General features: G+C 47.7%; 1 protein-coding gene across 1 annotated transcript; it reads right to left on the bottom strand.

The window, feature by feature from the left end:
- Positions 1-59,516: 59,516 nt before the first annotated feature.
- Positions 59,517-210,321, bottom strand: PPAN (peter pan homolog). Its single transcript, XM_078639937.1, has 12 exons — positions 209,844-210,321; positions 201,669-201,839; positions 200,537-200,638; positions 197,620-197,670; positions 196,294-196,464; positions 178,125-178,201; positions 158,822-158,929; positions 156,197-156,320; positions 144,436-144,514; positions 133,022-133,151; positions 132,319-132,482; positions 59,517-62,124 (listed from the first exon to the last, which is right to left on the bottom strand). The coding sequence occupies exons 1-12, from the start codon at positions 209,859-209,861 to the stop codon at positions 61,475-61,477; spliced, it is 1,845 nt and encodes a 614-aa protein (XP_078496063.1). The 5' UTR covers positions 209,862-210,321; the 3' UTR covers positions 59,517-61,474.
- Between the last annotated feature and the right edge of the window lie 78,037 nt (positions 210,322-288,358).

The following is a 288,358-nucleotide window of genomic DNA, read 5'->3' as shown; positions in this document are numbered from 1 at the left end:
CCATGGACGACATTCAAGTTGACATCGCGTTTTCAAGCTTGACTGCACTACGTATGTGCGGTAGAACGAGAGGGAATAGACTGTGGTCCACGTCACTAGGACCATAATAAGCACTATTGAAATGACAAATGTCAAAATCAAAAATAAATAGTTTCACTGTATACCACCTTTCTATACTCTAATCCCCTGTACTTATTATTACTCTCCCTGCATTAGCATTAGTAAAATAACTGCGTTTAGTTTTTAAGCAAGCAGGTGGAAAACATGTGAGTTTCAAGTGCCCATTTTGTTAGTTACTGCGCAAGTGCAGAAAGTTCCCTCCAAGCAAAAGGTACGTCATACTACGTAGATGCAGTAGACGCATGCGCACTAAAGATTTTCCGTTAGCGGCCATTTTAGATTTTCACTCAAGTTACTTATTAGTAAAACACATTTGCAAGCTTAGTTTTTTCTCGTAAATGTAGTGTTGTGCATATTAATTTCCACAATACAGGTTTAGTACGGGGTTAAAGGTTACATGAGAAGATTGCTTTCAAGCAGGTCTCTTTTTCACAAGTCCTTGCTCCATCAGTCCCCTCAATCACCTCTCTATGGTATTTAAAGCCATCACCAAATTACTCATCCCTCATCAGATGCCAACTTTAGCATTTTTCACTTTCTTTCACTTTTCGTTCTTGTTCTCATCTTTGTTGTTCTTTAATCCTTTCATTTGTTCATATAACTTGTCTTTCATTTCTTCCAACTGAATCTCTTCATAATTTCTTTTTTATTTCCTTTTCCATTTATCTCACATTTCCTTCTCCTCAGTTTATTAGTACAACACTTACACCATATTGCTATTGATAACACTATTATTGCTATACCTACTATAGGTAAAACTACTTGTCCTAGGAAACTTTTTCCTATATTGGAAAACTAAGTCCCTACTGGAGAAATACCTTTTGTTAGTTTTTTCCATACATTATCAACCTCCAGTGGTTCCAATTTCTCTTGCATTTTTGTAATATTCTTAATATATCCCTTAATTTCTGTGCTTTTGTCTGGTATATAAGTGCAACAATGTTGCACCTACAACATTATACAGACTCCGCCCTCTTTAGCCAATAGCATATCAAGCGCAAGTCGATTCTGCAAAACCATAGACCTAATTGCAACCATTTCTGTATTAATCATGAAGAAACCGCAAGCAGTATCAGTCGAAAGACAATCAACTACAGTCGACAATTGACAGATTCTATGTGAACTTAATACAGCTCTCACCAAAGTTATCAATGCACTAAATAATGTCACCTATTATTTCTGGAAAACTAGCTCTCTTTCTACGGTTAGTTCATTTGCCTTTTCATTGCTTCTAGTGATTCTTTTTACGTGGTACATTTTCTGAAAAACTATTCCAAAATAGCAACTGCCATACCACCTGGCAGGCAGCTTATAATAAGCTTTATTCCCACACACGTAGTAGATTCCAGGAAATACTGGATCAGTTCCCCCCTTTTAGTCCCCAACCCCCCAAAATTAGGAAGTTATGTTCACATTCACTAGAACCAATACCTTTGTAATTGTAATCTGTCTTTAATCTATGGAGGCATATTTTTCCTGTCTTCACAAAATCTAAGGCCATTGCAGCATGTTCTTTGTCAGCTGTATAAATTCCCTCTTTCTCTGCCCATGATGGAATATGATATTTCTGTTCAGCAGTTTTTCTTTGGAAATCCTGCCTCCTTTCCTCAATTAAATTCAACAACACTTTCTCTTCTTCACGTAATGAACATGTTAAATTATCTTTATGTGCCATTTTTTTATCTAATGACTTCATTGTTGGGAAAAATTCACCCATAAACTCTGCATCTAAACTTCTACGTACTGGATTCATATAATTTCTAATAGGAATTTTTGTAAACATTACATCTATATTAAAATAATAATATTGTAGTTCCCCTGTTCTATAAAATAAACTTGACAGTACACTACAAGAAATACCATATGTTAGTGGTAAATGATGGTACGTTATCCCCTCTGCTACTGATCCAGGTAATTTCATACAAACATAACAGTCACTAATCTCCATTGTATCTACATATTGAAACAACAACTTTGTAAAAACAGGTATCGTTATCAGTTACTGTGTAATGTAAATCTATCTCATCATGCTTCCAATTCTTTGCTATCTCTGTTTCATGTTAGCTGTCTTTTCATTAATGTTAGTGTAATTCTTTTTGTCTGATATCATAGGATAAGGAACTGCTAATGTTAAGAATAGCCAAACTAATATTACGAATAATAAACTACATATACAAACCCTACAACATTTCTTTATACAATTTCGTTTTGGTCTTTCTGTAACTCTGGTCTCAGCCATTTTGACTCTAGAAGATTTACTCTTCTTTCTTTTAGTTTGGAATCAGAATCTTTTGAGTACTTCAAGGAGGCCTCACTTCCCCTCGTCTACGTTTACTTCTTCATCAGATTCTACATTTATACCTAGATTCTTAAACTCTTCAAGGATTACATAGGTCCATTCAGGTCCTTTGAATTTATTGTTTAATACTTTCAATCTTGAACTTCTGCGGATGTTTTTAGCAGTTGACTGTTCAGTCTGAGTTTGACTTGTAACTTCATTCACTTGTTCTGGGTCTTCATTCTTGTTCTTAAATGATATTTTAACCTTTTGACCCCACCTAGCCAATTGTCACCTTTCTGACCCTTTTAACTTGCTCTGCACTTTCACCTTCTTGGTCTCTTTCAAGAGCCCTCTTATTTTCGTTACGTTGTGGCACAACTTGATTTTCTTTGTTTTCAGAGTTCCTCTCTACCTTTTCTTGTTCAGATCTTGTCTGTGTGGCTTTTTCTGCCTGAACTCGTTCATCTGTTTCTACCTGTTCCTGATCGGGGACTCTTTTAGATAGCTCTTTCCCTTCCTAAACTTATTCTTCTTTTCCTAACTGGTCCTGTCCAGGTCTTACTACAATATTGTCTTCTGCCGCCTAAACATGATCTTCTGTACATGTCTGTCCCTGCTCAGGTCTTTCAATTGATCTGTTTGCCTGAGTATGTTCTTCAGTCCCTATCTGGTCCTGCTCAGATTCTTCAGTGTCTTTGTTCAATTTGTTCTTCTATACCTGTCTGATCCTTACTATCCTCCTGTTCCTCTAATCTTGTTCTATTACGTGTTTTGATGAAGACCTCAGGTATGTCAACTATTGGCATCCAGTCCTCCCGACTTGTGCTTGGTTATTCATGGTCAATCTCTCTAGAGTCCCTTGCTCTAGAATCTTCGACTGTACAACCTTCAGCAGCTTCAACTGTTTGTCTGTTGTGGTCTTTCTCATTAGGGGCTGGCACCCTTTTTGGAAGACTGGCATGTATCCAGTTTGGCAAGCCAGCACACTTCACTGCTGTGGTAGTGACCAGTATGACTTGTCTTGGTTCATCCCACCTTGGTGCTAGGCACAACTCTCTGGTATGGTTCTTTACTACCACCCAGTCCCCAGGACTCAAATCATGAGCTTGATCCGGCTGCCTGGTTACTGCATCTTCTCCAACCTGGTGAGAGCTAGAACGCACTAGGTCAGTCAATCCTTTGCAATATTCCAATACCAGAGCAACAGTTATATTCAGCAATCTATGTCCTAGTATAAATGCTTGTCTCATTGCTCTTCCCATGATAACCTCATGGGGACTCAGTCCTGTATTTCTATCAGGAATACTGCTGAGTCCCATCAGAGCAAGAAGCAACGCATCTGGCCAACTCATTGAAGTGGATGAACACACTTTTGCCAGTCGTGATTTTATTGTGCCATTCAATTGTTCTATCACTCCAGAAGCCTCTGGGCGGTATGCACAGTGCATTTTCTGTTCAATCTTGAATGCTTCACAGATTATTCGGATTATTTCATCATTAAAATTAGATCCTCTATCTGATTATCATGGAATGACTTCCCTCAACAATAATCTGGCAACAGTTAAACTGTCATTTCTTCTTGTGGGGTATGCTTTCACCCATTGTGAAAATAAACAAACAATAACAAGGACGTACCTCAATCCCCTGCATGGTGGTAGTGCTATGAAATCTAGCTGTAGCCTCACAAATAGTCCTTCTGCATTCCCAATTCTTCCCCAACTGGCCATCGTCTTTCTTCCGGGATTTATTTGCTGACAAGTTAAACATCTCTAGCAAAGACTCTGCGACTGCCCTATATCTTGGATTGTACCAATCTTGTTTGAGTTGTCGTATCATGGCATTCCTACCTACATGAGTATCTACATGGTACATTCTCGCCATTTGTGAGAGAAAACAATCTGGCACAGCTGGCCTGCCATCATGGTACACCCACACACCATCTGCTTCCCTTCATTCACAACCCTGCTTTATCCAATTTTCTTTTTCACTCTCTTCCACTTCCTCCTGCAACTGTCTCACATCTTCCCATGTTTCAAAAACTGAAAATTACATAAGTTGGCAACTGATTCCACTGGTTTCAATTTTTTTGTTTGACATATTGTTTCTAGCATAATACTGAGCAACTTGGTCAGCGTAACGGCTACCAGCTGTCACTTTGTCATTTCCTGACTGGTGAGCAGCACACTTGACCACTGCTAGTTCTTTTGGCAATTGTCTTGCTTCCAACAGCAACAGTTCTTTAACAAATTTTCCATTTCAGATAGGGGATCCCGAAGAAGTCATGTATCCCCTTTGTGACCACAACTGGCCAAAATCGTGCACAACCCTGTAACCATATTGCCTATCAGTAAATATAGTCACTCTCCAATTTTTCCCAATTTTGCATGCTTTAATTAAAGCTATCAATTTGGCTACTTGTGCAGATTTCACTCCGGGTAAACAGGATGCTTCAACAACCCCAGTTAATTTGCATACAGCATAGGCTGCACTCAGTCAGCCTTCCTTAAGTCTTAAACAAGAGCCATCAACAAATAACTCATGTTCTGGCTCTTTCAGCGGTTCTTCTTGTATATCAGGATGTGGCTTGGTGCACATCTCGGTAACATGTAAATGGTCATGTTCTGCCTCATCTTTCACTTCTTCACATTTAGAATCTGGTAATCATGTAGCTGGATTTACCATAGTGCATCTGATTACTGTCACATTTTCTGCTCCCAGAATTATTCTTTCGTACTTAATCATCCAACTAGGGGTAAGATGCTGTGTTCGAGTTCTTGTTAATAGAATCTCAACTGAATGTGGAAGATATACCTTCACTGGATGTCCCATCACAATTGACTCACTATGTTCTATGCTCATACAGGTAGCAGCAACTGCTTTTAAGCAGCCAGGGTATGCTAATGCCACAGGATCCAAAGTAGCAGAAAAATAGACTACTAGACGTTGGCTCAATCCATGTCTATGGGTTAAGCCTAAAAGTGCACAACCTTCCCTTTCATAACAGAACAGTGCAAATTATTTTTGTTTAGTCAGGCATACCTAGGGCTGGGGCCTTACATAGACAGTTTCATAATTTCACAAATGCTTCTACACTTTCATCATCCCAAACTATTGGGTCTTTTACTCTTTTTCGTGTCATCTGAATTAGGCGCTTCGCTAAAAGAGAAAATCCTACAATCCACTGTCTGCAGTACCGCACAACTCCAAGAAACATTCTGACCTCTTTCTCTGTTTGGGGCAATTGCATTTGTCTTATTATTCTAATTCTTTCAGTGGTCACTTTGCCCACTGCTCTTTCTATTTGGTGACCCAAATATCTCACTCCTGTTTTGCAAAATTCTCATTTTTCTGGTGATACTTTGTGTCCTCCTTTAGCCAAATTATTTAATAGTGCAATTGAATCAGTGACACAATCATCTCTGCATTTTGATGTCACAAGTAGGTCATCAATATATTGCACTAAGACTGATTTTCGGGGCATAACTAACTTCTCTAAACACTTTTTCAAAATCTGATTAAAAATAGATGGACTTTCTGTATACACTTGAGGAACTCTATTCCATGCCAAAATACGATCCTCAAATTAAAAAAAATATATATACTGGCTATCAGGGTGTAAAGGAATCAAGAAAAAGGCTTGGTACAAATCAATTATAGTGAACCAGCATCCCTAGCATTCCAGGGTATCTGATACTAGCATTCCAGGGTATCTGATACAAAATCACTGCTGGGTTTGGCACTACTGGACAACATGGTACTACAATTTTATTGAGTTTCCTTAAATCTTGCACTATCCTGTACTTCCCACTTGGTTTTTTGAGACCTATTATGGGTGAGTTACAAGGACTGCTCATTATTTCCTTTAAAATGCCTTGTTTAATCATTCGATCAATTTCAGAAGCTACTCCTGCTTTGACTTCTGGACTCATTTTGTATTGTCGGGTATTAGGATAAACTGCACCTTCTTTCAGAGTCACTTTTACTGGGTCTGCATTTGCCATTAGACCTATTTCTTTTCCGGTAAAATCCCATACTTCTGGATTTACTGTAGTTTTTAGCTCTTCTGGTAAGTCATTCTCTGTCATTAATGAATACATTCCATTTATTTCTGTACCTTGCTTAGCTAACATTATTTTGTAAATCATATCTTTGTCAGGGGTTTAGAAAGCAACACCATCCGGTGTGCAATAAATTGTGCAATTCATTGTACATAAAATGTCTCTACCTAACTAATTCACTGGACTTGAATCACATACTACAAACTTTTGCATATCTTTGAAAGTTTCGATTTGTACCTCCTTAGGTTTTGTAATTGGGGTTCTGATCTGCTGGTTTGTAACTCTGACCACTTGGATAGTCTCCCCCAAGAGGGGTAGGTTTGGGATGTCTGCTGTTCTCACAGTAGAACGGGTAGCACTAGTATCCAATAGAAAACTAATGTCATTATCTTCCACTTTCCCATCAACAAATGGACCTGAATGATCTACCGGCAAGGATGAGCCAAGTACGCATTCCTCTCCCTCCCCCCTCAGGCACCGTCATGGCATTGAAATATTTTCTTAATTTTTATTCTGCAAAAAACATTGTGAAACCACAGAATTTTCTTACCGCTTCCTGGAAATCCGGTGTCTCCACTGTACTGTGCCTGATTCACAAAATTTAGCATAGGGCAGGTGGCAACTGACACTTCTGATTAACTACCTGCTGCGGTTGATTCCCAAATCCCTCATTCTGCGTCTGTGGATTTAAGTTTTGATTTGGCCCATTATTATGCTGAATATTTTTACACTTGTTTTTCCAATGTCGAAGCTTTCCGCATCCATGACAAGGAAACTTTTTCTCCGCATCCTCTCTGTTCATTCGTCCCCTTTGTTTACTACCACTTGCCACATTTTCACTCTGATTGTGCTCTTTCGTCTGTCCATCTGCTTGACCATCTAATTTTATTCCCTGTTGTTCTGCCAACTTCACTTGTGCCCACATCATCTTCCCTTTTAGTTTCTTATGCCTATCCTCAATATCGTCCTCACAATATTTGGCATATTTTAATATTTCATCTATGGTTTTACTTTGCCAACAAATGTTCTATTGTTGAATCATTTGACTAATCTCAGGTTTTAATCCATAAACAATTCGATATACAAAATGTCCCATATCCTTATCTCAAATGTTTTCAAATCCACTATACTGCTTGAATACCTGCAGTAACCTTTCATAAAAGGCATGAAGAGATTCATTTGGCTCTTGGGTAGTTCGATCTGTTTTTACCCAATCTGTTTCCTTTGGAGGTATTTTCCCTTTCAAAAAAGTAATTACTTGGTGATATTTCTTCATCACCTCATCTGAGGGTGATCCTGTCTTTGAATCTCTTGAATATTCTTCACTAGGCCAATCAACTGTGATTTTAGATTCTGTCCAGAAGTCTGCAGGCACCACTATATCAAACAGACCATCTAAATCTTTCAACAAAACCTTCGAAACTTTCACAAACCTTTCAACTTGCTTCTACCATTCAACTGGTTTCTCTCCATGTTTTGGGAACTCGTTTGTAAATGACAAAATATCTTGTCGACTTCATGGAACATGCACGTATCCACCACCAGGTACCTCCCTCATGGGACACAATCTTTCTACTTTCACTGTTTCTTTAACAAATATGCAGTATATGCTTCCTTAGCCTGTGCTTCTTCCTTTTTCTTTTGCCACCTTACTCTCCACTTGTCAATGTCTCCCCCCATTTCTGCAAGATACTCAGCAACTCCTTCACTTGCATCTTTCTTCCGGACACAGTAATATTTTCCAGATCTTTGTCAGTAAAATCCACTCTGTAAGGTTTCTGTAATACCTTTGATCTTCCTCTGTCTATTCCCATTTCAGAGGATAGTTCTGTCAGTTTCTCATGAACTGACCTCGCATTTCTGGTTATACTCCTGCATACAAACAACAATTCTTCTTCATCATAGGTCTTCAATCTGTCTATTCCCAGATTTCCAGCAATTAATTCTACTTTCAATTTGTAAATATCTAATATTTTAGGAGGTGAACTCTGTTTTTCAATCCCTTGTGCCCATCTCTCTAAATCTTCTGGCGTTACTGATGTGGCACTTCTAACCCCTGAGGATGTTACTGTCCTTCCTTCCTTTTAACTGCTAGGTATAACTCTCATTGGGGTTTCGCTCACATGGTCTCTTATCGGTAGATCCATTAATGAAATAACTGAATCACACTCACTGGCTTGGTCATCAGTTATTATGATTTCTTTTCTGGGATTATTTAAAGGCATTACTGTAGCTAGTGGTTTTGGACAATTTACTTTACTCCATATAAAGGAACGACAGGACCTATAGTTACAAGTATTGTCAATGCTTCAGGATTTACATTTAGTTGGGTTATTTTCTGTATTAACTCTTCTCTATTTTTATTCAAGGTTTCATTTTCTTTATCATAAAGTACTCTATTAACTGTTTGCTCATGTATAAACAGTGGAATCAAAGGTGGTCCTAATACTGGTGCACTTGGGGTAACTCTACATAGTCCTTCTTGATGTGGAGGGTTTTTATTCAAAATGTCCTCCAATAACTCATCTCAGATTCAATATATCCTGTTGTATTCAAATGTTTACATTTTTCTTTGCACTTACTCCCTGTCTGTTCGTCAGCCATTATTACTGGATATAAGCCTTCTAATACCATTGCTCTTCTCCTATGTTTCTTCGGTTCCTCACGTGATCTATACATATGTTTTGTATAAAATCCTGTATATTTTCCTCTTCGACCCTTGTCTCTCTCAAATGACTCAGCCTCCCATTCTTCTAATGCCTCATACTGGGTCAATCTAGGTCTTGGTTCAAATTCATACATCCGCATCCTCAAATTCTTTTAAATTGATTAAAGGTACCATGCTCTGGGAAAGCTAAAACACCATCATCCTTTGTGTATTCCATCTAATTATCCATCCATACACATATATAACCTCTCTCTAGCATCATAAACGAAGCAGGCGTTTTAGGTGGCGGAATAGGAATTCCCTTCCTAGTCAAAAAGGGTTTAGCTTTCTTAAAGACATTTTTAATTTTCTTTATAAATGACACTTGTCCTTTCTCCATACATTTTAGATGCTCAATTAATAAAACAATAATCCGCAAAACCTCAAGCTTTCCTGTCAGGGCGATTCGCACTAAAAGACAAATGAGAATAGAGTATACAAATTTTCACTAGCCAATCAAAATTCAGTTCTTACTCAAGCTTCCAATCAGGCTTCAGGTCACGCTTGTAATCAGACCAATGCTAGCGCGGCCTTTCAAATGACGTCAGTTCTGCTCCTTACTACTGAACCTCCCTTTACAATCTGCGTTTCCCACACACTCGCTGTTTTCACCAATCCCAGCACAGCTCTCTGTGACGTCAGTACAACTCTGGCAAATGACCCTCCATTTACAAGGTAATACGTAAACTTCTTTATTTTTCTTTCAAATAAAATCCATTAACATATAAACATTCGCTACTCTGTCTGTTCCACTAAATCAAAGGATAGATTACTTATTTTCACTGCAAGTAAAACCTTCCACTCACTCTTCTTTGAGTAAGACCTTCCGTTTCATACACTTCGAGTAAAACCTTCCATTTACCCTTCAATCAAGATCGGAAGAACCTGCTACTCCTTCAGTGTTACCCTTACTAGGTGATATAAACCCAAAGTTTCACCAGCGAACTCTCTGCTATCAATCACTCTCCCTTTTACACGAAATAGTACATAGTTCAACACTGCCAGCCCTGCATAGCTTCTCAGTGCTATTTCAACAGACGAGTAACCTCACTTCAGTGTGGTTTCTGTCGCCACCCGCTATTCACTTTTCCCCGGGAAATTCTGGAGAACATAAAACAAAACAATAATCTATACTTATCACCAAACTAGTCAATAATAACCATAGCTCTGCTACCAGAAAACTGATCCAGCGGGTTACCAGCAACAGGTAATCCAACACCACATACTCACCTGGGTCCATAAATTAATTCACAACATACAGGCAATATCCGCTGGGGTCACGTTTTTGTAAATATCTAGATTAGTTATTTCTGATCCCTAACTAATCTTTTACTGATCAAAGAGTTCTTTCGTCTGGCCGATAGACCATTAGTTGAACTAGTTGATGGTGAAATGACATAGGATTTCCATTCTACTTACACACTGGAAATGATCACAGAGTCGGGATGTAGTTTTAAATATTATCTCAGATTTAATTCATGTGAACCACTTACACATACAGAACGGACTCCGTCTCCCACAGGAAGGAAGATGCAAACCATCAATCAAATGCATTCATTTAAACTTTGTAATGACACTGCATGAAAGGGAGAGGATAGGGAGAAAGGCACATAAGAGCATACACCGATATAATTATATTTACCTAGAATGGGGTGAAAACCTACTCCCTGGCCTAGGAATTGGAAGGGGTCTCCAGGAAAGTTCTGGCAAACAAAGGCATCAGGACAGGAATTAAGACAGAAAAGACAACCTCTCTATCACCGACGTTTGCATAGCACCCCTCTCTGATACACTCTTCCTCCTTGAGATTCTTCCGCGATCATCTTCTAAATTTATTTGCTTAAAGTAATTGGTTCAGCAATTCAATTCTTCTTCAGCATCACTCATCACTCCGACAGCATCCCGGGCTTATGCTTCAGCATCTCCGTTTGGAACTCTAACTAACTAAAGCTACCTCAATTACACCTTTCTGTATGCTTGTACCACCCATTAATGTTTCAAACTTGTAAAATTACGAACTCTGATTGGACAGGCAAGGGGAGGTGATCATCACACCATGCCTATTTCCTAATATTTTCTTTCAGTTCTTTGTTTAAAATCCCACCCTTTAATTTTTATACATAAATCTTTATTCCCACCCACATTCACATTGTAATTGTCACAAATTATTAAAAGTTTGCAGGTTCTCATCCATTTCAGTAGACTGTTGTTCCGGTTCTTAGGAAAGTATCCTTTCACAACCTTGGACGACGTTCAAGTTGACATCGCGTCTTCCAGCTTGATTGCACTACGCATGTGCGGTAGAACAAGAGGGAATAGACTGTGGCTCACGTAGCTAGACCCATAATAAGCACTATTGAAAGAGTCAAAAGACAAATGTTAAAATCGGTTTCACTGTATACCACCTATCTCTACTCTAATCCCCTTTACTTATAATTACTCTCTCCGCATTAGTAAAATAACTGTGTTTAGTTTTTCAGCAAGCAGGTGGCAAGCATGTGATTTCAAGCAGCCATTTTGTTAGCTATTGCGCAAGTGCAGAAAGTTCCCTCCAAGCAAAAGGTTTGTCATACTACGTAGATGCAGTAGACGCATGTGCACTAAAGATTGTCAGTTAGCCGCCGTTTTAGATTTTCACTTGAGTTACTTATTAGTAAAACACATATGCAAGCTTAGTTTTTTCTCGTAAATGTAGTGTTGTGCATATTAGTTTCCACAATACATTAAGTACCGGGTTAAAGGATACATGAGAAGATTGCTTTCAAGCAGCTCTCTTTTTCACAAGTCCTTGCTCCATCAGAGGTAGGAGGGTGCATTAGAATCTACAGCTCTACATGCTAAGAACAGATGCTTACTGGGTAAGTAGCATAATCCATTCAAGGCATGTATGCTGTTGATACATATGCTTTGCATAGACTATATAGCAGTATTCTCCTAAAGGGGTGACTAACCAGTAGATGTTGCAGCTGTTTAAAAAAAAGTGTCTTTAGCACTGCTTGCCCTACACTGGTTTGTCGGCGTGCTAACACAGCCACACAATAGTGTTTGGTAAATGTGTGTGGTGTGGACCATGCTGCTGCCTTACAAATATCAGCTATAGGGATGTTACCAAAAAAGGCCATAGATGCTCCTATTTTATAAGTGGAATGGGCACTAGGAGGTATAGATAAAGTTCTTTTAGCTTTAGCATTACAGGTTTGAATGCATTTAACAATCCGTCCTGGAATACCAGATTTAGAGATTGGACTACCTTTGTGTGGTGTAGCAAATGCAACAAACAGTTGTTTTGCCTTACGAAAATCCTTTGTCCTTTCAATATAATACAATAAAACTCTTCTGACATCAAGAGTATGAAGAGTTTTCTGCTACCCAATCAGGTTAAGGGAAAGAACACAGGTAACTCAACTGATTAGTTGATATGAAAAGCAGAAACCACTTTGGGAAGGAATTTTGGGTTGGTGAGAAAAATGACTATGAAGTTGAAAGAAGGGTTCTTCTAAGGTTAATGCTTGTAGCTCACCAACTCTCCTCAATGAAGTGATCGCAATGAGGAAGGCAACTTTCCATGAAAAACTAACGGACAGTTGTGTAATGGCTCAAAAGGTGGACCAATGAGGTACCCTGGGTGGCATTACTATTTTACGGTCCTCCATAAAAGCTCTAATCACTGCAACTTTGAACAAAGGTAGATTACTGCTTTGCAAATATATGGTTACTTTCGCAAGATGCAATTGAATGGAAGTGTTGGCTAGACCAGCACGCTATAAATGCAAAAGGTAGTAAATTATATTTTGAATAGAGGCATCTAGTGGATCAATATTGTTGTTGTTACAATATATAACAAATATTTTCCATTTTGCTTCATAACATGCTCTGGTAGTAGGCTTTCTTGCTTCCTTAGGAATAGTCACACACACTGGTGGTAAGTTTAGATAACCAAACTCTAAGATTTCATGAGCCAAATCGCTAGATTAAGCCCCTTGGGGGTTGGGTGTCTACCTTCCCCATGGTTCTGTGTGAGAAGGTTAGAATTGAGATGCAGCTTTTGATGTGGAACCACTGCTAGGTCCAAGAGTGTTGTGAACCACGGTTGACGGGCCCGTGGCTCGATGGGCAGAAAACATGGCGGCAGGCTGACGTCTGCCGCAGGAGCTCCCGGACAAGGCGGAGAGGAGGCACATAACGTTGAAAACTCTGAAAAACGCAAGAAAAAGTCAGGTAAACCTGCACGGACTATGTAATGGAGGACGTGTGGTGGTTTGACGATTAATATCAATATCGTAGTTTAAGTACCGTGTTTGGAGCCATATGAGTGCGTCGGGTGAGAGGATACGGCACCTGGCAGCTGAAGTGTGGAGGAAGACTAGAGCGGTGATTCTTGCTGTCGGCTTCCGGGTCAGCTGTGGAAATATGGCGAAACTGCGAGGTGAAGGACGCTGAGGCATTAGTAGCGTTCACGAGAGGCAGCAGATGCAGCGGAGATAGCGCTTGAAAAGAAACTAAGTTTTTTATTTGATTTGCAGAGTTTTCAGCTGACTTCCCAATGGTGGCACGCTGGAGAGGGTAAAGTGGTGGAGACTATACAACTACTGGAAGGGGGTCTTGGGGTGCAGAGGTCAGCTTTCCCCTATTGATTCAGAGGCTCCAGAGCCTGGTTACGCCCTTAGTTGCGGGGAAGGGGGCCTTGTGGGTGCTGGGCAGAAAACAGGAGCACTGGCTAATTCCACTTTACTGGCCCCTCTAAGTGAGCAAGGTTCGGTGGTGTACTTAACAGAAAGAGAGCCAGCCCTGAAGAGTCGGGTGAGAGACCGGTACCAGCTGAGATCCCTCCCTGAAGGAAAAAGATAAGAACAGGGGGAAAGGGAGAGGCTAATTGGGAGCTGCCATTTAAGGAAACTATTGTCGTCTCCCCTAAAATGAAAGTCTTAAAGGGCTCTGGAAAATCTTGGCGGTGTGGGCAAAAGGAGATACGCGCTCAAGCAAAACCACCCCCTTCTCTGAAATCCTATTTTAAAATTATGGAACACGTTACAAGTGCGCAATCAGTACAACCCTCGCAAATCAAGGAAAAGAAAATCACGACGCAAATAACTCCTGCTCCACTCCCGGTGGAGAATAGGTTTTCTGCATTGGATGGGCTATCTTCCTCGGATGAGAGGCAACTGCCCGTGGATGCAAGGGTTATAACTAATGGAGTGCAAAGGTTGACGTTGGGCTTGCTGGCTCAAACAGTACGGTTTTTAGTCCTAGCCCGAGTCTTTCCACAAATCTCAATCTGGAAACCACCTCTAGTAGCCCCCCCACCCCCCCAATTCTGGTGCATATATGCTCAGTGTCTTCCCACCGAGGATCGGCCTACTTAAGGAAGATCAGAGAGGGAGAGGCGATGAGAACTCCATAGAAAAATTGATTATGAATTTAAGGTAAGATCTTTTTGGTAAATTTGAAATATCGGAGTCCAACCAAAAGGGGATACAGGATAAATGCGACGCGCTAGAAGAAAAATTAGATGACCTAATGGCATGTACTTGTACTTTGGAGGGGGAAGTTAAAACGCTGGCAGGAAATGTCCTGGAAAATTCAAAAACATATTGGCTGGCTTAAAAAAACAGAATAAAGGGTTACAAGACTATCTAGAGCAGAGGTCTTCAAACGTTTTGATGCCGAGACCCCCCTGTCAAAATTTTCAGGCTTGAGGACCCCCCCTCCTGGCAAACATTTCTAGAACTTGGTACTCCTCATCATCGACCAGCATTAACACCTGCAGCTCCCACGGGCAAATCATTTTTATGTTGGGGAAATATTATTAAACCGTGTATAGCAAATCAAATGTCTGTGGGTGACTGTAGTTTGGAGTCACAGGCTTACTACAGAGTTCAAACTGAAAGTCTCCAAAAGGAATTGCCCAAAAATGCACAACATGACTTTATATAGGGCAACTGGAATTTATGAGGCAGGGGAGGACCAAATTAAGTGTCAGTTTTAAACTTATAAAGACCACGCTATATAAGATGTGCTTTGTAAGGTATGGGAGACTGCATACATTTGTGCTTCCTGCAGGCAATATTTGTGGTAGTAGCAAAGAAACCAAGATTGAAACAGTCCACCAGACCATAAAACAGGCCAGCAAGTGGCTAAAAAAAACTCACTGACCTGACTTGTCACCCCTTTGGGCACTTCCAGACTGCCCTATAGGCAGGGCAACTGGAATTATGAGGCAGGGGTTGACCAAATAATGCGGCAGGGCTGACTAAATTGTGTAATGTAAATATTGCTATGTGACGAGGTACATTTTGGGATAGTATTGCTTCATTATTTTGACTTCTTTACACACGGTAACACTGGGCAAGATTTCCCCTTATCAGTACCAGTTTATAACAAAAACGTAAACAGGGGAGCTGAAACAGCAGGGGCAGAGCAGAAGAATACCAAAGACAGCAGTGGGGAAAGGGGGAGTGTGAAAATAAAGGGTGTGAGAAATACCAGTGCCATCAGCAGTAAAAAGCGGATTGTTTTAAATGAACTAAGCTTCCAGGGGAATAAAGTATTCTGGGAAACATCTTCAGGAAAATTCTTGTAAATAAGAATGTGTGTGTTTGTGTGCATGAATGTATGTGTGTGTGTGTATCTGAGGGGTGAAAAGCCAGGGCATGGTGGATGTGGAGGAAGGAGGGAGAAGAGGCAGCTTACTCACAAGTTCTGTGAAGAACCTAAACAAACAATTGAGAGTTTATACAACCCTGAGGGTTGGCATTTTCAAATCCCCACCACTTCTGTTCAACAGACAAGTACAGTTGTGACCAGGAGATAGTAAGTAAAGTCCACATTTGTAAAGCGCACAATCACCCTTAAGGGTCTCTAGGCGCTGGGGGCCGTCAGGAAGATTAAGCGAGCTATTGCCCAGAGTCACATGGTGCAGGGCTAACCTGCCGCCGGAGCCGGGGATCGAACCGTGGTCCCCAGATTCCAGCGTCAGTCGCCCTGGCCGCGGCGCCACACCTCTCCCATAGAGTAGATTGCAGACTTGATTGTGTAAATATGTATGTCCCAAAATTAACTGCTTCAATGTATTCCAAATGACAGAATTACCAACCTCATAATGTCCTCCATTAGTTAGTTACTATACGTGAGCCCATACACTGCAAAGTAACAGAAAATACAAATTTGCTGCAGTTTGTACCCAATTCTTGGCACGTGTGAAGGCTGTCCATAGTTTTTTTTTTTTTTACTATTTTCATTACAATGTTGCTTGACTTTTTTACAGTACTTAGATACAGGTCTTAACCATGAGGCAACTTAACATACAGAGCAATGTGACAATCCATCATCTTCTAGATATGGTATCTTTCATGATCTACAGGTCATGCGCAAGAGTAGGAATGCTTTTATTGAGATTTTCCGGGTGTCTTGATCATTTAGACAACATTCCTAGGTGTTGTGCCAAGTGCTATCACACCAAACTGGCGAGAGAATATGGGCTAATGGCTAGGGCGGTCGAGCTGGGGAACCTTGTTCGAGTCTCGGCAGGAAAGCTCAACATTCTGTGATTCTGGGCAAATCACTTAATCTCCTCCTGCCCAACAAAAATGTATGTGTCGGTCTGTAACAAAACTGGTGCTCATATAAAGCGTTCTGATGCCTTCGGGTCTAGTTTGCGCTATATAAAACTCCATCAACAAAATAAAACTCCACAAACTGTAATCCTTAAATGGTTACAATTCAAATAAGCATACAATAAGCTGTGAAAGTAAAGCCGGTTAGACTTTGGACCCTGACCATGAACTCCGTCCTTTGTGGGCAGGTGTTCTGTTTTTTTCACTTTTTTTCCTCCAAAAGTATTGCAAATATTTGCAGCTATTGGCTCCTGCTTCACAAATATGCTTGTCGCGGTCTATACCTTGTTGTGTTTCTTGCACAACAACTCTTAACGTACACTGTTGGCATGTTTTATTGCACTCTTTAATTGATATTCAGAATTGGTGTTAATCAGCGTTGGCACCTTACTCACTTGATAAATGAATAAATCCATGAATAAAGCAAGCAGTAATCTTTAAACTGTTTTCTGGGTATTTACCGACTAATAATGGCCAGGTAAGATGTGTGGACCATTACTAAACATGTTTATATAATTTGATTACCAGGGGACAACAATATTTTTTTCATCTCCCATAATGGGCCAATTTGAGTGTGGGTTTATGTTTGCATGAAGCAAATGATATTGCCTGCTCTGGTCTATCCACATTGAAAAGAAGAGCGTGGCATAGCCTAATAAAGAATATAACTAGTAAAGAGACTGTTCATAATGCAGCCAGAATCTATGATGATAATAATGAAGTTCAAAATATGAGTGCAGTGGAGGTATGTTCTGAGGCACAGGAGGCTCCATCAACATGTTAACTTTATTAGTGTGTCTTCCATCCACCTTTTGGCTAAGAGTACTTGAACAAAACATTGGACACATTTTTATTTAAAAACCTAAAATACCTTCCCCACGATATACATTCAAGCCAATAAATACTATTCAGGACAAGACATTTCAGTGCAAGGTAGAAACAATGCCACTCTGCCCCTTTCTTCAGTTTTACCTCGGATGCCTGAATGCTCATTCACTTGGCATCTATATAATAGGCATATTTGCCGTGTGCAGCTCACCCCAAGAAGGCCCCTTGGTGCCCTGAAAGGTAATGAGTGTTTATTTTTATCCAACTCAACAGTAATTATTTTATCAGCCTCGAAAGGATGGAAGGCAGAGTGGACTCACCGGAACTCAAACCTGTGACCATGTGGTCATAGAGAAACTCCTGGAGTATGTACAAAAGTTCATTAAGCCACCAGACCCGGTCACTGCGATCTCCTCATGCATGATTTTGGATAATATACCCACGTATGCATTGATAGCCCATACATAATTGCAGTACTTTGCTGTAGTATGATGTCACCTAGTAACAGCGGAATGATGCTGTTAAAAATTGATTTAAAAGAAATCATGGGACCACGCAGAATAAGAGAGTAAAAAGGCTTATGCAGTCAGTGTGAAAGTGAACATAAATAAACGGTATTTTTGTAATATAGCCAGGTTTCGGAAATAGCATACTTTGAAATAAAAAAGGCGAGGGGTGTGTGTGTGTGTATGTCTGAGGGGTGAAAACATGGTGGGTGTGGAGGAAAGAGGGGGGGGGGGGGGGAGGCAGCTGACACACCAGTTCTTCGAAACTTCAGTTGCCTTGGGCCCCAGGAAACAGCAATGCGATCAGATAACAGGAGCAGCCACGAGGAAGAGGCACGGAAAGGGCACCAGCTGGAACTACACAGCAGTAGCAGCAACGACGAAGAAGTCCAGAAAAGGCAACAGGGTGCAAGGCAGCGAAAACAAAATATTGATGCACTCTGTTAATTCCACAGGTTCATATTCATGTCCCCAGCTCCCGGCATTTCCTGGTGTGTATCCTGAAGTTTCTCTGATTGGAGGACAGTCGTGGATGACGTTATATTCTTTTACGGTGTCCTCCAATCAGAGAGCACATTGGCACGCATTATTGGGAATCCAAAACGCAAACGTTCTGGATTCCGGATCCAGCAATTCCATGCAGGAGTGCGTGACCCCCTTTGCAAGAGTCCACGCCCCACACATTGAAGACCCATGATCTAGAGAGATTAGAAACCCGATCTAGAGAGATTAGAAACCCAATCTCGTCGCATTAACTTGAGGTTTCTACAAATCCTAGAGGGGGCTGAAAAGAGGGATATCAAAATCTTTGTGCCCTATTAAGAGAGATCCTGCCTGAAAGGACTGGCATTGATTGGGAGAAAGAAATTCAGAGGGTACATCGGGACGCTTTTAAATCAAGGGAGGAAAACCCCAAGAAAAATGTTGATAAATTTCCTGAATTTCACCGCAAAAGAGGAAAGCGGGCTCCCTCACTCATGAGGATTTTACGCATCAGGTAAGATCTGATCTCAGCAAGAGGGCCGCCCAGCGGCAGTGGGAACTAGGTACTAGGATGAGTGAGCTCCGAGAAAAGGGAGCACAGGTGCAACTAAAATTTCCGGCTATGCTAAAAATGATGTGGCAGAACAAGAGGCACAATATTAGCGAACCCGAGGAGGTAGATTTATTCATACAACAGATGAACAAATAAAGAATAATTGAGATATGTATGAGATATAGATGAAAAATAAACTTAAAAAGGTCAAGAAGCAGGGGTTTGTAAGGGGCTTGCAAGCTTCTAGATTTTGTTTGTTTATTTTTTCTTTGTTGTCTGCTTCCTCTTGGCCTTGGAGATGGGGCTTCCAAAGGGCGGAGTATATCGCCCAAGAGGTAGAAGGGGGGTTTCCTGTGGGGGAGGGGGGTGTGGGGCACTGGGTGTGGGGAGCAGTGGGAGAAAAAAAAAAAGATGTCCTCATTGTTGTAGGCTGAGATTTTCCCTTATGTAAGAACTTGATGGGGTTGTCATCGCAAGGGGTTAATACCTACCCTGTTCGGGAAAATGATAAAGATAAAGCTAAGAAAAGTAATACACTAACGAAGAACGTAAATGGCCTAAGATCTAGTAAGAAAGTGTCACGAGTAGCAGAATTTTGTAGGGATGGTGTAGCACAAATAATACTTTTACAAGAAACTCATCTAGAAAAAACGGAGTGTAGGCAGAGTTTTGTAAAATTTAGATGGGTACAGAAGGTGATATATTCGGATCAGAGTGGTAGTGCTAGGGGGAGTTGCTATAATTATTAAAACTAATCACGATATAAGACTTCTTAAATATGTTTTGGATTGCTCAGGTAGCTGGTTAATAGCTACCTTTTTAGTATATGGTAGTGTAGTGTTGGTGTAGGAAGCAGGAATCAGACGAAGTGGAAGGTTAAGGTATTTATTCCAAGTTTGGGTTACAGGTATAAGTCAAGGAGGAAGAAACCCCACCAGGAGCAGTATGTTACTTGCTCAGCCCAGTTATCAACTGACTCCTAGAGTCCAGTACCTAGCATTCCATGACATCACATGAATGATAACATTCCACAGGATAACTAGACAGGCATAGAAGAGATGCCAGACACGACACATCTTCCCCTTTATAATGGAATCGAAAATGCAAAGCTTAACCACAACAAAATAAACATAGATTGGACGATGAAGAAAGAATATGGTAAGAAACTAAAAGGAAGGGTATAAAGGACGATGAAGAAAGAATATGGTAAGAAACTAAAAGGAAGGTTATAAAGGAAGAAGACATAAATGGAAGAAGACACTACACATCTTCCCCTTTATAATGGAATCGAAAATGCAAAGAATAATCACAACAATATAAACATAGATGGGAAAAAGAATATGGTGAAAACTATAAAGAAGGAACATCAAGAATAAGAAGAGAAGACAATCAAAAGTATGTAGAATATAATGGAAAGAATAGAAAAGGTCAAAAGTATTTAGAATATAATGGAAAGAATAGAAAAGGCAAAAGAAGTAAAAAGAGACACATCTTCTCTTTCAAGGATAAAAGAGAAGTACTCAAAACGTTCAAGGTTACAGTAAAACACACCAATTGGCCAGACTGGTATGAAGACATGAACCGGCGAACGGAAGACAATGGAGAAAAACACAAAAAGGATTACAAGAAAAGTACCTAAAACAGGAGAAAACACAAGAATCTCCCGGAAAGAAAACATAAAGAAAGGTGAAAAATTACACCCAACAGGAATATGAACAAATGGAAAGAGAGAAAAAAAACAATTGCCAGTACAATTCTGGACAGACATTTCTAGAAAGAAACCCTTGCGCAAGGTAAAATAGAAACTGGCAGAACATTTAAAAAAAACATTCAGAACTGTTGAAGAAAATTCATACAGGACTTTAGGAAAGAATAACAAGGAGAAGCTCCATGCACATACTGATGTCAGTAACAAAGTATGAAACATGAAAAGTGCTTCAGAACTTTTGAAAAAGAATTACAGGAAGAAACTCTGTGCACATACTGATGTCAGTAACAAGGTATGAAACACGAAAAGTGCTACTCATGAACACCCACTCACATAAAAGAGAAATGGAAATTACATCACATAGTATAAGCAGTACTCAACTACCAACTGTTACATCATGAAGAATAAGCAGTAATTTTTAAACATTACTTAAACTGCAAAAGTTACTAAAGAACATCCACTCACCTAAAAGAGATATGGAAATCACATCATGAAGCTTAAGCAGTATAATTTAAACATTACTTAAACTGTAAAAGTTACTCAAGAACATCCACTCACCTAAAAGAGATATGGAAATTACATCATGAAGTTTAAGCAGTATATTTTAAACATTACCTAAACTGCAGAAGTTACTCAAGAATATACACTCACATAAAAGAGATATGGAATTACATCACAAAGTTAAAGCAGTACCTTTAAGCAGTACCTAACCTGCAAATGATACTCATGAACTTCCACTCACATAAAAGAGAAGAGAAATGGAAATTACATCAAGTATTTGAACAGTCTAACCTGCCAACGAAAACAAGTAAAATACCATTAGAAAATAACCCCTGCCTACCTTGTGTTTTGGTTAAGAGTTATGAATAGTATAAATAACTTAAAAAACACACAGAAAATGTTCAGCCGATAAATGGCACTGTGAAAGGAAAATAGCGTATAATTAATTAAGTTAAAAATAATAGAACTTCGGGGGAGGAGCCAAGCTCGCGTCCGAGATGGCCGCGTTTTAGCTCGGCTCCGATCACTCTCCTGACTGCAACAAATATCCTGTACTTTATCCTGCCCCGGGAAGTATTCCACGATGTGCAGTGGAACGACGATAACTCACAGGCACTTACCGTTTGCTCCGGTGATTCCTGGGTGTCACGGATCCTGATTTACGCCCCTGTCTGCTTCGGGGCCTCCGGAGCGGCCGGGCCTGGCACTCCTTGGCGGCGCCCGGGCTGGATGGGGCGCGGTGGCCAGCCCTTGGTGGTGGTGTGGAGTCGGTCGGAGGGGCCGCTGTGCTAATAGACCGATTGCGGCCTTCCGGGCCTGGTCCGGCGATCCTGCGGCCTGGTGTTGGGGAGCTGACTTCCATAGACGGGGTTAACCGTACATCTGGCTCGTCTCCCCTTTGTTCTCCGGCCCGGCCATTTTGAGTTCCTCCGCCCGGACTCGGAGAACGGTGCCGGCGGCGTTGGGGGTGCCGGCGCATCGCCTTCTTCTGGTGGCTCCCCTTCCTGCCCTGGTGGCACTCCCGCTGGTGGTTGCCGGTGTCCTGTTTTGCCCCGCTGATATCCGGGCGGGGGTCGGTGTTTGCAGCGGCCCTGCCGGGCTTCTAAGATGGCGGCCGGCCCCATGATTCTCGGCCTTGCGGGGACCGGTGATGCGGGTCCGCCGCGCGGCACGTTTGCTGAATACTGTAAAGGTGAGCCTACGCTTCGCGACATCCTCGCCGCCCTGCGCTCCTGGGGGGCACCCATGACCGCACCGACCGCTATCCTGGAGGGGGGTCCCTTTGTTGGGCCTGCCGGACCCCCCTCGGTTTGTGCGGCTTCATCTCTGTTGTGTGCTGCTGGACCTTTCCTTGGGGTCGTGGACCTGGAGGCTGCTGTTGGTGTGGATATACGGGGGTCCGCTGCCCTTCTTCGTCCTGTGCCTCCTTCTGCTCCGGAGGTTCCCCGGCTGGATCCCGTCTGGACCGACCTCGATGGGTCTCCTTTTCCTCCTTTGCCTCACATGGCCGTACGAAGATCCTGTGACGGTGCCGCTGGACCGGCTTTCTCCGTATTCTCATCGGAATTTTGCCTGCTTTGCCTGAAGTGGTTACTGTACTTTCTGGATCATCCGGGTCACGATCGCTACAACTTGAGTGTATTTTTGTTTCGACTCCCTGTTCTTCACCTCCTGTTTTATGTGATCTGGTTCCTGGTGCGCTGGACGATTACAGTTTGCGAAAAACGAGGACAGGGTTGAGCTGATCTCGCCTCTGTGGACTGTTATTTTGTGGTATGGTTGGGTGATCCGTTCATAATTGTATGATTATGTTTGATACGTCTTTACGTTCCTGGAGCTTATTCGTGTGTTTATTATCTTCCCGTGGGCTCTGAGTATTTTCGGGCGGGGGGGTGGGAGCTGACGGGGTTTTGATTACGTGGCTCCTCTCCCGCTGTTTTTCCCTGTTTTCCCTTCCCCCCCTTTTTAATCTAAGTGATTCTTTCTTTCTTATATTTCTCTATATTTCGGGTTCTAATTAGGGCGACAGGCACGCTGCTGGGGGTTAGGCCATAGCCTTCTGCAGGGGTGCAGGGTGGGCTGTGCGGTGTGGTGGGGGGGTCTGTTTATTGTATCTTTCCTTGTTCCTCTTTTTGGTTCTATGGCTCTTATGTATCCCCTAATTTCGTGGCGCGGTGTCGGCACGCCGCCCCCCGGGGTGTTTGTGCTGGCATGACCCCTTTTGGTATGTCTGCTGTCACGGTTTACTACGCATTCATTTCTCCTGTTGCCACTAGTTCCATGTGCCGAATTGGTATTGGGTGCTTTGTTAGCCGTGGGGGGCGTGCACTGACGCTGCGCCCTCACTTTCCCCCTCCCCCTTTTTTGATGTCCTCTTCCCCCCCCTTTTTTTCCCTTTCCCCACCCCATTTTCTTTTTCTCCCTTGGGTTGTTGTAACGGAGGGCTTTTAGTTTTGTAAGCGTATTTTTCGCTGTTTTCTTATTATGTGCCCTGGTAGTGGTGGGTGGGTGCTGAGCGGCGATTGTGATTGTTCTTGCTGTGGGACTCACGTTCTGCCTTTGCCAAAATGTGTTGTTCTGTTGGTCTTTTCCTGTACTCGAGACTTCGGCTTGCTCACGGCCCACCGCGGCCCTCTGGACTTTACAGATTGTCATTATCCTGTGACACCCTTTTTTCTATTATAAAATTAACCTACTTTTATCCTGTCCGTGGGAAAAAAGAAAGAAAAAAAAATAATAGAACTTGAGCAAGGAATGACAAGCATAGCTATAATCAAGTCTCATGAAAACAATAAATTAAAATAAATAAAGTAGTCACCGTTGTCATGGAATAGGACAGCAGCTCTGTAAACATCTCCATGGAAATATGTGTCTTAAGCAAACAGTACCTTCCTCATGAAGATTGTTAAGAAAGATAGTTCTCAAATGATGACACCAAGAACATCCGAAAGTAAATGTCAGCCATAGGTGAATGAGGAAGTGCAGACACAATGTCCACGGGATCGTCAAACGAAGTCCAAAACATTTATAAAGTGAATTCTTCTGTTTAGCCATCATCGAGTCTCCTTATTCAGGTTTAACTTTATAACTCCCAAAGTCTGCACGCAGGTTCACTGGTAGTGAATAATATCAGATTTAATTTTATAGCTCCAAAGTCTGCACGTAGGTTCACTGGACGTGAGTAATAAATCTCCGACGGCATTCAAACACATCCTATGATCCTATGACACATCCTAAGATGGCGGCACGTCCCCTGACGCAAAGCCGGGTGGCTCACAACACGTCAATTAAGCAGAACGTGTATTGGCATTTTAAATAAAGCCGTGACATCAACAAGGATCCAAGAGCACGTTACTAGGCTCGAGAACAGGTATGGACTCGTGCAGTTTGAATTTTGTAAACTGATATTTTGAAAGTGAAAATACATACGTGTGCACAGATCGACATTAAATTAAATGCTTAACTGAAGCTTGAGATCGAAGGAAAAAGGCAAAAAGAATTAATCCTCACGAACAGCAGAGTTTTGAAATTGACAGTTTTCCTCTCTGTAAACACACACAGCTGGCAATGACAAAGTGTTCAGGCTGACAGAGATCATGACCCATCACTCGAATTAACGAGAATTGTAAATGTTTTCACACAAAACGGCAAGAACAGAGATAGACTCAGTTATACAAATCGCTGACTTCTTTTTATGAATTCTTTAAAAAAAATAATTTGAAGTTGCAGAAATCATAGCGCTGAACCAAAAACGTAGACAGCAATAGTGAATGCACAATGTCTCATTTTTTTATTTCAAATTGCTCAAGAAAGAAGATGCACTCCAAGAGCTAGAATACTCGATTGGCAGTAAAACAGAGCTTCAGGACAGTAATTCAGACATGCAGCAGGAGAAGTATTCCTCAAAACAGGCAGGTAGCAGGTTATATCAGGGAGAAGAATTCTTCAAGGAATTTAGGAGAAGTATATAGGCAATTAACAGCAGAGACTGGCACTTAAAGCATGTGGGCGACAGTTAGGGTGGTCACTGGTGGGGCTCGCAGGATGCCAATTTGCTTATGAATTAGTAGATTGAAGAAAAGGAAGTTCAATACCTTGAAGTTTCTTTAATCTTAGAAGTCCTTGGAGTAGTAAGTAGAAGTTCACCAAAAACGTCGCCAAAATTGTAGTGTTGGTGTAGGAAGCAGGAATCAGACGAAGTGGAAGGTTAAGGTATTTATTCCAAGTTTGGGTTACAGGTATAAGTCAAGGAGGACGAAACCCCACCAGGAGCAGTATGTTACTTGCTCAGCCCAGTTATCAACTGACTCCTAGAGTCCAGTACCTAGCATTCCATGACATCACATGAATGATAACATTCCACAGGATAACTAGACAGGCATAGAAGAGATGCCAGACACGACAGGTAGGCCTCTAGTATGTGCCGTATATTATGGGCCAAACAAAGACAACCCAGAGTTCCTGGAGAAATTGGAGTCTTGCTTACTGGAGACAACAGCTCCGATTGTTTTAGGTGGAGATTTCAATTTTCAATTTGGTACTAAATACGGGATTAGACAGGACGTCGAAAGGGAAATATAATAGTCCGCCGAAATCCTTCACTAGACTTACTAACATAATGAGGGAATTTAACCTAGTGGACATATGGCAGATTTTAAAGAAGGAAAAAAGAGAATTTATCTCTATAGCAAAAAATATAGACCCCACTCTTGTATAGATTACTTTTTAGTTGATCAGAAGTTGTGTGGAGAGGTGAAGGAGGTGACTCATATTCCGGCAATAATATCGGATCACTCTGCAGTTGTACTATCTTTAAAGTATCACCTACCTGAGGAGCCTAGAAGGTGGACCTTAGATAGAGTCATCCTTTTAGATGAGAGGGTTATTGAAGGTTTAAGGGAAAAATCGGAGAACAGAAAAGGATATAGTCTGGGACGCTTTTAAATCGTATTCGAGTGGACTCCTAACATTCAAAATGATAGGGAAATATCGCACAGAGAAGCAGGATAGGGAAAGGGATATTCAAGTTATTAAGAATAAGGAGTGTGAGCTACAAAAGGCGTCCATGGAGGATTCCAATAGTGTGGGGGCCTTAAATAAAGAGCTGGAAGGGCCACAAACCTCTTTCAGGGCAAAAATGGATAAAAAAATCTTTGGATTGGTGGAAGGTTAGCAAACTTCAACACTTTGCTTATTGTTGAAATTGTGGTGGATTTTTTTGCCTGGAAAACTAAAACAGATAGGGCCAGGAATACAATACGAGAGCTTATTAGTGGTGAAACGGGGAACCTTTTGAATAATAATTTAGACATGTGCAAGGAGGCTTGTAGATATATGCAGGAGTTATATAAAGAAGATATCGCACCTAGTCAAGTTGAAATAAAGGAGTGGCTCTGGCTAACAACCCCCCCGGCTATCTTCTGAGCAAATGAGGATTCTAGATGGAGAGATCAAGGAAGGAGAGATAAGGGCTCAGTGCAAGAAAAACGCAGCAGGGCTGGATGGCCTCCCTGTAAAAGTATTTCTTTGCATTATGGCCATTATAACCCGTCCTTCAGAGTTTATTTAACAAAGTATATGTGGGTGGAAAAAAGGGTCCCCAAATCCTGGTTGGAAGCTGCAGTTACTATATGATCCAGAAACCTAATAAGGATCCACAAAAGATAGACTCATACAGGCAGATCTCGCTGTTAAACACAGATAAGATCTTCTCTGGGATTATTGCAGCTCGGTTGGTTAGAGTAATACATGAGGTTATTCACCCCAATCAAAGGGGTTTTATTCCTGGGAGGCAATTGAATGAGTTGACTTTTCAGTTGTTGGGAGTTACTGACTTAGCTGAGGCTCGGACACTGTCTCTCACTATAGTGGCAGTGGACGCAGCCAAGGCCTTTGACCAGGTACATTGGCCCTATTTATGGGAGGCTTTGCGAAGTTTTGGCTTCCCAACAAATATGGTATAGGCAATTCAGACCTTATATCATGACCCTAAAGCTAGAGTCTTAATTAATGGGAGGTTGTCAGAATGGTTTGAAATTTTTAGAGGCACAAGACAGGGTTGTCCCCTCTCTCTGCTTCTTTTTACTATATATATCGAGCCTCTGGCAAATCTGATTAGGTCTGACATGGCTATTATCCCTTTTAAATCCGACACCTATGAGGTTAAGTTAGGGCTCTATGCGGATGACTTGTTGCTTTTTACACAAGTAACCCGCAAGAGGCAATCCCCATTTTGATGAGGAAGGAAGAGGTTTTTGGGCACATTTCAGGGTACAAAGTGAACCTGGGGAAAAACAGATTATGGATTGGGGCCAGGGGGTTGTAACCTGTGGAGCTAAGAGTCAAATAAGTTACCTAGGAGTTCAAATAACCCAGAAGATGGAAGATATAAAAGTAAACTGGAAGAAACTTAGCCACGATGTAACAGGTTTACTCTCTAAGTGGGCGAACTTACCTCTCAATATCTATGGTCGGGTCAACCTTATAAAAAATGATTATTCTCCCAAAAGTGACATTTTTGTTTAATTCCATCCCATTGACGTTCCAAAGGAATGATATAGCAAAACTCCAGGGTAGGACAGGGAGCTTTATCTGGGCATCCAAAGGTCTGAGGATTTCCTGGAAAAAATTACGCAGGAGATTAGATAATGGAGGCCTGGCGTTACCAGATATTCTTGTATATTTCTACCTGTTCCAATTCAAGAATGTCCGCATGTTGGCCAATAAAGTGGACAATTCTTCGATAGGCACACTCTTCGAGGCATTATCTGATGTACCGGATAGTCTAATTGGTTTTCTTTTTAAGTACAGAGACCCACATTTTATTTTTTAAAGTGTGGCTTAAGATTTTTAAGTCCGCTCTGAAAACATGGATGTACGTTCGAAAAGCATTAAGAATCTCGTATTTTTCACCATGGGCACCAATGTGGGACTCTCCCAGCATGCCTGAGTGCTACGGGACCAACTGAGTCAACCTTTGATAAGTAGTGGTTTTCTTCGCTGGGCAAACCTTAAGGATGGCAATAACCTGATGAGCTGGGAAGCTTTGAGCAATTGTACCAACGGTTCATGTGACTAGGTAAAAATATTACCAACTCAGTGCCTGGTGGGCAAGGCAAGATTGGGCAGAGACGGAAGATGAGGACTCTGATAAAGTAATGAGAACTGGACAGTGGCCTACGGAAATATCGTATTGGTACTGGGCTTGTGTGGAGGTAGACGGAAATATTGAAACTGAAGTCCACAAATTATGAGATAAAGAATTTGACACTCGAAATTTAATGGAAATGTGGAGTAAATCATCTGTTACACTGTACAAAGTAGTAAAGCCCGCACCATTAAAACAAAATCATTTGTTTAGTACTTATCGGGCATATTGGTCCCCTAAAAAGCTCTCGTAGGCCACTGGTAAGGTAAATACATGTCCCAGGTGTGCACAGATGGAGGCTGATGATAAACACGTTTATGTCATGTTCAAAAGTCATTTCTTTTTGGAATGAGATTAATGCTTTCGTAGGAAAAACTATAGGAACGCAACTAAAAGTAACAACTAGTTAATTTTTTGGGGATCTAGTTTGGATCAAGAGATACAAATTTCTGCGGTAGAATCCAGTTTTTTGTTTTATGTTGTTTTGCTCGTACAACGGGAAATTTGTAAATGATGGAAATCTGGGATTTCTGTTTTTTTCTGAATATTTGAAGTGTTATTTTTGTCAGTGAATCCGACATGGAGTATGACCAAAAAAGCAGAGAGTTTGGGCTCCGTTGATAAAGTGGAGAGAAAAAGAATCAGGAGTACGATGATTATGCCATCTACTCTGTTGCCCACATTATCTCCTTGTTAGGGCTCGGGCCTACGTCACACTGCCTAGCAGTGTAGGCGGAGCCTAAGAGTCCTTGTGTGAGGGTCTCCGAAAAGCTACCTAACAGATTCCTGGCTGCTTGTGAATGTCATTTTTTTTGCCAGCTGCATAGCAATTGGGCCTCGCATAGGTGTGTTTTTAGAAGAGAGCACGGAATAGGCCATAGGCGGTAGAGTAGCTCCGCCTATGGCATATTGCGTGCGGTCACGCGCACCAGAAGGCCATATATCTTCAATTATCTCGGCGTCACGGCCGAGATAATTGAAAACATATGCCTGCAGTGGCGCGCGCGAGGCCGAGGTTTTTATTTTTTATTTTGTGCGTTCAGTGTTTTTCACAGGCCACTTGTGTAAAAGCTGTAGCTATTCAGAGGTGAAGCGCGGGTACAGCTGGGGAATCAAGAATCCCGTCATGTATTTCCGCGTACAGGGTAATTGTTCCGGCCTTTGTAATAGAGTGAGCAGCCCAATGCATCAGAGAGTTTCCGAAACATGCTGTACAGCCTACAGGGCAAGACATTCATTAGAAGCGCGGGCACATTTATGGGTGTAGATAAAATGTTTTCATGCATTGCTTAAGCACAAAGTATTCTCGTTAGGGCTATTATTCAACTGCATGTTTCGCACTCAGGACTTTTTTTCTTTTGAAAAAAGACAACTGTAATCATCGGGAAAACATGCACGTGTAGCAGTCGGTAAAGCCAAGCTGCCTAAATCATGACCGTACATTACTAATAAAGACATGTCATTCTTTAGGAATCCCAATAAAATCCTCTCTCGTCTCCTATCTTTCTCCTTCTCCTAGGCACCGGAAGCGCAGGAGTCTTTATTTCTCCTTGAGCTAGACTTTGGGTGTCTCCTTTCCCACTCTCACGCCGTTTGTGCAGTGGTACTCAGGTGCTTAAACAGATGGTCTCCACTGATAATGATTTCTTTACGTCGAGAAAGGTATATGCGTTTGAATAGGAATATGTGAAGCAAACACACAAGGTATTTCCCCTTTCTTTGAAAACGATCATTAAAAACAGCAGGAAGTTGGTTTCTCTCTGCTACTTTACCTACGCTGCGCTGTACATTGAGAGCAAATGAATTTCTCATTCTGTCGGTATAGTAAATAGCTGTAATTTTTAAATAGATGTGATGTAAAATAGGACAATGATGTAATTATTAGCCTCCTTCCCACAATTCCCCGTCACATCTTTCTTCTTAATTTGGTTGGAACCATGACCCCCCCCCCCATTACTGTTCTACTGCGAGTGTGACAGTGAGTGTGAGAGTGACTGAGTGCGAGAGTGCGAGAGTGACAGAGTGCAGCAGAGTGAGTGCGAGAGTGAGTGCAGAGTGAGTGCAGAGTGAGTGCGAGAGTGACAGAGTGCAGCAGAGTGAGTGCAGAGTGAGTGCGAGAGTGACAGAGTGCAGCAGAGTGAGTGCAGAGTGAGTGCGAGAGTGACAGAGTGCAACAGAGTGACAGTGAGTGCAGAGTGAGTGCAGCGTGAGTGCGAGAGTGACAGTGAGTGCAGCGTGAGTGCGAGAGTGACAGAGTGCAGCAGAGTGAGTGCAGCGTGAGTGCGAGAGTGACAGAGTGCAGCAGAGTGAGTGCAGAGTGAGTGCAGCGTGAGTGCGAGTGACAGAGTGCAGCAGAGTGAGTGCAGCGTGAGTGCGAGTGACAGAGTGCAGCAGAGTGAGTGACAGAGTGCAGCAGAGTGAGTGCAGAGTGAGCGCGAGTGACAGAGTGCAGCAGAGTGAGTGCAGAGTGCAGCAGAGTGAGTGCAGAGTGAGCGCGAGTGACAGAGTGAATGCAGAGTGAGCGCGAGTGACAGAGTGCAGAGTGAGTGCAGAGTGAGCGCGAGTGACAGAGTGCAGCAGAGTGAGTGCAGAGTGAGCGCGAGTGACAGAGTGAGTGCAGAGTGAGCGCGAGTGACAGAGTGCAGAGTGAGTGCAGAGTGAGCGCGAGTGACAGAGTGCAGCAGAGTGAGTGCAGAGTGAGCGCGAGTGACAGAGTGAATGCAGAGTGAGCGCGAGTGACAGAGTGCAGAGTGAGTGCAGAGTGAGCGCGAGTGACAGAGTGCAGCAGAGTGAGTGCAGAGTGAGCGCGAGTGACAGAGTGAGTGCAGAGTGAGCGCGAGTGACAGAGTGCAGAGTGAGTGCAGAGTGAGCGTGAGTGACAGAGTGCAGCAGAGTGAGTGCGAGAGTGAGTGCAGAGTGAGTGCAGAGTGAGCGCGAGTGACAGAGTGCAGCAGAGTGAGTGCGAGAGTGAGTGCAGAGTGAGTGCAGAGTAAGTGCGAGAGTGAGAGTGCAGCAGAGTGAGTGCAGAGTGAGCGCGAGTGACAGAGTGCAGCAGAGTGAGTGCAGAGTGAGCGCGAGTGACAGAGTGCAGCAGAGTGAGTGCAGAGTGAGCGCGAGTGACAGAGTGCAGCAGAGTGAGTGCAGAGTGAGCGCGAGTGACAGAGTGCAGCAGAGTGCAGAGTGAGCGCGAGTGACAGAGTGCAGCAGAGTGAGTGCAGAGTGAGCGCGAGTGCAGCAGAGTGAGTGCAGAGTGAGCGCGAGTGACAGAGTGAGTGCAGAGTGAGTGCAGAGTGAGCGCGAGTGACCGAGTGACAGAGTGAGTGCAGAGTGAGTGCAGAGTGAGCGCGAGTGACAGAGTGCAGCAGAGTGAGTGCAGAGTGAGCGCGAGTGACAGAGTGCAGCAGAGTGAGTGCAGAGTGAGCGCGAGTGACAGAGTGCAGAGTGAGCGCGAGTGACAGACTGAGCGCGAGTGACAGAGTGCAGAGTGAGCGCGAGTGACAGAGTGAGCGCGAGTGACAGAGTGCAGAGTGAGCGCGAGTGACAGAGTGCAGAGTGAGCGCGAGTGACAGAGTGAGCGCGAGTGACAGAGTGAGCGCGAGTGACAGAGTGAGCGCGAGTGACAGAGTGAGTGCAGAGTGAGCGCGAGTGACAGAGTGAGCGCGAGTGCAGCAGAGTGAGTGCAGAGTGAGCGCGAGTGACAGAGTGAGTGCAGAGTGAGTGCAGAGTGAGCGCGAGTGACAGAGTGCAGCAGAGTGAGTGCAGAGTGAGCGCGAGTGACAGAGTGAGCGCGAGTGCAGCAGAGTGAGTGCAGAGTGAGCGCGAGTGACAGAGTGAGTGCAGAGTGAGTGCAGAGTGAGCGCGAGTGACAGAGTGAGTGCAGAGTGAGTGCAGAGTGAGCGCGAGTGACAGAGTGCAGCAGAGTGAGTGCAGAGTGAGCGCGAGTGACAGAGTGCAGCAGAGTGAGTGCAGAGTGAGCGCGAGTGACAGAGTGAGCGCGAGTGACAGAGTGAGTGCAGAGTGAGTGCAGAGTGAGCGCGAGTGACCGAGTGACAGAGTGAGTGCAGAGTGAGTGCAGAGTGAGCGCGAGTGACAGAGTGCAGCAGAGTGAGTGCAGAGTGAGCGCGAGTGACAGAGTGCAGCAGAGTGAGTGCAGAGTGAGCGCGAGTGGCAGAGTGAGCGCGAGTGACAGACTGAGCGCGAGTGACAGAGTGCAGAGTGAGCGCGAGTGACAGAGTGAGCGCGAGTGACAGAGTGCAGAGTGAGCGCGAGTGACAGAGTGAGCGCGAGTGACAGAGTGAGCGCGAGTGACAGAGTGAGCGCGAGTGACAGAGTGCAGAGTGAGCGCGAGTGACAGAGTGAGCGCGAGTGACAGAGTGCAGAGTGAGCGCGAGTGACAGAGTGAGCGCGAGTGACAGAGTGAGCGCGAGTGACAGAGTGAGCGCGAGTGACAGAGTGAGCGCGAGTGACAGAGTGACAGAGTGAGCGCGAGTGACAGAGTGAGCGCGAGTGACAGAGTGACAGAGTGAGCGCGAGTGCAGAGTGAGCGCGAGTGACAGAGTGAGCGCGAGTGACAGAGTGCAGCGTGAGCGCGAGTGACAGAGTGCAGCAGAGTGAGTGCAGCGTGAGCGCGAGTGACAGAGTGCAGCAGAGTGAGTGCAGAGTGAGCGCGAGTGACAGAGTGCAGCAGAGTGAGTGCAGAGTGAGCGCGAGTGACAGAGTGCAGCAGAGTGAGTGCAGAGTGAGCGCGAGTGACAGAGTGCAGCAGAGTGAGTGCAGAGTGAGCGCGAGTGACAGAGTGCAGCAGAGTGAGTGCAGAGTGAGCGCGAGTGACAGAGTGCAGAGTGAGTGCAGAGTGACTGAGGGCAGAGTGAGTGCAGAGTGACTGAGGGCAGAGTGACTGAGGGCAGAGTGACTGAGGGCAGAGTGACTGAGGGCAGAGTGACTGAGGGCAGAGTGACTGAGGGCAGAGTGACTGAGGGCAGAGTGACTGAGGGCAGAGTGACTGAGGGCAGAGTGACTGAGGGCAGAGTGACTGAGGGCAGAGTGACTGAGGGCAGAGTGACTGAGGGCAGAGTGACTGAGGGCAGAGTGACTGAGGGCAGAGTGAGTGCAGAGTGAGCGCGAGTGACAGAGTGAGTGCAGAGTGAGTGCAGAGTGAGCGCGAGTGACAGAGTGCAGCAGAGTGAGTGCAGAGTGAGCGCGAGTGACAGAGTGCAGCAGAGTGAGTGCAGAGTGAGCGCGAGTGACAGAGTGAGCGCAAGTGACAGAGTGAGTGCAGAGTGAGTGCAGAGTGAGCGCGAGTGACCGAGTGACAGAGTGAGTGCAGAGTGAGTGCAGAGTGAGCGCGAGTGACAGAGTGCAGCAGAGTGAGTGCAGAGTGAGCGCGAGTGACAGAGTGCAGAGTGAGCGCGAGTGACAGACTGAGCGCGAGTGACAGAGTGCAGAGTGAGCGCGAGTGACAGAGTGCAGAGTGAGCGCGAGTGACAGAGTGAGCGCGAGTGACAGAGTGCAGAGTGAGCGCGAGTGACAGAGTGAGCGCGAGTGACAGAGTGAGCGCGAGTGACAGAGTGCAGAGTGAGCGCGAGTGACAGAGTGAGCGCGAGTGACAGAGTGAGCGCGAGTGACAGAGTGAGCGCGAGTGCAGAGTGAGCGCGAGTGACAGAGTGAGCGCGAGTGACAGAGTGCAGCGTGAGCGCGAGTGACAGAGTGCAGCAGAGTGAGTGCAGCGTGAGCGCGAGTGACAGAGTGCAGCAGAGTGAGTGCAGAGTGAGCGCGAGTGACAGAGTGCAGCAGAGTGAGTGCAGAGTGAGCGCGAGTGACAGAGTGCAGCAGAGTGAGTGCAGAGTGAGCGCGAGTGACAGAGTGCAGCAGAGTGAGTGCAGAGTGAGCGCGAGTGACAGAGTGCAGAGTGAGTGCAGAGTGACTGAGGGCAGAGTGAGTGCAGAGTGACTGAGGGCAGAGTGACTGAGGGCAGAGTGACTGAGGGCAGAGTGACTGAGGGCAGAGTGACTGAGGGCAGAGTGACTGAGGGCAGAGTGACTGAGGGCAGAGTGACTGAGGGCAGAGTGACTGAGGGCAGAGTGACTGAGGGCAGAGTGACTGAGGGCAGAGTGACTGAGGGCAGAGTGACTGAGGGCAGAGTGACTGAGGGCAGAGTGACTGAGGGCAGAGTGACTGAGGGCAGAGTGACTGAGGGCAGAGTGACTGAGGGCAGAGTGACTGAGGGCAGAGTGACTGAGGGCAGAGTGAGTGCAGAGTGAGCGCGAGTGACAGAGTGAGTGCAGAGTGAGTGCAGAGTGAGCGCGAGTGACAGAGTGCAGCAGAGTGAGTGCAGAGTGAGCGCGAGTGACAGAGTGCAGCAGAGTGAGTGCAGAGTGAGCGCGAGTGACAGAGTGAGCGCAAGTGACAGAGTGAGTGCAGAGTGAGTGCAGAGTGAGCGCGAGTGACCGAGTGACAGAGTGAGTGCAGAGTGAGTGCAGAGTGAGCGCGAGTGACAGAGTGCAGCAGAGTGAGTGCAGAGTGAGCGCGAGTGACAGAGTGCAGCAGAGTGAGTGCAGAGTGAGCGCGAGTGACAGAGTGCAGAGTGAGCGCGAGTGACAGACTGAGCGCGAGTGACAGAGTGCAGAGTGAGCGCGAGTGACAGAGTGCAGAGTGAGCGCGAGTGACAGAGTGCAGAGTGAGCGCGAGTGACAGAGTGCAGAGTGAGCGCGAGTGACAGAGTGAGCGCGAGTGACAGAGTGAGCGCGAGTGACAGAGTGCAGAGTGAGCGCGAGTGACAGAGTGAGCGCGAGTGACAGAGTGAGCGCGAGTGACAGAGTGAGCGCGAGTGACAGAGTGAGCGCGAGTGACAGAGTGAGCGCGAGTGACAGAGTGAGCGCGAGTGACAGAGTGACAGAGTGAGCGCGAGTGACAGAGTGCAGAGTGAGCGCGAGTGACAGAGTGAGTGCGAGTGACAGAGTGAGTGCAGAGTGAGCGCGAGTGACAGAGTGAGCGCGAGTGACAGAGTGAGCGCGAGTGACAGAGTGCAGCGTGAGCGCGAGTGACAGAGTGCAGCAGAGTGAGTGCAGAGTGAGCGCGAGTGACAGAGTGCAGCAGAGTGAGTGCAGAGTGAGCGCGAGTGACAGAGTGCAGCAGAGTGAGTGCAGAGTGAGCGCGAGTGACAGAGTGCAGCAGAGTGAGTGCAGAGTGAGCGCGAGTGACAGAGTGCAGCAGAGTGAGCGCGAGTGACAGAGTGCAGCAGAGTGAGCGCGAGTGACAGAGTGCAGCAGAGTGAGTGCAGAGTGAGCGCGAGTGACAGAGTGACTGAGTGCAGAGCGACTGAGTGCAGAGTGAGTGAGTGCAGAGTGAGTGAGTGCAGAGTGAGTGAGTGCAGAGTGACTGAGTGCAGAGTGACTGAGTGCAGAGTGACTGAGTGCAGAGTGACTGAGTGCAGAGTGACTGAGTGCAGAGTGACTGAGTGCAGAGTGACTGAGTGCAGAGTGACTGAGTGCAGAGTGACTGAGTGCAGAGTGACTGAGTGCAGAGTGACTGAGTGCAGAGTGACTGAGTGCAGAGTGACTGAGTGCAGAGTGAGTGAGTGCAGAGTGAGTGAGTGCAGAGTGACTGAGTGCAGAGTGACTGAGTGCAGAGTGACTGAGTGCAGAGTGACTGAGTGCAGAGTGACTGAGTGCAGAGTGACTGAGTGCAGAGTGACTGAGTGCAGAGTGACTGAGTGCAGAGTGACTGAGAGAGTGACTGAGAGAGTGACTGAGAGAGTGACTGAGAGAGTGACTGAGAGAGTGACTGCGAGAGTGACTGCGAGAGTGACTGCGAGAGTGAGTGCGAGAGTGAGTGCGAGAGTGAGTGCGAGAGTGAGTGCGAGAGTGAGTGCGAGAGTGAGTGCGAGAGTGAGTGCGAGAGTGAGTGCGAGAGTGAGTGCGAGAGTGAGTGCGAGAGTGAGTGCGAGAGTGAGTGCGAGAGTGAGTGCGAGAGTGAGTGCGAGAGTGAGTGCGAGAGTGAGTGCGAGAGTGAGTGCGAGAGTGAGTGCGAGAGTGAGTGCGAGAGTGAGTGCGAGAGTGAGTGCGAGAGTGAGTGCGAGAGTGAGTGCGAGAGTGAGTGCGAGAGTGAGTGCGAGAGTGAGTGCGAGAGTGAGTGCGAGAGTGAGTGCGAGAGTGAGTGCGAGAGTGAGTGCGAGAGTGAGTGCGAGAGTGAGTGCGAGAGTGAGTGCGAGAGTGAGTGCGAGAGTGAGTGCGAGAGTGAGTGCGAGGGTGAGTGCGAGGGTGAGTGCGAGGGTGAGTGCGAGGGTGAGTGCGAGGGTGAGTGCGAGGGTGAGTGCGAGGGTGAGTGCAAGGGTGAGTGCAAGGGTGAGTGCGAGGGTGAGTGCGAGGGTGAGTGCGAGGGTGAGTGCGAGGGTGAGTGCGAGGGTGAGTGCGAGGGTGAGTGCGAGAGTGAGTGCGAGAGTGAGAGTGACTGAGTGCAGAGTGAGTGCAGCGTGAGTGCGAGAGTGACTGAGTGCATAGTGAGTGTGACTGAGTGCATAGTGAGTGTGACTGAGTGCAGAGTGAGTGCCAGAGTGACAGTGAGTGCAGAGTGAGTGCCAGAGTGACAGTGAGTGCAGAGTGAGTGCCAGAGTGACAGTGAGTGCAGAGTGAGTGCCAGAGTGACAGTGAGTGCAGAGTGAGTGCCAGAGTGACAGTGAGTGCAGAGTGAGTGCCAGAGTGACAGTGAGTGCAGAGTGACTGAGTGCAGAGTGAGTGCAGTGACAGTGAGTGCAGAGTGACAGTGCATGCAGAGTGACAGTGCGTGCAGAGTGACAGTGCGTGCAGAGTGACTGTGTGCAGAGTGAGTGAGTGCAGAGTGAGTGAGTGCAGAGTGAGTGAGTGCAGAGTGAGTGAGTGCAGAGTGAGTGAGTGCAGAGTGAGTGAGTGCCAGAGTGACTGTGAGTGCCAGAGTGACTGTGTGCAGAGTGACTGAGTGCAGAGTGACTGAGTGCAGAGTGACTGAGTGCAGAGTGACTGAGTGCAGAGTGACTGAGTGCAGAGTGACTGAGTGCGAGAGTGAGTGCGAGAGTGAGTGCGAGAGTGAGTGCGAGAGTGAGTGCGAGAGTGAGTGCGAGAGTGAGTGCGAGAGTGAGTGCGAGAGTGAGTGCGAGAGTGAGTGCGAGAGTGAGTGCGAGAGTGAGTGCGAGAGTGAGTGCGAGAGTGAGTGCGAGAGTGAGTGCGAGGGTGAGTGCGAGGGTGAGTGCGAGGGTGAGTGCGAGAGTGAGTGCGAGAGTGAGTGCGAGAGTGAGTGCGAGAGTGAGTGCGAGAGTGAGAGTGACTGAGTGCAGAGTGAGTGCAGCGTGAGTGCGAGAGTGACTGAGTGCATAGTGAGTGTGACTGAGTGCATAGTGAGTGTGACTGAGTGCAGAGTGAGTGCCAGAGTGACAGTGAGTGCAGAGTGAGTGCCAGAGTGACAGTGAGTGCAGAGTGAGTGCCAGAGTGACAGTGAGTGCAGAGTGAGTGCCAGAGTGACAGTGAGTGCAGAGTGAGTGCCAGAGTGACAGTGAGTGCAGAGTGAGTGCCAGAGTGACAGTGAGTGCAGAGTGACTGAGTGCAGAGTGAGTGCAGTGACAGTGAGTGCAGAGTGACAGTGCGTGCAGAGTGACAGTGCGTGCAGAGTGACAGTGTGTGCAGAGTGACTGTGTGCAGAGTGAGTGAGTGTGCAGAGTGAGTGAGTGCAGAGTGAGTGCCAGAGTGACTGTGAGTGCCAGAGTGACTGTGAGTGCAGAGTGACTGTGAGTGCAGAGTGACTGAGTGCAGAGTGAGTGCCAGAGTGACTGTGAGTGTGACTGAGCAGAGTGAGTGCAGCATGAGTGCGAGAGTGACAGTGAGTGCAGAGTGAGTGCAGAGTGAGTGCAGAGTGAGTGCAGAGTGAGTGCAGGGTGAGTGCAGGGTGAGTGCAGGGTGAGTGCAGGGTGAGTGCAGGGTGAGTGCAGGGTGAGTGCAGAGTGAGTGTGAGGGTGAGGGTGAGTGCGAGGGTGAGTGCGAGAGTGACAGTGAGTGCGAGAGTGAGTGCAGAGTGAGTGCAGAGTGAGTGCAGAGTGAGTGCAGAGTGAGTGCAGAGTGAGTGCAGAGTGAGTGCAGAGTGAGTGCAGAGTGAGTGCAGAGTGAGTGCAGAGTGAGTGCAGAGTGAGTGCAGAGTGAGTGCAGAGTGAGTGCAGAGTGAGTGCAGAGTGAGTGCGAGGGTGAGTGCGAGGGTGAGTGCGAGGGTGAGTGCGAGAGTGACAGTGAGTGCAGAGTGAGTGCAGAGTGAGTGCAGAGTGAGTGCAGAGAGTGCAGAGTGAGTGCAGAGTGAGTGCAGAGTGAGTGCAGAGTGAGTGCAGAGTGAGTGCAGAGTGAGTGCAGAGTGAGTGCAGAGTGAGTGCAGAGTGAGTGCAGAGTGAGTGCAGAGTGAGTGCAGAGTGAGTGCAAGAGTGAGTGCAAGAGTGAGTGTAGTGAGTGCAAGAGTGAGTGTAGTGAGTGCGAGAGTGAGTGTAGTGAGTGCGAGAGTGACAGTGAGTGCAGAGTGAGTGCAGAGTGAGTGCAGAGTGAGTGCAGAGTGAGTGCAGAGTGAGTGCAGAGTGAGTGCAGAGTGAGTGCAGAGTGAGTGCAGAGTGAGTGCAGAGTGAGTGCAGAGTGAGTGCAGAGTGAGTGCAGAGTGAGTGCAGAGTGAGTGCCAGAGTGAGTGCCAGAGTGAGTGCCAGAGTGAGTGCCAGAGTGAGTGCCAGAGTGAGTGCCAGAGTGAGTGCCAGAGTGAGTGCCAGAGTGAGTGCCAGAGTGAGTGCCAGAGTGAGTGCCAGAGTGAGTGCCAGAGTGAGTGCCAGAGTGACTGTTAGTGCAGAGTGAGTGCCAGAGTGACTGTGAGTGCAGAGTGAGTGCCAGAGAGACTGTGAGTGCAGTGACTGAGTACAGAGTGCAAAAGTGAGTGCGAGAGTGACTGAGTGCAGAGTGCGTGCGAGAGTGACTGAGTGCAGAGTGAGTGCGAGAGTGACAGTAAGTGCAGAGTGAGTGTGAGAGTGACTGAGTGCAGAGTGAGTGACAGTGAGTGCAGAGTGAGTGCAGAGTGAGTGCAGAGTGAGTGCAGAGTGAGTGCAGAGTGAGTGCAGAGTGAGTGCAGAGTGAGTGCAGAGTGAGTGCAGAGTGAGTGCAGAGTGAGTGCAGAGTGAGTGCAGAGTGAGTGCAGAGTGAGTGCCAGAGTGAGTGCCAGAGTGAGTGCCAGAGTGCCAGAGTGAGTGCCAGAGTGACAGTGAGTGCCAGAGTGACAGTGAGTGCCAGAGTGACAGTGAGTGCCAGAGTGACAGTGAGTGCCAGAGTGACAGTGAGTGCCAGAGTGACAGTGAGTGCCAGAGTGACAGTGAGTGCCAGAGTGACAGTGAGTGCCAGAGTGACAGTGAGTGCCAGAGTGACAGTGAGTGCCAGAGTGACAGTGAGTGCCAGAGTGACAGTGAGTGCCAGAGTGACAGTGAGTGCCAGAGTGACAGTGAGTGCCAGAGTGACAGTGAGTGCAGAGTGACAGTGAGTGCAGAGTGACAGTGAGTGCAGAGTGAGTGCGAGTGCAGAGCGAGTGCAGAGTGACTGTGCAGAGTGAGTGCCAGAGTGACTGTGAGTGCAGAGTGACTGTGAGTGCAGTGTGAGTGCGAGAGTGACAGTGAGTGCGAGAGTGAGTGCGAGAGTGACTGAGTGCAGTCAGTGCAGTGAGTGGAGAGTGAGTGCAGTGACAGTGAGTGCAGAGTGAGTGCCAGAGTGACTGAGTGCAGAGTGAGTGCGAGAGTGACCGTGAGTGCAGAGTGAGTGCGAGAGTGACTGAGTGCAGAGTGAGTGCAGAGTGAGTCAGAGTGAGTGCGAGAGTGACCGTGAGTGGAGTGAGTGTAGAGTGACCGTGAGTGGAGTGAGTGTAGAGTGACCGTGAGTGGAGTGAGTGTAGAGTGACCGTGAGTGGAGTGAGTGTAGAGTGACCGTGAGTGGAGTGAGTGTAGAGTGACCGTGAGTGCAGAGTGAGTGTAGAGTGACAGTGAGTGCAGAGTGAGTGCGAGAGTGACTGTTAGTGCAGAGTGAGTGCAGAGTGAGTGCAGAGTGAGTGCAGAGTGAGTGCAGAGTGAGTGCAGAGTGAGTGCCAGAGTGACAGTGAGTGCCAGAGTGACAGTGAGTGCCAGAGTGACAGTGAGTGCCAGAGTGACAGTGAGTGCCAGAGTGACAGTGAGTGCCAGAGTGACAGTGAGTGCCAGAGTGACAGTGAGTGCCAGAGTGACAGTGAGTGCCAGAGTGACAGTGAGTGCAGAGTGACAGTGAGTGCAGAGTGACAGTGAGTGCAGAGTGACAGTGAGTGCAGAGTGACAGTGAGTGCAGAGTGACAGTGAGTGCAGAGTGACAGTGAGTGCAGAGTGACAGTGAGTGCAGAGTGAGTGCGAGTGCAGAGTGAGTGCAGAGAGTGCAGAGTGAGTGCGAGTGCAGAGTGAGTGCGGGAGTGACTGAGTGCAGAGCGAGTGCAGAGTGACTGTGCAGAGTGAGTGCCAGAGTGACTGAGTGCAGAGTGACTGTGAGTGCAGAGTGAGTGCAGAGTGAGTGCGAGAGTGACAGTGAGTGCAGTGACAGTGAGTGCGAGAGTGACTGAGTGCAGTCAGTGCAGTGAGTGGAGAGTGAGTGCAGTGACAGTGAGTGCAGAGTGAGTGCCAGAGTGACCGTGAGTGCAGAGTGAGTGCGAGAGTGACTGAGTGCAGAGTGAGTGCAGAGTGAGTGCGAGAGTGACCGTGAGTGGAGTGAGTGTAGAGTGACAGTGAGTGCAGAGTGAGTGCGAGAGTGACTGTTAGTGCAGAGTGAATGCCAGAGTGACTGAGTGCGCAGCAAGTGCGAGAGTGACTGTGAGTGCAGAGTGACTGAGTGCGAGAGTGACTGAGTGAGAGTGACAGTACGAGAGTGAGTGCCAGAGTGACTGAGTGCAGAGTGAGTGCAGAGGGACTGCAGAGTGACAGTGACTGTAGAGTGACAGTGACTGCAGAGTGACAGTGACTGCAGAGTGACAGTGACTGCAGTGTATGAGTGTGCAGGGTGAACACATGGATAAAACACATTGCCATTTACAATGCCATTACCTCTAACTCAAAAAAATTCCGAGACCTATTGCATTTCTAATGCTTGTTTATCCAGGGTCGGTCTAGTGAGTGCGGAGATGGAATTGGAAACCGCGGTTTACTTGTGGGCAAATATGCAAGGGTCTGGTTCTATGGTCTTTGGGCAGGTCTACCACCACAAGACCTAGTGAAGACAAGAATATTTAACCCATCAAGATATCTGGCAAAATGAGGGAAAAAAATACGAAAAAAATAAAAATGGTTGACAGGCCCAAGAGGGAGCCACTAGAAACAGTATGACGGATGTTTGCCTGAGCTTTCAAGAGGTAGAGGTGGCAAAGCGTAAGCAAATATCCCTGACCAATTCATCCATAGCAAAAGAGACACAATTGATGGACGGAATGCAGAACAAATCAAAACGTTCGCCCCAGTCAAGAGATCTGGGTTAAATCCATCATTCTTTTTGCTTTCAGAGCTAGATACACAGCTAGAAGCTCTATTTAGTTGATGTGAAGACTTTTGTACTTGTTGTCCAATAGACATAGAATTGTCAAATTGTGAACATGGGAACCCCAACCTTCAAGAGATGCGTCTGCTGTTAGCACGATCTGCGGAACAGGGTCGATGAGGGGCAGCCCGTTTGATACGTTTTGTGTGTTTCACCACTGCAGAGACCAATGGGTGTGGCTTTCTAACCCTAGATCTGTTAATTTACCCCGAGACGAATTCCACTGACGTGCTCAACATTCAAGGAGAGGACGCATGTGTAACCTTGCATGAGGCACTATTGCAAAGTATGATTTTTTTTTTAAAACATGTTTTTATTGTTGCATCAGCAAGCATGAAAAAAGCAAGAATCATCTGCTGACGTGGCGTCAACATTCAGCCGCGGTCAGCAGTTCACGCAACTTTTCTGCAATAAAACCTGGTCAATATGGCATTTCATCCACTGAACATCACAGACCGTTCAAACAAATATTCAGGTTAGGACGCAGAAACTAAACTCCGTATAGGGGACGGAGATGAACAATAGATATGTGGGTCCCAGCTATGGGGGACGTCGGATCGGGGTCTGTGCAGTTCGCAAAGTGGCGGCGCCGGGTAACTGGGGGGACAAAACTGTGGGGGGGAGCATGTAGGCGGTGGCAAGAGCATAACAGGAGGAGACAGAGGTCGGGCAGCGGGTAGCGGGGGGTCCGCAACATTCATTCGTAGCGGGGTAGAGCGGTCAGGGGGTGGAACCGGATCGTGTATGGGGTAGCGGGGCGGTCGGCATGGGGGGGGGCTGAGTCGATGGGGGGCGTGGAATACCGGGCTCGGCACAGGTAAGGAGGGTGACAGTGGCCGTCAGATTATGGGTTTACTCGGGCAGGCGGGCAGGCGTAGGCGGGACCTCAGCGCGTGTGGCCTGCCGAAAGCCATGTAGGAGCATGGCCCATTCCATAGAGATGGGGTGTTTACGCGCTCCCTTGGCCTCCTCTTCTCGGATGGCGTCTTCTTCGGCCGCCGCCCATTTACAAACTACCCCGTCCATGCCGCTATGGGGGGACCCTCCGGAGATCGCCAGTGCATAGCTATACATCTGTTCGCCAGGAGCAGCGCCAATGACACAAAGCGTTTGTGTGTAGGGGCCCGTTTAGATATGTGAAAAATACCCAGTGCGCTGGATTCCCAAGAGGTTAGAGTCGTGAGGCCTGTGAGGTCTGTCAGCGTGTCGTGTACCGTCCGCCACAGGGGTTGGAGGCCACGGCAGTCCCAAAACATGTGGCGGAAGTCTGCATCGGGGGAATGACATCTGGGGCACAGGAATTGTGAGGTGGGGAAAAACCGTTGCAGTCGCGCTGGCGTGAGGTAAGCCCTGTGTAGTATGTAATATTGGATGTTTTTGAAACGGGCGTTTCTGGAGACTAGTTTCGGGGCCTCGAACGCCTTGGTCCATTCCGAGTCGTGTAACGCGCGTCCGATGTCCTCCTCCCACGTGGCGCGTAGGGCCATCAGGGGGGTGTACGAGAGTTCTCTGATCGATTTGTAGATCCAGGTGACCAAGTGGCGTCCCACGCCCATGCGTAGGATAGCGTGAATAACTGGATGCGTGTCTGGTTCGCCAGCCTGAAGATTATGGTAAGGGCGGAAACCCTCGAGCAGCTGTCGGTATCTGAGGAATTGACCTGGGGGGGAGTTCAAACTCAGCGACCAGGCGGTCGAACGACTTCAGTTGACCCTCCTCAAAAAGTGACTCCATGTCCGTGACGTCGCAGTGCGTCCATTCCGCTAGCATAGGAGCCGAGAAATAGAGTTCCCGTCTGGGGCAGCCGCCCAGTGAAGTGCCGGGGAGTACAGAGTCCTCCCGGGGGAAATCTGGTGGATCCGCATCATGCACCGCCGCGCCATCGTGACTTGGAGGGGATATGTACGGCGAGGCTGGGTGCCCGGGAGGAGGAGACGGAGCAGCTCCGGGGTCGTAATTCTACCGGTCTGGGTGCCAGTCTCCTGGGTATATCGGTCCGCCGTCCAGTACGACAGCCATTGGAGCTGTGCCGCCAGGAAATAGGACTCCAAGGTGGGAGCTCCCAGCCCACCTTGTGTCGTGGGGAGTTGGAGGGTTTTCAAGGCCACTCTGTGTCGACCGAGCCCCAAATAAGGGTGCCCAAGAGTGAATTGAGGTCCCGGAAGAAGGACCCAGGTGGCACAACTGGTAGGTTGGTAAAATGATAGAGGAGCCGGGGTAGCATTATCATTTTAGCCAGGGCTATCCGCCCTATCGGGGCGAGCGGGAGCTTGGTCCAGAAGGCAACAGTTGGTCGGAGGCTAGCTAGTGTTCTACGATGATTACCATCGAAGATGTCGGCCGGAGAGTGATACAGACGGACACCGAGGTACCGGGGGGCCTCCGCGGACCATGCAAGGCTATGGGTCCCCAATGCAACGTCTCGGGGTGGCAATTCCGGGTGGAAGGGGAGGATCGTAGATTTGTCCCAATTCACTCGGAGGCCCGATGCTTCTGCGAATTCAGTGAGCGCCACTCCAATGGGGGTAAGATACGTTTCGATGTCCTGGACATAGATGAGGAGGTCATCCGCGTACATCGAGACGCAGTGCGTGACGTCTGCAAGCGGGATGCCCCAATGTATTCCCTCCCGACGTAGTCTAATCGCCAGCGGTTCGACCGCTAGGGCGAAAAGGAGAGGTGACAGGGGGCACCCCTGCCTGGTGCCCCGGCGGACTTCAAATGCAGGGGAAATGTGTTTCCCAATCCAGACACGTGTTTTCAGATCGGTATATAGGAGGCGCGTGTATGCTGTGAGTGTCGGGCCAACATTGAGACGGCGTAGGACCGAAAAAAGGTACGGCCAGGTGAGGGTGTCGAATGCCTTCTCTAGGTCCATAATGAGGCAGGCGGCGCGAGGGAATCTATCCCGCACCTGGTCCTGGACATGGAAGACCCGGCGGATGTTCTGTGAGGTGTTTCTCCCAGGAACGAAGCCGCATTGGTCGGGGTGGATCAGTGGACATACGACTTGTGCGTATCTGTCGGCCAATATCTTCCAGAGGACCTTACAGTCCGCTGACATGAGTGTAATGGGGCGATACGAACCCATGTAGCGGGGGTCCCTATGGGGCTTGGGGAAAGTGACGATCACTGACTCTCGCATGGAACAGGGAAGCTCCCCTAGGTCAAGGGCTGTTGCATACACCTGAGCCAGGTGGGGGACCACCAAGGGGGAGAATGTCAAGTAGTATTCGAGCGGGAAGCCGTCTAGGCCTGGGGCTTTATTGCGGGACAGGGCCCGCAAGGCGTGGGTGATATCTGAGGGTGCTATTTTAGCGTCGAGCGTACACTTGTCTGCGTCCGATATCACGGGCAGTGACAGTGGATCGAGGAAGTGGTCCACAGACGACGGGGAAAGCTGTGTCGGAGCCCCGTACACTTGTGCATAATAGCATTGGAACACCAGGAGGATCTCTGCCTGAGAACGCACGAGCACACCCTCTAGGTTGATGATTTCCGTGATCGGTTTGATCTCGGTGTCTTGCTTCGCCATCCAGGCTAGCAACGTCCCAGTTTAGTCCCCGTCTTTGTGGACTCTGGTGGCGTAGGCCCTGAAGTTATATTTCCTGAGATCAGCACAGGCTGCCTGATAAGTCGATTTCGCTTCAGCTGTGCGTACAGCGTGCTCTTCCGAGTTATCGGTTTGTTTAGTGAGTGCAGCTAGACGCTGTTCCGTGGTTGAAAGTGTCCGTTCCAATGTGCGGCAAACCCCTGTGATCTGTTTGATGCAATCCCCTCGGGCCACAACTTTGAACGCATCCCATTCTACTAAGGCCGATGTTGCTGTGTTCGTATTGTGTGTGAAGTATTCCCGTATGCTGTGTTTGTGCGAGTCCCTGAACACCGGATCTGTCAAACAGTCTGCAGGGAGTCGCCAAGTGGGGACGGGTGGGTGTGGGGGCCGCCAGGTCAGGCGCAGTATGTGGGCGTCATGGTCCGAGATTATCCGACCCAGGTAGTCTGAGGAGAGTAGTTTGGAGAGGATCGGTGCAGAGCATAATAATCTGTCTAGGCGAACCCGGAGGTTATGGGGTATCGAATGGATTGAGTAAATGCGGGCATGGGGATATAAGTGCCGCCAAGCGTCGGTAAGCGCCCAGTGTGTGGTCCATGCTCTGAATAGCTCCGCCTGCCTGGGGATTGGGGAACGCGCAGGAGGAGGGTGGGATCGGTCCAAAGAGGGGTCCAGCGTGCAGTTGTAATCGCCTCCCAAGACCCACGGGACTGTAGTGAACTGGGCCAATACTCCTGTGAGGTGATCCCAAAATTTATCTTGGTCAGTGTTAGGGGCGTAAATGCTTCCCAGGAGGATCCCCTGTCCGTCCAAGAGCCCCTCCAGTAGTGCGTATCTGCCTTCCTTGTCCACCACCCGTCTAAGTGTGCGGAAAGGGGTTCCCGGTCTGACCCATATTAAGGCGCTGCGCGCATATGCTGAGTATGTGGTGGCACAGAAGGTCCCTCGCCATTTGGCCTGTAGCCTGCCTAGTTCAGTAGCATTGATATGCGTCTCTTGTAAGAGAGCAATATTAGCCTACATTCGCTTTATATAGGAGTAGGCAGAGTACCGTTTATTGGGCGTGTGGAGACCCCGTACATTGAGCGTGAGGACATTAACGTCCGAGCGCGGGGCTGTCATTACTAAGGGATTGTGCTTGCAGGCGGAGCCCCCCTGGAGCATACCCCGAGAGTGTGGTCATGTGTCTCGTGTGTGCTCCTGCGCGCCATGCTTCCAGAGGTTTGGTGGGGGAACTGTCGGGAGTAAAAACAGATAGAATTAAGGGTGGGAAACAGTCCCAATACAAGGGATATACCACCGGGGGGGTGGCACATCCAAACCAATGTCCCACTAGGGGAGAAATATAACCGGATTCTGCGGGGGTGGCAGCATGTGTTTCCGCTGGGCTTGTGCGCGGATCGGGCTTTGTAGGAGATGTTGGTATCGCGCGCGAGCGCACATAGTTAATCAATTATGCAGTATTGGTCCGCAAATAGCACACAGAGCGATCAAGAAAAGAGGATACAATAGTAGTCAGTCCACCCTTCAAGAGGGGGGGCGCCAGGTTGTCCAGCCAGGGTAGCGTCCACCATGTGTGTGACAATGAGAGGGTAGGAAATCGGGCCAAATCCCGACATCGCGGTCTCGATCTTTCTCTGGAGTGAACAGATGGGGCTGGCGTTCAAGGTCCGGTGCTAATGGGGAGAGGTGTAGATCTGTCACCGCTTTCAAGGCGTCCAGCGCGTCTCGTCTCTCTCGCATGATTTGCGTGAGGTCAGGTGAGCCCGCGGGGGAGGAAGCTGGGCTTTTGGACGAGCCCGTCTGGGTACGTTTCGTGCCTCGTCTCCAGGATCGGGATCGGTGCGAGTTGTTGGTGTGTTCCCGTTGGGGTCTGGCTTTTGGGATCAGCGGGCAATGGAACTCAGCCCAATCCTGTGCCTCATCCGCGTTGGTGAACAATATGGCTTTTCCTTTGTGCAGTACCTTGAGGCGAGCCGGGAACAGTAGGGAGTATTGGAAATCGTTCGCGTGAAGGAGTCTTTTGACAAATGTGGACCTCTGTTGTTGGACTTCACGGGCATAGTCTGGGAACACCATGACTTGTTGGTCTTCTACCTGCAGGGGACCAGTTGCCCGGGCCGCCCGAAGCACTGCGTCGCGGTCTCGGAAGTGCAGGAATTTGGCCAACATAGGACGAGGAGGGAAACCCGGCTTTGGTTTCCGGGCGGGGACCCTGTGGGCTCTCTCGATAGAGAAGAAAGCCGAGCGTTCCGATTCGGGGGTGAAAGAGCTGGTCCATGACTCCATGTAAGTCAGGGGGTCCGAGTTCTCAATACCTTCCGGCAGTCCAAGGACACGAATGTTGCATCTTCTCGAGCGCCCCTCCAAATCAACCGCTCGCTCCTCAAGGGCCGCCACGCGGCGCAAGACGTCCTGCATGTCCGCAGCCTGAGTTTTCCCCATGGGTTGTAGCGCGGCCACAGCCTGCTCCCCTTCTTTCACTCTATCCGCCAGTTTACGATGGTCGTCGCGGATCAGGCTGATGTCTGTCGTTAGAACTCCCAGTCGCTCCTCCATCGAGAGTCGGGACAGTTCAATAGCTGCCAGCACCTGGTCCAGCTTCGCCGACAGTGTGGGGTCCGTGTGTGGGGGGTTGACTTGCGTCCAGGCCCGCGTTTGCAGCATGTTCTCAGGGGCCGTTTCGGGGACGGTGGTCGCCTGCTGGCCTCTTGGTTTCCCCATGGGGCCGTTGGTATGGATGTTGTAGCTCCGTGAAGTAGGGGAATAGCGGGCCGTCGGGTATCAGTTCGTTGGGGCAGACGATAACCCAGTAGGGGTTGGTCACGTGGCTGGTGTCGGTACGGGGGTGGTCAGGGGACCCACCCTAGTAGTGACCCCTCCACAGTGGGGCGTCGAGTAGCAGACACGCGTCAACAGAGAAGACAGCTGGTGTCTAGACGAAGTCCAGCAGCTCCGCGGATCTCGAGGACCAAATGCCCAGGGGGGATGAGGACCAAGAGGGCCCAGAGTCGGAGTGGGCTGGCAGTCCGCAGTTACTGGTGATGGAGGGGGGGTGGTTAGGGGTAAGCGCTTGACCGTCTGTGGGTCCAGCCAGATCGGGGGCGAAGTCTTCCGGCAGGCCTCTTTCAAATTAAGGAGTCCCCCCCCCTCGTCGACCACGGCAATGCAGTGTGGGGGGCGGCGGAGCCCCGTCCCCCTGTCCGGTGCACAAAACCGATGTAGGGCCTAGGGTGAAGAGGCAAGGGGTCCCTGCGTATAGGAGGGTTGTCAGCGCGGCGGGTGGTCACTGCTGAGCTGGGGGAGCCGCCGTTCCTACTGTGGGGATGTGGTTGCACACATCGTGGCCAGCGCCGATGTCTCCTCGGGCGCCATCTTAAGGTCAGGCATCGTGACTCGAGGGTTGCCTCCAGGCCCTGGGATGCTTCGGTCCCTCCGCCCGGGGGATGAAAGGGCAGGCACCCCCCCCCGACGGGTCTCGGAAGATGCAGGGAGCCGCTGGGGCACCGGAATCAATGCCTCGGATGAGGGGGGGTGGGCACTCACCGCCCAGTGGATGTCGCGGTGGTTCGCCGGGTCCGACGCCGCGGAACCGGCACAGTCGAGTCGCGGAGGCAGACGGGGTTGACGTGGAGGCCGGGTCAGATCCCTCTTCAGGACCAGGCGCAGGCAATTCAGGGTCCCGGAGCGTCCGTCGCCATCCAGGGTACGCTCGGGGAGCTCCGGTATGCAGCTGGGTCGGGTCCACGCTGTATCAGGTTGGCCACGTCTCCCGACCCGGGTCTCCTCAACGGCAGATAGGTCGTGCCTTCCAGGTCTCCGTATCAGGGGGATCAGGCTCACAGTGGCGCTGGCTTCATCGGAGCCGAGCCGCGACCGCCATTTTACAGCTTGGCGCGCGGCTACGGCGAGAGGCGTCTTTGGGGATTCCGCGTGGCAGCGCGGTCCGGTTCGCTTCAGGAGGGTGTCGCTGGACGTGGGGGCACTCCGTGCGCCGATTTGCAGAGGTTGGGGCTCCCGGCGATCACTGGGACAGGGCAGGATGCCAGCCCGATCGCGGAGCCTCAGCAGAACACAGCCGCCATCGTGGCTTGCTTAGCCACGCCCCACTATTGCAAAGTATGATGCCATAATTCCTAACAGTTGCATGAATGTCCTGACTTAAGTATGGATTGGTCTGAAACTGTAGTAGCAGAGTTTGAATATTTCAAATTCTGGCTGCATTGGGAGAGGCTAGAGCTGTGCAAGTGTTTAGAGTCACTTAGAGTTAGGACTGCATTTGTGAAGACTGAAGATGAGACTTCTGTGCATTGACTGTGAAACCAAATTCGTAGAGTATGCCTAATGAGGTCTGAGTGTGTTGTAAACACTTTTGGTGTGTGCTGGCTTTGATGATCCAGTCATCTAGGTATGGGAAGACATGAATCTGTTGTCTTCTGAGATGTGTTTGCCACTACTGCTAGACATTTTGTGAACACTCTGGGAGCAATAGTTACTCTGAATGGGAGTACTTTTCAAAGCTATCACAAATCTGAGATATTTGCGAGGGGCTTGGTGAACCGGAATGTGAACGTATGCGTCTTAAGACTAGTGTGGACATAAATTCGCCTTGCTGCAGCAGTGGAAGCGTGACCATGTTGAAATGTTCTGATAGTATGTACCGATTTAACGTCCTTAGATCCAAAAATGGTTTTAAGGAGCCATCCTTTTTAGGGATTAGAAAGTACAGAGAGTAAACCCCTGAACCTTGGTACTGTAACGGAACTGGTTCTATGGCTCCTTTTGCTAAAAGAGCTTGTACCTCTTGTTTGAGGAGCTGCAAATGCTTGGATGTGAGTTTGTGAGTGCGAGGTGGAATATTAGGAGGATTTGCTGGTGAGCTCCAGTCAATAACAATGTAGGATAATGTCTAGCACCCATTTGTCTGATGTTATGGATTTTCAAATGGGGAGAAATTGTTGGTGTTAAATGATCCGGGAGAAGAGTAGGAAAGTCATTATTTATGGGGGGGGGGGAAGGGGATTTATGCGTTGGCATGCTCTTACCCCTACCTTTGAAGTGGTTTCTTCTGTACCCTCTTCTGTAAAAGCCTCTAGAGGAAGAGGGTTGCGTGTTGGGACTTATATGAGGAAGCGTTAGAAGCTGAGGATGTAGTTTTGGACACTCCCTTATAAAATGAGCGGCAAATGGAGCCTCTGCTTGATGGAGACTGAAGCGCTCCCATGGATTTTACCAAGTCCGTCTCTTTTTTCATCTTTTCTAAAGCCTCATCAACTTGAGGTCAGAAAAGATGTTGCTTGTCGAAGGGGGTATTTAAAACCGATTGCTGGACTTCTGGTTTAAAACCTGAAATCCTAAGCCAGGCAGGTCGACGTAAAAGAATGCTGGTGTTAACTTCTCTCGCTGTAGTGTCAGCAGCATCTAGAGCAAATGTAATAGAAGAATGATATACATGTTTTTCTTCTTGGACTAGCTCATGTGCCTTTTTCTTGTGCTCTTCTGGGAGGTACTGAAGTAGGCCTTCCATGTCGTCCCAGTGTGCTTGGTCATACATAGCTAGTAGGCCCTGCGTTTTTGCAATGCACCAGTGGTTAGCGGGTTGAGCAGCCACTTTTACCGGATGCGTCAAGTAATTTGGACTCTATCCAGGAGAGGTGCATCCTCAGAGGTCTGCGAGTTTGCTCTTTTATGAGCATTAGAAACTACCAGTGAGTCTAATGGTAGCTGTGCCTTAATAAAAAACAGGATCAGATGGTGATGGTTTGTATTTCTGGTCAACTCTGGGTGTTAAAATACAGGAACAAACAGGGTCCTTAAAAATCTCATCTGCATGCCCCATCATGCCTTTGAATCGGACTAGTCCTATTAAGTCCCTAATGTCTCAAATAAAAAGTCGCCATTCAAAACCTTTGTGGAGTATAACTCCATGATAAGCTGCTGCCCTTGAAATCACTACTTGTGTAACGATATATATGTAAGAGACATTAGTTAGTGATAGATTCCTTACCTTAGAATATTCCCCAGGCGTCTGACTGCATTCGGAAAGTTTTGCTTAGCAGTTCCCCTGCGCGTCGGTCGTGGCGTCGTGCGGCTCCGCGTCCGTCACTGGCATCGTGAGCGCTGAGATGACGTCACGGAGACTACTTAGGCGCCACCCATGCGCGCTTCCAGTTCTGTACACGACTTTCCGCGCTGAAACTCAGAGCCATGCAAGATTCCGACCATTTGTGCATAAAACTAGGGCCCTAAAATGGGCTGACCTAAACCATAGCAATCAGTTCGCAGAACGGGGAGGATAGGTGGGGCGGTAAGGAATCTATCACTAACTAATGTCTCTTACAGATATATAATTACACAAGTAGTAACTTGTGCATCTGAAAGAGACACGTTAGTGATAGATTCCTTACCTTAGAATAGATACCCCAGCAATACCAACCCCAGTGGTGGGTGTGCGAACAAAATTACACCAGAAAGTCACGGAGCACAGAACGGCCAAAGAAGCCGTCTCTCCAGACCGGACTGTCAAGATAGTAGCGTTTGGTAAACGTGTGCAGCGAGGCCCACGTAGCTGCCTGACAAATGTCCTGCAAGGGAACACCGCGTCCCAAGGCACTAGTGGCTTGCAGTTACCCTGGTCGAATGGGCACGCACCCCCACAGGAGGCTCCTTCTTGGCCAAGGAGTAACCAGCTTTGATGCACAGAACGACCCACCGGGAGATGGTCCGTTTGTGCACAGCCCAACCTTTTTTGGTACCCACGTAGCCAACAAAAAGCTGATCATCCACCAGGAATTGCTGTGTACGCTGCAGATAGAATGCAAACCAACAAATTGTGCCCCCTCGCTCAATCACTTAAATATTTTAAGGACCAGATAAACATAGACGTTAAATTTGGTCCGGTATCTTTATTTATACCTTTTTTTTCTTGAATGATTATTTCAAAAACAATTTTATATGGCAGATGAAAAATACAATATGTACAATTATTTACAATTCACACTAGACTACATTGACACAATACCACTAACCCACTCTGTGAAAAGAAAAATTTCAAATATAACATCCCACAAATAATATGATGCTAAACTATAAACATCACATGAGGTTTATAGTTTAGTTGGTTTGCAGTATATAGGGTCCAGCCCTCCCTCAGCCCCGCTAAGGACCTTTCTCCTTTCTGTGTGCAGATAGAATGCAAGCGCACGTTTTGGGTCCAGACGGTGGAGCCTCTCCTCTTCCCTTGAAGGATGCGGAGGCGGAAAGAAGGTGGGCAAAGTGATGGTCTGCCCTATGTGGAAGGGCATGACAACCTTTGGCAGAAAAGAAGGTCGGGTCCTTAAAACCACCTTGTCCGGATGAACAGAAAGGAAAGGAGGTTTGGAAGAAAGGGCCTGGAGCTCACTCACTCTTCTGGCAGAGGTGATAGCAACCAGGAAAGCTGTCTTTAGGGTGAGAAGACACAAAGGGCAGTTATGAAGGGGCTCGAAGGGAGCGTACATCAGAAAAGTCAAGAAAATATTTAAGTCCCACTGAGGCATTATGAAGGGTACGGGTGGAAACGTATGCGTAATGCCTTTAAGAAAACGGGTAACAACCGGGGACTTAAAAAGAGAAGGCTGATCTGGAAGCCACAGAAAGGTAGAGATGGCCGAAAGATAACCTTTGATAGTGCCCAGAGCAGAGCCCTGCTGAGGCAAAGAGAGAAGGAACAGAAGAACCTCAGAAAGAGGGACACAAAGGGGATCCACAGCCTTCACTGTGCACCATGCCACAAATCTGTTCCACCTGCAGGCGTATACCGTTTTGGTGGAGGGAGGCCTGGCTGCCAGAATGACATCACAGAATTCGGGAGGAAGATCGAAAGGTGTCAACTGTTGCCTCTCAATCTCCATGCATGGAGGTGGAGGCTGGACAGGTTCGGGTGGAGGACCGTCCCCTGCTGCTGTGACAGAAGATCCTCCTGAATAGGCAGACAGATCGGGGGGAATCAATGCTCATACTGAGTAGCTCGGGATACCATACTCTTCAAGCCCAGTCCGGAGCCACAAGAATCACTTGGGCCTGGTCGAGCTTGATCTTCTTTAGCACTCTGGGTAGAAGTGGTATAGGCGGAAAGGCGTATAGTAGACCGAAAGCGTCGCCTAGCGAGTGCCACCTTGGATTTCCAACGTGCAGAACTGATGACATTGCGAGTTCTCTTCGGCGGCGAATAGATCTAACCAAGGCTCTCCCCACTGCAGAAAGAGACCTTGCACCACGTCAGATTTCAGACACCATTTCTGATCCACCATGCACCGGCGGCTGAGTTTATCCACCAAGGTAATGCCTTGATGTTCCAGCCATGTCCAGAGAAGAGGAGCCTCCTAACAGAGTCCACGACCCCACCCCGCCCTGTTTGTTGCAATACCACATGGCGGTGGTGTTGTCCGTGAACACCTGCACTACACTTCCCCAGATAGAGGGAAGAAATGTTTTCAGTGCCCGCAGCTCCAGAAGGTTGATATGGAGCCGAGACTCTGACGGAGACCAGAGGCCTCTGATCTCCGCCTCTCCCATGTGGCCTCCCCATCCCAGGAGGGACGCAACCGTCACCACTGTGTGCTCTGGTTGGTGAAGGGAGAGGGATCTGCCACTGACCCAATCGTGAATTGTGAGCCACTACTGCAACTGTCGTGCAGCGCCCTCCGAGATCTGGACGTGATCAGACAGGTTGCCCTGATGCAGTGCCCACTGGAACTTCAGGTCCCACTGCAGAGCCTGTATATGCCATCTGGCATGTATCACCAGCAGGATGCAGGAGGCCATCAGGCCCAAATGCCAGAGGGTCAGCCTGACAGAAACCCGGGATAGGGGCTGTAAGAGCGGAATCATAGCCTGAATATCCCGGACCCGCTGCTCAGGAGGATGAACCCGAAGCAGCGCCGAATCCAGAAACACTCCGAAGAAGGGGAGTTTCTGAGAGGGAAGGTGCGACTTCGGCACATTGATGAACCCCAACAAATGCAAGAGGTCGGCCGTAGTCTGGAGGTGGGTGACGACTGTCTGGGGCGATCCCGCCTTCAACAGCCAGTTGTCGAGGTAGGGGAAGACTGACACCCCGACCTGCGCAGATAAGCTGCGACCACAGCCAACACCTTCGTGAAAACCCGAGGGGCACTGGTAAGGCCGAAGGGGAGCACGGCAAACTAAAAATGCTCCTGGCCTACCGTGAACCGCAGGTAGCGCCGGTGGGCCGGCATGACGGGGAAGTGAAAATAAGCGTCCTGCAAGTCCAACGCTACAATCCAGTTTCCAGGGTCCAAGGCAGCCAGGACCTGAGCCAGAGTCAGCATCTTGAACTTCTCCTTCCGGAAGAAGCGATTGACGTCCCGGAAGTCCAAGATGGGGCGGAGGCCCCCCTCGTCCCTCTTGGGGACCAGAAAGTAGTGGGAACAACAACCACTCCCTATCCGGGAATGCGCTTGATGGCCCCATTGGCCAAGAGGGCAGAGATTTCCTGACGGAGAAGAGACAAATTATCCCCGACATACGGTGGTACCCAGGTGGCATGGTCAGAGGGGAGGACAGAAAGGGTAGTGCGTAACCGTGGCTAATTATCTGCAGCACCCACTGGTCTGATGTAATTTTGCGCCAGTTGTGGAGGTGTGGACTGATCCCTGAAGCTCGGATTAGGAAGGCTTAGTGGCGGAAGCAGCAGGGGTGGAAGTGGACTGATCCGCGCGCTGGTTACCAGACCCGCCCCTCCGGAATCCACGGCCGCGCTGAGGCTGGTTCTGCACAGGCTTGCTGGAAGAGCGTGCCTGGGTGCCTCTGCCTTGGCCACGAAAGGAACGAAACCCAGGCGTGGCAGAGTTCTTTGTGGAAAGACCCAAAGACTTGCCCGTGGCACGAGTCTTTAAATCGCTCCAGAGCATTATCGGCCTTATCGCCAAAGAGGCGGGAGCCATCAAAGGGCATGAGCGAGCTCTGGACATCGGGTGAGAACCCAGTTGAACGCAACCAGGCGTGGCGCTGCAACGCCACCGTCGTAGAAATTGCTTTGCCCAATCAATCAGCGGTGTCTAAACCACACCGGATAGCAAACTTCGCCGCATCCTTACCCTCCGCAATTGCTTGGGAAAAGACAGCCTGGACCTCCTCAGAACACTGAGGCAAGACCTGAGTTACCGAATCCCACACTGCGTGGGAGTAATGGCCCAAAAAGCAGGCTGTGTTAACCAACCGCAACACCAAGCTGGTTGAGGAAAACAACCTGTTGCCAAATTGGTCTAGCCTTTTAGAGTCCCTATCACACCTGAATGACCAGGCTCTCAGGTGTGGGGTGAGTGATCAAGAAGGCGGGATCACCAGGCGCCGGGCGATGACGCCCAGCTACGTTTTAATCCACCGGCGCACCCGTGGCCGGACGCAACCAAGTGCCCAAGAGGACTTCGGTGAAGGCCTCATTGAAAGGGAGCAGCGGCTCAGACGACACGCAGACGCCGTCTGGAACACCTCCGTAAGGAGGTTGGTTTTAAGGGACACTGTAGGGAGGTCGAGATCGAGAGCCTCCGCAGCACCGCGGCGTAGGAAGCACCCTCCTCCATAGTACGTGGAGGAGAGGCAAACCCTGGGTCAGAAGACACATCAAGTTCGCCCGCATCTTCGAGGTAGTCCACCCAATCCTGCTCGGAGTCACACTGCCGGGCAAGGGGGTTACTCTAAGCCGTCCCAGTCCTCGCCCGGCTCAGGTGTAGATGGTGCCGGTCGCGGCGGCAGAGGGGACAAGCCGAAAACTATGCTGGCCGGGGCCGATCCAGAGCCGTGTCCCAATTCGGATCCCAGGCCGGACTGAAATGGTCCAGGAACCAGGGCAGAGGTGGGAGAAACAGCACCCAGTGCTGCGCCTGTGGCGCAGCCAAGGGCGGCGCCGGAAGCGCTGCACCTTCTGGCGTCGGGGCCGCAGGATCCTGTGGCGCCGGGGCTGGTGCTGGAGCCGCCGGGCCCGAAGGCGTGCCGGCGAGAGCCCGTGGCCTGACGGTGGGGACGTTGGAGAGCGAACGCGCTTCTTCAACTTTTTATGGCGTCGCTTACCAGAATCTAAAGGCGAAGACTTAGAGCCCGAGGAGCGACGGCTCTGGTCCCGCGAACGACCCCTAGACCCGGAGCTTGCGGGAGCAGGTCTACAGCAACTTCCAGCGCCGCTCCCGGAAGCCCTTCGGGGCCATGGCTCGACAGTCCTGAGAGTCGTGATAGGTCTCCGGGCAGTAGAGGCACACATCGTGGGGGTCCGCCACCGACATGTTACGGCGGCACAACCCACAAGACTTAAATCCGGGCATCCCTATGTGCACCAGGAGGCAAGAAAAGGAGACAAAAAGTCCCAAAAAAGTAGTCAAAAACTGACTGAGGTACATGCTCAATCCGGATCTGCGCGGAAAAAGAACGCACGTCAGCGCGCATGGGTGGCGCCTAAGTAGTCTCAGTGACGTCATGACAGCGCTCACGACGCCAGTGACGGAAGCAGGGCCGCACAACGCCACCTACCGCTGCGCAGGGGTACTACTAAGCAAAACTTTCCGGATCCAGTCTGACCCCTGGGGAATATTCTAAGGTAAGGAATCTATCACTAACGTGTCTCTTTCAGATAAGATACGTTATCTGGAGGTGATGATTTTACAGGGTATAGATCTGGATCATTATCCATGGGTGGATCAATATTCTAATCATCCCATGGATCTGTTGGTAAAGGAACATGGTCATCATCCTCCTCTCCGAAATCATGCTGTATATGAGGAGACCCCTGTGGTGTTATGTGTTGTGGATCTGAGGCTGGCAGCTGTGGTAATAGTGAAGATAGTGGAGGTAATGGCAAAGTAGGGTGGATAGGACTTGTAGCAATGTCCTTCTTAAGAAGAATCTTATACCCAGTGTCCTCTGAACTAACTTTCCTTTTAAGGAGGTTTAGCTAAAATGTGTCCAGTATCTGGGTTGATGTATAGCCTTCTCTGTTTCGGGTCTAATCTGTCCTCCATGAAATCTAAGATCGGTTCCGGGGGATCTGGGAGTAGTTCTTTTGATTTTGGCGCCGAAGTGTCTCGATGCCAAACCTGAGCTGGAAGGCTGGACTATTTGTTTTGGTGCCGGCCTGAGGGCAGGGCTTCAGAAACATTGTCCCGCTGCCGACCAAGGCTCGAAGGCAGAGGTGGTGCTGGAGCCTTATGTTTAGTGGAAGAGAGTTTATGGGGTAAGGGGGCTTTAGTACTCACTGCACCCTGTCCTGCTGGAAAGTCCTCAGACTCCAATTTGACTTATCAGTAGGCATCCGATTCTGGGACCGAGAAGGCCCCACTCTTCTTCCACAGCTGTTTCTTCCTGTTCGAGATTCTTCTACAAAGATATTCAGAGTATGCGGAGTGCTTTGGCGCTGCATTTCTCGCAAGTCGAGACAGACGGTCCCGAAAAGTATTTTTATCGATCTGAACAACGGAAAAGCCTCCCGATCTTATTCATTGTGCTCCGGTGAGAGGCAAAAGTTGCCTACTTGGTGTAGGTCGGTGTGAGGGTACTTAGAGTGGCACAGAAGACAGAATTGAAACCGAGTCAGTTCCATTGGCAAAAGGCTGGACCGAAGGCCACCCACAATGTTTTCGACCGAAGATGGAGACTTTCCTGATCGAATCGAGAGAGGGGAAATGCGTTCAATAAGAACACCGTCAAGGGTACTGTGGAGTGCCCACCGAGGGGAACCCGAAGGATGGTTAGGTACTGGAGCGCAGCAATACAAATCCGAACCCGATGGCGGAAAGTTAACAATCTAACAATAGAGTCGATGCTCATGCGCACTATCGCCAAAAGGAGGAGTCACCTTACCTTGTGACTGGGAAATACTGCTTCGGAGAAAAACAACTTGCAAACATCCGGACCCAACACTAGATGGCAGGAGTATCTCAAGAATGTATATCTGCAGCACACATGCCTCGAACAGACATCAGCGACCAGGGGAGGAGATTATACATGGTTCTTGAAATTGAAATTTACAGAGCACTCTACTTACGTCACTTCCAGGGCAGGACAAACCTGATGCAAAGCAAAGCTGTGAAAAATCTCCAGATTCAGGCTGGTGCTCATGGGGGGTATTCACAAGGTCAGGAATCTAGGATTGCAATTATTAATCAGAAACTGATTGCATCTTATCCAGACCTAGATGTCCAGCACCTAACTTAACTCCACCAAACCAGAATTCCGGCAAATTGCCACGAAAAAGAAGTAAGTCCAACCATGCATTAGAATCACATGACCCATAACGGACATGAACTCTGCCTTTCACCTAAAGTCAAGTCCTTCAGATTGACCCCTGACACCAATCTTACCGTGTAAAAATACATCACCAAGACAATGGAGATGGATGGATACCAGCTCTCTCTGCTACAGAAAGTGCAACCATTCCTTTCACAAAACAACTTCAGGAATTGGCATTCAAGCCCTAGTACTCATGCATTTGGATGTAGCAATGCACTGCTCCACCGGCCTCCCAGAATCTATGCTTGCCCCTTCCTCTCACATTCACCTTAAACGCTGCAGCATGCCTCATTAAAGGCCTAACAAAATAGGACCACATCAGCATCGCCTTGATGGAAATCCACAAGATCAACCTGGTTTACTTGAGGCTCTAGCTAACCAATACTGTGGGCCCAGATTATCCATTTTTGATAATAGATAATTTGGGTACAAAATAGATCATAGTTTTAAGACACAAAATAGCTAATCTTTTACATCTATTAATGAACTGCTTGACCTATATTTTGATAGCATTTTGGGCACTGTCCTACCATTGTTTTGGTCCCAACTTAATTACTGCATTAAATGTCAATGATTCATGGAACAAAAAGACCATCCATGTGTACTCAAAAGTTCATTTATTTTAGACCAATCTCATTGGTAGAAACAGTTACACCTTTCTGCAAAGAATCTAGCCATTTATTTGGTCACAAATGTACCTTTCTTTTCCACACAGTTCGAACATGAATGTGAACATACACGGTCTTAATTTGGGTGTAAATTTACCTTAGTCATTTTCAAGCATAAATCAATTATTTGAGAAACTGTGTGGCCAATTACACACACCATTAATTTAGGCATCCTTTGCATTATTGGCTTTTTGTAGAGTGACCAATAAATATTGCATAAATTTTTTGAACATTCATGCCAATATTTTGGACACATTTGAACAGTTCAAGGACAAATTATGCCAGAACTGATCAAGGCTGAGTTTGAAGTGAGCTACATTAGCAAAAGGTTAGACTATCCTCCTGCTGGACCACTCTGCAACCAATCAAAAAAAAACACTAGGACAACCAGTGAACCTATAGATCATTCGGAAACATGGAGCATCATCTTCTCATGTCATACCTCTATCTCCTAAAATTGTCTCGAAACAGAGAGAATGAAAGAACTGGTATTAAACACTGTTTGGACAATACACGTATGGCACAACTGAGTTACAGGGCACTGTACATCCTGCTCCCTCACTTTTACAGATGAAACCTTGCTACACTGGCCAAAGTGAATTAGATTACAGATTCCACATTTCATGCTTCTCTTTGTAGTATGTTCTAGAACTTGTAAGGATTAAAGTACAGGTCAGTGGTCTAGGACAGACTTGAATCTTCAATTACAGGACATCTTTAATAGACTGGCCACAAGTAAAGAGGTAAAGGGGATAAGAAAAACAAGGAATACAACATTTTTTAAACTTAGTTCAATTACAGTCCGGCACAATCTGTTACAGATTAAACTTGACGACACAAAGTACCATGTGCAACTAATCTACCCTACAGTCTTTAGGATTATGCAGAGTATATTTCTTATACAAATGTAAACCGGTGTAGTAAATTCCTTCAAAAGTATAGCCCACTGGCAGGCACAGTGTTACCAAAGTGTAATTAAACACCACAAAACTGAATACAGTTGCCATCAGCTGATAAATAAAACTGCAGCATGAGGCAAACAATACCATGAATCTCTGAAAGAGGATTTGAATACACGACTACGGGGTAGAAAGGATTTTTTTAATTAAGGGCATTCCCAAGCATGAAGATGGGCCCTTTTCAATATCTGAAATTCCTGAACCTCGCCGTTTTGAGTAGGATACATATTAGTTGGATCAGGATAACTTGTGAACTACAAGGAAAGCCTTACTTTTTATAAACCACACAAATACAGCGATATAAAGGAGCATAGAGCTACTCCCTCAGTTCAGAAAAGCAAATGCTCAACTGATGAATTATTCTACACTGCATCCCCAAACAACTCTGAAATGCTACATACTCTGCAAATGGTGAGACACTTACAGGCCTGTAAGGATTTCAGCATTACCCTCTGAAAAGTAAGTGCGGACAGGCAAAACAAAGTATCTAAGGTGACTATGTCTTACTTCACTGCTTGCCGGCTTCTTTGTGGATAAAGGATAAATTGGACAAAAAAAGGCACACAACCCCCAAGGCTAGAAGCATGGCTCAGGTCTATATTCGGATGAAGCAGAAAAAAAATAAGCAGACAGAAAGGAAGGGAGGTAACTAAGAAGGTGCATAATCAGAGAGTTTGATGAATGTATGCCTTAATTTGTCCACCCAATATAGTTCTACCAGGGCAGACTTGGTGTCGATATGAATTATTTTGTATGCCATTTCTGGACTACGGTCACAAAACTGCACCTTTGCTCTGTGCATTCAGAGTGATCTTGTCAGAAATAAAATTCAAAGACACGTGTGCATAGGATATACTTATTCTTTCATTCTCAGTTGTCTTGAAATTTTCAAAACACCAAAAAATACACTTTCATTAGCTAGACCAAGTCTTTAAAATTTCTTGTTTCTTTTCTGTTTGCTGCCCCCCTGGTGTCCTTGCTTTCTCCCTAACCAAGGTTTTGTTTTTTGTCCTTGTCCAATAAGCTTTGATCTCTCCATCCTGGGATTGCTGAACTTAGGATCTCTTTTACCACCCTGTGGTCTTTGCTGTGCCTTAAATTTGCCACCTGGCGACCTTTGCAGCTCTTGGTTTTTAAACTTTGGGGATACAGGAGACATGTGCTTTTTCCAGGCTGGACCTTGCCGCTGTCCTTGGAATTTCCCACCCGGAGATCTTTGCTGGTCCCCAAATTTCCCTTTGGGAGATCTTTGCCGCTGATTAAACTTTCCCCCTGGAGATCTTGTCCTTTCAGCAAATTTCCCACCGGGAGATCTCTGCGGTTTATGAAACCCAGCTTCTTTCTGTTCAGTATTTTTTTTTCCTGGAGTTCTTTGCTGCTTTTTAAACTTCCCCCATGATGCCTTCTTATCATTAAATTTCCCACCAGGTGATCTCGCCTGTTGACCGACAGTTTTGCCTCTGCCCTGCTGTTGAGGTCCACTGCTTTCATCGCTCAAATTCTTGCTCTTCTTAAACTTCTTACCAGGATGCGGTGGTAAGCCAGGGCCTCTTTTTCGTTTACCTCCTTTTAGCTGGAGATCTAGAAAAGAAGAAAAAAGATAAATGAGACCCCCTTTTGGGAGAACTTGCATTGCAGAGAACATACAGATGCTACTGAATCTTGCAAGCTTCGAAGGTATATGTAATTGGTTGATGGGCCACAGTGCCTCAATATGTATTAGATAGCTTTAACTTTCATGATCGAGATGAATAATAAGTTAATTATTCTGCGTATAAAACACACCTCCTTTTATTCTGCAGTTGCACGAAGACCAGCAAACTATATACCTTACACATCTTTGAGGACAGCACACAATTTGCTGCTGTGGGAAGCAGATAAAGGCTCTATCACAATATTTTAATGGATGTGAATAGGAGAGAGTGGGGCGTACAAATATACTTTGTGTGTTCATAGCAATAAACACTCTCCAAAGCGGAGCATTTACTATATACACATGAACTCCTAACATTGAACAGCAGCATTTGTGTTGCTCATAAAGGCCGAAGAAGCACAAATAAACTGAACACTCTGGACTTCGCCTTCCCCAGGAACATTTTACTAGACTATATGAGGCAACATATTGCAACTTGTACATAAGTGTGTTGGTATGAAAGTCTCTTAAACACAAAGAGTCCATGGGTAATCTACACAAAAAGGGGCACTGAGATGGGGTTACCTAAGCACTTACATGTCCTCCCAAGATAATGCCTCCTTTGTTTATCAATATAAAATAGCCTACCTGTAGGAAGCTGGCTCTGTATTGAATATGCTACTTACCAGTATGCATCTGTTCTTGGCATGTAGGGCTGCTAACATTCATATCTTAGCATTAGATCGCCGCCTAGTGTTGGGTCCGGATGATCGCACATTGTTGTCCTGGAAGAGTCTTCGAAGTATCCTGAGATAGGTGGCTCCTCCCCTGGACTACAGTGCGCATGGGCATCGGCTCCATCCCCAGATTGTTTTTCGCCATTGTGGCAGAAGATGGAGTGAAAAGTGTAAAGGATGTCCATGCTAATGACTGAATACAATAGTATATCTGCAGCTGCGACAGGCACCGGGGAGGAGGGTGGGCGATATGAATGTTAGCAGCCCTACATGCCAAGAACAGATGCATACTGGTAAGTAGCATATTCAGTTCGAGGCATGTGGGCTGCTAAATTCATATCTTAGCATAGAATACATAGCAGTCCCTCCATCAGCGGCGGTTGCCCGTGCCAGCTGCAGAAACCTGAAAGAGAGTCTTGAGAACAGCCTGTCCTACAGCAGCTTGCTGCTTGGAATGCACATCAACACAGTAGTGTTTTGTAAAGGTATGTGGTGTAACCCACGTGGCTGCTCTGCAAATGTCCTCTAAAGGAATGTTCCCTAGGAAAGCCATGGATGCCCCCAATTTGCGTGTGGAGTGCGCCCTTGGGGGTATCGTTAGAGTGCGTTTGGCCTTTTGATAACATATTTGGATGCACTTAACAATCCACCTGGCTATTCCTGCTTCGGAAATAGGGTTGCCTTTGTGTTGTGGTGCGAAGGCAACAAAAAGTTGTTTTGTCTTTCTAAAGGGTTGTGTCCTGTCTATGTAGTACATCAACGCCCTCCGTACATCTAAGGTATGGAGCATTCTTTCCGCCACCGTTTGTGGGTTTTGAAAGAATGCCGGCAAGTCAATAGTTTGGTTGAGATGAAACTGTGACACCACCTTCGGAAGGAATTTGGGGTTAGTGCGTAGCACTACCCTATTTGGATGAATCTGAATGAAAGGCTCTTGGATTGTGAGCGCTTGTAGCTCACTAACACGCCTCAGTGACGTAATAGCTATTAGGAAAGCTACTTTCCACGTTAGGAACTGGAGTTCACACGAGTGCAGTGGCTCAAAAGGTGGTCCCATCAGTCTGGTGAGGACCACATTGAGGTTCCACACCGGAGCTGGTGGTGTTCTTGGGGGAATGACTCGTTTCAGACCTTCAAGGAAAGCTTTAATGGCAGGCACTCTGAAGACAGAGAGATGCTGCCTGTTCTGAAGATAAGCCGCTATGGCGGATAGATGTATCCGAATGGAAGTGTACGCTAGATTGCACTTGTAAAGATGCAACAGATAGCAAATGATGTTAGGGATAGATGCATCTAGCGGGTTGATGTCATTGGCTGTACAGTAAATGACAAAACGCCTCCATTTCGCAGCATAGCATGCTCTGGTAGTTGGCTTCCTTGCCTCCTTGATGATGTCCATGCATTCCGGAGGTAGGTTAAGGTATCCAAACTCTAGGACTTCAGGAGCCAGATTGCCAGGTTGAGCTGTTGCGGATCTGGATGCTGAATTTCTCCATGGTTCTGCGTCAAAAGTCTGGGCGTAAGGCGCAGTCTTTGATGCGGCACCACTGAGAGTTCGAGGAACGTGGTGTACCATGCTTGGCGCGCCCACGTTGGAGCAACTAGGATGAGAGTCATCGCGTGCTGCCTTAGCTTTCTTGCCACCAGCGGTATCAGAGGGGCTGGCGGAAAAGCGTACGCAAATTTGCCTGACCAGTTCATCCATATCGCATTCCCCTGCGACTGTGGGTGAGGGAACCTGGCGGCAAAGTGTTGGCATTTTGCGTTTTCTTTTGTGGCAAACAGGTCTATCTCCGGATGACCCCACTGCTGGAAGTACGGGTGGAGTACAGATGGGTGTAACTCCCACTCGTGCATTTGATGGCTGTATCTGCTGAGCAGATCCGCCATCTGATTGTCCTTTCCCGGGAGGTGTTCTGCCATGAGGAAAATGTTCCTCTGAATGGCCCACTTCCACATGCTCTGAGCCAGATGAGACAGCTGTGGCGAGTGGGTGCCTCCCTGCTTTTGAATGTAGTACATCGCGGTCATGTTGTCCGTCCGGACTAACACTACCTTGTTGCACAGATGTACAATGAAGGACTTGATCGCCATGAAGATTGCCATCAGTTCCAGATAATTGATGTGCATCCTCTGTTGTTGCGTCGTCCATAGTCCCTGCACTGTGTAAGTGAGCAGATGAGCTCCCCATCCCTGGAGAGACGCGTCCGTTGTCAGGATAATCTGTGGCACTGGCTCCTGGAACAGTCAGCCCTTGCAAAGGTTGTGTGGAGTCCACCAATGCAGAGAGTCGTATGCCCGACTGGTAACCAACACTAGGTCTGTCAATTGTCCCTGAGCCTGTGTCCACTGATTTGCTAAGCACTCCTGGAGCGGGCGCATATGTAACCGTGCGTGAGGGACTATGAAGATGCAGGAGGCCATCATGCCTATCAACTGCATGAACACTCTCGCTGGAAGCGAGTGTTGTGGTCTGAACTTTTGGATTAGAGACTGCATGTTGTCTATCCTGACTTGGTTTGGTTGAGCCATGGCCGTCAGGGTATTGATAGTCGCACCTAGAAACTGCCGGACATGTGCCGGCTGAAGATGCGACTTTGGGTAGTTCAACGAGAAACCTAGATTGTGAAGGAGGTGAATGGTGGTCGACATGTCCGCGGCGCACTGTCGTTCCGACTTGGCTTGAACGAGCCAGTCGTCCAGGTAGGGGTAGACATGGATGTTCTGCCTCCTGAGGTGCGCTGCTACTGTCGCCAGGCACTTGGTAAACACCCTTGGGGCTGTGGTGACTCCGAAGGGTAGGACCTTGAACTGGTAATGCTTGCCTTGGATAGTGAACCTGAGGTATTTCCTGTGGGACGGGTGTAGTGGAATGTGGAAATAAGCATCCTTGAGATCTAAGGTTGCTAAGAAGTCCCCTTGGTTTAACAAGGGAAGAATCTGTTGCAGTGTAAGCATGTGGAAATGTTCTGATAGTATGTAGTGGTTGAGGGGACGTAGATCTAGAATGGGTCTGAGAGATCCGTCCTTCTTTGGAATAAGGAAGTAAAGGGAGTATACCCCCGTGCCTTCCTCTCCCACTGGCACGAGCTCGATTGCGCCTTTTTGCAGCATTGCCACTACTTCTTGCTGCAATAAGTGCAAGTGCTCTGCGGACATAGGCCTTTGCCTTGGTGGGATGTTGGGTGGAGTGGATTTCAACTCCAGGCAATAACCATACTGGATTAGCCGTCGCACCCACCTGTCTGTGGTGATGTTTCTCCAGACGGGCAGGAACTGCTGCAGTCTCCCCCCGACAGGTGTTAAGTGGTCGGGGGGCAGTGACAGAGAGTCACTGTTTGCTAGGGGTAGAGGAGCGGGAGTTGTTGTTTCCTCTGCCGCGCCCTCTGTTGCTGTTATTTCTGTAACCTCCCTTGTTCTGTTTCGCGAACGAGGATTGTGCTCCTCCCCTTGAGAATTGAGATTGTTGACCCATTTGTCCTCTGGTGACTCCACGTGCACCTGAGCGACGAAAATTATTGCCACGAAACTGTTGTGACTGCAGGGCCCCCATGGACTTAGCAGTTTCTGTGTCCTTCTTTATCTTTTCGAGGGTGGTGTCAACATCTGGACCAAACAGTCTATCAGGATTGACTGGCTGATTAAGTATTGTTGTCTGAATATCGGGTTTAAACCCAGATATGCGGAGCCAAGCTTGTCGTCTCAGCATGACGCTAGTGTTGATAGCCCTAGCTGCTGTGTCTGCGGCGTCAAGTGCACACTTGATGGCTGCGTTGGAGATCAGTTTACCTTCCTCTATAAGCAGTTTGGTGCCCTCTTGAAACTGTGGAGGCAGGTGTTGTACTATTTGCTCAAGGGTGTCGTAATGCGCCCTATCGTAACGTGCTAAGAGTGCTTGTGTATTTGAAATACGCCAAAAGTTGGCAGCCTGTGCCGCCACTCTCTTGCCCCCTGCCTCCAGCACTTTGGACTCCTTGTCAGGGGGAGGAGCTTCACCCGTTGTCTGGGAGTTGGCCCGTTTTCTGGCATTTGCGACCACAAGAGAGTCCAGAGGCAACTGTCCCCGAATGTATGCAGGGTCTGCAGGTGCTGGCCTGTACTTCTTTTCGATACGTGGATTGACCACTCTCGCCCTGGTAGGTTCCTTAAAGATGTCAGCTGCATGCTTGAGGACTCCCTTGAGCATAGGCAGCGTTTTCACAGTTCTTTCAGAGACTGAAAAAGTGTCAAAGAGAAAGTCCTCTTTCACCGGGTCAGCATGCATGTCTACATCATGATTAGCAGCCGCCCTCTCGATGAGTGCATGAAAACCTGCAGAATCCTCTGTTGGGGATGCACGTGCACTGAAAGGCTGTGGGTCTTGCCCCACACTTTGGGTGCCTTGGTCACCAATGTCATCATATGCATCTGTGTGTGCATCTGGTTCATTTACTGGGAAGGTGTATTGGTCCTCCTCATTGTAACCCTCACCATCAGAATGGTCTGGTGAGGGAGTAGGGCTTCTTCTTGGAGGAGGCTGGATAGGCTCTATGAGGTTAGAAGCGTCCAGAGGAACTTTTTTCTTCTTTAGTGGGATAACATAGGAGTCTAGAGGCTCTGATGTGATCCTTCTTTTGTATATTGTCAATTTGCCTGTGTTGGCGTCGATGAAGTGCTCAGAATCGTCCTCTGATCCGAGTTCTCGACTTGAAGGTACCCCTGCCGTAGAAGAATCCGCCTTCTTTGGCGTCGATTTTGTAGAAAAAGCCTTCGGAGCCTCTTTCGGCGGCAGAAGGAAGAGAAGCTTGCTTTTAGGCTTGGCCGGAGCATCCTTCGGCGTCTGAGGCGACGGTAACGGAGCCGACGTAGCAGCGGCCTTTTCCCTGATTCTCTGCAGCGAAGCGGCGATGGGAGACGCTTCATCCACAGTGGCTTTTGGCGCTGACGAGGACGTCTTGACCTTCCCCTCGGATCCGACGTGATGGTGGCCCTTCTGAGGTTTGGGCGCCGATGCCGTTGACGCCGACCCAGAGTCCTTGGACCGATGCGCAGACGTGCCAGCAGTTGATCCGTGCGCTTGAGTCGGTTCCGTATCCACTACGCTGCTGGCCTTGGCGTGCTTGGACGGTGTCGCAGCGGTTGATCCGTGCCGACCACCCTTTTTAGAGGATCCCTCCTCCTGCGCCGATTTCGTTCCAGCGGAATCGATCGACTTCTTCGGCTTCTGCGGACCGGAGCCCGACGGAGCCGATGCGGCAGCGGGTGCAGTATGTTTTTGTGGGCCGGCCGCCATTTTAGGGACGCTCGAGTCCATAAGTTTCGTTTTCGGGTCGGCCATTTTAGGTGTCGTCGACACCGCAGGTTTCGGTTTCGATCCGGCTTGCCCAGCAAGTACGTCCGTGGCCGGGCCTGATGGCGGGGCCGTGGCTTGCGGCACTGGGTCTTGGGTAAGGCCACTTGGCGATCCCGTGACCCGATCTTGATCTTCGAAACCTTCGGGGCATAGCTCGTCTCCAGAGCTATCTGCCGCGGCCCCATAAATCTCTTCGACGTCCCCTACCTCGTCGACGTATTGAAGGTCTTGACCCGCGACTCCGTCGTCGTCCTCCGGATCCGCCTCGACCTCCGTTTCGGGTGGGGAGATTTGGAGAAGATGACCCTGTTCATCTTCCTCCTGGTCGCCGAAGATGTTTTCTGGATCGGGGGCCGCTTGTCTGGCCTCCAGGCGCACCGCGCGCCGAAGCTTGAGAGTCTTTTTCGACCTGAATTGAGCGCAAGCCTTACACTTGCCGTCGTCATGGTCCGGTGAAAGGCATTTGTTACAGACCGGGTGGAGGTCTATATGTGGGTACTTGGACCCACAGAGCGGACAGTACTTAAACGGACTCCGCTCCATGCTGTAAAGTTGTAGTCGTGTCGCGATGAGAAGGCCTCGATGTTCGAAGAGTGTAGACTCCGTTGAATCCGACTTCAAGAGTTGGAAGAACCAGAGACCGTGCGCGAACAATACCGACGCTAGAAAATACAAGGCCTTTTGGCCTGAAAAAGTTAGTTTTTCTCGGTTCCGACAAAGAGAAGTCGGGACCACATCCGAACCCAATGGCGGAAAAAAACAATCTGGGGATGGAGCCGATGCCCATGCGCACTGTAGTCCAGGGGAGGAGCCACCTATCTCAGGATACTTCGAAGACTCTTCCAGGACAACAATGTGCGATCATCCGGACCCAACACTAGGCGGCGATCTAATGCTAAGATATGAATTTAGCAGCCCACATGCCTCGAACATGGTATACCACAAAGTGGTTATATCATGCACAGAGGTTCGCCCAGAAGTGGGGAAGGCTCAATGTAAACCCAAAGTGCTCTATTTGGGGTAGTGTGGGCGAGCAGCCTTAGGCCCAACACAGAGGAGTGCAAGACATTTGTTATGCACACAGCCATTAATAAACACACAACTCAAAAAGGAGACAACAATTTTATAAAAAATAAGCTTCTTTCAAGATCTATTTTAAGACCAAGAAATAAATAAAAAGGGGAGTACGTTTTTCCACAGGAAATACTTTTCACTTTAAAAAGTGGCACAGTGCAATTTTCAGTTCAGCAATGCTTAACTGTGGGAGGAAAACAAAGAAAGCGGTTTTGCAACAGAAACTAATAGTTTCTAACCTGTTGGTGTAGTTTTGCAGCTTAAAGAATTTTCTGGATTCACTATGCTGTGCTTTATTAGGCCATTTAGTGGTTGGGTCCAGAAGAACAAGTTACTTACCTTCGGTAACGATATATCTGTAAGAAACAGTAGTTAGTATTAGATTCCTTACCTTAGAATATCCCCAGGCGTCAGTCTGGATCCGGAAACTTTTGCGTAGCAGTACCCCTGCGCGTCGGTAGGCGTCGTCTGCAGGCGTCCCCTGCGGCTCCGCGTCGTCGGCGTCGTGATGACGTCGCTGGAGTATATAGACGCCGCCTCCGCGCGCTGACGTCAGTTCTTTGCACACAGCTTTTCCGCGCCAGAACACGCAGAGCCATGTGAGAACTAACACTGGTGCCATTTGAAACTAGGGCCCTGAAAGGGATGTCCTTAACCCTAGGTATCAGTTCGCAGAACGGGGAGGATGGGCGGGGCGGTAAGGAATCTAATACTAACTACTGTTTCTTACAGATGGAATATGCTACTTACCAGTATGCATCTGTTCTTGGCATAGAGGGCTGCAGAGTGGTACATTTATGAATAGATCGCCATCTGGTGTTGGGCTCGGATGATTGCACTTTGTTTTTCTTCTGGAGAAGTCTTTGTCGTCATAGGTGACTCCTCCTCTCGGTGTTAGTGCGCATGGGCATCGGCTCCATCCTTAGATTGTTTTGCCATAGTAGGGTTAGATGGAGTAGTGTAGTGTAGTACATAAAGATATGCCCATGTAAATGTATCTAAATAAGATAATGTTGGGACAGACACAGGTTTCCGGGGAGGCAGGGAGGGCATGTACCACTCTGCAGCCCTCTATGCCAAGAACAGATGCATACTGGTAAGTAGCATATTCCGTTCGAGGCATATGGGCTGCAGATGGTACATTTATGAATAGATTGTACAGCAGTTACCTCCCTAGCGGTGGTCACCAGTGTCTGTCGCAACTGTCTGAAATAGAGTTTTTAATACAGCTTGGCCCACTCTGGCTTGTTGTGCAGCCTGTACATCAACACAGTAGTGCTTTGTGAATGTATGTGGTGTAGACCAAGTTGCTGCTCTACATATGTCATCTAGGGGAATGTTCCCTAAGAATGCCATAGATGCTCCTAGTTTTCTTGTGGAATGAGCTCTAGGAGGAACAGTTAATGTTCTCTTTGCTTTAATGTAACATATTTGTATGCATCTTACAATCCATCTTGCGATGCCTGCTTTAGAGATAGGATTGCCCTTATGTGTTGGGGAAAATGCTACAAATAGTTGTTTAGTTTTCCTGAAGCCTTGTGTTCTTTCTATGTAGTATGAAATGGCTCTTTTAACATCTAGTGTATGTAGAGCCCTTTCTGCCACCGTCTGTGGCTTTGGAAAGAAGACTGGTAATTCCACTGGCTGATTGATGTGGAATGCTGAAATTACTTTAGGCAAGAACTTTGGGTTTGTTCTAAGAACCACTTTATTCTGGTGTATCTGTAGGAATGGTTCTTGTATTGTTAATGCCTGTAACTCGCTTACTCTTCTGAGTGAGGTAATGGCTATAAGGAATGCCACCTTCCATGTAAGGAATTGTATTTCGCACCTATGCATAGGTTCGAAGGGTGGCCCCATTAGTCTGGTGAGTACTACGTTGAGGTTCCAGACTGGGGCAGGTGGTAATCTTGGTGGAATGACTCTTTTAAGACCTTCCATGAATGCTTTTATCGCTGGTACTCTGAACAGTGATATGCGCTGCCTGTTTTGTAGGTATGCTGCTATAGCTGCTAGATGTACTCTGATAGATGTGTACGCTAGATTACATTGCTGTAAGTGTAACAAGTAGCAAATAATCTCCCTTGTTGATACGTCTAGAGGGTTGATATTGTTATTAGTGCAGTGTATAGCAAACCTCTTCCACTTAGCTGCATAGCATGCTCTGGTGGTTGGACGTCTCGCTTGTTTAATTATTTCCATGCAATTTGGGGGGAGATCTAAGTACCCAAATTCTAGGATTTCAGGAGCCAGATCGCTAAGTTCAATTGAGTTGGATCTGGGTGCATTATCTCTCCATGGTTCTGTGTAAGGTGCATGGGTAGAATTCGTAGCTTTTGATGTGGCACTTGTGAGAGTTGCAGGAGCGTGGTGAACCACGGCTGTCTTGCCCACGTGGGTGCTACTAGTATCATGGTCATTGAATGTTGTTGCAGTTTCCTGACCACTAATGGGATTAGTGGGAGAGGGGGAAAAGCGTATGCAAATTTGTTGGACCAATTTATCCATAACGCATTGCCCTGCGACAGGTGATGTGGGTACCTGGACGCGAATCTTTGGCATTTTGCGTTCTGATGAGTGGCAAATAGGTCTATCTCTGGTTGTCCCCATCTTTGGAAGAATGGCTGCAGTATTTGTTGGTGCAGTTCCCATTCGTGTATTTGTTCCGACTGTCTGCTTAAGATGTCTGCTATCTGGTTTTGAACTCCTGGTAGGTGTTCGGCTAACAGATAGATGTTTTGAGGAATGGCCCATCTCCAAATCTCCTGTGCCAGTCTGGATAATTGGAGAGAATGCGTCCCCCCCCTGTTTTTGAATATAATACATTGCTGTCATGTTGTCTGTTCTGATCAGGACTGCTTTGTGGATAACATGTATCTGAAAGGCTTTCAATGCTAGAAACACTGCCAGTAGTTCTAGATAGTTGATGTGCAGTGTTTTTTCCTGCACACTCCACCTTCCTTGTACTGTGTATTTGTCCATATGTGCTCCCCATCCGGTGAGCGATGCGTCTGCTGTTATTGTCACCTGTGGAATTGGCTCTAGGAACGACCGCCCCTTGGTAATGTTTGTTCTGTTCCACCACTTCAGAGAGCGGTGTGTGCGGTCGTCTACCAACACCAGATCCGTAATCTGTCCTTGAGCCTGATTCCACTGTGTCGCTAAGCATTCTTGTAGCGGACGCATTTGTAGTTTTGCATATGGTATTAGCAGTATGCAGGATGACATCATGCCTAGTAGCTGCATGAACACTCTTGCTGTTAGTGAGTGTTGTGGCTGAAATCTCTGAATGATTGTAAGCATTGCTTGGACTCTTATTGGGTTGGGGTACACTTTGGCTTTTTCTGTGTCTATGGTAGCCCCCAGATATTGTTGAACTTTGTTTGGTTGTAGGTGTGACTTTGTGTAGTTCACCGTGAACCCTAGCTGGTGTAGTAGCTGAATTGTCTTTTGTGTGTGTTGCAGACACTCCTCTTGCGACCTGGCTTTTATTAGCCAGTCGTCCAAGTATGGGAAGACATGAATTTGTTGTCTTCTTAGGTGAGCTGCTACCACTGCCAGGCATTTTGTGAACACTCTTGGTGCCGTCGTGACACCAAATGGGAGGACTTTGAACTGATAATGTTGTCCTTCTACCACAAACCTGAGGTATTTCCTGTGGGCTTTGTGAATAGGGATATGAAAGTAAGCGTCTTTTAGATCCAGTGTAGAAAGAAAGTCCCCTTTCTTCAGTAAAGGAAGTACTTGTTGGAGCGTGACCATGTGGAAATGTTCCGAATTTATGTATGCGTTGAGAGGTCTTAGGTCCAGTATTGGCCTTAGAGACCCGTCCTTTTTGGGGATTAGGAAGTATAGTGAGTATACTCCTGTTCCCTGTTGGTGCTGTGGAACCTTCTCTATGGCATGCTTTTCTAGCAGTGATATTACTTCCTGTTTTAACAGTGTCAGGTGATCTTGTTTCATTGGACGCTGTTTGGGGGGGATGTTTGGTGGGGTAGCTGTGAGTTCTAGGCAATAACCATGTTGGATAATTTGTCTTACCCACTTGTCTGATGTGATGTTTTCCCAGACAGGTAGGAACTGTGATAGGCGTCCCCCTACCGGTGTTATATGGTCTGGGGGAAGCTCTATGAAGTCACTGTTTTGGGGTTGGAGAGTTGCGGTTGTTGTTGTTTCCGCGACCTCTACCCTTGTTGTTGTTACCCCTGTATCCACCTCTAGAATTACCTCTGGGTGATGTAGGTGTAAAAGAGGTTTGCTGTTGGTTTGTACCCGTACTTTTGGATCCTCCTCTATAGGTGGATCTACGAAAGGAACCTCTTTGTGTCGGCTGCTGCAATGCTCCCATTGATTTAGCCGTTTCTGTATCCTTTTTCATTTTTTCTAGGGCCTCATCTGTCCCTGTGCCAAAAAGTGTTTTCCCATCAAAAGGTTGATTAAGTAACGAGGTTTGTACCTCTTGTTTGAATCCTGACACTCTGAGCCATGCATGTCTCCTTAGCATGATGCTTGTATTTGTCGACCTTGCCGCAGTTTCTGCCGCGTCTAGGGCGCACTTTATTGAAGTGTTAGTAATTAACTTCCCTTCTTGTATAAGTTGATCAGCTCTCTTTTGATGTTCTTTAGGGAGATGTTTGATGAGTGTTTCTAACTCATCATAATGCGCTCTGTCATACCTTGCAAGTAGTGCTTGCGTATTAGCTATGCGCCAACTGTTTGCCGCTTGAGATGCTACTCTCTTGCCAGAGGCATCTATTAGTTTAGACTCCTTGTCAGGAGGTGGCGCTTCTCCCGTAGATAAAGAGTTTGCTCTCTTGCGAGCGTTTGTGACCACTAGTGAGTCTAGAGGAATTTGTCCCTTAATGTATATTGGGTCTTTTGGAGCTGCCCTATATTTTTTATCAATTCTTGGGTTCAATACCCTAGCCCTCACTGGGTCTTTGAATATCTCTGATGTATGACTGAGAAGGCCTTTTAGCATTGGTAGTGTTCCTGATGTTCTTTGTGCCGTAGGTAGTGTCTCTAATAAGAAGTCCTGTACTAGAGGTTCTGTATGTAGGTCTACCTTATGAAATGTTGCTGCTCTAGTAATGAGTTGTGCAAACCCAGTATTGTCATCAGGAGGTGAAGGTTTTGAGGGATATGACTCAAGGTCGGTATCATTACCTGATCCCACATTATACTCCTCCCATGGGTCTGCCTCCTCTGGGATTGTGTCCTCATCATCCCCAGGGTGTCCCCCCTCCCCTGTGTCACTTTCTCCATCTGTTGTAGGTGTAGATGGACGTGTGGGAGGAATATCTGGCCTATTGTGAGGAATAGGCGGAGATGGTGTGTGAGGTTTGGGAGAAGGGGGAGGAGTTGTATTCGTCCCCATTGTTCTCTTCTTTGGATGAGCCTTGTCGTCCAAATGTTCATGTTTCCTCTTTTTAGGTAGCTCTGTGACTACCTTGCCAGTCTTTGGGTCAATAAACAAAGTATTTTGTTTAGGATCCGTTCCGTGTTCCTGTGTCGGCACCGCAGTTTTCGGTTCCGAAAGGTGTCTTTTCTTTGAAATGTCCATTTGTATTTTCGGTGCCGAAGTTTTGTTCGGATCAGACTTCTTCGGTATCGAAGATGTCCCCGGTGTCGAGGGTGTTTTCGGCGCCGAAGCGTGCTTCGGTGTCGACATGGACTGCTTCGACTTCGAGCTTTCCTTTACTTGGTGCTTCGGTGTCGATGTGGTTGGTTTATCGGAACCGGAACCACTATGATGGGGGACCGAGTGTTTCGGTTTCTGTTTCGTTGCCGGGCTCGAAGGCGGGGCGTTGGAAACTTTTTTCGGTTGTCTGACCGGGCTCGAGGGCGGGGTCGACACCGTGCGGGGTCTGTTTTTCGGTAAAGGGACGTCGTCACTCACGGTTTGTTGGACGTCGAATTCCTCGACGTCGGACTCGTCCGCTTCTGACCCCGCCTCGTCGGCCTCTTCTTCCTCCTCTTCTGGTTGCTGGTCCTCGAACAGCTCCGGGATTGCTTGTGACTGCATTCTCGATACCTCGTGTCTTCGGGCTCGACGGTTTCTAATCGTCGACTTTGACGAGAACGCTGCACAGGCCTCACAGTCCCTGGATTCGTGTTCAGGGGACAAGCAGAGGTTGCACACTTCGTGTAGGTCCTTGTGTGGGAACTTAGCACCACACGTTGGACATTTTTTGAATGGAGTCCTTTCCATGGACCCCGGGCTGGACTACGTCGAGTTTCTCGTAGTCGTCGTCCTTCGAATCGCGTCGGTATGGAGTGAAGTCGCGTTCGATAACGATACCGTCGATTTGGAAAGGAATACGCGCCGGTTATAACCTTCTTTGTTGAAGTCGGTCCGGAGCGCTTCAATCCTCATCCGAACCCGATGGCGGAAAAAAACAATCTAAGGATGGAGCCGATGCCCATGCGCACTAACACCGAGAGGAGGAGTCACCTATGACGACAAAGACTTCTCCAGAAGAAAAACAAAGTGCAATCATCCGAGCCCAACACCAGATGGCGATCTATTCATAAATGTACCATCTGCAGCCCATATGCCTCGAACATATCGTTACCGAAGGTAAGTAACTTGTTCATCTGAAAGAAACAGGTTAGTATTAGATTCCTTACCTTAGAATAGATACCCCAGCAATACCAACCCCGGTGGTGGGTCTGCGAACCAATACAACCTACACCAGAAAGTCCTGGAGGACCGAACGGCCAAAGAAGCCATCCCTCCGGACTTGACTGTCCAGGCAGTAGTGCCTCGCAAAGGTGTGCAGCGAGGTCCACGTAGCCGCCTGGCAAATGTCCTGCAAAGGGACTCCCCGGCCCAGGGCAGTAGTAGCCGCCGTAGCCCGAGTGGAATGGGCCCTCAGCCCAACAGGAGGCTCCTTCCGAGCCAAAGAGTAACATGCTTTGATGCACAGGACGACCCACCGAGAGATGGTGCGCTTCTGTACCGCCCTTCCCTTCTTTTCACCCACGTAGCCAACAAACAGTTGGTCATCCACCCGGAACTGGCGTGTGCGATCCATGTAAAATGAAAGCGCACGTTTTGGGTCCAGACGATGGAGCCGCTCTTCATCCTTTGAAGGATGCGGAGGCGGGAAGAAGGAGGGCAAGGTGATGGACTGCCCAATGTGAAAAGCAGAGACTACCTTGGGCAGGAAAGAAGGTCTAGTCCGAAGAACCACCTTGTCAGGATGAACAGACAAGAAAGGAGGTTTAACAGAAAGGGCCTGGAGCTCACTCACTCTCCTGGCAGAGGTGATGGCAACCAGGAAGGCCGTCTTTAAAGTGAGAAGACGGAGAGGACAGGAATGAAGGGGCTCAAAGGGAGCACACATCAGGAAAGTCAGAACCAGGTTCAAGTCCCACTGAGGCATCACGAACGGAGCAGGTGGATACATGTGCGTGATGCCTTTCAAGAATCGTAAGACAATAGGGGACTTGAATAAAGATGGCTGATCAGGTAGCCTTAAGAAGGCGGAAAGGGCAGAAAGATAGCCCTTGATAGTGCCCAGAGCAGAGCCCTGCTGGGCAAGGGAAAGAAGGAAGAGGAGAACCTCAGACAGAGGGGCAGAAAGGGGGTCCACAGCCTTTGCTGTGCACCATGCCACAAATCTGTTCCACCGGCAGGCGTATACCGACTTTGTGGAGGGACGCCTGGCTGCCAGAATAACATCACAGACTTCAGGAGGCAAGTCAAATGGCCTCAACTGTCGCCGCTCAATCTCCAAGCATGGAGGTGGAGACTGGACAGGTTCGGGTGGAGGACCGTCCCCTGCTGCTGCGACAGAAGGTCCTCCTGAAGGGGCAGGCGGATCGAGGGACCGACTGTCATGCTGAGTAGCTCGGGATACCAGTACCTTCGAGCCCAGTCCGGAGCCACAAGGATAACTTGGGCCCGGTCGCGCCTGATCTTCTTCAGCACTCTGGGCAGAAGTGGTATAGGCGGAAAGGCGTACAACAGACCGCAACTCCACTCGCGCCGAAAGGCGTCGCCGAGCGAGTGCCGTCTTGGAAACTCCAACGCGCAGAACTGATGACATTGCGCGTTCTCTTCTGTGGCGAATAGATCTAACCAAGGCTCTCCCCATTGCTGAAAGAGGCCTCTCGCCACGTCCGAGTTCAGACGCCATTCGTGATCCACCGAGCACCGACGGCTGAGTTCGTCCGCCCTGGCGTTCAGAGAACCTGCCAGGTGTTGAACCATCAGAGTCACGCCCTGACGTTCCAGCCATTGCCAGAGACGCAGAGCCTCCTGGCAAAGGGTCCACGACCCCACACCGCCCTGTTTGTTGCAGTACCACATGGCGGTGGTGTTGTCCGTGAACACCTGCACTACACTCCCGTTGACAAAGGGGAGGAATGCCTTCAGTGCTAGGCGAATCGCCCGTAGCTCCAACATGTTGATATGGAGCCGGGACTCCGCCGGAGACCAGATGCCTCTGATCTCCGCCTCTCCCAAGTGGCCACCCCAGCCCTGGAGGGACGCATCTGTCACAACCACGTGCTCCGGTTGGGGAAGGGAGAGGGATCTGCCTCTGACCCAATCGCGGTCCGTAAGCCACCACTGCAACTGTCTCGCAGTGCCCTCCGAGATCAGGACATGGTCGGATAGGTTGCCCTGATGCTGGGCCCACTGAAACTTCAGGTCCCACTGCAGAGCCCGCATCCGCCACCTGGCGTGATGCACCAGTAGGATGCAGGAGGCCATCAGCCCCAGAAGCCGCAGCGTCAACCTGACTGAAACCCGGGATAACGGCTGAAAGATGGGAATCAGAGCCTGAATATCCCGGACCCGCCGTTCCGGGGGACAAACCCGAAACTGCGCCGAGTCGAGAACCGCTCCGATGAAAAGGAGCTTTTGAGAGGGACACAGGTGTGATTTCGGCACATTGATGGAAAACCCCAGCTCGTGCAGGAGGTCTGCCGTCATCTGAAGGTGGTGGACGACTGTCTGGGGCGAGCCCGCCTTCAACAACCAGTCGTCGAGGTAGGGGAAGACTGAAACCCCTAACCGGCGCAGATGAGCTGCGACCACCGCCATCACTTTCGTGAACACCCGTGGGGCGCTGGTAAGGCCGAATGGGAGCACGATAAACTGAAAGTGCTCGTGGCCTACCGTGAACCGCAGGTAACGCCGGTGGGCCGGCAGGACGGGGATGTGAAAATACGCATCCTGCAAGTCCAACGCTACCATCCAGTCTTGAGGGTCTAGAGCAGCCAAGACCTGAGCCAAAGTCAACATCTTGAACTTCTCCTTCCGGAGGAAGCCGTTGACGTTCCGTAGGTCCAAGATAGGACGCAGGCCTCCTTTGTCCTTCTTGGGCACCAGAAAGTAGTGGGAGTAGCAACCACACCCTACTTCTGGCCCAGGAACGCGCTCGATGGCCCCCTTGGCCAAGAGGGCCGTAACTTCCTCCTGCAGAAGTGTCAAGTGGTCCCCCGACACACGGTGGTTCTGCGGTGGCATGGCTGGAGGAGTGGACTCGAAGGGGAGGGCGTAGCCCCTTCGAACGAGCTGCAGCACCCACCTGTCCGACGTTATCGCGCGCCAGCGGGAGTGGTGATGGCGAACCCTGCCACCCACTGGCGTCACGTGAGCCCGAAAGCTCGGACTAGGAAGGCTTGGATGCAGCAGCGGGGGGAGGCGTGGACTGACCTCGCCGCTGGCCTCTACCGCCACCACGGCGGAAACCACGGCCGCCACCGCGCTGGGGAGCGTTCTGCGGCGCGTGGCTGGCAGCACGTGTGGGACCGCCCCTCCCTTGGCCACGAAAGGGGCGAAACGAACCCGTCTGCTGGCGCTGGGTCGAAAGACCCAAGGACTTGGCCGTGACCCTGGAGTCCTTGAAGCGCTCCAGCGCGTGGTCCGCTTTGTCACCAAACAGGCGACTGCCATCAAATGGCATGTCCATGAGTGTATTTTGGACGTCTGGCGAGAAGTTGGCAGATCTCAGCCAAGCATGGCGACGAATCGCCACCGTCGTGGACATGGCCCGTCCCAGGGAGTCGGTCGTGTCCAGACCACAACGGATCGAGTACCGCGCCGCATCCCGTCCTTCAACCAAGGCCCGGGTAAGCTTGTCCCGCACTTCCTGGGGGCATTGCGGCAAACACTCTTCGACCGTGTCCCACAGGGAGTGGGTGTAGCGGCCCAAGAGGCACGCGGTATTACAAGACCGCAGTCCCGCGCTCAAAGAGGAAAAGACCTTTTTACCAAATTGGTCATACCGCTTTGATTCCCGATCGGGCGGAGCCGAAGGAAATGCGGACTGCGAAGTGGAGGCCTGGATCACCAGAGTCTCCGGGGAGGGATGGGTGGATAAAAAGGCCGGGTCGTCCGAGCATGGACGGTGACGCCTTGCCACATTCCGGTCAACCGGTGCACCGGAAGCGGGCCTGGACCAGGTGCCCAAAAGGACATCCGTCAGGGCCTCATTAAACGGCAGCAGAGGCTCCTGGGGGCATGACTGCGGTTTAAACACTTCGGTCAGAATGTTTGGTTTGACCTTCGCGACGGGGAGCTCAAGGTGTAAGGCCTTGGCAGCCCTCATCAGGACCACCGAATAGGCAGCACCTGCCTCGGACGCCACAGGGGACGGGGAGACAAACCCAGGGTTGGGCGACTCGTCCAGGCCACTGGCATCGCCCAGATCACCTACCCAGTCCACATCATACTGGCAGGCACGGGATAAAGGGTCCTCAGACCCCTCCCAACCCTCACCATACTCATCCTACCCATATTCTGGGTCGACGATATAGACATCGGGGTCAACGGGCCCCATCGGCGTCGGATCCGGCGTCGGCCGACGCCGGTCCGACTCCGTGTCCGGAGTCGGGGAGGAAAGGGGGGTGGCGCCGCGCGGCGCCGGTGCCCCGACGCCGGCCGGAGCCGACGGCGGAGTCGCCGCACCACGCGGAGGCGGTACCACGGGTTGGCCCAAAGGAACCGACGCCGGAGAGGCCGGGAGACCAGCCGGCGACGAACCTGAGGGACCCAGCGGCGCCGGGACCGGAGCCACCGGCGGCGTCGGAGCAGAAGCACCCGAACCGCTCGGGCCCCCAGACGGGACCGACGGCCCCGCAGGCGCCGAAGGCCCCGCCGGAGGAGACCTCGCCCTCATAGCAATGAGGAAGGCCTCGATCTCCTCACGCGACGCGCCTTCCCCAGGGACCGACTGGTATGGGGTAGACGGCGTCGGCGACCCACGCGGGCCCGCGGGGTCACCCGAGCCCCCGGCCGCAGCACGCGGGCGTCGGGGGGAGTCGGGGGTGCGATGGCGACGCCCCGACTTCTTGTGCTTACCTGACGAACCGGAGGAATGGTGGCGACTCCCGGAGCGCCCATGGCGGCTCCGCGATCGTTCCCTCGACCTCCGACCGGACCGGGACCGCTCTCGACGCGGGGCCGACACTCGGAGCTCGAGAAGCTTGCGGGACCGCTCCCGCCTAGCTTTTCCAGTCAAGGCCCGACGTTCGACGCAGGACTCCACGTCGTGGTCCGCGCCCAGACACCGGAGGCAGAGTCGATGGTGGTCGGTGACCGACATCATGCGGTCGCACTCGTCGCAGCTCTTAAACCCAGGCATCCTACCGGCACCGTAGAAAGATTAAGTTTTACAAACACTTGGTCAAAAGACCGGAGTACTGCTCTTCGGATCTGCGCTAACTGGCGCGGAAAAAAGAAGAACTGACGTCAGCGCGCGGAGGCGGCGTTTATATACTCCAGCGACGTCATCACAGCGCACGACGCCGACGACGCGGAGCCGCAGGGGACGCCTGCAGACGACGCCTACCGACGCGCAGGGGTACTGCTACGCAAAAGTTTCCGGATCCAGACTGACGCCTGGGGATATTCTAAGGTAAGGAATCTAATACTAACCTGTTTCTTTCAGATGTGTAGCATTTCCCCCCCTTTTTTTGTATTTGGTGGGCGTCGACGACGTAGTACCATTTGGTGCCCTTCTGTGACGTTGACGGACTTCCTCTGGAAGCCCCACCCTTTGGTAGCCATCTTCGGATTCATTTTTCTTTGTCCTTTGTTTGTATTTTTCCTCCTTATGGTTACCTTCCTAGGCGGAGGAACGTGGGTTCACTAGTGAATCCAGAAAATTCTTCAAGCTGCAAAACTACACCGACAGGTAAGAAACTATTAGTTTTGCAACGTGAGTCTTCTGGATTCACTATGCTGTGTATTGACTTTGTAGCGGTTTGCTGCTAATCTTGTGGTGGCTGGGTGGAAGATGAACTTTGGTTTGTAAATAGATGCTGTACGACCCTGTCCTACATGTGATTCCTTGTTCATTTGAATTTCCACATAGTAATGTTTAGTGAATGTATGTACCTAAGACCGTGTTGCAGCCATGCAAATCTCTTGAATTGGAGTATTAGCAAGAAATGCAATTGATGCTGCTTTTTTCCTAGTTGAATGCACCAGTGGCGATTTCTGTAAAGTTTGTCCTTCTTGCTTGTGGCACAGTTGTAGGGCTTGTGCTATCCATCTTGAGATTGTGTTTTTGGTTACTGGTCTTCCCAGAAAACTTTTTGCAAAGGATACGAATAACTGTTTTGTTTTCCTGTATTCTTTAGTGTTTTCCACGTAATAAATGACTGCTCTTGTGTTGAGTGTGTGTAAAGCTCTTTCCGCTTTGTCCTTTGGATTTTGAAAGAAACTTGGTATCTGTATATTATGATTTATGTGGAATTTTGATACGACTTTTGGCATGAATTGTGGATCTGTCCTCATGACAATTTTTAGTATGTAGTTGAGAATAGGGTTCCTGTAGTGTTAGTACCTGTAGTTTGCCAACTCTGCGTAGTGATGTTATTGCCACTAAAAATGCTGTTTTCATTGTAATACAAAAGGGGATGATGGACAGAGCGTTTGAGCAAATCAAACATTCACCCCAGTCAACTGATCTGGGTTTAATCCATCACCATTCTTTAGCTCACTCTGCCACCCCAGTTCAGACATGGCCATATGCAAATCAGTCTGACCCTGTGCCTCATGGGAACAGTCCAGCCCGAACTGCCAAGCCATGTCTCCCCTGGACCAGAAACAAGCATCCTGGGACGGGTTTCGGGTTCATACCCTTATCAGCCAGGCTATCTTGAATCCAGTGGCAAAGTGAGCAAGGGACTCTCGTCTGAGCATACCCTGCCAACTTAGGGCGAACAAAGCGATACAAAAGGGGTTTATTTCATTGTAAGCATTTGCAGTGTTGCTTTGTGCAGTGGTTCGAAAGGTGCCTTCATTAGTTGTGCTAGAACGAGGTTTAGCTTCCATGTTGTTGCTGGTACCATTTTTGGTGGTGCAATTCTTTTGCTCCCTCTAGGAATCGTTTGACCACCTGTGAGGTGAAGAAACTCTTCCCCGTTTCCCCTCTTGTGTACGCTACAATTGCTGCCAAGTGTACTTTTAGTGATGTAAAGCATAATTTACTTTGTAGTAAATGTGAGAGGTATCTTGGCACTGTTCTTTCTCTTGTGATTTTTGTTGTCAGACGTTTTTTAAGACACCATTGTCTGTATCTTTTCCATTTTGCTGTGTAACATTTTCTTCTTCTTGGTTTTCTAGACTCTTAGAACAGCCATTGTGCTCTTGGGTAGTTTAAGATGTGCGAATTCGAAGTCTTCAGGAGCCATGCTGTTAGTCCTAGGCTCTCTGGCTCAAGTACTTTCCCATTTTGCATTGTTAGGAAATCTTTTCTTGTTGGAATTTTGAGCATTATTCCCTGTGAGATTTCCATACGTTCCGAGAACCATGTCTGTCTGGCCCATTGTGGTGCTATGAGAATCATTGTCATCCTGCTGATTCTGCATTTGCTGATTACTTTGTTCAGTAATGGTATTGGGGAAAAGCGTATGCAAATATCCCTGACCAGTCTATCCATAGCGCACTCCCAGGGACTGCTTGCAGGGCCGCCTGGATGCTAAGTTTTGGCATTTTGCATTCTGGGGTGTTGCAAATAGGTCTATCTTCGGAGTTCCCCATTTTTTGAATATTCTTTGTATTTAATTTTGGTTCTGTTCCCACTGGTGGGATGCTGCGGTTTATCTGCTTCTAGATTGTCCTTCCCTGCTAGGTGTATCGCTAACATCTATTCCTTTTGGGATTGCCCATCTCCACAACTGCTGCGCTAGATTGGAAAGTGCTACAGAGAGAGTCCCTCCTTGTTTATGTAAAACATAGTTGTAGTGTTATCCGTTTGTATCAACACCTTTATCCCGTATAGCTACTTCTGAAAGGCTTTTAAGGCTAAGAACACTGTTTTTAGTTCCAAGATATTGATGCGTTTCACCGCATCTTGTGGCTACCACAAACCCCTTATTTTGAGATTGTCCATATGTGCTCCCCATCAGTGTGAAAGGTCTCCCCTGTGCTATATTTGCTCTGTTCCACCATGCCATCTCCTGATGAACCAGGTTTGTGACAACCACTAGTACCTCCCAACTCAGTCGCTTGTGACCATAGTGTCTGGAGCCATTCTTGGAACGGTCTCATGTGTAGACGGATATTGGGAACTAGGTGAATGCATGATGCCATCATTGCTAGTAATTTCCCCACTGTCCTCACTGTCAGATGATGCCCCTTCTGGTATAGGTGAGTCTCCTTTAGCAGAGCTGTAATCCCTTTCTCGTTGGGGAATGCCTTCCCCAACACGTGTTTATTTCTGCACCCAAGAACACCTTCTTGCATTCCGGTTATATAGATAACTTCTGCTCGTGTATGGAGAATCCCAGCTGAACTAGTGTCTCCATCACTTGTATATGTTGTTTGCATAGGCTGTATGAGTTTTCTCTTACTAACCAGTAGTCTAAGTAGAGGTAAACATGAAATCCTTGCCTTCTGAGATGTGCTGCTACAGCTGCCAGGCACTTTGTGAACACCCCTGGTACTGATTTCAGACCGAAAGCCAGTACCTTGAACTGGTAGTGCTGTTCGTTTATGACAAATCTTAAGAAACGTTTGCGTTTTCTGTTCATTGGGAAGTGTAAATACGCATCCTTCAAGTCTATTGTTGCCAGGTAGTCTCAGTTTTGCAACTGGGGTAACACTTCTTGTAGTGTAGTCACTTTGCGTTTTTACAAACTTGTTTAGAAATCTTAGGTCTAATATTCGCCGTAAAGTTCCATCCACCTTATTAATTAGGAAGTATGTTGAATATACTCCGTTCTTTTCTTTGTGCGGTACATGTTCTATTGCATGTGTTCACCTCTTCGACCAGGTAAGATAGTTCTTCTTTTGAATGTGTCCTTTCTCTTGCCATCCTCTGTGGAGGCTGTTTCGCTAGTTCTATACAGTAACCGTATTGTATTATGTTTAGAATCCACTTGTCGGTGGTTATTTTTTTTCCACCTTTCTTGAAAACGTGTTAGTCTGCCTCCTACTGAAGTGGTATATTGGAGGAACTGTAAAATGGTGTCCATTTGTTCTGTTAACTGCTTCTTTTGTTTGTGTGTACTGTCACTGTTGGTCTTTGTGAGAGTACCTCTGGGTGAGTGCAGTCACTTGGTAGAGGTCTGTTGTCCAACCCTTTGCTGACCTCTGGCAAGGGGGCACCCTCGAAAGGATCCGCTTCCTTGATATTGCCAGCTTTGTTGCTGTCCCTGTTATGTTCTGGTTCCCAGGTTGGTATGTTTGCTGGTAACCTTGGTGTGAGGTAGTAGGTTTTTGCGTACCTCTTCCTGCTGGCCTTCTTGATGGTGTGCCTCTACACATACCTCTGAATTGCAAGGCTCCCATGGATCTTGTGGTTTCATTGTCCTATTTTAGTTGATTTAGTTTGTCATCAACCACCAAACAATTGCTCGCCATTGAATGGAGAATTAATGATGTTGCTCTGCACTTCTGGCTTGAAACCGGAGATTCTGAGCCATGCGTTTCTCATTTCAATTATGCCAATCATCATTTGTCTGCTAGATGTTTCAGCAGAATCAAGGGCAGATTTTAAACATGTGTTTGCAATGTTCTTGCCTTCTTCCACCAGGTGGCTTGCTCTTTTTGGAATTGAGGTAGGTTTTGCAACAGTTCCTCTACCTATTCCCAGTGCTGGTACGGATGCCTGTTGAGCAATGCATTGGAATTTGCAAAATGCCACTGGTTTGCTGTGCTTCTCTCCATCTTTCTTCCTACGAGGTCCATCCGCTTACTTTCCTGGTCAGGAGGCGGTCCCACTGAAGCAAGGATAAGTTACTTACCTGTAATCTTAGTTCTCTTCCAGGGGTATCCTCTTCAAAGTCATAAGCACATAAATATTCCCGCACATGCGCGGGACCCCGGAAACACATAACAAATATGTAGATATATATATATATATGATTTAAAGAGTTTGCCTTTTGTGGGATGCACTCAGAGCAGATAGCATGGCACAAGGGAGTCTCTGCCCCCAACCACCAAACAGTTCATGCTGCAACGCATTTCGGGCCTTACACCCTTAATCGTGGCAGCTTAAAATCAAACCAGCATTACTACCAGGTGATTATCTCAAATGTATTGGAAGTCACGCCCTTGTGGGCCGGCAGCTCACTTTCTAATACAATGCATCATGGGCCTGGTAGTCCCGTATTCAATCCCCATGTGGGTTGCTTGTTGAAAAATAAACAGGTAAGTTTGTTTGATATCACGGTTGCAGAAACAATCCCTGATGGTGCAAATCTGCTACTCACGCACTCTGCTGTTTGGTGGCTGGCGGCAGAGACTCCCTTGTGCCATGCTATCTGCTTCGAGTGCATCCCACTGAAGGCAAACCCTTCAAATCAAATTATTCGGCCCGCCAGTTCGAGGGAGGCACCACCACGATACTCCAGCGGGTCCGCGGCTGTTTATTGGGGCAGCAGAGTGCCTGAGTAGCAGATTCGCACCATCAGGGATTGTTTCTGCAACCGTGATATCACACAAACTTACGTGTAGAGTGAGCTTTAGGGGAGGCTAACAGAGGCTTGTTCGCTATTTGGTAGGCCAACTTTATACAAGACACTATCCATCGTGAAATGGATCTTTTAGAAGCTGGAAAGCCGGTTCTAACAGTCGTAGTTTACAAACATTTGATCAGCTTTTCGAATGGATTTTGCTCCCTCCAAATGGAATTTGAGAACCCTCTTGAGGTCTAATGAATGAAGAGACCATTCCGCTGGTGTAGCAGGATTGGGAAAGAAAGAGGGTAGATAAATCGTCTGATAAATCGTCTGATTTACATGGAAATCAGACACTACTTTGGGCAGGAAGAACGGGTGAGTACGCATAACCACCCTATTGTGATGGAAAACCATATACGTTTCCTTAGAACAGAGTGCCTTTATTTCACTCACTCTGCGAGCTGATGTAATTGCTACTAGAAAAATTACTTTCCATATAAGGTGTTGTAATGTGGCCTTATGAATGGGTTCAAAGGGGGGACCCATCAATTTTAGACAAGACTAGATTTAACTCCCAAGGCGGAGAAGGAGGTCGGACAGGAGGATAAACCTTCAACCTCTGTAGGAAATACTTGACCACCTGAAGTTGAAAGAAAGAAGGCTAGTTAGGAGATTTATGATATGCCGTGATGGCCGCTAAATGCACTTCTATGGATGTATACTTCAAATCAGAAGTAGAGCAGATTCGGCAAGATTACCTCTTCTTGCCTGCTAATTGTAATCCAACCATTACGGATACATCACAAGTAAACCCTTTTCATTTAAGAGAGTATGAGGTCCTTGTGGATGGTCTCGGACTCCCTCAAAATATCCATGCAGTCCTGAGGGAGGTTCAAATGTCTGTACTGCAGGACTTAGGGAGCCATGCTGCCAAGCTGAGCGAGGGAAGGCTGGGGTGCAAAATCTTCCCTCCCATTTTGGTGAGTAGGACCGGCCTGCACGGGAGTCTCCAATCCAGGCGAACAAGAGCTGCAACAGGTCCAGACACCACCATTGGCGAGGTCAGTCCGGTGCTATGAGGATCATTGTCATTCTGGATCGGATAAGTTTGGCCACAACCTTCAGAATGAGGGGGAGGGGCTGAAAGGCTTATGCAAACCTCCCTGACCAGTCTATAAAAATAGCATTCCCCCTCGTGCCTGGTCAGTAAAACCTGGATGCGAAGGTGTGGCATTTTCTGTTGTGATCGTTTGCAAAGAGGTCGATGAAGGGATGGCCCCATTGATGAAAAATGTCCGCCACCACTTCGTCGTTGAGCACCCAGTCTTCTTGTTCCTCAAAGTGACGACTGAGGGTGTCTGCTCACACGTTCTGGTCTCCTGCTAGATGTACTGCGGTGATTGATAAGTTCCTGGCTAGCAGACAGTGCCAGATCGCCTGGGATTCGAGAGACAGAGGGTGAGAGAGTGTTCCACCTTGTTTGTTCAGGTAATACATGGTGGTTGTATTGTCCGCTTGTATTAGGATCGATTCAGACTGAATTGACTGTTGAAAAGCTTTGAGGGCTAAATGAAGCGCCCGCAGTTCTAGCATGTTGATATGATAGGACTGCTCTCTGCTGGTCCATCTGCTATGAGTTTGCAGTTAACCCAAATGCGCTCCTCAACCCTGAAGAGACGCATCCGTGATCAGAGTTAGTTTTAGCAGAGGTAGATGGAATGGGACTCCCAGCAGAAGGTTCTGTGGCTGCAGCCACCAGAGAATGGATGACTTCGCTGTGGGAGAGAGGAGAATCCGGTCGTTCCACTGACATGAGGATTGGTCCCATTTGTCCTCCAGATCTTGTTGCAACGGTCTCATCCTCAATCTGGTGTTGGGTATGAGAAAAATGCAAGAGGCCATCGACCCCAGCAGAGAAGCCACTTGTCTTACCAATAGCTGATGAGCTTGGAGGATGATGTTGCTTTTGTCTCATTGATGACAATTGGAGGATGATGTTGCTTTTGTCTCTCATTGATGACAATCTCTCCTCGAAGGAAACACTTTTCCAAGGTCGGAGCTTAAGCTGGCGCCCAGATAGTGGCGCTATTGAGTAGGTTTCATAACTTATTTGTCCCTGTTGACATGCAAGCCTAAACGTAGAAGGAGATCCAGGCAGATGTGAAGGTGTTCCTGCACCATGTGAGGGGATTATCCCTTCAACAGCCAGTCGTCAAGGTATGGATACACAAACAGACCATGGCGATGTAATGCTGCTGGACTTTAGGCCAAAAGGGCAAGACCTTGAACTGGTAATGTTTCGCGCCCAACATGAATCGCAGGAACTTGCGATGTCGTGGTGTGATTGGAATGTGAAAGTATGCATCTTGGAGATCAACCGAACACATCCAATCTCAGATGTGGACATATTTGATGGAGCGGAACATTCAAAACATTTCCCTTTTGAGGAACTTATTCAGAGAACGTAGATCTAGAATTGGTCTGAACTTGTTCGGCTGGTCTTTTTTCTGAAAAAGGAAGTATCTTGAGTAAGGAGTAGTTTCTTTCCTGTAAGTCCAGTTCTGTAGTAGGTGTATCCCTGTTATAGTCATAATCTAGTGAATAGTCCCGCCCATGTGCGGGGACCCCGGAGCAATCAAAAATAATCTCTTAAGCTGTCTTATTTGCAGTCCTGCATAGACACTAGAGAGAATCAAAGACAAATAATGCAGCCTATAATCACAAGGCTACACTGGCCAATACTTCAACTTAAAGTGAAAAGGATAGCCAAATAAAATCAAATGTTACACATATTGCCAAGTTTCACCCATAGAGAAACTTCCCTTCACCAAAATCCTTGAAATGATAGAGAGGAAGGGTTGGACAGACAAGCCCCCATAGACTGCCATTATGTGTCTGGAAATGGGATACCGTGCCTTTAAGGAACTCTCCAGAGACCCTCGGTATCCCAGGATGCACAGCCAAAGTCCTTTTACTTTCAGTTCTTTTTGAAGGTGTATAAAGCAAGGCCTGTAGCATACAGTACATCATCATTTTCTCCACCGGGGAGGAGGGCGGGCGCTTATGACTATAACAGAGATACCCCTACTACAGAACTGGAGTTACAGGAAAGAAACTACTCCTTCTGTAGTAGGGGATCTCTGTGTATAGTCATAATCTAGTACATAGAATGACAAGCCCATCCCAACAACCAATCCGGCGGTGGGGGAAAAAGACAACACCACTACTGTGCAAACAGATTTCTCAACGAAGCCTGCCAAACCTGAGCATCTGCCCTGGCATCAGAGTCCAGACAGTAGTGCTTAGCAAAGTTATGGACCGACTTCCAAGTGGCAGCCCTGCACATATCTGCAATGGGAACATTACGTAGCAAAGCAGTTGTCGCTGCTTTGCCCCTGGTAGAATGAGCCTTAGGCTTACCCCTAAGGTCTTGTTAGCGTTCTGATAACATAACTGGATACAGGACACAATCCACCTCGAGATGGACTGTTTTGAGGTGGCAAGACCAGTCCTGACCGACCCATAATTGACAATCAATTGATCTGACCTACGAATGTCCTTGGTCTTATCCAAGTAGAATTTCAACACCCTTCTGACATCCAGGGAATGCAGAGACCTTTCCGCTGGAGTGGAAGGATTCTGGAAAAACGTAGGTAAAGTTATAGTCTGATTGACATGGAAATCAGAAATCACCTTAGGAAAGAACTTAGGGTGAGTACGCATCACAACCTCAGCAACATGAAATACAGTATAAGGTTCTTGGCAACACAATGCCTGAATTTCACTCACCCTGCGGGCTGATGTAATGGCCACGAGGAAAGCCGCCTTCCACGATAAGTGCTGCAGTGAAGCCTTATGAATAGCTTCAAAAGGTTCCTTCATCAACCTGGACAGCACCACATTCATCTCCCATGAAGGCGAAGGACGCCGAACAGGAGGAAACACTTTCTTCAATCCTTCCAAAAAATCTTTAATCACAGGAATCTGGAAGGAGGATGTCTGTGAAGGGCATTTCCTATACGCAGTTAATGCTGCGAGGTGAACCTTAATAGAATGAAAATTAAGGCCAGACTGAGCCAAATGCAAAAGGTTTGGAAGAATGACATCTTCCTTGCAGGTCATCGGATCATAGTTCTTGGAAGTGCACCAGATGCAGAACCTCTTCCACTTGTAGGCATAGGAAGTCCAAGTGGAAGGTCTCTTAGCCTCCTTGAATATATTCATGCAATCGTCAGGGAGATTCAGGTGTCCATATTGCATTATCTCAGGAGCCATGCCGCAAAACTCAACGATGAGAGGTAAGGGTGCACCATCTGCCCCCGAACTTCGTGAGAAGGTCCGCCCAACACGGCAGCCGCAGGTGGTGTAGGAGAGACCGGTGAAGCAGGTCCGTGAACCACCACTGTCAGGCCACTCTGGAGCAATGAGGATCATCCGTGCTCTGGACTGAGACAGCTTGATGAGTACCGCCGGAATCAGGGGAATGGGTGCAGGGCTCGACAAATCTGAAAAATTGTACTAGTCCTTCAGGTCTAGTAACTTGGAAAATCACCTCGACCCAACTGCAACCTACTTGACCTCTGTCTCTGAAAACAGAGCAAAAGTGACAAGTTAACAAGATTTAAAGGAATCTTTATTGCCCAGTCCCTTTAGGAGCAATACAAATGCCTTTAAATCTTTTTATCTTGTCACTTTTGCTCCGTTTTCAAAGACAGAGGACAAAAGTTAGTTTGTCTTCCTACTCGCTAGAAAGGGCGAATAGGACCTAAAAATAGCTCGTCCTCATCCATTCTCCCTCGCAAATGCGAGTGGAATTGTCGAGCCCTGGGGTGAAAAAGTGCACAGAAAGTTGTTGAACTAGCTGATCCATAGCGCGTTCCCCAGAGTCCCCGGTTGGTAATACCTGGAGGCAAAGTCTCGGCATTTTCTGTTTTCGGCGGTGGCGGACAGATCTACGTCCTGAGTGCCCCACCTGTCAAAGAGGTTTCCTAGCACTTCGTCGTTTAGAACCCACTCGTGTATTTATTGCACCAGCCTGCTGAGTGCGTCCGCCTGAGCATTCTGCACACCTGGCAGATGGGTAGCCGTTATCGTCAGTCCTCTGGCTAGCAGCCAGTGCCAGATCGCCTGCGCTTCTTGTGACAGTGTGCGCGATCTCGAGCCCCCCTGCTTGTTGAGGTAATACATTGTGGTCGTATTGTCCGTCTGTACAAGCAAGGAGTTGGTCTGGAAGGACGGATGAAAGGCCTTCAGTGCCAAGTGAACAGCTCTGAGTTCCAGGAAATTGATGTCATACATGGATTCCGCCGAGGACCACGTTCCCTGGATCTGTAGATGGTCTGAATGCGCTCCCCAGCCATGGAGAAAAGCATTCGTGACGATAGTCTGAATGGGAATGTCCTTGTGGGATGGAACCCCTTTGAGGAGGTTCTCTGCCGAGCACCACCATCTCAGGGACTGTTGAGCGTGAAGGGACAGCCGGATCCTGTCGTCCCAGTTCCCCCGCTTCTGGTGCCACTGATCCTCCAGACATTCCTGCAGCGGCGTGTGGCGTGAGGAAGATGCAAGAGGCCATCGACTACAGTAGAGAAGACACCGTCCTCAATGTCGTAGATGGAACGGCTATGAGAGCCTGAGCCTTTCGAAGGATCGATCAGCGTCGCTCCTCCGAAGGAGACACGCTTACTGAAAGAGTATCGATGGAGGCTCTCAAGTACTGTAGGCACTGGACAGGAGTCGGAACAGACTTGGACATGTTTATTTGCAACCCCATTTGGTTCAACAGAACGGCCGTCCTGTTGAAGTGCAATTGCGCTTCCTGGAAGGTGGAGGCTTTGGTCAACCAATCGTCCAGGTAAGGGTAGACAAACACCTCGTTCTTTCTCAGGTGCGCTGCCACCACTGCCATGCACTTTGAAAAAGTCCTGGGTGCAGACTTCAGTCCAAACGGTAGTACAGTGTACTGATAGTGATTGGTGCAGACTAGAAAGCGCAGGAACTTCCGGTGTTTCCGTGCAATGGGCACATGGAAGTACGCATCCTGTAGATCTATTGCGCAAAGCCAGTCTCCTCTTTGTAGCAGAGGATAAATCTGGTGCAAAGACAGCATGTGAAATTTCTCCCTGTGAATCCATTTGTTTGCTTGTCGCAAATCCGTCCTGCCCCTCGACGTCGAGCGGAGACACCGCTTGGACCCAGAGCCCTGGGTCGACGGGGAGCAGATGGTCATACCTCTCGACGCCGAAGCTATCGACGTCGACTGGGATCTGTGCCTTTTCCAGGCTTTTTCTGGACAGGGGAGCCACCCCAAAGGCCGAAGTACGGGCAGTAGACGATGACTGAGTCCCTCCATGCCCAGAAGTCCCACCTGGTTCTTCCCGTCTCCTCTGCTCCAGGCCTTGGAGACGAATCTTCTCCCAGTCACGCAGGGTCCTCCTGGAGAAAGAGTGACAGATATCACAGGAGTCAGGGACATGGGTGGAAGGGAGACAGAGTATACATACTCCGTGAGGGTCAGATTTAGCCTTCTTCCTACTACACTCAGGGTACTTGTCGAATAAAGCTGGCATTTTCGACAAAAAGAAGTAGTAAAACTGGTTAAGAAACACAGCAAAATGAACAGGAAGACCCTAGACGTCGAGTGAAACACTCAAAACCCTGGATAAGTGCCAAAAATTGAAGAAATACCCAAAAAGGGAGAGCTCAATGTTCCAGGGTCCTGCTAGCAGGAGCCGGAAAAAAGAACTGAAAGTAAAAGGACTTTGGCTGTGCATCCTGGGATACCGAGGGTCTCTGGAGTGTTCCTTAAAGGCACGGTATCCCTTTTCCACACACATAATGGCAGCCTATGGGGGCTTGTCTGTCCAACCCTTCCTATCATTTCAAGGATTTTGGTGAAGGGAAGTTTCTCTATGGGTGAAACTTGGCAATATGTGTAAAATTTGATTTTATTTGGCTATCCTTTTCACTTTTAGTTGAAGTATTGGCCAGTGTAGCCTTGTGATTATAGGCTGCATTATTTGTATTTGACTCTCTCTTAAGTGTCTATGCAGGACTGCAAAGAAGACAGCTTAAGAGATTATTTTTGATTGCTCCGGGGTCCCCGCACATGGGCGGGACTATTCACTAGATTATGAATATACACAGAGATCTCCTACTACAGAAACTCCCTTTCCTCTCTGTGCAAGAGGGACCTCTTCTATTGCTAGTTTCTTGAGAAGAGTCGACAATTCCTGACGCTGGAGTTCTAGATGTAGATGACGGAATTTTACCGGAGGAATGTCTCTTGGGGACGCACAAAAGCATAGTGCGTACCCATTTGAGTATATTCAGCACCCACTGGTCTTTGGTTATGTTACGCCACTCTTGAATGTAATTTGCGATACTTCCTCCCACTGGAGTGTGCAACGGTGCTAGAGGAAGCAGAGACTCATTGCTTCACTTGAGTTTTTATTGGAGAAGAGGACTGCTGTGTGTGTAGTCTTCCTCTCAAGGACGATGGCCTTGGAACTGGGACTTGTTCTTTTCTGCGACTATTGAGGGGTTTGAACCATCTGTTAGTAATTTTTCAGATTGTAGGACTTGTATTGTTTAAACTCCTTTTTCTTCTCCAGGCCCACAGCCTTTAAGGTGTCCAACTCTGCTTTCATTTTGGCCATTTCCTCATCTGTGTGTGTTCCGAACAGTAAGATGCCAGAAAACGGAAGATTCAAGATGCGTTGTTGCGAATCCGATTTTAACGCTGTGAGGCGCAACCAGGAAGATCGTGGCACACGTTATGTGCATAAGAGTGAGCCGCCAGAGACACACCATCCGCTGCAGTGCTGATTACCTGGTTAGCCACCAGCGCAACTTCCTGGAGAATCTCCGATAAATCCTGCTGATCCTCCTTTGGGAGTTGGTCCTTGAAACGCTCCAGGGAATCCCATAAGGACCGGTCATAACAGCCCCACAGAGCCACAGCGTTGAGACACCTGAAGAGAAGACACTGCAGAGCCGCAAGACTTCCTTCCCCAAGAATCCTGATCTCTACTCTCTTTATCTGGAGGAGCTGAGGAGGAAATCGCCACTGCGTGTGTCTTCTTCGCTGATGCAATAATGACAGAGTCCGGTGTTTGATCCAATTTGAGAAAAAAGGATCTGATGCAGCCGTTTTATATTATTTCAGGATCCGAGCTGGAGCTGCTTTAGCAGATGATGGAGTGAGGAAGATGTCCATGACCGGCTCAATGATACCAGGGACCAAAGGAAGCAATGGCCTAGCCGCAGACCTTTGATGGAGGGTCTCAAAAATGATGGACGTGGTGGTCTGAGGAGCGGACATGGTTATGCCAAGCTTTTGAGCTCCTCTGGCAAGACCATGGTGCAAAGTTTTCACATCATCGACAGGTGACACCCTAGAAGGAGGACTATCCGTAAGGGTAGGTGAGTAGTCCCTTTTGGATGAGTGCGAAGAGGAAGACCAAGATGGTGTTTGCCGCCTCTTGCGATGACCCTGAGTCTACCTGCGTTCAGGGGAGCTGCCTCTGTGTTCTCTGGTCCGAGTGGCGGGGAGCATGTCCACTTCCTGCACGAGACGTTACAACGGTGATCTGTGCAGGGGACTGGAATAGTCCGAAGGCCGCTGGGCGTGACCCGAGGGCTCTTTCTGCCAATGATGGAGAGGTTGGAGCCATCTGGGCGAAAGATGGATTGAATGAGATCGCCGTCTCCTTGGAGAGCCTGTGGCGTTGATCTTAGATACTCAGGCAAATGAGCAGAAGAATTGAGTGACTATGCAATCGTCTGGTGTGAGCACCGAATAGAATGAGAGGATTCTCTGAGGCTTCTGGAACGTGATCGGGGAGTGCCTAGACGTCGGCCTGCTCTGTGTCACCATCACTGGTGAGTTCCCAGAACCTGATGGTCTCCTCGACATCAACCTCTCAGTGTGCTTCGATGTTGTATGGTGCGACGTCGAATGTCTGGAGCCCATGGACCTCTCCTTCAACGTTGTGCATGCAGGAGACCTTGACAAAACAGGTGGATGGAGAAATCCTTCTCAACGTCGATCTCTCTCGACGCTGACCGTCTACAGGAAGTCAGTGGAGTCAAGATTGGGGCACTTCTCGTCATCGCCGGAGACCGCCTTCGACGCAGAACGACGTTTGGTGTATTTTAATCTTGGTCTCGATGTCTAATCCCTCGCCGTCGGCGAAGATCGAGCCTTCGACATCGAATGTCGCTTGGACGATGACGGAGGCAAAGAGTGCCTGGCCTCCGGTAATGAGGCTCATCTTGACGTTGACAGCCACCTGGTTGGCGGCAACGGAGACGCCTGCTCCGACGCCGATGACCGTGCGACGGCGGAGCACGTCTCGACGTCGAACGCCTACTTGCCGTCGACTACGATCTGGTTCTCAATGTTGGGCGAGCCCGCACCAACAGAGAGCGACTCCTCGACACCGATCGTCGTCGGGTTGGATTCGACGTACCTGTGTTCTTCATCGACGACCGGTGTTCTCTCGATGGCAAGCCGGCCATCTATGGTCTTCTCGTCGACGTTTTCGTTGCGAATGAAGGAACTTGAGGCGCCGAGCCAGACGCCGATGGAGAGCAGACTGGAACCTTACTTCTAGATGGAATTGATGGAGTGGTGACTTCTCTTCATCAGAGACCTGCCTCTTGAGGGAGATTTCCTCTTTTCAGCCAGCCCATAGAGGCGAATCCTCTCCCTGTCCTTAAGAGTTCTTTTGAACAGCAGCTGGCAATGCCGACAGTTCTTAAGCATTTTCTGACAGAAATCAGAAAAAAGTTAGAGCTGAAGTAACCAGGGTCCTGACAGAAGGAGCTGGAAAGAACAACTGACCTAACTGTCACCCCGAGGCAAAATGGGGTGCTAGGGGTCATGGCTGCCTTAAAGGCACAGTGCCAGTTTATTCTGTGTGTGTTTGTGGGTTCGCATTTCAGCTTTCTACACCGATGTTTCTGCAATGCAGCCTATTGCGGACAATGTTTTTTCTTTCATCCTTGCAAGATTGTGATTTCTGCTGTATAATAAAGAAGTTTTCAAATGATTTCTCGCTTCCTTCTTTATTGGAATGTATTTATATACAAGGGAATTTCTTACATTGCTCAGCATTGCTATGGAAGGCTGCAGTGTATATATATCCATTCACTCGGTTCCTTTCCGCCGGGTATTATAGCGCTCTCACGTCGGTTCGTGCTCTTTGCGGCAGAACCACGCCGCTATCAATTTCAACACAATCCACCCTCCACAGAGTGGATAAATAGGACAAACTCGCGTGCTCGAGTTATTTTACTATTTTTATTCTTTTTCCAGCTTTCAGATAAGTAATATGGCAGGCAAACACAGATCTACGCGTTTCGGGAGCCCTCTTCCTTGCTCTCGATCAGGAGGATACGCAAGTTCGTCCTATTTATCCACTCTGTGAAGGGTGGATGAATGAATGAATGAATATATTTATATATATATATTGAATATGCTACTTACCAGTATGCATCTGTTCTTGGCATGTAGGGGTGCTAACATTCATATCTAGTGCATAGATCGCCGCCTAGTGTTGGGTCCGGATGATTGCACATTGTTGTCCTGGAAGAGTCTTCGAAGTATCACGAGATAGGTGGCTCCTCCCCTGGACTACAGTGCGCATGGGCATCGACTCCATCCCCAGATTGTTTTTAGCCATTGTGGCAGAGATGGAGTGAAATAGTGTAAAGGATGTCCATGCTAATGATTGAATGCAAGAGAGTATCTGCAGCCGCTACGGGCACCGGGGAGGAGGGCGGGCGATATGAATGTTAGCAGCCCTACATGCCAAGAACAGATGCATACTGGTAAGTAGCATATTCAGTTCGAGGCATGTGGGCTGCTAAATTCATATCTAGTGCATAGAATACATAGCAGTCCCTCCATTAACGGCGGCTGCCCGTGCCAGCTGCAGAAGTCTGAAAGAGAACAGCCTGTCCTACAGCTGCTTGCTGTTTGGAATGAACATCGACACAGTAATGTTTGGTAAATGTGTGCGGTGTAGACCACGTGGCTGCTCTACAAATGTCTTCCAAAGGGATGTTCCCTAGGAAAGCCATGGAGGCCCCTAACTTGCGTGTGGAGTGCACCCTTGGGGGTATTGTTAAAGTACGTTTAGCTTTTTGATAACAGATTTGAATGCACTTAACAATCCATCTGGCTATTCCTGCCTTGGAAATAGGGTTGCCTTTGTGCTGTGCTGAGAAGGCAACAAAATGTTCCAGGGTCCTGCTAGCAGGAGCCGGAAAAAAGAACTGAAAGTAAAAGGACTTTGGCTGTGCATCCTGGGATACCGAGGGTCTCTGGAGTGTTCCTTAAAGGCACGGTATCCCTTTTCCACACACATAATGGCAGCCTATGGGGGCTTGTCTGTCCAACCCTTCCTATCATTTCAAGGATTTTGGCGAAGGGAAGTTTCTCTATGGGTGAAACTTGGCAATATGTGTAAAATTTGATTTTATTTGGCTATCCTTTTCACTTTTAGTTGAAGTATTGGCCAGTGTAGCCTTGTGATTATAGGCTGCATTATTTGTATTTGACTCTCTCTTAAGTGTCTATGCAGGACTGCAAAGAAGACAGCTTAAGAGATTATTTTTGATTGCTCCGGGGTCCCCGCACATGGGCGGGACTATTCACTAGATTATGAATGTACACAGAGATCCCCTACTACAGAAACTCCCTTTCCTCTCTGTGTAAGAGGGACCTCTTCTATTGCTAGTTTCTTGAGAAGAGTCGACAATTCCTGACGCTGGAGTTCTAGATGTAGATGACGGAATTTTACCGGAGGAATGTCTCTTGGGGACGCACAAAAGCATAGTGCGTACCCATTTGAGTATATTCAGCACCCACTGGTCTTTGGTTATGTTACGCCACTCTTGAATGTAATTTGCGATACTTCCTCCCACTGGAGTGTGCAACGGTGCTAGAGGAAGCAGAGACTCATTGCTTCCCTTGAGTTTTTATTGGAGAAGAGGACTGCTGTGTGTGTAGTCTTCCTCTCAAGGACGATGGCCTTGGAACTGGGACTTGTTCTTTTCTGCGACTATTGAGGGGTTTGAACCCTCTGTTAGTAATTTTTCAGATTGTAGGACTTGTATTGTTTAATCTCCTTTTTCTTCTCCAGGCCCACAGCCTTTAAGGTGTCCAACTCTGCTTTCATTTTGGCCATTTCCTCATCTGTGTGTGTTCCGAACAGTAAGGTGCCAGAAAACGGAAGATTCAAAATGCGTTGTTGCGAATCCGGTTTCAACGCTGTGAGGCGCAGCCAGGAAGATCGTGGCACACATGTTATGTGCATAAGAGTGAGCCGCCAGAGACACACCATCCGCTGCAGTGCTGATTACCTGGTTAGCCACCAGCGCAACTTCCTGGAGAATCTCCGATAAATCCTGCTGATCCTCCTTTGGGAGTTGGTCCTTGAAACGCTCCAGGGAATCCCATAAGGACCGGTCATAACAGCCCCACAGAGCCACAGCGTTGAGACACCTGAAGAGAAGACACTGCAGAGCCGCAAGACTTCCTTCCCCAAGAATCCTGATCTCTACTCTCTTTATCTGGAGGAGCTGAGGAGGAAATCGCCACTGCGTGTGTCTTCTTCGCTGATGCAATAATGACAGAGTCCGGTGTTTGATCCAATTTGAGAAAAAAGGATCTGATGCAGCCGTTTTATATTATTTCAGGATCCGAGCTGGAGCTGCTCATGGACATCTTCCTCACTCCAGCATGTGCAACCTCGCGTGCGGGACTATGAAGATGCAGGAGGCCATCATGCCTATCAACTGCATGAAGACTCTCGCTGGCAGGGAGTGTTGCGGTCTGAACCTCTGGATCAGCGACTGAATGTTGTCGATCCTGACCAGGTTTGGCTGAGACATAGCAGTCAGGGTATTTATCGTCGCGCCTAGATACTGCCGCACATGGGCTGGTTGAAGGTGCGACTTTGGGTAGTTTAGTGAGAACCCCAGACTGTGAAGGAGGTGAATGGTGTGGGACATGTCCGTGGCGCACTGTTGTTCCGACTTTGCTTGAACGAGCCAGTCGTCTAGGTAAGGGTAGACATGTATGTTCTGCCTCCTGAGGTGCGCCGCAACTGTCGCCAGACATTTCGTAAATACTCTGGGGGCGGTGGTCACTCCGAAGGGCAGGACTTTGAACTGATAGTGCCTGTTGTGAATGGTGAACCTGAGGTATTTTCTGTGGGATGGGTGGAGTGGTATGTGGAAATAAGCATCCTTGAGGTCCAAGGTTGCTAGGAAGTCCCCTTGATTCAGCAAGGGTAGAATCTGCTGCAGTGTAAGCATGTGAAAGTGTTCTGACAGTATATACAGGTTGAGGGGGCGTAGATCCAGAATGGGCCTGAGGGAACCGTCCTTTTTTGGGATAAGGAAGTACAGGGAATAGACCCCTGTGCCTTCCTCCTCCACTGGTACGAGCTCGATTGCGCCTTTTTGCAGCATCACCACAACTTCCTGCTGCAATAAGTGCAAGTGCTCTGCCGACATAGGACGTTGTTTTGGGGGAATGGTGGGTGGAGTTGAAGTTAACTCCAAACAATAACCGTACTGGATAAGCTGTCTCACCCACCTGTCTGTGATGATGGATGTCCAAACTGGCAGGAACTGCTGGAGTCTCCCCCCGACAGGTGTTGGATGGTCGGGGGGCAGTGACAGAGAGTCACTGTTTGTTTGCGGCAGAGGAACGGGAGTTGGTGTTTCCTCTGCCCTTGGCACTATTATTTATTTATTTATTCAGAGTTTTATATAGCGCGAACAAGATCTTTACAGATATCAGAGCGCTTCACAGAAACAGGGGGTGACGATAGCATGAGGGTGACGCAACATAATATTGGGTGCAATATAAACTACAGTAGCATGATCGGATAGCAGTCATGTTCTAATAGAATGTCAGTAAACAATCAGATAAGCGAAAAATAAAAGACGATACTGAGTCTTACATACAATTACGATAAAAATCAGGAGAACTTATACTATAAGTATCTAAAAGTTACAGGGAGCAAGGGGAAGGGGCCTCGATATACAGTAGGCTAACATGAATAGTCTAATAATAGATATTTAGTGAGTAGCATAGAAGGATCGACTGACCATCATGTACTTGTGGCAAACAAGAGGAATAAACAAATCTAGGTCATGCAAAATATGACATTATTTGACATTAGACAATCATGAAACCAGTAATACCCAAGCGGCATGAAAGTCAATGAGGAACAGACATTAAAGTTCAGGTGAACTTAGCCATGAGGATGGCTTTCACCTCTTTCTTAAAGAAGGCCGTGGAGGAGATAAGCCTGGTTTCGGGAGGGAGTGCGTTCCAGATCCTCGGCGCCATTCCTGAGAAGGAGCGTTTGTATGTTTTTTCCTTCCGGAATCTGCGAGGTTTCAAGAGTAAGTTTTTTGAACTTCTATTGGATCTCGACCCTCCTGATATAGTTAGCTTTTGAGTGAGGTAGTTAGGTGCATTGTGGTGTACAGCCGCGTGTGTCATCAAAGCGATTTTCAGTTGTATTCTGGCTTCAAAGGGCAGCCATTTCAGAGATTTCAAGTCAGGAGTTATATGAGAGTGTTTTCTTGAGCCCGTGATGAGTCTCGCGGCAGCGTTCAAGGAAGCTCTTAGGGGTGCAGTTGTTGCTAAAGGGAGACCACTGAGGGTCACAATTCCATAGTCAATGCGGGGGATGACTAGGGCTTGAACTGCATTTTGGAAGTCTTTGGCTGGGAGGAAGGGTTTCAACTTTCTCAATGTGTTGATTTGGAAATTAGCTCCTTTCGTTGCTCTGCTAATGTGCTGTTGCATGTTGAGCTTTGCGTCCAGTGTGACACCTAAGGATTTCGCGGAGTCCACGATGGTGGGCCGGACATTGAGTGCAGTTAAGTTGTTGAGCCAAAGTTGGATGGTGGTAGATTTCGCAGGGGGTGCTATCAAAAGGAACTCAGTTTTCAGAGCATTTAGTTTGAGGTGGTTGTCGGCCAACCACGATTGGGTCTTTGTGAGAGTGTAATTCAGGAGTTTGACATCATCCGGGAATTGTACCTTTAGGTAGAGTTGAGTGTCATCGGCATACATATGGAAGTGTACATTGGATGCTTGGAGCAAGGAGGCAAGCAGTTCCATGATGAGGTTGAACAGTGTGGGTGAATGGGAGGATCCTTGTGGAACGCCTAAGTCGACTGGCACAGGCGAGGACAACACATTGTTAATCTTGAACTTCTGAGTCCGGTTATGTAGGAAGGACGTGAACCATTTGAGAACAGTCCCGGGTTAAACCCATTCTAGTGTTTAGCAGCTCAAGGAGGTTCTCATGTTTGACCGTGTCAAAAGCTGAGGAAAGGTCAAGGAGGATGAGGAGGCATGAATCATTGCGATCAAGGATTTGGTGGGCGTCATCAATTATGTGAGTCATGGCCGTTTCCGTGCTGTGTTTCGCTCGGAAGCCTGATTGGTGGGTGTTGAGTAGATCAAACTTGTCAATGTGTTCTGTTAGTTGAAGCTGTACACATTTTTCCAGCAGTTTGGCCAAGGTGGGGATGTTTGTGATGGGACGGTAATTGTTTAGGTCAGACGGGTCAGCTGTGGGTTTCTTGAGTATGGGCGTGACTTGCCCCACCTTGAGTGAGTCCGGGATGAGACCTTGTTGAAGGGAGCTGTTAATGATTTTAGTCCAGAGTGGGAGGAGCATGGTGGTGAAGTCTTTTACCGCGTTAGCGGGCAGGGGGTCTGTGAGGTGATTAGAGGGTTTCAGGGTACCGAGCAGTTTGAGTATTGCATCTTCTGAGTAGATGTCAAAGGAAGCCCACGATGCGTTGTTTTTTGGCTGGGCGTTAGACATTCTGATGTGCACAGGGTGTTGGCTTACATCATTGAGGAGATCATTCCTTATGTTGTCGGTCTTTTGCTTGAAGAAGGTGGAAAAGTCTTCACTGTGTGGGATATCGCTTGTTGGGTTGTTTGGTTGTAAGGGTTGCGGCTTTGTTTGGCTTTTGACTAGTTCGAACAATTTTCTTGGTCGGTTTTTCGCTTGGTCAAGCAGGAGGCGAAAGAAGTCAGATTTCGCACGCTTAATTTTCCTAAAATAGGCATTTCTCTTGTTCTTAAGCTTTTTGCGATGTAGTGATGAGGGATCCGATCTCCAAGTGCGCTCTGCCGATCGCATAGCTCGCCTGTCTTCGTTGAGTCTGCCGTCATACCAGGGGTTTGAATTCTTGGTGGAGACTCTTTAGTTGCAGTGGGGCTGCTTCGTTGATTATAGAGGTCATGGAGTCGAGGTAGAGTTCTGTCAGCGTTTGAACATCAGAGACGCCAGCAGGTGGAAGGAGGAGCCTGTAAGTGTGGGGCGGTAGGGAGTTAGGGTTGAGATTCTTCATGTCCCTTTTCCAAATCTTGCATTTGGTGGGTTGAGCAGGGGAGGGTTTGATTTTTTCATTGATAAAGAAGGTGATGATGTGGTGATCTGACCAATCACAGGGTTGGATTGACCCCAGTTGGGTAGAGTCCTCTTTGGCGATGATAAGGTCGAGTATCGCACCTTTATCATGTGTTGGGCTGTTGCATATTTGGGTGAGGTCAAGCGCATTAAGGAAAGATTTAAGACTATTCACCACTGTGTCTTTCTGATCGTTCCAATGGAGATTAAAGTCACCCAGGTAGATTTGAGTGATCTGCCGTCCGGCGTTGGAAGTAATCGTGTCCATGAGTTGTTGAGAGAAGATGAGGTTATCCCCCGGCGGGTGATAGATGAGGTGTAGAGCACATACTGGTTTGCCATCACTCGAGATGTCGAGGCAGAAGAGTTCACAGGAGGTGAGGGAGGGGGAGGTGACTTTGGTGACGGATAGATTGCTCCTGAAAATGCATGCTATTCCCCCGCCCGTCTTGACGGTCCTGTCGAGTCTGATGATGTGGTAATTGGGGGGGAACTAGTATATCCATGATGGGCGTGGAGGCTTCGGTTAGCCAGGTTTCCGTCAGTATGGCTAGGTCAAGATCCATTGATGTGACGAGATCTGCAATGTCGGAGGAGTGTCTCTGGGCCGATCTGCAGTTGAGAAGGATGCATTTGAGTCTGGGGGTGAGAGGGGAGGTCGTGTGTTCTAGCGATAGGGGGACTCTTCTGAGGTTGTTTGTGACAGAGCTTCTGATGTTTAGTGTTGGGTGCCTAAGGGGATTTGAGAGAATAGTAGGTATGGGGAGGTGAGTGGGGGTTATGTGTTTTAACGGTCCTGGGCCAAAAGAGCGGAGGAGGGTGCGTAAGTTGTGGTCCGACAGGGAGTTACGGGCACGCCGGGACGGTGGGTGTTGTTGCGGACGGGGATGGAGGGCCAGTGTAGAGGGCGTTGAGTGCGAGGGACTGTGGGGAGAGTGCGTCGTTTGTTGGATACGGTGGTGGTCGTTGTGGGTCTATGTTGTCTGGAAGGTGTGTGAAGAAACTCTTTGATGGTGCGGAGCTCGTCTTTGAGTTGTAGGAGGGTGGATAGAATCAGGTCGAGAGGTGTCTTGGTGTTAATGTTCGTGATGTGGGCCATGGGCGAGGCGTTGAGAGGGGAGTTAGTGGGCGAATTTGGGGCGGGGAGGTGGGGTAGGCTAGCATTAGTGGAGGGCTCTGCTGTTAAAAAGGGTGGGGTGGTATTCGGTGGGTGCGATGAATTGTAGGTGAGAAGTGTGGGTGAAGTAGGGGGAGGGTGGGAAGTAGTGGTGGTGGCGTCGGTGGGGGGTGGTGCCGGTGTGTTGAGGGATGAGTGAAGGTCGAAGATAATAGGGGTGGTAAGGAGGAAGCGGGGGCTGAGTAATGGTGGGGAGAGGTGGGGGGGTGTTATTGTAGGGGAGGAAGCACGTTCTGGGGTGCTAGTTGGGCGTGTGGGGGAGTGAGGGGTGAGAATGGGGGGGGGTTGAGAGAGAAGAGGATCTGCCACGGGGGGGGGGGGATATACTCCGGGTGATGTTGGATTCAGCGAGATTCGTGTGAGGTGTGGGATGGGGGGGAAGGGTGGGTGGGGGTAAGTTGGATGTGCAGGGGGGAGTGAACTACGTCTGTGGGTGAGGGGAGAGGGGGGGTAACATCAGGTGTGATCCTAACTATAGCACCGGGGGGATGGGAGGGGTGTGTGTCATTCTGAAGTTGCAGTGGGCAAGACAGGTTATTTTGAATATTGGTGTTGGGGGGAGTTGTGTAGCTTGATGTGTGCAGAGTGGAGGTCCGCCGTCTGGCGATGTGCTCTAAGAAGGTAGGGAATAGGTTGTCTAGTCGGTCAAGGTTCCTATCATTGGCTTGGAGTAGAATGGTCCCATTGTTGTAGATGGTGATTGTGGCTCTGCCTGGGAAGATTAGGGATGGTATGATAGAAAGAGTTAGGCCATGAGCCGTTTTATTGGTGGTGTGAATAGTGAGAGTGGAGAGGAACGCTTTCCTCCATTGTGCTCTCCGTGTGGTGTAAAAGATGATATCGTTGTTTGTGTCTCCGTTGGTCGACGAGAAGTAGGTGTCCACACACGGTAATTCGGGGTGTGCCTTTAGAAAATTATGTTTGTAGCGTTTGGCGTTTTTTTTGGTGAGCTCAGGTGGGTATATGATTTTGTAGGTGTGCTCGCCCAAGCGTTGCATGGCTGAAGAGACGTGGGTAGAAGAGGTGGGGGAGCTTGTGTGGTTGCGGGGCATTAAGACTAAGTGGTATAGTGTGGGCAGTAGGTATGGGAGACTAGTCTAAGATGGCCCCTCCAGTGGTGAACTATACAAAGATGGCCACCAAGGAAGCGTAAAGGGAGCCAGAAGTAGTCCTTTTTGGGTTTCGCCTGCCGAAGGCTGCGCTCTGCGCAGCTCTTCAGCGCAGGTGAAATCCTATGTCGACAATAAGCACTTCGGGAACGTCCCCCGGATCTCATTGGCTAGCTCCATAAATGGAGGCTAGCCATTGGGTGCCGGATCTGTCCGTCAAGGCCGGACCAGATTCGGGGGCGTTCCCGAGATTTTTTCCCTGGGCGGAGTTTCGTTTTTTCCCGTTCCCTCCCCTTTCACTGAAAGTGATTTCAGATGCGCTGTCCATTCCCGCCACCCTCCGTGTGCCTCCCCGCCCCCGCCCCCCCTCGCTGTCCTGTGCACGTTTCCCGCCTCCCTCCCGCCGTCCGTGTCCTCTCCCGCCCCCCCTGTCCTCTCCCGCCCCCCTTCCGCCGTTCGTGTCCTCTCCCGCCCCCTCCACGCCCACAAATCCTCAAAATCCGGAAGCTTGTGTCCGCCATTTTCTCTCCTTGCAGTGAAGGTAAGCCCGTGTTTGTTTCCCTCCGTGCCTTCTTCCCCCTGTCCGTTTCCCGCCCCCCTCCCGCTCTCCGTGTATTTTGTTTCCCTCCGTGCCTTCTTCCCCCTGTCTGTTTCCCGCCCCTGTCCGTTTCCCGCCCCCCTCCCGCTCTCCGTGTATTTTGTTTCCCTCCGTGCCTTCTTCCCCCTGTCTGTTTCCCGCCCCCCTTCCGCTCTCCGTGTATTTTCGCTGTCTGTGTCGCCCCCTGTCTGTTTCCCGCCCCCCTCCCGCTCTCCGGTGTGCCCCGCTCTGAAATCATGCTAATGTAACGCCAACCCCTTTCGTATACAAGTTCTACTGTATCTATTCTACTGCTGGGCCGCGATTCTACACCCTTGTGGCCCGGTTCCACTGCTTCAAAACTACGCAAATACAAAATGTATGGTTTGGTACACAGGCTTGGGAATTTCTCTGTAAAGCAGCAGGGGGCTGTGTGAGTTTAAGCGTCCTGTTTGGGTGGGCGTGCCTGTTATGTTGGGCGTGTCCTGTATCGAAGTGCGGGGGCTGCTTCAAGGGAATTATGAAGTCAAGGGCGGGGAGTCGTTGGGTGAGTAATGCAGCGAGGGCGGAGCTCGGTCGTCGAGGCCCTGCCCGCTCCGCGGGAGCTCCGCCAGCCCTGCTGCTCTGAGAGGCGGTGGCAGTACCAGCGCGAGCCCCGGCGGAGGCAGCGCGAGCCGGGAGCTACGGGGTGCTGGGGCTCCAGAAACGGGACTGCGGGAGCTGCAGCTGGGGAAGTCGGCCGTGGCTCATGGACCCGAGCCATGGGCAACACGGCGCACAAGTCCCTGCCAGGTATGGGGCAGGGCGGGCAGAGAGGCACACGCGTGGTACCTCCTGGTCACTGGAGTACCAGATCCCACGGGACAGTGCCCGGGCAGGCCTGTGCCATCCGGGGGACCCTTCAGCGAACCGGGATGTAGAGCGTCCTGCCCACCGCGAAAGGTGCAACGGTGGCTTCTCCTTCCCGTGCAGTCCGAACAGGGTGTGACCCTGGGGTGCTAGGGATGTTTGCGCTCGGCTGGTCCTTCAGAGTGTGTGGGCTGGGGTCGGTCGTCCTCTGCCAACCCTTTTGCTTATCCGGCTGGACCCCCTCACTGAAGTCTGTAGCGCGGGGTGTCGGGTGTTTATTATAGTGCATTTGGTATAGATAGGAGTGTCAGCCTCGGTCCCCTCCTCTCCACAGCTTTGAGTGAACAGTGTGTACTCTTGGGCAGGGCTCGTATGTGAGTTTCGGTTTTGCACGACTGGTTTATGTTCGCTGCTGTGCTCTAATGGTGTGTTGAGTGATGGTGAGAGGGTGCGGGCAGTGTTTGCTGCGCACATCACGCTTACTTATTCTCTGTCTGAACTCACGCATGTAGTGTTACTTTTACCAGTACTGTCGTCCAAAGGCGTGTGAGTTGAGGATACCTGAATTTTGTGCACGGGGCGTTGCATTCCAACCCGGCGATGGAGTCCACGCGTCAGCTATCTTAATTAAGCATTTGTGTTCTGTTGTTGGATAGCAGTGATGTCTGTTTTCTGTACAATTTGACTTCCACTCCCTTGTGACACGTTCCACCTGCGGGTTGATTTATTTGCCCTCTTTTGGTGCGATTGGCAGGTGTGATGTGCGGTTTAATCCAATGTCCTTTTCGGTAAATGCCCCAGGCCGAGTGACTGGCTCCCCGCAAAGGCTCGAGATGGCAGGTGCACGTGGTGCTAGGGTGCCGTGCCGGTGCTCTGTCTTTGTATAGTCTGTGGTCCTCAAAAGAGGCACGCGTGTGCCCCGGTGCCTCTCTTCTCCCCTGCTGTTCGCATGTGTTTGTGGACGGCTGCTTTTGTTTGCCATCCTTGTGGCCTCGCCAGGCGGGCGTGCTTTTCGTTTTGTCTGCTTTGGATGGCGGGTGGGGGGCTCAGGGTGGCCTCGTCTTCCTGTCTTCTTCCGCGGAGCTGGGAAGGAGAGCGAACAGAGACACTGAGAGGCGTGTTTGTGATAAGGTTTTTAGTCTTTCTGTAATGTATATCTGATAAGTATATCCTAGCACTTTCGAATGCTGATTATGTTTTTTTGCACTATGTTGGGCGTTTCTATGTATGTGTCGCCGTGAATAGCTCCAGCCTCCAGGTCAGATATTTTGCTGACTGCTGTCTGCATCTTTTGTTAAGGGGGACTGGAAGCCTACATTGAAGCGATGGGCGGGGCCTAGTCCTCGAGGTCAGTGTTTCTATATATTTCTTTCACTGGGTGTACTTGCGCTGTCAGATCCTTTACTGTTGGTCTGAGGAGTATACTGGGTGGGGAACGAGAACAAAGATGTTTGCCGAGGATCACACAACTGAGTGAAACAGAGGTGCCCTTATTTGAAAGAAGTTTATTTCACTATGTTAGAATCCTGTATATGAATACCAATGTGTACATTTGTGCTGCGAAGCGATGAGTGGGACTGCGACCCCCAACTTTGACCAGATTTGATCCCAGGCGCAACAGCAAACTGCTCCAGGCTGGGCATGTTTTGATACTTGTGTGAATCGTCAGTTTTAGATCCATCCATATAACTCGTGCACCCAGCACTGACTATCCCTATAGGGCTTACTGAAAGTGACGGCAATTCCTAGACGTGGGTTTTAACTGTGCGGCACCGGTCACAATTGTGCGGCACCGCTCTACTCGGGAGCAGAGCTGCTTTGATAGGCTAACACAATGCAGACATTTGTCGGGTGTAAGCTGCAGCTTTAACGCAGCACGGCAGGCACTGCCGTGCTCTTTCAGTTCCAAGCGCTAGCACAAAAGGCACTTTGTTGTGTAATACAAATATTCCTGGAATTACCTTTCTAAAAGGGGACCCGGTGTGCATAGCGGCACGCAAACCCCCGCCCCAGCCGCTTTATAAACATTCATTATTGCTACTGTGCTATCAGTCACGATTTGCACCATGTCGGCGCTTTACCGTCCAGATATTATTAGAAAAATATCAGCTCGTGTGGAGCCTGCTAATGGGAACTTTCCTGCCTGAGTGGGCCTGCTTGAGTAGATGGTTTCAATTTAAGGAGTCGGTCTGCTTACCGTTCTTATGCAGCCCCACCCCGTTCTAAAACGAATAGTTTTCTTACCTGTCGGTGTAGTTTTGCAGCTTGAAGATCTTTCTGGATTCACTATGCTGTGCATTATTCCGCGGTCTTGTGGTTGGGTCCGGATTCGTAGTCTTTTCTTTGTTTTTTTTTTTTCTCAGCCCAGGTGGGCGTCGGCGTCACACCCCCTTGGGTGTATTTCCGGTGACGTCGGCATGCTTCCTGCGGAAGCTCCCACTCTTGGGCGCCATCTTCGGGTTCTTTTTTTCCGTGTTTCTTTCGTTTCCGAAGTAATGGCAATGTTCTAATTAGTTGGTATTTTACCGCTTTGTACTTTTTAATATCCTTTCTTTTGTTAACCACCTCTTCTCTCTCCAGCCTCATCTTTCTGGCGGAGGTGGGTGGGTTCGCTAGTGAATCCAGAAAGATCTTCAAGCTGCAAAACTACACCGACAGGTAAGAAAACTATTCGTTTTGCAGCGTGAATCTTTCTGGATTCACTATGCTGTGCATAGATTTTGTAGCGGTTTCTCATTTCTGTGGCGGTTGGGTGGAAGATGAGCGTTGGGTATTGAATATGTGCTGTAGCACCTTCTGTCCAACTTGAGCTTCCTTGTTCATCTGTATGTCCACACAGTAGTGCTTCGTGAACGTGTGCACCGAAGCCCATGTTGCCGCCAGGCATATGTCTTGTATGGGTGTGTTAGCCAGGAAAGCTATTGTAGCGCCCTTTTTCCTAGTGGAGTGGGCACGTGTCCCCTCTGCTAGCTCTTGTCCTGCCCGCTTGTGGCAGAGTTGGATTGTCTGTGCGATCCATCGTGCAATGGTCTTTTTGGTTACCGCTTTTCCCATGTAACTGTTGGCGAATGACACAAAGAACTGTTTTGTCTTCCTGTGTCCCTTCGTCCTTTCGATGTAGTGCATGACTGCCCTTCTGGCGTCCAGGGTGTGCAGAGCTCGCTCTGCCGCAGTTGTTGGTTTTTGGAAAAAACTCGGTATCTGTATAGACTGGTTCATGTGAAATTTAGATACCACCTTCGGCATGAAGTTTGGGTCAGTCCTCATCACAACCCTGTCATTGTGTATTTGTATGTAGGGTTCTTGTAGCGTCAGCGCTTGAAGCTCGCTTACTCTGCGTAGGGACGTTATTGCAACCAGGAAAGCTGTTTTCATAGTTAGCATCTTTAAGGACGCCTTGTGGAGCGGTTCAAAGGGCTCTTTCATGAGTTCCGTTAGGACTATGTTCAAGTTCCATGCCGGTGGCGGCACCCGCTTGGGCGGTGCGATCCTTTTCGCCCCTTCTAGGAATCTCTTTACCACCTGTGACGTGAAGAAACTCCTGCAAGTTTCACCCCTTGTGTAGGCGACTATCGCTGCTAAGTGAACCCTCAGGGAGGATGAGCTAAGGTTCTTCTCTAGCAAGTGCGTCAGGTACTTTAGCACTGTGGAATCCTTCTTCATTTTATTGTGAAGTCTTTCTTGTCTACACCATATTGTGAACCTCTTCCATTTTGCCACATAGCACTTTCCGAGTGCTAGGCCTTCTTGCCTCCCGCAGGACCTTCAGTGTACTTTCTGGCAATCTTAAATGTGCGAACTCTATGTCCTCAGGAGCCACGCTACTAGGCTCATGCTCTCTGGCTCTGGGTGTAGCACCTCTCCGTTCTGCATGGAGAGTAAGTCTTTTCGCCTGCTGAATCTGTGGTGTGCACACTGTCTCATCTCCATGATCTGCGAGTACCATGTCTGCCTCGCCCACTGTGGTGCGACCAGTATCAGTGTCATGTTGCTCGCTCTGCACTTGCTCAGTACTCTGTGCATCAGTGGTATCGGGGGAAAGGCGTAGGCAAATGTCCTTGACCAGTCTATCCATAGGGCATTCCCTAGTGACCCTTCCTCGGGCTGCCTGGATGCGAAGTTTCAGCATTTTGCATTCTGGCGTGTGGCAAACAGGTCCACCGATGGAGTTCCCCATCTGTCGAATAGGCGCCTTGTCTCCTGAGCATTGAGCTCCCACTCGTGGGATGCCGATGTCTGCCTGCTGAGCCAATCTGCTTGTATGTTGTCCTTCCCTGGCAGGTGTATGGCCAGTAGGTCTATCTTGAGAGGGATGGCCCATCTCCATATCTCCTGCGCTAGCGTTGAAAGCGGGGCCGACTGGGTGCCCCCCTGCTTGTTGATGTAGAACATCGCAGTGGTGTTGTCTGTTTGTATCAGCACCTTGTGCTTGTACAGTCTTGTTTGGAAGGCTTTCAGTGCAAGGAAGATCGTCTTCAATTCTAAGTAATTGATGTGCTTTGTGGCATCCGTCGGTGTCCACAGTCCCCTCACCTTGAGCTCCTCCATGTGAGCGCCCCATCCCTTCAGGGATGCGTCTGTGGTGATGGTCACTGTTGGCGTTGGGGGCGTTAGAGGCTTTCCCTTTGCTATGTTCTCCATGGTCCACCATGTCATCTCCTTCTGCACTGCGTGCGTTACAACCACTAGATCCTCCCAACTGCCTGTAGCTTGTGACCATTGCTCCTGTAGCCATTCTTGAATGGGTCTCATGTGGAGTCGTACATTCGGTACCAGGTGGATGCACGATGCCATCATCCCCATGATCTTGCTCGCAGTCCTCACTGTCCGAGCTTGTCCCTTCCGGTAGAGGCGAGTTTCCTTCACCAGCGCCCTCGCCCTCTTCTCGCTGGGGAACACCTTGCCCTGTAAGGTGTTGATCTGTGCTCCCAGGAAGATCTTCACTTGTTCCGGCTCCATTGATGATTTCTTCCAATGGATGGAGAACCCCAGGTTTATGAGCGTGCTGGTCACTGTATGTGCGTGCAGCTTGCATTTCTGGTATGAGTTTGCTTTCACCAGCCAGTCGTCCAGGTAAGGGTATACGTGTATTCCCTGCCTTCTTAGGTGCGCTGCGACTGCTGCGAGGCACTTTGTGAAAACTCTTGGTGCCGATTTTAGACCGAAGGCCAGTGTCGTGAACTGGTAGTGGCTTTCTCCGACGGTGAACCTGAGCATGTGCTTGTGCTTTCTGTTCATTGGGATGTGCAGGTATGCGTCTTTGAGGTCTATAGTGACCATGAAGTCCCCGATCTGCAACTGTGGGAGCACCTCTTGCAGGGAGGTCATTTTGAATTTTTGCGTTCTTATGAATTTGTTCACGAACCGTAAATCGAGAATGGGTCTCATTGTCTCGTCTACTTTTGGTACCAGGAAGTACGTTGAGTATACTCCTGTGTTTCTTTCCTTGAAGGGTACCCGTTCTATGGCCTGCTTCTGCAGGAGTTCTTTTGCTTCTTCCTGAAGGCACTGCAGTTGCTTGCTTGCTAGTGGCTTTCTTTTTGGTTTTCTGCTTGTTGGCCTCGCCTCCAACTCTATGCAGTATCCGAATTGGATAATGTTGAGGATCCATTTGTCTGATGTGATTTCTCTCCACTCTTGGAGGTGGAATCTTAATCTTCCTCCCACTGGTGTCCTGTGGTCGTAGGTGTCTAGTTTGTCTTGACCCATCTGTACGTGCTGCCCCCTGGGGTCTTTTTTGCGGGCGGGCACACGGAGTTTTTTGAAGTCACTTGGAGGTGGGCTGCTGGCCCCCTCTTCTATTTTGTCCCCGTCCATTTCTCCCTCGAAAGGACTGGCCTCTTTGTTGGTACTGCCAGGGCTGCTTCTGATGACCCTGCTGACTCTGCGAGTCTGCCTGGTGCGTTTGCTGGAAAGCCTGGTGTGATGTACCTGGCTGGTTTCCGCCTCTCCCGCCGGGCCTCCGTGACGGGGTGCCCCTCTTGTTCCCTCTGAACTGCAATGCTCCCATGGATCTTGCTGTTTCGTTATCCTTCTTCAGTTGGCTGAGCTGTTCATCCACTGTTGGTCCGAAAAGCGTGTTGCCGTTGAACGGTGTGTTCAGGATACTGTGTTGCACTTCCGGTTTGAAACCGGATATTCTGAGCCAGGCGTGCCTCCTTTCCGTGACGCCCATCATCATGAGCCTGCTGGCGGTGTCTGCCCCATCCAGGGCCGTCTTAAGGCAAGAATTTGCCGCATTCTTTCCCTCTTCAACCAGCTTTTCGGCTTTCTGCCTGGCATCCTGGGGCAAGTCCTTCACCAACTGCCCTAGTCCCTCCATGATTTGGTACATGTGCCTGTTTATCAGGGCGTTGGAATTAGCCATGCGCCAGTGGGTCGCGGCATTCCGTTCGATCCTTCTGCCCACCAGATCCATCCTTTTGCTCTCCTTATCCGGTGGTGGCCCCGAGGTAGTGGGTACGTTAGCCCTCCTCCTTGCTGTGGCCGTGATAATGGAGTCTGCGGAGACCGTGCCCTGAATGTAGGCCGGGTCCTTTGTGGCATGCTTGTACTTCTCAGTTCTGGGAGTTACTGCCTTGCATGTTGCGGGCTCCCTGAAAGCTTCCTTCCCCTGAGCCAAGACGCTCTCGAGCATTGGAAGGAACTGGCTCCTCGTTTGTGTTGGGAGCAATGTTTCTAGAAGGAAGTCTGCTTTCTGCTTCTCTTCGTCGAGCTTGAGCTTGAAAGCTGCTGCGGCAGATTGTATCACCGAGTTGTAGGCCCCGATGTCGTCCGGCGGCGAGGGCCTCGAGGGGTAGGTGTCGACCACCTCCTCCGGGCTGTCGGTGTCGACATCGATGTAATCTACCTCCTGAAGGTCCGAGGGTGCCGACTCTGTGTCTGTCCTGCCCTCCTCCTCCTCCCCATAGTTATAACTATCGTAGGGGTTCTCGAACTCCTCCTGGTCGTCGATCACCTCGACGTCCTGGTCTTGTTCCTCGGTGACTTCGGCGATCTCCTCTTCCTCCTCGACCGGCTCCATCACCGGTGGCTTGGTCTTGTGAGGGATCGTGAAGGCTTTCATCTTTGCGTCGAAATCTTTCTTCCGCTGCATGATGTTCTCCATTTCTGCCTCGAGGCGCCTTCTCTTCTTTTCCATCTCGGCCGCGTGTTCCGCGTCGGATGGGTCGGCCGCTCTCTTCGGCGGAAGGCTCGTCGCCGTGCCTCTCGGAGTCGAAGTTTTCGACGTCGAACCGGATTTCGGTTCTCTGGTCGTCGTCGTCAGTTTTGGGTCTTTCTCCCTCGGCGTCGATCGATCCTTTTCGGGGACGATTTTCGACGTTTTGTGCTGATCAGCAGCTCTCGGCGCCGGGGACTCCTTCTCGGAGGATCCGCTGGGCCTGGGAGTAGTCGCGGACGCCACCTTTTTTGGCGTCTGCGCTTTCGGGGTCTTGCCCTCGATCTTTCTAGACTCAGAGTCTCTCGGGTTCTTGGGGGCCGAAGAGTCTCCTACCTTGTCAGAAGTCTTCGTGTAATCGGTCTCTACGACCGTGTAGCTGTCGTCTTCGGCGGCAGCGTTGTCTTCTTCCTCGGAGGACATCCCCAGCTCGTAGAGTGACGGAGTCGGGGCCTTCCCCTGCAGGGCGGCGTGTGCTACCCTCTGCCTCTCTCTCACACGAAGGGTCTTTGGGGTGAAGGCGGAACAGGCGTTGCAGTCTCCGCTTTCGTGGTCCACCGGTAGGCAAAGGTTGCATACCGGGTGCTGGTCCTTCTGCGCGTACTTGTGGTGGCAGTTACGGCAGAACTTGAACGGCGTGTTGTCCATCCTCGAGCGTCCAGGGCCTCTCTGGTCGCGTGTTCGTCGACGGTCGTCGAAGATCTCGATGGAAAACGCCTTATCCTTGCTGGTTTCTCGTCGATGAAGTCCCCTGGAGTCTTCAGATGACTTCTCCTCGTCTTTCCTGTATTTTCTTTCTTCTTTCTCCAAAAATGTCTGGAGCCCAAACGGGAACGATCCAGACCCGACCGCGGAAAAAAAGAATCTGAAGATGGCGCCCAAGAGTGGGAGCTTCCGCAGGAAGCATGCCGACGTCACCGGAAATACACCCAAGGGGGTGTGACGCCGACGCCCACCTGGGCTGAGAAAAAAAAAAAAAAAAACAAAGAAAAGACTACGAATCCGGACCCAACCACAAGACCGCGGAATAATGCACAGCATAGTGAATCCAGAAAGATTCACGCTGCAAAACTAGTATTCTTTTTATTTTGGCCAGTCCTATAGGTCTCTGTAAATTGAATGGTCGCCTAGCGCCAAAACAAAAACAAGCGTGTAGTGCGTCCAGCAGCCACAGTGGCCTTTGTTCTTCGCCAGCGCACGTAGGCATGCTCTTTTTGGGGTCTGCACAATGGGACCTGCGACAGCTGGGGAGCCTCCTTGGACCCCACTGACACATAGTGTGTGGTACTAGAACAGGCCTGGGCACGTGCGCCCAGCCCATTTACCTCCATACACCCACCCATCACGGGTGGGTGTATGGTGTGGGTTACAAACAGGCAGAACACTAGAACTACAAGAAGGAAAACAAGCATTTACAATGCAACGGTTTCGCCTTTGGAAAAGTTAGAGCTATTGGCAATGTAAATGACAATGCCATTTATTTATCTGTTTTCAAAACCAACACATAAATACAAATTTTGTAATTTACAATGCCAATAGCTAAAACTTTTCCAAAGGCGAAACCGTTGCATTGTAAATGCTTGTTCTGTTGTTGGTGTGCCTTAGAGAGATAGTTTCCCTTTCCGGGGCAGGTCGAGTTAGTCCATTCTCTGTGTTGTTAGGAGGGGAGAGGAGAGATTAGATTTCAAGCTGTTCAGGAGGCGAAGGAGGGAGCCTTATCTCGGTTATGGTGACCTGTGACCACGTTGGTATGCAGCTTCACGGTCATTCGGTGGGCAGTGGAGGCGATTTATGGCTCCGGTATATGGCCCCCGCCATTTTAGGTAAAGGAGAGTGAGATAAGTAAGAGGATTGCCATGCCGCGTGAATAGTTTGTAAGCAGACCCCAGTTTTGTATCTTTTAGGGCAGAGAGTGTAGCGCCGGCATGCTCAAGATATAAGTTAAATAATGTGCAAGTAAATACCTTCAGGATAGTCGGTCTGCAATGAGGCTGTCCAGATCAGACTCACTATCATCCAATTGTATTAAGGCAAATCCCTTATTCCAGTTGGTTGTTTAATTAAAGCGATGAAAACTCCAATGAAGGGTTGTTGTTTGTCTTTTTCATTTCGAGCGTATGGGGGGGGACGGGGCTAGTAAACTCCTTTCATCCTGGCGCCGTCACAGCGCGATCGTTCAGGGGCCACCAGCCGACCCTCCGCCCTTCTTCACCCTCAAGTTTATTAAGGCGATGTAGTCTCCAATAATGGGTAGTTGTTTGTCTTTTTTTCTTATATTTCGAGTGTGTTGGGGGGGGCGGGGCTAGTAAGCTCCTTTCATCCTGGCGTCGCTACAGCGCGAACGATCAGGGGCCACCAGCCGACCCTCCGCCCTTCTACACCCTCAAGCCCCAAGGCTCCCGGTAGCTCCGCTGTCACCCAGCCAGGCGGCTCTCTGAGAGAGGGGGAGGCCAGCTGCGGCTCCGACTCAAGCCGTCTCGACTCAGCTCTGTAACTCAGGGGCTGGGTCAGCTGTTCCCAGCTGCTCCGCTCAGCCTCGTCTCACGGAACCGACCGGCGTCGTCGAACCAGCAGCCAGCAGGCAGCGCCTCATCATGACTTCATTGCTGTGCGACCCAGACCCTTCAGATGGTGGTCTCGAGGCGCCCGCCCCGCGGTGTGCTCGGGCAGATGAAGTCAGCGTTTCTCCCTGCACTCTGGGCTGCACGGTGACAGCTGCAGTCCCAGCCGGCAGACGAGAATTCAAGGCGGTCACGTCGTGCAGTTACGCCCGCATCCTCGGCAGGCGCTCACCCACTGTCCCGGGCTCCGCCACAGCTCCGATGAAGATTAGAGGTGTCCGGTCGGCGGCGCTTGCCAACAGCTCAGGTACGTGCGAGATCGATTCCAGGTCACAATCCAGTTACTTTTTGTAAAACCAGTTACTCTTCAAATCCAGTTACTCGGTTTCTCCCGATGGCGAAGCCTGCTGTCTGGGATAGTTCTTACAGTGTTCCCCAGCACTGGGAGCTCCGGTGTAGGGCTCCTACCAGGCGGCCATCTAAAGCTCTACATTCATGTGCTACTGTATTATTCTGGTACCTCTGAATGTATTTTATTGCATCATGTGCTTTATTCTTAACACCGCTGAATGTGTAGGTTTATGCATTATGTGTTTTTCTTTACTACTCCTCTGAATGTATATTTATGCATCATGGGTAATGTGTTCTTTCTTAGACCCCTAAATGCTGTGTGCTACTTAGGTGGTTTTCCTTTACTACTCCTCTGAATGTGTTTCATACATCATGGGTAATGTGTTCTTTCTTAGACCCCTAAATGTTGTGTGATACTTAGGGGGTTGTTCTTTGTAGTAAAGGTGGTCCTAGTGAGGTCCTGGTCCCCTGCGTGACAGTCTCCTAAGGGGTTTAGGGTTGCGTAGGTGGTACTTACCTGTTCCCAGTAGTTACTGGATGTGATCTATAACTGTTACTTTGTGTTACAGTGAAGTTTCTATACTTTTATTCTAATTACTGACAAGTATTTCTATATCTGCAAAGTGTTGATTCAGACAGTGGCCCATGTGGCCCGGTCCTGTAAATAATCCCTTGTGAATATTGCCGTGCCAGTTGGCACAATGTACATGTGTAATTTCTATCTGATATGTTTTGACAATACAAAAGTTATTTTAATATAACCTTGTGTGGAGTCTCTTTTGTGGTGTACCTAGTATGTTGTTGCTGTTGTGCGCTGACGCAAATGCTTTACACATCGCCTCCGAGTTTAGCCTAGACTGCTCGTGCCAAGCTACCTAGAGGGTGAGCAGGGGTTATCTTGGCGTGTGACTTCCTTGCCCTGACTGGAATGGTGGTTTCGGCCTGGCTTTGGCGTCAGCCTTAGCCTACCCGAAATAGCCGGTTTCCTACATTGGTTCGGCTGGAGGCAATGGAGTCAGTTGGGACAGGTCAGGGGGAAGTCAGGGAAGGTGGACGTGTCCTTTTAGATCAAGCTCGACCTTTAATTGACTTATGAGGGCAAGAGACAAGATGGATACCGGTTACAAAAATGGAGTCTGAGGGGTCGGGACGGAAACTACGATTCAGGGGTGTTAGCATACCTCGATCATGACGCAAATGCATAGGCATGATGTCCTAATCATTATCGGTTCGTCGACACCAAATTCGTCATGGTACGTTGATGTTTCGGGACACGGGTATCGGACCTCGATGTTACCTCTGTAACCCCCTCTACCCTGCTTTGGGTACGAGGATTGTGCACCACCTTTCGTGAATTGTGTCTGTTGACCCAAGTGTCCTCTGGCAACACCACGTGCTCCTGAGCGACGAAAAGTGCTCCCCCTGAATTGTTGGGACTGAAGCGCCCCCATGGACTTAGCAGTTTCATTGTCCTTTTTAATTTTTTCGAGGGTGGTGTCAACATCTGGGCCAAACAGTCTGCCAGGATTTACGGGCTGGTTGAGTATTGTTGTTTGAATGTCAGGTTTAAAGCCTGATATGCGAAGCCACGCTTGTCGCCTTAACATGACGCTAGTGTTAATCGCCCTAGCCGCTGTATCAGCCACATCAAGTGCACACTTTATTGCAGCGTTTGAGATGAGCTTTCCCTCTTGTATGAGCATTTCGGCTGCCTCCTTAAACTCATCAGGTAGGTGTTGAAGGAGCTGTTCTAGGGTGTCGTAATGCGCCCTATCGTATCGTGCCAATAGTGCCTGTGTGTTTGATATACGCCAGATATTGGCAGCCTGCACAGCCACTCTTTTGCCCGATGCCTCAAGCACTTTCGACTCCTTGTCTGGGGGAGGAGCGTCACCCGTTGTTTGGGAGTTTGCCCTCTTGCGGGCATTGGCGACCACCAACGAATCCAGAGGCAACTGTCCCCGAATATATGCCGGGTCTCCAGGTGCCGGTCTGTATTTCTTTTCAATACGTGGATTCACCACTCTCGCCCTGGTAGGTTCCTTAAAGATCTCTGGGGCATGCTTAAGGACACCTTTTAGCATAGGAAGTGTCTTGACTGTTCTTTCTGAGACGGAGAAAGTGTCAAACAAAAAATCTTCCTCCACCGGGTCAGCATGCATGTCCACATTATGATTTGCAGCGGCCCGCTCTATCAAAGCATTAAATGCGGCGGAATCCTCAGTTGGTGATGTACGTGCACCAAAACCCTGAGGATCCTGTACCACCTGAAGACCTCCTTGGTCTGCAGTGTCGTCATATGAGCCCTGTTGACCATCAGGGTCAATGTCAGCAGGGAAATTGTACTGTTCATCTTGGTCGTCATCCTCTCCCCCTGACTGGTTGGGGGAAGGTGATGGACTCCGTCTTGGTGGTGGCTGAATAGGTTCAACAAGGGTAGGAATGTCCTGTGTCGGCCTTTTCTTTTTTAGTGGAATGACATAGGAGTCCAATGGCTGGGAAGTAATCTTTCTCTTATAGAGGGTCAATTTCCCTGTTTCGGCATCGATGTAATGCTCAGATTGTTCTTCTGAGGCATTCTTCGGCACCGATCTGGGTGCAAACGCCTTTGGTGCCACCTTAGGTGGCAGAGTGTAGAGAAGCTTGGTTGAAGTCTTCGCAGGTGTCCACCGGTTTCGGAGCCGACGGTGTGGGAGCCGTTGACGTTAAAGTCTTCTCCCGAATACGTTTGAGGGAGTCGGTGACCTGTTTTGTGAACGAGGCGGAGGGTTTGGTACCCGATGTTCGGTAGCGTCGGAGGCCCTTGGTGTCGACGAGTGTGCCGCCGAGGAATCTTCTGCTCCAACGGCTCCTGGCTCCGTAGTAGGCTTAGGTGCAGACGCCGTTGCTGCAGACCCGGCATCCGTGTGCCGATGCGTTGTGCTTCCGGCCTTCGGATCGTGGCTCTTAGTGGACTTTGCTTCGACTGTGCGTTTACTTGTCGGCGCCGCAGCTTTGTCCTAAGGCGTGTCAACAGCCTTAGTGGAACGTGCCGGAGCGACCGTGCTCGAGACGTGATGGACAACCTTCTTAGAGGACGGGTCCTTGGCCACCTTCTGCTGCGCTGTCGACTCGACAGTTTTCTTCGACTTCGGAGGGCCGGAGGGCGACGGAGTCGATGAGGGAGCAGGCTTTGATATTTTTGTTGGGACGTCGGCCATTTTAGATGTTGTCGAATCAGATTGTTTCGGTTTCGTTTTTGGTGGGACGTCGGCCATCTTTGGTGTAGTCGATTCCGAAGGTTTCGGTTTCGATACGCGCAATGGCGGCTCCGCTGGAGTGTCCGTGGCCGGGCCAGAAGGCGGGGCCGGGGATAGCGGTGCAGGGTCGTGGGTAAGGCCGAGTGGCGATCCCGTGACCTGAGCCTGAGTCATGTAACTTTCGGGGCATAGCTCTTCCTCTGAGCTATCTTCCGCGGCCCCATAAACTTCTTCGTCGTCCCCTACCTCCTCGACGTATTCAAGGTCTTGGCCCTGTCCTTCGACGTATTCTTCGGGATTGGCCTGGACCTCCGTCGACGGCGGTGAAATCTGAAGATGATGGCTTTGGCCTTCTGCGGGGTCGTCGAATATGTCGTCGGGTGCCGGAGCCGCTCGCTGGGCCTCAAGGCGCACCGCGCGCCGAAGCTTGAGCGTTTTCTTGGACCTGAACTTAGAGCAGGCCATGCAGTTGTCCTCGTTGTGGTCCGGCGAGAGGCATTTATTACAGACTGGATGCACGTCGATATGTGGATATTTGGATCCACAGACGGGGCAGAACTTGAACGGACTCCGCTCCATGATAAGTTCGTCGGGGTCTTGCTGAGACGAGAGGGCCTCGATGTTGGAAGAGTCACTCGACTCCGCAGAAGTCCGACTCAAAGAGCCGGATGATGCTCGAGACCGCACGCAAACAATACCGACGCAGGTAACGAAGGCCTTTTGGCCTTAAAGAAGAGACTTTTACGATTCCGACACGGAGACGTCGAAATCACATCCGAACCCAATGGCGGAAAAAAACAATCTGGGGATGGAGTCGATGCCCATGCGCACTGTAGTCCAGGGGAGGAGCCACCTATCTCGTGATACTTCGAAGACTCTTCCAGGACAACAATGTGCAATCATCCAGACCCAACACTAGGCGGCGATCTATGCACTAGATATGAATTTAGCAGCCCACATGCCTCGAACATATATATATATATATATATATATATATATACACACACACACACACACACACACACACACCTATACACGTATATATGGGCAGGAATATTCATGTGCTTATGACTATTGATGAGGATCCCCTGGAGGAGAAGCACATTTGCCCTTTTCCTTGCTGTGGGTGTCACAGTAGACAGAGAGGGAGGAGGGCACAAGGGAGACAGACGAGAGAAGAGTTAGCAATACAGGCAGTTCGAGATGGCATAGGAAGCAGTGATCATATGAGCATAAGCAGAAGTAGCGGACTTTGAGGTCACTAGAGACACAGTGGGTGCTTGATATACAATACAACAACAATAACATGGGAAATGAGGCTAAATGACCCACATGGCATTACTAGTACAACTTGTGTATATCTGTCGATCGAACTGGAAAATTAAGGCAAGGAACAAACCAATATGTCTATTTATACTACCCTCAACAGTGTGGTTTGTTTTCTGTTTCCTTCACTGAACACCCCCTTGAATCAGTCACCAGGTCTGGTACTTTGTAAGAATGTTAAAAAGTATAAATACAATCATCTTGTTACTTACCCTAAGGATCTTTTGAGCGATGCAATGAGAACGGGTGTGCACCTCACAGGAGAGGCAGATAAAGTAGCAGTAAGCAATTCCTCACGTAGAATGCAAAATTCTCTGCATCATATTACAAGTGATAATGTGGGTCTATATGCTTTAACTCATGGTCGGAGAGCAGCCCGAATCCTGCTTTATCAGTTACTAATCTCTTCCATAATCATTATGTGAAATGTGAAGGAGCTGCATGGGGTAACCCCAGAGAGAGCAAACAAGCATCAAGTGGACATTGGACATATCAGTTTTAATGCTGCTGCCCTTTAGCAAAGAGGTCTGTGGATGGTCACAGTCAGACTGCAAGCTATCAGAGCTAATGTCAGCTTTTAAGAATTTGAATGAGGTGAAGTCAGTATTGATCTTTCTTTCTCTGGCACAAAATTAAGAGGAGCACTTTTGGGTGGAGTGGAGCCAAGGCCTAGTAGCAGGCCAGACATTTGAGACTTCAACAAGTGCCTTTGGACAACACAGATTATTTTTGTTGTCCAGAAAACTGCCAAACTGCCTTTTTCATGGAGAACAACATCGATGTAGGTGGCCTTCGGAGAAGGGAGCTCTCGTGGGAAAGGGGATAAAGTGAAAATACAGCTGTCGGCTCCTGAGGTTACAACAACCGGGCCTTCCTCTGAGACTTTCTCAGCCCCAAAATTGTATTCAAAGCATTGAATAAAATGGGAGCGCCAGATACCAAGAACCATACTTTTCATTTACCATCCAAAGAACTAACTTTTTACTTACTACAGAGTGGCCCATCGAAAACTAAGTATTTACATTTTTAGGTCTCGACTGGCGTACACTGCGCGCAGTGTTGCACAGCTCGAGAAATTTTGTTTTTCAGTTACTGGGGTTGAACCGCCTCTCTCTTCCATTGGCTAGCTCCATAAATGGAGGCTAGCCATTGGAAGAGGTGTGGCAATCATTCTCGGAGCAGATTCGTGGGCGTTTCTGTCTTTTGTTAAGCCCCGCTTCTTTTTCCGTCATGCAGCGGTGGGCGTTTGTGTATTTTTTTTTTTCTTCAAGGCATGTTTTTGTCATTCGTAACGTGTCTGTTGCCGGGATGGGCTGCGAGATTTCTGTTGCCGGGATGGATTTATCGTATCGCGAGCAGGTAAGCAGCATTTTGTAATCTTTTTTGTTCGAGCCCTGCAGAGATTGTGGCTCCGCTCACCTCCCCCCCTTCCCTCTGCCTGCAGCCCTCCTCCTTCCCGCTCTTGCCTCCCCCCTTCCCTCTGCCCGCAGCTCTCCTCCCCGCAGCTCTTCTCCGTCCCGCTCTCGCCTCGCCCCCCCCCCCCCCCTTCCCTCTGCCGCAGCTCTTCTCCGCCCCGGTGCACCGGGAGACACATGTGCGCCTCGCCACACCCACACCCACCCACAGAGCCGGCAAGAGGGGCGAGCAGCCGTAGGAGGCCTTCTCTGATCCCAGACCCTCATCGTACGGGCAGCCCGATGTATAAGAACTGCCATAGACACCGTTAAGACATGCGCCTAGCTGAGCTGCTAAGGTGGTTATTACGTGAGCCCTCTGCTTCCCCAAACTGCCCGGCACCACCTTGCCATAGCCTGGGTTGTAGTCGCTGGGGGGAGGGGGGAGGCTGCTCCCCTGGCCCAGAGTCCGCCTCCATTGCGGTTGAGATGCACCTGGGTAGGGGGGTACGGCATTCAGGCCGTTCCCGCTCCTCCTTGGGCAAGAGGGCGGGGGTGCACTGCTGCAGGGGGTCTGTCGGCCCAGGGTACACAGGGTGGTATCGAATAGTTTTCTTACCTGTCGGTGTAGTTTTGCAGCTTGAAGATCTTTCTGGATTCACTATGCTGTGCATTGTCTTGTGGTTGGGTCCGGATTCGTAGTATTTTCTTTGTTTTTTTTTTTTTTTTGTAGCCCAGGTGGGCGTCGGCGTCACACCTCCTTGGGTGCATTTCCGGTGACGTCGGCATGCTTCCTGCGGAAGCTCCCACTCTTGGGCGCCATCTTCGGGTTCTTTTTTCCCCGTGTTTCTTTCTTTTCCGAAGTAATGGCAATGTTCTATTTAGGTGATATTTTACCGCTTTGTACTTTTAAAAGTCCCTTTTTTTAATTTATTTTTTATTAACCACCTCTTCTCTCTCCAGTCTCATCTTTCTGGCGGAGGCGGGTGGGTTCGCTAGTGAATCCAGAAAGATCTTCAAGCTGCAAAACTACACCGACAGGTAAGAAAACTATTTGTTTTGCAGCGTGAATCTTTCTGGATTAACTATGCTGTGCATAGATTTTGTAGCGGTTTCTCATTTCTGTGGCGGCTGGGTGGAAGATGAGCGTTGGTTATTGAATATGTGCTGGAGCACCTTTTGTCCGACTTGTGCTTCCTTGTTCATCTGTATATCCACACAGTAGTGCTTCGTGAACGTGTGCACCGAAAACCATGTTGCCGCCAGGCATATGTCTTGTATGGGTGTGTTAGCCAGGAAGGCTATTGTTGCACCCTTTTTCCTAGTGGAGTGGGCACGTGTCCCCTCTGCTAGCTCTTGTCCTGCACGTTTCTGGCAGAGTTGAATTGTTTGTGCGATCCATCGTGCAATAGTCTCTTTGGTTACTGCCTTGCCCATGAAACTGTTGGCGAATGACACAAAGAACTGTTTTGTTTTCCTGTGTCCCTTCGTCCTCTCAATGTAGTGCATGACTGCCCTTCTGGCGTCCAGGGTGTGCAGGGCTCGCTCTGCGCTAGTGGTTGGTTTTTGGAAAAACTCGGTATCTGTATAGACTGGTTCATGTGGAATTTGGACACCACCTTCGGCATGACGTGTGGGTCAGTCCTCATCACAACCCTATCATTGTGTATTTGTATGTAGGGTTCTTGTAGCGTCAGCGCCTGAAGCTCGCTTACTCTGCGTAAGGACGTTATTGCAACCAGGAAAGCTGTTTTCATAGTTAGCATCTTTAGGGAGGCCTTGTGAAGTGGTTCAAAGGGCTCTTTCATGAGTTCCGTTAGGACTATGTTCAAGTTCCATGCAGGTGGCGGCACCCGCTTGGGTGGTGCGATCCTTTTCGCTCCTTCCAGTAATCTCTTCACCACCTGTGATGTGAAGAAACTCCTGCACGTTTCTCCCCTTGTGTAGGCGACTATCGCTGCCAAGTGAACTCTTAACGAGGATGAGCTAAGGTTTTTCTCCAGCAAGTGAGTCAGGTACTTCAGCACTGTGGAGTCCTTCTTCATCTTATTGTGAAGTCCTTCTTTTCTGCACCACATTGTGAATCTTTTCCATTTCGCAACATAGCACTTCCGAGTGCTGGGCCTTCGTGCCTCGAAGGACCCTCAGGGTGCTTTCTGGCAGTCTCAAATGTGCGAACTCTATGTCCTCAGGGGCCACGCTACTAGGCTCAGGCTCTCTGGCTCTGGGTGTAGCACCTCTCCGTTCTGCATGGAGAGTAGGTCTTTCCTCTTGCCGAATCTGAGGGGTGCACACTGTCTCATCTCCATGATCTGCGAGTACCATGTCTGTCTGGCCCACTGTGGCGCGACCAGTATCAGGGTCATGTTGCTCGCTCTGCACTTGCTCAGCACTCTGTGCATCAGTGGTAACGGGGGAAAAGCGTAAGCAAATGGCCTTGACCAGTCTATCCATAGGGCTTTCCCCAGGGACCCCTCCTCGGGCTGTCTGGATGCGAAGTTTTGGCATTTTGCATTCCGGCGTGTGGCAAACAGGTCCACTGATGGTGTTCCCCATCTGTCGAACAGCCACCTTGTCTCTTGAGCATTGAGCTCCCACTCGTGGGATGCCGATGTCTGTCTGCTGAGCCAGTCTGCCTGTATCTTGTCCTTCCCTGGTAGGTATATGGCTAGCAGGTCTATCTTGAGAGGGATGGCCCATCTCCATATCTCCTGCGCCAGCGTTGAAAGCGTGGCTGACTGTGCCACCCTGCTTGTTGATGTAGAACATCGCGGTGGTGTTGTAGCAACACCTTGTGCTTGTACAGTCTTGTTTGGAAAGCTTTCAGTGCAAGGAAGATAGTCTTCAATTCTAGGTAATTGATGTGCTTCGTCGCATCTGCTGGCGTCCACAGACCCCTCACCTTGAGCTCCTCCATGTGAGCGCCCTTCAGGGATGCGTCTGTGGTGATGGTCACTGTTGGCGTTGGGGGCGTTAGAGGCTTCCCCCTTGTTATGTTCCCCATGGTCCACCATGTCATCTCCTTCTGCACTGCGTGTGTTACAACCACTAGATCCTCCCAACTGCCTGTAGCTTGTGACCATTGCTCCTGTAGCCATTCTTGAATGGGTCTCATGTGGAGAGGTACATTTGGTACCAGGTGGATGCATGATGCCATCATCCCCATGATCTTGCTCGCAGTCCTCACTGTCCGAGCTTGTCCCTTCCGGTAGAGGAGAGTTTCCTTCACCAGCGCCCTCGCCCTCTTCTCGCTGGGGAACACCTTGCCCTGTAAGGTGTTGATCTGTGCCCCCAGGAAGATCTTCACTTGTTCCGGCTCCATTGATGATTTCTTCCAATGGATGGAGAACCCCAGGCTTATGAGCGTGCTCGTCACTGTGTGCGTGCTGCTTGCATTTCTGGTATGAGTTTGCTTTCACCAGCCAGTCGTCCAGGTAGGGGTATATGTGTATTCCCTGCCTTCGTAGGTGCGCTGCGACTGCTGCGAGGCACTTTGTGAAGACCCTTGGTGCCGATTTCAGCCCGAAGGCTAGTGTCGTGAACTGGTAGTGGCTTTCTACGATGGTGAACCTGAGCATATGCTTGTGCTTTCTGTTCATTGGGATGTGCAGGTAGGCGTCCTTGAGGTCTATTGTGACCATGAAGTCCCCGATCTGCAGTTGCGGGAGCACCTCTTGCAGGGAGGTCATTTTGAATTTTTGCGTTCTTATGAATTTGTTCAGGAACCTTAGGTCCAGAATGGGTCTCATTGTCTCGTCTACTTTTGGTACCAGGAAGTACGTTGAGTATATTCCTTTGTTTCTTTCCTTGAAGGGTACCCGTTCTATGGCCTGCTTCTGCAGGAGTTCTTTTGCTTCTTCCTGAAGGCGCTCTAGCTGTTTGCTTGCTAGTGGCTTTCTTTTTGGTTTTCTGCTTGTTGGCCTCCCCTCCAACTCTATGCAGTATCCGAATTGGATGATGTTGAGGATCCATTTGTCTGATGTGATTTCTCTCCATTCTTGGAGGTAAAATATTAGTTTACCTCCCACTGGTGTTATGTGGTCGTAGATGTCTAGCTTGTCTTGACCCCTCTGTACGTGCTGCCCCCTGGGATCTTTTCTGTGGGCGGGGACACAGTTTTTTGAAGTCACTTAGAGGCGGGCTGCTGTCCCCCTCTTCTATTCTGTCCACGTCCATTTCCTCTCCCTCGAAAGGACTGGCCTCTTTGTTGGTACTGCCAGGACTGCTTCTGCTGACCCTGCGAGTCTGCTTGGTGCGTTTGTTGGAAAGCCTGGTGTGATGTACCTGGCTGGTTTCCACCTCTCCCGCCAGGCCTCCGTGACGGGGTGCCCCTTTTGTTGCCTCTGAACTGCAATGCTCCCATGGACCTTGCTGTTTCGTTATCCTTTTTTAGTTGACTCAGCTTCTCATCAACTGTTGTTCCGAAAAGCGTATCGCCGTTGAACGGTGTGTTCAGGATGCTGTGTTGCACCTCGGGTTTGAAACCTGAAATCCTGAGCCAGGCGTGTCTTCTTTCAGTGACACCCATCATCATGAGCCTGCTGGAGGTGTCTGCTCCATCCAGGGCCGTCTTGAGGCAAGAATTTGCAGCGTTCTTCCCTTCTTCAACCAGTTTTTCGGCCTTCTGCCTGGCATCCTGGGGCAGGTCCTTCACCAACTGCCCCAGCTCCTCCATGATCTGGTACATGTGCCTGTTTATCAGGGCGTTGGAATTAGCCATGCGCCAGTGGGTCGCGGCATTCCGTTCGATCCTTCTGCCCACCAGATCCATCCTCTTGCTCTCCTTATCCGGTGGTGGTCCAGAAGTAGTGGGCACGTTAGCCCTCTTTCTTGCTGTGGCCGTGATAATGGAGTCTGTGGAGACCGTGCCCTGAATGTAGGGTGGGTCCTTTGAGGAATGTTTATATTTCTTTTCTGTTCTGGGAGTTACAGCCTTGCATGTTGCGGGTTCCCTGAATGCCTCCTTCCCCTGAGCCAAGACGCTGTCGAGCATTGGTAGGTACTGGCTCCTTGTTTGTGTGGGGAGCAATGTCTCTAGAAGGAAGTCTGCTTTCTGCTTCTCTTCGTCGAGCTTGAGTTTGAAAGCTGCTGCGGCAGACTTTATCACAGAGTTGTAGGCCCCGATGTCGTCCGGCGGCGAGGGCCTCGAGGGATATGTGTCGACCGCCTCCTCTGGGCTGTCGGTGTCGACATCTAGGTAATCCACCTCCTGTAAGTCCGAGGGGGCCGACTCGGCGTCCGTCCTGCTGTCCTCTTCCTCCCCATAGTTGTAACTATAGTAGGGACTGTCGTCCTCTTCCTGGTCGTCGACCACCTCGACGTCCGGGTCTTGTTCCTCGGCGACCTCGTCTTGCTCCTCGACCACCTCCACCACTGGTGGCTTGGTCTTGTGTGGAATCGTGAAGGTTTTCATCTTTGCGTCAAATTCTTTCTTCCGCTGCAAGATGTTTTCCATTTCGGCCCCGAGGCGCCTTCTCTCTTTTCCCATCTCGGCTGCGTGTTCCGCGTCGGATGGTTCGGCCACTCTTTTCGGCGGTTGGCTCGGCGCCGTGCTTTTCGGTGCCGGAGGTTTAGACGCCGAACCGGGTTTCGGGTCTCTGGTCGGCGCTTTAGGGTCCTTCTCCCTCGGCGTCGATCGATCCTTTTCGGGGACGATTTTCGACGACTTTTGCTGTTCAACAGCTCTCGGCGCCGGGGACTCCTTCTCAGAGGGTCCGCTGGGCCTGTGAATAGTCGCGGGCGCCAGGTGTTTTGGCGCCAGCGCTTTAGGGGCCTTGCCCTCGTTTTTTCGAGACTCAGTCTCTCGGGTTCTTGGGGGCCGGAGAGTCTCCTACCTTATCAGAAGTCTTGGTGTAATCGGTCTCTACGACCGTGTAGCTGTCGTCTTCGGCGGCATCGTTGTCCTCTTCCTCGGAGGACATCCCCAGCTCGTGGAGGGATGGAGTCGGGGCCTTTCCCTGCAGGGTGGCGTGCGCTACCCTCTGTCTCTCTCTCACACGAAGGGTCTTCGGGATGAAGGCGGAGCAGGCGTTGCAGTCCTCGCTTTCGTGATTTACCGGTAGGCAAAGGTTGCAAACTGGGTGCTGGTCCTTCTGCGCGTACTTGTGGTGGCAGTTACGGCAGAACTTGAACGGCGTGTTGTCCATCATCGAGCGCTCAGGGCCTCTCTGGTCGCGTATTCGTCGAAGATCTCGATAAATTCTTCTCCTTTGCTGGTTCTTGGTCGATGAAGTCTCCTGGAGTCTTCAGATGATTTTTCTTTCCAATTTCTGTATTTTCCTTCTTCTTTCTCCAAAAATGTCTGGAGCCTAAACGGGAACGATCCAGACCCGACCGCGGAAAAAAAGAATCTGAAGATGGCGCCCAAGAGTGGGAGCTTCCGCAGGAAGCATGCCGACGTCACCGGAAATGCACCCAAGGAGGTGTGACGCCGACGCCCACCTGGGCTACAAAAAAATACAAAAAAACAAAGAAAAGACTACGAATCCGGACCCAACCACAAGACCGCGGAATAATGCACAGCATAGTGAATCCAGAAAGATTCACGCTGCAAAACTCATGGATCGTTCCTCCCCCTCCACCCCCCCCCATTTCAACAACCATCCGCGCTGGGAGATAACAATGCAGTGCAACAACCCGTGGAATGGACTTCATGGCCGAGCGCGGCCACAGGTAGCGGCCCGGTCATCACGGCGGCGGTTTGAGGGGCATAAGTGCAAGCACGGCAGGCCTGTGGCCAGGGCGCGCTATAACAGGTCAGCGGGACACCATACCTGGGGGCACGGGGCGCCTGACCCCCGGCTCCTCATAGGATCTCCTTATGCTGGATCGAGGCACACTGGGCAGTGCTCACCTGGCCTGTATTAGCCATCTGAGGCACCGGTTTTGGAATCCGGGTCATCAGCCGGCAGTAGGTGGGGCTTGACTGCATTCCCGGTCATCCCCCCGTCACATGGCAAGAGGGTCAGTGCGAGTCCTCAAGGCCAGCAGTGCCGGGCCGGCGGGCATCACGTCTACTGCTGAGCTCTAGTGAGGGTCCCCCCTCCCCTCCCTCATCTCTATCACGCGGCTGCACTGAGGCAGCCTTTATGCCTGCAGCCCCCAAGGTAAGTTCCAGCTTCACTGCTGCAAAGTATCAGGGTCAGTGGGCATTTGTTGTTTAGCGATAGCGAGGAGGTGAGGTTCACTGCCTTCATGAGGGTAGGAATTCGCAAGCGGGCTAATGTCTTGCTCCAGGAAACTGAATGGTTTTCATTGCAGGGATTTAGTGAGCGAACCAGACCCGGGACTCTGACAAATGGCTGGGTCTCCGGCGGCTTACCACCCGCACCCCACACTGGGAGACCTGCCCCCACCCCACAGCAGCGCTCGTACAGCCCACCCCTGAACGGGAGGAAACTGAAAGTAGCAGCAAAGTGCCACAGGCATCTGAAAACAGTGTGTACGGCCGGGAGATTGATACCCCGCCTTCCTAGATGCCAACAGCAGCAGCCCCAGTTGATGCGTGCTGTGGGCTCTTGATAAATGATAGAAGTATATCTCCGCATGCGATTCCTCGTATGAAGTCTGTTTTGTGTGTGTGCCCCCACCCCCTGTTGCCTCATTGTGCACGCTTTTCTGCCCCCGACCACCCTGTTGCCTAGTTGTGCTCGCTTTTCTGCCCCCCCACCCCCGTTGCCTTGTTGTGCCTGCTTTTCTGCCCCCCACCCCCTGTTCCTCGTTGTGCTAGCTTTTCTGCCCCCCACCCCGTTCCTCGTTGTGCTAGCTTTTCTGCCCCCACCCCACTGTTCCTCGTTGTGCTTGCTTTTCTGCCCCCCACCCCCTGTTGCATCGTGCTCACTTTTCTGCCCCCCCCTCGCTCTTCTGCCCCCCCAACCCCCGCTTCTCTGCCCCCACCCCCGTTGCCTTGTTGTGCCTGCTTTTCTGCCCCCCCACCCCCTGTTCCTCGTTGTGCTCGCTTTTCTGCCCCCCCACCCCCTGTTCCTCGTTGTGCTAGCTTTTCTGCCCCCCACCCCGTTCCTCGTTGTGCTTGCTTTTCTGCCCCCCGTTGCCTCATTGTGCTTGCTTTTCTGCCCCCCCTGTTGCCTCATTGTGCTCGCTTTTCTGCCCCAGCCCCCTGTTGCCTCGTTGTGCTCGCATTTCTGCCCCCAGCCCCGTTGCCTCGTTGTGCTCGCATTTCTGCCCCCCCCCACCCCGTTCCTCGTTGTGCTCACTTTTCTGCCCCCTTCTTCTGTGTGTGTGGGGGGGGGGCTCTGTGTGTGTGGGGGGGCTCTGTGTGTGGGGGGGCTCTGTGCGTGGGGGGGCTCTGTGCGTGGGGGGGGCTCTGTGCGTGGGGGGGGCTCTGTGCGTGGGGGGGGCTCTGTGCGTGGGGGGGGCTCTGTGCGTGGGGGGGGCTCTGTGCGTGGGGGGGGCTCTGTGCGTGGGGGGGGCTCTGTGCGTGGGGGGGGCTCTGTGCGTGGGGGGGGCTCTGTGCGTGGGGGGGGCTCTGTGCGTGGGGGGCTGTGCGTGGGGGGCTGTGTGTGTAGGGGGGCTCTGTGAGGGGGCTCTGTGTGGGGGGGGCTCTGTGTGGGGGGGCTCTGTGTGGGGGGGCTCTGTGTGGGGGGGCTCTGTGTGGGGGGGCTCTGTGTGGGGGGCTCTGTGTGGGGGGGCTCTGTGTGGGGGGGCTCTGTGTGGGGGGGCTCTGTGTGGGGGGGCTCTGTGTGTGTGGGGGGGCTCTGTGTGTGTGGGGGGGCTCTGTGTGTGTGGGGGGGCTCTGTGTGTGGGGGGGCTCTGTGTGTGTGGGGGGGCTCTGTGTGTGTGGGGGGGCTCTGTGTGTGTGGGGGGGCTCTGTGTGTGTGGGGGGGCTCTGTGTGTGTGGGGGGGCTCTGTGTGTGTGGGGGGGCTCTGTGTGGGGGGGGCTCTGTGTGGGGGGGGCTCTGTGTGGGGGGGGCTCTGTGTGGGGGGGGCTCTGTGTGGGGGGGGCTCTGTGTGGGGGGGGCTCTGTGTGGGGGGGGCTCTGTGTGGGGGGGGCTCTGTGTGGGGGGGGCTCTGTGTGGGGGGGGGCTCGGTGTGGGGGGGCTCGGTGTGGGGGGGGCTCGGTGTGTGGGAGGCTTTGTGTGTGTGGGGGGCTCTGTGTATGTGGGGCTCTCTCTGTGTGTGGGGCTCTCTCTGTGTGTGGGGCTCTCTGTGGGTGGGTGCAAATGCAATAGGTCTCGTGTTTGCGAGAGATTAAGCTATTGACATTGTAAATGACCATGCCATTTATTTATGTTTTAAAAACCAACACATAAATAAAAATGTTGTCATTTACAATGCCAATAGCTCTAACTTTGGCAAAGGCGAGACCGTTGCATTGTAAATGCTTGTTATAAATCTGTCCAGGATTTGCATTGGGGCATTTTCCATTCTTTTAACCACATCAGTGCTAAAGCAATTCATCCTTGGTGCTGATCTTCTTGAAATCCCATTGTTCATGACGAGCTGAGCTCGTCATGAGCACAGGAGCAGTGTACTGCATGACGAGCTGAGCTCGTCATGAGCATGGAAGGGGTTAACACACTTATTTGCCTTTTTCAGGACAATTCTTTTTATTTTAAATGCAGGGTTGCAAGGCGAGGACCATTGGCTTTGCCAATGCTTGTTATTTAGGGTAATTAGTACTCTGAACTTGTAACGCGGAACTCTGGGACATTACATTCACTATCATATTCAAAACAGATAAAAAAGTGTACTATGTTTCAGAGGACCAATGTATGCAATGCAGAAAATGATGCAGCCTAAAAGTCACCACTTCAAATCATCCTAGACTAGACACAGGTTCCCATTCCTTTGACAACGATAAAAACAAGTACCATCCGTTAACATAAGATTAACATCAGTTTGTTTTATAGAGTTTGGATACCAAAGTGTTTTAGCACAGTAGGAAAAAACGTATGTATATTACCTTCATCTGGCTCCTGTCCCACTTCTTGTCTGTAATATTCAACATCATCGTCGTCGTCCTCAGCTGGCTTCTCATCGTCTGCCATGCCGGGGTCTTCCACTTCACTATCTTCATCACTAGCAGACTGCAGCTTTTTGCGTTTTATCCCTTCTAAGCTTTTCTGTCTGGCAATAAAATACTAACGTTTTAGTACCCGTTCAGAGAAAAAAAAACAGGCAGCTGTCCTACTCTCAAAGGTTGAAAATGTGCAGCTATCTCAAGTATGTGAGGGTCACACAGAGGGTCTGCAGTGGAAACTGTTCTCAGCTGAGCTCTTTACTCTTCTCTCATCTCACTTCTTGTATGGTTCCTACTCCGATTTTCACTGCTCCTGCTGTTCCACTGGTGTCACAGTTTCTTACATTCTCCCCATCCCCCACAACGGTCCTTGCATTCTCAATTCCCTACATCACTTTTCCTTGCATTTCACCTTTGCCTCAGTATTCTTTACAAATCACCCTAATTGTCTCACTGGTCCCTGCATCCTCGTGTCTCACTTTCCTTTCATTCTCCCTTCCTTTTCTCACTGCTCTTTGATTTCCCTCAGCCTCGCATCATGCTGCTTGTATCATCCGCCATTGCAGGGCACCTTACTTGCTGCATCATCTCATTCCCAAGCCTCTTCTCACACCTTTTTGCTTCGTGAATTTCGCATCATGCTTACTTGTGTGTTTCACGCTGCTCCTTTTTCTGCTGGACATCTTGCTCTTGCTTTTGGCGCCTTTGTGCTTTTAGCTTCAGTTTCTTTTCTTTTCTCTCTAGGGTTACTTTGAGTTCCTCTTCGGTCTTCTGAACTGGTGAAACAAATCATACCAAGCATGAAACAAACTGCTGCAAGAGAGGAAGGAGCAAATTCACATATATGAACAAGCATTTGCAATGCAATAGGTCTCGCAGCATTAAAAAGTTTGAGTTATTGGCATTGTAAATGACAATGCTTTGCATTAATTGTTTTTTAATTTGCAATTGGTATATAAACATTGTTTGTGAATGGCAGCTGGAGGCAGAGACAACTGCACACGAGAGAGGCTGAGTGGTGAAACACGAAGGAGGGGGCAGATTGGTGCACACAGAGGGACGGAGACAGGGGGTGTAGAGGAGGACACAGGAGGGCATAGGGAGGCACAGAAGTCACACGGCGGAGGGAGAGAGGAACGCACACAAGCAAGACTGAGTGGTGCAACACGAGGGATGGGGCAGACAGAGGGACTTAGACGGGGGTGTATAGGTGCACACAAGAGGATACAGGAGAGTTCAGGAGGAGTGCATAGGGAGGCACCGAGGTCACACAGCCGGAGGCACAGAAGAATGCACACGAGAGGCTGAGAGGTGTCACACAGGCACGGGGTACAGATTGGCACACACAGAGGGAAGGAGAGAGAGAGAGATTGAGCACATGGGGACAACCCAAGACAGGGGACGGCCCGCCGCGGGAGGGGAACCTGGGAGCCCCCAATCCAACCAACGAGGACCAGAGAGGCAAGGCGGCAGTGGAACTCCCCTGCTCCCAGGGGGAGTGACTGCTCCCGCTGGAACATATTTTGGGGGTAGTGACGCAGCACTGCAGAGGGCTAGGGGCCCACCTTGACTGGGCGGGGAAGAAACCGGCCCGCCAGATTCCTATGGCAGCACTGCTCCAACAGCCAAATAAGTGAGGTTGCCCCTGGTGAATACTCTTCCAGTCGGCGTTCCTTGGAATCACTGCGGGCACGTAGTGTGCCATATCGGCAGTTAGCACTTGTTTCCTCTGGGTGCCCCAGTGCGCAGTAGGCCATGCGGCAGGAGGGGAGTGGGCACCATCAATGCTGTGGGGTGGCCTGCAGCTACAACAGTCAGACGGTGGCCAGTAGCTTGTCTAGTGTGCCCCAGATCCACTCAGCAGAGCCCGGAGAAGCAAAGAAGCCTCAGAACCCCTGAGGTAACAGTGATTGTGCCCGCTGGGATATCTCGGGGTGTAGCAGCACGGCATTGTGGAGGCCTGGGGCCATACCCTAATTCAATAGAGCAGAGCCAGAACACTCACTTGGGGCAGCTGCGGGACTCTTGCGACAGCGTTGCACCGTCAGCCAAGTAAGGACATCTGCCCCTAATACGTAGCTACCTTTTTAGCCAGCACTCCCCTTGTAGGAAACAGTGAATTGCTGAGGACACTGAGCGGACTGTAGCAGCATATCTGACTTTGTGTTCAACTTGATGCCCCATCGTGCTGGGAGCCGCGCAGCAGGAGCAGAAAGAGTGTACACACTGTAGCGGGCGGCCATCGCTCTTTACAACCAATCTCTTAAGTGCTCCGACAGTGATATCCCCAGCATAACGAGTAGGTTGCTGACCAAAGGGGTCTGGTTGATAGGACGAAGAAGAAACGAGCCACAAATAAGACAAGTCCCAAAACGCAAAAGGGGAAAAAAATACGTGTTAAACTTGGTAGCACTTTCTGGGCATTGGCTGCACCTCATTAGTACCAGCTTAACGCCCAAATATAGTACTAATCAAAATAGTGGTACATGCTCGTCTTTCTGAAGGGGAACATATAAATCGAGTTTAGAAGTGAGTAGCGTATTGGCACCCTGTTTATTTCAGTGTAGTTTTGGTGAACCGCAGGCTAGAACTAGTCTGACTGAGCACTGCAACTAATCTCCCCGTGCCTACGATTGTAAATGTGTAGCCTGTGATGCACCTGTATAATTCAAAAGAAGTAAATCTCCACTTAATGTATGTGATTTTGCATGATCTCGCAACATTCACTAAAGTGCACAGCTTGGCTCTGCGCAGGTAGGTTTGTGCTGAGTGGTTGACCTCGGAGCTTGGGAACTGAGTCTCGAGTCTCCTGTGATTCTGGGCAAATCACTTAATACCCCCGCCCCCTCCCGTGCCTAACAAAATGCATGCGTCCCGTCTGTAACGGAACTGCTGCTCATGTACGCGCTACATGAAACTAAAACAAGCATTTACAATGCAATGGTTTCGCCTTTGGAAAAGTTAGAGCTATTGGCATTGTAAATGACAAAATTTGTATTTATGTGTTGGTTTTGAAAACAGATAAATAAATGGCATTGTCATTTACATTGCCATTAGCTTAATCTCTTGCAAATCCGAAACCTATTGTACCCTACGGACGACAGCAGACAGCAATTACTACCACACACACACACCCAGAGCCACACACACACACACACCCAGAGCCAGCCACACACACACACACACACCCACACACCCAGAGCCACACACACACACACACACACACACACACACACAGCCACACACACACCCAGAGCCACACATACCCAGAGCCACACACACACCCAGAGCCATACACACACACACCCAGAGCCACACACACACACACACACACCCAGAGCCACACACACCCACCCAGAGCCACACACACACACACCCAGAGCCACACACACACACACCCAGAGCCACACACACCCACCCAGAGCCACACACACACACTCAGGAGAGCAAGCACAGCGAGGGGGCAGGGAAGCAAGCACAGCGAGGGGGCAGGGAACTAAAAGTAAAATACTAAAAATAAAATATTCCATGTCGCAATTAAAGTTACCATCAGCCAGTCACTGGTTAATGACTGTAAAAAAATCATCATCACCTATGTACCGAAGGGAGGAGTAAAGAACCTCAGGGTGCCCTTCAGTGTAAAAGTCTTCATTGGCTTAGGGTGCAGGTGGGCCTTACTTTTGTTTGAGCAAATGATGTGAACAGGCCCTGTCCCGTCCTGATGCTCTGTTCAGGACGGGGATGATCAATAAAATGATAATGAATTACCATGTTATTTTTTATCTCTGGGGGTTTGGGGATAATTTAAGTGTGGCAACACTCCTCTGCTACAACAGAGGAACTGTCCCTGCGTTCTGCACCAATAGAACTTATACTGACGAGGGCCCTGGCACTTATTTTACAAATTAAGCACTGGTCGCCTAGCTATGTAGCTATGTAGCAAGGCTTTGAATACCGGTGGGAAAGAAGATGCATCGACTGTCAGTCCTGCCCACAGACCTCAGGGCAGTGACTAACCAAGGAAGGTAGATAAATTAATAATAGGGATCCTTCAGGTGCAGCATTATCATCCAGTTGCCCGGATCCAAGAGAAATAAAACCTCTGCCAAAGTGAGCATACTGAATTTGTCCTGTTTAAGAAAGAAGTTGAGAAAGTGGAGATCTGAAATTGGACAAAGGCCTCCATTTACCTTTGGCACCAGGAAGAGTGAGGATAAAATCCACTCCCTATTTCAGATGCTGGAACCCTCTCCATGGCTTCTTCATCTAAGAGTGTAGCCTTATTGCTGCAGAATGGACAAATAGTCCCTATAAAGCAGCTCTGATGTGGGTGGAATATATGTCATGTAGAACAGGAATGGCAGGGTGTACCCTTGCTGGACTATCTGAGCACCCATTTATCAGATACAATGTTCTGTCACCCATGGAGAAAATAAATTCTCCTTTCTCCAACAGGGTGGCCATATGCCACAGAGGGCAAACAAAAGAACCTTGGAAGCTGCAGCAGAGTGACAGGGGGCTGGGCAGTATGCTGCCCCTGAGGTCATGGATGTTGACAGCCAGATCCTCGACCCGACCTTAAGAAAATAACTTGTGGGTCAGTTGCAAGGTTGAAGGGCATTGGCACGGTCTTTGTGCCACACCCTTTCCGTAGCGTCAAAAGGCAAAAATGCTAGGGCTACTTCCACATAGGCACAAGGGAGACAGAGGGAGTGCAGTATGGCCCAATTGTTTTGTTTTAGCACTTCAGTGCCGAGTCTGCTTCGTTTCCAAACAGGTAGGTGCTGTCAAACAGCATACCCATTAATGATGCTTTGTACATCACCCGAAATAAACAAGAAACTAAATCCAGCATGATGCCAAAGCATCACACTGGTACTGAACGCCCTGGCTAAACATTCAGTAGTATCCAGCCAATAGTGGGTGACATTTTGATGTGTGTTAGCCACCCTGGACGATCTGCGCTAGGTTAGAACGAAATTCAACATGGACTGCGGGAAAGATCTAGCTTACCATGTTCCAAAGTGCATGTGAGCATAGTCCAAAGAGGCAGATGGCATTGACTGAACCAAGGGCCAGACTAGCTGAGGTGAAGATTAGTTCCCCAAATGCCTCTGTATGTTTTTACTCACTATAAGGAGGAGTTGTAGGGAATGAGTTTCGTTTAACCTACGGGTAGAGTCCTGGACCACTAGGCTCGCAGAAGTGAGACACTGTGTGAGGAAAGCAGAGTCACAACGGTTAGGTCTTTGGCGTCTAGCCACTTGCCTATTTATTGGCCACAAGAACAAGGTTTGGCCTGAAATGCCTATTAAGTGCAATAGTCTGAGCCCCATTGCAAGGAAGGAGCGGTTCTGTGTTGGCCTGGTCAGAAGGTAGAGCCTCAGATAGTACGTTAGTTTAAACCTTGATAAATCGAAGCTGCAAGTCACAAACTTCAGCCACAGGCCGGTTGACTACAGCTAGGGGGCTGATTATTTTGTTGATTGGCAGGGGGAGGGGGGACGCAAAACAATCTAAGGAGAAGTATACAATCTATTGGCCTTGTGTAGATGCTTCAGAAAATAGTTATTATAAAAGTATTGGAATGAGCAATTCCATCATCACCATTTTCATCAACCAGACCATGTTGCCTGTGTTGTGAATCCGAACCAAAAAGGATTTGGAGTGCTTAAGGTAGACTCCCGAGAAGTGGTAATATATCAGAATGAGGGTGGACCATCTGTGTCAGATAGAATGAGACTTCGGTCAAGCTCATGGCAGATTAATCTTGGAGTTAGACAAAACAATTGGATGCGCCTCTGACATTAGCATCACAGCCAGCAATGGCATGGCAGGATCAGCATGAGTTGTGGCATCCGGTTCGAAGTCAGAATGGAAGCTGGTCCTAGAGAGGGGACAGACCCCACAAAGGGGTCAAAAGACTCACATGACGTCAAGGACAGATCCACTGACAGTAATGCAATTAGAGGCCTCCTCGGATCAGTGGAGCCTGAAGGCGTGCCAGAGGGAGCTGGTAGGGTAGATACGCAATATGGCTCTGAAAGACCGATATATGAAGCAGTGTCACCGATAGATGCAGAAACTTTTTTTTAATCTGTCCCAGTTGAGGAATCTGCTCCTCAGTAGGAAATCAGGACCAAGACTGAGAGGTACCTTAAGATGCACACAACTTTTCTGAGGAAGAGGGGCAGGACAGAAAAATCCACCTTCAGCTTCTTGGACTTCGAATTACTTGAGGACTTCGAATGAGAATAGGATCTTTCACAGGAACGACTTCCAGAATGGGAATGAGTGAGTCCGTGACTTCGAGTGGGAGCGGGTTGTACATGCATTTCTTTGGTGCTCGGTAACATATACTATCGCTTTGGGCTCAAGGATAACCTTGGATTCATCTGGTCACCGTTGGTGAAGGACTTGGAGTTGTGTCATGCCGCTAGACACCAAAGACATACCTGTTGGTAATCTGTCACATATCTATTTGTGACAGTCGCTATTAGGCTTAAAGGGGGACATGTCCCCTGCACATAGGAAAAATAATTTTGGAACAAAAGTTTCTTCAGAGACAAGGTAAAATTTGAGATTGTGCTCTAGATCTGCATCCCGAAGGAGCAGAAAGAAAGGAACTGACATCCTTGCTTAAGGATGGTGCGTATATGCAAATCCAATGTCATTTCCGGATCGAAGGCGAAACTGAGCCTCACAGTGCCACCTGCAGGTTCAAGTGAAAAATGCTGAGAAAAAAACCCGGATCCAGTCTGGAACATGGGGTTGTTCACAAGGTGGGGAACCTGCACATAGAAGTATCCCTTAAAAAAGTGTGTTTATAAATTAATACATTTAATTATTTGATACACGTTTAATTTGATGAGCTAATGAGCTGTAAAATTGTATTTTAATATTTCTGCGATAATAAACCGTTTATATTTAAATTATAAAAAAATAATAAAAGTTATTACATGTTCCTATATTTTTACCATATGGAGCTCTCTACTTCAGGAGGTATTCAGTTGCTAGTAATAACTTGACTCTCCTAAATTCTGTTGCAGAAATCTTCACCTCATTTGAGGGATGGAGAAATGAAAGTCTACACTTAGGTTTAAATCTACATTCCGCAATGGTGAACAGCAAAAGGGTGGAGAGTTACCTCTAGGCAAGTAAATCTAAATGTGTATGTTCACATTTGTGAATCAGGCTCTTTCATTGCACCGCTTATAAAAAAATATTTTATACTTCACGCATCCCAAGGGAAAATAGAGCATGCCCTTTCTGAAAGGAAGTTGTGCTTCTTAAAATGTTGTAATATTAAGAGTCGCACTTCCTATTCCAAATGATGAGGAAATGTTCAGTAATTCTATGGTGAAGCGTATTAAAAGGAACGTCACTGTGCAGAACTCAATTGTTACCCCAACCACCGACCTCTTTGCCAACCCCTATTTAAGGGAGATTTTTTTCTCCTCCGATGCACAAGTTTGCTATAAAAGAGCCCTTCCGAACACAACTTAGTCCGCGTTCTACACTGGCAGGTGCAGCTGGACAGAAGAAACCTCGAATGAAACAATAAATGAACCAACCTCTTCAACAGTGGCTTACATCCTCGGTTATTGAAAGCATTGCTCTCTGAAAACAACTAGCTTAGTGAGTGGCCATTTGAAATTGTAACTTTTCCTGTTCACTTAGTCATAGTCGCCTATTTTAAATTCAGGCCGATTCACAAATTCGCTCAACGTAGTTTGAAAGGAAAATTTGCGGTCGCTTGGGGTCATATTCCCTTTAGCCAGAAGGACCGCCAAAGATGGACAGACAGACTGTCGGAAATACGCTACATTTGCTGCCATCGGGAAGATCTACCCAACCCACACCCCCTCTAAATTGCACGCCTAACCATAGCTCTGAGCGACAACACGAGAACAGTAATTATGTTTATCTACAGCATCCAATAAGGAGACGTTCCAAGAGTAATTGCAACACCTATGAACGCAAACAAGAAACCCATTCCATACTTTCCCGGACCCATTTCTTTATTTATATTTTTGGGCACCAAAGCATTGGCAGCGGCATGGCTTGAACCAGTTCTGCAAACACCAACACCACAGACCTTGGATTACACCTTTTATATTTACACCATCAACCAAACAGGACACCATTCGTAAACGCTGCGAACATGCAGATAACATTTGAGAGCACTAACCACGTCCTCGCTCCAGAGACACTTACTTGATCTGGCCCAGAGCAGGTTGTATTCTGAGACGGGATAACTTTCATGTTCCAGGGCAGGTCTCGGATCAGGAAGCGCGCCCTTCGAATGCCGACGAAAGATTCTATTTGCAAACCCTTCCAGCTTCTGACGAGCAGACGGAGCCCCCGCACCCTGCACACCTACAAAGTCACTGTAGGTGGTCATCGGTGAACAATTGTTCTTTTTTTTCAAACCGTGCCAAAGAGGAAGGTACCGTTCTAAAACAAGCTTGAGCAAAGCGATTGCAAATGTCGAACTTCCTGTTTGTCACATGAGCAAAACCACGACGGCAGTTTCCTTTATTACTAAGTTAGGGAAGGGAACCACTCACCTGGACTTCCTCGGCCGGCGGACAAAATTACTGGCATGGAACGCTCCTCATGAAGGACTGCATGACACGGCCCTGGCTGTAGACGGACGGCTGAGAGCCACGGAGAAGGTGACCCGACACGAGGGAAGGAGCAGTCGCACGGGGATGCACGGGACAAAGGTGCAGGGGACATGGTGATTTCTACTACGGGGGGGGGGGAGGGCCTGTGCTCGGGAGCCTCGGGGCGGTTGATCAATGCAGGCTGCTTCCTCCTTCCGGCTCTCTCCGCCTCCTCCTGCGATGACGCGGAAGGGGGCTCGGCCGGCTGGGCCAATCCCAGCGCGGCCCGGGCTTGAAGGCGGGCGCTGCTTCCTCCTCTCACTCGGGGCCGCGGCGGTGAATACACGGAGCAATGCCGGGTGGGCACCGGCCTTAAATCTAAATATTAAGCGAGGTGGGCACTCGCTCGGGGTACCACAACAGCGGCAAGGTCCCTGGCAGGGTAGGCACCTGCCAGCGGACAAAATAATCGAAAATCAGGTGCCGGCAATGCCGGACCAGATTCGGGGGCGTTCCCGGCTTTTGGCTGACGTATCATGACGTAGCCAAAAGCCAAAGATTCTCGGGAACGCCCCCGTGTCTGGTCCGGCATTGACGGACGCCTCTCTGTTCCAATGGCTAGCCTCCATTTATGGAGCTAGCCAATGAAGCAGAGAGGCGTGTTCAAGTCACCCATACTAGAAACTACAGATTTCTCTGGAGGAGGAGCCTAACGGCTCCGCCCCCCAGCGAAACCTAAACAAGGAAGAAGAAATGGGACCCAGAAGGATACAGAGAAAGAGACAACCCCAGCACTTATTTTATCTGAAATTAAGCATTGGGAAACTGAAGTCCCGGCACCCGTTTTATCTCAAATTAAGCATTGGTACCGTAAAACTAACAAACGGTATAAAAGCGGCTACCATGTCAGCAACAATAATGTCTCACAATGTACACGGAAACTCCCGTCTGAATAAATGCTTGTAAAACAAGCTGCCTTGCCCTCGGTGCGATTGAACAATGTGTTATGAGCAGAGCTGCCCACTGTGTTTTAGGATTATTTCTCATTAGAGGCAGCATGCTGGCAGAAAATAAGGAAGCGTAGGGGGAAAAAGGTTTTCCACAAAAGGATCCGCAAGGAGAAAGTTCTAAGGAAGAATGAAATATTGCAGTGGCGGTCTATTCTTTTGTTTTCTTTAAATTAAAATCTCATATTGACGGGGTGGCGGGGGCATAGTTTGTCATTCGGTTGTGCTTTCCTGCACCTGAACCAAGCCGTAGTGCGACCAGTGGCCCCTATGGCTGTAGCCAATCTCCCTTAAAGCGTAGCCAGAAAGAATGAGTGCCGGACGGAACAACTTTATGTGGGGGTGGTATGTGCCAATGAGCGCCTCTCTGCGCTGCTGTTAATGCAGTTTGTACAGACCTCCTGCTGGTGTGTACTGCTTCTCATGCTCTCTCCCCACTCTTCTCTTCCAGTCTCTGTTGCTTCTGGCTTACCTCATCAGGAACGGCTCCAAGCGTGTGGTGTGAGCGAAACCGAAACCTTCCGTGGGGCAGGACTTCCGGCTTCGGCCACGGAGAGAAGCAGTGCTGGTGACGCGGGGCTCCCATGCCCGAGGGAGAGCCCCGCGGTGGCGGCTGAAGTCCGGAGTGGCGATAAGTGGGCCGGAGGGGGGAAGGGGCGCTCGGTGCACTTGTGTGTGTGTGTGTGTGTGTGTGCGCGCGTGTGTGTGTGTGTGTATATGCGACGGCGGGGGTGGGTTCTCTGTATGTGTGGGTGCGTGCGTCTCTGTGTATGCGCATGCGTGTGTGGTGTTAGAGCTTCCCAGGAGATAGCAGCTGAACGCGTTCGCGAGCGCGTGGCCCTCTCAAATCGCCTCCTCGGAGAGCAAATGCGCGCGGCCAGGTGCTGTCTCCTGGGAAGCAGACTCAGTAACAATAGATCTCTAGCGAGACAGCGCTTACGCGCTGTTCAACGCCACGAGACCTAAAAATGGCAGCATTTGGGCCCGACAACTGATTCCAACAAGGAAAATAACAAATACAGGCTTGTGACAAAACTTGCACTGGGACACTAACTGTTAGTTTGGCTAATGGAGACTAAGCCGAGGTACCTTCCCAACCAAGCCCTCATTTATACAACGTTCATCTGCCTAACAGATGGCCAGTGCAGGTCACAAGCAGAGCAAATTGTGGAATTGTAATTGAAGTCATTTCCCAATAGAGTAGCAATAAGGGGAACATGTAGTATTGCATGCAGGAAATGGAATAAAAAGCATGCTAGGTTACTGTTGCCATTTTCTTGGATTAGACCTCTTAAAGCCACTGAAGTCAATCTAGGCAGGGGCACAAGAGCACGATATATGCAATGCACACATGAAAGATGTTGATGACTTCAGGTCTGCAAAAATACATACATAAAAGGATATCTTGACACCAGAGCAGCAAAATCCTAAAACGTGGTAGTCTTGATTCAATAACGCAGTAGCATGTCAAGTTCTGCATGCTACACCCTACCCTTCACTAACCCCATCTGTTTTTAACCTATATGACTTTCATATGGTTGACCCTAGAATGCTTATTTTGACATCCATCCTATGTTGTGAACCTTGCAATCATGACCCGTAGGTCAGAGTGCTGTAGGTTTCAAGGTGCACCACACTAATGAGAACAAGCACTGCCGAAAGTTTTGAGGTTACTTCGGTTCCCTCTACAGAGGATACTGCTGAGCAATTTTGGATTCCCTGCTCTTTTGTGGCAGGGTCAGGACAGATTTGTGCATGTTTACTCAGAGTATGTAGTAGCGCAGTCAGCAAGTACAGAAAAAATTGAATTGGAAAACAAAATAAACGGAGTCATTATTAACGGCAGAGAGTAAATCAAGCGTTTTACCTATCAATTGTTTTTAACCTCTTCACTTGTTGAGATGTTCTATCCGTCGTCTTCTGTGACTCAGGAACTACATGGAATCTAGAATCAAGTGCATATATGCACCTGAGCACTTTTATCCTGTTCTTTCCAAACTACCCATACTTTACTATCCCAGAAACACGACCCATTTCACCTGGTGCAACAGCCAACTTTAAGCATGATGGATATTAGGTCTCACAATGCACATCCATCCTTTTTTCAATTTTAGCAGTGCCGAAATTCAATCTTGGTTTTGGGAAGGCAGATTATTTGCACCATTTTCTGCCATCGATTGTATAATTTAACCAAAGCACTCCATTAGGCTTGTAGTTTTTTATTTCCATATTTCCAAAGGACACAAAAGTACCAAATTATCACAAAACTACAATAAACAGGTGGAACATTATGTTTTTCACTGGCAATGAATATACATTTTTTTCACCTGAATAAGATCAGCATTTTTAAAACAAAACTGTAACCATTAAAAGAAGAGAAGCAGAAAGCTGATGGCTATTAAATGTTGCCCTTTTGTTTATCAGTAATATTAATTGGCACTTACTGAAACTGTGATAGAGCACATTTCCATTATTCAAGCCTTCTTCAATCTTCACGAGTTGAAGAGTCATCCTTGGTCCAATCTGACACATTAAATAAAATAACAGCCTATTTTGTCAATGGTATTAATTACGTTGCATTTACACATGGGCAGAAAGTACAAAAAAAATGGAAATTGGCAAAATGCAACTTATTTCAATCACGCCTATAATACACATAAAATACATCTGTTGGAAAACAGACAGATACGTCCCAGGCAGAGTTCGAGAGCATGGAGTGTCTTGGAATGGAATGTTTTTTTGCTGTGTGCGTTTGTAGGTGAGATGAGAGAGGCAGGAGAAGTCTTGTGACACACTTGCCAGATCCATACGGGAGGAAAGTACACTCTGGGCTGTCCCTGAATGGTGCATCACAGTGGGGCCCAAGTCTTACAACCTCCAATTACAGCTAATCCACGAAAGCTGTGGCGCTCGAAAGAATTAGAAACTAATCGTGCCCACAAAAGTTCATGATATTGTATCCTACAAGCCCCTGCACCCTAGCTAGAGCCATATAATGGACAACTCGTGGGGTATATGAAAGATTAATATGGAGCCTAAGAAAATACCAGACTCAGAATCCAGCCAGCTTGACCAAGTTTGCCGTATACAATAGGTTTTGGTTTCGGCATGTGATGGCACGTGAAATAAAATATTGCACTGTTAGAAGGTGGTTCGGACACTAGGGCCGCCCGGATTTTTCGCTTTTTGAGCATTTAATTATGGAGCTTTTACTGTGGGGAAGCCTCATAATCTGGGACTTATCCACAGTGAACTCATAATGAAGGACACTGTGTGGAGATTTTACTGGTGTCCGCCGGGCTTGACTAGGCCGCTGCGCAGCAGCTGGAGTATGGGACACCGTGCTGGTTACATGCAGACATGGGTGTACATGCGTGTGCACACGTGTAGGAGCTGCGCAGGGGAGATTCCTATCGTGCGCAGTCCAGGAGCAGCTACAGAGTGAATGGTGTGGCAGGACTTATGCAGAATTGGGTGGTGACATGGTATAGGCTTTATACCCTGGGAAGGAACATGCCAGGGAAAGTCAGTGTGTTTTACTGTGTTTTCACTTCATTATTCCGCTATGGGGATGTGGGGCCCATGGCTAAAATGACTTCCACAAAGCCTACAGATTCCAGACATGCACTTAAGTCCATTGTAGAGTAGGTGAAAATAAGTATTCTGCAGAGTCCAAAGACATATGTACTGCTTTTGGGTCATACAGAACTGTCATGTTTCTCTGAGCCAGCCATGACCAGACCCAGGCCGAGGGTTGACCACAGCTGGATGGATTGATAACCTTTCTTCCACAAGCTAGGGCCTCCTCTCCACAAAGAAGAAGATGGGTGGGGCTACAGGCTCATCCATTAGCAGCTGTCACTGGGTGCCAGGCACCAGGCTGCAGCAAGAAGGAAAGAGTTGGGTTTCAGAGGCCATGTGGCCAGAGACACTGGACAACTCCATTTGTAACAAACCAAGAGGCTGGACAAGAAGGAGGGAGCAGGGGAAGGGAAGTGATGTGTTGCTGTTTGATAGGACCCACAGAGACTTTCTGCCAGCCCCCTACTCAACTTTTAAAAAGTACTTGCACAGGAAGAGAAGCTCTCTCTGGGGTGTGGTCTGCTGAGGTGGAAGGTGCTGGAGGCTGGCAATGGGCAGTTGGAAGGAGAGACCCCCTGACTGTCACCCAGGCCCCTAACAGCACCAGAAGAAGCACCCTGGACCGATGCGCAGAAGCAGGGGCCTCTGCGCAGGGAGAAGAGAGGCGCAGGAGGAGAGCCAGGTGAAAGGCTGGCGCAGGGAGCCAGTGCAGACCGCTCCCTGCAGAATGCACCCTCTTGGAGACCCGGAGGGTGAAGGAGTGCTCACAGTGGCTGGGGTGCACCGCCAGGAGCAAGAAGACGCGAAAATGGGGCAGATCGGACCTCCAGGGGTTGAGATATGGCCCCTAGAAGGTGAGCGACCTTTGACTTGTGGCCCCCTGATGGCGAAGCGCGTGAGGCTCCGCCGCCGGTTCAGAAAAGGTCCCCGGGGTGGGTCAGGTCCCGGGGACTGCCCCCCAATGTGCAGAGTCTGCGGGGGTCCTGGGTGGGACCGGAACAAGGAAGGAGGAGCCAGGGGTCCGGGTGGGTACCGGGCCCCCGACCAAAGCGCGGAGCGGCCGGGTGTGGGCTCCTCGCGTCGCATACCCTTACCCAGGGGTCCGGGTGGGACCGGGCCCCCCACCGAGGCCCCAGAAAGCGGCAGGAGCTTGAAGTGCCCCATGATGCCTTGCAAGGCATGAGGAATTTATTTATTCAAAGTTTTATATAGCGCGAACAAGATCTTTACAGATATCAGAGCGCTTCACAGAGACAGGGGCAAAAGGAGGGTGACTAAACAGACTATTGGGTACAGTATAATAGTCAGCATAATAGGATAGCAGTCATGTACAGATAAAATATCAATAAACAATCAGGTAACCAGTAATATAAGACGGCGCAAAGTCTTTGATCCAGCTACAATAGAGTTCAGGTGAACTTTGGCTGTAGGGATGGCTTATACCATTTTCTTAGAATTAGAGAGAACAAGGGGTAGGGGCATCAAGAGGGTGATTCAACAAACTAATGTGTACCATATAGTAGTCGGTAGTAAGTGAGTAGCATAATAGGATCGCAATCAAGTAAGAATATAATGCCAATAGACAATCAGGTAACCAATGATAAAAAGCGGTGCAAAGTCTCTGATCCAACAACAGTAAAGTTCAGGTGAACTTGGCCATAAGGATGGTTTTCACCTCTTTCTTGAAGAATGCAGTGGAGGAGATAAGCCTGGTTTCAGGAGGGAGTGCATTCCAGATCCTGGGTGCCATTCCTGAGAAGGAGCGTTTGTATGTTTTTTCCTTTCGGAATCTACGAGGTTTCAGGAGTAAACTTTTTGTACTTCTGTTGGATCTCGAACCTCCTGATATAGACAACTTTTGAGTGAGGTAGTTGGGTGCCTTGTGGTGTACGGCCGAGTGTGTCATAACAGCAATTTTCAGCTGTATTCTGGCTTCAAAAGGCAGCCATTTCAGGGATTTTAAGTCAGGGGATATATGAGAGTGTTTTCTTGAGCCAGTACTGAGTCTCTCGGCAGCGTTCAGGGAGGCTCTTAGGGGTGCGGTTGTTGATAGAGGGAGTCCGCTGAGGGCCACAATTCCATAGTCTATGCGGGGGATGACTAGGGCTTGTACAGCAGTTTGGAAGTCCTGGGAAGAAGGGTTTAAGTTTCCTCAATGTGTTGATTTGGAAATTAGCTCCTTTCGTTGCTTTGCTAACGTGCTGTTGCATGTTGAGCTTGGCGTCAAGTGTGATGCCTAAGGATTTCGCAGAATCCACGATGGTGGGTTGGACATTGAGTGCTGTTAGGTGATTGAGCCAGATTTGGGTGGTGGTAATTTTCGCAGGAGGTGAGATCAGAAGGAACTCAGTTTTCAGAGCATTTAGTTTGAGGTGATTATCGGCCAACCACAATTGGGTGTTTCTAAGTGTGGAGTTCAGAAGTTTGATAGCTTTCAGGGATTGTAGCTTTAGGTAAAGTTGAGTGTCATCGGCGTACATATGGAATTGTACATTGGATGCTTGGAGCAAGGTGGCGAGAGGTTCCATGACGAGGTTGAACAGTGTGGGGGAAAGGGAAGATCCTTGTGGGACGCCTAAATCTACTGGCACAGGTGAGGACAGCACATTGTTGATCTTGAACTTCTGAGACCGGTTAGGTAGGAAGGAAGTAAACCATTTGAGAACAGTCCCGGATAAACCCATTCTAGTGTTTAGCAGCTCCAGTAGGTTCTCGTGTTTGACCGTGTCAAATGCTGAGGAGAGATCAAGAAGGAGGAGGAGGCAGGAATCATTGCGATCAAGGATTTGGAGGGCGTCATCAATTATGTGCGTCATGGCCGTTTCCGTGCTATGTTTCGCTCGGAAGCCTGATTGATGAGGGTTGAGGAGGTCAAACTGGTCAATGTGTTTTGTTAGTTGGAGTTATACACATTTTTCCAGCAGTTTGGCCAGGGTGGGGATATTGGTGATAGGGCGTTAATTGTTTAGGTCAGACGGGTCAGCTGTAGGTTTCTTGAGTATAGGCGTGACTTGCCCCACCTTGAGGGAGTCTGGGATGAGACCTTGTTGAAGGGAGCTGTTGATGATTTTAGTCCAAAGTGGGAGGAGCAGGGGGATGAAGTCTTTTACAGCATTAGCAGGTAGGGGGTCTATGAGGTGATTAGAGGGCTTCAAGGTGCCGAGCAATTTGTGTATTGCTTCTTCAGAGTAGGTGTCGAAGGACGTCCATGATGCGTTATTTTTAGGTTGAGTGTTAGACATTCTGATGTGGCTGGGGTATCGGCATACATCATTGATGAGGTCACTTCTTATGTTGTCGGTCTTTAGCTTAAAGAAAGCAGAAAAGTCTTCACAGTGTGGGGTATCGCTTGTTGTGCTGTTTGATTGTAAGGGTTGCGTCTTGGTTTGAGTTTTGATTAGTTCGAACAGTTTTTTTGGCCTGTTTTTTGCTTGGTCCAGCTGGAGGCTAAAGAAGTCAGATTTTGCGCGCTTGATTTTCCTAAAGTAGGCATTTCTCTTGTTCTTAAGCGTTTTGAGATGCAGTGATGAGGGGTCAGATCTCCAGGTGCGCTCTGCCATTCGCATAGCACGCCTGTCTTCATTGAGTCTGCCGTCATACCAAGGGTTTGAGTTCTTGGTGGAGACTCTCTTCAGTTGCAGTGGGGCGGCTTCGTTGATTATTGAGTTCATAGAGTCGAGGTAGTGGTCGGTCAGTGATTGAACATCCAAGGCGCCCGAAGGGGGAAGGAGGAGACTGCAGGTGTGGGGAGGCAGGGAATTGGGGTTAAGATTCTTCATGACCCTTTTCCAGATCTTGGATTTGGTAGGTTGAGCCGGGTTAGGTTTAACTTTTTCGTTGATAAAGAAGGTGATAATGTGGTGGTCTGACCAGTCACAGGGTTGGATCGCCTCCAGTTGGGTAGAGTCCTCTTATGCGATGATGAGATCGAGTATCGAGCCTTTGTCGTGTGTTGGGCTGTTGCATATTTGGGTGAGGTCAAGCGCATTAAGGAAAGTTTTGAGACTATTCACCACTGCGTCTTTCTGATCGTTCCAGTGGAGATTAAAGTCACCCAGGTAGATTTGAGTGATCTGCCGACTGGCATTGGATGTGATCGTGTCCATGAGTTGTTGGGTGAAGGTGAGGTTGTCCCCAGGCGGGTGATAGATGAGATGTAAAGCACATACTTGTTTGCCCTCGCTGGAGATATCGAGGCAGAAGAGTTCACAGGAAGTGAGGGAGGGGGAGGTGGCTTTAGTAATGGAGAGGTTGCTCCTAAAAATGCATGCGATTCCCCCGCCCGTCTTGCCGGGCCTGTCAAGTCTAATGATGTGATAATTGGGGGGGACTAGTATGTCCATTATAGGTGTAGAAGCTTCAGTTAGCCACGTTTCAGTCAGAATGGCTAGGTCCAGATCCATTGTTGTGACGAGATCCGCGATGTCTCTGGGCCGATCTGCAATTGAGTAGGATGCATTTGAGTCTGGGGGTGAGAAGGGTGGTCGAGCCTTCTAGGGAGAGGGGGACTTTTCTGAGATTGTTGGGGACGGAGCCTCTGTTGCTTAGAGTTGGGGGCCTAAGGGGATTTGTGAGAATTGTGGGTATGGGGAGGTGTGTGATGGTTGTGTGTTTTACAGGACCTGGGCCAAAAGAGCGAAGGAGGGAGCATAAGTCGCGGTCCGACAGGGAGTTGAGGGCGCGACGGGGGCGGTGGGTGTGATTGCGAGCGGGGATAGTGGGCCAGCGCGGGGAGAGTTGGATGCGAGGGTCTGTGGGGAGGGTGGGGCGTTTGTTGGGTAATGGAGTGGTGGGGGGTTGTCTGGGGTGTGTATAGAGAAGTTCTTTGATGGTGTGGAGATCTTCTTTGACTTGTAGGAGGGTGGATAAAATCATGTCCAGAGGTGGATTGGGGATGGTGTTGGTGATGAGAGCCGTGGGCGAGTGGTTGAGTAGTGAGCTGGAAAGCGAGCTGGGTACGGAGGGGGGGATATGCTAGCGTTATTGGAGGGCTCTGCGGTAATAGTGAGTGGGATGGCATTCGATGTGTGAGAGAATTTGTGGGCGAGGGGTGTGGGTGAGGTAGGGGGAGGGTGGGAGGCATAGGTGGAGACGTCGGTGGGAGGCGGCGCCGGTGAGTTGAGGAGTGAGTGAAGGCTGAAGACAATGGGGGTGGCAGGAAGGTAGTGGGGGCTGAGAATGGGGGGGGATGTTAAGGTAAGGGAGGTGGTATGTTCTGTGGGTCTAGTTGGGAGGGTGGGGAAGTGGGGAGTGAGAGTGGGGGGGGGGGAGATAGGGTGGGGGAAGGATCTGCCGCGGGGGGGTGAGGGGGGGGAGATAAGCTCCGGGCGGTGGTGGGTTCAGCAAAAATCGTGGGAGGTGTGAGGTGGGGGGAAGGGAGGGTGGGGGTATGGAGGATGTATGAGGGGGAGTGATCTCCGCCAGTAGATGAGGGGTGAGGAGGGGTTAGGTTGGGTGTGTGACTGACTATAGCGCTGGGGGGATGGGAGAGGTGTGTGTCAATCCGCTGTTGAGATGGGTAAGGCAAGTTAGATTGAGGATTGGAGTTGGAGGGTGTTGTGTAGCTTGATGTGTTCGGAGTGGAGGTCCGCCGTTTGGCGATGTGTTCTAAGAAGGTAGGGAACAGGTTGTCGAGTCGGTCGAGGTTCCTATCAGTGGCTTGGAATAGTATGGTCCCGTTGTTGTAGATGGTGATGGTGGCTTTGCCTGGGAAAACTTGGGATGGCGTGATAGACAGCGTTAGGCCATGAGCGGATTTACTGGTGGTGGAGCTAGTGAGAATGTAGAGGAGCGCTTTCCTCCACTGTGCTCTACGCAGAGTGTAGAAAATGATATCGGTGCTTGTGGCTCCATTGATCAGTGAGAAGTAGGTGTCCACAAACGGGGTTTCAGGGTGTGCCTTCAGGAGGTTGTGTTTGTAGCGTTTGGCGTTTTTTTTGGAGAGCTCGGGTGGGTAGTTGATTTTGTATGTGTGTTCGCCCATGCGTTCCATAGTGGAAGAAGCGTAGGTAGAAGAGGGGGGGTGTACGTGGGTGAGTGTGTGAAATTGCAGGGCTGTAAGCCCAAGTAGACTTACGTATGGGCAGTTGGTAAGGATGACTAGTCTAAGATGGCCACCCCAATGGAGGACTAGTCAAAGATGGCCACCAGAATAGCATAAAGGGAGACAAGAGTGGTAGTCCTTTCTCTGTTGTTGGTGTGCCTTAGAGAGATAGTTTCCCTTTCTGCTCAGGGGCAGGTCGAGTTAGTCCATCTTCTGTGTTGTTAGGTGGGGAGGAGAGAGATTAGCTTCCATGCTGCTTGGAGGCGAGGAGAGAGACTTATCTCTGTTTTGTTGACCTGTGACCACGTTGGTATGTAGCCTCATGGTCATCTGGTGGGCAGTGGAGGCGATGTATGGCTCCGGTATATGGCCCCAGCCGTTTTAGGTAATGGAGAGTGAGAAGAGTGAAAAGACCGCCATGCCGCGAAGATAATTTGCAAGCAGATGCACTCCATTAATGAATAATAGCCGATGTTAGTGCTATCAGTATTTTTTTCATTTATTCAAAGCATTTCCTGGGCATTTCCTGGGGGGGCGGGGCTATTAGACGCCTTTTCTCCATGTGCAAGGCTTCGTGTGGTTCAGCCGACCCAACGCCCAGCTCTCCCACCAGCACCGCAGCCCAATCGCCACTGAACAGCCGCTCCGCTGCCCCTCACCTCCACAGCTCCCGGTGTGCAGTCGGCGAGAGGGGAGAGAGGCCAGATGCACCTCCGTCGTGAGCCGCGCAGACCGGGGTCCGGTGCTCCAGTGCAGGGACCAGTCCTCCGGTGCCTCTACAGCGCCGCTCGCTGTCTTCCACGTCGGCTCTCTCGGCAGGAGGGTCGGCCCGTCGCTTTGCTCCGTACTGCTGTGTCGGGGCACCTCCTTAATATCCACAGGCTGCACGGCAGTGACTGCAGCCCCGGCAGGCAGTCCCGGCAGTCTCCAGACCGTCGACAGGGGGAACCGAAGACCGATCCGATGACCGCCAGTGACCAGCGATCGCAGCAGACAGCCGCAGCAGACAGCCACGGCAGGCAGCCACGGCAGCGTCGGGGCCCCAGACAACAGCGCCTCTCCGACGCCCACAGCCTCCCGGTCACCAGCCGCCACCAGCCTCCTCGGCGATCGCAGCATCCACAGTGGCTCTCCCCCGCTGTCTCCTGCTCCGCCGATGCTCCGGTGACAGTCGCAGGGGTCCCAGCCGCCAGTGCCACAGGTAGGTGTCTTACATCGATGTTGCTGTTCGATCCAGTTACTTTTGTGGCCAATCCAGTTACTCGTTTATCAATCCAGTTACTCGTACTTGTTTTTCTCGCAAAAAGATGAGTGCTATCGGGGATAAATCCAAGAGAGGGATCCCGAGCACTGGGAGCTCCGGACAAGAGCTCCTACCGGGCGGCCATCTTAGTGAAAGTCCATAGTAGCTTGTGTCGATTCTTCACAGTAACAGGTGCAGAAGTGTTGGATTGTTTTTGGCGTTTTGGTGGCCCCCAGAGGAGAGGGGTCACCCTTGAGTGTGAAAAGGTGCTGGGGGGAGCTGCTGGAGCAGCGCAGTCTCGCCCCCAGCACAAAGCTAAGTCCCATCCTAAGTTTCTTGAGGATTTAAAAAGAATAACTCCTCAAAACTCAGCGAAGATTGCATCACCTCCTAGGCTGGAACTTTTGTTCTACAGCTGGGGGTACATTGAGAAGTGCATCAAAGATTGAAAGGCTGAGTTGGAGATGTCTCGAGAAGAGCATCCCCTGGAGGTGAAATGACGTAATTGCAGGGAAATGCATTTATTAATGGTTATTTCTTTTAGAGAGACTGATGTTCAATGTGAAGTACTGGTGTAAGGGTATGTCACAAGCAAAGTGGATTTAAGTGGCTAGACACTCCTGCTAGGGTGTTTGACGGTATTTACAACTTAATCCTGTGATCATCTGTGATGCCTTTAGGGGCTGTAATTGCAATGCATTTTTAATGATATCCAAATGTGCTGATACTGTCATTCTAAAGTGTGCGTAAACATGTAGTCTTGCTGCTGCGCTTAGGTGAAGATCCCAGACTTTTAGCCCTTAACCACATGGATGCTGTAAATATTTCTCTGCTGTGCTGCAGATCCCAGAGTCCCACTGTTCATGACAAGCTCAGCTCGTCATGAGCACACAAGCAGTGTAGTGCATGACGAGCTGAGCTCGTCATGAGCATGGAAGGGGTTAAGATGTAGAGGTGTATACTTTAGGGTCAGTAGGAGATGCTTGGTCAGGGTCATGTGTCACCAAGGCAGGTGTATCCCTGTTTAATGCTTGTTGAGGTAATGGGAGGGGGACACCACTGGGATGGTGCCAGTGCGCAGGGCCCTCGCTCCAGGATAGGTTCAACTAATTGCATTGGGGGCAAGATGATGTGCATACATAGAAGTGGTGGTATTAGACCCCACCCCCCTCCTGCAGGAGGGGTGGAGATGTTATGCAATGTCACAAAGTAATTCCAACAGCTTATGTATATTTGTAAATTGGTGTATAGTATTGAGTGGTGTGTGTGTTTAATAAATGTACTCTTACTTTTATAAAGCAAAGTACAGACTGGACAATCAATTATTGAGTGTTATTTTTGCGCACCTGCAAATGGCGATTACAGCCCACACCACCTCCCTTGAGTAAGCCTCAGACTGCTCTGCAACACTACCCTCAGAGTCAGGCGCTGCCCTAGGGTGTTTGGTTCCTAGTGAAGGACAAATGTGTCATGTTATTTGTGCAGGCCTCACAGATGCTGCCTCGTTTTCCAACATGCACACTCTAAACACTCCATCAATTTCTATGCAATGACTACTAACTTAGGTCTTGAAACATTTAATATCATAAACAATTTGAGTAATCCTTATTTCTGTCAAGATGCAAGTTTCCTTGCCTTAAACACTCTGCGATGAGCGAACTACTTTGCCAATAAAATTCAGAACTTGACACATGGTTTTTTAAGGGATTTCTACGCTGTACTATCTTTATCCACACTTAGCACTTTGTTAACTTAAAGGTTTCTTTAATTCCCTCTTGCTGCAGAAAACTTTGTGAGGGATAAGATTCTGACCCATAAAACTACATCACCTTTGGCCCAGTGTCTGGTAAAGGTCCTGAAATGTTTATCCACAGTCACAGTACTTAAAGCAAAGACTATCCAGTCTCTCAGTTTGGGGAATCTTGGTGAAGCATTGAAATAGACAGGTGTCCTACCCCAACTCAAAAAAATTAAAGGTCGATGTGGCTTCTAAGGAGCTGTCTAACTTTAGACCTCGATCTCCCTTCTTAGGCGCCCACGAAGAATCTTGAAGCCCATGTTATCTTAATGATGGTGTGCTATCTAGAGGCACCTAATGTCTATGGCACCCGTCAATCAGGTATTAATCCTTTTTTTAGTGCTGGATCTATACTAATTACAGTCCTCAAAGAGATCAAATATTGCCTTGACAGAAAAAACTAGGTGGTCCTTCCAGATAGATCTGCTGACTGACACAGTCTCCCACCACATTCTCATGCAAAGGGGGCATAATGTCTGTCTGGGAGGCTGTGCCCTTAATTTGTTTCCATACTTCCTACCCAGTAGTTTTCAGGCACTCTCTTCCCCCCTACCCCAGTTCCAAATCATATTTCAAGAATCTTCCCTGTGGTGTTGCTCAAGGCTCTAAATCAAGTCCGACCCTTTTTAATCTTTGTGGCACTACTTGCTGCCATTACCCGGCCTTCCAGATTCGGATACTTTAGCTACACAGCTTATCAAGCGGCAAGGAGACGTCTCATCCCTCAAAAACAGTTTTAGAAATTGTACGTCAGGAGTTGCTAAATGGACGCAAGAAAATTCTCCCAACTTAAGCTTATCCATAAAGGAAGGTTTTTTTGGGGGGGGGACATGAACCTGTCTAGGATGCGGATTGGTGAATAACGTCCCTTGGGCCCCTGCCACCACTGACTTCTTCCTCAACTGAGAGGGATCATTTGCAATAAAGCGGATCTTTCCTGGAGTAGATGTCGGAGTAAGTTTCCTCCTGTGTGTTCCTGCTAAGGGTCTGAAGAAGGTCCTTCCGCTTATGCCCAAAGCCTACTAAAGGACTATAATTCGAGCAGCCATCTTACAAGAATGTTACTCTGTCTTTGTATTGCTACCCATAAAAACATACGCAGAGATAGCAAGTTATGCAAAAGACAGCAGCTCGCCTGCAGTTAGTAATCAGGAAATACAAGTCCTGCTCGCCTGTCATCACTTGCACAACATCAGAGCTCGCAGTGGAATAGATTTTGAAAATTGGTCTCCAATGCAGAAGGACCCCCTTTTTCATCACAGCATGAAAATAAAAGTACACGGCTGTAAACATTCATCTTTTACTTGCTGGTAAACAAATGCACTTCAGCATTTTCACTATTACTTTCCCATCACTTACATTACATTTGTCATACTTTTGCTAAATTGTTTTGAAAGATTTTTGGGCTCTGGCACTTTCTACCTTCTAGCAAGCGGTAAGAGTTTGATTGCTGTGTGACAGCTACGAACAGCAAAGAGAACATTGTAGGCTCCCAAAGCATGGCGTGTAGTGGAATGGGTTGTTTTACATCACACTAACCTCAGTGAGTCTTACTGCACTCTGCTGGGCTTTCATGTTGCCTCGGCCAGCGTATACCTGGGGAAGCTCGGTTATGTTGTGTTCCCCATCCTGTTCAGCCTCACTCTCAGACAAGTTGGCACCTCTTGGAAGAGAAAAGATGAAAATAAAAAAGTGTAAAAATTAAAATACATCCAAACACTTATCCATTACACCCCAAAAAACCCAATCTCCAGAACTTCCTGTGTAATAAAAACAAAGAAATGGGGTCCACCATAGACTTTGCCCAGAAAGCAAACTTAATGCAGCTCTAATAGAAGGGAACAGAAGAGGTTCCAACTATTCACTCACTAGAGTAGAACAAAATGCACCTGGCTTCTCTATCATGGCCAAGGAATAGCACGGAGCCTTTTTTAATGCAAGCAGGTGTAGGACAATTGGATATTATGAGAAGCTTGAGATACAGAGAAAGTGAAGAGTTTGAGGCACATGGATGATGCACAAAGAGAGAACACATGGACGAACCGTGTAAGAAGTTTGAAGCGCATGGATGGACAGAGTGAACAATCTGGGGCATGTGGACCTATGAGATCTAGAGGCACATGGACTGAACATGGGTAACATGGACAGAAAGTAAAGAATATGGTGCAAATTGAGTTGTTAAGGGCGTGGGTAACAGAAGATCAGCATGAGATCTATGGGACACAGACACATGAGGAGCTTGGGACACAGCGAGGAGCTTGCATCCCATAACATGTGAGGAGCTTGAAACACCAAGTGTTAAGAGCTTAAGACACACAGGGGCAGAGTGCGAGGAGTATGGAGCACAGTGGCAGCTGGAGGAGTTTGGGCCATCGGCCAGAATCTGAAGCGATGTTGGCAATTGGACAGTGAAGAACTTTGGGTACAGGATCAGAAACAACTTACGGCAAATGGATTTACATGGAGGGGTATATCCACCACATTTACGGTGTCAGGCATTTGTAGTATGCAGAGTGAAGAGCCTGTTTCGTCAATCAGAACTGTAGGGTATTACCTTGCTTTTATATGGTACTTAATGTAAAAGTTTGTTCATTTCTAAATGTTTTAAAAAACAGGTGTTAATATTAGCTAATTTAAAGCCAATCCATTCATTTCCTTCAGAAGTATAGAAGGCCAGGTCAAAGGACCATAGGTTCAAATTAATTAGATCAAATCACAATGGGTGCAAGTAGAAAGTGCTCAAGTCACTGAGCCAAGAAGCCAACTTCTTGAGGCCATCCAGCTTAGTGTGGACCATATGGATTGGAATGCTCCGATTTTGTTTCAGACCGCCATCTTTAAAGGCGTACTGAGAATTCAGAGTCCAAAGAAAGAACCATAGCATCTTGAGGAAATGTGCCTTGGATAGAATTGCAGATTTCGGTTATGTCCCTTTAATCCCAAAAGCACCAGCTCAAGGGATGTATGCATAGAGGCCGGTTTGGTGTATGGTGAAGGAGAGTACGTTTTTAACCAAAGATGCAAGATGGTGTGCTAAGAGGATGGGGAGCCTTTCTGTCTCGATATCGGGAGCAACAACCGTTTCAGCTTCAAGGAGAGAGTGCCGATGCAGCACTTTTGGGCTTGGGAGCTTTACTCTCCATGTTAAAGGGCTAATAAAAGCATCACTCACATTTTTAGCGCTCAGTGGCGTCAAATGAAGAAAAAGGCATGGAAAGCAGTTCTGAATTTACCAGGATGTCAGTTATTAGATGGGCCATCTTCCATCAGACGGCAGATATCATAAGAGAATGCATGTGCTACATTCTGTAGGAACGCTTGCAAACCTCACTTAAAGGACTCACGTCATTCAAAGGTCTGGAGGAAATGCCCAACTACATACAGGGCCACTTGTTTGTTTCACACATCATGAGGCATGCTGCATCTTCTAGTTAGTTTCTGATGCAACTACACCAAGCCTTTCGTGTGAACGCTGGGTGCACTGAGTCACAAATAGAAGAATAAGTGTGTTTAAAGTAGGATTCTTACAGCATGCCGTGTGTCAAATGTCCTTATTAGTGGTCTCTGTGTAAAGGACAAGCCTTCAGTTCAGTGATACGAATACAGAGTTGAGTCCTCCCACTGACAGGTAACTCAGCAAGAAACAAATACTTTTTTGTGCACTACATTAATGGGCTGTGTGAACCCTAAGATGTACATAGCAGATTAAGGGAAACCGTAATCATGTACTCAACTATAGCAATTCTCTACAACTGGCATCCAATGCAGGAATAAGGCATATAAACTTTACGGACTTTCAGGGCAGCAGAAAATAAACACCAGGAAATAGAGTAATGCAATTAACCGCTATAAACAGAGCAGGGTAAAAGAAAACAAAATAAATTGAGTTTGTATTTCAAGTACAAATAACATCAGTAACATGGAGAGGGCACCAATCAATCACCTTACTCACAGACAAACAGATGATATTAAGATGCACCTGCCCACTGAACTACTGTTTGTGCCTCCCCTATCTCGAAAAACCCTCTAGCACCCATAGGCTCCTAGAAAGGTTTTTGACACTGCACCAGAGTTAGCATTTAAACAAACCACCAACCAAACCAAATCAGTTTTCTTTAAAAGGCCATGAATCAGAAACACAGTGTCATGATAGATACCACTTACTTAACCAGAAGTTCACTAATGTCCTCCCACTTGCTCATATTTGGGAACTTCTCCTGCAGCAACTTCTTCATTCCTTTGCTCATACCCACGGGGACGACTTTCAGGCTGCTGCAGGGGACAAAGCATGACCGGCATCAACAGAGGCAGCGCTTCCTGCAGGGACAGGCAATGTGACACTACAGAAGATCAGTGAAAATACAGGGGGCATCAACAATGGCCTAACTAGCAACACAACCGGTGTCATTTCTTCCAATAAAAGAACAGCCGCTATCTAAAGAACATGTGCTTAGAAAAATGAGCAATTCTTCAACAACTGAATGGTTACTTACCAGCAGGAGCAGTTTTGCTGCTTGAACAGTTTGATTCACAGCATTATTCCACCATCTAGTAGTTGGGTCCAGAATGCTGTCTTTGTCCTTTTTTAGTATTTATTTATCCTCCATCGAAGACCTCGAGCATTTGGCTGTAAGTCCTACCTTGAGGATGTCAGACGTACCACCTAGAAACCTCTGTAGGTAGTAGCCATCTTTATATTCTATTCCACCCCTTCCTCCTCCTCTCCCTGTTGCAAAGTGTCTCAGATGAGTAGGACGGTTCGCATGTGAATCCAGAAACTTTCAAGCTGAAAAACTAAATGGTTATTTACCAGCAGAAGAAGTTTTGCAGCTTAAAATGATTTCTAGATTCACACACTGTGCATTAAATTTGAAATGGTTTTGTGTTTGCTCGTCTGAGATTGGACTACGATGAGCTTGTATCTGCAAAAAAGTGCTTTACTACTCTCCCACCTCTGCTTCTTTGATGGCAGAAATGTTTGGTAAAGATGTGCGTAGAGGACCATTTGGCTCCCTTACATATATCCTCGATTGACATTGGCGATGAATGCGAGGGTTGCTCCCCTTTTAGGTCGAGTCTGGGCAGCGCAGGCACTGCTCGGCGAGGCATGCTGTATTTAGGTATGGACTCGAAGCTCCGCCCATTTTCCTCCAATCTTTTCAATTGGATCAGGTTACTGTCCTTTCAAAATGGTTGCTTTTGATTCATGAATAAGCTTAGTAGTCCGTCCTTAGTACCGCCTTGTCTGCATTTGTAACCTCCCAGACAGGACCTTTTACTTGTGTTTTTACTCAGTATGTTATTTTTAGTATGTTAGCACTATTTTCTTGAACGATTTCTCCCATTCCACCCACGACATGCTTTCCTGTAACGCAGCACAGCACCTGCTTTTAATATTTGTTTGTTGTAATAGCGAACACGTCATATTTACAAAACCAGATTGCATGTAATGGCGCAGCATCATATTATTAAATTTGCTTGCACCTTTTAAATCGATTTTTAATTTTTTGGGCAGTGCAGACCCCTTTAACTATGGCGGCCGCGCTCCTTTATTAGGTCTCGTGACCTATCAATGCGCATTGAGAGAAGCGAGACTATAGGGCTTTAAACAAAGTTTAACTAACTGCGGCGATTTGGTGCTGTGCCCGAAAATGCGCGTGCACATCACCAAATCGGCATCTGTTCCCAAAGCCACACTCCTCCCACACCTTTGAAGTGAAGCTTAGCTTCACTTCAAAGGCCCCGGCTGCTTCACACCCTCATGCCGCTCTCCCCGCTTCGCCCCCTCCCCTGCCCGCCGTGTGTCTCCCCTTCGGTGTCTTAAGTTGTTGTGTGCAATCTCAACAATGACCTGGACCTATTGTCTGTTTTAGTTATGTTTTTGTGGGTAACAAAGTTGCTGTTTCATAGATGAGTCTGTAAACATATAGTCTGTTCATTAGACCAGTTTTCATTCTTGTGAGAATCAGTACCGCTTCATATGCATCTCCAGTCTGGTTGCAAAGAGCACTGCCAGGAACCAATCATAGCAGCGTTAGTGTGATTTTAGTGCATCAAACTACTATAGCACTTTATTGCGTAAAAATGTTTATTTCTAAAGGTTTTTTTTGTTAACAGTTTTACATCCTAATATTGCACGTCATCTAATAACCCTCTTCACACTCTATTATGAATCCAGAGCAGGAGAGTCTGGCCTGGATTCCCTCTTGCCTTAACTTCTTTCCCTGCATGCCTCCTCTCTCTGGTTATAGCCTACTCTGTTTAACGTAATCATTTAATGTATTTATCCAAATTGCCAACGCGTAATTTCATGAGCCTCATCCTTGCCGCCTTTGAACCCCTATCCGTATGATCATTATTCTTGTTTGTCGCCCTGCCCTTTGCTTAGTCACTATACCTGTCTTCTGTTTCATGCTCCCCCTCTGCCCTTTCTGTCCTGAGAGCAGTTTACTTGGCAGTGGAAGACGGTACTTGAAGGTAATCAGCAGAAGTCCTGACCAAGCTGCCCTCGTGTCCTTGTCATTCCTCTCTCTACCTGTACTGGAGCTCGAAGCCATCTCCTCTGCGTTCGGCTCCGTTCTGATTACCTCTGAGTCCTCCACATCACCTGTTCTTTCACTTTCGCTTTCTCGTTATATGCCCATATACATCTCCCCTCACACTCACCCTCACCCTCGCTCACCCTCACCTTCACTCACCCTCACTCACCCTCACCTTCACTCACCCTCACTCACCCTCACCCCCTCAAAATCACTCACCCTCACTCACCCTCAACCCCTCACCCTCATTCACCCTCACTCACCCTCACCCTCACTCACCCTCAACGCCTCACTCACCCTCACCCACCCTCACTCACCCTCACTCACCCTCACTCACTCACCCTCACCCTCACTCACCCTCACCCTCACCCACCCTCACCCTCACCCACCCTCACTCACCCTCACCCCCACTCACCCTCACCCCCCCTCACCCTCACTCACCCTCAACCCCTCACCCTCACTCTCTCACCCTCAACCCATCACCCTCACTCACCCTCAACCCCTCACCCTCACTCACCCTCAACCCCTCACCCTCACTCACCCTCAACCCCTCACCCTCACCCCCTCACTCACCCTCACTCACCTTCACCCTCACTCACCCTCAACCCCTCACCCTCACTCACCCTCAACCCCTCACCCTCACCCTCACTCACCCTCAACCCCTCACTCACCCTCACCCTCCCTCACTCACCCACCCTCACCCCCTCTCACCCTCACTCACCCTCACCCTCACTCACCCTCACCCTCAACCCCTCACCCTCAACCCCTCACCTTCACTCACCCTCACCCTCACTCACCCTCACCCTCACTCACCCTCAACCCCTCACCCACCCTCACCCTCCCTCAACCCCTCACCCTCCCTCAACCCCTCACCCTCCCTCAACCCCTCACCCTCACTCACCCTCAACCCCTCACCCTCGTTCACCCTCACCCTCACTCACCCTCACCCACCCTCAACCCCTCACTCACCCTCAACCCCTCACCCTCACCCTCAACCCCTCACCCTCAACCCCTCACCCTCATCCTCACCCACCCTCAACCCCTCACTCACCCTCAACCCCTCACTCACCCTCAACCCCTCACTCACCCTCAACCTCACTCACCCTCAACCCCTCACCCTCACCCACCCTCACTCACCCTCAACCCCTCACCCTCAACCCCTCACCCTCTCATCCTCACCCACCCTTGTCGTAATTAAGCATTAGCAGAAGACATCCTGTATTTAGAGACTATCTTGTCTTTCTATGGAATCCATTTTGTATTTGGCAGCCATTTTAGATGGCCATGTGCTCACCATGTACTCAGTCCTATCTTGCTGTTCTCTGCTCGGTATATTTAGCCTCTTCCTCCTACTTTGCACATGCTCAGTTGTGCTTGCAGCTGCTAATATTCTGTAACTGTCAGGATGTGCTTGCTAGCATTGGCAAAACTGTTAGCTCCTCCTACTTGTCGACTGTGCATTTTCTGTATGACCATCTATGTGTGTAACTCTTCTTATGTGCACTTGTACTGCCCTTTTTTAGCCCCTGTGAGGGTATATAAGAGATACTGTGGCCTTCAGTCCTCAGACCATCTCATACAGAGTGCTGCGGCTTCTGTGTGACATGGCCTCACTTGTTGTAATTTAATAAATATGTTTCTCTTGATTACAGATTCTGTGCCAACTTTTTCATGCTGCTTTAAAGGATCAGGTGTTAGTGCAAACCCCTGAGATGGGATTTTTGATTTCCCTCATTTGGCGCCCAACGTGGGGCTCATCAGAGCGGTGACTATCTGCAGGAGCGATTTTTGGTCAGGAGACAGACATTTACTGAGGAAGACAAGGCAGGATTCTACTAAAGGAGGTACCAATTCTGGGGGTTCTTAGTCTCTGTAGCCCAGTCTACTTCTGATCTTACTGATTTTTGATCCTCCACATGATGGCACCCCTGACTGAGAACATTTCTGGCGTGAATATTTTAAAAGAAAAGACTGTTAGGTCATTCAAAACTTGGCAGATAGAACCTGGACGCTCGTGCTTGGTAAGAACCATTGTATGGTAATTACTGTGAGCTTATGTTAGCCAGTGACTCGCAAGGCAGTTTTAGGATACGCTTGCTGTGGCTTATGGATATGGATATGTATGGATGATCGATCATATTTATGATATGGATTATGTGATATATGCGTTGCAACACATGTAGGCAGGTAATGTGGAGATGTTTCTCCATTTATGGTTATGAGCGGCGCACTGATTAAGTGCCATTTTAGATTATGATAATGCATATTTTGCATTATGTTTGTTTGCATGCCTGTTCCAAACTCACATGTAAAATGTGTAGTTTTATGAGAGGTACCATAGTGAGATATGAATTGAATTAGCCGGCTTCCCCTAGAGGGAAAACTTAAAATAGGTTTTAGGTATGAAAACATATTTCTTCCTTGGTGAAATTTTTCCCCAGGGAATTTAAATATGCCCATAATACACATGAGGATCCTTTGTTCTGTGCAATTTTATGTATGAAGATATGCAGAGCGGTTTTTGGTGTTCTGCCAGCCTGAATTAGTGAATTGAGAGTATTTCTACTTCAGTTTTTAGAATACTGTTGAGAATAGGGTTTCTCCTTGTAAATATGACTTACAACTGGAATTTACATAGGTGGTTTGGATGCAGTCTGCGGGCTGTCTTTTGTTTCTGGCTTTAGTGTTGACCCATGGTTTAAAAGGTGTGTTTAAATGTCTAGCTGGTTTGTGGGTTTTTTCCCATTCATGTAACTTTTGCTTGTACATTGCGTTGTCGCTATTTATGAAACATGGCTAAAGCGCGCTGTATTGTGTGTCTTTTGTGTTTTACCCCTTTCTGTTTATGTCTGTACTGAGCTCAAATGTATTTTTGTGGGTATTTTTGATGTTTTCAGTCTGTTAAACATAATGTTAGATTAATTAATATTAGGGAAAAATTCGATAGAAATTCAGGAATGACCTATGTGATGTGCTAAACATAACTATATGTTTCTCCTTAAAGTTATAGGGTAAGGAATAGCGCACATGTACAATTGTTAAATGTTTAAGGGATAAACTTAAAATTCTTATTCACTAGGAATATTAAAGGCCTACAGCAGAAAAATGAAATGGTGTGTTTTTGTAGACAACACACTCATAGCATGTTTACTTAATATACATTGCATTACGATGCTTACAGGCAAAACAGTTTAGCTGGAGTGAGTTTTTCTGAACTTAAAATGTGTATTCTTAAACACGCATTTCAAAGCTGGGAATGTCTGTTTTTAGTAAGGCTGCCACCAGGAAATTCAACACTGGGTAGGGCCTGCCGTCAAGGACACAGCTGTTGTTTTCGCAGGCCATGTTTATTTAGCCAGGACTTCTTCCTTAGTTTAACGTGCAACTTTGCATTTCAGAGTGTTATTTTGAAAGCAAGGTTTACAAAAATAAGGTTAATTATTTGTATCACAGTCAGACATTTTAATTGCGATTTCCCTTCTCTTTTAGCATGTATGGCTCTGTTCCTAAAATCATTGTCCTTTTCAAACAAAAGTGGCGCGAAGTTGACGTGTATTTAAAATTGCGATTATATCCTTAGGCGAATGACTGCTCTAAAAAGATAAGCAAGGGGCAGATTTATAATAGGGATGCAGCTTGGTTTTAAGATATAGGATTATAACAAAAACGAAATATGGAGAGTAATTTTTTTATTATGACATAAAAAAAATATTTTGAAAAAAAAATAAGTGCTTTTTAAAATCGTTTTTTGATATTCATAAAGCTTAATACTCATACTGTGACCTCCTAGCATTATAATTTAAGTTGTGCAGTACTGCATAATGAGGACATTTATGTATGGGACCTTCACTTGGCGCAGGCGTAAGAAGTCATTTTTTTTTAAAGATTTACATGAGATATGTCTAAGTCCGATTTCTGCAATCTCTAAAGAACATTTTGAGGATGATTAATATGTAACACAATTATAGGTTATTTATTTTTAAGTACCTCAAATTGCAAAGTCGATATTGTGTTAAATAGACCATTTTAAAAGGCTTTCTTGCCATTTAAACTGGTTTTATAATGCCTTAAGCTTCAGTGAATGCATACATTCAAGTATAATACAAATGTGCACGTTTGCTTTTTCATAGCTTAGTGAGTTAATGTGCCCAGCGCAGAGGCTTATGTTTAATATCAGGGTTGAAAGTTTTGACTTCAGCGGGGCCTACTGAGCCATTCATTCATTTAAGGTTGATAAAATGTGTAGCATTGCATAGCACAGTGACACACATTTATTCTGAAGCTGGTATGGTGTGTTGTTATGTTCCATGAATTATTCACAGTAAATGTGTTAATGCTCTGAGAATAAATAAATTGTAGTTCTCTAAAAGAAGTAATATATTTAAAATGTCTTTTTTTAAATAGGGTTGATTATTGCACAGACTTGCAGAGACTTATTGTCTTTGTCAGTTTCACAGTGAGGGTCCCAGGGAGGTTACAAGAAAGCTTGGTGCTCCAGCCAGATTTTGACCTTTAGGTCAGTGTGGTGGGGGCTTAGGAGTATGTGACAACAAATGGTGAAATGATTGCTTGGAAAAGCGTCACGCAAAGGAGCCATTCACGTCGACATTTGAAGAGTGCATTCCTGACACGGCTTTTTATAAACAGCAGGGCCTAACCTGGGGGGTTGGTGTAAGGGACACGCAGAGGCTGTGAAAGAGTTTTTGCTTAAGATATTTCGTACATTTACGAAAGCTGGGTGGTTCCACTTGAGATTTTGCGTGTTATGTGAAGTATTGGCTGTATGATGTAACAAAGATGTGTTTTTATGACTTCTTTGAAATGAATTATCTGTGCATTTTTATGTTTTTTGCATTTCTTCTATGAATTTTCCCTGCTTTTCCTGTGTGTCTGACGCGACACAGTAAGTTATATTTGACAGCTGATCTTCACTGACTGCTTGATCTGCTGTCAAAAGGGTGAGGATGGATTAAAAGAAGGTGTTATTTAGGTATAAGTCTGACAAAATTAAAATGGGCCCGAATGTTTTTTTTTATGTTATTGGAGTGTTTATTGTGCAGAAAGTGCATGAAATGGTGGTGCATGCTATTGTGTTTTTTCTGTGCTAAGGTATACAGCAAAGTATATCTGATGGCTTGGCATGAAATGTCCTATATTATGTATGTTTGTGATCCATGTTGGTGCTTTTGTAAGTTTTGCTGTGTTGTGAAGGGATGACATGACTATGTATATCCTTTGAGCAACAGTGGTTAAAACTTGTTAAGTGGTAAAACTTGCTGATACTAAATTATGATATATGATATTGTTATATTGTGAGCAAGAACAGACAGCACTTCACCAAGTGCATGCCTATGTGGTTATAATATATACAGCAAAGTGTGTCACCTTTACTCACGTTACTGCTCTTTTCCCTTAAGGAAAAGGCAGCCTCACATTTATATTTCCTTGATTGGACCTAAGGAAGCAATTATAGATCTGTGACTCTTATGCAAGGTGACCTAATTTCTATATAGTATTAGTTAAATGATGTTCTGTCTTAAAAGGAAACCAGGTTTCATTTTCCCCGAGAAAGGAAGGAATGGGATCACTAGCTGAGATTACCGTAGATGGTGTAGTGGCCAGCGGTAGAGTTATAATATGTGTACTATTTTTGACTTTTTTGTATCACCCATGCTCTTGGCATTATGTCACAAACTTGATTATCACCCAAGTCATTTTTTGTCCTTCCTATGGATTTTTCTTTTGCTGCTTCTCCCCTGATTGATGTCACATTGTGCCTAGTTTTTGGGGATTTTAGCTGTGTTCTAGTCCTATTTTCTTTTTCGTTTTTCTTTCACCATTTAGAGGTTTACATTTCCAGACTACAGTGATGTATCAGGTTCCTCTATAATATGTGTAATTCCCTTTTGTATGACCAAACTGGTTTTCAAAATGTCTTCAGGCCTACTCTGATGTTTTCTAGTCTGACTGTTAGGGTAGTGGTAGATTATAGTAAGATAAGTTGTCCACCTCAATAGGAGATACTTTCACGAGTATTTAGTATGACAAATTCAAATGCCTATTCTAATTTGGTTTTTAGTTCTTTTTTCCCTGCTGCTTTAATTTTTGGTGGGATCAGATGTGTCCTAATCATGGAAATACCAGGACTCTAGTTCTTGTCTGTTGTTTCTACATTGCTATTAGCTTTTGTATTGTATAGTCCACCTGACGCACAATTAGTCTACATGTCCCTGATAATCTGTATTATGTGATTTCTCTTTTTGAGGTGTTCTAGATAAGGAATTTAGGAACACCTGCACTTAATAATTGAGGAAAGTGTGCTTACCCCCTTAGACAATGCCACTATGTGTGAAGACATCCATTATGTAGTTGTCTACCTTTAGATGGTAGAGGGTATGCTCTCACATGGAAACCCAATTGAAGAGGCTAGAGGTGCTGTTTTACCTACTACCTTTTGTCTTTGTACTCTATGACAATTCCAGTATTTTGTTTTAGATCACTATAGTCCCATGGTGTATGGCCACTCCTTTGAAGATTGCAGGCCACCTGCTTGCAAATCCCCTGCAATGAATTGTTTTTTGTATACTTGCCAATAGGTCCAGCCTGTGTTTTTCTTTACTCTCACATAGATAGATGGAAGTGGTTCTTGGGTGCCTTGCTAATATATGGGGCATCCCAAGACTAGGAAGTATTTTCTAAGGTCCAGCCTGTGTTTTTCTTTACTCTCACATAGATAGATGGAAGTGGTTCTTGGGTGCCTTGCTAATATATGGGGCATCCCAAGACTAGGAAGTATTTTCTAACACTCTGTTGATAGACTGTTTCTGTGCCTTGTCTAAAGACAATTTGTTCTGTCCACCAATAGATATTTGCTGCTGTACAAACCACTACCAGAGGGGCCCGGACATCAGATTCAGCCTGGGGAGTCAGCGTCAGCACCAGTGCAGCTTGAAGCCAAAGTGAAGGTAACCAGCACAAGCATTGCTGGCAACTAGGACCTCAGTGAAGGCGGAAGCCCTGTGATTAAGTGTGTACCCCTGCCACTGTTTTGAGCAAAAGACGGGGTCACAAATCAGAAAGGAGAAATCGTGGATCATGCCTAGCTGAGAGTCACAGACCGACCAGAATGGCAAGGAGGTTTTGCTTGAGGTGACCCCTTCTGAAACAAGGGTTGCTTCAGAGATCCTAGAATCAGGCCTCTGATTTCTGGTCCTAAAGTGAATACAAGTTTGCACCTTTGTTTGTTGGTTAAGAGATACCTGGGTACACTGGATGCAAATGTGTAGCCCCAACGAATGAGCAGTGCGCCAGCAGAGCAATACAGGAGTTAGGGAAGGACTTGAGATTAGGGTTCAAGTGCTGTGTCTCTGGTGCCTGTTAGATTGAAGTGAAGAAAAGTGGTGCACTGTTTGAGACACTGGACAGGATCGCTAAGAGCATTTGCCTGTTGGGTGACTGCCCTATCCTGAAAGAAGAGACTTTTTTCCTTGAAACTGGACTGTGATTCTTGAGTTACGAGTTGTGCAGCTCCACCGTGGAAACAACCAGAGCCTGCCTGTGAGGCTCAAACGGACACAGGGAGAAGACTCCCCCTCTGGTTGGTTGAACAGCGGCTTCAATTTCCCCAAGGACTTCTTTTTGTCAATAATGTATCCCTTTAGTTGTCCCATTTTGGAAGAGCAGCCCTTTGCAGCTCTTGGCCCTAATTCCTATGGCCCTGTGTGGTCCTCCTGGTCCCAGATATGCTTGATGTTCTAGCCCTCATAAAAGGAAAATGTAACAGTCAATTGGAAAATGTTTTTATTAGATATGAGCTGTTAGCTATTCTGAAATTTAAAATGAATAGTCACTGAAATGCATAGGAGCCCTGAAAATGTCTACTAGATGATTTTAGGATTTGCTTTAGCTTAGGCCAAGAAAAATGATAATTCTGTTTATAATAGTGGCCATTGCTTTCTCCTACTGTCTGTATGTTTATTATGATCCAATGCCCGTTTTTCTTGGATTCCTGCTGATACCCTTAGTGAAATGTTTAGACTGGAAAATGCTCCCCTAGCAATAAATTAGGATATTGATAAATTGTGAAAAATGAATGTACAAATATTTTCTATGTTCTTACTGGATCATGGGAATGTCTTCACCTAATGCTGAAAGGGTCGTCTGTCGTAATTTAGCAGCGATTAGATTAAGCATTAGCAGAAGACATCCTGTATTTAGAGACTATCTTGTCTTTCTATGGAATCCATTTTGTATTTGGCAGCCATTTTAGATGGCCATGTGCTCACCATGTACTCAGTCCTATCTTGCTGTTCTCTGCTCGGTATATTTAGCCTCTTCCTCCTACTTTGCACATGCTCAGTTGTGCTTGCAGCTGCTAATATTCTGTAACTGTCAGGATGTGCTTGCTAGCATTGGCAAAACTGTTAGCTCCTCCTACTTGTCGACTGTGCATTTTCTGTATGACCATCTATGTGTGTAACTCTTCTTATGTGCACTTGTACTGCCCTTTTTTAGCCCCTGTGAGGGTATATAAGAGATCCTGTGGCCTTCAGTCCTCAGACCATCTCATACAGAGTGCTGCGGCTTCTGTGTGACATGGCCTCACTTGTTGTAATTTAATAAATATGTTTCTCTTGATTACAGATTCTGTGCCAACTTTTTCATGCTGCTTTAAAGGATCAGGTGTTAGTGCAAACCCCTGAGATGGGATTTTTGATTTCCCTCACCCTCACCCTCACCCACCCTCAACCCCTCACCCTCAACCCCTCACTCACCCTCAACCCCTCACCCTCACTCACCCCCTCACTCACCCTCACCCTCAACCCCACTCACCCTCACCCTCACTCACCCTCAACCCCTCACCCTCACTCCCCCTCAACCCCTCACCCTCACCCTCAACCTCACTCACCCTCACTCACCCACCCTCAACCCCTCACCCTCAACCCCTCACCCTCAACCCCTCACTCACCCTCACTCACCCTCAACCCCTCACCCCCTCACTCACCCTCAACCCCTCACCCTCACTCACCCTCAACCCCTCACTCACCCTCACCCTCCCTCACCCACCCTCACTCACCCTCACCCTCACTCACCCTCACCCTCACCCTCACTCTCACCCTCACTCACCCTCACTCACCCTCAACCCCTCACCCTCTCACTCACCCTCAACCCCTCACCCTCACTCACCCTCAACCCCTCACCCTCACTCACCCTCTCACCCTCACTCACCCTCACCCTCACTCACCCTCAACCCCTCACTCACCCTCAACCTCACCCTCACTCACCCTCACCCTCACTCACCCTCAACCCCTCACCCTCACTCACCCTCAACCCCTCACCCTCAACCCCTCACCCTCAACCCCTCACCCTCACAACACATATTGTGTTACAATAGGTGTCACATTTGCGAAAGATAAACTATTGGCATTGTAAATAACAAAGCTATTAATTTTGCTATTTTCAAAACAAGCACATAAATAAAAAATGTGTCCTTTACAATACCAATAGCTCAAACTTTCCTAATGCGAGACCTATTGCATTGCTGTGCTTCTCTCCCCTGCTGCACTCTCCTGCTCTCTAGAGATGTGGCCTAACGACCAGAGCTGCCATCTAAGTCACGTAAATACAAAACATGTTGCATTCCAAATGCTATAGGTGTCACATTCGCGAAAGTTATAACTATTGGCATTGTAAATGACAAAGCCATCAATTTAGCAATTTTAAAAACCAACAAATAAATAAAATATGTCATTTACAAGACCAATAACTCCAACTTTTCTAATGCGAGACCTATTGCATTTCCAATGCTTGTTTACGTTGGCAGCGCGGTCCGCTTTGACTATAGCAGCCGCACTCCTTTCTTTATTTAGGTTACCAGATCAGTTCGCTTTGACTATAGCGGCCGTGCTCCTGTATTTTGCCACGGCGGTCCGCTTTAACTGTAGCAGCCACCATTGATTCTGGTTATCGGAGTACTAGCCAATAGCGGCCGCACTCCTGGAGTGGGGAGGCACGCATTTTGCACATAAAAGGTGTGCAGTCACCATTGGCTAGTACTCCATTATCTCCAGGATCTGCCATGCCCAACACCATCTCACCCCTCCCACTTGCCTACCCCCACCACCACATCTAGGTTGAGAGTTTAAGCTATTGGCATTGTAAATGACAATGCCTTTTATTTATGTGTTAGTTTTCTAAACCGATGAATAAAAGGCATTACCATTTCCAATGCCAATAGCTTAAACTCTAACAAATGTGGGGCCTACTGCATTGCAAATGCTTGTTTCTTGTTGAATGGCTCTTGACCTTTTGTTCCAGGGCAACTCCTCCTGCTGCATTGCATTTCTGTATTGTCTGTACCATCCATCGTGCTATGGTTGTTTTGCATACAGGTGTCCCATTGGAGAGGTGGATGAAGGAGAAAAAGAATTTGTTACTCTTTCTGATAGTCCTCATTTCCTGGAGGTATTAAGAGACAGCTCTTGAGAGGTCTAGTCTGTGTAAAACCCTTTCAGCTCAGGACTATAGCTTTTGGAAGAAAGCAGGTAGGTGTATGCTTCGATTGATGGGAAAGTCTGAAACCACTTTTGGCAGAAAATGAGGGTTATGTTCTAATTAATATCATGTCCTTGTGAATTTGCAGGTATGGTTCCTACACTGCAAGAGCTTGCAGCTCACTGACCAGGTGCAGTTAGGTGATGGCCACTAAAAGCTGTTTTAGGGCTAGAAAATGTAACTTTATGCAGTGCATTGGTTTCAATGGAAGGTTGCATGAGATCCAATGTTGAGATTCCACACAGGTGTAGGGGCTGATCTTGGTGGTGCTATTCTCTTGCCCATTCCAGGAATTTTTTGATGAATGGAGTTTGACAGAAACGTCTGCCAATTAACTCCAGTATTCTACAATAGGAGCTGCTTGTACCTTGAGTAAGGCATATGATAATCTTTCTTTGAGTAAACTGATGAGGTATTCTATCATGGTTGTGTGCCCAGTTGCAATTTGGTGCTGGACTTAGCTTCCCGTAGCACCTTCATGGTTCTTTATGGCAAGAGTAGGTGCCACACTAACTCTCCTGAGCCATGGTGCCAGGCTGAGTGTGTGGTTCTGGGTGGAGCAGGTGCCACCTCCGCATAGTTAATAAGGCCTGCAAGCACTGGCAAGGTTATCCTCCTGCCCAATGCCAGTTCTATGAGATCTGAGTACCAAGTCTGTCTTGCCCACTGCAGGCAGACTAAAGTTAGGTTCATTGTTTATTTGTATTTTTCGATTACTATTATAGGAATTGGTGGAAAGGCGTATGCAAATGTTTGACCAATCGATCAATGGTGCATTTCCCTACACCTATTGTCCTGGGAATCTGGCTGCAACGTTTTGGCATTTTGCGCTTTCCTGTGTTGCATATGGTTGGTGATCCCCACTTCCTGAATTTCAAGTCCACTACTTCCTGACTTGGCTCCAACCCATGTGAGATGCATGCCTGTCTGCTGAGCCTGTCTGCTGAGCCCGTCTGTCTCAGTGCTCTGCACTTCTGGTAGGCATATTGTGACAAGTATGATGAGTCGCTGAATGACCCATGTCCATATCTTCTGTGCTAGAGTGGACAGTTTGTGGGATCCTGTCCCTCCGGGTTTGTTGAGGTAGAACATGGGTGTGATATTATCTGTCTGCACCTGCAGTCTTCCCCATGAACTGTGCCTGAGGCCTTCAGTACCAGAACAACTGCCTTGAGCTCCAGTATGTTTATGTGCTACACTCCATCACATAGGGTCTATACACACCCTATCCATAACCCCTTCACATGGGCGCCCCAGCCTGGATGCAAACATCGATTGCGATTGTGACTGACGGAGTAGGGTTTTGAAAAGGTCTGTCCATTGAGATGCTAGGAATGCTCCACCACTGTAGTTTCTTGTGTACTTTGTCTGTTACAACCACTAGAACTTCCCAACTCCCCAAACCTTGTGACCACTGCCTCTGTAGTTATTCCTGTACTGGTCTCATGTGAAGCGTTGCATTCGTGATGAAGGGAATGCAGGAAGCCATTATGCCAAACCGTTTCTCTACCGTCCTCACTGTCAGAGCTTGCTTATTTGGTAAAGGCAAAATCAGATCAATTAGTGCATAGATCTTCTTCTGAACAGGAAATTAGATTGCTTGTTTGGAGTTTAGCCATGCTCCCAGAAAAGTATTTTCTTACTGTGATGTTGGCGCTGACTTTTCTTGATTTGTAGAGAGCTCTAGATTGTGTAGGGTTATAATTGTGATTCTTATGCTCTCCCGGCATCTCTCGAATGAGCCTGCCTTTACTTGCCAGTCGAGTATATAAACAATTGATGGATCAAATGCTTGGGTCACTGAAACCTAGCTATACCCGGCTGATGAGCCCATTACAAGGGCGAACCCAGTCCTGGGTTGCTTGTGTTGTGTTCAGGGAGGACCAGTTCAGACTGGACTGTTCCCATTGGAGCAGGGTCAAGACTGATTTGCATATAGCTGGGTCCAAACTGATGTAGCATGGTTTTCAAAATAACAATAGATTGTGGTGTTGTCCAGAAAATATTACCAGTGGCTGGGATTAATTCAAGCATTATTTCCATCACTTTTTGTATATTTTATTAGCCAGTCGTACAGATAAGGGTATGAAATTGTATTCGCATTCTCATTAGGTGTGCAGCTGCGGAGGCGAGGAATTTTGTGAACCTTGGCACTGATTTTATGCAGAAGAGCAGGTCGTTAAACTGGTAGTGTACTTTATCTGCTACAAACCGTAGGAGCCTTTTGTGTTTGTTTGGTTAATGGTGATGTGAAGGTATACACGTCCTTGGGATCAATGGTTGTCATGGAGCCTCCCTTCTTCAAGCATAGTATGACCTCCTGAAGAGTTGACATCTTAAATTTTCGTGTCTTGATGTATCTGTTTAAGGCCCCGTGGTCTAAGATGGCCATGGGATTTTACCAGCCCTCTATCCTCTGCTATAATCCTCTCTATTGCTTGCTTTTGCAATAGGTCGTTGAGTTCCTCTTTGAGGAGTCTTTGTTCGTTGGGGTTGACTAGTCTTGACCTTGGTTTGATGTTTGGATTTTGTTTTAGTAGTTAGATAAAATATCCACAACAGATAATGTTTCAGATCCATTGGTCGGAGGCGATTGAACTCCATAGATGGAGAAATCACCCAATCCTTTCCCCCACTTAGTTTAAATGTGGGGGTATCCCCTGGTCACATATTTCGACACTGGCCGTGTCCTTGGCATTAGAGAACTCACCATGTGCCAGTTTGGTGCCCTCTAGGGCCTCCTCCTCGCTGGAGTATTGTTCTACAGCTTCTTGAGACTGTGGCATGACAGAGTGCCCACCTCTGTTTTCCCTCGATTTTAGAGCCCTGGATGAAACTAAGAGCAGGCTCCGCAGTTCTCAGTTCAATGATCTCCCAGCTGGCAGATTGCACACTTGGTGGGTGTCTTTCTTCACAAATTGGTGATGGGACTTCGGGCAAAAACGAAAAGCAATGTGTACCATACACACTTCACATACTTTGATCCTCATGGTCTGTTACCCACTTGCGTTTTCCTGGTTAAGATACCACACAGTGTTTTTTGGGTTCTTCCCTCAGCGTCTGTTTTGTGCTCCTCTCAGCCTCTTCTTAAGAATTTTCACCATCAAGTAAAAAATAGTTATTTTCTTCCTCTTAACCTACGGATCTCGAGTCTGTGTATCCAGACGCAGTGGCGGTAAAAAAAAGATTCTAAAGATGGCTACAACGTACAGATGATTCTAGAAGGTACATCTGATGTCACAGGGTGGACCTACAGCCACATGGTCGATGTTGGAAATGTAAAAAAATAAATAACGGACACGGAAAAAGAACAAAGACAGCATTCCAGACACAAACACTAGATGGTGGAATAACACAAAATGTGCGAATCCACAAATGATTCACGCTGCAAAACAATGGTTTACTAAAACATTTGTAAGAGTAGAATTATCTGTAAGTTTACAACAGCCAACACTTCTGTAGAGGCAGCGGTCTAGTGACACGGGTATTAACTGACACGAATGGCCCCACTATTCTAAATGGAAAGGCAACTAGGCAGCACTAAGGGAAGCGTTGTAAGGACATTATACAAAGTGGGTCTCAAAATAAAGTGAAAATACGAGATAAAGGACAGAAATCACATTCAAAGCAGGCCCGAAACCCTTAACTCTAGAGCAGTGAGGCCAGTGCTTTGCACTTCACTGACAACATGGGATTTCTGCGTGAAGGGTTTCAAATAGTGTATGCTGAAGGAATACACTTCAGTTGCACTGTAGAATAGTAGAATCTACTTGACCAGGTAGAATTCAAAGTCACCAAAGCAAGTAAGTCACTGAGGGTACGGACTGCGGCAAAGCATGCTACGTTAGCCCTTATATCCCTTTACCCACTACACAACATGGAATCTGCCGCCCATCTCATTCGCACTGAAGGACATTCTTTCATCAAAGAACCGCCCATGCCAGATGAGGCAAATGTAGGAATCTGTGTCCAGTTTCCTGAGGGTAGATTTGCCTTTCTTATCACGGAAGGATTTTCAAATTAGTCCTACAGAACTCCCTTTCTCCAATCTGAGAAGTCCCCAAAGTGGATTTCACTCACAGAATCACAAGTTAAATGAAAATCTAAAATACTAGTTTTCTTCACTTCACTGTAGCCATAAAGATGCGAGATTATGCGCCGCACTAAAATCTCTAATGCACTTTTTATAGGTTAGCTATTACATTATATTGTAATTGCATTTATATAGCGCTTACTACCCCTGACGAGGCGTTGAATCGCTTTTTCGGCAAGTAGCACGCTACTACGGGACCCATAGAGGATTAGTGTTGAATTAGTATAGTGAAACATACAAGTACATTTTAAGTGGTGGATAGGTTAGTCAGTTATTTGGATTTGGAATGATAGCAGAAGGATAGAGGAGGAAAAAGGTTTGTATTTATAGAGAGCTTGTTACCCCCGATGGGGTGTTGATGCACGCTATACAGGAAGCCCATAAAGGATTAGTGATGAATTAATATGGTGAAATATGAAGTAATTTCAGTGGTGGATATTAGTCAGTTATTTGGAGTGAGAAGGATAGAGGAGGGATAAAAGGGGACGAAAGGGTTGCAATCATATAGCACGTTTTACCCCTGATGGGTGTTGAAGCACGTTTCTGGCGAGTAACACGCCACTCTGGAACCCATAAAGGATTAGTGGTTAATTAGTATAGCTGAATATGGAATTTGAGAAGTGAACATGTTAATCTGTTAATTTTGATTGAAAAGGATAGTTAGTGCAACAGTTCAACAGTATAACTACCACTTGCCCACAGCTCCGCTACAACTTTAAACAGAGCCACTGTCTGCCTCAATCAGCCCTCACCAGGCAGATCAAAATATATAAATTTTCTGCACTGCATGCATCAGAGCGTTTACTTAACTTGAAATCACTGAGACTCAGCAGTCTATTCAGTGTCATCATTTGCAAACAGCCAGAATATCAGCAAAGTTCTACTGAGTAACAGAGTACGAAGATTCCAACTTACACAGGTGAAGCACCTTCAATCCTCCTCCCTCAAATTTCCACCACATGGAAAAATCACAGTATCCCCTTTTACCTTTCTAGTCAAACGTACTTTATTTTTCCATTACAGCAATTTTTGCTGCAAGATAAACTCAGTCAACTTATTAGTTTGTTTGCTTAATCATATTTCGTGTACCTTCTAACCCACACCAAGAAGTTGGAAGTTTTTTTATTTTTTATTTATTCATGCATATCTGCAGTCTACCCCGGAGGTCTTCAAACCAGCAGCCTTGAATGTGTCTTGATCACAAGGGGGCCGCACCACTGGCCAAGAGGAGCAACTTGTTGAAAACAATGCTGTGCTTTTAGTGAAGTCACTTAGTAATGGCAATCATTCTTTTGTGGCTCATGTCCCAGCTACGAGTAGGTGCCAAGGGGGCAAGGGCCTAGAAATAACCCTCGAAGCACATCCCCCCCATTTTTGATAAAGGTTCACACTTTGGATACTTTTACACGTTAGGGAGATAAAGCTGCATATAGCACTGGAAATCAAGTGTTTGCATTTTAAAAGGGATAAATGAGCAAAACTGCAAAATAGGTTTTTCATTTGGGAGAGCGGAACTGAAGTTTGAGGAGCACTGGCCTACCATGCTTATTGTGAGCTCCAGTTCCACTGTTGCAATACTGTCTATATATAAATAAAAAATAACACAGGGAGTGAAGATGGAGCAGTTGCATTATCTCTGAAATGTTGTACAAGAATGGGGCGTGTTCTTCCAGCATCTGAGATTATGACCGTGATCAACCAGATGAATGCATCCATACTATTTTCCCAGGACCTTCTGTTTGACAAACTATCAACTTGTTATGGTACGAAAGCAGAGTTAGGCCATCAGAAACAGGGGATGGGGCACATGTTCTCTCACATACAATAAGCTCTTCCTTATTTAACAAAAGCCCTAATGCGTATTATTAGACCCCCTTAGTCAATTTTGACTCTGGCTCCAATTGAGAGGTTTCCAACAGCAACCAGGAACTGGTTTCAAGACTGTTGCATATAAAATTCAAAAGTAGCACTATAAAGGCCAGTATGCAGTCATGAGTCGTGAAGGACTTCATTGGTAGTTTTTAACTAACCCATCTATTTCTGTAAAATATGTCAATACCAACAATCACACACCAAAATGTAGTAACAGCGCGACTTCTTCCAAATTTACACACTGCTTGGATCTGCTAGAATCTAAAGAGAACAACTGTTTGCTCAATAGTGGGCAACCTAAACAACTATATTACGATTTTATACAGTAACAATCTTTCGACTAAAATGGTCCACCTCACGCTGCAATAGACTAACACAGAGTGAACCAAAGGGACTAATGCATACTTACTAGTGGCGGAATTCTATCAGCTGGGCGTCAGGGTCATAGTTCATAAGGACACATCTCTTAATGGTATTGAGATTCACCTGAAAGAAAAATCTGCATTAAGAACGAAGGTCCCAGATGACGAAGGCGTGGAGGCTGGCTTTTAGAAACCGGACAATACAAAACATGATTGGCCTGCTTGCTTTCATAGATATAGTGGCTCTTAGAACATTAATCGGCACACCTGCCAAACTCGCCATTGCAGGTCTTGTCTTGATCCAGGCATCTACTTACAAATCCTTCCCAATGTGTTACCAACATTATATGTGCATAATCCTGTCAGCAAAACGTTCAACTGTTCCACAGTGCACTTTATTTTGTTTCTTTAAATAGGTCTTATTGAACTTACTCTATTATAATGTACTCTGTTTTTAATAACTTAACTTGTTTATATTTTACAAATGTATTGGCATTCTATATATTTATGGTTTTGTAACGCTTTTATGATACTTGTGATCGAATAAAGCTTATTTGATTGATTTTGTACTACAGAAGAAAATCTTATTTTAGAATGCTGGTTTGTGATTTTCTTACAACACACTTTGCATTTAAAATTTGGTTTCTAACTATTGTTACTGCATTAAATATTTGAAATATTAGCACATTATCCTTATAAAAAGCACACATTTCTCAAAAGGTTTACAGACATATCTGCAGTCTCAGATAAACAATTAATACCAAACGGATTGCACTCAAATACCCATAATCTTGATATAGAGTACTAAACTCCATTCATAAATAAGAATCTAATAAAAATACATAATGTATAGACAATGTTTGTTGGCATTATGTTCTTAGCCCGATCACTATCGTGCACCATTAAGTGCCTGACCCCAAGATGGCGGCGGAGGAGGAATAGGCTCAATTACACCAAGGTGCCCCCAGGACATCGGTACCGCTGACTCTGCCTTTGTGTGCCATCAATGCTGCGGCAGTCCTGGAGAAATGTGTCATGGGAGTGCTTTTGTGTGTGCGCCTGTGCGTGTATGAGGGGGTATGTGCGGACGCACGTGTGTGTGTGCCTGTGCGTGTATGAAAGACTATGTTCACATTTGCTGTGTGCTTCTGCAGGTCTGTGCGTGATTTATTTATTTATTATTTATTTTGAGAGTTTTATATAGCGCGAACAAGATCTTTGCAGATAACAGAGCGCTTTACAAAGGCAGGTGGAGGGTAGGGGAACAAGGGGGCATAGTAGGGAGGTAGATCAACATGATCATGTACATAGCACCAATATAGTATATAACATAGTACCAATATAACGTATAGTACAGGTATGAGGTAGCAGGCATAGTTGGAGCGTAGGTCATCAACAACTTCATGTACATAGCACCAATATAGTATATAACATAGTACCCATATAACGTATAGTACAGGTATGAGGTAGGCAAAATCGGAGCGTAGGCCATCCACACGCTGTAAATAATACAGAGTAATATTATTATACAGAATCGTATGTATAGTACGCATAGTACAGGTATGAGGTAGCAGTGCATAGTTGGAGCGACGGCCATCAAAACGCTGTAAAAATAAAGAAGGACTAAAATACATCAAAGCACACGTGCATAGGAATATATAGGCAATATCATAACAATACTGGTAATACTGTTCTTAATGTAAATCAAGCGAAATTGTTCAAGTGTATTTAGCCACAAGGATACTTTTGACTTCTTTCTTAAAAAGAAGGGAGGAAGAGATGAGCCTCGTTTCAGGAGGAAGTGCGTTCCAGATCCTGGGCGCCATACCAGAGAAGGAGCGTTTGTAGGTTTTTTCCTTCCGGAATCTTCGCGGTTTCAGCAGAAGATTGTTCGTGCTCCTGGTAGTTCTGGACCCACCAGAGATTGTCAACTTATGAGTGAGGTAGCTGGGTGATTTCAAGTGTATAGCCTTGTGCGTGATGCAGGCAATTTTCAGCTGAATTCTGGCTTCCAGAGGCAGCCAGTTCAAGGCTTTGAAGTCAGGAGAGATATGCGAATGCTTTTTTGATCCAGTGATGAGTCTTGCTGCCGCATTTAGTGACGCTCTTAGGGGTGCAGTTGTCGTTAGGGGGAGGCCGCAGAGGGCCACGCTGCCATAGTCTATGCGAGGGATGACTAGAGCTTGTACTGCTGTTTGGAAGTCTTTTGCTGGGAGGAAGGGTTTCAGTTTTCTCAAGGTGTTTATTTGGAAGTTCGCCCCCTTAGTAGCCTTGCTGATATGCTGCTGCATGCTGAGGTTGGTGTCTAGTGTTATGCCTAGGGATTTAGCTGAGTCCACGATGGTCGGTTGGACATTGAGTGCTGTTAGGTGCTTAAGCCATGTTTGTGCGGAAGATATTTTCGTGGGAGGTGAGATTAGGAAGAACTCAGTCTTCATAGCATTGAGTTTGAGGTGGTTGTCAGCCAACCAGGATTGGGTGCTTATGATCGTTGAATTCAGACTCAGGATGTCTTTGGGGGATTGTAACTTGAGGTATATTTGAGTGTCATCGGCGTACATGTGAAAGTGTACATTGGATGCTTGTAACAGAGTGGTGAGAGGTTCCATAACTAGGTTGAACAAAGTAGGGGATAAGCAGGATCCTTGAGGGACGCCTAACGATACCGGTACTGGGGAAGACATTAGGTTTTTGCTCTTGAATTTTTGAGACCTGTTGTGTAGAAAGGAAGTGAACCAACGAAGCACAGTCCCAGATAGGCCCATTCTTGATTTTAGGAGTTCGAGTAAGCTCTCATGTTTCACTGTGTCGAATGCCGAAGAGAGATCAAGAAGGATGAGGAGGCAGGTATTGTTTTGATCTAAGATTTGGATGGCGTCGTCAATAATGTGAGTCATAGCGGTTTCAGTACTGTGCCCTGCTCGGAAGCCTGATTGGTGTGGGTTGAGGAGATCAAACTGTTCTATGTGCTTTGTCATTTGCAGTTGGACGCATTTTTCTAGCAGCTTGGCGAGAGTGGAAATGTTGGTAATCGGACGGTAGTTGTTTAGATCGGTGGGGTCGGCTGTTGGTTTCTTCAGTAAAGGTGTAACTTGTCCAACTTTGAGGGAGTCCGGGATGGTTCCTTGTAGTGAACTATTGATAATTTTAGTCCAGAGTGGGAGTAGCAGAGGGATGAAGTCTTTTACGGCGTTAGCAGGAAGAGGGTCAGTGAGGTGATTGGATGGTTTTTGAGTGCTGAGTATTCTGCCAATTTCTCCTTCAGAGTAGGTGTCAAAGGATGACCATGTCGCATTGTTTTTTAGTTCAATGGGTGTTATGCAGTTGGGTATTGAGTACAGGCTTGCGTCATTGCGGAGGTCGCTCTTTATATTGTCAGTTTTATTGTTGAAGAAGCTGCGAAATCTTCACAAGAAGGGGTAGTGCTGATAATGTCGACAGCTGGGGGTTGTTCCTTAGATTGAGATCGGATTAGTTCGAACAATTTACTTGGACGGTTTTTAGCTTGGTCTAGCTGGATTCTGAAGAACTCTGACTTTGAGCGTTTTATTTTCCTGAAGTATGCATTTCTCTTTTTCCTAAGAGTTTTGAGATGCAATGTCGAGGGAATTGATCTCCAGGTACGCTCTGCCGATCGCATAGCCCGTCTCTCTTCATTGAGACTCCCGTTGTACCAGGGGTTGGATATCTTCGTGGATACTCTTTTCAATTGCATTGGAGCGGCCTCATTGATTATTGTGGCCATGGAGTTGAGATAGTGGTCAGTTAGGACCAGCACGTCAGAGGTGTCGGTAGGGGGGAGTAGGAGATTGCAGCTGTTGGGGGGTAGAGAGTTTGGATTGAGTTTCCTCATGTCTCTTTTCCAGACTTTGGGCATGGCGTATTGCACCGGGATGAGTTTTACCTTTTCCTTGATGATGAATGTTATAATATGGTGGTCTGACCAGTCACAAGGTTGTATTGAGTCGAGTTGAGTGGTGCCTTCTTTGGAAATGACCAGGTCAAGGGTCGAGCCTTTGTCGTGTGTCGGAGTGTTGCAAATTTGAGTGAGGTCAGAGGCGGTAAGGAAACTTTTGAGGCTATTAACTACTGCGTCACTGCCATCATTCCAATGGAGATTGTAGTCACCAAGGTAAATTTGTGTGTGTAGCCGTCCTGCGTTGATTAATATTGTGTCCATGAGTTGTTGGGAGAAGACGAGGTTGTCCCCCGGGGGGTGGTACATGATGTGTAACGAGCATACAGGTTTATTCTCACTGGTGACATCAAGGCAGAAGTATTCCCAGGAGGTAAGAGAAGGGGCGGTGACTTTATTAATAGAGAGGTTGCTCTTGTAAATGCAGGCGATTCCGCCACCTGTCTTGTTGGGCCTGTCAAGTCTAGTGATGTAGTAGTTGGGGGGGACGAGGATATCCATGATAGGATTGGAGGATTCGGTTAACCATGTTTCAGTTAGTATGGCCAGGTCAAGGTTCCTAGACAGGATGAGGTCAGCGACCTCCGTCGAGTGTTTTTGGGCCGATCTACAGTTGAGAAGTGTGCATTTGAGACTGGGGGTGCAGGGGGAGGTGGAGGGTTCCGTAGTGAGAGGGACTTTAGTGAGGTTGTTGGGAACAGAGCCTCTGTTGCTATACGTGGGGTGCCTACTGGGGTTGGAGAGAATCGTAGAAATGGACATGTGCGTGGTGGCTAAGCTGTTTTGGGTTGCCGGGACATATGTGCTGAGTAGGGTGTGTATGTCGCGGTCCGAGAGAGTCTTGATAGCGCGCGGGGGGCGGTTGGCGGTATTGCGAGAGGGGATAGAGGTCCAATGTAAGGGGCGGTTAGGAAGTGTCTTGATAGTGCGCTTAGGCCTGTTGGAGGTATTGCGAGAGGGGATAGAAATCCCATGTAAGGGGTGCCTAGGATGTGGGGGGGTGTTGTTCATTCGTTGACATGTGGTCGTGCGGGGGGGGGGGGTGCGGGAGGAGTAATTCTTTGAGCGAGTGGAGCTCTTCTTTCACTTGGAGGAGGGTGGTCATGATTATATCCAGCGTGACGTTGGGAGTGGGGTTAGAGTTATTGGAAGGGTAATCAGCGACAGGCGGGGTGAGGCAGATGCGGGACGAGTGGAGACTGGTCGTTGCGGGGGGGCAAGTGTAGTGATGGGGAGTGAGAGTGGGGGGAGAGATGTTGGGGGGGAGTGGGGACCAGGAGTGGAGGGGGGCTAAGGGTGGGGGGGGAGTGAACTGTTGAGGGAAGAGTGGAGGCTTGGAGTGGCGGGGGGGATATGTTAAGGGTGGGGTGTATGTCTGGCCTGGGTTGAGTGCCGAGCATATGGGGGGCGCTGATGAGGGGGGAGTGAAGGCTCGGAGTGTCGGGAGTGCAGGGAGTGGGGGGGAGATGTCGAGGGAGGGGTGTATGTCAGTATTTCTTTGAGTAGGGGTGGGGGGGGAGATGTTGAGGGAGGGGTGTAGGTCTGGAGTGCGTTGAGTGCAGAGACTGGAGGGCGCGCCGTTGAGTGAGGAGTGCGGGCTAGGAGTGGCGGGAGTGCAGGGAGTGAGTAGGGAGATGTTGAGGGAGGGGTGTATGACAGGAGTTGTTTGAGTGCAAAGAGTAGGGTGGGGGGTGTTGAGGGAGGAGTGGGGGCCAGGAGGGGGGGCGCAGGGAGTGGGGTAAGAGAGGACACGGGTGGGGGGGGAGCTAGGTGCGGCGCGGGTGTAGGGAGTGGCGGGGGTGGAGAGATTGGAGGGGTAATTGGGAAGGCATAGAGTCGCGTTGTGAGGGTCAGAGGCGGTGGGTCGTTCTGAGACGTTAGTTGGAAGTGAGGAGTTCTGGTTCAGTTGTATTGGGGTATGAGTGGAGGGCCGCCGATTTGAGAGGTGCTCTTTGAAAGTGGGGAACAGGTCGTCTAGTAGTTCCAGGTACCTGTCTGTGGCTTGAATTAGAACAATCCCGTTATTGTAAATAGTAATGGCTGTACTGCCAGGGAAGCGTTTGGATGGAGCGATGGAGAGTGATAGTCCATGAGCGGATTTCCTGATGGTGGAGACGTTGAGCAAGGCCTGGAAGGTTTTTCTCCATTGAGCTCTACGTGCGGTGTGGAAGATGATATCGGTGTTCAGGGATCCCTTAACCGGAGAGAAGTAGGTGTCGGCAAAGGGTCTTTCAGGGTGGGCCTCAGGAGGTTGTGTTTAAAGCGTTTAGCGGCTTTTTTTGTGAGTGCGGGTGGGTAGATTATTTTAAAATGTGTGATTGCCGCAGTGATCCATGTTAGGAAGGTGCAAGGTGGGTGTGGGAGATTGAGCAGAGAAGATGTGCAGGATCGCAGATAGATGCAGACAAAATGTTACCAATGCCTGTAGACGGTATGTTACATAGGTCAAAAGAGGCAACTGCAGACCATATGTTACAGGTGTCAGAAAGGGCACTAGTGGGACAATATGTTACATGGGTCACAGGAGATAGCTGCAGACCATATGTTACAGGGACAGAAGAGGCACTAGTGAGTGAGCTAAATATGTATTAGCAACTAGGTGCATTATAAGCATAAAAAGCGATGGGAGCAGCATACATAGGTATATAACTATATATATATATATATATAAACAATCAGCTATGCGTATAATACTGCTGAAATATTGTAGCAAAAACATATGTCCACTGCAATTTAATGCGTCAGGTGACGCTAATGAGCAGGGTGAGATAGGTGCAGCGTGAATTAAGTGTAGGTAAATATATCCAGGTACACGTAGAAGTGTAATACTGCAGTAAAGGTATACACTATCACACGGAGGTGTAGGTACATAGATATGTGAAAGGTAAACAATGTACTCGAGTGTGTGGTGATGTAAATACCTTTTTTGCAATTACTGCAGCTCAGCAGGTTGTTCAAGATGGCTGCCGAAATAGTATGTAGTCAGCAGTGTTAGTCCTTTGTCAGTTATTGTCAATGTTCGGGATGACCAGTTTCCCTTTCTGCTGAGGGCGAGTTAGTCCTATTTCTGTGTTGCTACTTCCTGGTTGCTGCTTGGAGGGAGGAGCGAGACTTATCTTCTTTTTGGTGCCCCTTGAACTAGTTGGAATGCATCCTCGCGGCCGAAGTAGGGGCGGTGGTGTAATTTATAGCTTGTTTGATGATGTTGTTTTTATGGCCCCCGCCATTTTACACAAAGGAGACCATGGCGATACAATCCAGCCGGCGAAAAACGCTTTAATTCGTTTTTTCCGCAGCGTCCCTGAACCCTCTGCAGCTCCGCTTCCTCAATTTCTCTGTGTCCTCCGGGGGGGGGGGGGGGGGGGGGGGGGCATGCAGCGTCCCTGGACCCTCTGCAGCTCCGCTTCCTTTATTTCTCCGTGTCCTCCGGGGGGGGGGGGGGCATGCAGCGTCCCTGGACCCTCTGCAGCTCCGCTTCCTCTATTTCTCCGTGTCCTCCGGGGGGGGGGGGGGGGGGCATGCAGCGTCCCTGGACCCTCTGCAGCTCCGCTTCTGCTAGTTCTCTGTGTCCTCCGGGGGGGCGCATGGGGGGTGTCTGCATTCGATATTCAATGGGAGCCCTCGCCTTCTCTCCGCCCTGCTGCTGCGTCCCCCATACAGACCACGGACCGCACGGTAGTGAGCCCCAGCCTCAGCCACAACGCCTCAGCCAAAGCGCCTCGACCACAGCGCCTCGACCACAGCGCCTTCCCCGTGCCCTTCAATGATTGCCGCTCCAGCCCGCGGGCAGTCCCGGTGGTCTCCAGACCATCGACAGGGGGAGCTCAATGGGAGCCAGTGACCGATGATCTGATGACCGCTAGCGACCGGCGATCCCAGCAGTCAACCCCGGCAGGCAGCTCCAACAACAGCGCCAGGGGGCCCTCGACAGCAGCGTCTCTCCGCCGCCCAGCGCCTCCCGGTCAATAGCCGACACAAGCCTCCTCGGCGACCCCAGTGGTCCACTCCCGAAGTCTCGAGATCTGCTGATGCTCCGGAGACAGTCGCAAGGCGGGTCCCCGCCGCCGGTTTCACAGGTAGGTAAACAACGCTGTTGCTATGTATTCCAGTTACTTTTGCTGCCAATCCAGTTACTCTTTAAATACTCCTGTTACTTGTAGTCGTTTTCATAGCCAGAAGATGGGTGCTATCGGGGATATATTCCAAGGGGGTATCCCGAGCACTGGGAGCTCCGGACGGGAGCTCCTACCGGGCGGCCATCTTGGAAATGTGATGGGTGTTTTTGTATTAGAGCATGTTAATTCCTAGCATATTGTGGGCACCTACAGCACAATGTATGTACTGTGGGCATCCATAACACATTTGTGGTAGTTCGTGAAATATTTCTGTTACGCATGGCATTATGGTTTCCAACCTGCCATGATGCTGTTAATGGTATTAACATGGCATTTTGTGGTCAGCCCTGTTATCGTGCAGATGGAAATGTAATAATTTTAAGCAGGCTCAGAGAAGAGAGCATCCAGTAATGTCTATGGTAGTATACCTGTTCAGCCAGCCCTCTCTCCGAGACCCACAATGGATACATCTTTGCTAACGTTCAGGTTTTGGAAAGAGAGTCATGCATAGCAAAATCTATTTTGGATCTGTAAATCTTTGTTTTATTTTGAAGTGGCTCTAGACTTCCGGGTGGATCCTCTGCACTTTGTTTTTCCTCTCATGCATGTCTCGCCCCACTTCCTTTGCAATTTTTTACATATTGCTGCCATACCTATTGTTTTCAGCACAGTGCACAATCCAACAGAAATGGAAGTGGTGGCACAACTCAGATAAAAGCACTATCTGGCAGGGAATTCCCACCATGCCAAAGTGGGCCCCAGCCGGTAACTCGTTGCTCGTTTAAGTTTCACCTGCTGTGAAATCTTATACTTAATCAAACTCAAAAGAAGGCTCTTATCAGTTCCCACTGCCGAATTACTATGTTTTGTTCGCTTTTGTGTTGAACCTTTTTTTGTGTTAAGTTTCCCACGCTCCGTGCATTTTACGATACTTCTACTAAAGGTGTTCACATTGTTTCACCCCAATTCACTGTCAAGATAAGATCTCTTCCCACGGAAAAGGCACACAGCTTTTAAAAGTATGCTGGAATGCTTGATTTTTACTACTTAGTTGTGTAAAGCAGATGCTTTAGCCCTTTAGAACGTTTGTGGCATTAGCTATTCATGCATCAGTACCTTTCTTTCCATTATGTAGGCATTATTGGATAGACTTTTTCAACTTAATCTATTTGGCCATTATGATCAAATTCTAAATGTTGTAATAAACATTGCACGTTAAAAATAAAGGTAATGTACAAGAGTTTTGCTATATTTTATAACTAAATAGGCATCCAAAAGTGCAGATACCTTGCAGACAACAGGGTCATGATTCGAATGGTGCAACAGCACCGGGCCAAACAATTGTAAAATGTCAAAGGATTGCGTTCTACACCCAATATGAAAACGTGAATAAATTGCATGGCATGACAAAAATAGATAGTGGGCAGAAATTTGTATCAATACCTCGTACATAATTTTTTGCCGATTTTTTTCAAATATAGCACAAACTCGTCCATATGTTTTTGGAGCGCTACATATGCACAACAGTTGCATTACACAAGGTCTATTTTGTTTTTGTAGGCACAGGAAGATTAATTGATTTATCCAGAATCACAGGATGTGGAGCCTGCGGTACTTCACCCCGTCTCTGCTTCGTGAACATTTGAACAGTAAATGTTGCTGTACCCACAATAATGCACTGCATAGGTAAGTACATTTAAGGTCCCTAAGAGGAGACCGATTGCATTGCAAATGCTTGTTTAGCTTATCCTCTACAGAAATAAATTGTGGGACCCACTACATGAAGCAGTATGTTCACGGTGTCAACATGTTTGTCACATAACTTCCAGCTGATCCAATTCTACGTCTTGCATAGGGCGTGCTTAACGCCGGCAAGATCAGCGACTATTTTGGGGCATTGTCTGCGTGTCCCCGCTGTATGCCAGAGGGGGTGGGGTTTCTTCACATGTTCTGGAACTGCCCGCACTTAGAGGACTACTGACGAGGGGTTTCGACTACCATGGCGACCGTGACGGACAGAGATGGCCATGACGCCAGAGGTTTGCTTGTTGCACTGGTTTCCCCACACTAAGGCTGATCCTTGCAAAGAGAGAACTTACCACCCATTGGAAGACTCAGAGGGGGCCTATCCCTATGCGCTGGCGCAGGGAACTTGAGAAGTGGACAGAGAGTGAGGGGAACTGTAGGTTACATCTAGCTAGGTGCAATGGGAGCGAGAAATCACTAGAAATGGCTGGGGCGTGGGTGGCGCTAGTGGAACTGGTCAAACACCCAGTTGAAGATGACAGGGGAGTACCATGTAGAAGGGAGGACAAACGAGCTGATGGAAGCAATTGATAATTGAAGGGGTTAGAAGGAGACTGAATTGGAGAGGGCCGGACAAGGATTTCCCTCAGGGATATCGGACCTCCTTAGGTTGAGCGCTGTGCGGCAGGACCCCGGATGTACAATGCAAGTGTGTTAGGAGACAGTTTGAATATTTTAATGGGCCAACGGCATGCCTGGGGGGGGGGGGGGTGGATGGGTGGGGGGGAACTTGTTGGGGTGTTTGGGAATTGGGGGGGAGGGAGGGATGTTGGGAGCAATCTATTGGACCTTGTTCTTGTACCATAACAAGTGCGGAGATGAGCCAAGCCATATTCTGATTTGACTAAAAGGAGAGGGAGAAAAGGACCAAAAGGGGACCTGTTCTGGAAAGGAACATTTACCGGCAGCTGGCTCTGGGAGGGCCTCACGTTGTCAATGGCTGTAATTTTAATGTATATTGCCCTCATCTTGTGTCTCTGTATTGCCGATGGGGCCGCGCATATGGTGTAATGTTTGCCTTTTCCATTGAAAACTAATAAAACCCTTTTAAACATGTTTGTCACATAAGTGGTAATCTGAGAGAGTACAAACTAATGCCATTAAAGCCTCATAACACACAGCCCTCCACACATGCAACCCAGTTGCTTGATTTATTCACCAAAACAGTGGGCAAGTGTTTTGAATTTTATTTTCCTACTATTCACCAACAAATCTGGACAAAGCAACATCCAGCGAGGACGCATGTTGTGAACACTACATTTAACGTGAGCTGAAATCACTAGTATTTTAAACAAAGCAAGCAGCATGGAACCAGCATTTGCAAGGAGACTAGCTCTACACGAGACAAAAACAAACTCATCAATATGGCTTACCCATGTAGAAAATGGAGGAAAATGGCTTAGCCATGTCAAAAATGCAGGAAAAAGTATCACTGAATCCACCAATAGAAACAAGAACTCCTCCTGACAGACCACCTCCAGGGAATATACTCGCCCTGATGATTAGAGGTTGCCACTAGGGTTAGCTACAAACTCTGTTCATGTCTAACTCAGCCAGCCCTCCAGAAGGATCAGAGTAAAAATCAAAACACTGCTCAAAGGAGCCCTCTTCAACATTTTTTTTTTCAAAACCGTTTTTATTAAGAGTTCAAGCAGAATACGGCACAGCCCTCCACAGTCAGGAGGAGACTGTCAATGATTTACGTGGAAAAGCATGGCAGTGAACCCAGAGTTTCAAAATGACTTACCCCAACAATCCCCCCCATCCCACCCAGCCCCAAGCAGAAAACTACCCCCCACCCCAGCCCCAACTACCCACCCCTTATCCCACCCTAACCCGGTGCACGTGATCAGCTTAGCAACATGAGGTGTATAGCAATGGCAGTGTGGGCCAACAGTCTAGGGTACAGGATCCATCTCAAGAGACTGAACATCATCAATGTCTATCGGGGGGTCAAGCATCAGGCCCCTGTAGTCCGCCCACCGCTTCCAGATTTTGTAGTGTTTGCGTGGGCACCCCCGGGCCTCAAAGACCGGCAGCTCTAGGCCCATAAGGAAGTCCAATCCTGCCTTCCACACACCAAGCGGGGGGGCCCGATCGCTCTTCCAGGCCTGTGCCAAGTCTCGCTTGGCCACCACCAGCCCCAACAGCAGCAGGTGTCGTTTGTAAATGTTACCCCCAACGCCCTCCAGGACATGGAGAAGGCCCAGCCTAGGGGTACGGGGCAGGTCCCACCCCAACACCTCCGACAGGCAGTCCCAAACCCCAGCCCAGAATCTAGTCAGTCTCTCACAGGACCACACAGTATGGAAAAGCGTCCCCCTCTCAGTACCGCACCTCAGACACTCCGGGGCGGCTATCAGGCCCGCTCGCCACAGACGGTCCCTAGTATAATACGCCCTGTGAAGGTATTTGAATTGGATAAAGCGAAGACGAATGGCTATGGCAGTACCACGGGGAGATTCAAGGGCCTCACGCCAGTCGTCCTCATCCAGGGGGCCGACATCATTCTCCCAGGAGGCCTTCAACGTCGACAGGGAAGGGGAACAGTGCGCGACCAGGGAGCGATATATCTGAGAGACCTTCTTGTCACCCAGGTCCCCCATAAAGAGTTTCGCTTCAATGGGACTAAATTCAGGGAGTTGCTCTAGGCCCACTAGGCTAGGGGCAAGGGCGTGGCGGAACTGGAGGTACCGGAAGAACTGGGACTTGGGCATATTAAATTCAGAACTAAGGTCCTGAAAGGACTTAAGCGTAGTGCCAGTAAGAACATGACCGAGAGACGAAATCCCGATCGCATCCCAGCCGCCAAACCCCGATAAGGAAGCCAACGCCGGAAGCAAGCCATTACGCCACAACGGGGTCTCGGCCGTCAGTCTACCCCACCAACCCACACGATGCAAGGCTTGTCGCCAGATCGCGAAGACCACCTGAGTGACTTTCGGCAACAATCTCCTCCGTCTGGCCGAATACAGTAAGGTGTGTAGGGAGGCACCATTCATCAGAGAGTGCTCCAGGGCATAGGCCGGATCACTACGGTCCCCGTACCACCACTCGTTAAGCACCAGGAGGTGGGAGGCTTGATAGTAAGAAAGCAGATCCGCGGACGCCAAACCGCCGCAGTAAGTAGAGAGAAAGCACGTGCGCAGCGCGACTCTAGAAGCACCCCCAGCCCACAGAAACCGACCCAGCACCGAGTTAACACTGCGGAACCACCGTGAGTCGATCCGAAATGGATGGTTCTGCAGTTGGTAGAGAAGCCGAGGTAAGGCCACCATCTTGAAGATGGCCGACCGACCATAGATGTTAAGGGGCATACGCGTCCACGTCTTGACGTCCATCTGGACCCGATCCCACACCGGCTGGACATTCCGATCCCACGCTACCGAGGCAGAAGTCGAGAGGAAAACACCCAAATACTTCACGCCATCAACAGCCACCCGAAGGGACGCAGCCCACGGACAGCAGGCCGAGTCACCCCCCAACAACCACAGGGTCGACTTACGCGGATTAAGAAAGAGCCCCGACGCCTGACCAAACTCCTGCATCAACTCAAGGATACGGGGGCCCGTACGCTGCAAATCCGTCATGAAGAAGAGGACGTCATCCGCATACAAGGCTATGCGGTCTGAGTGATCCGTCCCCCACACAAAGCCTCGATAAATGACATCACGGCGCACCCGGGCGGCCAACGGTTCCATAGCCAGTGCAAATAGGTACGGGGAGAGGGGGCACCCCTGACGCGTACCCCTGGTCACAGGAAACCGAGCGGAGACCGCTCCAGAGACCCGTACCGACGCTGTGACATCAGTATAAAGCAACCGAACATAGGAGATAAAGACCGGGCCCAAGTTCAGCAGCGGCAAGAGAGCAAACAGATAGGTCCAGCTGACCGAATCAAATGCACTATCAATATCCGCCAGCAGAAGTGCCGCCTGATCCCCGGAAGACCCGATCGCGTCAACCGCGGCCTGCGCCCGCCGGATGTTGTGTCTTGTCGCTCTGTGCGGCATGAAGCCCGCCTGATCAGGGTGGACAAGGGCCGAGATGTGAGGAAGCAGGCGGTTCGCGAGCGCTTTGGCCAGGAGCTTAGCCTCGAAGTTAATGAGGGATATAGGGCGATAAGACTCATGGCGGTCAGGGGGTCTGCCAGGCTTCTGAAACACCACAATTTCGGCGTGACGCCAGTCCGGGGGGAGGCTGCCACGTTCCCTCGCCAGTTCCAGCGCCCGCCTGTAGTGGGGACCGAGCTGCAGATGAAACTTCCTATAGAATTCACTGGGGAACCCACTCGGCCCAGGCGCCTTGCCCGCATTAAGCTGACCCAGTGCGTCGCCCAATTCCTCTGCCGTCAGGGGGAAATCTAAGTCATCGCGCACCTCATCCGATATAGCATGTGGGGGGACTGCCGCAAGGTATCCTTCAATGCCGTCCGGGGACATGTCCTCCCGAGAGGCATATTGACGCCCATAATAGCGCGCAAAGCTCGCCGCCAGGACCGCAGGATCTGTTATCGCTACCCCGGCGTCATCGACCAACCCCGGCAGAGTGACCGGCTGCAAGGACTGTTGACAAAGCCTGTGGAGCATGGTGCAAGACTTATCGCCCCACTGGTACACCCTACTACGCGTAGCCAACCACGCCTGGCGAGCCTCATCCAATAAGACAGAGGAGTAAGACTGCTGCGCCTGTAGGAGCAGCCGCAGTGTAATATCATCGGCTGCGTCCCTGTGCCTCGCCTCCAGCAACTCCACGTGCGCCGCAGCGGCAACAATGCCACTCTGCCGAGTCCGGCGGGCAGAAGCGCACCAGGCAATATCGACACCCCGCAGGACGGGCTTCATAGCCTCCCAGACCGTCACCGCGTCCACCCCTACCGCAAGATTGTCCTGCCAATAATGGGCAATCGCGCCACGCAGATGCTGAGAGTAGTCCGGACGCTGCAGGTGCCACGTAGACATCCGCCATCGAAATGGTTGGCGCGTCTTACAAAGATCAATTTGGACCGCCACGGGGGAGTGGTCAGACAGCCCGCGAGGCCGGATCGCCGCCCCCTTCACTGTCAAGGAAAGCCCCCGGCACAAACACACAATCAAGGCGCGAAAGGGAGCCATGCACAGCCGAAACATAAGTGTATTCCCGCCGCCCCGCATGCAAGTGTCGCCAAACATCTACCCATCCGAGGCCATCAATCATAGCACTCAACCGTGTAGGGGAGGCCACAGGCGCTGCCCCCGGTCCCCTCTGCCTGTCCAACGCCAAGTCTACCACATCATTCCAATCTCCACCAATCACAGCCAGGGAACGGGGGAGCACAGGGCAAACAATCGCTCCGCAAGGGCCCATTGCAGCGGGGGAGGGGCATACACACTACCAAACACCACAGGCTCCACACCGATCTTCCCTTGTATAAACACAAATCGGCCCTGAGGATCTAGCCACTGACGCTCATGAGTGTAGGCTAGCCGTCTGTGGACAAGAATGGCCACTCCCCTCGAACCCCTAGTAAATCCAGCATGGAACACCTGGTGGAAGCCAAACCGCTGCAGACTCAGTGCCTTAGTGCCCAGCATGTGAGTTTCCTGAAGGAGGAGCACATCCGCAAGGTCCCTTTTGGCCCAGCGAAGCACAGCCCCCCGCTTAATCTTGTCCAGGAGCCCCCGAACATTCCAGCTCAGAATGCGCATGGAAGCGCCAGGAGACGCTAGACTGGGAACATCAGCCATTGTCATGGACAGGGAAACCCCGCGCTCTCCAGCACCCGACCCAGACCTCCCACACCCCAATTGCAAATATCACAAAGAACACGTGCACCCCACATAACACAACCCCAAACTCCACACCCCAGCTCCCCCCTCCCCCACCCCTATACCTCAAAAAACAATGAAGCATCTGTCGCGGCATACGGTACTCCAGGCCCAAAACATAGTGCCGAAAGTCAAGCATGCCAATGGATCCCAACTAGCCCCCCCAACCAACTAGACACACTCCCGAAAGCCACCCCCCAGTCCCAATAGGAGGAGGTAGCCCACATAGCGTGCCCCGAACCCCATCAAACACACAGCCAGGCTAAAGGCAGTGCGGTTCCAAGAAACAGAAGGCCGCAAGGGTCCCACATTGCCGCCAAATAACAGGGTAATACTGCACCAGCCAATGTCCGTCCCACCGAGCAAAGTTCAGCCGCCACGGTGTAAGATCACTGATGAAGGCAGTCAGTAGGTGGCCAGCCAACGACGATCAGACGTCCTTGTCAGAAGTGTCCGTAGCATGTTGCGTGTCCCCCAGCAGGGGGTCCCGGGACAGGGACCGTCGGCGCGAGCGGGACTTGCGATGTCGTTTTCCTTTGCCCGGCTGGTCCCCCCGATCCTGAGATGAGCTGCGTGAGGAGCCGGAGTTCAACCGCGGCTGGGCGTGCGGCCGTAGTCTGACCGCCTCGTCGGTCCACCTGAAGACGGCCTCCGGAGTATCGAAGAAATGGGTCTTAGAGTTGAAGATCACCCGGAGGCGGGCCGGGTAAAGCAGCGAGTACTGAATTTTTAAGCCGCGCAGCTTGGCCTTGGCCTCCAGGAAGGAATGTCTCTGCTGCTGGACCAGTCTGGTATAGTCCGGGAATATCATGATCTTATGATTATCGTAGAGCAGAGTGTCTTTAAGCCGTGCCTCGCGGAGAATGACGTCTCTATCATGGAAATTGAGGATCCGGGCGATGATCGGGCGAGGCCGCTCCCCAGTCGGCGGCTTCTGCGTTAAGGCGCGGTGTGCACGCTCCACCACGAAGCAGCGCGACAGGGCGTCCGGGGGCAGCCAGCTCTCCAGCCACTGGGATAGGAAAGTGTCCATATGCCCCTTCTCACAGTCCTCCGGAAAGCCAATAAAGCGCAGGTTGTTCCGTCGCGCCCTTCCTTCAGCGTCCTCCACACGAAGCGCTAGGCAGCGCTGAGACTGTTCCAGGTCAGCAACCCTCTTCTTGAGAGCGCCCACGTCTCCCTCCACCGCCGTGACCCTGGTCTCCGTTTCGGTGATGCGGGCGACCGCATTGCGAAGGTCCTGACGCAACAGCATCACATCGGCACCCACCGCGCCAATCTTAGCGTCCAACATGTCGCGGGACTGCGTGATGGCCGTCAGCAGCGCTGCATTGTCCGGTCCAGTATTCTGGCCTCCTCCGGCACCCCCTCCAGGGCCAGTGAATTTGTCGATAGGTCCCGTTTTGGCGGCGGCCGCGCCACCTCCACCTCTGGTCATGGCGGCAGCAGACACGGCCGGGCAACACGCACCTGCAAGAGGGTCACCCCTCGGGACTGTCCACCACTCAGGCCCTCGGTCAGAGCTTTCGGGGGCTCCTATGCTCCAGCACCTCCGGTCCAAGGATCAGCGTCGGTGACTCTGGGCAGAGGCCGCCAAACCAGAGGCCCCTGCTCCGCCCTCCTCGCGTCCAAGGCCTGCACCGCCACCACACTGACCCCGGTGGTCACAGGGGGGATCCGGCTACTCCAGGCTTCACGAGGCCCTCCCGCAGGGCCGCCTCACCGCAGCCCCCAGCTATGCCGGCAGGTCCGCACACTGCAGGCGGCCCCTCCGCTCCTCCTCTCCCGGCCGGCACTCCGGCCCCCAGGCCACTGCTCGATGGACAATGCAGCAAGGGTCGCCGCCGGCCGGCCGGTGGATCCAGGCGGGACGCCTCCAAACTCGAGGCCCCTGCTTCAGCCAGGCGAGGTAGGCCGCTGCACGTTCTCCGCGGCTCCCCGGGGCACCAGTCCCAGCCACCACCACTGCAGGGGCACCCAGGGATCACCCCAGTGCCTCGGTAACACTAGGCAGCCCAGGGATCAGGCAGACAGGGAGGCTCTGCGGTCCACGCTCGGGCCCACCGGCCCGGGGACGCCAAACTCGAGGCCCCGGCGCCAGCACCCGGGTCCAGGCCGCTCCCCGCCCCGGCCGATTCCGACACTCCGGGTGTCCCGGGAGCGCCGCTCTCAGGATCGGATGGCTCCCAGCGCTATCCGCCACTGTCACTGCACTTGTGGCAAAGAATGCAGGGTCCGAGGGCAGGATAAAAGGAAGGATAATCGCCGGGCTAGCGGGAGCTCTAGAGAGCCACGTCCGCCATCAGCGCCCGCTAAGCCACGCCCCCCCCTCTTCAACATTTTGACTTTCTGGATGCATCAGTGCGTTTACTTTGAAGATAAATCACTGTAAACTCAAATCTACATATTTTCATCATTTGCATCCGATTCCCATCTTCGTAACAAGAGCAAGATGAGAAAATTATACATATACCGTTTAAGAGGGAGTGCATAATAAAGAGTTAAGCTAAGAAACCAAGTAAGATCAGCACCTGTATTCTCAGAGTGCCCTAGATACACTGGCAACACTTACTTTATGCACGTTGATGGAGGGGAACATGTGCTGGAAGACAGTGGCCATGAGCTTGATGTGCATCCCCGGAAGGCCAAAGTTGTTCAGAATCAACAGGGGTGGGTGTGTGAACTGCTGCTCATGCATCCGGTGGCGTTTCAGCGAGGAAACCACATCCTTGACCAGAGAGTACTATGAACAAAAAAGAGGTTGCAAAGAGGACAACAGCAAATCGATTAGGGTTCTGATTTTAAACAGGGAGCATGTTGCAAACACAAAAAGTAAATGCGCATGACTGGAAAGTTCCTGAGACGGCTTAGTTAAGTAAGTAAAATAAAGTGATTAGCCAGCAACAAACCATCACCTCATACGTATTTACACTAGTAGCTGTAGTACTCCAGAGCTGCATCTTGCAAAGATTCAGACACTGATGAAGTTTCCACCGTTAGTTACTTGTCGATATGCACAAACCATAGCAGCAAGTGAACTGATGCAAGAACAACCTTGGCAAATGTGTTAACTGAAAGGTGCCCATGAACACAATAGCATACTGGGACCATGGGCCAGTCATGTACAACGAGCCTGGGTTTCATACAAAGCACAGTGGATCTGAACTTTGCAACAAGTATTTGGGCAAGCTGCCAAGAAATAGTGATATCTACCCGCTTCATGAATTACCTCACGGTTGACAATGCAACCAATAGGAGGAGTGTGGTGGAAAAGGAGAAACAGGACATGGTTGTACTCCAAGGCAATACCAGTCTACATTCTCACAAGCTCATTGAATTGTCCTATTCTTTGTAAAGATTCACCATTCTGCCGCTGAGCTTAATTTGAAATGGAAGGCAGACTACACAATTCAACCTAATCTAAGGAAGATATTTATGCAACAGGTATCAATGCTACAATAGCATGGGCACATCCTGGTAGCAATAAAAAAGGTTGTCCATGCTGGCTGGCAGGAATGAATACCAGGAAATGAGTGCCATGCCAATACAGTTACAGTCAGCAAAAACAGTTAGCTAGTTCTCTATGAGCAGATGCATCAGTGCGTTTACTTTGAGGAAAAATCACAGTCATCTCATAACTACACGCTTTCATCATATGCATCTAGTTTACCCAAGGCTTGAAGCAAGGCACTCCATGCGGATAGAAGGCTGAAATTAACTTTTTGAAACAAGAATCACCGGCTCTACCTCCAACACAGGTGTCTCAACTAGCTGAAATAACCAACACCAAACTGATAAAAAGTGCTCTTACTTTAGATCGCATGCCGCATGCTCCAAGGTCAATCCCAAAATTAACTAACAAGGAAAACAACTGATAGTGCTGGCAACAAATACCCACCTGGGTGACACGAAAGGTCAGCGTTGGTCCTCTTGGTAGACGGGCCACTTTCTGTGGGCAACAAGAGGGAGACAGATGTTAAGGTATATCAGTAAATGATAAACAGGGGTCAATCCATGTCACTAGCACACCATCATAAAGAATAAAAACAACTGTTTGCTGCAATAACGCTAGATCGCAAAGTATAATTGCCCTTTCATTCCCTTAGTACTGGATGCATCAGTGCGTTTACTTTGAAACAAAATCATTGCAAACTCAGAATAATATATCTTCATCATCTGCATCCAGAGGTCACTTTGTGTGGCACTAAACAGTTTTCAGGCTCATAAACTGTGTACAATAGTCAACTACAAGAATACATCTCCACACTATTCAGGGATCATGTGAGAAGGGGCCACACAGTTGAGGCAACATTTTTTGTGTGCATTCCAACAAGAGCAAATTCGTCAGAGATTCAGCTGAAGTGAATGGAAGAATGAAATAAATACCATCAAGACAAAATACTTAATTAGTCTGAAGAAAGGAATTGGGGAGGAAGGGTGGCCAGGTAAGCCAGTAGACCATTCGTAACTGCACCCGCACACATCATTTTTGGTAGACCAAGCTTGTGATATCAGAGTAAATTCATTCCTATCACATGGGTTTGTCATATACTTGCCTTTTTTTCGTATTATCAACGAAGATCACACTGCAATATCAATCTACTGCATCATTTTCTCTATGTCTCTCACAGGGTTAGTGTATGATCTAGAGTGGTGTACTGGTATATTAACTTCAGTTCAAAGGGAAAGACCCTGCAAGAACAAATATATCTGATTACCAGACCCTTGCAATGGGCACTATTCACCTTTAAGTATCCAGGCATACAATTATACCACAAAAATTGAATCCTTTTGATGGGCAACATGGGGAGAGCTATCAGACCACTTTGTTCACAAGACGTCTTCCGGATCTCCCTTCCCTTATCCATCACAGGCCAAATTGCCCCTGCAGCTCCAATGGGTAGCTTATTGTTTGGCCGGGCATCACCAGGAAGAGACAGGTCTCTCACATACATAACTGCAGGTTTGTACCAGGAGCCTTCTTTCCAGGATCCCCAATTCCAAAATCGCTACTTTAAATACTTCCTTCCCCTGCCATAACCAAGTGAAATCTTACTCCCCAAAACTACAGCTCAGTATACTTAGACCTAGGTAACAAGCGGCATTGAAGGAGGCTGACATTAATACAATTCGAGACGTGTTCTCTGAAGGGGCTCTCACAAGCTTGGAGGACCTCTGCAACAGATTTGTTCTGCTGAGAAGTTATATGGGACCATTAGGCAAGCAGAAGTTACACACTGGAACACTAAGGACCAAGAGAATAATACCAATCAACTGATACACACCTTGCATAAAACAGGTCATGGCAGGTGCCCTATTGCACAGACTTTTTAATCCTGCTAGCCAGAACCCAACAGGATCTTGCTGCACTTAAGAACCACATGGGAGGCGACACAAGGCAGTAATTCAGTAGCTCTGAATTGCAGCAAATCCTAGATCATCATCATCATATGGTCTCAAGAATTGCTCGTTTTAAATACACATTCTATATACTACACAAAGCTTATAACTCCTCAAAGGCTACATCTAATATTCCCCTTCTTAGCGGATGACTCCGCTGCAGTTCTATTCCATTTTTTGGATGTGCCCAATCTTCAAACAATTCTGAAGGGTGGTATTAACTAGCATTGAGCTGGCCACATGGAACTGATGTTTCCACTCCTGCACATTGCCTCCTGGGTCATTTTCCCATACCCAAAAGCAAGAAAGCCGCTACCAGATTTCATCTTCAGTGATCTATACCTACTAGTCAAACAGGTGATCTTCCCCCAATGAGTACACAATGGAGAAGTGAGCTTTACACACAGACTTGAAATATACTGGCATCCACAGACCCATACACTCCTTCACCCAATGGCATGTAAAACAACAAGGGAGATGATGGCTTAAGATCCAATTAGTCATAATGATGGCCATCCTACGCTCCACTCCCTCCACACTCACATGTTGATGTGATTCCTAGTTAGACTAAGCCATAAAGGACCTGAAAGTAATTCTGAGGAGCCCGTCCCAATTTACCCTTAGGCATGAAGCGTCATCCCATAGGAGTGGGTGAGATGGGTGGAGTTTTAACACTTAAGATAATTCCTTAACCATCCGTCGATTATAACTGCAATACCATGTTATGTTGTTTATTGTGTGATAAATCAGAACACAGTGACTATAACAGCTGTATGGTACCACTAAAGTCTTTAATTATAATACGGGAAAATAAACGATAGTCTGCTCTAGCAACCCCTGCAAAGTAATATAACATTGTGGACTTACAAATCCATATGTTAGAGGATATGCTTCATCTTAAAGTGTTACCTATAAATCCACTCAGATCAGAATCTTTCTCAAACTCTGTAAAACTTCTACGGCTGTACCATATAGAAAAATCAACAGACCTGATGCACTTGGGAGAGTAGGGGTGGGTGGCGTTTGAAAACTTTTTACATGCTGCCCCAAAAGAGGAAGAGCTTTGGAACTGCTTCAGGCAAAGGGCGTCACGAGAGTCTTGTTGATAATGGCATACAAAAAGGAAGGGTCATGCCGCAAATAAGGCACAGAAGGGTTTTTTTATTTTCAATTTGGTGTGTTGCAGCTACTAAAAAAAGTTGCTATACATTTTTTTTGTTATGGGTGTTCCACTATTATTCAAAAGGTGTGAAAAGGTATTCTCTCACCAAACGGCACTGGAGCATGAGGACATTTCTCTGTTGACACTCTATAGAAGATCATTCTGATTACCCAACTGTTGAGTGTCTTCAGCAAATTTTCGATCATCACACTGAATTCTTAGAAAGCGACATTTCAATAACACTTCTACTTACAAAATTTACACCAGTTGAGGTTTTGCTGAACACAAGGAAATGAGTCACACCGAGAGGACCAGCCACTGAGACAAAGTCTTTGAGAGCATTCTTCTTTCGGACCTAAAACCACCATCGAGCAGAACAACAAATGAAGAAACAATTAGGAAAGAATAAGTCACACACAACAGTGTAATTATAAACTGAAAGATGTAGTTTCAGCTACAAAAAACGAGCAAAGCAAACTGAGAAAATAGACTATTCTACAATGAGATTTTTCTGTCCAAATTCAAAGGACCCTTCCTATTTCAACAAACAAGGCATGGGATGGGGGCTTTTCCCCCCAAATCAGGTTCAGCTTGTTTATCGAGTTTATGTTTTTATTTGCACTCTGATAATTGAACAAATGTTACTTTCTATTTAAAAGCAGGACACAAGTACCTCAATACCAAGAAAAAAAAGGCACAGAGGAGCTATACCCAACAGACATGAGACACTGAAGAGTTGAAAATAAGATGACGAACTCTGAGCTGTTCACCTACACTTAAATGTTACGCTACGATTTGTCTGTTAACAGTCTACCACTACCAGTTACTATTTAGGCACTGATATCAATGTTGCTGTCAGGGAATTTGGGGGAAGTGGACCTAATCTGGTCCAGAGACTGGCATAACTGAGCAGCGACACTTGACGTGAAAACAATTCAGCATCACCATTACTTTGGGAAAGAGAAAAACCTGTCATGGATGCATCAGTGCGTTTACTTTGAAAGAAGTCACAGGTACCTCAGTCTACATGTGGCATCATCATCTGCACCCAACCCAGCTACCTTACTTGTTTTTCATCGATGTGTGATGACAGTGGACAGTCAGGTCAGCATGCAAGTAACTGAGATACATATTAGGTACAGAAATAAAAGCCCTAGCAATTTTTAAAGTTACATTAAATCTGGGGATTATTTTAGCATGCCAAAAAACATGCCTTGTGAGTATGTTCGGCAACAACCCTGTCACATTGGTCAATTTTGAAGCAGTCATGCAATAAATGCAATGTAGTATTTCTACCAACTACTGACAATAAGAACGTTCGTTCACTGCCAATGTGCAACGATACCCTCACTGGGGCACACTTTAAACACTCAGAGATAGTGTACCTTAAGTGAAGTTGCAGTGAAGGGTTCCATCACTCTTTTCATGTTCAAGATGAGTTCATGCACATTCTTGCCAATCTGACCCCGGTGGAACACAAAGGAATGTGGCACAGACGAGTACTCCTCCTTGGCAACATGGATAGCACTAGCCCGGGACTTCTTCTGATTTTTCGTCTAGAAGTACAAAAATTAACAGTTTGAACAGATCTATTAATTAAGTCAATGAACAAGGAAAAGTTAATCAGTATTGCAGACCTCAGCAATAAGCAAAGTAACTATAACTTGCGCCCTCGCCATGCACTGTTAATTGACCCAAATAGTCACTCACGGCCTGTTCTATGACCTCAGTGATATCATCACTGTGACATCTGAAATTACACCATTGATGACAACGCTGTTCATACCGGGGGCACGTGTTATAGTTACCTCAAGTAACTATAACTGCTGAATTTCACCGGTTTTGCTAGTTTAACATTGTATGTTTTAACTGACATTTTTACTTAACTATAATGGCACTTTAACCTTTGTTTTTTTCTCCAGAGAATTTCTACTTTTTTTTTATATAAGGCATGGTTAATATATAAAAGCTGACCCTATTGGTTTTGTCAAGGGGTCACTGCCATGACTCAAATATTTAAATAAAGCATTTATAGCTAACACAACATTAAAAAGCTGTCCGAGTCGCTAAGCTACATAATGCAGCCATAACAACTAACCTGCATTCCCAAACTGTAGAGCAAAAGCTTCAGCTCTGGCTATGCTTAAAAATATTAAGTTTTACAGGGGTAATTTTACGTGGGATCTACATAACATACGGTTTAGTATTTCTAGGTGGCTACTGTACTCCCTGCAGCCCACCACAACGTGTAAAAATATGCCGCAGGTGGTGCCCTAGTCCAGATTAATGCACCACTATACACTTAAGTTTAAATTAGCTCACAAAGGACATTATGGAACTCTTCTTTTCAGAGCACTGAACAGTAAATGAGCTGCACCAGTGACTATTCTTTCTGGAATTTTTTTTGGGGGCGGTAATTATGTTTGGAGGTGTCCTGGCCCCCCAAGGGACACCCACATCTTTTATGTTGGGGGCCACAAGGGTAACCCCAGGGCCCCCACTAATGCCTTTGCCAGTTCCCTGGGCAGCACCCATTGTGGGTGCTGCCGAGTGACTGAATTTTTTTTAAAGTCCCCCTTCTCTGGGCTTCGGCCCCCTCCTCATTCAACAAAAATAGAAAGAAAAAAACCAACACTAGCGCCGGTGGAAATCGGTCTCTGGGGAGAAGTTAGCTTTTGGGGGTGCAGGGGATTGGGGTTGTCATGCCCTGCACCCCAATTGGTTTTTTCACCTTTTTGCAGGACAGGTGACCATGTCCCAGAATCCTAAAATGGCTTCCCCAAATCCTTATTGAAGTGGTGGCAGCAGTCAGATCATATATTCTGATCTGTTGGCTCTGCGAATCCTCTGCGGTATGAGATATAAATACATTTTGAACTTTATTACTACAAAAAACCAATGAACGGATTTTGATTTGGTAAATGCAATGGGTTTCGGCTATGTGATTAATATTTTATTTTTGTTGTAGGTTTCAGTTTGGTGAGCAGGTGTAAGACGGATATGGTAAACTAATGTTTGAACAGGTGATCGAAAGGGATAAAGAGAGAGAAAATCAATTCAGGAAAGCACAAGAGAATGAGCAAGTAAGCAAGAAGATATGTAAGGATTTAAGATAAAAGAAAGAGGGCCAGCGAGCAAGTACAAAATCAAAGAGAAAAGAAATTAGTGAAATCTGAGTAGTGAAAAAAGAACGGAAATGTGGAGTTTTGGATTAATCAAATAACGTTTTAGGATGTTCCGACCTTATAAGTGTTTAGCCATGCCGCGCATTATCCTAGGTCCTGTGCCGCCTGGAATTGAAGAGCTAGCACTAGCAACCCTGCATATTTTATTTAATCATTTTTTCAAACGTGCAACAGCAATTCAACATTTAAAGACAAAAAAAATATGATTGCCATCTAAGGCTGCATGCATATGGTTGTCCCAAAAAAAAAAGTGCCACTACAAATAAATTTAAAGAAAACACAGATTCCCCTAACAGTCCTGGCACTGAAGTGGACTACATTGCAGTGCAAGGGCAGTAAATTGTGTGTAACAGGTAACGAGGACAGACAGCACTGTCAAGAGACCAGACATGGTGATAGGATCAAAACACACTGCCTGGCCGCCTGTACCCAGAACCTGGCCTATGCCACAGAGCAAAGTGTTTCTCCATGATAAGAATCCAGGAAATATGAAGGGCGCAAATGACAAGTGACTTGCCTCTTAGTGTAGCAATTACATCATAACGGTGGAGGGGCACGAATAGAGATACATGAATATTAATAAATGACAACTTTCAATAGATGCCTTTCAATGATGTTATGATACATTAACTTGGTAAGCGTACAAATACCTTTGAGAGTCTTGGTGCTAGCTACTGTGAACGTAAGTGAGACTACAAGTGCATTAGGTGACTATATAGTCTGTAGTACTAGTACGTAGTTAATTAGTCTGTTGTGCTATGGTGAAACACCTGTATATCACCGAAATGTAGTTGATTGAATCTTAAAGTGACGTTATCATATTTTTATACAACATTTGCTGCATGATTACATCATATACGTGTCCGGACCCTAGGAGCCAAGCCAGACCGTGGCTTGGCTCGGCTTGCATGCTAATTTCTTCACTTGCCTACCTCTAGAATAGAGGATGCCATTCTACTCAGCAGGAGACAGCAGTGAATGGCCTACTCCACCGCATCCACAGGGGCAGTGGTAGAAGTCACCCATCGCTTCCATGGCAGGCAGCGGATAGGCAGGAGCAAAAGGGGTCATGAATTAGCATACAGGGACTATCTGTTGGCAGGCAGGCAGGGGTAGTCACAGAGGAAGAACACAGTTAGGGGCAGGGTTAGCAAAGCAGACAGGTGGTAGGAGATGTGGGAGGAGTATAGTACGGTCAGGGGGAGCTAGGCAACAGGAATGGACAGAAGTAGCAGGCTGAGGGCACGAAGGGAACAGACATGGACAGAAAGGGCACCCTTTGTGCAGGGCCAGTCACAAGACAAACAAGGGAGAGATGGATGTACAAGAGACGATGTTAGAGGCGGATCTGGCTGCAGCATAGCCCAGGGACCCCCGGGTACAGTTCCCTGGAGGAAGGCGCGAACAATGGTTGTGCATTGCTAAAGGCAACTGCCAGACAACTGCTTGCCAGCTATGGTAATCCTGGACCCATCGATCGATGCTGGCCAAGGTTCGCTCTCTACGGCTATTAGGCTGGGGCAGACCTCCTCTGGCTCAGAGGCATTTTCCACTGCTATTTTCTTCATCACAGAGTGGCGTAGGCAGCGAAAGCAGTGGAAAGAGATACCGTACAGAACTTTATTGGGGCTAGGGTGACCAACCGATCGTAAATTTCACGGACAGTCCGGAATTTTCACCCTCTGTCCGTGACATCTTTAACGGACGCCATTTGTCCGTAATTCTGATGATTTTGGGTGACAGCCAATAATGTTGTGGCTTTCACTCTTCAATGATTGACCAAAACGTTGTGTGGATAACCTAGGATTGGCTTGAAAGCCTTCAGCCAATCCTAGTGCTCCAGGCTCCACTGCAGGACTGTTTTCATTGGCACCGATGCTTCAGGGCCAATGAGAACAGCTTTTGGGCACCAACTTAACATTACTATAGTACGTGCAGAAGCACGCTTTAGGTTTTGTGTTTGTAGGGTCCGAATCCTGCATTTTTGGAAGAGTGATGTCGTTTCCCAGGCCTGTAGACTCTCTCAGCCCCAGTTTCTGGACCACAGAGTCAGCCATGGACTTTGTTACCCTTTGCAAAGAAAGTCTCAAACTGTCGATAAATTTAATAAATCTGCTTTTTACCGTTCTTTTTCGAGTGTGTGCGTTTATTTCCAGTTCATCTAAGTTTGTATGCTGTTTTCACAGTTTCCCCAAGTGTACTCATTCCTAGGATCTCTAGCTTTCTCTTGCACGTTTCCCCTTCAAACTACGCCTCACTCTTTAGATAAGAGGAATGTTTGTTAACGAAGTGAGGGGATACTGGGTCGAAGGTAATGACTTCAGTCACTGTCTTCCCCAATTACTAGGGGTCACGAGTTATTGGGTCCGAAATCAGGGAAATCATGCTTGATCTGGAATTACCAAGTTCAATTTTACATGTGTGTCCCGATTTGAAGCCTTGTACCTGCACATTCAACGAAAACACATTTGTTTTTTACTCTCGGCATTTCTGCACTCAGTAAAGCTGGAATCTGGAGAACAATATCCAATCTAACATGAAATGGGCCCCTTAGTCTTCCTGAGAGCAGGAGCAAAATATATCAAGATCACAGCATGTAATTCGGTACATGATGTTTATGATTCAAGAAACCTCATCAATGTTTTTTCCGTCTCTAAAGGTGAAGATGTTCAGCCTAGCTGTGAATAAATGATGCTTGCTCATCCTGCCTCGGTTTGTCCTTTATCGGCTATTGAGCGGATGATAGTTTGTCTGAATTTAAAAACAATATATGAAAAAACCTGTTCCGGTGGGCACCACTCGGCTCTAGTAGAATTCCCTGCCACTTGGATGTGGTTGGGCGAAAATATTTGATTGCGTTTTGCAGATCTGTAACTGAAGGAGTCTCAACTGACTTTCTTACCTGTTTTATCACTTTTTCACCTATTTCCCCTGTCTTTCACCTCTCTTATAACCACTTGTCTGTCTCTTACGCAGCAGTCTTATATCAGGTCCATACCTCTCACCCTTCCTTCTTCCTGCCTCTCCCTCAGCTGTTTGTTCTAACCTGTGTCTTATTACCAGTTTCTCTTTTTCTTTCTCTCTCACTAAAAAGGACATGATCTGTTAATTTATCATTACACTCAATGGTCTCCCTTCTTTCCTCTGTACTTTCTCACCTGTCTACCACCCCACCCTTTCAGTGGTCTTTATAACCTCTCTTTATTGCACCTCTCTCACATCTGTCTCTCTTCTCTTCCGGTCTCTCTTCGGAATCTGCCTCTATGTAGATTACAACTCTCATACTGTCATCCCATCTTGTCACTTTTCCTTCTCTCTCTGATTCTTGGCTGTCTCTGTCACCTGTCTATGTCCATAGCACCTACTGCTGTCACCTACCTCTTTCTTTGTCAAATGTCTAGATTTCACTTACACCCGTCGCCCTTCTCTCATGTATTTAATCCCTCTCTATCACGCCCCATCTTTCAGTCTCTCACCTCTCTCTTTAGTATCCTCCTCATGCTCTTCCTTCCATATTTTTCCCTTCATATCCCATCATAGTTTTTCTCTATTACCCATTTCTACCCCTCTGCTGTGCTTATTTCTTGCTCCCTTCATGCGCTCAGGGGGTGGAGGAGTGACAGAGACTACCTTTTACTAGGGTTGGTTCCACTTTCAGAAATAAATAATTGTTTTGCAAGTGTGTAGCTTAGCTTACAGCCTGCTACTGGTTAGAACTTTCCTGACTTTACTTTCAAATGATGTAGGTGAGAGGTATAGAAAGTAAACAAGGCTCATTAGAGCTTTGTGTCAATCCTGTTTCTGACACCCCCTTATGCCGCTGAGACCAGGGGGTCACCGTTGCACCCATACATGATGCCCATGGCAAAATCTTGAAAGTTCAAGAATACTTCTGCAGAAAATTCTATGACAAGGGAGTTCAAGAAGACTTCTGCAGGAAATTCTATGTCAAGGGATTTGCGCTCCAAGTTTCCAAGTACTGTGGATGGGAGTGCTGCTCTCATGGCTATTTCCTTCAACAACATCATAGTTTTATCATTTAGGCCGGATGCAAGTCAAATAAGGTTGTGTTTCTGGTCGAGTAAGACAGTCTGAACTTTCTGGGGGGTGGCTACCCACAGAAAAATGACAGTCCCACATAACTTCTGATGAATACTTATTCTCTGTTCTCTACTATCTGATCTCATCAAGTGCAGAGCTGTGGAGACCAGAGTACAGTGGAGCCAGACAACAGTTCTTAAGAATGGAGAGCTTGCACAAACGAGACACTTCAGGGCTGTGTGGTTGGATGCCCTTTTGGTGCCCTGCCTGTAACATACCATTGCGTGACCTCCTTCGTAGTGTCTGTAGAACATACCGTTGCCCCGAATTTTTGTCCTGAATTTTTACACTCACCATCTTGAATTTGCAAACATGCCAGTTGATCTCCCTAATTGGGGTGCATCCATCCCTATATGGCAGCGGCGGAGGGCACTAGAGTGTGGCAGTCTCCGGGCAGTTAACAGCCGCATCGAGGACTCACCCCAAAGCTGCTTCCTGGGATCCCGGTGCCCAAGGTGAACATGATGAACGGCCGCAGGGAGAGAAGCGGACACAGGCCTCCCATGGGCAAACCAATAACAGTTTAAAAACAAAAGTCCAATATGAGAGAGATAGAAGCCATTTGATGCAAATGGAAATTACACCAAAAACCGTAACATGTCCATGTTTACTTACGTCTCAAGCACAAAGTTGGTGTAATTGTCTGACACACTTGCATGGCAAAAACACACCACTTCAGGAGTCGCTCGGAAGCCCTAGAGTGGGTCCCTGTTCAGGGCCCAGGGTTTGCTACTTGGAGAAGGGAGCACCAGATTGGGTGCCTGCTTCGGCCCCTGGGGGGACTTTGTGAAGGGAGAACCAGAGTGGGTGCCTGCTTCGGCAATTCTGTTCATTTGTTTTTGCGGATCCCTGTTCAATTTCCCTATGGAAAACTGCAGAGAGAAAATGCGTTTTGGGACACCCCATTCTTTATACAGGTCCCTGCTTGACAGATCACCCCAAAACTCTCCAGAAAGTAGCGGAGGTGAATGAGACTGTCTGGGGAAACGTTTTGTGAAGATTCAACAAAGAGCGCCAAAGTTATAAGCTGCCACTGGGGAATATGATAATAGTTACAATAAAAGATGTGCACACTGAAACACGTCCTGTTTCACTTTCAAGATTTAGAATGCCCTCCCCTAAAAATCTGTGCCTTGCCTGGTCCGATGTGCATTTCTGAAGATGCTGAAAACTCACTTCTAAATACATGTAAATGTACACTAACTTACAACCACACACTTGTTTCTTTCACCACCTTCCTCCCTTGGTTTGCAAATACCTTTAATAGTGCTGTTATTGTAACAGAAACATGCCTTCTCCACTTTTTGCTCAAAATTGCATAACCAGTGTAATGCATTTTGGTTAATGGAAAGTTACCTTCAGGGCAACGCCCAAGACTGAAAAGTAAAGTGACACTGATTATGAACTTTATATATTGTAGCTACTCTGCTTTTTTTTTATCAAACTATCAAAACACAAAGGTTGCGCATCAGCCTACATAACCACAGGCTCTTCAGCAGGCATGGCAAGGAGCTAAAGGTGGTGGAATATCCATAAATCAGACAGGGAGAAAAAGTACATGCAAAGGAAAAAGGCAATGTTGAATGAAAAGAAGATAGACGTGCTATAACCTTACTTGACCAGGCAGCCCCCCCCCCAAAAAAAAAGCTTACTAGAGAGTATATGTTTTAAAGAGATGGTGGGAATCCATTTTTCCTATTGAAATAAAAATAATCACAGCATGTGACATGAGATTCAGAACGGCTGCTGTGCAGCATGTCTAAATGTAAACAAATAATATATATTTAAGCGTTGTATATTGGAATAGAGTGGCCTAGAGTGTCACAGATTGGAGGGCCGTGGAGTGGTGTATAGTGCTGTCAAATGAGAATGTCATACAGTGCAGTGACGTTGAGTGGCGTAGTATAAAGTGGAGTGAAGTGTCGCAGAGAGGAGTTAATAGATCGCACACTTCAAAGCAAGTCAGTGAAGAAAAAGTCTTCCTAATCGATTCCTAAATCCCCGCTGTCCGTTCCCACATCTTACCTAGGCAAACTCCGAGACCTCAAAAAACTTGTATTATGAAAATATGTTAGCCTTGATAAATATCCATGACAAAAAACTTCCAAATTTCAGGAAATTAGCATTATATTGACTCAGAAGGAGTTCATCATATCAACACGGAACAACCATCAGAAAATGTCCATCTTAATATATTGGTGCTAAAGTATAAGTTTTCCACCAGTCCAAACATATTCTTGGAGTAAAGTATGAAATTTGGTAGCGTCGCCATACCTTGCCCTTGCGCACCATGGTTGCGGGGCTCTTCCCACCGAAAGGAGGCTATCCAGACTTCGCAGGGCGGACTCTCACGGCGCCAGCCACCAGGACCCAACACGAGGCCTCGACAGACACATGGAGGATGTAGTGGAACTTCCGGTTTGCGATTATAGGGTCGTAAGATGCACTTCCGGTACGCACCAAGATGGCCGCTGCTGAGTCACTTTGACCCGTTTCAAGATGACTGCGGCTTTAAGCGCGATCTTCTTCAACATGGCGCTTCCAAATGGCCTTTCAAAGGTAATAAAGCACCAAGATTTCGATCCTACAGGAAAAGAAACCCCGGGCTTTCACTGGGCTACAGTTGAAGTCTCCGGGCAATATAAAAAACGCAATTAGAGATTCGAGGCTTCAAGCGTCCAGTCAATAAAAGTAAAAGTCAGAACTCTGCTGTCACTGCTCACGCGGAGCAAGTAGAAAGACTCACTGCACTGACAAAGAAGAGAGACTTAGCGTCACAGCTTGTAACGTTGTTATCAATGATCTTGCAGAGAGAGACACATTTTTTGGGGGGAGTTGTATATATTCGACCGGGCCGAAGATACCGGAGCGCTTTACATGAACACCTGGTGCATTGCAGATGGACACATTCATTTCTGGGCACGGGGAGATTAAAGATTTGCCCATAATGACTGGATTTTTTAGCCTCGCATCTGGTTTCCCAGGTTCAAAGTCCGCCGCTTTGGCCGTGAATAAGCCACATCCCCATACATGCCAACATTTCAACTTCGATAAGAGGGAGAAATATTCACGGGCGGAAAGACCTGAATAACGCGTAACACGAAACGTGTCAGGCGTAACACAAAATAGATTGCAGGCAGTGGTGGCTGGTAGCATTTGAAAGTTGTGGGATGTAAACATCTGTGGGAGTGTTCTGCGGCGATCGAGCAAGCACAGCTTGCAAGCCTAAACACCTTAAGGAGGGTTCGGGGGTGCACCCTCCCGAGAAAATTTTGAAAAAAGAGTGGGTAAATGGTGCATTTTCAAGCAAATTTGAGAAGCAAGAATGTTGATAAAGCAATTATGAAAGTGCAGTGTACATTAATAAAGGGATGTCAAAAAACAACATGTAGATAGAAATGTTTCTAAAGCTAGGCCCTACCAGTACCACGCACCTCTGACCACCATATACACTGCGTGCCAGAAGGGCCTAGCGTCAGAAACATTTCTATCGTCAGGTTTTTGAAGCCAGGCCCAGTGCTGGCACCCAGTGTGTATGCTTCTCAGAGGTGCGTCACTCGTGGCAGGGCCTGTATCTTCAGAGTGAGAAACATTTTCTGCACCAGTCTGCGTTCTCACTCTATAAACACGAACACTCTTTGAAGTGCAGAGTCACTCTGCACTTCAAAGAGTATTAGTGTTTAGAGTGGGAACGCAACCCAAAGGTAATTCAGAACTGCTTTGGATGAAGGCATATATTTGCTTTGTGCGACTGTCCTTCAATTGTTCCAATTGCCTCTGACGGTCAATGATAACATTTACGATTGGGCCCTAGAGACTACGACTGTTGAAACTATAAACAATAGGCAATTTGTGAGTTTCATAATAATACTATTGTAGTACTACGTCTCAAATAACTAAGTGCTATTTGCCAAAATCCACACTGTAGATTTTCACCTCAAATCTGCTGCATTTCTCGTAGGGCTCCTACCAATACAAGCAGAACTCGGGTACACGTAGACCTACTACTTTGTAGTATGTGTGGGAGTAGCCAGGGTGGGAGAGTGTCGGAAAAATAAACAATACCTAATACAAAGTGGGAGAAAAGAACGGAAAAGTACAAAAAGTAAGGGGGAATAAGGAGGGCCATGATTACGTTTAACCACTATTACAAAAGTGTAAGGCAGACCCAGTGCTCATAAGTTACATCCACATCTATTCAAGCAGTACAACTGCCCAGACAGGCTCAAATCTACTCCAGCCAAACCTTGGAGTAAGCCACTCGCATGCACTGCAAGAGAATCACTCTGAAAACCAATGCAGACCGGATATAACACTAATAGGAGAAAGTCAAACATTAATAAAGTAAATTAATAAACGTCTAATTCACCTAGAAATGGAAGAAAAACCATCACCCTAAATGACATAAACCTAAACTACCATAAATAAATGGAATAAATACACAGATGAAATTACAAACAATAAAATATAGCGCATTTCAAATATGTTCACATGTTGTGAAATTTGGGAATAACAAAATCACTGACATACAATTTTACAAGCATATCCAAAATGACACGTCATATGACATGGGTCACTGTTCAGAATATGCCAAGCCATACACAGCATTACAATACACATGCACACAACCACTTAATGACACTCAATTAGCACAAACCTATTGAGAGCACATTAAAGCACTGTTTGCACCGTGCACTAAAATACACATTGAATTGTACGGAGACCGCGGTTGTGTTCACACACTGTACACGCTCTCCCTATCTACGTACCTTGGGTGGTTTCTTGGGTCTCCAGCAATTCTAGGTCCTCTTAACTGTGTGTCAACTCGAGTTGTGATTCTTATACCACTTTCTTCATACATATATTAAAGGGTAGGTGTAATGCACATCTAGCTCTGTGTCTTCTGTCATCAAAATTAGTGAATGTTCATAATCTCACACAGAGATACCCAACGAAGAAGGGTGCATATGGAATGGCTACAGAATCACATTACTGGATGCTGTTAAGCAGAAGGTGAAAGTTATCAAAATACCGATGAATCACTGAAGCTATACAGGAAGATGGCTGGGCCACTAAAAAAGGGACATGCTTTGTATTCCACGCACTAGCGATGGCTCAGACATTTTGCTCGAGCAGGGAAGTTGGGATTAATCTACAACTTTTTCCAGGTTCACGCTGTGCAATTCAGCTACTCAATAGGTACTATCGTTAACATCAAAGGTTAATGATTTGTCCTTAGTTCTTGAAAGGGGAGATTAGAGCCTGTGCAATAGGCAATCAGCATTTTATTTTTAGCAGCCGCACAATAGATAGTGCTAGTGCAACAAAATCAGTCCCAAACTCCTATTTTTGGTTTGTGCTGTGTAAAACTGCCAAAAATAACATGTTGATATATGTCACAGACTATATTATCCCCCTCCAAGAATTAAGGACAAAGCAATGATCCCCGATTTTCTAGTTGCACACTGTGAAATTCAGCCAGCCAGTAGATGGGTACCTGCCTCTGATATTAAAGGATATTACTTTCTTAAGAGAGGAGAACAAGCAAATTAACAGGGCGAGCTGGGCCAGGAGTGTGGCTTGGCTTTTAGGGCACGTGCAGGAGCTGAACAGTGAGAATGTTTGCTATGTACATCATACAACAAAAATCACGTGAAATATGACAAAATCTCTTCAAAATTCAAGAAAGTGAATTTCTCTAACATGTAGAAGCTTTAACATTAAAACGTCACATTACAGCACTGTACTACAAAATACTTACAAGTGATAGTTTTGAGGCACAAACCATTAGTGAACTAAGAGGCAAGTCATGTGTCATGTAAAACGTGTAAACTGCCCAGATTAACTGATATTCTGAACTCACATATTTGAAAATGCTTTAATATGCGCTCTTGAAGAAAAATGAGTTTTGGTGAAATAAAGTATTTGCCTAAGATCGGAAGCCACAATTTACAAATCAGCCACTAAATAGGTATCTATTTGTCTTTACTTATGCTAAGGCTTTGGTTTTACCTTTTTGTTCATTTTTCATGTAGCATGAACTGACCCAAAAGTACTGAAGTGCTTTACATAAGCACCAGCCATATTACACAATGTCACCAATCATTTTTTATAGGCATGGGGAGATTAAGTGATTTGCCCAGAATCACAGGATGTTGAACCAATGCTGGGACTTGAAACTGGTTCTCCAGTTCCAAAGTATGCAATTCTAGCCCTAACACCACATCTGTAGTATAGGGAGAACTAGCATTTCATTGTTGGCGCTAACAACAATTTGGGGGGAATTAACTTTTTTGGGGGTCTGTTTTTGTAAGCACTATGTGAAACAGACCCCCAAAAAATTGAGGACAAAGAGTTAAGCTTTAATGTCGGAGGTAATTCTTGGAGAGGGAGATTAAAGTGTGAATGAGATTGGCATTAACATTTTGATTTTCATAGTTTTGCAAAGTTCGAACAAACACAGTTAGAAACCTTCGTTGAAACACATTTTTTCTCCCAGGGGCTACTGATGGGTTTGTTTTTCTTTTTTCCTTACCTTAATGTGTGTCAGGAGCACAGAAAAACGCTATGACAGGCAAAGGGAATGACAATATTGCAGGAGCAGGTTTCTGGCAGTGCCTACTTCGAGTCACAGGAAACCAATCCCTAGTGCCTGCTGAAGCCCACCGAGGAATACTTTTACGCAGGACGTTGCCAGGCAACATTCCTTTCCAGAGTGCTCGCCCCTGGGCCTGCCTAAACCCACATTTAAGCCAGTAGCTTTAGGACGGGCTCAGGTTAAAATGTATTTGCAAATACAGGAGGCGGGGGAGAAAGGACAGAGAGCAGAGGTCATTTCCTTACTCAATTTAGCTCTAAGTTATCTTAAGCCCATCCTTCTGCAATCCGCATGGAATCAGGTTTTTCAATACAAGAATCGGGAGGCGGGAGACTAGCCATCAAATCGGTAGTCTCACGCCTGAATCGGGAGGGTTGGCATGTGTGCATCCCAAGCGACTGCCTGCTTATATACCATGAGAACAAGGCATAAGTCCTAAAACAAGCATTTGCAATGCAATAGGTCTCGCATTTACGAGAGTTTGAGCTATTGGCAGTGTAAATGGCAAAAAGCCTGTAATTAATGTGTTATTTTTAAAACATACATAAAAGGCATTCTCATTTACAATGCCAATAGCTCAAACTCTCGCAAATTCAAGACCTTTAGCATTGCAAATGCGTTAGGCGCCCGTGCTATAAATATATTTTTTTATTTTTTTTTAAGCGGTAGAAGAGATGACAGAGCATGAACAAAGCGATTTAAGAAAATAGTGCTTGGAGGCTATAATTAAAGCCTACCATATAACAACAAACGTAAGGGGTGTCCTTATGGGAGGTTACAAAATAAGACAAAGCAGTACTAATGACGGACTACTAAGCCTATTGACCAATGAAAAGCCACAGTTCATAGTGGACAATGACACAAGCCAATAAAACATATGGACGGAGAGTGGGCGGAGCTTCAGGTCCATACTTGAATACAGCATGCCTTCCAGAGCAGCACATGCGCTGCACAGGCTCGACCTAAAAAGAGGGTCTGCCTCTCTGTTAGGTTCACAAGGGCCTTGATATTATTGAACATTCATATCAGTTATCACAGGATGAATTGTCTCAGAAAACGTTTGATGAAAAACACTATTACCGAATGAATGGTCCGCAAAGTCTCGACAGCTAAAAAATGAAAGGATGTCGAGCTTGAACTGCATATTGTGACGCATAGATACAATAGCTCACTAATCTATCACATTAAAGCGGGGAGAAGCTCCCTTGGATGTAACAAACAGGGGTGGGGGGAGACCAGCCCTTTAAAAAACTAAACTGGACTCACATCACCACCTCTCATCTTACCAGGGCCAGTAAAAAGGGTACCGGTGTCGATAGGTAATAACTAAGGGATCTACTGGAACTGAAGATTCTCGAGCTTGATCAACTACCTAGTCTCACCTCATTGGCCTCGCAGGATTAAAAATTTATTGAAATATATCAGGAGACCACTGATAAGATAGGGGAGTTTTTCCGTACAAAGGACAGTGGGGGCTGCAAATCACATTCTACACAAGCAACAAACTTGTGGTACACTCCCCTCTGCCGGGAAAAGAGACAGGAACTATCCTTGGCCCTTAGAGCTAAGGACCAGTTAAAAATAAACTTAGCGAGAAAGACCTACTATAGGACCATTGATAAAGCCAAGCGGCCATGGGAAGAATCGCACTGGCAGGAGCTCAAATCTGCCGCCCAGCTGAAGGACTCCACCTTATTCTGGGAGCTTATTAATGTTAGTACTAGAAAGGGAGATGCCCCAATCCCAAACCATATCACAGGTCGCCAATGGTTTGAGCATTTCCATGGCCTGTGCTCGGGAGGGGAGGGGAATTCGACAATAGAGCAGGGGTGATGGTTGGTCTCACTTGGGACTCTCGATCTGGGGGACGCCTTTGAGCTCAAGGAGGTCCAATCTGCCATTACAGGTATCGCGCCTGGCAAGGCGGCAGGTCCTGATGGCCTCCCTGGCTACTTATTACGCCACGACGGTGAGCTTTGGGCCCGCTTCGTTCTCCGGGTCCTGAATCGCATTGTGGGCGGCTACCCTGTTCCTGATTCTTGGAGGGGTGCCGAGGTGGTGACGATCTACAAGAAGGGGATAGGGGGGACCCTGCCAACTACAGGCCGATTAGTTTAATCGACGTAGTGCAGAAAGTGATTGGCAGGGTCCTCCTCATGCGATTGAGGTCCTGGATAGACTAAGATGAGGTTTTGTCCCATTTCCAGGTAGGATTCAGACAGGGGGTGGGCACGATGGACCAGGTCTTTAGATTCTCCATGATCTACTGGAAATCAGTAACAATCGAAAAAGGCAGCCTTTATTTGGCGTTCATTGATCTTAGAACAGCCTTTGACCTGGTCCCTCGTGCCGAGCTTTGGCGGGTCCTGTCCGATTTGGGCATCCCTCCCTTGATCTTGGATCTGATTGTGCGTCTGCATGAGGAAAATTACGCCAGAGTGAGGTGGGGCCGACAGGGACACTTGACTGAGAGAGTTATGGTAGAGAGAGGGGTACGCCAGGGGTGTGTCTTGGCCCCAACCTTGTTCTCACTTTTTGTTAACGGGGTGGTGGACCACCTGAGGGAGGATCCTGCCGACGCGCCAATCCTGGCAGGTGAAAAATCACCTACGCTGCTTTTTGCAGACAACACCCTCCTGATCTCTAAAAGCCCGATGGGCCTTCAAAAACTGCTGGATCGGTTCAGTCAGTTTTGTAAGTCCAAAGGCTTATGTATAAATACAACTAAAACAAAGCTAATGTCTTTGGCCCCATCTAAGCGCTTTAGAAATACCATCAAGCTGGATGAATCCCCTTTAGAACTAGACGAAGCCCTCGACTATTTGGGCGTACGGGTCAACAACTTGATGAAATGGAACTCTTACTTGTCAAAGATGCTACTTAATCACAAACGTGCATCGGGGGCAATAGCAAGACACCAGCGCCTCTCCCATAGCCGACCTGTTGCCCCTGCCATCAAGGTATATGAGGGGAAAGCCCTGCCTTCATCTCTGTATAGGGCGGAACTGTGGGGGTTCGAGAACATCACAGAGCTAGCGAGATCAGAAAACAAGTTTTACAGGGACCTGGTCTCGCTTCCCCTATCAACCCCTCTGGTTCCTCTCCATCACGAATTTGGGAGACATTCAATCAGAGATATAGCAAGGCTGCATCCTCTCTTATTCTGGGTACGCCTCAGAAGGACCCCCGAACTGTGCAACTATGCTTCTGGCTTGACTGAATTGCTTCGCATAGACACAGGCCGCAAGATACCTTGGGTTTCAAAATTGAGGCTGTCAAAAGCACTTTATTCGATTAAATAAAAATCATAAAAGTATACTATACAAATACATAGAAACATCATACAGAGCTGTTAATTACTGTACATTTAAAATTCATTGGCAAATACATATGGATTAACCTAGCACACATAATTTACACAATTATCAGTAATATTTCATTATAAAAATATATGTAAAATGAACCAGAACCTGGGAATTAGTTCGTACTGTCAGGTATAGGGCAAACATTAACCCCAACTAAACTCGTCTGGAGTCTCTTCCGTCTAGCACGGATTGATGCAATCAAAAAATTGGCTACACAGAACATCACCCGATGATTTTCCATTAATTGAAGAAACAACAGTGCAGGTTTCAACTGTAAAAACCCCATTTCCCTTAGGAGGGGCTTAATATATTTTGCCCTGCCTTCCACAAAGAAGGGACAGAAAAATACAAAATGTATCAAATCCTGATCAGAGAAATTATCACATTCACATGGTACATTTTCCATTGGGGTACACCATTTCTCATAAATACCCAGCAGAAAATGTGCCTGATTAAATCTAAATTTGGTTAGCAACCAGCGGTGATATGGACGTGTAACAATAGTCAGATATGGTTGCACTGACATTGAAGTAATCAGCATAAAATGTGACCTTACTGTAGGTTTAGAGATTTCAATCGACTCTCTTTCCATTTCTCGGATCTTAATAAAATTAAGTTTTACCCAGTTGATATCTTCTTTATTCAAATTTTCCGGGTTTAAATATAGTTCTGGTCGACCAAGAAGTACTGCGGTTGTTTTAATATATGCCAACCATTTGATATCAGCCACTCTATCCCGCCCCAAACAATCATTAATAATCTTATGGTTCAATGTAAGTTTGGGGTTAAGCCAAGTTCTAATCCATAGTAAGAGCGGCGCCATGTTTAACATGTCCGCTATATATCCCATTCCCAACTCTGCATGGACCGCAAAAGATGATGTGGATTGGGGGAGGCCCAGGAGAGATCGCAAAAATTTATTTTCCTCTCTTTGTATCAGAGATAGATCTTTATAGCCCCAAATTGCTGCCCCATACCTGGCTATGGCTATAGTTTTGGCTCTGTAAATCGCCAAAATTGCCTCAGGAGATTTCCCACCCAATCTTTTCGCAAAGCCTAGTATTGCAGCCGATGACCTTTTCACTGCCACTCTTTTATTGGCAACTTGGGGGGCCCAGCTACCCAGATCATCAAACACTACACCAAGGTATGTGAAGATTTTTACTTTTGATATTACTGAGCCATTACAAGAGAGGGTCTTGGTGTTATTCCTGCCTTTCCCAACGAACATCACATGCGATTTCTCTACATTTATTACAAGGTCCAAGTTTCGCATAAAATTCCCAAAGGAGTTTAAAAGACGTTGTAAACCTATAGATGTCCTCGACAGCAGCACTGTATCGTCAGCATATAATAAAACTGGCAATGGGGTACCCCCCATGCACGGGACATCTACAGACGCTGCTGTCAGATTTGCACCCAATGAATTAATATATAGAGAAAATAACATTGGGGCCAGAATACAACCCTGGCGTACTCCCCTCCCAGACTTAAAATCAGCCGTACACTTCCCCTCTTGTGTCATGCGTATGGCCGCTGTCAAGTCTCTATGCAATTCAGCCAGAAAGTACACCAATGCCTGATCTAACCCCATATCCAATAGCATGGTCCACAGCTTTGACCTATTGACTCAACCCCTCTGGTTCCTCTCCATCACGAATTTGGGGGACATTCAATCAGAGATATAGCAAGGCTGCATCCTCTCTTATTCTGGGTACGCCTCAGAAGGACCCCCGAACTGTGCAACTATGCTTCTGGCTTGACTGAATTGCTTCGCATAGACACAGGCCGCAAGATACCTTGGGTTTCAAAATTGAGGCATTTGGTGGGGGCTATTGGGCTAGCAGATGCTTGGGAAAGCCAGACTCCGCCACCCAAGCAAGTAGTTAAGAAGGCCTACTGGGAGAGGGTGTCCAACGAAGCAATACAAAATCTGAAGCATGGTTCCCTGACGGAGAAGTTTCTAGACTCCAAGCCCTCTCCCAAATTAGAACCTTTTTTAGACTTCATTGAATCCCCTAGAGATAGGTCATTGTATCTGAAGCTGAGGTTTGGCCTTCACTGCGGGGTGGAAACCTTTGGGAGAGAGGGAAGGAGGGTGTCCTGGCTGTGCTTCCCCCACAGAATCCACCTCCCATTTCCAGTGTATGGCCAGGCGATACGGAGATGGTTGAAACCTGTGTGCTCTAATCTGGGAACTAAGCATCATAGGGAAGCACTGCACATTCTTACATCAGACACCTCTGTCCCCAGTGTAGTCTGTGGGACAGCAAAATATCTGGGATGCGCTTGGTTAACCAGATCCAAGCTCCTTCGGGCGGACCAGCTGTAGATGCCCTCTGTTTTGCTATGGTCCCCATCGAAGTGATAATGTTTTAAAATTCATGTTTTTAATGGTCTTTTTTTTAACTGTTTTTTAAACACTGCTTTTAAAATACTGTTTTTAAATTCTATTTTGTATTGTATGTATGACAATGTGATACTTCTCTCCTTTTTAATGGAAAAAAAAACCTAGGATGTATTTTTGTCTTTTAAATCGATGTATGAATTGTGTACACTTTTATGATACATTGTATCGAATAAAGTCATACAACAACAACAATAACTAATGTTACTATTCAAAGTTCTTTGAAGCCCACGCCACGGTATTAAGTGCTATAAAATTAAAGGCAATAAATGACTAATCAGACACTTGAATTGGAGCGAGTGACTTGCAGATAATATACAAATTACAGCAGGAACCCCCCATTCCCTACCCACTTCCAAACTAAAGTTCGAACCGGATGTAGGTCAGCAAAATAAGGATGCACAGGGTAGCAGGTTGCCCAGGTTAAGCCAGGACGAATAAACAATGTTGTGACTTTACTGTGAGTCATAAATCGTTTAATTAAAAATGTGAGAGCGGTATCAATTGAGCACCAAAGCTTTAATAACGTGCAGGTAGTCTAAGAATCTTCGTTTTCACAGAGCATGAAAGCAAAAGAAGATATCTGTGCTCAGATACATGGACAAAAGGTAGCCTGAAATGGCTTAGCCCACACAGACTGCACGCATTCCTGGGAGCTGCGCCCCAGCGCCAACCGATTCCAGCCCCGTCTTTGCACTCTCGCAAAGATCCTAAGTGGTACAAATGCTGAATGTTCACTTTCTGGGGTACGGGGGTCTAAAACAACTTGGGGCCAATTTACAAAGGCATTTTCGTTGGTAAGCATACTTTTACAGCCCACAATTACTGTGTTTTTGGCATTCAGTTTTCAACAAAAGACTACGTAGCAGGCATAAATGCTTTTATTACTGCGTAACTGGGTGCCACAATAGCTTACGAATTACACAGTTGCTAACACCTTCAAATGGGCATAATAAAGTCATAAGTGGTGCAAATGCTGAATGTTCACTTTCAGGGGTATGGGGGTCTAAAACAACTTGGGGACCAATTTACAAAGGCATTTTTGTTGTTAAGCATACTTTTACAACCCACAATTACTGTGCTTTTGGCATTCAGTTTTCAACAAAAGACTACGTAGCAGGCATAAATGCCTTTACTACTGATTAATTGTGTGCCACAACAGCTTACGAATTACAAAGTCGCAAACACCTCCAAATGGGCATAATAAAGTGTGCCGCTTACCAAGTGCAGGTGGTACATTTATTGCATGGTGGAGCGGGGAGACCCCCGGGAGCGAAGGGAGGAGGTTGGGATAGAGCAGCAAATGCTACAGAAGATGGCACTGTTGTGTGTTAAGAGAACAAAAGCAAAGTAAATACCGCCTTGTATAGGGACCTTGTTTCCGTTCGAAGAGCGCGGTTCCCACTCACTTTGTTACCCCCCATGGTGGGCACCGTTACACCGCGAGGTGAAGCCGTCCAAAGAATGGGGTTCATGTTCCACCCTGTTCCTACGGAAGAACATGGGGAGTTCTAGTGCTGATGCGGGTCACTATATGTATGCAGTGGTCAAAATGGGGGGAAAAAAGAAGGGGAACTGTGGGCGGAGGCACCAAGGGCGGGGATAACCCAAGGATTGGATCGGTAGGCGGAGTCAGAGGTATGACCAGAATGTGCCAAACATCCCAATTTTTAGTATTTGTTTGGCATTTCACCGACCAGTTACAGCTTATCGCGTTATTTAATTCAACCAATGGATACACTTGATTATGTAAGGTTTAATAGGAGTTATTGGCATTTAAATACATTCACAAAGTGGGATATATTTCCAATCACACAATGTCCCAAATACGCTTAAAGTGGAATCACAAGCCATTTGTCTCCAAGTCAACCAGTTTCACCATTAGCACATCTCCTCCCTTCTTCCACAAGAGCAGTTCAAACATGAATGTCAAAATATCCTAGTTTGCAAATGTTTTATATATAATTATGGCTCTGCCATATTTGCCACATAATGCATCATCCACTGTATAATCTTAGAGTTTTAACTAATCATTTTTGTAGCTCAAACGGATAAAAAGTTACTAAAAAACGTGACTTGAGTTGCTGCAAAGTGGACGGCCCTTTGCAAAGGTTGACTGATCACCTTTCTCACTGCTGCATTTGTATGTTATACTGATACTGATGAGGCAGAATCTTTGCAGAGACTTAACATGTGTAAAAATGTCTAAATAATAAAGTATAAGAAAATATATTGCATTTCGCTGCAGGTTTTTTTTGGTGCCTAATTTATTCAACACTGCGGCATCATTTTGTCCCCCATTGCTGCATAATTCCAGTAGCTCCAAAGCAGGTATCAAATGTTAAAAGTGCTTGTGCATGGAGAAGAGACTGTGAAGTTTACAAACTTAGTTTGGTGTGCATGCAAATCCTGCATTGCCGATCCTTGGTAAGTTGCAGCTACTACTGCTGAAACAAGGCCAATGGAGGTACCAATAGGTGAGGCAGACTGGCCTCGATAGCAGGGCCGGCTTTAGTGCTGGTGGTGCCCTGTGCAACAATGTTTGTTGGTGCCCCTAATGATCACCTACACCTCAGACTCCCTCACTACCACCCTTTAACAGTCCCCCTCAAGTCCCCATAACCACATTCTTTTTCAGATGCATTTATTTTTACTTACAGCGCCACTCATACCAGTGTACGGTGTCAGAGCACTTTACATCACACACACTACACAGAGACAATCATTTATGTGTGTGTAAATCACAGTATAGGAAATGTTACATAAGACAAAGGACTACAAGGTGTAGACGCCACATGACAACCATACTAGTAGGCAGTATAGTTTAATAGCTCACTGTTCTATGTTAGGATTTTAACTTATAGACTGCAAGTAACAAAATGATCTCTCTGACAAAAGCAGTAACCTACTAACCTAGTTAACATTATGTGCACTTTGTGATTTGCATGGTATGTGTTCTTTGTAGCAGGCACATTAACCATCTATGCTACCTTTCCAGTAGTCAACCCTTCCACTAGACAAAACTTTGATCTCTCTCTAGGAAGAACATTAATCACCAAAGTTATCATGACATTTTTATTGTTGATGAAAATTGCTGGAGGCCAGGAAGGAAGCAGCAAGTTTTTTTAAACCATAATATACTTGCAAACACTACGCACCCACCCGAAATAGGTACCAAGTGCGGTCACATCGTTCGCACTGCCCTAACCTGCTCAAGGTTCATGTGACCTCAGTGACAGAGTCACAGTGACTGGATCACTATTGCTCTAGGGTGTGCTGCTTCGTAGTCCTGCCCGCAAGACTGGAGCTAAACTTCAGTATGGATTGTGGTGGACAGGCCTTCAAGGTTAACCCACAATTGACACCACTAGGGTACACCTGCTTGTGCTAAGACATCAGGCCTTCTAAAGTCTTTCGGGGCCTTCAAAGGTCAAGCATGGCAATATGCTCCCCCAGTAGAGTGGTCTGGTGGACTGGTCATGAAGGCTGAACCCGGTTCCCCAGTTCCAAATTCGACAGCTCTGGCCATAGTGCCACATCCTCTCCCCCACTGAACACTACAAGATGTTTTTTATTTGTATAGTTTTTTAATCTTGACTGAGTGTTTTTCCAGTCTCGTTTTGCAACGTGATAATTGTGCTAATGCTGATATTTTAGCAATGGCAATTTTGGTCACTGTGAGGGTTTAAAAAGTGGTTATTCAACATGAGGCACGATCCATTTTGGGAACCTTCGACAGGTCCGGAGTCATCGTTTTTCATCAGAAACTCAAACTCAAACACTGAACACCATACTGGATGTGGAAAATCAGGGGTCCCTACCTCATCAGAGGGGCGGAAGCGACAGGGGTCTCCCACCCCCACGCCGGCACAAACAGCATCCCGGGGTCATTGGACTTCCTCTCTTCGCCCACAGGATCCGCAACCCATTGCCGACCCGGAACCCGGCAAACCGGAAACCGGAAGCGAAGTCCCGACCAGTGACCCGGAACCCGAACCATCCGGAAGCGGAAGTGCAGCAACTACGCTCCTCCAGGAACGTAGAAAAGACGGGAAAACAGTCAAGACCTTGTTCAGCCCAGCGGACTCGTGGCAGGAGAAAGCGAACGGCGCGGAACCCCCGACGGAGAGTGGACGAGGAGAGGAGAACGTTGAGAAGGCGGAAAGCGGAGAACAGGAGGAGGAAGAAGACCTGTGGTCGGAGGACTGGTGGCGACCTCCGGAGGTGGCTGGAGAGCGGCCGCAACTCGGATGAGAGTTGCGGCGGGGCACGTGAGTACTCTCTATCCTTTCTCCGTGTCCCTGTGTAAAAATAGTGTAAATACCTGTAGAGCTTGTACATAGTTTGTCACGAGCACCCTGCACTGTTCATATAGATAAACGAAGTATCACGAGCACCTTGTGTATATATATCACTCTCCTTGCACTGCCCCGGGCACCCCAACCACCATACCCCTCCCGCTTGCAATTGACCCTCTCCCTCTACCCTTCCCGCCTCCCCTCCCACACTTCTCCTTCCTGACCAACGCACTCCCGGTGAAGGTGACAGTACTCGATAGTCCTCATCGGACCGGACTAACCCCAACTTGTTCTCTCTTTTACATATCTCCGAGGAGACCCATCACCCGACCGTCATCTGATGACCACAACCTACAGAGTATCCCGGACAAAGACATCAACCCTACAACAGATCTCTTCCGTCACGACGCTCTCTCCGGACTTCCTCCTTTGTACCTCTGTGGAATACTACTGTGTGTCCTACCTCTGAATAAAACCCGAAACCATAGCTCATTATATCCGGCCTCCCAGCCTGTTATTCCGGTCCGCCTCACCCACAACTCCACAGGTGGTGTCAGAAGTGGGATACACCGGAAGCATGGAGGCCGCGGTTAAGCAGCTAGCGGAGAGCCAGGAGGTGCTTGGAAAAATGATGGAGAGATTCCTCAAGACCGCCGAGGATGACCGTGGCCAACTCCACGACGTCCTTAAAGGACAGGGAACAGCTCAGGACCAAGCCCTCGAGAAACTGACCACCGTCATGGGACAACAACGGCCCACCACCTCCTTACCCTCAGTGGTCCTCCAAAAATATGTGTCGGGTGAAGACCCCGACTATTTTTTTACCAATTTTGAGCGCTTGGCGCAGGCTGCTGCATGGCCTGCCGATCGCTGGAGCCACTATCTTGGTCCACTATTGACAGGCGAACTACAGGCTGCCTATCAGCAGGCCAATATCCAGGGGGTGACCCCCTACCAAGACGTCAAAACCTGCATACTTGAGAGACTGGGAATCGACGACGAAACGTACAGGGTTCGTTTACGTCAGGCCAGAGAGGGCCCCCAAGAAACACCGCGGGCTCTCTCATTTCGGATTCAAGACTTGACAAACCGATGGCTAAAACCGGCCACCGCCACGAAGGAAGAGATCCTTTCCAAGATATATTTGGAACAGTACCTGGCCTCTCTTCATCCAGCCACCCAGAAATGGGTGAGACAACACGCCCGCCTGACCTTGGACAGCGCGGTGGAGATAGCCAGTGCCTACAGCAGAGCCCAGGAGTCCCAACGGGTCAAGGAAGAACCACATCCCCGCGTTCCTCATGGCAACCACTCACGGCCACCCAGACCACCAAACCCGGTCAGAAGACCGGATCCCGCTCCCCTGATGCCATACCCAATCCTGCCTCGACCTCCCCCACCTGGGCCACAGTGCTATCACTGTGGAGGATACGGGCACATAGCCCGGGTGTGTCCTCAAAAGGAAGAACCTATGGACATAGGGATGGCACGGAACTATGTGTGCCTCACTAACGATGACACCCCACCACCTTTTCGCTGTCCCGTGCGAATAGACGGACACCGTATGATGGCCTTGGCAGATACGGGGTGTAGACATAGCGTCCTCAGACCCCAGGAACTACCCCATCCTGTCGGACCCCTTACCGGGACTGTCGCTATAAAGTGTGTTCACGGCGACACCAAGAGTTATCCAACGGCCCAAGTAAGGGTACAACAAAACACAGACATGGGAAGAATGTTAACAGTCGGGCTGGTTCCTACCCTCCCGGAACAAGCCATACTAGGCAGTGATTATAGCGGTCTTCCCCACCTCTTGAAAGACACTACAGACTCCCTAAGGAAATGGTGGGCGGAGGCCCCGTTTCCGCATGGATCTCCAACCACAGACTCTCCCTCAAAACCCGGAAAATCTAAGAACCAAAAGAAAAGAGAAAAGAGAACCTTTAAAGGTGCTTTCCCTGCTCTTGCCGAAGTTCATCCTTGGGAAACGGACCGCGAGTTCCGAGCTGCCCAGCAAGAGGATCCTGTCTTACAGGAGGCTTGGAATCGTGCCCTGGACGATGAGGACCCACTACACGTAGGTCCTTACTTCTTTCGTAAACACGGACTCCTCTATAGGAAAGGGGGGCCCCAGGACCCCACACAGCTGGTTATCCCCGGATTATTCCGGGAAAAAGTCCTATACCTGGCCCACAGTCATTTGCTGGGAGGACATTTCAGTGACCTAAAAACCGGCCAAACTATCCTTGAGAGGTTCTACTGGCCGGGTGTCCATGGACAAATAAAACAATACTGTAGGGAGTGTCCGGTCTGCCAGAGAAACAGCCGGTATCGACCCCCTCGTGTGCCTCTCCAACCCCTTCCTCTTATTGATGTCCCTTTTTCCCGAGTGGGTATGGACCTGATAGGACCCCTGTTGCCCTCCAGGACGGGTTGTAGGTACGCCCTGGTGTTAGTGGACTACGCCACCAGGTTCCCGGAGGCCATCCCTTTGAAGCAGCCCACAACACAAAATATCGCTAAAGCCCTTATCTCCATTTTCAGTAGGGTAGGATTCCCTCATGAGATTTTAACAGATCAGGGTACTCCTTTCGTGTCCTCCCTCATGCGCCAAGTATGCGCCAATTTGGGTATCAAACAGATAAGGACTTCGGCCTATCACCCCCAGACAGACGGGTTGGTGGAGAGATATAATGCCACCCTAAAGGCCACCCTGAAGAAGCTCCTGGGCCTGGAAAGTAAAAGGTGGGAGGAGATGCTTCCCCTAGCCCTCTTCGCCATTCGATGCAAAGTGCAAAGTAGCACCGGGTATTCCCCATATGAGCTGTTATATGGCCGTGCCCCGAGGACCTTGTTAGACATGGCTCGCGAGGCATGGGAAGCAGAGCCAGACCGGACCCGGCCTCTCCCCGAGTATGTCGATAACCTCCGAACCCACTTGACCCAAATCAGAGAAATAGTGCGGCAGAATCTGACAGCAGCGCAGGTCACACAAAAACAGCAGTATAACAAAGGAACCAAGGCCCGTTCTTTCAATCCAGGAGAGCTGGTGTTGTTACTCCTGCCATCCTCCGACCATAAACTATTGGGACATTGGCAGGGCCCTTTCCCTATCGTGAGACAAGTGACTCCCGTCACCTATGAACTAGAGCTGGATGCCAACCGAAGTGTCACCCAGATCTACCACGTCAACCTGTTGAAGAAGTGGGAGGGACCCCTCCCTGTCCTAACAGGCTCACTCTCTCTGCCCTTCGAGGGCTGTATAGACCCTGACCTTCCTGAAACCAACAAACAGGACCTTAAGCGGGCCTTGTCCTCGGTCCAAGCAGTGTTTTCCTCCCTACCCGGACACTCCACCATAGTGGAACATGCCATCCACACAGAAGCAGGGAAAATCGTGCGACAAAGACCCTACCGGATCCCTGAAGCACGCCGAACAGTTATAAAAGAAGAGATCGCCCAAATGCTGGAGATGGGTATAATTGAACCGTCTAACAGTAGTTGGAATTCCCCCATCGTGTTAGTACCCAAACCTGATGGCTCCACCCGTTTCTGCATTGATTTCAGGGAGGTAAATAAAATCTCGGCTTTCGACTCCTATCCCCTGCCTCGAGTGGACGAGATGGTGGAACAGATAGGCAAGGCTGAATACATCAGTACCCTGGACTTGTGTAAAGGGTACTGGCAGATCCCTTTAAAGCCGGAAGACAAACCTAAAACTGCGTTTTCAACGCCTGAGGGTTTGTTTCACTTCAAAGTAATGCCCTTCGGGCTCCATGGGGCCCCTGCGACATTTCAAAGGGCCATGAACCTGGTCTTACGACCCCATACCGACTTTGCCGGGGCGTACTTAGACGACATAGTTATCTACAGTGATAGCTGGGAAAAACACCTACTCCATTTACAGGCAGTGGTACACTCCCTGGGTAGTCATGGTTTCACCATTAACCCCGCCAAGACGACCTTGGCGGCCCGAAGTGTGAAGTATCTGGGGTATCTCTAAGGGGAGGGGGTCATTCGTCCCCAAAACAATAAAATACAAGCCGTACACTCCATACCCTTCCCTCACACAAAGAGAGAACTCCGTGCCTTTCTCGGGTTGCTAGGGTATTACCGGAGGTTCATTCCCCGGTTCTCCCAGATAGCCGCTCCCTTGACAGACCTTTTGAAGAAGTCCGCTAAAACCGAAGAGAAGTTGCAACAACCCACTCCTGTCCTCCTGCAGGCCTTCAATCACCTCAAGCAATCCCTGTTGTCAGAACCCGTGTTGGTCAGTCCGGACTATTCCCGTCCATTTATCCTGCAGACGGATGCTTCCGATCAGGGTTTGGGGGCGGTCCTGTCCCAGAAAGACGAACAAGGGGTAGAAAAACCGGTTCTGTATATCAGTCGGAAGCTCTTCCAGCGCGAGCAAACCTATGCAGTCATAGAGAAAGAGGCTCTGGCGATTAAGTGGGCAGTGGACAGTCTCAGGTACTATTTAGAGGGCCGGGAATTTGTTCTGTACACAGACCATGCACCACTTGAGTGGATGGCCCGCAATCGGGGCCACAACGACAGGGTCCTTAGGTGGTTCCTATCGTTACAGCCATTCCGTTTCCAAACGCTACACCGAAAGGGACTAGACCAGGGCAATGCTGATTACCTCTCACGTTATCCCGCTCCTTCCACCCCTACTAGTAAGACAGCTAGGGAAAGGGGATGTGGAAAATCAGGGGTCCCTACCTCATCAGAGGGGCGGAAGCGACAGGGGTCTCCCACCCCCACGCCGGCACAAACAGCATCCCGGGGTCATTGGACTTCCTCTCTTCGCCCACAGGATCCGCAACCCATTGCCGACCCGGAACCCGGCAAACCGGAAACCGGAAGCGAAGTCCCGACCAGTGACCCGGAACCCGAACCATCCGGAAGCGGAAGTGCAGCAACTACGCTCCTCCAGGAACGTAGAAAAGACGGGAAAACAGTCAAGACCTTGTTCAGCCCAGCGGACTCGTGGCAGGAGAAAGCGAACGGCGCGGAACCCCCGACGGAGAGTGGACGAGGAGAGGAGAACGTTGAGAAGGCGGAAAGCGGAGAACAGGAGGAGGAAGAAGACCTGTGGTCGGAGGACTGGTGGCGACCTCCGGAGGTGGCTGGAGAGCGGCCGCAACTCGGATGAGAGTTGCGGCGGGGCACGTGAGTACTCTCTATCCTTTCTCCGTGTCCCTGTGTAATAATAGTGTAAATACCTGTAGAGCTTGTACATAGTGTGTCACGAGCACCCTGCACTGTTCATATAGATAAACGAAGTATCACGAGCACCTTGTGTATATATATCACTCTCCTTGCACTGCCCCGGGCACCCCAACCACCATACCCCTCCCGCTTGCAATTGACCCTCTCCCTCTACCCTTCCCGCCTCCCCTCCCACACTTCTCCTTCCTGACCAACGCACTCCCGGTGAAGGTGACAGTACTCGATAGTCCTCATCGGACCGGACTAACCCCAACTTGTTCTCTCTTTTACATATCTCCGAGGAGACCCATCACCCGACCGTCATCTGATGACCACAACCTACAGAGTATCCCGGACAAAGACATCAACCCTACAACAGATCTCTTCCGTCACGACGCTCTCTCCGGACTTCCTCCTTTGTACCTCTGTGGAATACTACTGTGTGTCCTACCTCTGAATAAAACCCGAAACCATAGCTCATTATATCCGGCCTCCCAGCCTGTTATTCCGGTCCGCCTCACCCACAACTCCACACTGCCCCACTAAGAGAAACTGCCTTCAGCTACAACCAAATTGTGCCCGCAATAAACACTTGGATGTGGCTCAATTCAAATTATGCACTTCATAAGAGTAATATCCTGCCTAAAAAAAATAAGTAAAAGCAAACACTCATATGGAGTGCAAGATTAAGTAAAGCATGTGAAATGTAAGCAGAAACAACATGGTTACCGTAACGATCTCTCACTCACTATTCAGAAATCGGCGAGTGGTTTTACCTGAAAAGTTAAGGACATGACTACAGGGCCCTGAAGGGAACCATTTCAATGGCCATTGCTTATATCCTTACAAAACGTAAGCAGTATGGTTTAAAAATACCACGTCCATAAAGACAGAGCCATGGTACACATTTTGTTTTCCAATCCACCTAACAACCAGGTATTGCAATACATCCAGGGGTGGTACACTTCCCCACCTGGGGACAACAATGCTGTTAAAAGAAAGACGAGAAAACAAATGTAGCGCTTCACTGCAAAGTCTGTAGAGTGAGGCTGATGTGTTTGGATCTGAATAAAACCAATCTGTCCACTTTGCACCCAATCTGTCTTGCTTTATTTAGTTATGTATTTATTTTTCATATTTAAAACCTTTTCTTTCTCTCCATCCTGAGGCTGCACTTTGGAATAGAAACATTTCTGAAAAAGTGCACTTCCGGCAAGAGTGTTTTTCTTTTTTGGATCCATTTCACCGGGAAGCAACTAAATGAAAGAAGGGAAGAGAGGTTTTGCACGTTTCTTCAAGTCACGGTTTTCAGTAAGCAACAAGCGCATCTCTGCCTTGTAGTGTGACCGCGCGGTGGGAGCGTGTGAGTCAGAGGAGACATCATGGGCGCACACATTGCCTGTCCATGCGGGCACATGGTTTGTCTCCCTTCGCTCACCAAACCCACAACAATAGAGGCTCGCCAAGCAAAGCAGTGCATCGCCAAGCAAAGCAGCACATGCGCTGCGTTCGCTAGGCGAGACCTAAAAAGAAGTGGGGGGACGCTGACGTCATGACAGGAAGTGACGTCACGACAGGTGGCTTGCACAATCAGACTCATTGCCTCCCCTCGCTCACCCCTTAGATGCGATTGCATCAGACAAGCCAGCGCGTGAGCAGCTTTCTGAATGAGCTCCGATCTCGCCCCAGAGGGGCCAAAGAGGGAATGTGTGGCTCCATTTGCTCCAGCCGGTAAAATAAGTGGGGGGGATGCCGTCCACCCGCGTGGTACCCCGACTTGAGCCCTGCATGAGAACACTAAACATCAGAAAATATTAACAACTGCAATAAAACATTAAAACCTACCGAAATGAAATCCATAAAAGTACACTGTTATAATACTCATACTTGGCCCAATAACTAAAGTATGCAGTTGAAAGCGGGGTAGCACATCAATTATGGTCCATACAGATAGAAACTCAGAAGGTAAGGTAATATTTATTTTGCTTTATTAATTAAAATCTTTGCAAATACATAACAACACGATTCCCTTATACACAATTAATAAAAACAAAAAACAACGATAAAAGATCATCAATAAAATATTCCCAGCTTGTACAATTGACTTTTCTGCAAGACAATGCAAATAAATACTTCAGTGAGAGCTGAGCTAACAATAACTTCCATTGATTTACATGCAGCGTGACACATCATAACCAAGCACAATGTTCTAAGCTGTTGGGCGTCATTAATTTAAAGTGCTAGTGTAACTATAGGAAGCTATTAAATTAATTTAACATATATAAATGCGTTTTCTAAACCTATAGGCAATAAGTTAAAGTGCTGGTGCAACTGTAAAGTGCTATTATTCACTTTTGGCGGCTTCCTTCAGATGCCCTTGTGTTGTAATTTAACAGCGATTAGATTGAGCATTAGCGAAAGACATCTTAGCTCTAGCCGTTATCTTGACATTTAACAGATTCCATTTTGTATTCATGGCAGCCATTTTGTCTGCTACATGTTACCTCGTGTCGACCATGTGCTTTGTCCTATCTTCCTGTTCGTGGCACTTGAATCTGCCCAGCAACAGGCTATTATTAGCGTCCCCTACTTTGCCGCTGACCGTTAGGGTTCACATCTGGTAGTGATTAGCTCTAGATTGGAATGTGTTTGTCAAACCCCCAAGATTGTTAGCTCCTCCCACTGATCAATTGTGCCTCTCGATATTACCTTATATGTACATAAAATGTGCTCTTGTGCTTTGTACCGCCTTCTTTTGAGCCCCTGTGCGGGTATAAATAAACCATGCATTCTGTAGTAGGGGATCTCTGTGTATAGTCATAATCTAGTGAATAGTCCCGCCCATGTGCGTGGACCCCGGAGCAATCAAAAATAATCTCTTACAGTGTCAAAAAATGCAGAAATGCATAGACACTTAAGAGAGAATTTAAAGACAGATAATGCAGCCAAAAAGGCTACACTGTCCAGTACTTCAACTAGAAATTCCACCATAAAATCCACAAAACAGCAAAAGCCTGTACAGATTTCCATTGCTTTAACAGCAAACTCCCTCAGGAATGATAGAGAGAAGAACCTGGACAGACAAGCCCCATAGGCTGCCATTATGTGGCTTAAATAGGATACTGTGCCTTTAAGGAACCTTCCAGAACCTTCTCCCAGTATCCCAGAATGCATAGCAGGTCCAACTTAGTTTCAGTTCTTTTTTCCGGCTCCTGCAAGCAGGACCCTGGAGCATTGAGCTCTCCCTTTTCAAGGGTTTTGTTGGTGTTTTTACACTAAATTCGATTTTTGGTGCTTTTAAAGTACTTTAGTGACTTTCTTCTTGGGTTCCTGCACTCTTTTCTTGTCCATAATGCCAGCATTATTTGACAAGTGCCCGGAGTGCTCCAGGAAGAAGGCCAAGTCAGACCCCCATGAGGTCTGTATCCTCTGCCTTCCCTCTTCCCACATCCCTGAGGACTGTGTGATCTGTAGAGGCTTCTCTGGAAGGACCCTGAAGGACAGGAGAAAAATCAGACTTCAGGGACTTGAAGAAAGAGGATTTAAGGCACGAGGTGGGTCAGGAGGGGCTCCTTCTGCCCATGCTGAGGCCTCTGGGGGGCTCCCCAGGGGCAGGAAGTCCAGCCCGCGCCCAAGATCTCCGTCTGGGTCAGTTGCGATGACCACGACGTCGAGAGGGAGGTCCACGGCCAGTTCCCGGTCTCCCCAGGGCTCTGGGTTGAGAAAACGTCGCCCGTCGACGTCGAGGGACGTGTTCCGGCCGCCGTCGAAGCCGGTGTCCATCTCCTCCTCGTCGCCGTCGGCGTCGAGTGGTCGACATCGGAGGACCCGGCGTCGGCGCTCGCCGTCGAGGCGACACCGCCGTTCGCCGTCAAGGACATCGTCGTCGAGGGGATTCTCGTCGTCGAGACCGCCGTCGAGACGGGAGAAGTCTCCGGCGCCGAAGACGTCGACGTCGAGACATTCAAAGGGATCGACGTCGAGACGTTCAAAGAGATCGACGTCGAGGCGATCCAAGAGGTCGAGGTCGAGACGTACGAAGAGGTCGAGGTCGCCGTCGAGGCACCATCGCTCGTCGTCGAGGTTTCGTGGTTCGTCCATCTGGTCGGGGTCGACGTCGAGACGTGGACACCGGTCGACGTCGAAGAGTGAGAAACGGTCGACGCCGAAGGGCCGCTCGACGTCTAAGGATCCACGGTCGTCGTCTGGGCACCGATCTTCAGCGTCTGGAGGCCGTAAAGACAGGCCTAGGACTGTGGGGGGCTCCCCACGGTCCGAACAGGATGATGGCTCGCCGGGAACGGCGTATTCCGAGGTTTATACCCCGAAGAAGCCTTCTGCACCTCCTTCGCTGCCTCCTTTACCGAAGGGTCCGCCTCCGAAGGCTCCGACCCCTCCGCCAGTGCCTCCTCTGCCGGCTCCGCAGGCCCCGCGTCCGGTTACTCCCCCACCCCCGGTTCCGCCGAGGGCGGTGTCGATGCCCAAGCTTCCGACGCCACCGAAGAAGACTCCTAGGAAGCCTAAGGCTCCTGAACCAGGGAGGCCCACGGAACGTCCGAGACCCAAGAGATCGAGGTCTCGCTCGGGGAGAAGGGACAGATCTAGGAGTGGACGTGGTTCTTCATCGAGATCCAGGCATCGCCATAGGAGGCGTAGGTCCAGGTCCCGTTCTGCATCTGGGACCCGTTCTTACTCTCCCACACTGTCTGATTCGCCGGAGACTAGAGTGTCCCCGATAGACGATATAGGCACATTCCAGGAGGTTCTCCTGCGTGGAGCGGCGAAGTTGGGGATCAAGGTTGAAGCGCCTACACCTTCGACTTCGGTGATCTTTGAGACATTACATAAAAAACACATGTCTCGCCCCCTGCTACCTCTGGTGCCGGGGCTCCTCGAGCCGGCTGAACAGCTCTTCCTGACGCCGGCAGTGGTGAAGTCTGCGCCTTCCAGGCTCCTCAAAAAGTACAGAGCTCCGGACTCGGACCCAGCCTTCTTGAGAAAGGACCCGGTGCCGGATTCGGTAATTGTGACGGCGGCCCGGAAGCTTCATGCCACCTCCCCTGCATCCACGGTGCCTCCAGACAAGGAGAGCCGCTGGATCGACTCTGCTGGTCGGAAGGCGTGTGGTACGTCCTCCTCTTCGATGAAAGCTGCCAGTGACTCGGCGTTGTTGGGACGTTACGACCGTGCACTGTGGGACTCAATGGAGCAGTTTGCAGACCTCGTTCCTCGAGACCGCAAAGAGGACTTCATGGAGATCGTCCAGGAGGGGATGCTGGTCTCTAACCAGGCCATCAGCGCCGCGGCGGATATCTCCTTGCTGTCTGCGCACGGATACTGCCACGGGATTAACCAGAGACGCCATGCTTGGCTCAGGTTGACGTCGCTTAAACCGGAAGCACAACAACGTGTGGCGAATCTCCCGTTTTCCGGAGATACCCTCTTCGGAAAACACGCGGATGACGAGATGGCCAGGATGAAGGCCGAGGCGGAGACCCTGACGGCGGTGGGCTTGGAGAAGCCCAAGGAGAAGAAACCCTACCGCCAGTTCCAACGGCGGTTCGGGTCGCAGGGTCGTGGAAGGGGGCAGTCTGCCGGACAACATCAGCAGCAGCAACAGCAGCAGCAGTACAGAAGGCCCTTCCAGAAACGCCAGGGGGGTAGAGGTAGACAGCAGTCCTCTTCGCTTCCAAGGGCCCGGCCGGGTCTCGACCCTGAGCAGTTACTTCCCCCTCGTCCGTTACCCGCTCCGGTGGGGGGAAGCGTTCAATTTTTTCTGGCAGAGTGGAGAAAAGTTACTCAGGACAAGTGGGTGCTGAATATTGTTTGCAATGGATACAGTCTGCGTTTCACCAGCCCTCCTCCATCGATTCCTCCCGTCAGCTCGCAGTATCAACTGCGCGAGCTTCAGGCGGAGGCAGACATTCTGCTAAGGAAAAGGGCGATAGAAGACGTACCTCTGTCTCAAAGAGGAAGAGGTCTTTACTCTCGGTTCTTTCTTGTCCGCAAGAAGGACAAAAACGAGTTCAGGCCCATTCTGGATTTGCGACAGGCAAACAAGTGGATTCGCAGAGAAAAGTTTTGCATGCTGTCGTTGCATCAGATCTACCCTCAGCTGCAACGAGGAGATTGGATGTGTGCCATAGATCTACAGGACGCATACTTCCACGTGCCCATTGCATGCAAACACAGGAAGTTTCTGCGCTTTCAAGTCGGCACCAATCACTATCAGTACACGGTGCTGCCCTTCGGGCTGAAGTCTGCACCCAGGACGTTCTCGAAATGTATGGCAGTGGTGGCAGCACACCTACGGAAGAACAAGGTGTTTGTCTACCCGTACCTGGACGATTGGTTGATCAAGGCCTCCTCCTTCTCGGAAGCTCAAGCACACTTCCAGAAGACGTGCGTTCTCTTGAACAAGCTGGGGTTGCACATCAACATGTCCAAGTCGGTCCCGATTCCGGTCCAGCGCATCCAGTACTTGGGAGCCTCCATCAATACGCTGTCAGCAAGCGTGTCTCCTTCGGAAGAGCGACGTTTATCACTCCTTCGGAAGGCTCAGGCTCTCATGTCTACTCCATCCACGACAGTGAGGACGGTGTCTTCTCTGCTGGGATCGATGGCCTCGTGTATCTTCCTGACGCCACATGCGCGGCTGCACATGAGACCGCTGCAGGAGTGCTTGGAGGATCAATGGGACCAGAGGAGAGGATCTTGGGACGACAAGATACGACTGTCTCTGCATGCTCTTCAGTCTCTGAAGTGGTGGTGCTCGAAGGAGAATCTCCTCAGAGGGGTTCCCTTCCACAAGGACATTCCCACACAGACTATCGTGACGGATGCTTCTCTCCAGGGCTGGGGGGCGCACTCCGGAGACCTACAAATTCAAGGGACGTGGTCCCAGATGGAGTACACGTACCACATCAATTTCCTGGAACTCAGGGCTGTGCACTTGGCACTGAAGGCTTTTCACCCGTCCTTTCAGACCAACTCTCTGCTTGTTCAGACGGACAACACGACAACGATGTATTACCTCAACAAGCAGGGGGGCTCGAGATCGCGCACTCTGTCGCAGGAGGCGCAGGCGATCTGGCACTGGCTTCTGGCTCGAGGACTGTCGATTATGGCCACCCATCTGCCAGGTGTGCAGAATGTTCAGGCAGACGAACTGAGCAGACTCATTCAGGAAAACCACGAATGGGTCATAAACGACGAAGTACTAGGAGAAGTCTTCGCAAGGTGGGGAACTCCAGGCGTGGATCTGTTCGCCACCGCCGAAAACAGCAAATGCCGAGGCTTCGCCTCCAGGTACTACCAGCCGGGGACGCTGGGGAACGCGTTATGGATCAACTGGTCGAACAGCTTTCTGTACGCTTTTCCACCAATTCCCCTGATTCCGGCGGTTCTCATCAAGCTGTCCCTGTCCAGGGCGCGGATGATCCTGATTGCCCCGGAATGGCCCAGACAGTGGTGGTTCACGGACCTGCTTCACCGCTCTCTCCTTCCTCACATGAAGCTGCCGTGCAGGCCGGACCTTCTCACGAAGTTCGGGGGGCGGATGGTTCACCCCAACCTCTCGTCTTTGAGTTTGGCGGCATGGCTCCTGAAATAGTGCAATATGGCCATCTGAGTCTCCCAGAGGATTGTATGGACATACTGAAGGAGGCTAAGCGACCTTCCACTAGGACTTTTTATGCTTACAAGTGGAAGAGGTTTTGCATATGGTGTAAGTCTAAGAACTATGACCCTACGACATGCAAGGAAGATGTCATCCTTCCATATCTACTACATCTGGCGCAGTCGGGCCTTAATGTCCATTCCATTAAGGTTCATCTGGCTGCTTTGACTGCCTACAGGAAAGGCCCTTCACAGACTTCCTTCTTCCAGATCCCTGTGATCAAAGATTTTTTTGGAAGGCTTGAAGAAAGTGTTCCCTCCTGTCAGGCTTCCTTCGCCTTCGTGGGACTTGAATGTGGTGCTGTCCAGATTGATGAAGGAGCCTTTTGAACCCATTCATAAGGCTTCGTTGCAGCACCTGTCCTGGAAGGCGGCGTTCCTCGTGGCCATTACATCGGCCCGCAGGGTGAGTGAGATTCAGGCGTTGTGTTCCAAGAACCTTATACTGTGTTTCATGCTGCTAAGGTTGTTATGCGTACTCACCCTAAATTTCTGCCCAAGGTTGTTTCTGATTTTCATATCAATCAGACTATCACTTTGCCTACGTTCTTTCAGAATCCGTCATCTCCAGCGGAAAGGTCTTTACATTCCCTGGATGTGAGGAGGGTGCTGAAGTTTTATCTTGATAAGACTAAAGATATTCGTAGGTCTGACCAATTGTTCATTAACTATGGCTCAGTCAGGACAGGTCTTGCTACCTCTAAACAGTCCATTTCTAGGTGGATTGTGTCCTGTATACAATTGTGTTACTGCAAAGCTAATAAGACCTTAGGGGGTAAACCTAAGGCTCATTCCACCAGAGGCAAAGCTGCCACGACAGCTATGCTTCGCAATGTTCCCTTTGCAGAGATCTGCAAGGCGGCCACTTGGAAGTCAGTCCATACCTTTGCTAAGCATTACTGCCTGGACACTGATGCCAGGGCAGACGCTCAGGTTGGGCAGGCTTCGCTGCGGAATTTGTTCGCACAATAGTGGCGTAATTTTCATATTCTCCACCGCCGCTTGATGTGGGGATGGGCTTGCCATTGTATTCACTAGATTATGACTATACACAGAGATCCCCTACTACAGAAGGAGTAGTTTCTGTCCTGTAACTCCAGTTCTGTAGTAGGGGTATCTCTGTTATAGTCATAAGCGCCCGCCCTCCTCCCCGGTGGAGATTGGTTCAGATACATAATGCTACAGGTCTGGCGTTTTTACGCCTTCAAAAAGAACTGAAACTAAGTTGGACCTGCTATGCATTCTGGGATACTGGGAGAAGGTTCTGGAAGGTTCCTTAAAGGCACAGTATCCTATTTAAGCCACATAATGGCAGTCTATGGGGCTTGTCTGTCCAGGTTCTTCTCTCTATCATTCCTGAGGGAGTTTGCTGTTAAAGCAATGGAAATCTGTACAGGCTTTTGCTGTTTTATGGATTTTATGGTGGAATTTCTAGTTGAAGTACTGGACAGTGTAGCCTTTTTGGCTGCATTATCTGTCTTTAAATTCTCTCTTAAGTGTCTATGCATTTCTGCATTTTTTGACACTGTAAGAGATTATTTTTGATTGCTCCGGGGTCCACGCACATGGGCGGGACTATTCACTAGATTATGACTATAACAGAGATACCCCTACTACAGAACTGGAGTTACAGGACAGAAACTACTCCTTCTTAGCTCGTGGTGCTACTTCTTGCAATGCCGAAGGGTACTGTTTGAACCGTAGCACCACCTCATGAGGTGTAATAAATGTTACGCTTTCTATTTCCAGTTTCTGGGCCAACTTCTTTCAATTGGTCTGAGGACTTCGTGCAGAGAAGGGCGAACCCCTTGCACTAGCGGGTCTGGTTGAGGCCTGCACGACAAATTGGCGCCTGACACGTGGGGCTCATCGGCGACTCGGATGCCCGAAGGATTGGTCGTGACGAAGGTTTGGAACCTCGCTGAGGACGCGATCACTGCCAGAAGAGACCCGAGTCTTGGGACCCAAGGCGTTTCTTCCCTTCTTTCCGATCTGACCATCCAGGTGGCGCCGGTCTTCGACTGAGATCTCTTATGTTGGTTCGCCGTGCAGTGACCGTTTGGTCGAATTTAGAACTTGGCAGTTGGAATCTGGACACCCTATGATTGGTAAGAGCCGTTTTGCGGCACCTATTGCGGGGTTTGGATGCCCTTGTATGGTAAGGTAGTTTTAGGAACACTTACTGTGGCATATTTGTATTTGGAAAAGACTAGTCTAATTTGTATTTGGAATTGGGTATATATATATGTGTTGCAACCCATATAGGCAGGCAATGTGAAGATTTTTCTTCAACTATTTGATTTGAACTGCGCAACGTACTAAAGGTACTTTAAGTGCTATTTTGTGTATAATACTGCATATTTTGCATTATTTCTGGCATGCCTGTTTTTAGCGCACTTCGAAGGTTGTGTTGCTTTTGTAATGGTACCAATCTACGTCTTGAGGAATCGCAGCCGGCTCCCCCAGAGGGGACGCCTAATAGAGTTAGATATGTGAAATTTGGTCTTTCTGCCATAATGTACAGCACGTTGTGGCATAAATATACCAAAAAGGATCCTGAGTTACGGTGGCCACTGAATGGGTCATTTGATGCACGGAAGGTTGAGTATGTGGAGCGATGTATGTTTGAGCGAAGGTCTAGACGTGATATGTTTGAATGCGTGCGTATGTGGGAGAAAGAAGTACGACAACAAGAGAAGCGTGAGCAAGCGTTGATTGAGAAAGAACAGCGAAAGAATGTGTATGAGAAAACACTGGAGTTGAGAAAGAAGTGAAAGAGTTGAAAGAGAGAGAGGAGAAAGAACACAGGTTGCAGGTATCTGGCCAATATCCTGTCCGACAGCCTGTCTATCCTGTCCTTAATAAACCGCAAGATGATTTTTTGTTACTAGATCGACCCCCACCTCCGTATACCGTTCCGTCCGCTCCGGCCGAAGGCAACGAGGATTCTGACACAGAGCGACAAAAAGCTCGGGACACTCGATCCATGTTGACTGCTGAGCGTGCATCCGATATCAGACAAGCTGCTCGTAAAGCATTACGTAGTACTGATTCTGCTTCCGATCTTTTAGCAAGTATACAGGGATGGTCGGAAAAGGAGCAGCTATATTTCACTGCGACATTTGCAGCAGAAGTTATGGAATTTTTTCGAAAATTCTCTCCAATAATAGAACCTAATGATGTAGCAGCTGATTGTAAATCCATGCGTGACGGTCTTTTTCTTTTCTCTCAGGTGCCTGACACGATTAGACGGTTGGTTAAATTACGAACTGATGCGGTTCACTTGAAGGAGCAGAAAAAGCGTACAGGCGCAGCTGCGCAGCCCAATCCGTCCGGAGTGTCGCAGTCTCCTATCTTCGGAACAGATAAGATAATGCCAGTCGAAATGAGGCCTATGCGGGAAGCCGCACCTTTGTATGTTCCTCCTAAAGGAACGGGTGACAGTAATGATAAAAATTCTACTGATTCTAAAGGATATTTCGTTTATAATTGGGTGTACACTCATTGGAATAGAACAGATGTAATGGCGCTTAAAGCAGCATTACCCGATCCGCGTAAAAATCCAGCCGCTTTCTATGAGGAGGTTGAAGGCGCTTTAAATTCCTGTTCTATGACCTTATGTGATATAGATTTATTTTTCGGCTTAATCTTACCGCCAGATATGTGGCGGAGTGTTCGTAAAATCGATGATTGGGCTATTCTTGGTGCCGAATGGAAGGATTTAGAACAATTGGACGTGGATAGGGAGCCCGCTAAAAAGCCACATCGGGTAATACTAGATCTCCCCGCAGCCGTTTTAACTAAGCTTAAAACAGTTATTCCCCCTAAAAAGATAGATTGGACTGTTTTAGCATCGTGTAAACAAAAGGTAGACAAATCGGTTTCTGATTTCTTTACACGCTTTGAGGAAGCTTTTCATGATTTTAGCGGTTAGTCTTTGACGGATGATACAGGCAGACATCTGTTTGTCGATAAGTATGTTACAAATCTGTTGCCAGGGATAGCTAGCCGTTTAAAAGCCAGTGAGCGTCTTCAACAGTGATGACGCTGGCTGACATTGAGATGTTTTTCGGTTTGCTGGTGCCTGTTGATATTTGGAGGCAGGTGCACACGCAGGACCACATAGTGGAGTTGGGTGGTACTTGGGACGAGATCAGGGCATGGCATAAAGAGAGGAAGCCTGGCGAGAAACCTAAGGCTGAGATACTAGCCTTGCCCGGTCGAATTATCACGTATATGCACTCTTTGATCCCACCTAGAAGGGTAGATTGGGATAAGTCAACAGCATATCGCCAGAAGAAAGATGAAAGTGTATCAGATTTCTTCACTAGGTTTGAAGGGGTGTTTTGGGATTTTAGTGAGCAGGATTTGTTGATGGAAGGAGGCGTCCCGCTGTTTATTAACAGATTTGTTACGACCCTGGACCACTGCGAATTTGTGCAATAGCCCTATTCTTCCCATCTTAAAAAGGGCACCATCGGGTTCCCCAGATGATCACACCGATGTCTACCGCTTTGTGATTGACCTGCGTGAGGTGAATAAGAATGGGGTCCCTCAGTTCCCTGTTGTCCCCGACATCACTACTATCCTGACCATAATTCCTCTCTCTGCTACACACTTTTCTGTCATTGATTTGAAGAATGAGTTCTTTAGCATTCCCATACACCCAGATAGCAGGTATCTGTTTGGGTTCTCCTTGGCTGGCAGAGGTTTTAGATTCTGTCGGGCTCCTCAGGGCTATACTGAAAGTCCTAGTATCTGTATCCTAGATTAAAAAAGTCAATTGGACTCCCTCGTCGTTCCCTCAGGTAATGTCCTATTGCAGTATGTGGATGACCTCTTAATAGCTTTGGACACCGAACACGGTTGCAAGGATGCAACGGTTAAATTATTGCTACATTTGACCCATCATGGACATAAAGTGTCACTTTCTAAATTTCAATATTGACGGTAGGAGGTCACCTACTTAGATCACCTACTGTTGAAGGAGGAAAGGAGACTACCACCTGACGTGCATTGCTGCTATAACTAAGATTCCCAACCCTAAACCGCAGCGCGATGTTCGAACCTTTATAGGTATTTACTTCGTATTGCAGCCACTGGATCCCTAATTTCGTTTTACTAACGAAGCCCTTGCTGCGCCTAACTACTTAAGTTGTGCATGAACCCCTGCCTTTGACGCATAACTGTCAGCATGTTTTTGAGCAACTAAAAATAGCACTTTGCTCTGCAGCTGTGCTTGGCACTCAAGACTATCAGAAGCCATTTGTTTTGTACGTACATGAAACGGCTGGCTGTGCGCTTTCTGTCTTAACACAGGCGTTTGGAGGTATGAAACGGCCATGTGCATATTTCTCTGCTCTGCTTGATAATGTCACCAGAGCCCTCCCAAGCTGTCTGAGAGTGGTCGCGGTTGTGGCCATTTCTATCCGACAATCGTCAGGGCTCGTCCTTGATACTGATCTCACAATCATGGTCCCACAATGCTGTGGACACACTTTTGATCAGAACAAAGATGCAACACCTTACCAGTGCAAGTCTGACTGGCTATGAGCTGACCCTATTTGCACCACATGTCACCATTAAAAGATGTGCCACCCTGATCCAGTCAAGTTACTACCCCTCCCTTCTGAGAGTGAGGAGACGGACGTGCTTGATTTCATTTTATGTACTGAAAAAGCGACAAAGGGAGAGATAGACCTGATTGATGTTCCCCTAGCTGAACCCCAAGGGGAGCTATATGTCGTTGGCTCTTGTGTTAAGTTACCAGATGGCACAACAACAGAGGTCAATCCTATCACCACTCTATGCACTGTAGTTGAGACATCACGAGTTCCCTATCAATCAGAGCAAGCTGCAGAGTTGGTGGCCCTTCTTCATGCCTGTGAGTTGAGTGAGGGACTGACTGTCAATATATATGCTGACAGCCAGTATGCGTTAATTTTGGGTGGCTCTGGGCAGAGAGGGGGGTTCCTAATGTCCCATGGAATGAGAATACAGAACGGCCCACTAATACACAGACTTTTGTCAGCCCTGGCATTCCCTAAGAAATTAGCAATAGTGAAGTGCAGTGCTCACAAGGCAATAACTGATGATGTTGGGAGCGGGACCGCATTTGCAGATCAGATAGCAAAGGAGACAGCACAGACTAAAATTAAGAGGATGTTTGTGGCAGGTGCAGCTAGATGGGTGCCTGAAATGGGATGTTTGAGGGCACACTGGACAATGTCAACGAGATTCAAAGTGAGGCGACAATTGAGGAGTTAGCAATATGGCAGGAGAGCATGGCAAATTTGGATAAGGATGGGTGCTGGACTGACAAGTCCCGAAACCAGAGATGGATGCTATCGGATGCATATGTCCTCCCTGTGCTTACCATAGTGCACGGGCCGGCAACATTAGTGCGAAGGGGATTTACAAGCTGCTGGACCCCGTATGGCGGAATGACAATATTCCCAAAGTTGCATTACACCTGGTGAAGTACTGCATGACTTGCCTGATGCACAATCCTGGGAAGGGTACCCCCACTTCTGTTGGCAGTTTTGCACCGCCTTTCTTCCCTTTCGAGGTTCTCTAGATGGATTTCTTCAAAATGGAGCGAGTCATTTTCATTTCATTTCAAAATCTTTATTTCGATTTGGTAATCATAAAAGATATACAGAAATACATAAAGGATAACATTTAGATGAATATTAAGCATATACAGGCCCATTTTCTCGAATAATCCTCAAATACATTTGCAATATTTTTTAAAATAGAATAAATAAATACATATTTTAGCCTAAAAATAATGCATAAAATAATGATATCTAGGCAATACCAAATCCACGTCATAGTTAATATCATCACTAAGGACATTGAAACCAAAAACATTAAAACTTGAAGCCCAATCACTTCCTTACCATAGCAAAAGCGAACAGGTACCTACTTACACTAAAACAAGCATTTGCAATGCAATAGGTCTCGCATTAGTTAAGAGCTACTGGCATTGTAAATGAGTGTGTTTGTTAGAATGTGTTTCTCAAAAAAATATCCTAGCAGTAGCTTAACAAATAAAAGAAAATCAATGAAGCAAGGAAAGGGAGCAGTACCTTTTCTTATTACACGGTGTCCCTTTGGACGTTTATTAGCCATATAAGGTACGGCACCCTCCAATAATGAAGAATACAACTGATCCACAGGACCGTGTTTGAGGGTTGAACTGATAACCCAGAGTGCAGAGGATGAGTGAGCCGTACCAAATGACCAGGTACACTTGACTGTAATGATTAAGCTGCTATTCCTGTATATCTGTTTATGGTTTACCCTTAAGCTAGAAAAAATATTCCATGAATTGGACGATTAGAGCATCTAATTCATGTAAATCATTTGATGTCCCTGCCTTAGTTTCTTTGTCCTCATTCCATTTAGTAGAATCACAGAGGAACACAGTGGCGATCAAGAAGGTGGCCACTACATTTTATGTTGTTATGTTAACTTCTACAAAATCATCAGGACGAAGGCAAATTATATCTGCATTAAATACTGAAGGCATCAATGGCTAAAACAGGACACCAGAGGACTGTCTGCAAAACCCTGCTTATGCCATGTACAACCAAAAAAGCACACACCATGCCCACAAGATTAAACAAGCAAATACTGGGAGCTGAATGGGCACAGAATGTTGTTTAGAAGATTTAATTTATTTTCTGTGTTTTGATTGGTGCTAAAAAGCCACCCTTACATCTCTTTTAGAACATATATCCTCATTTACACCGTGATAAAAACTGCATGCGTAAAAAAACACCCCGAATCAAACAATTAACATGTGTTATTTTCACCCAGTTAAAAAGCAAGTGCAAATAAATGGTGAATAATACAAAGAAATTGGGTTTCACGCCAGAGAGATCCCTCAAGAAGTCCAAGGATGCCCTCCAGAGGGATCGCAATTCTGAAAGTGGGGCAGCCGCACGAGAAATCCACCAGCCCCCTCCAACTGAGCCGACACGTTATAAACTTTGTGGTCTCACAGTTCTGTTCTCTGTTGCGACTTTGCTCCTAACACTTGAAAAACTGAAATCTAGCAATAAAGCAATTCCAGAAGACCACTTTAACGAATTAGCTTGCAGGTTACATGCGAGCAGACAATGGAAGCCCTAGCTCAAGCCCAGAGGCCATTAAGACTTAAAACAAATGCAATTAGCTGTGTAAACTGCTTGAGATGAGTGCCCTGGAAATGAGATCCGAAGAGATACTACATCCAAAACAATTTACCAGGGCGGAACGGCCTCCTTCAATCTCTGCTCATAATCCCGCAGGAATGCCACCGCACCACTGTAGCCCAACATCAGTCATAAATCACACAGACGGGCACAGCAGGGCACGGTAAAGCATTTCTGCTTGGCTGCTTCACAGCATATATAGTACGTGTGAATCGCTGCGACGCCTGGTGCGGCCGCCATAACAAACGTTCACGCAGGAGCCAGACTAGTGCGTAGGCAAGAGCTCGTCATGTTTATTGGAAAGGTGAAATAACAAAAGGCACAGTGTGCACCGGTATACACCCGTTACAACGGATCTTTTACTCCGCACTACCATTACAACGCGACTTTTACTCCGCATACCATTACAACGCATTGCGCTGGGGGGCGCTCTAGGATAGGGAATAAGTATAATTTACTATCCAACACCTTCCCTAGGGTCCACGGGGACTGGAGTTAGAATAGTAAATTATACTTACCACTATCCAGCGCCCCAAGGCGCTATGCGTTGTAACGGTATGCGGAGTAAAAGTCGCGTTGTAATGGTCTGCGGAGTAATAGTATGCGTTATAACGTCATACATCCGTGTGCACCATCTCATCCGCGCTTGTTCGGCTGCTTAGGCCTTGATGTCACTTCTAAAGCAATATCGACTTGATCATCTGAAGTCTGTCTGCCATAGACGCGGAGTGCTTTCAGCATAAAAAACAAGTGGCGCGCATGTTGCTCCTGTGTGGGCACAATCATAGCTCCTCCCACGGCCTATTGGTGTCGATTACGCGCTTGGTGCGCGTAATAGACACCAATAGGCCATGGGAGGAGCTATGCGCGTGCTTCGGGCCAATTGCATGTAGTCTTTTAAAATAAGACGCACGCAAAAGCCAATGGGGTACCACAAAAGGAATCGCACAAGCACGAGCGTGTACGATTCCTAGGTGACTGCTAAAACCCCGTTTTTAATTACATAATGCCTCGCGCTGCGAAACACTGCTTACGCAGGGCGCGAGCCCTAAAAAGGGCGTACTTTTAATGGCCGGCTGCTGCCTCTCCTCTGTCCTTTGTTCTCTTTCTCTTCCTCTTCCTGTCCTGGACGGCAGCAGGAAGCACACAGATAAACAGGCTCACCTGAGCCAATCACAACGCCGCAATGCAGATTTGTGATTGTTCTGAGCACAGTGAATCGGCACTCAGACAAGAACAGGTAGTCTGTGCATGTTCTTGACCAGGCTGTGCAATGCAGCCTGGTAGGAACATGCAAAGTGCACCTGAATTGTTTGGTCTGCCCAAGAGGGCCGGCCAAACAGTTCATGCACACTTAGGAAGTGCACAGCACTCCTCCCCTGCTCTTGTCAGCCCCACCCGCCGCTGACTGCAATAGGGAAAATAAAATGATAATAACGATACGTTATTCACATTTCATTTTTCCTTTTTGGCAGTGGGGAGGTGCTCTTCCGCCTTAGCTGATGAGCCGCCACTGGTTAGAGTTCAAAAGGGGAATGAGCAATACAATCTGTCACTTTTGCTGTGTGTTCAAAGACAGGTCAAATGGCAGGTTAGATCGGCTGACAAATAGCTGTTTAATCTTTTTAAAGGGAAAGTGGTGTTACCTTTTATATTTGTGACTGTTAAGTTAGTGGCTTTTGTAAAACAAACCATCTGTAAAAGAACTGCACAAATCTTTAAAAGTATATCAGCCTTTAGAGCAGCGAAGCACATTATTTTGTAATCCTGAAGTGTGATGAAAATGATTTTAATAGGACCAAAATAAATCAAGACACCTTACTTGGTAATGTGCAAATTGTAAATATTTTCTGAAGCCTAATTTCCACTCATTATTGTTTCAATGTTCCATGGTTTTATCAGTAAAAATGCATGTCAGTGGGATTTTTTTGGGCAATTTCAATGGAAAATGTGTTTTCAATAAATGACATAGCACCACCGTAGCATGCTTTAGTATTATGGACTTAAAAATGCTCCACTGGATACATGTCACACCCTCACCACCTCCACCAGAATGGGCAACACTCATTTGCTATGCTTGTTCTTAGTGTGATGCTAGGATTTTCACAGCCCTATGACTTAGTGACGTAACATTGATGGCAGCACGTACATTTTTCTAGCGCCACTAGCCTGAGTGCTTTATGTGTAACATTTCCATGTTTTCTGGCCTGGATGCTTACTTGTGACTTTTCCATGCTTTTTGGACAAGTGCCTTTGTGTGATATGTTTATGCTTTCTGGCCTGGGCGCTTATGTGTGACATTTCCGTGCTTTCTGCCCTGGGCGCTTATGTGTGACATTTCCGTGCTTTCTGCCCTGGGTGCGTATGTGTGACATTTCCGTGCTTTCTGGCCTGGGTGCGATTGTGTGACATTTCCACGGTTTATTATCTAGGTGCTATGTGTAATATTTCCATTCTTTCTGGCCTGGGTGCTTATGTGTGACATTTCCATGCTTTCTGGCCTCGGTGCTTATGTGTGATATTTCCATACTTTCTGGCCTGAGGGCTTATGTGTGATATTTCCTTGGTTTATTACCTATTCCATGCTTTCTGGCCTGCGTGGCTTTGTGTGACATGTTCACGCTTTCTGGCCTGAATGGCTTATGTGTGACATTTCCATTCTTTCTGGACTGGGTGCTTATGTGTGACATTTCCATGGTTTATGGCCTGTGTGCCTTTGTGTGACATGTTCATGTTTTCTGGTCTGGATGCTTACGTGTGACATTTCTATGGTTTATTACCTATTCCATGCGTTCTGCCCGGCGTGCCTTTGTGAGACATGTTCATGCTTTCTAGCCTGCGTGCCTTTGTGTGACATTCCAAAGCTTTCTGCCCTGGGTGCGTATGTGTGACATTTCCATGCATTCTGGCCTTGGTGCTTATGTCAGGTCATCATTAACTATTTGCAATGCTTTGAAAGTTAATACAGTTAAATATGTAATGAAAAATGTGTTATGAAATGCACCGTTTTGGGCTTTCTTTTTACTGAATTTTCTTGGGGGAAGAACCCCCCAAACCCTCGGGCAGTCATCAGACCGTATGGGGGCTGGTCTCACAAAACTTGCCACGGCAGCATCGGGTTCCCAGTCTGGCCCTGATGCAGCGTGTGTGAGTTCATATAAGTTCATACAGTGATTGGGGGATGAATGGATAAGCGGAAAGCAGTGCTTAATTTCAGCCGGTGGTTGCCAGTTAGGCCACTCAAGTTGTTTTTTGGGGACAAAGATTTATTTTTCTGCATCAAACGTTTTCCGAAACAAGATAGGGAAAAATGCCTACAAGCAGAGGAAGAGAAAGACGGAAAAAGACCAAGAAGGGACAAAACAGGAACATATAACAGTAAGATAAATTAGCAGGAAGTGTCTAGTAGTGATTTAAAAGGCATGCAGTGGATTTAAGAGTGAGCCCCCTTGGTGTTCGGCGTTGCAAAATTTAAATGCACAGGCAGTGGACTTCTGAGCAAACATATGGGCACCGGCAATCATTCTTGTACAAATTGAGATTATGTATTATTAGGTAGCAGGGATTTGATGTATAAACAAGCATTTACAATGCAATGGTTTCGCCTTTGGAAAAGTTTGAGCTATTGGCATTGTAAATGACAAAATTTGTATTTATGTATTCGTTTTGAAAACAGATAAATAAATGGCATTGTCATTTACATTGCCATTAGCAGTATGTGTTTATGGGCCCAGGTGAGTATGGTAAAATCCCGAGCAGGTGAGCCTGCGCTCTATCAGGCCAAATCAATGGAATAGCACCCACAGTCCTCTGTCACGAAAAAATGTATGTCTGATGGCTTTCGCGCACATACACCAAAGAAAAATTCTGAGCTAAGTAAGGAAATACAAAACACGTTTTGCAAATGCATTTTAGGTAAACATGTTGAAAGAAAAACATAGGGTGAACCCCTTTTTGAAAGCACAAGATACAAGCCCAACCTTCGATCCAAACTTCAGTGTCTTGCTTTCAGGTGGTGAATAACTGGCAGCCACATCCATTTGGAGCGGGGGTGTTGCGTAAGTGAGGAGCTGCAGTATGGCCCGCGGGAACGACTCCACTGGAAATCTTGATGAGCGCAGATGACTATTTAAATCTTATGATCTGTTTCCATGGTAGCCCAGTCAGTTTCTCCATTGTTCATATCCATACAGTATGTATGCATAAGCTTTGTTGTGAATCATTTTTTAAAACCTCTTTCCAACATTTTCCAGATTTCAGTTTTATTAATTGGGGTGGAACGGAGCGGAACAGAGTTATTTTTTGCAACTCTGCAGAATTCCACATCGTGGTACCTGGCCAACTCCGCCTACCCTTAATATAAAATATAGCTATCGAGAAACGAAAGGCCACCAGTCAACGATCGCAAAGGGCATACTATTTGTGCGGCAGCAGATGTGGCAGAGTTTTTAATTACTTTCAATCCACCTGAGTGAGAAAAAAAGTAGTTAAAAACTGAAAATTCTGCAGCAGATGGTTTATGTGGTAAGCGTCGCAGATTAATAATTATGCGGAAATCTCCGTGGCTACTGAGTTAAATACCCACTCTGCAATTATGTACCAAGCCCAAGCGAGGGCCCTTTAAGCTGGGAGCAGTTAATTAACCACCATTGCTGCCCTGTCTGCCAAGGCTATCAGCGTTGGCTTACTCATTCTATGCAAAGTGAAGAGCTGTGATGCTGCAGGAGCGTTCGCCTCAAAATCCCACGGCTCAGGCCTCTTCCTCGAAAACCGTCCCTACACTGCCGTAGTGTGCCCAACCCACAAAGCACCCTTGGTCTGATCACTGCCCGCCAGTAGGAATAATCCTTCAGTACAGGAAGTGATGACAGTGAAGGCCCAGCCAATGGAAGCCCCGAGAAAGAACAGCGATCATACAGAGTGTAATTCAGGGTAGTAGTGAACCTGCTACGTTAAACGATGTTTTAGTGAGAGGCAGGCTATTCAAAGAGCACCTTAAGGAAGACCAACACCCACACATTGGAAACGCAGAAAGGTGAGGCAGCTAAATAGTGCCAACCTAACACTGCTAATACATCAAGACACAAACATTGCCTTCTAGACGTAAGCTTTTCATAGAGATAAAAATTAGAAATGTATTACATTTTTAGAAAACAATACCCATCTGGCAGTGACTGTAACCAACTATAAATCTAGAAGTCAGCATAGGTACTTAAGGCATAACACATCACAGTGAAGCCATTACTATTGTGTTGTTGATGTTGCATAATTTAAAACACACTTTGGTAACGAAATAGAGGGAGAGCTATGGCGGGCTTGTGAGCAAGTACATATATGAATAAAGAGCGAGGTTTGATAAAAAAAATCCTGAAGTAAAACACGCATAGGTTACATTTGCAATCTCCACACTGAAGTCACCCATTCACATTTTTCTCACTTTTTTTCAGCATCAACATGAACCCCATTCTCTCGGGGTTCCAATTCATTTATTGAGTAATAAGGCGGTGGGTGGTGTGGTGGTGGAGGATTGGCATCCTTCTTATATCTTTTAAACTTTTCATTTTCTTGCTCTGGGTCAGATGACAAATGAGCACTGGTCCCCTAAAATGGGTGCTGACGTCACCATCTGCCCAGTTGATACACGGAGTTAATTGCCTTGCAGTAAGAAATCACGTGTATTTTCAATATCTATTAAATCCATAAGTTACTTACAATCTTTATTCCCAGCCATATATGCACAAAGACACGGATGCTTACCCTAATCAGTGCTTTAAGTGGGCCGGGTCCTGCCAGTACGCAGCACCAGCAGTTCTAAAAAGAAGGTGCCGAGATGGATGAGTCCCTACGGGAGCTCTTCATTTGTACCCTCAGGGTGTAAAAAACCGACAAAAAACCTTAACTCTGCAATAGTACAACCCGTCACTGCCTTTGATGTAAGGTCAAGGAGCCTCGTTTTTTAGTTTTATATATAGCGCAATCTTGGAGCTCTGTACATAAGCACCACTTACATACACAAGAACATATTCATTTTTTTAACCACATGACGTCATGCTCGAACCTGTTTTTTCAGCTCGAAGGTCGGCTGCTCATGACTTACGCTACAACCTCTCCTACAAATGCAGGTAGCATTTTCATTACTCTATACAACGACGTGAGAGTTGGTGCGTATTTTTGTTATGCAACTTATACCCATTGACAAAGCCAATAGTCCCGGATTGGCGGTTTCTTGTAGGTGTAATGTTCCTTTTTGTGTTATACACACCCGGATTAATGGACAGAAGCAGCAAAGTAACAGTCGGGCACCAGATTTGTAGCTTGTGTTTTAAGCCACGCCCTTAAATATAGCGGCCAAGTCCATTTGAGACACCCCCAGTTTTTTCAACTCACTTAAAACCCTGCTCATAACTAAGGTTCATAGAAAGGGTAAAGGTGGGCTAGCCAGGCAAAAAAATCAAACTTTCTAAGCCGTGATACCTTCTATTGGCTAAGCTTAAATTAAAGTAAATATCTCGAAGAAGCCGTATCATAAACTCATCCTCCGTTAGATCACCTAACAGAAAGGCATGACAATTGAGTATCTTGCAGGCTTGCAATAAAATGCAGGACACTCGCCTCCACCCGCTTCAAAATGTATTCTTGAATTTCAATTGAAGTTTTACACATTGTGGACCAGGCGTTCGCTGACGTCATGGACATTTACACACCTGAAGAGAATCCCCAATTGTACTGAGGCCAGAAAGGGAATTTACTACTGATGGTTGCTAGAAATAACACAAATCTCTCTTTCCCGACAGACGCAGAACCACAGCCACGCCCGTCTAAGTGTACGTTTACCTGTTCTGAAAGTGTGTTGTGTGGAGAGGCTGTGGCGGAGTGTGGACTGTTAGTCGGGTTGTAACAAGGAGACAAGCGCCTGAAAATGAAACACGCGCCCGGGCAGGAGCGTCTTTCAAAGTTTTTTGTTTTTTTAATGCAGGATTTATATAGCGCGAGATCGACCCGAAGTTATTGGAGGGCTTTACGAGAGCACCTGTTACGTTACACAAGGCCACGTTTCACTTTAAGCCCTCCTTAAGGAGCTTTGGTCGTAGAAAGAAGCGGTGCTGAGTGTCATAAAGTCGTCAATCGTATTTTATACCATCGCTGCCTCTAAAGTAGCACCCACCGATCATCTTCTAACAGTTTTTTTCTGGACCCGTCCCGTTGTACACTGTAAATTATACTAATCGTAATCATCGCGATACAAAGGAAGTTATAGTGACATTGTCAGTGTCCAGATATATTAATTGTCATTGGTGCAGGAAATGTGTGTAATCAGGTCCGGGGCGCTGGCAGATGTTGCATCATGTAAACTCTATGTAGCACAACAACTAACAGAGTTTTCTTGCTGTGCGTTATTATTCTCTTTGGCTCAGTAAAGGTGCGCAAGGAGAAACTCACACATTTCATTTACACTACATTTTATGTAAATTTCAAGTAACATTTTAGGTGGTACGGTTTTGAGCGTGTGGTGGATGGCGAGTCTGTCATTGGATCAACATGAATATAAATGTACGACTGCCTTTTTAACACAAATACTTAGAAGAATGTAGCAAGATAGGATTTTTAACCGAGAGCACGAGCAGTTCTGTTTTTGTCGGACCGTTTAAAGGCAGGGTGAACATATGGAAAGGGTAATTTACTTGTGCAGCAAGGCTTAGCATATCGTTAGGGAGTTTACATACTCAGATGAACATGGCCACATTAGCCACAAGGACCGACCCGAAGCTGCTGCCTCTTAGGAAAGGGATGAACATTACATCACAAAGCAGTAACCGTCCACAACCCAGCTACCCCTCCAGTCACTGGTTAAACGTTATGCTCGTGTTTGACCAAACATAGCGCCCCGCGGCCTTTTGGCTAGGGTTGGCACTATAGGAATACAATAACCGTTTAATAAAAAAAAATCCACTTAGATCAATAAGTGATTTAAGGAAAGTGGGAACGTGAAAGCTGCACCCGCCCGGAGGCGAAAGATCGACAGTATCAAGTGCACAAATCTTGCATAAACGAACGAGCCGGTCGGTGTTTGCTGCGTTTGGAACACCTTGCTCACGTTTCGGGGTCACTTAGCTCTGTCCAGGCTGCCAGGCACAGGAGAGAGGCAGCACGGCAAGTGTAACTCGATGCTCAGCACAGACGAGTACACGCTTCTGAAATATAACCCATCAGACACCAAGGTGCTTTAAAGAGAGGAAAGTCCGGCCTGCTTATAAACGAAAGTTCGTAAAAATGCCGCCCCCTGGGACCTGACTTTCAAGCACACACAGCACCAGGAAAAGTCCCGGCTTAGCCGTGATACAATGGTCGTCGCCGTCACTGGGGAATGCACAGCGACTTTCCCCTTTGTGCAAGGAGTAGAGATCTCCCACTAATCACTAAATCTGAGCTGAAGGCCACAGCGTAGCTGCAAACAAACTGCAGGTCAGCCACCCGAAGCAACATGACTCTAGGCCACACACACCAAGGCACTCGTGCCTCACTGGTATGTGCATTAGGAAAAAAAACACCAATGTCGCGATACTGGGAGAAATAATGCGTTCAATGAACTAACGTGGGTTGTCTCTGAAAGCACATAAGCCACATATAAGATCTAAAACAATTGTCTGAAACTCGTTTTTTTTCAAGCCAGAAACCCTTTTACAACACTGTTGACTAAGTAAACAAGTCAGGTCCCGGGCCGGCCAGCCAATCACAGCGCGGCCCGGGAAATGATGTCACGGGGTGTCCCGGGCCGGCAGCCAATGACAGGGCGGCCCAGGACAAAGGGGCGGGACTTAAAAAAAGCCCGAGAAACACCCCCGAATCGCGTTTTCTCGAGAAAGCGTGATTGACAGCCTCTGTCTCCCAATGGCTAGCCTCCATTTATGGAGCTAGCCAATGAGAGACAGAGGCGGAACCAAAGTCGATATGTAGGATCATGAGGTTTCGCCATGGGCGGAGCAACTGCTACGCAGTTGCAACGCCCAGGGCGAAACCTAAACAACTGATTGGGTAGTTTCTGCTTTTAAAATTCTTTCTGCTTCCCAAAAGTGCACAAACCCAAAGAGACGACAAACAGGTTTTATCCATTTTTTCCTTAGATGTAAATAGGCAGGACAAAAAAATAGAATATGCGCTTCATCCTCTTTAGCGTTTGTACAACACAATTCGCATTTAGTTAAGTCATCCTTTACTATGGTGCCCCTCTTGCACAACCATCTCGAGGTATTAGATTTAATCTGTAAAATACCATAGCGAAATTTTAAATACAATGACTTCGCTAAAACTGGTAAGATCTCATCCATAAATGATTTGAATCTACACTCCATCTTTACATTGAGAAACGTAAGAGAATACGACCCCAAATCAGAGCTATGTAACTTAGAGTTTTGGATAAAGTCCCAATATCTCTTCTTCAGTTACTTCTTACAATTTAGCGTAAGGGACTCTGGATCCAACCTATAATGGCTTAGTCCTAATTTGACTAGCCAATCCTCAATATGATTCAACCATACTAATTTAGTTAAATTTTTTATTTTAATAATTTCCTTTAGAGCCTCTCTATAGTCCACTAATTCGCTAGTTGACCACACACGAACCCAATACATTAGTGGACGTAATGCCGCGTGGTCATCTGTACGGCAAATATTCAGATCCAGCATCAAAGGAAGGAGCGGTGTACGTTGGGGGAGTACTAGAATTTTCCTAAGGAAGATATTCTCGTATATTTCGAAAGCTCGACCACCACAATGTTCCCATAATTCCGCTCCATATAATGAAGATGCCTGAGCTTTATATTTGTATAATTCCAAGACCGGTGAAATTGCTTTAGTGTAACTACTCTTATATTGTCTTACTATAGGAACCAAATTCTGAGCTAAAATTGTCTTACTCTTATTTATTTGCGGTTTCCAATTAAGATTAGTATCTAAGGTAATGCCTAGATAGTTAAAACTAGAAACATACTCTATTTTTTCTTCATTGACCATCAGTGTTTTTCTAATACTCCTATGCGGGTTAATCGCCATGTATTTAGTTTTAGACAAATTAATCTCTAAACCCTTGTTCAAACAATAACTTTCAAAGGTGTCCAACAAGTTTTGTAACCCTCGTGGTGTCTGGGAAATTAAAATTGTATCATCTGCAAATAGCAGAGCAGGCACATGACCACCACCCAGCTTGGGAGAGTCATGCTCGCAGCCCAAGAGGGTTTCTGGTATGTCATTTACATATGAAGAAAATAAGGTAGGGGCCAAGACACACCCTTGTCTAACGCCTCTCCTGATATTAATACGCTCTGTCAATTTGCCATTAGTGCCCCATCTCACCCTGGCATAGTTTGCCTCATGAAGTCTAACGATTTGCCCCAGAATCTCCACAGGGACCCCCATGTCCCTTAGTCTCAGCCATAGGGCATTTCTAGGAACAAGGTCGAAAGCCGCCCTGAGGTCAACAAATGCCACATAAAGATGTGCCTTCTTTATTCTAATATATTTCCAAATGATACATAAAAATCTAAAAACCTGGTCAATTGTACTGATCTTCTCTCTAAAACCCGCTTGGTACTTGGTAAGAGTACTAGTTTCCTCTATCCAGGTACCTAGCCTACTTAAAACTTGCCTTGCAAATACTTTTTGAAGAACATCCATAAGACTAATGGGTCTGTAATGGGCCGGGTTCGTACGATCCCCTTTTTTAAAAATCGTAACAATCTCGGCACCCTGCCAGGATTCTGGGATAGGTGCGCCATTTGCAATTTTATTGCAAAGACAATTAATATATGGGGCCCAGATCATATTCTCGTGTTTCCATAGGTCCCCAGGAATTCTATCTGGTCCTGGCGCCTTGCCTGAATGGAGCGAGTCAATAACTTGAAGTATGGGTTGGTGATTGTCTGTACATTCAGTAAATGGATTGAGGCCTACCCCACCAAAGAGCACACTGCCATGGTGACGGCGAAGGTAGTCTTGAAAGAGTTCTTCCTGGGTTTTGGTTTGCCCTGTATGATTTGCAGTGACAATGGCAGCTCCTTCAATGCCAAGGCCATCCAGTTGGTGTGTGACGGGGTGCACATTAGGCAAAACTTTCATGCGGCAAACCACCCCAATCAGCAGGCTTGGTCGAGAAGTACAATGGTACTCTCAGGATTGCAGTGGCCAGATGCTTTACCCCTAGCACTAATGTCTATGAGAGTCACAGCTCACTCTAGAACAGGATTGTCCCCGTATGAGGTCGTGTTTGGAAGCCCAGCAAATGTTTGGGGCATCCCGCGATCTCACAGGTTTTCAGACATAGAATACCCCTTGGTTATAGACTACCTTTATGAGTTGACTAAAAATGTGCGTTCTATTCACCAACAGATTGCTGAAACATTACAGCAAAATCCAGAGGGTCCGGGTCACAAGATACGGGCAGGAGATTGGATACTGGTCCGGAATTTTCAGCGGAAGAGTGGCTTGGAGCCACGCTGGATGGGAACTCTGCAGGTCCTTCTAGCCACCAGGACAGTGGTGAAAGTCGATGGTCAGAAGAATTGGATCCACAGTACCCATTGTAAGAGGGTACCCTTCAAGCTGCCCTATGACCGGTGGGTCGTGGACGGGATTGGGGATTGTGAGACGGAGCAAGTGCCATGGTTCATTCCCTTCTCGGGTGACCGGCTCACGTGGGCACAGAGGGAGGGGGAGAGTCATGCAGTGCTGAATGCGGTGGTGCCACCTGAAATTAAGGCCATCCAGGAGCCCCAGCCTGTTGGCTCACCTGTGAATAAGTCACCTCCAGCTGAGCCCCAATCCACCAGCTTGTCTGAGTCCAAACCTTTTCCCCTTCCTCCCCTTGGGCCTGACCCCTTGTTCTCTGACCCTGTTGTGCCTGTAGTGTTGTGGTACAATTTGCAGCCCCGTAAGAGGAGCAGTGCACCAAAGGGAAAGTCAGCTTAGTAGGGATGGACTGCATTGCTGAAGAATAGGGCGAACCTACCCTACCCGTGGTACCAACGATAGCTTAGGGACAGGGAGATTGGTGCGTTATTTGTACAGTCACCGAAAAGGGCAAATGAACTGTGTTTCTGAGGAGAAGATAGTTTGCCCTGCAATGTGGGATCTGGATCTGAGCTAGACGTACAGCTCCACCGCCGGTGCTCAACAGCGCATACGCCTAACGAACAATATATATTGTCTAAGTTTCTTGCTTTATTCCAGCTTGGCTCCAAGTGTAAGTCTTTTCCACTGATTTACAAGAATGTATACCTTTGGTCACCCCATTGAGGAGGAAGAGCAGCATTTCCCAGCTCCGCGTCCTGAGTGTGCCTCCTGGTCTGTGAAATGTAAAGTTGTGTTCATAGCAATTATTCTGATTTATTTAATATTGATACTTGGAGTAAGGTACTTTCATGAGGATAAATATCCTGTGCATACTTTGATTGGTACTACGCCTGTTCCCCCTGAGCATATCGTTGTTACTTTGGCTCCTCACAAGGAGGAGCACAGGATGTCTTATAAAGATAATGTGTTCATTCAGACCTTGCATCAAACGCACATTGCTTATAATACAACAAAATGTTGGGTGTGTGAGTTGTGACTTTCAGTAACTCATAGAAGTGAGAACTTGCTATCCATGCCATTGTCATATTTTAGTAGTTGTAAGGGGTGGTTTGCATTGCTTAGCATGATCCTTTCATTTCACCAGGATGACACATGGAACGAAAATGTGCTAGTTCTCGTACCATGACTCAGAATGTATGTTTCCAGCATAGAGTACCCCCTGGTGCTCCCTTAGGCCAAGGGCCATTTGGCAGGTTGTTCTTGAGCTCTTGCATGCATGCGTCCAAGGAAGTGAGAAAGGGAAATTGGTCTCAGGTGGAAAGGGACAATTTCCTACAGTTTAACACATCAGATTACTACCAGTCATTTTAGACCCGCAATGTCACTGAAGATAAGCCGATACCCTTGTCAGTGGTGGATGTCACTATTCCCTTCTGTGTCCAGGGGGCTGGGAAAGTAGAGGTGGGGGAGAGCAGATGCAACACTACTTATAGCTTGAGAGCAACAAATAGTCCACCCCTGATCCCGCCACCTAATGTCTATTTTGTTTGTGGTAACTGCAAACACAACAATGATGGACAGAATGTGGATCAATGTCACACATTCACCCCAGTCAAAAGATCTGGGCCCAAATCCATCGTTTTTCCACTCCACACCACCCTGGGTTAGACAATGGCGATATGCAAATCAGCGCTGACCCTGTTGCCCCATGGGAACAGTCCAGTCCGAACTACAAAAGCCATGTCCTTCCCAGAACGGAAACAAGCATCCGAGCCCGGCTACCTTGATTCCAGTGGTGTGGAGTGTCTGGGACTCACGTCTGAGCATCCCCAGTACACTTAGAGCGGTAACTGCAAACACAACAATGATGGACAGAATGTGGATCAATGTCACACATTCACCCCAGTCAAAAGATCTGGGCCCAAATCCATCGTTTTTCCACTCCACACCACCCTGGGTTAGACAATGGCGATATGCAAATCAGCGCTGACCCTGTTGCCCCATGGGAACAGTCCAGTCCGAACTACAAAAGCCATGTCCTTCCCAGAACGGAAACAAGCATCCGAGGACCGGCCCGGTTTCGAGGTAACACCTCTCATCAGCCCGGCTAGCTTGATTCCAGTGGTGTGGAGTGTCTGGGACTCACGTCTGAGCATCCCCAGTACACTTAGAGCGGTAACTGCAAACACAACAATGAGGTGTTACCTCGAAACCGGTCCGGTCCTCGGATGCTTGATTCCGGTCTGGGAAAGATATGGCTGTTGTAGTTCGGACTGGACTGTTCCCATGGGGCAACAGGGTCAGAGCTGATTTTCATAAAGCCATTATCTGACCCAGGGTGGTGTGGAGTGCAAAAAAACGATGGATTTGGGCCCAGATCTTTTGACTGGGGGAGTGTGTGACATTGATCCACATTCAGTCCATCACTTGTTGTTTTTTGCAATTGCCGCCCTAAGTGCGCTGGGGATGCCCAGACGTGGGTCCCAGGCACTCCACACCACTTGGAGTCAAGCTAGCCGGGCTGAAGAGAGGTGTTACCTCGAAACCGGTCCGGTCCTCGGATGCTTGATTCCGGTCTGGGAAAGATATGGCTGTTGTAGTTCGGACTGGACTGTTCCCATGGGGCAACAGGGTCAGAGCTGATTTGCATAAAGCCATTATCTGACCCAGGGTGGTGTGGAGTGCAAAAAAACGATGGATTTGGGCCCAGATCTTTTGACTGGGGGAGTGTGTGACATTGATCCACATTCAGTCCATCACTTGTTGTTTTTTGCGTATTTTGTTTGTGGAGCTCATGGTTATGTGTGGCTTCCTGAAGGGTGGTCGGTAAGGTGTTACCTTTCTTACCTCTTGCCACCTGTGTATATAGCCCCTCCCAATTACCTTAAGGACCACCGCTTACAGCTTAGAGGTGTCCATGTGCTCCACTTTAAGAGAATGTTTAGCACTGATGACATAGATCAGACAGACACCACCTTGCAGCAGTTCACAGACGCAATGAGAGGCATCATACCATTCTGGGGCCCTATGGCTAATAGTCTCAATATTGGACAGCTCACTAGGGTGGTGGAAGGAGTCATTGATAAGACTGCAGGATGTTTGACAAATATCACACTAGAGGTCCAGGCTACGAGACTTGTTGCCCTCCCTAAATCCTATTGCACCTGTAGTAGACATGGAAATAGTTGGCTGGCATTAGCACGTTGTTAGACCTGCCTCAAGTTTCACCCACCAACCTTCCTACTTCATCTGTTCCATATGTGTCCACTTTCATTACTGTTGAGACCTGCGTGCTGCTCCCATTGCTACGTACTGCATCTCTGTTCATAAAGCTCTTCCAGTTCTTTAATATAAGCAGGCTTAATTTAGAGTGGTAGGATCCAGAGCAGAGAGCTAAGGAATGCCTTCTTTGTAAAGGAAAAAAAGTACATCACGAAATTGTCAACAGTGGTCCATATTGCGTTCTCTGTCCTTTACTTCTCTACAAAACTATTCGTGAGCGAGGGCACTCTTCCACTATACTAATATCCAAAAAAGTAATCCAAAATATTTAAACTTCATATAATAATGTTGTAACACCCCCACATTCGTTAGCAAACTGAAGCCTTGATAAACACTTGGCTGGATGCTTAAGTGATATTGTATTATAATTGCCCGCTGACAAGGGCTATCATGGTTCTCATGGCCTATAGAAGGTTTAGGGCTTTAAACAACTGATATACCCCTGGATTAGAATAGCTATAATGGTATTAAAACAATTTGCCCACGTTTTTAGTCCTTGTGCACACCCAAAGTGACACACACAGATATAATGGATGAAGGGGATAGACCGACTGCCCTGCGATGTAGGTTGTGGTGGATGGAAGCATATTGAGGATGACAACTCAACAGACCCATGAGGGCAGACTGAAAGCCACTGTGTTTGTTTGTGTGTGTGTGTGTATGTATATGTATATATATATATATATATATATATATATATATATATATATATAAATATATATATATATATCACCAAAAGTCCTGAACCACCGGAGCCTCCGTCAATATCAGGTACAGACCACAGAAGTGCGCAAATAGGTTATTCAGTGCTTAATTATTTATTTCTTTGCCAGCATGACGCGTTTCGGCTGCGTGGCAGCAGCCTTGATCACATGACACCCTGGAAAAAGTGCATAGTATATATAGTGTGACTTCCTGGTAAGGCTTCATTACATTACACATAGAGACAGAAGAAATACTTCAGTAAAACCATTGATATCCTGGATCAAGTCAAAATATATAAATCATCAATACATGTTAAAAACATAAGTATGTATTAAAACAATGTATTTTAAATAGATAAAAGCTCCACAGAAAAAACAATCATATTTAAACCTGTTAAGATACAGAGTTAAAAGGATCGTAATTTGTAATGAGGGCCAAGTGGCCATAGGTGTTGGAGCTGTTACATTTATAAATCCAAGTTCACTGAAACAATTTCTGCCCTTCCTGTGATCGCAATTAACTTCATAAAAACGCTAGTGCAAAATAATCCCCATAATGTGCAAGTATAGCGCAAAATATCTTAGAAAAACATGATATTAAAATTCATATCATTATTCCAGGATAAAAAAACGTTGTAATTAATAAATAGAAAAGATACAAGAAATACATAGTCAAAAATAGCTCTTTTCACTTTTTACCCATCAGAAGTAAAGTGCAAGTGCAATATATAGATCTATAAATATACATAAAATATTACAAAAGACCAATCATCCCTGAACAGACAGTTTCTAAGATTTCCATTGTCCCCAAAGTTCTTGGTTATACTTTTGCTCAATAAGTACGTCTATTGAAATCTGTTCTTTAACCAACCATAAATTACAACAAATAGATAATTATAATTTATACTTGATGTCACGTCTCATGCAAGTGTATGCATGTGTATGTATGTATGTATGTATATATATATATATATAGATAGTTTTTTTTGGGGGGGGACATGAGGCTGGTGAACAGCTCGAAATGAATAAAATATGCTTACAGATTCATCCTCTGTTGAAGTATCTGTTTGTTAACATTTTGTATACAAAACTGCCAAGTTTAAACGTGTTATCTAGTATGTTATCAGCCTCTGTGTACCAAGTGTATTCCTTTTTTTATCGCAATATAAAAATGTCGGCATTCTGAAGTAGGGATTTTAATTAAGCGCACATGTCCTTTCATACATCATAACGTAGTGACTGATAATCTAGGCAGATAAGTGGTGCTGAGTGGGGTGTGGTAAGGATGGAAAGTTAATCTCTGCTCAGTTTACTCGCCTCCAGGGCTACAATACGCCATGTTAGACAAAATAGGTTCCATGCTACTATAGTTACCGGAAGGGAGACTGATTTTCGGTGGAGACATGAAATATATATTTTCGATTGAATTAGATGCGCTGAGCAGGAATCAGATGGGCTCGAGTAATCCAAGGCAAGGTGGCCAACTCAAAGGGTTCCTGGAGGCACTTGGTTTGTGGGACATCAGTAGGCATCAACATCTCAGGCCAAAACAGTACATGCACCTCTCGGTGGGAACTGGCAGTCTCCCTAGAATAGATTTCATCATAACACAAGTAGCTGGACTGGTGGAGTTTAGGGAGGCGGCACATATAGCTAGGGGAATATCGGACCATTCTCCCATGGAAGTAAAATTAGAAGGTCCAAGGAGGGATCACACGCTGCCACCAAGAAGAATAGAACCCTGGCACTTCAAAGATGAGGACTTCCGGGAAGAAATGCGGATCAAAGCTGTGCAGTATTTTGCAGAAAATCTAGGTACAGTCGATTTGGCCGTAACCCTCCGGGAAGCATTCAAACCGCTTATCAGAGACGCTTCCAACTTAAAATAGGCGTCATTAAGAAAGAAAAACAGGCCAAGTGTATGGAGCTTGAAACCGAGATAATCCGTCTAGAGGCAAAGGTAGCGGGTGGAGACCAGCAGGCAAATAAAGGGAGGCACCTCCTCTCGAATCCGACAGAAGGAACTCAGGGACCTAGAGACAGATAGCGCCAGGGCTGTCCCCAGAACAACACAAAATAGGTTATATGACGTAGGGGACAAGGCTAACAAACTCCTGACATGGCTAGAAAGAAGGCGGACTGGGGGAGGGTGGGTTCCCGGGCTAATTGATGAGACAGGGACACAGAGTATAACTGGGGTCGAGATAGCAGAGGGTTTTGCTCATTATTATGAAGAACTATACTCACCCCAATCCACACACTCAGTAGAAGACTGCGGAGCTTTCCTGAGAGATATTTCCATGCCGTGCCTTGATGAAGAGGATTGTGAAAGTTTGGACCAATATCTGGCAGTAGACAAGGTTAAGGCAGCAGCTAGAGCCCTGCAATCTGGAAAGGCAGCAGGCCCTAATGGTCTGCCCATTGAGTTATATAAGGCTATGTTAGATGTAACAGTCGATCATATGTTGAAAATGTTTAATCAGGCATTAATAGACAGTAAGCTGCTGGTAGACCAGCGTACAGCGGTACTAGCAGTAATATTAAAGCCAGACAAATCACCCACAAACTGCGGGTCCTACAGACCGATTTCCCTGTTAAATTTTAAAGTTAAAGTCTTGGCTAAGCTTTTAGCCACAAAACTGGCAGGAGTGATAAGAGGTGCTCATACTCCCAGACCAATGGGGATTCATGCCGCCCTATAGTACCAGGCTGAACCTGCGCCGCCTGTTCGGAATACTCCACATCACTCAGACAGATGCAAAAGAGCAGGCGGCAGTCCTCTCCCTGGATGCTAGCATGGCCTTTGACAATGTGCAGTGGAACCATCTGTAAACGGTACTGAAGCGCTGTGGTTTGGGCACTAAATTTATCACCTGGGTTAAACTCCTCTATAATCAAACACTAGCTAGGGGGAGGGTTAACGCAACTGTCTCCCGGGCATTTGCCCTGCAGAGAGGTACCAGACAGGGTTGCCCGCTGTGCCCTATCCTGTTTGCACTTGCTTTCAAGCCACTGGCGTTGTGGGCCTGGCAGGATCCGCTGATATGGGGAATCCCGGTTGGAGAAGAGTGGGAAGATCGTATATCTTTTCATGCAGACAACATCTTGTTATTTGTGAAGAGGCAAACAACATCTTGTTATTTGTGAAGAGGCAATCAGTTGATCGCATTCTACAGATTTTCTGAATATTTGGAGAGTACTCAGGGTACCGCATCAACTGGGATAAATCATTATAGTTCCCGTTATCGGGAGAGACTCCAGCACTAACCTCTAGGTGCTCAGTGCCGATGAATGAGAGAGGCTTGAAGTATCTAGGAATCTATATTACGCATGACCTGAGGGAGTTTTATAACCAAAACTTAGGGAGACAGTTAGGCAGGCTCATCATGCATACCAGACATTGGTGCATGCTACAGCTGACACTGGTGGGCCATCCTGCCCTGTTTAAAATGATGGCACTTCCACACCTGTTATATATGCTCCAGAACTCACCATTTGATGAACCCCCAGGCTTTTTCAAGAGAGTAAAGTCAGAACTTAGGGCACTAATTTGGAGTGGAGCTGCCCCTCGTATTGCTTTGTGTAATCTTCAGAGAGGGGACATCGATGGGGGTCTGCCGGTGCCAGATATTTGAGGCTATTACTGGGCCGCGCAGTTGGTAAACGTTAATGGCTGGATGTTTGGGTATTGGTTGGAACCTGCTTTTACGGGTAGACAGAGTGGTCATGGGACCACGAGATCTGCAGACATTGCATTATAGTAAGCGAGTGGATAGACTCCTCCTGACGCACACGCGGACGGTGGTGAAGGTGTGGAAGGTGGCCACAAAATACCTGGTGTGGGATAAGAAACTGTCTGGGATGACCCCTCTCTGGGCAGGAGATTTCCTTAAGGAAGTAAGTAGCTTAACTGGACTCACTAAATGGGATCTACTAGGAATAGAGACACTAGGAGACATCTGGAGAGGAGGAGCGTATGTCACATTCGCAGAGCTGCAGTGAGGCTACACAATGGGACAGGGGGAAAGGCTCCTATACTTGAGATTTGGTCATGCACTCAGGATACATATCAGGGAAGAAGGAAATATAGTAGAGGCCGGCCCGCTTGAGGATCTAGTACTTACAAAGCAGATACAAGACAAGACAATTTCCATATTTTATAAAACAAATAGTGAACAATTCTCCAGATCCTACGATCACACTCAGGCAGACATGGGAATAAGATGTCGTCTCATTAGATGACGAGCAATGGGGGGGGGGGGGAGGGGGGGAAGTACTCCAGAGTCCAAGGGAGATGCCATTCCGGGCCAGATTCAGACTCATCCAACTTAAGATATTACATAGAGTGTATTACCCTAGGTCAGTGTTCTCTGGAATGGGCAGGTGTGAAGATACGAGGTGTCATAGAGGATGTGGGATGGAGGGATCCTTTTATCACCTGCTTTGGGAGTGCCCGAGCATCCGTGCATTTTGGATAAAGGTCGCTAGAGAAATGTCGGAGGTGGTAGGGGTGGAGGTTCCATCGGACCTCAAATGGTTCCTTCTGATAACGGAGGCTAATGAAGATTGGCCTCGACATATGAAGACTTGGTTCGGATTAGCATCAATAGTGGCTAAATATTGCTAGGAAGTGGGGGGCAACACCCACCCCAATGTTTGAGGAATGGGAAAATGACCTTGACTGGTGCTGGCAAGCCGAGTCAGTGATTTATAAAAGTAGAGGGTTCCCCAAGAAAGGAGAGAAAATTTGGGAAGCATAGCGCGTACATGGGGGACTTTAGGAGGGAGATAGGGAACAATTATATTCTCCATTGTTGTGGACCTTCATTTGTCAACACTAATAGAAAATCAAATGTAAAATAAGATTGATGCTACAAATAAATGCTCTTTGTATGTACAATTATGTCATGGTTTAAAAAAAGAGTTAACTTTTTTTGGGGAATTTTGTAGGTGTCCTTTCAAATAATATTAACAAATATTCCCACTCGCTCAAAAATAAAAACACCTCATTGCATTGAAGTAGAAGAATGACAATTCCCTTTGTTGTCTCCCAAAGTGTTCTTAATTTCAGGTTCTTGTCATGGACTGTCCGGGACTATGTGGGGAACACAGTCAGGGACTTGGACAAGGACTGGGAACTGGGTAGAAGACGTACACAGAAAGGAGGAGTACAGTGCTGCCCAGGATCATACAGGGAGTCAGAGGAGAAAGAGGGATCCAAAGGGGAAGCCTGTACAAGTGAACAAGATGGGTAAGACTCAGAAAGGAAGGGCACTCACAAGGCAATTTAGCATTCAGACTAACTACACCCAGGACGGACGTGCAAGACATATATATAATACAACATTAACAATAAAGGGGGGTGTGGGGTAAAGCACTTAGGAGCTCCACATGGTAAGACTGAAGCTCAGTAAGTTTCTTACCCACAATTGCTGTTACAGATACTGACTGCAAATACCCACATGTAGAATATGCATGCAAAGGCAGGGTCTGTGGAGCTTATACCTATAGTGATGTTATAAATGTAACTCAAAGACAAAACTCAGTGAACAAGAAACACCACCTAGGTAGTCAGCTGAGCCCACGGATCCAGGCGATCAAACAGGAACGCGCAAGGCAGTAACAGCAAAAGCGTAGAACTAAACACAAGCACAATAGACAAGGAGCTAGCAAGGAGGAGTACTTAACAGGAAAGGAAGGAAATAACAGGGCACACTTGGCAGAAAGCAGGTAACAAACATACAAGGTAACAGAAGTAAGACAGCAGAATAGAAAGGCAGCAAACTAGAACTGGAACCAAGGAAATGGAAAGCAAGGCAGGGATTGGAAACGGATATACAGAAGGGGAGGCTACAAGGGTATACTAGAATAGTGCAGGTTAAGGAATCAAGAAAACAAGTAGCATAGAAGGCAGTGCTGGGGCAGGAACAAGAAGTGAGCGAAGTCTCAGGAGTCAAGGCAGCACTGCAGACAGTGCTGGGTCAGGAACAGTGAAATTACTAGGGCTCAGGAGTCAAGGTAGCACTGCAGGCAATACTGGTTCAAGGAAACAGGACATAGCTACAGCTCAGGAAACAAGGAGTCAAGAGAGCACTGCAAGCAGTGCAAATAAGGAACAATAAATAGCTAAGCCCAGGAACAAAGAATAACTATAGCTCAGGAACTCAGGAAACAAGGTAGCACTGCTAATTCAGGAGAAGGGAAACTGCTGCAGTTCAGGAACAAGGAATACTAAGGCTCAGGGGTCAGGGTAGCACTGCAGGCAGTGCTAATTCAGGAACAGGGAAAACAGCAGCGGGTCAGGAACAATGCATAATTAAAGCTCAGGAAACACTGGAAACAAGAATAGCAAAAGCTCGGGGAACTCTGGAACCAAGGATTGGTCTCGCCGGTAAACAGCTACAATGACCAACCTTTGCCTGAAGGGAGCTGGGGCTTAAAAGAGCTCACAGTAATCACATGCAGCTGGTGTGAGCAGGCTAGCAGCAGCCAGCCACAGGTGAGCTGAATTCCTCCACCCATCCTTGGCCTGCAGGGGTGGAGACAAAGCAGTGAGCAGGGAATTCTGGGTAATGGAGTTTCAGGCATGAGTAGGCTGGCTTTAAGTCTAAGCAGGCTGGCTTTCACAAAACCCGGCATGGATTAGGAATGGATGTCAATTCCCAAATAGTGTCCAAATAGCTGGAAGTCAAGATATGCATGCAGGGGAGTGTCAGGAAGCATATTAAAACACTGGAGAGTCCCACAGTTCAGCCGCCTGGTGGTGGACACGAGAACATAGGGAGCGAATAGTGACAGTTCTGAAATAGGGTAGAATGAAATGGCATAGAGGTATGGTGGCCTGCAGATACAGCTGCCTGAAGAGAAAATTAGATGTAATCGAGGAATCATAACTTTCATTGCGTTATGACACTCTAACTGACAAAAAAAAATTCCTCTCTTTTCAGATAAAACAGTTTTCAAATGTGCATTAACAAAACATAGTTTAATGGAACAAATTTCTTGCTCTTTTCCTGCAGCCTGCTTTATAGGAAGTGCTGGCCATACGACTGTTTTTGTTGCATCAAAATGGTGCAGGAAGCCGCTTCAATGGAATGTTTTCGTTTAGGTATAAAGTAATAGATTTATATTAGTAATCTCGGGTACGCATTAATGTTACATGAATTTTATGTCAGGACTGGAGGCAAGGATCATGCCATTCTCTCTTCACTTTATTCATAGCAGCCAAAACAACATATAACAACTACGTTTCCCATGAAACCTTGGAAACCAGTAGTGAGAAAAAATTGTCCAATCAGCCACCAACATGGGTCCTCCAATCAGGGGCAATGCAGACCAACATATTCTGGCTCCCCTGACTTCCCACCCTCTTTCTTCTTTGCTGCGCAGCCAAGATCATTGTTTCTCCTGTTATTTTTCATATCACTGGTTTTGATAACTGTTGTAAAGTACTGTTAGTCTTTTATTTAGACTTCTGCTTATTAATTGTTATAGGACGCTTTGCGCGTCATCTTCTGATCTGATTGTGTATGCTTTATGGTCGACTCTGTTGAGGGGATTTACGGTGCTTCGCTAGTTAGATATTTGCTTTGTTGTTTTTGTTGCTTGTAGCAACGTGTTATTGGGGTTTCTTGTTCCCACTGATAGAGCGCGCGAGGTCACCCAACCAATAATTTCGCCGCTTCCGGCTTCGGGCCCATATATTTCAATTCACCATATACATTGACCGGGTGACTTCACGGGCTGCTACCAATTTGTGTGAATTCCCTACTGTTATTACTCAGCGTACCCGACTTACCATCCACCGACACGGGTACCTATGACCACAACGGATCAGGGAGCTAGCTGTAAAGGAAAGGCAGCAAAATACAATTCAAAATGACATTCAATACTTTTGTAAATGACCACGGACAACTGGAAGTTTTAAAATCTTTATCTAAAGTTCGTTTTCTGAAAGCATGAGATTTACAAGAATAAGACAATCGATAATCAAGATAACGAAAAGTACATAACTATAGAGAAATAAAGTCAGGGTAATCATGGAAATGCTAATATGGGATGCAACAGGAAACGCTATGCATTTAGGGCAAAAGTTCTTTAGACAGTTTAAGAAAAACTGTTCTAGACCATATCAGGAGATGACAAACTGCAATGCAAAATATGATTTCTAACAGATAGGGTAACATGGGAACACGTTATGAAAATATGCAAATGACTTTACGTTTCAATAGTTGCGGCAAAGCATGGAAAAATCAACATGTGCAAAGGTGTGTCTTTATTAAAGCAAAAGACAGAAGAATAGAAAGGTGCAAGTTCAAAGAATTCAGAGCAATATTTACCTAGACTGGTGTGAAAACCAAACCCTGGCCACGGGTCAGTTAAGGACAGGAAACCCTCAAGGAAGGATACCCCTCAATGGACAGCAGGTGCAGAATGGACACCCAGGACAGGACAGGAAACCCTCAGATTGGGAATCAGGACAGGACCTCAGGACAGGACAGGAAACCCTCAGGACAGGACCGCTCAGGACAGGACCACACCCGCAGTTTGGAAGCAACGCCTGCGCTCCACCCTCTCTGCAGCTATCGATCAAGACCCCGATTGGGTCAGCGAACTCCCAGCAAAGTGCTTCGCCAGCACTTTAAGGTTCAGTAGAACCTTAGTCTATGGTCAATTTCGGACAGAGTACTCCGCAGTGCTCTGTATCTTCAGTCACCTATTGAGTGCGATGGGTCAGTGACAGGTCAGCTAAACCAGACAAGTCGGACGATTTCCCTAGGTGAACCCAGGGTAGATATACAGTTTGGGGACAGTGTACCACCCCCCAATGTTGCAAAGTGTCAGAATCCCTCAATTTGGATTGGTCCTAAGGTAGGTTTTGGGTAACACACCAATCAGAACACACTATTATGATGCCTACTTTGCATCTCTGGGTACCGCCTAGCGAGATTGGGGTTCTCACGAGAAAAGTCCAGGGAAATACAATGACAAGTGTACATTGTTTCAAAAATGGGGACACATGACTCCGTCCTGCTGAGTTCGCAGGTCAGTTCTCAGGAGCATCTTGCCCATCCCTGCCAGCTGGCTGAGTTCCACCAGCCAAGGTTGACTTCTCCCCAGGCGGACTGTCATGCGCAATAAGGACCTCCAAGATGGCTTTTGGCTCAGTCAGACCCCCATTTCCCGCGGTACATGAAAAATAAGCGAGAACAAATTAATACATAGAAATAACGTTATGAAAACACATCACAGGTTTTGTATTTCTAACTTATCACTAAGAAATATACTTATGCAGTCTAAATGTTAGCTACATATATACGAGCACAAGAGCAGTGGCACGAGCAGTACCACGTTACTGGCAAAGCTATGTATTACGCATGCGCGACTATTTCCCTCCAAACCTGCAAACACGTCAGGACACGTGAGTGTGACTGACGCATGCGCAGACACTATTTCCAAAGCAGCGGCCATTTTTAGGACTCGGATTAATCATATTAAAAATACACATAGGCAAGCTTCATGGACTTAGTTTAAACATAAAATAAACGTTAGTAAGACGTACAAAGTATTACTTGGTTATACATGGACGAGGTTCATGACAAAAGCAAGTCGCAAATGCGAAGCTTTGCTTCATCAATCCCCTCTTTGATGATATTTACTATCATCACAAAATAAATGGAACCAGATGCCAACTTTTCACACCTTATACAGCTCTATCTCTTCCAGCAAGCTATCCAGTTTTTTTCTTTCATTTTTTGTAGGGTGAGAATTCTTCACCCTTTTGTATATCTGATTATTCATTTCCTCCAATTCAAGTTCATCCACACTTCGTTTCACTCCTCTCGCATTCACTTGATGCTTTCCGGTGTGCTTGCGACATTTGCAACAGACAAATATGAAGAATAGGATAAGACCTATAATTCCAATTGGCATCAGTATCTTAAACAATAAGCTTTTACCTAAGCTAGCAAACCAATGACCTACATTTGAGAGACCATCTACCAGTCTCTTCCAGGCACTGTCAACCTCGAGTGGTTTGAGTTCCCTTTCCAAATTGGTAATGTTTTTCACGTATCTTTTGAGCTGCACACTTTTGTCCGGAATATAAGTGCAACAATGTTGCGCCTTCAACATCCGGCAGACTCCGCCCTCCTTTGCTAATAAGGTATCAAGAGCAAGTCTGTTCTGCAAAACCATTGATCTGATCGCAACCATTTCGGTATTGACCAGCAGAAATCCATGAGCTGTGTCAGTAGACAACGCATCCACTATAGTGGACAATTTGCAAATTCTGTGAGTGTTCAGAACCACTCCCACTCCAGGTATCAGTGCACTGAAAATACTACCCATTATTTCACCTATGCTTTCTCTTTTACTACGCACTAAGCCATTAGTATTTTCACTGCTTCCAGTAACTTTGTTCACATGGTATATTTTCGGGAAGACAATGCCAAAGTAGCAGCTTCCATACCAGTGATCCGGCAATTTGAAATAAGCCTTGTCTCCACATATATAATAAATTCCAGGAAACACAGGCTCTGACCCATTTTTGAAACCCCAACCTCCAATTACCTTGTAATTATGTTCACATTCACTGGAACCAATGAAAATGTTATTATAATAGCTAGTCTTCTCGCGGTGAAGACATAGCTTGCCTTTCTTTTCAAAATCCAGCAACAGAGCAGGACCCGCTCCACCATTTGAGGTGCCTTCCATGTTCTCAGCCCATTTTGGCCTTTTCTGTGTTTCGTCATCTGCCTTTCTTTTTATTTTTATTCTCCTTTTCTCTGCCATGTTCAGGAACATCTTTTCCTGCTCACGCAAAGAACAGGTCAAGTTATCTCTGTGTGCGTCACCTAGGTCTATATTACCTATAGTCAGGAAGTATTCGCCCATATAGCGAGTAACGTCACTTTTGGTATGTACAGGATTCAAGTTCCCACGTATAGGGAGTTCAGAAAAGATCACGTCACTATTTGAGTAATAGTACTGTAACGGTCCTCTTTTGTAAAATAAACTAGCTAAAATGCTACAGGAAATTCCATATGTCAGAGGCAAGTGATGGTATGTCACGCCTTCAGCTACAGAGGTAGGTAGCTTCATGCAGACATAGCAATCTTCAATTTCCATAGTCTCTACATAGTGTATTAACAGGTTTGCGAAAACGTTTAAATGCGTCTTATTCTTTACTCCATGATAATGTAGTCCTCCCTCATCTGATGCTTCTAAGTCTCGATTTGTTTGTCTAAGTGCTCTCTCATGTCTTGCTACACTCTGTGTTGTCAGCTCCTCACTGTCAGTATTTACAATTTCAGTAGGGACAATATTAGTATTTTTGCTCACCGCAAAAGGAATGAAAACTGTTAGTCCTATCCAGAGTAATATCAGTATAACTATACTACATACACATACCTTGCAGCATGTTTTGCAACGACTGCAACTAGGTCTACCATTCACGTTTGAATCAGACATTTTGGCTCAGAAGAAGTTTCTCGACCCCTCTTTGTGTCTTTACACCAATAGCTTACTTTGTGCAAATTCACGGTGGCTCGTCTTCTTCTTCGGCAGAGTACTCAGCGACTGGCTCTCCGTCGCTCTCGTCAGTTATATCAAGATCTTCAAATTCTTCCAAAACAAGCGTCCATTCAGGAGACTTGTACTTTTTGTTTTGTCTTTTTATTCGATCACTCCTTCTTTTGGAAGTGTCTTCGGGTTGTTCTGCTATGCGAGCACTTCTTCTTTCTTCTGCACGTTTTTCTTCTACTGTTTTTATTCTCAGTCTCAGTTTCTTTATGTATCCAGGCTCAATGTGCTTTCTTTTCTTAAGTCTTTTTGTTGGTACTGAGACCTCGTTCTCTTTTCTTGCCCTTTTGTTTTCATTAGTTTGTGGCAATTCTGTTTCAGTTTCTTCCTCTTCTATCTGACTATTTCCAGGGCTAGCATCTATTTCTTCTGCCTGGTTACTAATCTGGCCTTGTTCAGGACAGTTTTGCGTTTGTTTTTCAAAAGTCTCTGTTTCTGTTTCCTGAACACGTTCTTCTAATCCTATCTGATCCTGTTCAAGCACTTCGATCTCTTGATTTTCTTCTGCTCGAACTATTACGCTATGTCTAGTCCGTCCCTTCCCGACATCAGGAGTCAGTGGAGGAGTATCAATCACTTGTTCTGTATCAACCACTTGTTCTGTATCAATCACTTGTTCTGTATCAATCACTTGTTCTGTATCAATCACTTGTTCTGTCCCTGTCTGACCTTCTCCTTCCTCAGTTTTGATGTGAATCTCAAGATCCTGAGGTTCTTCGCCTGTGCCTTGCTTTTCCTCTCTATTCCACTCTCTACCTTCCCAAAGTCGCTCACTTGTTCGAATGGGGTCTTCAGTGAGATCAATCAATGGTATCCACTCCTCTGGCCATATGCTCGGCAGCTCGTCTTCAGCTACTTCTGGCTCAGCTTCTTGGACTCCTTCAGCAGGCTGGACTCTTGGCAGTTTGTCATCAACTACTCCTGGGCCAACGTCTGCTGATTCTGCAGCTCGACTGGTACTGGGCTGTACGTCGTCAGCTACTTCTGGTCTGGCTCCTGCAGAGTCCTCTGCGGGACGCCCCTCTTCTTCAGGCTCTCCGTCTGGTAATACCTTCTGGGTGTGGCTGGCGTGTACCCAATGTGGAACCCCTGCACACTTTACTGCTGTGGTTGTTACCAGGATCACCTGACGCTTCTCTCCCCACCTTGGCTCCAGACAGTTCTTCCGAGTATGCTTCTTTATTTTTACCCAGTCTCCGGGAACCAGTTTGTGGAGAGGAGTCGTTGGATTGAGGATGGCGTCTTCTCCGATCTGGCGAGAGATAGAACGCACTTGGTCACCTAATCTCTTGCAGTATTCAAGCACCAAATCATCAGTAATACTCAACAGTTTGCTTCCTGGTACCCATGCTTGTCTCATCACTCTTCCCATCAAGATTTCATGGGGACTTAGGCCTGTCTTGCGGTCAGGAACACTTCGGAGTCCCATCAGGACCAAGGGCAGGGCCTTCACCCAGGTCATACCAGATGCATCACACAGTTTTGCTAGTCTGTTTTTGATAGTTCCATTTACTTGTTCCACTATTCCAGAAGCCTCTGGACGGTAGGCACAGTGAAGCTTTTGTGAGATTCCAAAGGCCTTACAGAGTTCGTCGATTACGTCATTCTGAAAATGTCGGCCTCTATCTGATTCAATAGTGACTGGAACCCCGAACCTAGGTATCAGTTCTTTTAGTAAACACTTGGCTACTGTCATTGCGTCATTTTGGGGAGTAGGGAAAGCTTCCACCCACTTTGAAAATAGGCAGACCATTACAAGGACATATCGCTTCCCTTCACAACGTGGCATGGTGATGAAATCAACCTGTATTCTTACAAAGGGACCCCCTGACCTCCCAATTTTCCCCAATTCCACAGCAGTTTTCTTGCCTGCGTTCATCCTTTGACATGGCAGGCACCTCTGGCAGAGGGACTCTGCTACTTTCCTGAACTTTTTACTGTACCAAGTCTGTTGGAACACTAGAATCATGGCGTCCCTACCAATGTGTGATCCTTCATGTATCAATCTCGCCATTGTGCTAAGTAAGTGTCTAGGTAACACAGGCATACCAGTTGGGCCCAAGATGACACCATCCACACGTCTTGGTCTACACCCGTCTTCCTTCCACTTCTCTCTCTCTTGCCAAGGTGCCGCCTGCTGCCACTCTTTCACTTCATCCCATGTAGGCACTTCTTCAAACACTTGAAGTTGGCAGCTGGTTCCTGGCCCCCCTCGTTTTGGATTTATGATATACCGATCTCTGGCGCACCATTGGGCCACTCGATCAGCAAAATCATTTCCCAGTGATACAGTGTCCATGTCCTTCTTATGAGCGACACACTTTACCACTGCCAGTTCCTTTGGTAACTGGATTGCCTCTAAAAGGTCTTGAACCACTTTCCCATTTCGAATAGGGGTACCTGATGAAGTCAGGAACTCCCTCTGTAGCCACAACTGGCCAAAGTCATGCACAACCCCATAACAGTACTGACTGTCAGTATACACTGTTATGCGTAGGTTTTTCCCAATTTTGCAAGCTTTTATCATAGCTATCAATTCGGCTACTTGTGCAGACTTTACGTCAAATAGATAACCTGCTTCTTCAATTTTTGTTAAGGAGACTACCGCATAGGCAGCACTCAGGCCTCCTTGTTCATGTCTTAGACATGAACCATCCACAAATAATTCTTTGTCATGCTCAGGTAATGGAGTTTCTTTAATGTCTGGGCGTGGTTTGGTGTTGAATTCTGTTAAATCAATGCAATCATGTTCATCATCCACCCCACCTTCCATATCCATTGGGTCGGGGAGCAAAGTGGCGGGGTTCAGAATACTGCACCTAACAATGTTTACATTTGCAGCACCCACAAGAATCCTTTCGTATTTAGTCAGCCGACTAGGGGTGAGGTACTGAGTTTTCGTTCGGGTCAGTAAAATTACCACTCCATGTGGAACATACACAGTTACAGGATGTCCCATGACAATGGACTCACTCTGTTCTAAGCTTGCGCAAGTAGCAGCTACTGCTTTCAGACATCCTGGTAATCCAGCAGCCACTGGATCCAGGGTGGCAGAGAAATATGCCACAGGCCTTCTGGTTGTGCCATGATCTTGTGTCAGGACTGACAACGCGCAATTATCGCGAGTGTCACAAAATAGGGCAAATTCCTTGGAATAGTCTGGCATTCCCAACGCAGGGGCTGTACACAGACAATCTCACAATTTTGTGAAGGCTGTTAAGCTTTCATCATCCCATTCTACAATATCTGGTGTTCCTCTCTTGGTCATTTTTATCAAAGGCCTAGCTAGGACTGCAAATCCCAGAATCCATTGCCTGCAGTATCCTATCACTCCCAGGAACATTCTGATCTCTTTCTGAGTACGGGGTAACTGCATCTTTTGAATTATTCTCACCCTTTCTGATGTTACTTTCCTGACACCTTTCTCTATCTGGTGCCCCAGATATTTCACTGATTTGGCACAGAACTGTAATTTGTCAGGGGCCACTTTATGTCCCTTCTCACTCAGGTGGTTCAGTAGGGCAATGGTGTCAATCACACAATCCCTATGACTTTTAGACGCCACCAAGAGGTCGTCTATGTATTGTACTAGGACAGAGTTCCCAGGCAAGACCAAAGTTTCCAAACATTTTTTCAAGATCTGATTAAAGATAGAGGGGCTCTCTGTGTACCCTTGAGGGACCCTGTTCCAGACATACACGTGACCATTGAAGGCAAATGAGAAAAGAAATTTGCTATCTGGATGCAAGGGAATGGAAAAGAATGCATGACATAGGTCTATCACAGTGAACCAGTCAGCATCCCAGGGAATCTGATACAGAATCACTGCTGGGTTCGGGACAATAGGGCAGCAGGGGACCACTATCTTGTTTACTTTTCGTAGGTCCTGCACTACTCTGTACTTGCCACTAGGCTTCTTGATGCCCATAATCGGTGAGTTACATGGGCTACTCAATACTTCCTGTATGATGTTTCCTTCTAGCAATTTTTGTATTTCCAGAGTGACACCTGCTCTCACTTCTGCATTCATTCTGTAGGGTTTAGTATTGGGGTATACAGCATTGTCCTTGATTGCTATCTGTATGGGGTCTACGTTTTTCATTAACCCTACATCTTTCCCAGTAAAGTCCCATACTTCTGGCTTCACTGCTTCTTGGAGTTCTTTGGGCAAATCCTGCATAGTCATTCGTTTAATTTCTGAGTCAGGTCTGATTAACATTAATTTATAGATGCCATCTTCATCTGGGGTCTGAATTTCAACTCCCTTTGGTGTACAAAAGATGGTACAGTTCATTTTGCACAGCAAATCACGTCCCAGTAAGTTCACTGGACTGGTGTCACAAACGACAAATCTATGCATTTCCTTAAAGTTTCCAATTGAGATCTCCATGGGCTTGGTAACAGGAGTACTAATCAATTGATTAGATACACCCACTACTTGGATGGCTTCTCCCGAGAGGGGTAGGTTTGGAACGTCCACTGTTCTTACAGTAGAACGGGTAGCACCAGTGTCCAACAGAAAAGTGACATCATTTCCGTCAACCTTTCCTTCAATGTATGGTCCGGACTGGTCTACCGGCAAGGAGGCGCCAAGTACGCACTCCTCGTCCTCCCCTCTCAGGCCCCGTCAGTACTGGTCATCACAAAGGAAGGTATCGTTCAACAAATACTGCGAAGTTGCTGCATTTCTGTTCTCATTGCTTTCCAAGACTTCTATCTCATCACCCTCTGTGACTTTTCCCCTATGTGCTTGCTTTGGAGCTCGGGGCACCTGAATCGTTTTTACCTGTGGTTGAGTTTTTCTTGGTCTTTCTTTCTGCGTCTGTGGAGTTAAATCAGGTGTTTTGGGGTTATCGTCAGGCAAATAAGGACACTCGTTTCGCCAGTGTCCAATTTCTCCGCACTGGTGACAGGGAAATTTCTTCATAGCCTCTTCTCTGCTCATTTTGGGCCGGGGCTTACCTCCTCCCCCACCCCCAGGACCTTGGTTCTGAGTGTTTTTGGCCATATTACTCAACTGTTTTTCCTGCTGTTCTGCGAGCTTCACTTGAGCCCACATAACCTTCTCTTTGAGGGCCTTTTTCTTTTCTGCCATTTCGTCCTCGCAGTACTTTGCGTACCGCAGGACCTCGTCTACCTTCTTGGTATGCCAACAGATTTTATTATCCTTTATCCACTGACAAATTTCGGGTCTTAAACCGTTTACAAACCTGTAAATGAAATGCGTCATATCCTTCATCTCGATGTTATCTATACCACTGTATGTTTTAAACACCTGCAACAGCCTTTCATAATAGGAGTGCACTGTCTCGTCTCTTTCCTGCGTTGTTCTATCTATCCTGGTCCAATCTGTTTCCTTTGCGGGCACCTTATTTTTCAAATGCTGAATTACTTGTTCGTATTTTTTCATCACTTCAATCGACGGCTCCCCTGTGTTAGAGTCCCTCTGGTACTCCTCACTAGGCCAGGCTATGGCTATTTTACACTCGGTCCATAGATCTACCGGGACCACAATATCGAAAAATCCATCCAGGTCTTTCCACAGGCATTTTTGCACCTTTACGAACCTTTCCACCTGCCGGTACCAGTCAACTGGCTTTTCGTGCAATTTCGGGAAATCGTTAGTAAAGGACACAATATCCTGTCTGGACCATGGAACGTGCACATACCTTCCACCTGGTACTTCGCGCATGGGGCATAACTGTTCGGGCTTGTCTACTTCTCTCAGAGGGAACTCAGGGGTCGCTTGTCTGGATCGAGCCTCATCTTTCTTTCGTGCCCACCTACTTTTCCATTTTTCCACGTCTCCCCATTTTTGCAAAATTGCTAGCAGCTCTTTAATCTGCAACTTTTTCCCTGACACATTCAAGTTCTCTATATCTTTGTCTGAGAATTCAGCTCTGTAAGGTTTTTGCAAAGGCTTGGATCTTGAAATATCTACCCCCATACTAGCTGCAGTGTCGGTCAGCTTTTCGTGGAGCACTCTGGTACTTCTGGTAAGGCTTTTACACATAAACAGCAACTCTTCTTCAGAGTAGGTATTTAATCTGTCTAATCCCACATTTCCTGCCATTAATTCCTCTATTTCTACCCTCAGTTTGTAGAGGTCTAAAGGTTTCGTTTGCGGAGTCTGTTTTTCTAATTCACGACTCCAATTTTCAATTTCTTCCGGAGTTACCAGAGGGACACTCCTAGTACCTGACGTTGATTCTAATTTAATTTCTTTCGCATTAAAAGGATTATGCCTCTTCTGCACTCCCTTCCCGGTCTGTTTGTTTGGTAGGTCCAAGAACACAACCTCGGACTCGCACTCACTGGAATGATCGTCTATCAGTAGGGGCTCCTGCCTTGGTGGGGCCATGATTGGGTTAATAACTGGAGGGTTTGGGCTTCCCTGATTATTCCCATACAATGGAACCACTGGTCCAATTGTTACCGGAATAGTCAAAGCCTCAGGACTGGTATTTAACTGGGAGATTTTCTGAATTATTTCTGTTCTCTGTCTAGCTAGGGCCTCTTGCTCCCTCTCATCTAGTACTCTTCCTAATGTCTGGTCAGGTATCATCTGTGGGGTCAGGTGAGGGGTAAAACTCGGGGCAGTAGGATGCGTTTCACTTGGTCCTCCACCATAATTTGGTTTAGGGAACAAAGTTCCTGTGCCAAATGACCTGCGCTTCTCCCCATAGGGAGGCTGTAAAAAGGGCATTCCTGAACTTAATGGTTTCTCTTCGTTTTCATAAAGAGGTCCGGGGAAAAAGGCTCTTTCACGGGAATATTTTTCCTCCGGGCTCACGGGCACTCTAGGATATATATCTCGTACCTCCGCGGGTCTGGGATTCTCAAAATAGGGCAATACCTGACCACCTCCCCCCCTACTTAGGGATCTGTCCTCCTCCTTAATAGATGGACGCTGGGGATTTTCTCCTGTACTGGAAGGTCGGGCTCCCTCATTATAAGGGGGCGGACTTCTCGTAAAGATGTCATCTAATAATTCATCGTCTGACTCCCCAAGAGCTCCCCAATGCTTACACTTTTCTGTCTTTTTCTCTTCCCCCGAAGGGGTACATGCTGGCATCATGGGAAACAGACCCTCAACAATCATGCTCTGTCTCCACTGTTTCATCTTTTTATCCCTGGTCTCTTGTTTCAGCCTTGGGTACCACTTGGTCAGACCTTTGTCCATTCGGGGTTTCTCCCTTTCGAAAGCCTCAATCTCCCATTCCTCTAATGCCTCATACTGCGTTAGTCTCGGTCTGGGATGCAATTCATTCATTCGAGTCCTCAAATTAAATAAAATCCTACCATTGAAAGTACCGTCTAACGGAAAAGCCAATATTCTGTCATCTTTTGTGTACTTCACCCAATTTTCCAACCACACACAGGTATTGTACCCTCGATCAAACATCATGAAAGAGGCGGGCGTATTGGGTGGTGGGACAATAACGCCCTCTCTGGACTTAATCGGTTTGTCCGTTTTGAAGTAATTCTTTACCTTATTTACAAGGGACATTTTTCTCTTTGTTCCGTACATAATATCGTATCTATTGGCTTTCCACTGATCCCTTTCAAAACCTTGGCTTCTTGGGTCGGGTCTAGTCTCTGGACAATACGAATGCCACATACGATTTTCTACGCTTAACTTTGTTTACAAAGCTACCTCCAATCAGAACGCGCCTTGCAATTTCGCGCAACCAATGGGGTGCACGCGTTCGAAATAGTTTCGACCAATGGGTGCGCGGCCCCTTCGTGAGACAGTTCTCACTCTTCGGCGCTTCACCCCTCCTTTACAATTCCAGCCCCGCTACCCGCCCGCTGTTTCTACCAATCCCAGCGCGGCACGGAGTGACGTCAGAGACGCTTCGCGGCTGACTCCCTCCCTTCACAAGGTAACGGAAACTTTCTTTCTTTTTAAAGTGCTAGTGCTTGGTTATTTTACAACGAATACACATTCGCCACAGTGCTCAAGTGTCTAGACAGAGAAAGAGTTATTTTACTGCAAGTAAACTACTTCCATTTACTTTTCACACGCTGCGGGTAAATCTCTTCCGCCTACCCTTCACTCTAGCATCGGTGAACCTGTTATTCCCCTAAACTCATCCACTTCTCCGGGATATATCTGAGTCTAAGGTTTCCCAGCGGACCCCTCTGCTTTCACCCAAGCTCCGATGAACCTGCTACTCTTCCGATGTGACCCTTTCTAGGTTACGCCACTATGGGAATTTTGCCAATGAACCTCGTTACTGACATTTATTTATACACGTATTCAGAAAAACCCTAGTTAGTGCTTCCCGGTTGTACCTAACCTGCACCTAACTTTCCTTGAGCCTGCGACCTCAAGGCAAATGGATTCTATTCACCACTTTGCCATTCAATTCCCCGGGGAGTTCGGACAACAATGAACGAGATGGTTTACAAATGCATGGATTAGTACATATAACAATATAAGAACAAGAATAATAATGATAAAACAATTCATGAATTTCAAAGCAGCGTATTCACAAGAGAATGATCAGGTCCCTCGGAACGGCCACTCTTGTAGCAGCATTAATATACTAGCAGCTACCGACTTAACTAGTCTAACTAATCCTGCCTAACCTTTAACTAGTCCCTAACCATCCTCTGCTAGCCAGAAAAACTGATAGAGCGCGCGAGGTCACCCAACCAATAATTTCGCCGCTTCGGGCCCATATATTTCAATTCACCATATACATTGACCGGGTGACTTCACGGGCTGCTACCAATTTGTGTGAATTCCCTACTGTTATTACTCAGCGTACCCGACTTACCATCCACCGACACGGGTACCTATGACCACAACGGATCAGGGAGCTAGCTGTAAAGGAAAGGCAGCAAAATACAATTCAAAATGACATTCAATACTTTTGTAAATGACCACGGACAACTGGAAGTTTTAAAATCTTTATCTAAAGTTCGTTTTCTGAAAGCATGAGATTTACAAGAATAAGACAATCGATAATCAAGATAACGAAAAGTACATAACTATAGAGAAATAAAGTCAGGGTAATCATGGAAATGCTAATATGGGATGCAACAGGAAACGCTATGCATTTAGGGCAAAAGTTCTTTAGACAGTTTAAGAAAAACCGTTCTAGACCATATCAGGAGATGACAAACTGCAATGCAAAATATGATTTCTAACAGATAGGGTAACATGGGAACACGTTATGAAAATATGCAAATGACTTTACGTTTCAATAGTTGCGGCAAAGCATGGAAAAATCAACATGTGCAAAGGTGTGTCTTTATTAAAGCAAAAGACAGAAGAATAGAAAGGTGCAAGTTCAAAGAATTCAGAGCAATATTTACCTAGACTGGTGTGAAAACCAAACCCTGGCCACGGGTCAGTTAAGGACAGGAAACCCTCAAGGAAGGATACCCCTCAATGGACAGCAGGTGCAGAATGGACACCCAGGACAGGACAGGAAACCCTCAGATTAGGAATCAGGACAGGACCTCAGGACAGGACAGGAAACCCTCAGGACAGGACCGCTCAGGACAGGACCACACCCGCAGTTTGGAAGCAACGCCTGCGCTCCACCCTCTCTGCAGCTATCGATCAAGACCCCGATTGGGTCAGCGAACTCCCAGCAAAGTGCTTCGCCAGCACTTTAAGGTTCAGTAGAACCTTAGTCTATGGTCAATTTCGGACAGAGTACTCCACAGTGCTCTGTATCTTCAGTCACCTATTGAGTGCGATGGGTCAGTGACAGGTCAGCTAAACCAGACAAGTCGGACGATTTCCCTAGGTGAACCCAGGGTAGATATACAGTTTGGGGACAGTGTACCACCCCCCAATGTTGCAAAGTGTCAGAATCCCTCAATTTGGATTGGTCCTAAGGTAGGTTTTGGGTAACACACCAATCAGAACACACTATTATGATGCCTACTTTGCATCTCTGGGTACCGCCTAGCGAGATTGGGGTTCTCACGAGAAAAGTCCAGGGAAATACAATGACAAGTGTACATTGTTTCAAAAATGGGGACACATGACTCCGTCCTGCTGAGTTCGCAGGTCAGTTCTCAGGAGCATCTTGCCCATCCCTGCCAGCTGGCTGAGTTCCACCAGCCAAGGTTGACTTCTCCCCAGGCGGACTGTCATGCGCAATAAGGACCTCCAAGATGGCTTTTGGCTCAGTCAGACCCCCATTTCCCACGGTACATGAAAAATAAGCGAGAACAAATTAATACATAGAAATAACGTTATGAAAACACATCACAGGTTTTGTATTTCTAACTTATCACTAAGAAATATACTTATGCAGTCTAAATGTTAGCTACATATATACGAGCACAAGAGCAGTGGCACGAGCAGTACCACGTTACTGGCAAAGCTATGTATTACGCATGCGCGACTATTTCCCTCCAAACCTGCAAACACGTCATGACACGTGAGTGTGACTGACGCATGCGCAGACACTATTTCCAAAGCAGCGGCCATTTTTAGGACTCGGATTAATCATATTAAAAATACACATAGGCAAGCTTCATGGACTTCGTTTAAACATAAAATAAACGTTAGTAAGACGTACAAAGTATTACTTGGTTATACATGGACGAGGTTCATGACAAAAGCAAGTCGCAAATGCGAAGCTTTGCTTCATCACCACATTTGGTTTCCTTGACCTCTGGGGCATCCTTTACGCTCCTATGCGGTTATTGCCTGGATTTTGCTCGGCATGGACCTCCCGCCGCTAGGTGGCACTGGGGACCGTGCAAAGCACGGCGTGCACATTTGAATTCCCTGAGGGGATCGAGCGGCGCGCTGTAGCTTTACAGAGCTATGTGTGGCCTGAGGAAGACGCTGTCTTGGTGTACTTCAACCGTTTCTATTTTTAAATCGGTCGATTTATTTGCATTACGTTACGCTCTGCTGCCCGATTTTGACACACTTGAAAGGGGCAGAGTCTGTATTCTGTGTCGCACGCCCAGAAGGGTCTGTATTTTGCGTGTTGCACATGTGTGGGGAGTTACCCAGGCCACAGGTGGTGCTCTAACAATGATTTCCTTAATCCAGGCTACCTCCCCAGGGCTGCGACCCATAAATCTGTGAGGTTGTCTTTGCACCCTATCAGGTAGCTGACACCCAGCCAGTATTGAGCAACATATTGAGGCTGCAGGTCTGTCACCCAGACTTTTCATTTTAACATCCTCAATTAACCATTTTAGAATGGATATGGATTATGATGACGATTCCCAAGGGGGAGAACACCCTGGCTGACCATCAATCTACAGGGCAGTAGGGGAAGCCAGATTGACCAGGCCCTAGCAAGTCTGGCAGCCTTGCCTGTTGCTCCAGCCCCCCAGACCGGCCCGCAGGACACTACCCTACCGACTGAGACTGCTCCGCCCCCTCCCAAACGTCCTAGGGACTCTGGGATTGATGTGTCAGCTGTCGATAGACTAAAACAAGCTTTTTGGCAACTCAACCTTCCCTCCCATTGACGAAGGCTCCTGGGGTCTCAGCTAAAAATACTCCTGACGACGCAGGGGATCGTGATACTGAACCAGGCCCTTCCAGACCTTGGCTCCCTTCATGACCTGCCCAAATAAATTCTGACATGTTGGACTCTGAAGACATCATTCACCCCGTTCCTCAGAGTGGGCCCCAGAGGACAAGGTGGCCAATTTTGTGGCTTTGCGTATTCGCAAACCCCTGGGGAAAGATGCACGTAACTGCTTGAGGGCAGAATGCCCCAGACCCTCTCTTGAGGGAAAAGTGGCTCTAACTCTTGAGATTGATACCAGAATGGCCACTTTTCTTCAAACGTTTATGAAGGACCCCAAAAACAACATTGATAGGTCCTGGTGATCTTGGGCACCCGAGGACCCCTCACAAAAATTCTAGATATGGCAGAAGAAGCCAAAATGTCAGGTTCAATCATTTCTCCACAGGCACATTCAGGGTTGGCACAAAAATCCATAGTGTTTTTAGGCAATGCTAGTTGTGCCCTTTCTGAACGTCGACCCCAAGTTGAGGGATCTTGCTGATTCTGAGGCAGGTGCAGTGGCCCAGGGGGGACTCTTTGGCGAGCCTTTTGTGGAAAGTGTCAATACTTTCCCATCCCTTGACAAAGCTCAAACGACAATTAAAAAGGTGGTTCCCCAGGTTTCCCACGGGCCAGTCGAGGTAGGGGTCACTCGACCGGCCGCTTTTCAAACCAACTGTCTCCAAGGGGACAAGGCCCTAGACAACAGAAATACCAGGACCAGACAACATTCGTGAATTTCTATCCCACAAAAGGTGGGGAGGCAAGGGCCGTGTTTACCGTGGAGCAGCGTCTTCCACTAGTCCCGGTGAGTGTAATCCCTTCTTCCCACTTAAAAGTAGGTGGGGAGGCTGAGGAGTTTTTTCCAGACATGTGGGATGCCTGGGTACTTCAAACTGTTCAGGATTTCCATATAGATTATATAGGCATACCCCTTCAGCAATTCAGACCTCGACCTATTCAGTTCTCCCTCCAAGAGTCCAGTCTTGTAGACTCAGAAGTTTCTGCTCTACTAGCCAAAGGTACTATCGTCCGAACGACTCCTTGTCAATGGGGATTCATAAGCAACATCTTTCTAGTTGACAAAACTGACGGAGGCAAGCATATGGTCGTAAATCTCAGCAAATTCAACGAGTGGCTGGTCTACCGCCACTTCAAAATGGAGGGGATTTATCTCCTCAGCGATGTCTTGAGACCTCTGGACTGGATGGTATGACTGGACTTGAAGGACACCTCCCTGGTGATTCCAATTTTCCCACCTCATCGTCACTTCCTCCAATTTTTGTGGAACGATCAGGCTTACGAGTTTGCCGCACTTCCTTTCAGTGTTTCCTTTGCCCCTTGGTGCTTCACCAAGGTCCTCAGACCCGCAGTGGAGTTCTTGAGGACTTGGAATCCGAATGATTGTCTATCTGGATGATATCCTTCTCATGGACGTGTGTCCTTGCCAACTCTCGAACCACCTCCAAACAGCGGTGGACCTTCTACAGAGCCTGTGGTTTGTGGTCAATGAGTCAAAATCAATCCTCACCCCTTCTCAGTCGCTCAGCTTTCTGGGTTTCATGATAGACTATGTGTCTTCCACTCTCAGTCTTCCAGCCAGAAAAGTTTCAAAGATTCGCCACAAACTAAGATGTTCGCTCACCAAGCCTCAGATTTCTCTGCGTCAAATTGCTCGAATAGTGGGTGTTAGCTCCACCTCTATCCAGGCCATCTTCCCGGGCCCTCTACACTATCGAGTGGTCCAGCGTCTCAAAGCGAGCCACTAAGGCAGGGGACGTCCCTACTCTTTTAAGGTTCCCCTGTCACAGGAGGCCCGGGAGGAAATCACTTGGTGGTTAGATCATGTGTAGGCCTGGAATAGGCAAGCTATATTCGGATCCGCTCCGGACCTTGTGATAGAATCAGATGCCAGAAGACAACGCTGGGGCACCAGATGCGATGAATTTACCACAGGAGGATTGTGGTCTCCTGAAGAACTGAGGTTTCATATCAACTGCTTAGAGCTCCTAGCAGGCTCTTTCGCAGTTCACTGCTGGACGAGGGACTTAATTAAATCCTCGGTCCTTCTGAAGATGGACAACATTTTGGCCGTCCGATATATGAATCATTTAGGGGGCACGAGATCCAAGGCCCTCTCGGATTTTGCCTCCAGTTTTTGGCAGTACTGCCTAGAACATCTGGTGTCGGTCACAGCAGAGTATCTCCCCGGTTGGGCGAACCTGGTTGCGGATTTCCAGTCCCGCCATTTCAGGGACTCCAATCTGTGGAAGCTCAACTCAGAGGTCTTCCAGTCCTTGAGCGACCTTTGGGTCCGTTTTCCATAGATCTCTTTGCCTCAAGGTTAGACAATCAACTTCCACAATTCTTCAGTTAGAGGCTGGACCCGGCGGCAGTGGCCACGGATGCCTTCTTCCAAGATTGGAGTCTGGAACACGGGTCGGCGTTTCCTCCCTTTACAATGATAACGAGGATAACCACCCAGATCAGGAGGCAAATGGAGGAGATGGTTCTGATCACTCCTTTGTGGAGATCGCAAGTTTGGTTTCTGGTTCTTCTGGAACTTTCTTGGGATTCTCCAATCCGACTCCCCCAGTTTCTGTTGCTTCTTCTGAATCCAAGCAAGCTCCTCATCCTCTAATTCTGGCAAAGTCTTTGTGGCTCATGGCATGGCGGATTTCAGGAGACGCTGGGAAGTCCCTGGCATTTCGGAGAAGGCTGAGGAGTTCATGTCCAAGGCATGGGCAGATAGTACCATCAAGCGGTACAGATCCGCATGGGGTAGATGGTCCCGTTGGTGTGTGCGATGAGGTGTCAATCCCGTGGACGCAGGCATAGTTCATATTCTGAATTTTTTAGCCCATTTGGTATTTAAAGAACTTGCCTACAGATCGGTTAATACCTTATGTCCAGCCATTTCGTCTGGACATCTGATACTCAACAATCGGCGGTGGGGGAACACCCCCTTGTTTACAAACTAATACAAGCTATCAGGCTGTCACTGCCTCCGGAACCTCAGAACTCAGCACTTTGGGATGTGAATCAGGTTCTTAATTTGTTCTTGTCTTCATGTCTTGGCAACCTAATCTGTTTCTCTCATGAAAAGAGTTATTGGCTAAACTGGCCATGTTGCTCTGCCTCATTTCCTGTCGTCGCGTCTCAGACGTTCAGGCTTTGGATATTACGGGCAGGATGTTTTCTCCAAATGGGGTTTCTTTCACCCTTCATGGACGAACCAAGTGTCACACAAAAGTCATCAGTTACCCAGAATTCCTGGAGTCCCCGAAACTGTGTGTGGTTCGCTGTTTGAACGTGTATGAAGAGGCAACGGAAGAATTCCGGCCCCCAGGGAAACATCAGCTCCTTATTGCATTACGCAAACCTTTTCCTTTTAGAGCGGTATCCTCACCCACAATAGCTAGATGGGTTTGATGGGTTATGCAGGAGGCAGGGATTAACCTCAAAGACTTTGGAGCTCACTCAACTCGAGGAGCAATGGCCTCAAAGGTATTTGGCTTAGGTGCATGCTTAGAGGACGCGGCAGATTGGTCTTCGGACTCCACCTTTAAAATGTTTTACTTTAAACCTGTCTTGGATATGGCTCACCTCATGGTGAGCAAGCTTTAAACTAGCATAATCCTCGCCTCCAGTCCTGACATAGAATGAAAAATTTCCTAGCTATCGTAACGGAAAGTTTCAATTCTATTAAGGGCTCAGAGGCGAGGATTATCCCGCCCTAGTGTTAGAGGAACCTGCCTCCCTGTATGTGAGTAGGTAAAACAATTTTCCATACTTCATTGTGATGGCAGAAAAGTTCTTGCTATGGTGTGATGTCTCACCTGCTTAATCCACAGGTTTAGTATTTCCGGGCTCGGATAAATAAATATTTTCTGGTTTCTTGTAGGTTCTGATTCAAACTAACAGCACTCATAAATGAGAACTACTGGCTGTCTTCGCACTTCGTAAGAGGATGGGAAATCAGTGGAGCCAGAATATGTTGGTCTGCATCACCCCTGATTGGAGGACCCATGATGGCGGCTGACTGGACAATTTTTTCTCACTACCGGTTTCCCAAGATTTCATGGGAAACGTAGTTATTATATGTTTTTTGGGCTGCTATGAATAAAGTGAAGAGAGTCCTTAACAGAATTGAAACTTTCTGCTACAATAGCTAGGACATTTTTCATTCTCCTCTGTACAAAAGCTCCCTAAGGTTGTGGCCCATATGCATGTGGCCTCCCTAAGCTGGTCGTTGCATGTGTCCATAATGTTTCCAGTGGACCAATGTACACCGTCCAAGTTGAACAAAAAGAATCCTGGTCCTAAACTCCTACAGATGTAATGGTTGTGTTACTCTGCAATTGGTCCAATTCATAATGCTTCCAGTAT

The sequence above is a fragment of the Lissotriton helveticus genome, chromosome 1_1 (genome assembly GCF_964261635.1).
Source record: "Lissotriton helveticus chromosome 1_1, aLisHel1.1, whole genome shotgun sequence".
Lineage (NCBI taxonomy): Eukaryota > Metazoa > Chordata > Amphibia > Caudata > Salamandridae > Lissotriton > Lissotriton helveticus.
Note: the sequence above shows the minus strand (reverse complement) of the source record. Positions and strands in the feature narration are given on the sequence as shown.

Coding starts and splice junctions, on each gene's coding strand:
- PPAN (XM_078639937.1), bottom strand. Junction 197,671..200,536: donor CCTCAACTGGTGTAAATTTT/GTAAGTAGAAGT, acceptor TGTTGCCCACAG/AAAGTGGCCCGTCTACCAAG. Junction 178,202..196,293: donor CCTCCATCAACGTGCATAAA/GTAAGTGTTGCC, acceptor TTTTTCTTTCAG/GTGAATCTCAATACCATTAA.